We start from the raw sequence: 265,221 nt of genomic DNA, 5'->3' as shown, positions 1-265,221 counted from the left end.
GAGCTGTGCCAAGCAGGGCTGAGCCTGAGGACCATCCCTGAGGACCAGTGGAACAGCAGATGTCAGCCCAACTGGGAAGCCACCTCCCTCAGGACCCCAGCCCCATTTCCAGGTTTGGGTTACGCTGGAGGTTTCCATCTCGTCCTGCCTGTTCAAGCCATTTCTCCCAGCTCTCAAGACCACGGTGGTTTCAGATTGTCCTCCCCCTTGGCAGCAGTGGGCCGTGGTCCCCAGCCATTGGTGGCCAAGTAGCCAGGAGTTGGGGGACAGGGGCTCTGCAGGAGGCAGCTGGGGGCCGGGTCCAGCACTGCCCCACACCTGACAGGGTTCTGGGGGGGTCTGAGCCAGGATAAGGACGGTGCTGGTGGTGCCGTGGGAGGCAGAGACCTGGGGGGGAGTCTGACAGCAGGAGGTGCCAGGACGACATGGGGACACTGGGAGACATGTCTGTGCTGGCATCTTCTGCCTTCCTGAGCCGTGGCTGAGGACGTGCTCCCCGCGAGGATGGGGCCCAGGGGAGGCTTTCCCAAATGCCGGGTCTGCAGCCGCAGAGACCTGAGGAGCTCGTTGCACCTCCCGGGGGCCCAGCACCGACCCCGCTCTGCACTTCACCCACCCTGCTCCGGGCAATGGCCCTCGTGCCCCCTCGCAGGGCTGGTGGCTGCTGCCCGTGGAGCTGAGGAGGTTCCATGGTGTTCAGAGCAGCTTTGGCAGATGGGACCCAGCACTCACCCTGGCTCTGGGCAAAAGCCCCCCCAGATCTCCCAATTTCTGGGAGGGGCAACCACGGCATCAATGAAAGCTGCTGCCGAGCACCATGTTCCCCAGAGCACAGACAAACACAACCACCCAAAGCCAGTGGGAGACCGTCAGAGCAGATCTCACCCGAACGTTGCTCCTCAGCTGCGGCAAGGTGCAGCCTTGTGTCTCATCCAGAGAAAATGGAGCATGAGGGGGATACTGGGAGACACCTAAGCTGTCCCCATGGCAATGCCACCTCAGGTTGGGGTGCAATGGCACAGGGTAGGGGAGAAGTGGAGCTGGAAGATGGATGTGGGGTCTCCAAACCATCTTTGGAGCTCCTCTGTCTCCCCAGACTGCCCTCTCCTGCCCAGACCTGTCCCCACCACCCTTCGTGTCCTTTCCCAGGTGCCCCTGCCATCTCTGGGTGTTCTGCTTTGGGACTCAGCGCTACACCAAGGTGTGTGGGTGCTGCTGGCTTCATGAAGGCGTCACCGTGAGCTCGGCCACGTTGTGAGTCTGAGCCACTGCGGAGCTGCTGGAAGGTGCAGGGACATGGCAGGACTCTGGGGACAGAGGGACACAGGGGACACTCTGGCCCCCTGTGCCCTCCTTTTGGCTGTACAATCATGTCTCTGAGCTGAGGCAGAACCTGGGGCAGCGAATCAGGGGCTTACAGGGGCTCTGCAGCCCCAGGTCGCTCCCCAGATCCCTGTCCAAGGGGCATGAACCATTCCCAAACCCTCCCTGTGTCTCTGGGAACCCCATCAGCCAAAATGAGCCCCAAAGTCCCGCTGGGAGAGGTTGGGAGGGAGCCACCACCGTCAGCAGCGATGGCAGGAGAGAGGCCGGGACTGGGCTGAAACTGGTGCCCATCCCCAGGCTGGGGCCAGGGAGACCCTGCTCAGGGACATCGGGACCCCAGGAGGTGCAATGAGATCCTCAGGTCTCTGCTGCCGCAGACCCCGTGTTTGGGAAAGCCTCCCCCTCAGCTGCCATCCTCCTGGGGAGCCCGTTCCCAGCCATGGATCACAGGGAAAATGCCACCACACACACACAGGTCCCCAGGTGTCCCTGTGTCATCCCCAGCACCTCCTGCTGTTGGACGTCCCTGAGGCACCACCGAGAGGAGGGGGCTGATGTGCCACAGCCCCGGGGTGCTGAGCACAGAGTTGTTCTTCCTCCTGGAGACATGTGGGCAGCTGTCACCCCAGCCAGTGCCCAGGAGAGATCTTGATGCCATGACTCCCTGGGACACGAGTTTCTTCCTCAGGCATGTCCTCAGCCCATGGGCACATCTCTGCTCCAGGATCTCCACCTGTCCACATGTCTCCAGGAGGAAGAACATTACCCAGCAGAAGATGATGGCCATCACTAGTGGCTGAAGACTGATATGTCCTCTAGGAAGCCCTCGGTAATGCTCGAGCCTCAGGATGAGTGCAGCCCATAGTGCCCACCCTGGGAGGACACTCAGATGTCCACGCACCTCCAGGAAGCTCCATGGTGGCCCAGATGCCCCAAGAGCATGGGGCTGGCAGCACCTGCCCACCTTGGTGCAGTGCTGGGCCAGACAATAGGACACCCAGAAACACTGGGGACACCTGGGGAGGGACAAGAGGGGTAGAAGGGACAGGTCGGGATGGAGAGGACAGGTAACAGCGCTGGCACCTGTCTAGGACATGTAGTGGTGGGGGTGGGAGAGCTGCCACCATCAAGGGTTGCAAAAGAGATAAGGGACCTCGTGGCCTTTCCCTAAATAGAACGATCCTCCCTGATTTCCACACACTGCAGGGACACGTGGGGACAGGCGTGCTGGCTGTTGCCCAGCCATGGCCTCTGCTCCAGGAAGGGGGTGGTGGTGGTGGCACCATCTGTGCCCGCCCCCGTGGGCAGTGATGGCTCCATGCAGCAAATGAGGGACTTTTCCATCGCAGCATTTGGTCCCCTCCCTGTCCCCATCCCATGTCTCAGGATCGCACGTGGGATCCCATGTGGCAGCATGGACAGACTGCACGGAGCAGGGACACGGCGTGGCCAAGTCCCAGCGGGGCTGGAGCCAAGCCCGGCCCCGCGACCGTCCAGCCTGGCCCGGGGCTGGCAGGAGAGGACAGCGGAGGAGGGACGTGCCCCGGCCCCACATAAAAAGCCCTCGGTGGGACGGGGAGCAGGAGGCACCCGAGAAGAGCCCAGCCCAGCGCTGCCAGAGCCGTGAGAGCAGCACCATGGAGCAGTACTTCTCGGCCACCCAGAAGATGGAGCAGGAGGTGATGTTCCCCAGCCTGCTGCGAGGGGTCTTCCCGCAGGAGGAGGGGGCAGCCTCAGCCACGGATGGCCACACGGACCTCTACGAGCGCTACCAGCTCCTCAAGGCCATCAAGCCCGTGGTGGAGAAAGGCCTGGCCTCTGTCACCGACCAGAGTCCCACCAGTGCCAGCGCCGACACCGACACATCCTCGGATGACAACAACGACACCGTGGACGCCCAGCTGGAGGAGCGCCTGTCCCACCACCTGGCTGGCTTGCAGCAGGTCCTCACCCACCTCACCAGGGACACCAATGCCCTCACCCGGAGGTACAGCCAGATCCTGGAGCAGATCAGTCCCAGCGAGGGGCAGCCCAGCTGGTGACCCTGCCCTGGGCACCAGGTAAGAGCTGGGGGGATGCAGAGCCCAGGGGCACCGGGGCAAGGGGTGGCTGATGTCCCCAGAAAAGTCCCTCACATTGCAGGGGTGGGGAGCTCCTGGGAAGTGCCTTGAAATGGGGGTGTCCCCTCAAATGCTGCAGATTGCCATCCCCATGCTGGAGACTCCTGCCAGCCCTCTGTGCAGAGCCTCTGGGCATTCAGGGTCTGTGGACCCGGGGCTGGTGGGCCAGGTCTCTCCCTGGGGTGGCCTTCAGGGTTAAGGACTGCTGTCATTGCAGGGTGGCTGCTGGTGGCACAAAGGCGAGGACGTCCCCATCGATGACCATCTCGGGCTCTTCTCCAGCCCCGCTCACCCTCTCTGCCCCGCAGCAGCTGATCTCCTGGTGATGGGACCTCACACCGACAACGGCTGCGACCACCCCAGGACCAGATGGCGCCTTATCCTCATAGGAAGAAGCATCTGGCCGTGCTGGGAGGTCCATCAGAAGAGCCGCACGTCTCGTGCCCTCCTCTTTATTTTCAAAGAGCAGCACAAAGGCGGTGGCGTTGTGCTGTGCCTCTGACCTCCGATGGTCCTCTGGGACTGCCGAGCCCTTTTCCAGCCGGTACCTGGGCTCCGAGGGCCCATTTCCCCACTCTTTGCCAATAAAATGAGCCTTGAGAAGCCCTTGTCGCTGTGGTGCTTTCTGCTGGGTGGGGCCCTTGGGGAGTGCCCCGGCGTGGGGCAGGGGGACAGCGGCTCTGCTGGGAGGGGACTTCCCAGTGCACGGATGGGGGATTGGAGGGGACAAAGAATCACGAAGTCGTGGGGTGGTTTGTGCTGGAAAGGACCTTTAGAGACCATCCAGTGCAATCCCTGCTGTGTGCAGGGACATCTTCCCTCGACCAGGTTGCTGACAGCCCTGTGCAGCCAGAGGGCATCCACAGCTTCTCTGGACAACCTGGTCCAGTGTCTCACCACCCTCATCCTAAAAAATTTCTTCCTTATCTCAAGAGCAACAGCATCAAAAGCTGGTGCCTGTTTTCTGTGCACCAAATGGTGTGGGTCTGCTGAACACACAGCTGAGCACCCAGAAAGGAGGGAGGGAGACATCAGCTCACGCACAGCACAGTCCCCAGGTTCAGGGTACTCCTTAAAGGTCTCCCTGGGGTTTCGCCCCACTGCTGGTGCTGCTCTGTGCCCCAAACATCACCACACCTTTCTCCAGACCATCAGGGTTTCTGTCCCAGAGCTGTGCCAAGCAGGGCTGAGCCTGAGGACCATCCCTGAGGACCAGTGGAACAGCAGATGTCAGCCCAACTGGGAAGCCACCTCCCTCAGGACCCCAGCCCCATTTCCAGGTTTGGGTTACGCTGGAGGTTTCCATCTCGTCCTGCCTGTTCAAGCCATTTCTCCCAGCTCTCAAGACCACGGTGGTTTCAGATTGTCCTCCCCCTTGGCAGCAGTGGGCCGTGGTCCCCAGCCATTGGTGGCCAAGTAGCCAGGAGTTGGGGGACAGGGGCTCTGCAGGAGGCAGCTGGGGGCCGGGTCCAGCACTGCCCCACACCTGACAGGGTTCTGGGGGGGTCTGAGCCAGGATAAGGACGGTGCTGGTGGTGCCGTGGGAGGCAGAGACCTGGGGGGGAGTCTGACAGCAGGAGGTGCCAGGACGACATGGGGACACTGGGAGACATGTCTGTGCTGGCATCTTCTGCCTTCCTGAGCCGTGGCTGAGGACGTGCTCCCCGCGAGGATGGGGCCCAGGGGAGGCTTTCCCAAATGCCGGGTCTGCAGCCGCAGAGACCTGAGGAGCTCGTTGCACCTCCCGGGGGCCCAGCACCGACCCCGCTCTGCACTTCACCCACCCTGCTCCGGGCAATGGCCCTCGTGCCCCCTCGCAGGGCTGGTGGCTGCTGCCCGTGGAGCTGAGGAGGTTCCATGGTGTTCAGAGCAGCTTTGGCAGATGGGACCCAGCACTCACCCTGGCTCTGGGCAAAAGCCCCCCCAGATCTCCCAATTTCTGGGAGGGGCAACCACGGCATCAATGAAAGCTGCTGCCGAGCACCATGTTCCCCAGAGCACAGACAAACACAACCACCCAAAGCCAGTGGGAGACCGTCAGAGCAGATCTCACCCGAACGTTGCTCCTCAGCTGCGGCAAGGTGCAGCCTTGTGTCTCATCCAGAGAAAATGGAGCATGAGGGGGATACTGGGAGACACCTAAGCTGTCCCCATGGCAATGCCACCTCAAGTTGGGGTGCAATGGCACAGGGTAGGGGAGAAGTGGAGCTGGAAGATGGATGTGGGGTCTCCAAACCATCTTTGGAGCTCCTCTGCATTCCCAGACTGCCCTCTCCTGCCCAGACCTGTCCCCACCACCCTTCGTGTCCTTTCCCAGGTGCCCCTGCCATCTCTGGGTGTCCTGCTGTGGCACCCAGCGCTACACCGAGGTGTGTGGGTGCTGCTGGCTCCAGGAAGGCATCACCGTGAGCTCGGCCACATTGTGAGTCTGAGCCACTGTGGAGCTGCTGGAAGGTGCAGGGACATGGCAGGACTCTGGGGACAGAGGGACACAGGGGACACTCTGGCCCCCTGTGCCCTCCTTTTGCCTTTACAATCGTCTCTCTGAGCCGAGGCAGAACCTGGGGCAGCGAATCAGGGGCTTACAGGGGCTCTGCAGCCCCAGGTCGCTCCCCAGATCCCTGTCCAAGGGGCATGAACCATTCCCAAACCCTCCCTGTGTCTCTGGGGACCCCATCAGCCAAAAATGAGCCCCAAAGTCCCGCTGGGAGAGGTTGGGAGGGAGCCACCACCGTCAGCAGCGATGGCAGGAGAGAGGCCGGGACTGGGCTGAAACTGGTGCCCATCCCCAGGCTGGGGCCAGGGAGACCCTGCTCAGGGACATCGGGACCCCAGGAGGTGCAATGAGATCCTCAGGTCTCTGCTGCCGCAGACCCCGTGTTTGGGAAAGCCTCCCCCTCAGCTGCCATCCTCCTGGGGAGCCCGTTCCCAGCCATGGATCACAGGGAAAATGCCACCACACACACACAGGTCCCCAGGTGTCCCTGTGTCATCCCCAGCACCTCCTGCTGTTGGACGTCCCTGAGGCACCACCGAGAGGAGGGGGCTGATGTGCCACAGCCCCGGGGTGCTGAGCACAGAGTTGTTCTTCCTCCTGGAGACATGTGGGCAGCTGTCACCCCAGCCAGTGCCCAGGAGAGATCTTGATGCCATGACTCCCTGGGACACGAGTTTCTTCCTCAGGCATGTCCTCAGCCCATGGGCACATCTCTGCTCCAGGATCTCCACCTGTCCACATGTCTCCAGGAGGAAGAACATTACCCAGCAGAAGATGATGGCCATCACTAGTGGCTGAAGACTGATATGTCCTCTAGGAAGCCCTCGGTAATGCTCGAGCCTCAGGATGAGTGCAGCCCATAGTGCCCACCCTGGGAGGACACTCAGATGTCCACGCACCTCCAGGAAGCTCCATGGTGGCCCAGATGCCCCAAGAGCATGGGGCTGGCAGCACCTGCCCACCTTGGTGCAGTGCTGGGCCAGACAATAGGACACCCAGAAACACTGGGGACACCTGGGGAGGGACAAGAGGGGTAGAAGGGACAGGTCGGGATGGAGAGGACAGGTAACAGCGCTGGCACCTGTCTAGGACATGTAGTGGTGGGGGTGGGAGAGCTGCCACCATCAAGGGTTGCAAAAGAGATAAGGGACCTCGTGGCCTTTCCCTAAATAGAACGATCCTCCCTGATTTCCACACACTGCAGGGACACGTGGGGACAGGCGTGCTGGCTGTTGCCCCAGCCATGGCCTCTGCTCCAGGAAGGGGGTGGTGGTGGTGGCACCATCTGTGCCCGCCCCCGTGGGCAGTGATGGCTCCATGCAGCAAATGAGGGACTTTTCCATCGCAGCATTTGGTCCCCTCCCTGTCCCCATCCCATGTCTCAGGATCGCACGTGGGATCCCATGTGGCAGCATGGACAGACTGCACGGAGCAGGGACACGGCGTGGCCAAGTCCCAGCGGGGCTGGAGCCAAGCCCGGCCCCGCGACTGTCCAGCCCGGCCCAGGGCTGGCAGGAGAGGACAGCGGAGGAGGGACGTGCCCCGGCCCCACATAAAAAGCCCTCGGTGGGACGGGGAGCAGGAGGCACCCGAGAAGAGCCCAGCCCAGCGCTGCCAGAGCCGTGAGAGCAGCACCATGGAGCAGTACTTCTCGGCCACCCAGAAGATGGAGCAGGAGGTGATGTTCCCCAGCCTGCTTCGAGGGGTCTTCCCGCAGGAGGAGGGGGCAGCCTCAGCCACGGATGGCCACACGGACCTCTACGAGCGCTACCAGCTCCTCAAGGCCATCAGGCCCGTGGTGGAGAAAGGCCTGGCCTCTGTCACCGACCAGAGTCCCACCAGTGCCAGCGCCGACACCGACACATCCTCGGATGACAACAACGACACCGTGGACGCCCAGCTGGAGGAGCGCCTGTCCCACCACCTGGCTGGCTTGCAGCAGGTCCTCACCCACCTCACCAGGGACACCAATGCCCTCACCCGGAGGTACAGCCAGATCCTGGAGCAGATCAGTCCCAGCGAGGGGCAGCCCAGCTGGTGACCCTGCCCTGGACACCAGGTAAGAGCTGGGGGGATGCAGAGCCCAGGGGCACCGGGGCAAGGGGTGGCTGATGTCCCCGGAGATGTCCCTCACATTGCAGGGGTGGGGAGCTCCTGGGAAGTGCCTTGAAATGGGGGTGTCCCCTCAAATGCTGCAGATTGCCATCCCCAAGCTGAAGGAGGAGACTCCTGCCAGCCCTCTGTGAAGAGGCTCTGGGTGTTCAGGGTCTGTGGACCCGGGGCTGGTGGGCCAGGTCTCTCTCTGGGGTGGCCTTCAGGGTTAAGGACTGCTGTCATTGCAGGGTGGCTGCTGGTGGCACAAAGGAGAGGACGTCCCCATCGATGACCATCTCGGGCTCTTTCCCAGCCCCGCTCACCCTCTCTGCACTGCAGCAGCTGATCTCCCGGTCATGGGACCTCACACTGACAACGGCTGCGACCACCCCAGGACCAGATGGCGCCTTATCCTCATAGGAAGAAGCGTCTGGCCGTGCTGGGAGGTCCATCAGAAGAGCCGCACGTCTCGTGCCCTCCTCTTTATTTTCAAAGAGCAGCACAAAGGCGGTGGCGTTGTGCTGCGCCTCTGACCTCCGATGGTCCTCTGGGACTGCCGAGCCCTTTTCCAGCCGGTACCTGGGCTCCGAGGGGCCATTTCCCCACTCTTTGCCAATAAAATGAGCCCTGAGAAGCCCTTGTCGCTGTGGTGCTTTCTGCTGGGTGGGGCCCTTGGGGAGTGCCCCGGCGTGGGGCAGGGGGACAGCGGCTCTGCTGGGAGGGGACTTCCCAGTGCAAGGATGGGGGATTGGAAGGGACAAAGAATCACAAAGTCGCGGGGTGGTTTGTGCTGGAAAGGATCTTTAGGGACCATCCAGTGCAATCCCTGCTGTGTGCAGGGACATCTTCCCTCAACCAGGTTGCTGACAGCCCTGTCCAGCCTACAAATACTTGAGAAGGGATGGTGGGGAGGTGGGGGAACGGCTCTTAACATTAGTGTTGGGTGATAGAACAAGAGGAAATGGGCATAAGCTTAGTCAGGGGAGATTCAGGTTGGATGTTAGGAAGTATTTCTTCTCTGAAGGGGTTGTCAGCCACTGGAATAGGCTGCCCAGGGAGGTGGTTGAGTCCCCATCCCTGGATGTGTTTAAGAATAAGGTGGATGAACTCCTTAGGGATACGGTTTAATGGGATTAGGGACGGTTGGACTGGATGATCTCTAAGGTCTTTTCCAACCTAGAAATCTATGAAATCTATGAGGGCATCCACAGCTTCTCTGGGCAACCTGGTCCAGTGTCTCACCACCCTTATCCTAAAAAATTTCTTCCTTAACTCAACAGCAACAGCCCCGTGTCCAGGTTTGGGTTACGTTGGACATTCCCTCCTCCTCCTGCCTGCTCAAGCCATTTTTCCCAGCTCTCAAGACCACGTTGGTTTAGATTGTCCTCCCCCTTTGCAGCAGTGGGCCATGGTCCACAGCCACCGGTGGTGGTCACAGCTAAGAAGGCCTATGATCACCTCCAGCAATGGTTTTTGGTTCAAGCTGTGCACTGGGCAGCTGGATAGGCTGGTGTTGCCTGGGGAAATTATCGTAGTGGGGCATCCAGGGAAGTGCTCACCACCGCTGTTGAACCTGACTGATACGAGACACAAGATGTTCCTAGAAAAGCTCTGTGACGTGGGACAGCTGGAAGGACACCCTGATGACGTTTGGGCCACTTGCAGTCCCCCGGGACCCCCAGTCCCTCTGTGAGCTGCTGTCTGGGCAGCCGACCCGACCCTGCTCCGACTGCAGGACGTTGCATCACCACCCCAGGGACACGCCAAGCCCTGGCGATGCCCCGCTGCTGGCCACCGCTTTGGGACGTGACCGATAAGAGTGGCGAGATGGTCCCAGAGAAGGTCTTTGTCCCTGAAGAACCCAGCGCTGCGGGGTCCCTGGCAGCACCAGGGCACACGGGGCAGATCAGGCCCTCTGCGGCGTGGCCGGGGGATGCTGCCTCCGCGCAGCCCTGGAACGGCTCCCGGGGTTGGCGCTGGTGCCAACCACCACGGGGAAACAAACGCTTCTGTTCCTGTTGTGGGAGCAAACGGGGAAATCGGGAGGGCGGGTTCATTTCTGCCCGGTTCACGACCTCTCACTAAGCAGAAAGCAGCGACCCGACCCGGGCACGCAGGCTCAGTGCCAGGGAGACGAGATAAAGCGCAGTTTCCACCCAAAATGTTACACAAACAAAGACATTCCAAGTATCCTTCTCCAACCAGTCCCAGGAAGTCCAGAGCACACACCACGCCACGGACGGGTGGGCTGCCAGCACCCCCACGGCCCCGGTTCCCTGCCAGCACACTCCTGCCTTTGGATTCGGGGGTGCTCTGCCCTCAGCCGGACCCCCGGCTGCTGCCCGTCGCCCGCTCCTGCAGGTGCCAGGGGAAAAGATCCCCACAAATTCACACCCGCACCCCGGGTCTGGCTCCCTGGTTGGCCAAGTTGACCGTGAGCCAGCAAGGTGTCCTCAGGGCAAAGACAGCCACCAGCCTCCCGGGGAGAGCTGGAGGGAGGGGATCCTTCCCCTCTGCTCAGCCCTGGTGGGACACATCCAGCTGCTGGGTCCAGTCCAGGCTCCCCAGTACAAATAGACATGGACATCCTGGAGAGAGTCCAGTGAAGGGCCATGAAGGTGATGAAGAAGCCGGAGCATCTTCATGTGACGAGAGAGATGCTGTTTGAGCTGGGCGTGTTCAGCCTGGAGAAGGGAAGGCTCACGGGGATCTTACCCATGTGTATAAAGATAATGGGGGGTGTGGAGATGGTGGAGCCAGGTTCTTCTTGGTGGTGTCCAGTGACAAGACAAGAGCCGACGGACACAAACTGAAATGCAGAACTTCTATCTGACCATAAGAAAAACATCCATTTGTTTTGTTTTCCTAAAACTACGGGTGGTCAAACACTATCACAAACTGTCCAGAGAGCTGGTGGAGTCTCCATCCTTTGGAGATCTCCAAAACCCAACCAAACATGGTCCTGGGCAACCAGCTGTCACTGGTCCTGCTTGAGCAGGGTTGTGATTCCTTTGTCCAGCAGATAGTCATCTTGCTCTGTGTCTGTTTTGAGCCATCACCTCGCACTAGATCAGGTTGCTTAAAGCCCCATCTAACCAGACCTTGAACACCTCCAGCTCTGGGACAACCACAAGTTCTCCTCATAACCTGTTCCAGTTTGTCATTTTGTCATCGTAAAGAATTTCTTGCTTACATTGACAGCAACGACAGGAAAAGCCGGTGCCCGTTTTCCATGCAGAACAAGGTGTGGATCTGCTGGGGGACAGACATGCTTGGAGACAGAGGGGACACACCCACCCCTGTCCCTCTAGCAGAGAAGATGGACAACAAGGAACAGGCACAGAGTGAGGTGAGCCCACGGCCGCAAACAGAGCTCTGCTGGTGTGACCGCTCTGGCCAGCGGATCTGTTCAAGTTCTGCCCAAACATCCCCTGGGAGCAGAATCAGACGCTGGTGACGAGGCAGAGAGGAACCCCCGTGCCCCACACCTCGGCCTGGCACCGGGCTGGAAGCAGTTAACAGCACCCAGGGCACAGCGAGAGGCTTCCCCAGGGAAGAGGTGCTCGAGGAAGCACTTTGAGATGCTGTGCAGAGCAGAATGTCACATCTGATGCTGAAAACCAGAGCAGGAGATTTGATACTCCGATAAAAAACATTCGCAACTGGAGTAGCCTCAACGTTTTCTTCTGCCTTTCCAGACTCGAACACTTAAATAGAACTGGAATTGCTTCGAGCTCCAGAGGCGCCGAGCACCCCGCAGTGAAATTCCGAAGAGCTGCAGATCCTCAGCGTGTCTGGAACGCGTTTGGGTTCAGTATGTGGATTCGGGAGCCAAGAACCAAGTGAGAAAGTAGAAAAGTTGGATCCTGACCCCCAGCAAAGCGACGTGAGAATGCAAAATACAGAGAGGGAATTAATTAGCGGGACAGAATTAATTTCACAGCAAGACTTTGGCTACAGCATCTACAGGGGCTGGTCCGGAGCATGTTCAAGGGTCAGGAAAAAACAACCAAGGAGAAATCAAAAGGAGGAATTTACATAACTACTTTGTGGTTATTTTGTGGTTTTTTTTTTTCATAAAATATATGCTGCCTGAACAATTTCCCATTCTCGCTATTAAAATAACCAAAAAAGGGGTAACTCAAAGTTATTATCCCATGACAAATGTCCGTCACCTCTATATTGATCCATGGTAATGGAACAGAGGAAACAAATAATTAACCCCTAAGGATTTAATCATAGCTTTTATTACACGAAAGCAAGCAACGGTTCATTTTCCAAGCCACGGACGGTCGAACAGTTACAGCCAGCCCACCAAAGCTCTCGGTACAGAATCCTGCGATGCATTGCCGCCGGAGAAATCCTCAGCGGATTGGGTGGAAATCCTCCAAAAGCTCTCCTATTCTTTTCTTCTCTGCAAAAAGCAAGGGGTGGAGGTGTGAAAGCCGACCCAGCACTTCAGATCAATTCTGAAGATTTTTAATATTAAAGTTTAAGGTTAAAGCCACAAAAACCATGCTTTTGCTACCAAAACCAATCAGCTTGCTGCATTAACTAAATACGTAACTTCTTTTCCATAGGGGTCTCCACAGATCCCTGTGAAGAAATCTCAATATTAACAATTCTTTATTTCTACATATTTCTTCCGACATGGCCTGATGCAGATTATGATCCAACAGCCAGAGCCACCTAACTGTGTTTTATTAGAAAACAGACAATTTTCACCAAAATTTGCCATTGCATTGCTGGGCTTAGTGACTACATTTAGTAAAACGCTGTTCTTCCCCAAGGCTCTAAGCCAACAGCACTACAGGTTTCCTGCCATTTCTGTTTATTCTTTTTATCACCTGCTCTGCTTATTTTCTGAATATTCATCATGTCATTTTTGAATCAATATGAACTGCAGTTTTACAAGAATAAACGGTAAAATTGTGATTTTACACGAATAAAATCTGTGTTTTCTAATTTTCATCACTTTATTTCTTCTTCAGTGGCACAAGTTTGGTCTATTTTTTTTTTTATTGGCTCTGCCATTTTTATATTAAAATAAGCTTTTAGGAGGAAGAGTTGGTCATCAAGGCAGCTGATCAGCTTGAGAAAAATGTCTATTTTCATATCATAAAATCCTCAATAGTGTTGCAATTTAGATTGTGAATAAGAAGGAAAGAGTTGACAGTCAAGAACAGATTCTACAAGCAGCCCAGCAACACGTTTACATCCATCAGCACTTATTAACCGGTATCTTACGGCAGGCTGAGGTCTTTTTTAAAATACCAACTTATTATACCTGCTGTCTTAAAGTCCTCCGGGTGGTGCCTGACGTACTCAAACAACTCTCTGTCCACCTTGGCGTGCATGTACTCCATACGTTTCGTAAGGTAGTAGCCAACAAACCATCCCACGGTGGCGTACAGGACCTGGCGGTGAACACCTGCAGCGGGAAGAGGAACGTCCCCCCCCCCCCGTCTCAGCCCACCTCAGCCCCAGGCAGGCCCCCCGCTTTCCCTGCCCCCCACCCCGACACTGCAGCCCCGCGTGCCCGGCTCCTCTGTCCCCTCCGCGCCCCTGCGGACAGGCCCCCCAGGTCCCCACAGCCCCCTCACCTGCAAACCTCTCATGGCTCCTTCCAGCCCCCAGAGACATCCCCCTTTCCTCAGGGCTCCTTCCTCTTCCCGCCCCTCCATATCCCCCAGAGAATCACCTCAACCGCCCTCCACTCCCATCCAATGCTCCTTCCCCAGCCCCCTCCGTTCACCTCCAATCCTCCCTCCCGCCAACAGACCCTCACCTCAGGGCCCCCTCCCCTTCACTCCCATCCCCACACTGACACCCAAAATCCCACAGCGCACCCTCTTCCCTCCCCAACCCCCCAAAGCCCCTCACCTCAGGGCCCGCTCCCCTTCCCGCTGCTCCTATATCCCTCAAAGTCACCCCAAATCCCACGTACCCCCTTCCCCAGCCCCACATACCCCCTCTAACCCCCCAGCCCCTCACCTCAGCCCCCGCTTCACTCCCACCGCTATATCCCTCAGTATCTCCCCAAATCCCACAGAGCCCCTGCCCCAGGCCCCCCCAACCCCCTCTCACCCCTCACCCCAGGGCTGCCTCTCCCTCCCCTCACTCCCATATCCCTCGGAGCGACCCCAAATCCCACATTCCCTCTCCCCCATTCCCTCACCTCCGGCTCCCGCTCCCTCCCGCCCCTCACCTCACGCCTTCCCCCCCTCCCCATTCCCCTCGCAGCCCCGCCGCACCGGCTCGGATGACGGGGCGGTAGTTGCAGCCGTTGTCCAGCAGCGCGGCCACCCAGCCGGTCAGGCTCAGCCAGGCGGAGATCTTGTTGACAATGGGGGGCGGCGGCAACGACCGCGACTCGTCCGGGAGGAACACCATGGCGGCCGCCCCGCCGAAGGTGACCGGGCGGAGCGGTGCGGCAGCGCGCTGCCTCCGCCGCGCACCGCGGCCGCGCACACGGGTTCCGCCGTCCCCCCGTCCCGGCTTTTAGGTATCGGACCCAAATAACCCCCCAAAACCCCAGCCCGCGAAGCCAGCTCCGCAGATCGGGCGGCTTTACCGGGGATGGAGTGGGGGTTCGCGGCTTGTGCAGTGCTGGGGAGGCCGGTCTGTGATGAAATGAGGCCGTGATGTGATGATGAAATGAGTGCTGTGATGAGGCCGGTCTCAGTGGCTGGAGAGCTGCCTGGCGGAACAGGACCTGGGGGTGTTGGTTGACTACCGGCTTGATATGAGCCAGCAGTGTGCCCAGGTGGCCAAAAAGGCCAATGGGATACTGGTGTGTATCAAGAATAGTGTGACCAGCAGGAGCAGGGAAGTGATCCTGCCCCTGTACTCGGCACTGGTGAGGCCGCACCTGGAATATTGTGTCCAGTTTTGGGCCCCTCGCTTTAAGAGAGATATTGAGCTCCTGGAGCGAGTCCAAAGAAGGGCAACTAAACTGGTCAAGGGGCTGGAAAATAAAACTTATGAGGAGCGGCTGAGGGAGTTGGGGCTGTTTAGCCTGGAGAAGAGGAGGCTGAGGGGAGACCTGATTACGGCCTATAAATACTTGAGAAAAGATGGTGGGGAGTTAGGGGAAGGGCTCTTTACATTAGTGATGGGAGATAGAACAAGAGGAAATGGGCATAAGCTTAGTCAGGGGAGATTCAGGTTGGATGTTAGGAAGTATTTCTTCTCTGAAAGGGTTGTCAGCCACTGGAATAGGCTGCCCAGGGAAGTGGTTGAGTCCCCATCCCTGGATGTGTTTAAGAATAGGGTGGATGATCTACTTGAGGATATGGTTTAATGGGGATTAGGGATGGTTGGACTCGATGATCTCTAAGGTCTTTTCCAACCTAGAAATCTATGAATCTATGAATCTATGAAACTGGGGGTTTAATTAAACCCTGAAGTCACAGAATCATGGAATGGTTTGTGTTGGGAGCGGCGCTGCCGGCTCGTGGTGAGCTTCTCACCAGCCAGCGCCCCAAGTCCTTCTCCTCAGGCCTGCTCAAAAGGCAACTGATTTTGATATTTTTGAGAGATGGGCGTGTGAGAACCTCATGAAGTTCAACAAGGCCAAGGGCAAGGTCCTGCATGTGGGTCGGGGCAATCCCAAGCACAAGGACAGGCTGGGCGGAGAATGGATTGAGAGCAGCCCTGAGGAGAAGGACTTGGGGTGCTGGTGGATGAAAAGCTCAACATGAGCCGGCACCGTGCGCTGGCAGCCCAGAAAGCCAACCGTGTCCTGGGCTGCACCCAGAGCAGCGTGGGCAGCAGGGCGAGGGAGGGGATTCTGCCCCTCTGCTCTGCGAGACCCCCCCTGCAGTGCTGCGTTCAGCTCTGGGGACCCCAGCACAAGAAGGACATGGAGCTGTTGGAGCAGGTCAGAGGAGGCCACGGAGATGATGTGAGGGCTGGAGCACCTCTGCTATGAAGACAGGCTGAGAGAGTTGGGGCTGTTCAGCCTGGAGAAGAGAAGGCTCCGGGGTGATCTTATAGCAGCCTTCCAGTACCTGAAGGGGCTACAAGAAAGCTGGAGAGGGGCTTTGGACAAGGGTATGTGTCCTGACAGGACACAGGGCAATGGCTTTAAACTGAAAGAGATATGAGGAAGAGATTCTTCACTCCGAGGGTGGTGAGGCTCTAGAACAGGTTGCGCAGAGAAGTTGTGGCTGCTGGAAGTGTTCAAGGCCAGGTTAGATGATAAAGCTTCAGATGCGGGTGTTCAAGAGCTTGACAAAGCACCTCAGGACAATTTTCCAGCTAGACACTACCTCCTTACTTGTGTGAGTGTCCCTCAAAAAGTAGGGCTTAGACATGAGATGAAAAAAAAAAACCCACAAGAAATGCTCAAACAAAAAATAACCAAGTTTTTATTTCACATATTCCACAGAATGCAGCTACAACACTCTCTTCTACACAGCAATGATCCCTTGTAATTTGCCACCGTGATTTTTATTCAAATACAGTGGCAGGAAAGCCAGGCAAGTTTTCCTTGGAACAGAAGTCTGGACCTTATTAAACTTCACAGTTTATTGATGGCAAATGGTATCTCATCGTGCCCCATGTTGTTGTGACAAGCGCTTCTGATCCGAGGTATCCTCATTGGGATGTATAGAAGCATTGGAACCTCGCGGCGATGGTACATGTACGCTGTGTCTTATCAAGAGTTGCATGTCCTTGTGACAACCCCTCACTGTGTCCCATAATCCCCTTAAACCCAGGACTGGGCCCAGCGCTGCGGCTTTACTCAGCCTTTTGCCTAACAGAAATTCTCTCCATCAAGACAGAGATGTAGAGTTTCAGCCAAGCGTAGGTGACACCCAGAGCACAGTATACAGACGTCAGCAACAGAGGGACAAAAGGAAAGTGTCGTTTCCAGGGGGTCAGAGGAAATATAATTTCACAGAAGATTTCCAAAGGCACTAGTTGGATGAGGTAGATTGTTTCAAGCCAGTTAAGGAGAGGCCTCTCTCTTCTGTCAGAAGAATTAAAAGAAAATAATTAAGTGTCCAGGTATATGATGTTAACTAAAAATAACTATTCTGTTTTTCAGCCTTCACTGGTAACCAGTGCAAAGAATATCCCCCAATAGTTCACACTAAAGAGTTTCAGTAGGAAAACGTGTGATAAGAGGACAGCAAGTTTCCTTATCACATGGGTTCTACACCAAGTTCCAAGATACCCTGGAATTTAAGTAGAAATCTCAGCAGCTGCTCTGCTTCCCCTCACATCATTTCAGTGAACAACTGAACAAGAGACCTTCATGAACAGGTTTGTTCCATGGAAGCTGTTCTACATCCAAAGATTGGAAAAGTCAGATTTATCTTAACCTCTGCCCCTTTCTCCCAAACTTTCTGTAGGAAGTACTACAACTCAGCCTCTCTTGGAAAGGACAGTGGTGGGAGGGTTTTGACTGTAGGTAGTTTACAAGGGGATTCATGTTCTCCTGGAAGGAATTTGTTTTGGAATGTTAGGAACAAGAAACTTGCAAAAGCTCCATCTCTAGACAGAAACTAAGCTCCTACAGAAGCTTTCAGTTGGAGTTCTTGAGCAGAATAATGGACTTCTGGCATACTATGGGGGGAAAAAAGCAGAAAGAGCATCACCTACAAAAAACAGGTAACTGAGGTAGGGAATACAGGTTTACAGCATTTCCAACATCCTTCATTAAGGACTTGGGGTGGTGGTTGATGAGAAGCTCAACATGAGCCAGCAATGTGCACTGGCAGCCCAGAAAGCCAACTGTGTCCCGGGCTGCATCCAAAGATGTGTGGCCAGCAGCCCCTCTACTCAGCTCTCATGAGACCCCACCTGCAGTGCTGCATTCAGCTCTGGGGTCCCCAACACAAGAAGGACATGGAGCTGTTGGAGTGAGTACAGAGGAGGCCACAAAGATGATCTGAGGGCTGGAGCACCTCTCCTGTGAGGACAGGGTGACGGTTGGGGCTGTTCAGCCTGGAGAAGGCTCTGGGGACACCTTCTAGCAGCCTTCCAGTACCTAAAGAGGCTACAAGAAAGCTGGAGAGGTACTTTGGACAAGGACGTGTAGTGATACGACAAGGGGCAATGGATTTAAACTGAAAGAGGGGAGATTTAGATAAGGAAGAAATTCTTCCCTCTGAGGGTGGTGAGGCACTGGAACAGGTTGCCCAGAGAAGCTGTGGCTGCCCTATCCCTGGAAGTGTTCAAGGCCAGGTTGGATGAGGCTTTGAGCAACCTGATGTAGTGGAAGGTGTCCCTGTCCATGGCGGGGGGGTTGGAACTAGATGGTCTTTGAGGTCCCTTCCAACCCAAACCATTCTATGATTAAAGCTTGGCTTTACCATGAAAAGTTTGGGAAATAGGGCAGTGGAGACTACAGGACGTTATAAGGACAGGCACTATCTTGGTCAAGTGGGTAAGGGATAAACAGTCTGTAAAAATACACAGGATGATTTGGGCAATTGCATGTCCTGAGAGCCAAGTGTTTTGCAGGAGATTTGTTGACAAATCACAGCTTGCAAATGTAGGTTATTTATAACCTGCCCCTTCCACACATGACAAAACTGAGTACCAGTGCACAAACCCCACAGCAGTATTTACAACTGCTAGCAGAGATAAACAGTCTCTCAAAAACTTGCTGTAGTAAGTGCTCCAATACTGAACTGAATCCTCACAGGCTACAACATTCCACGTCTGTGCTTTAACAGCACATCAAGCAGGTGGGGATTGACAGTCCACTGGGACTAACCAGGTAGCTGTCACAATCAGCATAACGAGGATGTTCTCAGTGATCCTAATTTAAGCCTTGTCTCTGGAGAAGAGATTAAAGGGAGCAACATCTTTTGACCAGTAACACTTCTATTTGATGCTTCAGCAACAGTTTTCTGCATTGTTTGCCCCTTATAACAACACTGCTCCTGGCAACAGAAGAAATGGTTTTGTTCTTGGCTTTGGGAACAACTTTTAGTTACCTGAACAGAGATTTCAGTGAAGAGAAGCTGTAAACAGTGAACAGCAGCATAAGCAGTATTTTAATGGGAAGCTCTGAAATACAAGAAACATAATGTACTTTTAAAATTAATTATAAAAACCTTTTGCCATATAAATTGCAGTATCTTAAAATCCTACTTGCCACACTTGCATTGCCCAACTTAAGTATCTTCTCCAAACAGAAATAAACATTTTACTGCTTAGAACACCTAAAAATAAGTATAGATATTTACTAAAGCAAATGCCAAGCATTTGCAATACGCTTACTTCCGTTACCTATAAACACACTAATCCTAAGTACAATATAATAGCACTGCAAATAAGATTTTCCTATTAAAAAAATCAACCAGAAATTGCTGGGCTGGGAAGCTTAAAACGTAAACGTGACACCCAAATCAATGTTACCTACTTCTAGGTTGTGAGGTAGATAAAAATTCAGTACTAGAAAAAGCAGAAGTTTCTTATTTCTCAAGGCAGCAGCTTCGCTATTGCAAATAAGCAGCAGCATCGAACCAAAAGAGTGTGAGTGCCTGGATTTGAACCCTCCCAGAAGGATGACAATCAATCCAGTGTGACAGTGTTGTCATAGCCCTGATGGCCTATGGCTTAAGTGAAGCAAAAGGTGAGGCAGGGGAGGAAGAAAGGAACAGCCTTTGGTCACAAAGACAAACCTGTCCCTACACATACTGAATTAACTGATGCTGCTGCAGAATTTTTTAGTTTAAGCACACTACTGATAGCCTGAAGTAGCAGTTGGCTGGAAAACAGCCTGTCAGGTTTGCAGGATAACAAGTATCAACCATGACAATTTCCCACCCCTATTTCCATTTAAAGCCTACAGCTCTTTCACAGCTTTTTAAACCAATGTTTCTTCTCACTAGTTGGAGAGTTTGTGTTTATGAAAACCAGCTGACAAACAGCCTCTTGCAACTTTCAACTTAATACATCAAGTAATCCAAAACCATTACTGGCACGTCATCTCTGGAAAAAAAAACAAGCAGTAAGATGAAAGCACGGAAAGAAGGAAAACACTTTACCTGGTGGTGTGAAGAGCAATGGAAAAAGAGAGAAGTGCCCTGTCGTCGTCAGAATCAAGTAGATGCCAGCATCCTTCGCTCTCTGAACAGACAGCAAGCTAAAAACGACCGGAATTTGTTATGCTTTTGGTTTTTTAGCAAAGAACCTTAATTCCAGCACTACACAATTCACAAGAGACTGAAGAACAGGTCGAACAGTTTCACAGTACCCCCGTCCCTCCAAACACTGGACCTGCGATGAAGTCTCCCGCTTCCAAACCACGTGGCCTCAGAGATAGAAATGCAGAAGAAAAATCAGCCAGGAAACCCTTCCCCAGAAAACCACACACCCGCGGAACACAAACATCAGAAAGGCCTGGAGCTTCCCACAAATGATCTTTTTCCTTTGCCAGATGGCTGCCGACATTGTCGTCCCTACTGTTTTTCCTTCCTTTGTTTTTCCAGTGTTAATTCTCTCCCTTCCACAATTTCCACTTCAAGCATTTAAATATCACTGAATCTCTGAATAGGAAAAGACAGTTTGTCATGATACTGGTCAGGCAGTTTACAAACCACAGCTTCACTTCTACCCTCAGCAGGCATTAAGTGCTTTTGGTAGGAATTGCCTACTGGTCTCGTCAAGGATGGTGCAGAAGGTCCCTTTCCTCAGTTGGCTCCTAACAATCCACCTAGCGTTTTAAACATTGTCCTGGTTTTGACTGGGACAGAGTTAGTTTTTCTTTTTAGCAGCTAGAAAAGCTCTGTGTTTTGGTTTTAGTCTGGGATTTGTTATGAGAAGAAAGTTGGAGAGGGACTTTCCACAAAAGCATGTAGTGATAGGACAAGGGGCAACGGCTTTAAACTGAAAGAGGAGAGATTTTGATTGGATATAAGGAAGAAATTTTTTACAATATGGGTGGTGAGACACTGGAACAGGTTGCCCAGAGAAGTTGTGGCTGCCCCATCCCTGGAGGTGTTCAAGGCCAGGTTGGATGAGGCTTTGGGCAACTTGGTGTAGTGGAGGGTGTTCCTGCCCATGGCAGGGGGGCTGGAACTAGATGATCTTTGAGGTCCCTTCCAACCCTAACCATTCTATGGTTCTAATGTTGACAGCACCCTGACATTTATAGCTGGTGCTGAGACCTCAAGGACTTTTCAGTTTCTCATGTTTTGCCAGCGTGCAAGAGCACAACAGGCTGGAGGGAGCATGGATGGGACAAAGGGTCCACAACCCCCCCTGTGATTTGAACTTAAGACTTAGGATTGAGGGCTAAATTGGCCAATACAGTACTCTATCATGCACCTTCATGCCCAGTATATAGAGGAAGGTTGACCAGAAAGAAGGGCTTTTGCTCTTCCAGGAGCTTTCGCACTCTCTTTTCGGGCCTCTCGCTCATCTGGGATTACAGTGTTGGGATTGATCTGTTTCGGGATCGTTTGCCAGGACAGGACAGGCATTGCTCACCAGGTGGTGAGCAATTACATGATGCATCACTTGTTTGTATATATTATTATTATTAAATTGTTCTTATCTCAACCCACAGGTCTCCTTCCATTTTCCCCTTCAATTGTCTTCTTAATTTTCTGGTGATGGGGGAGAGTGAGTGGGCAGCTGTGTGGGGCTAAGCCACAACAAACATGAAACACAGCACTCCTCAAGGCTTGAGCTGCCCAGCAGCTACAAGACTACAATATTTTTACATTTGTCTCTGTCACAGTAGATCTCTCAAGTATTCAGAGAGAAAAAGAACTTAAGACTTCAAGTCAGGCAAGCCAATTAAGTTTTCTCTTCGAAAGGCAAAGCCACAAGACACACAACAAATAGGCCTTGGACTTTCCAGGTGCAATCAAAGTACTCCATGAATGCAGTAACAACAGTGGGGGAAACGAAAGACCCTAAGGAAGCAGCCTGCTTTTGTCCACCGTGTCATGAGTGAAACGTTTCATCAAGCCCACTCCCAAGATGTCACTAAGAACAGGAGGCTTCAGCAGGAAGCTGAATGAATCCAGAGCTGTGGATCCACATCCAGCCTAGAGTCTGAAGGCCATTCTTCCATAAGCATGGGTTGGGTTTCTGGGTTGGGTTTGTTGTCTCGGGTTGGGTTTTTTTTTTTTTCATTATTCTAACAGCAATCAAGCACCTGAATCAAAACACAGATTTTCTGTATCACATGGATCTTCACACAACACCATTCAGAGACACAAAAAGTGTACATAGTGGGAAGGCCCACGTGTCAGACTCCTAAACTGACTGCTCAATCCTCCCAACACCGTACGCTTCCATTCTTCCAGTTGTCTGTACATTAGAATCATAGAATGATTTGGCTTGGAAGGGACCTCAAAGATTGTCTAGTTCCAACCCTCTTGCCGTGGGCAGGGACACCCTCCACTACACCAGGTTGCCAAAATTAGTACAAAGCTTTGCTGCGCCTCACGGAGCCGAGACGGGAATCGGCTCCTACCAATAAAGCTCTAATTAAATCTTCCTAATTAAATCTTCTGTTGATGCAAACTATTGTAAGGTGTAAGCCAGTGGGTTGTGTATCGTAAAAGATCTATTTGTCTGTTTAAACCACATCAGGTTCCTAGATAGCATCAGCACATTCTTTTGCTAAGGTGGCCACATTCTGCTGTGTCTGAAATTAATTTACTTGAAGCGTGCTAAAACTTTACAGCTTCAGGCATTCTAGAAACACCTTCGTTTTCTGAAATACACTGAAAACAAAGTGAGCCTCTTTGAGGGTTTCTCAACAAGTGGCTGCAGGTTCAGTTTGGCCAAGCCCTACGAACAAAACTCACTTACCTTAAAGGCAGAATAGCGAGGAGTATTGCTTTTTCATGCACGTGCCAGCCAAACATGAAGGAGCTCAACGCACAAAGCACGAGGCACTGAAGAAAGCCCCTGGGCCCTTGAGGTTTAAACCAAAGACAGAAAACAGAGGGCTAGAAACAACAGGCAAAAACAGGACTTAAGTGAAAAGTCTGGCAACCCTGAACACAAAACATTGTCCAGTGAGATTTGGGTTTTTTTCAGTGTTAACAAACACCACTCCTCCCAGGTTGCGCCTGGTGGCGCAAGCATTACGCAGCACCAGAGGAACCGTGTCTATTTGGATGTTGGAGTAGAGCCTTAAGGACTTCATCAGTGCAACGGGAGGGGAAAAGCTGTCTGAAAGCCCACAGCCAACTCCCCGTTATTTGTGTTGCAAAAACTGTCTTTGAATCTATGCCACGAAACTCATTTTAGCAAAGTTACTACATAAAGGGGTTGAAACAAAGATTTCCAGTTAAAAGCTAGTTGCTTGTTACAGCAAAAAAGACTCTGTTCAGGTAATTAAAGGTATTGAACCTTCAATTATTTGCTTGTCACGTGAAGAACAACACGCTTACCTGTAGCTCATGCTGTTAGGAACACCATAAGCTGCCCAAACTGTTCCATCAGCACTTCTACTCACATCTTAGTTCTACTACCTTCTATCACAAAAGATTACTTCTAGTCCAGCAGGCAGAGTGGTTTTGGTCCAAGACAGCTTTTAACAATCTTTTAACTGTTCTAGAGTTGACAGGGGCCAAATTTTAGCCATACTTGAAGTAATATTGTGTATCCAGAAAGATTAATTCCATATTTAACCTAAAAATTGTTTTTATTATTTTTGTTTTTAAAGAAAACTCATTTGTTGCCCTGGGATTTAAATTCACGTGAAGTGCATGCTAATCAAATACAATCTACGGGGGACAAAACACATCAAGTTTCCAAAGAATATTATTTGTTCTTACCAATATAGATATGAAAGTACAGATTAATGTTGCCAGTGGAGTCACAGAAGGGAGGACAGTATGCTGGAATTCTTGAACCAGCCCTCCTGTCATTGAGGCTTTAGGAATTTTTGTGGGATCAAGAAAATTACACTTTAAACCTAAAAATAAAAACATAAAAAAGCACAAACTGATAAATGTCAATGAAGAACACGAAGTAACTGAATGAAGTTCATGGTTAAGGCTTTTGTTTTTTAAAGGACAGCAGAGAGGAATGATTGATTTCTGACCTACTGCTGGAAACTTATCATGCACTGGATTATGTGGACACTCAGGTGATTTAAGGCAATCTGAAAATCTCATTTCGAATGGGGAAGGAAGACTAAAATCCAGTGAGCTTTGTCTTAGGCACCATATAGGTATATAGGTGCACTTAGGCACCATATAGTACGATTAGCATACTGTACCCAAAATTGTCAGTGCTTTATCCATGGCGTTGTACAAAGCCCAGAAGTTTGGGGCCCAATAAGCATGGCAGAGGCCTCGCTTGAAAGGAAAAAGCCGTGAAATGACTTGAGGCAGCTGGCCCTACAGAAACCAAAAATGAGAAATAAATGGTCTCTTTAAGATGAGACATGATTTATATATTTTCATAACAATTTACTAAGAGTTCAGGGGAATAACAGGTGAAAAAGGGGTTATTACCAACACTATGAAGGGGCCCAAGGAAAGAGCAGAAACAAGACAGACCATCAGTCCCAGAAGAGTTACGTGAAGCAAACTGAAACTTCGCCACTTCAGGGATCCATCTGCAAGAAGCAAACAGATTATGAAAGTTACTGCTGCAGGTAGAGAGGGAGGCAAACCACTGCACACCAACAGTGAACTCCTAGCACCTATCTAAAAGAAACATAAACAGCCTTTGATGTCAATACGTGCAGTTGCTTCCTTCAACAGTTGGTTTGCATTTATTTTCTCCACACTGCAGCTTCCTCCATTAGACAAACTTCCAGTATTTTCTCTTTCAAGAGAGGTGCCTCCTGAAGTGAGGAACATCAAACACGTTTTTTCAGTGCTAAGAAGTGGAGAGAAACTCAAAGAAGGACTTTGAAATAGCTTCTGATACTATCTAACTTTCAGGTCCGGAAGAAATCTTATGGCTTCAAACTGCCATCTGCAGTTTGTTCACGTTAGTTTTTCTTAATAAAGAACTCCCTAGAAACATGAATTTTACATAAATAAATTTCAAAGACCTTTAAAGATCTCACCAACTGCTACCCAAACAGAATTTTCGTTTGACCCACGGCCGTTTCATTTCGATAGCATCTGCACGTCTTGAGGCTTCCCTAATTAACACAATTAGGCCCCACTAATTAACTCAATCCCCCAAAAGTGAGGAAAAACCCATCCTACCTGCGTTATTTGCAGTAAAGCAATAGGACCGTAATAAATAAATGCCATATGCTGGGGCCACATATATGTAGATGTGTTTGAAATGCAGCAGAACAGCAAACAGAAGAGCGCCCTCCAAATATCTTTTCTAAAGGAAAAAACAAACAAAAGCCAAGTTTTATACTTGTTCTCCCTTCGTACTACCTCTTGATGGCCCTCTGTCGCACTCCTAAGGTGACAGGATGCTTATCATAGGTATAAAAAATGAATATATGCTTCAAGTTACAAATGCAGCACCGTTATGCACAACAAGTGTGGAGAAGGAAAACATATTGGCACAGGATATTTGGAAAACTGGGATAGGCCTCACCTCCCCACAGCCTCAGAAGTGTGTTTTCTAAGGACTGGCGATGTGGAAGAGGGTAAGATGGAAGGTAACCATGTCACATTGCTCAGGTGTAACACGGAATTTCGCTTTCTCACAGGGAACTGCAATGCTGCAGCATCGGCAAGCGATTCCGGCGAGTTTCAAGCACTTCTCTACCCCTCCAACTCAACAAGTAATTAGCCATCCAGCTTAGCACGCCTCGACTTCCAGCCACTCCCAATCACTTCATCGGGCTGCTGGTATTGAAGGTGCACCCGAACCGCACATGGCAACAACAGGAAAGAGCCGCTCGAGCTTACCTGACACAGCCGGGCAACAGAGAGCAGCATCAGCCCAAACAGAAAGCCGTTGTACTGAAAATGAACATCTGAACCCGAGTCAAGGAAGGAATTCAGCAAGCTTTCTTTACTACTGTCAGTTTTCTGGGCAAGACTCCAATTTATAAACAATAAATGCAAATTAAAATGGAACTTAAGTCAAAAAAACAACCCTAAACTCTCTCTACACGGACATGAAGTCATTACTCATACCTGTAAGCACAGCTTACTAAGACTAGTACGTTATCTTGGTAAAATGAAGGGTGCCAGTCTGACCACGTGTGTGTTGTGCAACTTATATGAGAGAAACCAAAACAAATAAAAGGTTAGTTCTCCACTTTTTGAGTGCTTTGGCTAATGGATGGAGACAGTAGTCCTCACTTATCACCTGCCACCTGTAAGCAGGCAACGTGGACAAGGACTGTGGCAGACAAAACTAGTCCTTCCTGCAAAAGAACTACTGTTTTCTCCGCTCTGTTCCCTCCTCCACGAGATCAATGAACGGCAAGATTGACTCACAATAACTGAACTTTTCAGAGGTGTTTTTATATCCTCTTCAAAAAACCTCCCTAATTCTCATGTAACATTAACCAATTGAATGCAGCCTGAACATCAAGCACTTTGAGATTTTCTTTGTCATGGGACAAACCTAGAACCACACCAGGAAAAAAAAAAAAAAAAAAAAGAGGCTCTCTGCTGATACTTCTGTAGGCAGGAGGAGGAGGAGCCAGCAGGACCAGGCACGCTGCTGCCAGACTGGTCCTCCTGTGGTTCTGGCAAATCAGACCAAAAACTGAACCATTTCCATTTTGCCAAAAAACAATTCTAATGAAAGCATGAAGTTATTCAACTAACCCCAGAAATGCAAACAATAGTGTTACTTGCTGTAATGGTAATAATAATATTCATGGGTTTGTACCACACACTGTAACAGATTAAAAAAACCCACAAACAACCCGCAACAGTTTTAAAGGATACGATCCACAATTAACAACCCAAAATTCCACAAGAGCAGAACAGCAAGAATAAAGGTTGGTTTTTCCAGGATATCCTTTGCAGCTCGTTTCCCATTTACACATCTGCAGCACCTGAACAAGAGCAGAAGAAACAGAAGTCTGAATGGAAATAGCCAAGAAAAACGTTGTTGCTTTTATGAGCTGAGAAGTGCACTTAACCTGAAGATAACTATTTTATTAGGATGGAAGGCAATGATAAAATTCTTGCTAAATCCATCAAGAGAAGAGTGTGTCATGAATAAAGTTTAGTAAAAAAAAGATTTAAAATTTTGTTAGCTGTGGTATGTTCCACATGCTAAAGCTTATGTCAAGTAACTTAAGGCTCAGGTTCAAGTCTCACAGTCCATAATAACTCAAGTTGACATAACCTGTTTGCTGTCAACTTCTCATGAGGGAACAAGCATGACCACATCTAGAGACATCATCTCAAGTTGTATTTAAGGTCCTCTGTTGGCCATTAACCTCTTCCTGGCTCCCCCTGCAATGTTATGAGCTATTTCTGTTGGTTAAAAATATCTTACTACTTCTCAGTGTAAAGCCATACGGTCCATGTTATTTTTTGAAGGCAAGGTTAGATCAGATTAAAAAGTCGTGGACAATTTGTGTTGAAATACTATTAGTAGAGCAATTTGAAGAAAGCCAGCTCATTCACGCATCTGAGTAAAAACAATTAAAATGAAAAAAAAAAGTAATAATGTAAAGCTAGTCCGTTTCAAACAAAGAAAGTAAATAAAGGAGCTCAGGTAGTGCTCCAGCGCAACGGAGAACTTTCCACCCAGATGTTGAGCAGATGAAACAAAGTGAGGTAAGATTGTTACAGGTAAGGTGGGCAACACAGTTCTCAAAACATCTCTCTCCCTCTACTCTTTAGGTGCAAGATAAACATTTCTGCTTCACAAAGTCAAGGCACACATGCAATCTTCAGATTGTTAAATTAGACTTGGAATAATTAGTTTAGCATCAAGAACATCAAAAACATTGGAATGACTTAGCATATTCGATAATACTGGCATTTTGTCACAAGTTTCCTTTACGCTTCTAACTCTAGAAGAACAGAGTAGTAAGAAAACAGGTAAACAAGAGTTGGGTGTACCCAAGCTGTCCTGCAAGTCCCACAAAACAAACTCAGCAACAGAAACAAAACACCCATAATGTGGGAAACAGTGGCTAATGTTGGAACGTGCACAAATCTGACCATCTCCAAGAGCAATAAAAAGTTTCTCACATTTAGCAGCACGTTCCAAGTTTCTCCTTGAATAGGTTAAAGCAACTTTGGTATTTCCATGCATTTACAAGCTTATTTGTACAAAAAATTATTTGTTGTTACTGTAGAAAGAGTCCATGTATTAATGGCTACCCATTGTCTCTAAAATTAAGGCATTAAGACTTACTCACGAACAGCATATATGAAAAGAATGTCTGTAAAGATGACAGAAAATCTTTGGAAGAAGACGGTTGCACGACTGGTGTAATTCAGATTTTCGATAACCAGCATCTCCGGGTCAAAGTACTTGGCAACATGCGAAAGCGCACATTCAAACCAAGCAAAAAACGGGGGATAATCCAGGGTCCATTCCGAAGTTGCCTAAAGACAAAATGAGATTAAATAATTCAAACACAATCCATGCTGTTTACAGCCCTCCAGCTGCAGTTCGTCACAGCAAATCATCTGATGTATTTTGTCTCAGTAGCCTCTATTTAACAGAGGTTATTTCACAACAAAGTAGTCAGCTGTAGGGTGGGGAACATGGTTTGAGCTGTTCTTCTGTAGCACTGGTAGAAGGACAAGACATCTCTTGATTGGAGAGGGACTTTTGACAAGGGTGTGTAGTGATAAGACAAGGGGCAATGGCTTTAAACTGAAAGAGGGGAGATTTCGATTAGATCTAAGGAAGAAATTCTTCACTCAGAGGGTGGTGAAGCACTGGAACAGGTTGCCCAGAGAAGTTGTGGCTGCCCCATCCCTGGAAGTGTTCAAGGCCAGGTTCGATGAGGCTTTGAGCAACCTGGTGTAGTGGAGGGTTTCCCTGCCCGTGGCAGGGGGGTTGGAACTAGATGATCTTTGAGATCCCTTCCAACTCTAACCATTCTATGATTTATATGAAGAGATTAAACAACATTTTGTGAATCTGCACCTAACCAATATATAACTGTCCATTCTTTATCAATTTACAGTAACAGGGCCAACACTAAAAAAACCTCAATAGCTCACAGTGAATATTTGTCTATATCAGAGGAATCAGGAGCATAATCAGCCTTGTCACAGTCTCAAAACTATCTTTACTCATTAGTCAACGAGTCTTAATTCTAGTAAGACCTTAGCAAATAACATTATTTGATCTTTCCCCACAAGGACAGTTATTATTCCCTGACCAATGATTAATTCCTTGGCTGTGAAAACAGGAGAGGAGGAAGGAGGCACAGAGCAGGTTGAGATGGGGTATCTTTGTCAGCGTGCACATTCCCAAATGCTTAAGTTATGCTGCTAAAAGTCATCCTGTGCTTTGGCACTGGGATTGCGCTGGCATCACAGAAATTTGTTTTACAGTATTGGATCAGCCTGTCAAAGTTCTGACCCACACAAGTAATTTACTCCTGGATACACGGTTTCCAGACACTTATGTGGAGGAGTACTAGGGACTATGCTATTTATCCCAGAACTCCAGGAGATACTGTAAGAGAGACCAAAACCCAATGGTGTAGGCTGAGTCTACTATGAACTTCAAGGTGACTCATCTAAATGAAAATCAATGTGTGCTAGTAATGCACCAGCAGAGGCTCAGAACTTTAACACAGTGATCAATTTCATAATGCATACACTCATTTACATGATTCACTCTTTATCATGATAACTGCGTATCATTAGCGACAACCGTGAAGAAAGAAGCGACTTAAGACTACCATGCAACTTGCTCCTGTGTTAAGCAGCCTTCTGAATAATCCATGTGCCTTAATTGTCTTTTACATTTTGCCTTCATAAGTACTAGCAGCTTCCCCAAACAATTCTCAGTTTTTAACAGAATGCTACACAGGGCCAACGAGTTGTGGCTGGCATGTTTTTGTACCACTGCATTACAGCTGGCAGCCACCAGCATCCATGACTTGTACTTTCTGCAAATAAAAGGCTTTCTTCTCTAGCATTCACATCAGCTGACATACACGATATGCCTATAATTTGTACATATATAAAAAAAACCAAAACAAACACTTACTTACTTCATAGTACCACTGAGAGAGGGGCAAGTTGTGAGTGATGGCGAGCCAGTTCCTATGTACTTCGAAGTCTGTGGAATAACTACAGAAGATTTATATTGAGAGACACATACACACACTCAAAGGAGAGACATTTTGGACCACCCCACCGCAGGTAGATGAAAAGGAAGCCTACGTCCATCACCGCCAGGGCAAGGCTTTGACCAAGTAGCTCCAACAGTAACAAAGATGCTGCAGGAACTTTGCGCCAAGGATGCACACAGGCAACTGTAGGACAAGAATTATTTATAGCTCAGCCTTTTCCAGCAATTAATGCCAAAATTCCAGGTTCTGACTGACATTTTAATTTTATTTATTTATTTATTAGGAAAAAAGCTACGGTGTCTTTTAAAAGTAAAAAAGCGTTAACGCTTCAGCACATCTGAAGGCCCTCCCGAGCTACAGCCAGCCGGAACGGGCCGTGAGCGCCTCCGGGCACACACGCGAAGCTGTTTCTGCCAGAGGAAGAGGAAGCGGCGCCATCCCCAGAGGCCCCCGGAGGAAACACGGACCTTGAGGAGATCGGGGCCCCCTCAGGAACCGCGGCACCGCGCCCCCGCCCCACCGCCCTGAGAGGCAGCGGGAGCCGCCCGCCGCCCCCCGCCCTCGCGGCAGCTCCTTACTACGCGGGGATGAGGAGGCACTTGAGGAAGGAGACGCCGAGCGCCAGGACGCGAAACCAGCCCCTGCCGCCCGCCGCCATGGCACGCACGGGCCGCGCATGCGCGGGAGCCGCCCGCCGGCACGGTTTAAAGCGCGCGGGCCCGCCCGCGGCGGCGAGTGCGCATGCGCCGCGCTGCCCACGCTGGGGCTCGGGCGCAGCACTGCGCATGCGCGGGGCCGTGCGGGGTGTGGGGTGTGGGGGTGGGACCGGGACCAGGTTTGGAGTTGGGTGGTGCGGGCCGTGGGGGGTGTGCGGTTGTCTGGTAGGGCTGGGTGATCATGGAATCATAGAATGGTTCGGGTTGGAAGGGACCTCAAAGATCATCCAGTTCCAACCCCCCTGCCGTGGGCAGGGTCACCCTCCACTACACCAGGTTGCTCAAAGCCTCATCCAGCCTGGCCTTGAACACTGCCAGGGATGGGGCAGCCACAGCTTCTCTGGGCAACCTGTTCCAGTGCCTCACCACCCTCTGAGTGAAAAATTTCTTCTTTATATCCCATCGAAATCTTCCCTCTTTCAGTTTAAATCCATTGCCCCTTGTCCTGTCACTACACGCCCTTGTAAAAAGTCCCTCTCCAGCTTTCCTGTAGGCCCCCTTTAGGTACTGGAAGGCTGCAATAAGATCACCCTGGAGCCTTCTCTTCTCCAGGCTGAACAGTCCCAACTCTCTCAGCCTGTCTTCATAGCAGAGGTGCTCCAGCCTTCAGATCATCTTTGTGGCCTCCTCTGGACCCGCTCCAGCAGCTCCATGTCCTTCTTGTGTTGGGGAATCCCCTCCCTTGACCTGCTGCCCACGCTGCTTTGGATGCAGCCCAGGACACGGTTGGCTTTCTGGGCTGCCAGTGCACATTGCCGGCTCATGGTGAGCTTCTCATCACCCAACACCCCCAAGTCCTTTTCCTCAGGGCTGCTCTCGATCCGTTTTCCACCCATCCTGTACTTGAGCTTGGGATTGCCCTGACCCACGTGCAGGACCTTGCCCTTGGCCTTGTTGAACTTCATGAGGTTCTCACAGGCCCACCTCTCCAGCCTGTCCAGGTCCCTCTGGATGGCATCCCTTCCCTCCAGCGTGTCCACAACACCACACAGCTTGGTGTCATCTGCAAACTTGCTGAGGGTGCCCTCAATTCCACTGTCCATGTCACCAACAAAGATGTTAAATAGCACTGGCCCCAGTACTGACCCCTGAGGAACACCACTCATCACTGGCCTCCATTTGGACATTGAACCATTGACCACGTGATGTGGGGTTGGGTGGTAGTAGACCAGGGTGATGTGGGGTTGGGTGGCTGTGGGACCAGGTATGGAATTGTGTGATGCTGGGTGTGGGTGATGTGGGGTTGAGTGGTGTGGGATCACTGGTGAGGTTGGATGGTGTGGGGCCTGGGTGATGCACGGTTGGGTGGTGTGGGACCACCAGTGGGACTGGGTGGTTGGTGATCCTGGGTGTTGTGGTGTCAGGTGGTTGTAGGACCAGGTATGGAGTTGGGTGATGCTGGAGCTGAGTGATGTGGGGTTGGGTAGTGTGGGACCACCAGGGATGTTGAGTGGCATGAGGCCTGGGTGATGTGGGGTTAGGTGGCTGTGGGACCACGTCTGGAGTTAGGTGGTGTTGTGCCTGAGTGATGTGGAGCTGGGTTGGGTGGTGTGAGGCTGCTATGGGGCGGTACTTGCAGGAGCCTGGGTTTGGGCTGTTCCTGGTGGCCAGCATCTCAGTGAGGAGGGGACAAGCTGTGGTGCCAGTTCCATGTTCCTCATTACTGGTCTCACACAGGGTTGGCTTCACCTCAACGCAGCCCCAGCTCCATCCCTCCACGCTGCTTCTCTGTATTTACTAGAGCTGAGAAATGCTGATCCTACAGGGCTCAGCATCAGCCATTGCTTCTTCCAGAAGACACTCCTGTCCCCGGTATATGTTAAAGACATGGATGGCTCTGGCTCACCCTGGGTCTGCGTAATCTTTTAGGATCTCAGCATGCTTTTTAGAAGCTCAACATGAGCCGGCAATGTGTGCTGGCGGCCCAGAAAGCCAACCGTATCCTTGGCTGCATCCAAAGCAGCGTGGGCAGCAGGTCAAGGGAAGTGATTCTGCCCCTCTGCTCTGCTCTCCTGAGACCCCACCTGGAATACTGTGTTCAGCTCTGGGGTCCCCAACAGAGAAGGACATGGAGCTGTTGGAGCGGGTCCAGAGGAGGGTCACGAAGATGATCCGAGGGCTGGAGCACCTCTGCTATGAAGACAGGCTGAGAGAGTTGGGGCTGTTCAGCCTGGAGAAGAGAAGGCTCCAGGGTGATCTTATTGCAGCCTTCCAGTACCTAAAGGGGGCCTACAGGAAAGCTGGAGAGGGAATTTTGACAAGGGTGTGTAGTGACAGGACACGGGGCAATGGATTTAAACTGAAAGAGCGGAGATTTAGATTAGATATATGAAAGAAATTTTCCACTCAGAGGGTGGTGAGGCACTGGAACAGGTTGCCCAGAGAAGTTGTGGCTGCCCCATCCCTGGGAGTGTTCAAGGCCAGGTTGAATGAGGCTTTGGGCAACCTGCTCATGGCAGGGGGGTTGGAACTAGATGATCTTTGAGATCCCTTCCAACCCTAACCATTCTATGATTCCATGATTCTATGATTCTATGATCTCTCTCTGGATGCTCCTTTGCATCCCCTCTGCGATGTCAGACAGGGTGCCGGGGACCCCACCATGCCGCTCACCATCAGCACAGGCTTCACCCTGTTGATGAAGGACAGGGACCAGTGTCGCCCCCATGCCCAGAAACACGGTGTCTGTGGATGAGTTAACGCTGGGTGAAGAGCATGGGGGAATTTATGGCAGCTCTCATGCCAACAGCTGCCTGGAATCGGACAGAAGCCGCTTCAAATTATCATACCAGCTTAGCTCTGCTCCAGGGAGGTGTCATCTCCAACCAGTGTCACTGGGGTCTGAGCCATCTTCCAGGTATAAAGTGGTCTTTCAGAGAAACAAGCTCAATTTTTTAATACCTGGAAGAAATTGCCAGTCTGGAGGGTGGATGCCTGGAAGGCTGATGCCTTTTTGCTTCCATACAGCAAACCTTCAACCCTCTAGGAATAGTACCTTGTAGGGGCTGCATAAAATCATACAGATAATACATTAAACTTATTTTTTCCTACAATTCTCAGCCATGGAGATGTCTAGGTAAGCATTGCAATGATGCACTGTGTAAAATCCTTAGAGGAAAAAGCACGGATTCATCAAGCATCGCTGCACGCTTTCCTCAAGAAATGCACGTCAGGCGAGCATCTCCTGCTTCGTTCCCGTTTTATTTACTGTTTTCTAAAATACATGTTAGTAACAGTTCACAAAAGAGTTACAGGCAGAGAAACAGGATTTTTAAATGGGATAGCCCTATAAGGTCTCTATGAAAGCGGCAAGAAACAAAACCCATCTTTTGACACTTTCCAAATTCAAAATTCCATTCCAAAGCATGGCTTTTAATGAATTGGGGACCAAATTCTGATCACCGGGAAAATCCTACAGTTAGGAGTAGGAACAAGAAAGTAAGAGGGAGGGGAATGGCAAGAAGAGGAAGAGAAAAGAAATTATTCCATACAGCCCTCCCCTATAGTGCCCTTTTTTCTGAATTTGCAGGGAAAACATCCCTCGTGTCATTCCCAAGTGAATCGGAGAGCATGATCTGCATATTTATGCTCGACGCAGCCTTTCTTGCAACAGAATATCCACGTGACTGCCTGTAGTAATTCACATACAAGACTTTTACTGGGAGGGCCACGTATTAACACTGCTTGTACCCTGTGTGTTTGTGTCCATCAGTGTGTGGATACAGGAGTCATTACAGAATGCCAGTTAATTTTTTCAAAATACATTGAAATTCTGAACAGTGACGCCAAATTCAGAGGGATGGGGTGAGAATGAAACTCCCCAGAGTCTTCTTCATAACTTCTCCATTTATCTCTGAAGTATCAGAAGATCCCAGATTTATTTGACACAGTCTATGGCGTGGGCTGAAGGCAATATTTATCACTCTCATCAACCTTACACACCATCTCCACCAGCCTTTCCTAAAGTGGGAATAAATCTGATTGATTGCAGGTATTTACTGCCAGTGAACTACTCAAGCAGCAATTTATATTCTGCAAGCCGGTTAAAATATGGGTAACTACAGCAGTGCACATGTTTGGTGATTTAAAGCACATGCAAATTGAAGCAAAGCTGTCTACTCCTGACAACTTACCAGCATAACTCTTGGCATGACCAATACTTAAGTTGCATAACAGGAGACGAAAACTGGAAAGGACCAGTGAGTCATTCTAATCGCAGCCTCCTTCCCTAGCAAAATCCTTGCCTCCATTGTTATCTTGCTGTTTTTTTTTTTTTCCTGAACACATCAAGATTCTTTTTTCTGTCCCTTCTAAATCCTGAGTTTCTTGTTAACAGGGGAATTCTCCCAGGTCTAACGTTTTACACCTATTTCTTTTATTTCTCTACCATCACCTGCAGCAACAAATACTCCTCCCACCGACTCCTAATGACCTTTAACAACAGCTGCATGAACTAAAGATGTCTTAGTATTTATGTACGGTTTCAGTCCCTTCGTTATAACTGGCCCTTGTTAGGTATCTAAGAGCTATCAAGCCTAAAAATACAGAGAAATCCATGAGTGATGCTTTCTGGACTCCACTAAGATGCTTCATCATAATCTTTTTGTCCTATAAGAAATCCCACTGTGCTGTGCGTATGCCCAGATCTGAAAATGCCGTTAGCCTACAGCTAATAACTTATTTAACATCTGCCCTAACTCTGGTGTTTTTCTGCTCTAACACTATTGATCGCTCTATTCAGTGGCTCTCTCAGCTTTCAGGCCATTTAAATAAAAGTGCAGGACTTGGCCTCATCTTGTGCATGAAGGTGTGGACGGACACCAGCATATGGCCGAATCAGAACAGGAGTTAAGTACCAAGGTGTGGAAGAAAACACCCTTCAAACTTCAAGAGGGGAAAAAAACCTCACTAGATCCTTTCCTTGGTCTCAGGCCCTTACAGGGGTAAAAAAAAAAAAAAGTTTGTTCTGAGAATGAATAGTCCATGCAACAGTGAAATAATTTTTAGATGTTACTGCCTTAGATGAATTAGAATTTCATCTAATGCCATCTTTGGCATTAGATGAAATGCCAAGTGCTTTTCATGACTAGTGGTGGGGTTGTACTGTACTTAATACAGTTTTGTGCATGTTCATTTTTCTTGGATTCAGGAAAACTCTTGAGAAGAAGAATCATCCGTGCTGTTGCCTGGTAAACAAAAGCAAGTTACACCTGCAGGGCTCAGAAGAAGGAGGTAAACAAAAGCCAGCTATCCAGATAAAAAAGGAACAAATGTTTTGGAGAGAGAACATCCCTATAAGCAGTCATTAGAACGTAACTCACAGACTAAAATTAAGGAGCAGCTATAAATTTAGCTTAGTGTGTAGTCTGAAATAGCAGCTGCCTTTGTGTAACATATGTTTGACGGCGATCGCAAGCGATGCACTTACCGCTTACGTCGCATAAGTAGCACGCAGAACTACTGTGGCACTATAAAGAGTGGCTCATGCTTAAGGATGTTTATTCTGCTTAGCAATTTAGAGGCATCTCAAGTTTTTCTGTTCCTCCCGATGCCTGTCTTCACTCATGTCTCCATACTTTTTGGAAATTTGGCGTCTCTCTACATACAGAGATATTTTGCATGTTAATAAATGACAGATTTCGTACCTTTGCCTGATTTAGCTACCTGAGCACAGATAAATATGTCTTTTGCATACCAGACTGGGGGGTTAAAGCACTCCAGGAGAAGACCTGGGTTCAGTTCTCTCCTCACTCTGTGCAGACTGAAACCCCTATTTCCATGTCAGCAGAATTATCCAAGTTACTGTCTAGGCCAGGTTGGGGCATTCTTCATTTCTTGTTTAGGCTTTTAAGAAACTGCATAACTGCTTTTAGTTTGGGTGCTGCTACAGTCTGAAAAAAAGAAAAGGGAGTGGAAGCAAAGGGGAAGAGTAAATGCTTTAGATTAAGCTCCACATAGGGCTTTTATGGGCTCCTCTTACTTGCTTTTCACCAGAAAATACAGTAAAGATTCAACTTTCCCAGGGAATGTTTTTATTTTGCTGAAACAGAATGGACCAGTACTGATCCAGAGCCCTAAAGGATGTAGATCAGACTTCTTCCTCCTTCCAAATGAGATTTAAGCACCCTGCTCTTACCTTTGGATAAACTCAAGCTGACAGGAAACAAATTACTACAGATAGGTATTATTTAGTCCTGACATACAAGAACTTCTGTTACAGATCATTTAAAATCCACTCTCAAGGGCATGGGCTAAAAAGACGTACTGCCAACAGCCCCCAAAAGCTCTGTTAGCATAAATTCAGCGAAGGCAGATCTGTTTCAAGGCACAGATATGATGAAAGAGGGTTCATGTATGGTATTTTACAGATCATAATCATATTACCTGCATAGATCAGCACTGTGAATGTCCAACGGAGTGGCAAAATCATGTCAGAAATCAGATGCACACAGGAGTTGCTTTGCTTTGCCAGTGGCATGCAGCAACCCCTGGAACAGATTACTCCTGCTTTGTAATTCAGGACAGGGATGGGGAAAAACAAAGTTCTTCCTAATGCAACTAAAAGTAGAAGAATGTGGTGACTCAGGTTGGAATTTAGCCACAAAATCCTGTTTACAATCCTCAAAATTCACAAAACTTGCCAGGTTTGATGGCTCTGAGGGCTTCGAGCCAAGTCAGTGCTTCCTAACAACACGGTCCGACGTATATCCTGCTGGTCTAGCACTGAGTCTGACAGGGGAAACAGTTTGTAACAGGCTGCCAAAAGCTGCAGGATGTGCATTTTTACCATCAGCATGCTGATTTGTGGTGTTCATGCAACTACAGCTTGGGACAGCAGAAATGTATTTATCTCACTGTATTTTACAACAGTAACAAAACGCTTCTTGATGCTTAATGTAACGACAAGACTAGTTACTTTGGGAAACAAGAACATGAGCAATACTGAGCTTTGCAGCCCTGTGCTAAGAAGTTTTGGAAGCACTGGAATTCTAAATGCAAAACTTGGTTATTGCATTTTCCCTTCCATCTCATTGGAGAGAACGGGAAATGTTCCAGAGGGTCTCTCATGCACACGTAGCAACCTGCTCAGGGAAAGACAGCAAAGATACTTTTAAACATAATTAGCTGAGAATAAACCACCTTGAACTTGGCACAAATGATGCTGAGAGCTAACATGTAGCTATGGGATTAGGATCTTCATCATAGCATAGACTGGGCTTGTAGGAAAGAGCTTGACCATTGTCATCACCCCTGGTTTCCCACTGCCTTTCCTCTGACAATCTGACTCTAAAGCCAAGCAAGCGTGAAAATGCTAGCTTAGTGACCTGACCATTTCACAATGATTTATAAAAAAAAAAAGGCTCAATGTACTGGGATAGGAAAAGTGAGCCTCTGGTTCTGTAATGGAAAATATTGGGTGTAATGTGATGAGAAAGGTGTCTTTTCAGATGGAATCTGTCCTACCCAGAAAGCATCCCATGCACTCCAGGCACTGCTGAAGGAAGATGTGCTCAAAAGAAGGCCATGTCCAGGTAGAAGAGGTTCAAACGTTCAGAAGATCTTTGGGGACCTCTGCCCTCTTAATGTTTCCACCTCAGAAAATGTTTTCAGCAGCATCCTCCAGACAAATACAACATTGTAAGAAAAAGAAAAGGACTAGTCGTCTTGGATGCCTTTGGAATGTAAAAGAAAAGGTTTATGAGCATCCAAAGCAAAGTTCCCCCACCAGCCACAATCTTCTCAGTTCACGAGAACAACATTCACTCTTCTATGGCTTCCTTGGACGTTGCCCATTCCAGTTACATCATTCAAACATGGCTTTCCTGAAAGCAGAACAGAGCAGGGGCTTCCTCCCAAGGTTCAGAAAAAAAGCCCGTCAGCTTCAGATGGTGACAGAAATCCTTTGTTGAACCCAAACGGGCAGGATCCCTTACTCATTTGCAGTTTGCACCATCCTTTACAGTTATATTGAGCATGTGCATGTGGGGAGGCTTCTCTGCGGATCCAACCAAGCTTCTTGGATGCTCTGCGCAGGTGATACAGCAAGACATCAAAAACGTGCCCCCTGGGCTGTCCGCTGTGCTGCAGCTCCACGGCATCTTTCACTGCACCTCCAGAAAACCTTCCAAACCTTTATTACCGAACCCTCACATCATCCTTGCAATACAGGTTAAGGATCACGCTCGTTTTTCCAACTGGAAAATGTAAGAAGGACAGGAGTTAAGTGGTTTTCCCCACAGTTGTCCAGCAGGTCGGAGGCGGAGGCAGAGACAGAACCCATCCTTAATTCAGGTGCTAGACAATATTCCTTCCGTCTAGAATATGGACATATTCTGAAAGATCGTATTGGTAAATATATTAAAGGAAAATCATCTCCCTGTTAGTGACTCTTAATCCAGGTAAGCATGATTCTGAACTAGGCTGTTAGTGTGTTTTAAAGGGAAACACTTAACCTGTGCTGTCTCCATGCTGGCACCATAATAAGCAGCCATTCCTACTTGTACCGAATTAGGCGAATAATCTTATTATTCATGAAATCTGAAGTATGTGGGTGAGAAGAATCTATGCAGAAACCATCACTCATGGCTATTTTTAGCACTTCTTCCACAAACACCTGGAAACTATTGATTTGCTTATTGTCTGGCACCACCCAAAGTCTCTTTAAGTTCTGCCTGGTGTACTCCTCTTCAGGAAGGCCTTCCACACTTGCAACCCAATCCAAGGTCAAATGGTTGGGGTCCTGCAGGTAGCTGGATATTGAAGAGAGGTTTCCGTTGAAGTAATAGTAAAGTTTGGAACCGAGAAGCTTCAGGAACAGGCATGATGTAGAGAAGATATGAGCACTGAACACTTCCATGTTGGAGGAAGACAGGCTGTAGATCTGGGGTGCTTCTCGGACGGTGAAGTGAACAGTCTGGGTCTTCTGATCGAGGGTGATGTTGAGCATGGCATTTTTCTCAGCTTTAGAAAGCTCCACCTCCTTCTCCTGCAAGGCCTCAATCAGTGGCTGAATTTGATAAAAATCTACCTCCCGTCGAAGTAAGCCCATTTCCTGAAAGTCTTCAGGGAGGTCCAAGTGAGAAGTTCGTAAGAAGTTCAGGATATAGCGGAAGATTTTGCCGTCTCTGTCGATAAAGCAGTTGCCTTGGCTGTCCTTCTTGGTTGGGATCTTCCCACTAAACATGGCCCCCAGCATGGAGTCTGGGAAACTAGTCAGGGTAGACAGAGAGGTGGTATAGAGTTTTCCTCCAACATTGAGCGTGATGGGTTCTGACATGATGGAGAAGTCAGGATGCTGGGACTAATTCTAAAAAAAAAAATAAAATAATCCAATAGCACACATTTAGCTGCATTTACCTGTTTGAAAGGTTAAACTACAGAGATAGAGTCCTAAATATATAAGGGTAACTACATGGTAATAACTCATCACAGAAATTAGAAGTGAGGAATTACTTTTGGAAGTTGTATCTTGGGAACAAGCACAAGATGTTTTTTCTCCTAACAGACTTGAACAGGACTTTGTTTAGTTGAGTGCCAGAAATCGTGAGTCTTCCAAAATCATGATAAAATCATGAGTCTTACCATCGTGATCACTACAATCATTTCACTTTTAGTGAAATCCCTCCCACAGATGCCTACAGCAGAAGGACGGCGGACTTCAAAGCAAGAGTTGTGTCCCAGGGCTCACCTAAGCTCATCTCCTTCACAAACACAGAATTCAGGGGGGAAAAAAGGACAGGACAAGAACCAGACGCATCCCAGCATCTTCCCTGGCATCTGAAGATACAACTAAAGCAACAAAGCTGTTGCAGCAGAATCCCCGGACGCGCATTTGAGCGCGGTCAGCTGAGCACGGAGCCAGCGAGCAGCGCTGCCGTAAGCACATGACGGTCTGTGGTTCCATTCAGTGAAAAAACACACCAGGCTTTCTCCTTCCAACGTGCTTTACCTTAGAAAACATTTCCTGATTAACTGGGATCATATCCCAGCTGACGTAGTTTCCAGGTGATTCCTCTGCAATCAGCTGAGACGAATGAAGGATGCGATTTTATGGTGCAGTTAGGCATCATGGCCTCTGGAGGGAACATACCTTCCTCCTCCCTCCACCACACCTTCCTCCTCCCTTACACCAGCTCTGGCACTTACCACAGTGAGCCAGTTTAGGGAGAAACCCCATCGTTTTCTCTCCAAGATATGTTTCTGCTACATTCTGTATATAGTGATAGGACAAGGGGCAATGGCCTTAAACTGAAAGAGGGGAAGATTTCGATTGGATATAAGGAAGAAATTTTTTACATTGAGGGTGGATCATTCTGTGATTCTGTGAATGTTACTCTTAAACTAGAAATGAAATACAGATTCTCCTTTGATCTGTTAATTAGCTCCCCTAGGTTGGGCAAGTTTTTCGTAGCAAAATGTCCTTGCTCTCTAGAGGCATATTTGTTTTCGGGTGCCGTTAACACTATTATTTGGGGTTTAGCAGCCATAAAAGAATTGATATTCCCCATGAGGTGACATTCTTCCTATCTGTATTTTGCTATGACTCCAGAGCTGATAATAGTGTCATAGTGTCTATGATTATTCCATGACTAGTTAGGAAAATGCCTGCACTTAAATTTAATTTTAAGGGAACTGTTTGGTGGCTTTCTGTTGAATGACCATAGTTCCTACAGCAAGAGCTACCTTCTACCTCTGTAAGCAAGCACTGATGGGTTTTCTGCTGATTTAAGTCAGAAATAAAACTGGGACTGAACTGTTGGTTGATTTGGATTCAGCAAACAAGGAAAAACAGATTTGCAGGTCCTCAGCTTAGCAGGAATGAGGGCCCAGCTTTTCAAGGCAGCTGAGCTGATCCGCAATGGAAAGGGCTACATGGCTCCTTCCTCTTCCCTTGCACCAGCCCTGGCATTCTTCTGATTCCAAAATCATAGAATCATAGAATGGTTTGGGTTGGAAGGTACCTCAAAGATCATCTAGTTCCAACCCCCCTGCCATGGGCAGGGACACCCTCCACTACACCAGGTTGCCCAAAGCCTCATCCAACCTGGCCTTGAACACTTCCAGGGATGGGGCAGCCACAACGTCTCTGGGCAACCTGTGCCAGTGCCTCACCACCCTCAGAGGGAAGAATTTCTTCCTTAGATCTAATCTAAATCTCCCCTCTTTCAGTTTAAATCCACCGCCCCTTGTCCTATCACTACACTCCCTTGTCAAAAGTCCCTCTTCCACTCTCTTCTTTAGCCCACTTCAGCCCTTAGCACGCAGCGAACATCTCACTGCACAAGCATTAATGGGAAGAGGCAGATCTCTAAATGCACCAAGTGCTTTGCCTGTGTATCCCTTAGTCCCATGTATCCAACAAAACTGGCAAATACAGACGCATGTGCAGACCAACGCGACACCCCACCCACGCCCATGACCAAAGACCATCCTTGTGACTAACCTCAGCCAAATGTACTCCAGAAAAAAACTATTTGTTCCAGTGCTGAACTCCCCTTAGCACCATAGTCTCAGCATACTTCCCACTCATGGAGACTTCTACCCAATTTAGAGCCAAGAGCTGTTTAAAACAGATCATACAGAGGCTTCAGCTGGTCTAATTCTACAGTACGAGTGGCGGCCATGTATTTTTTCCCCTAAGGGCTTGCAATATGTCTGTAAAAGTGTTGCTACAAGAACAATCTGACATTTACAAAACCAGCCTAAAATAGGTTTTACTTGTTTTCAAGTTCCATCAAATCAAGCGCTCCCTCCATCTCCCTGCAAATCACAGCCTGCAGAAGCAGGACGGACAGTGACCCCAAAGGCCACGTTCGTTGCTTCCCATCTCTGCTACCCCTCAGGCTGCTTTAAACTAAACAACCCAAATTTTTCTGTTCTTTCTTCATAGGTCATGTTTTCAGATTTTTGAGACCAAACCTGCTTATCTGCACCACGGGAGTATTTTTCTCATGTTCTCTGCCAGCCTTCGCCAGCTGCAGAGTGAGACGTTTCCTCTGATGCGTATGTGACAGCCTTCACTTGGCAGACCCCATTGTCAAGAGTCATGACCTAAAGACCATCAAACAGTCGAAATGTTCAGTATCAAGATACCAATTTTCATTTCAAACTTGATATCCACCTGAGGTTTATTCTGATCCAAAGACTCGCTGGCTAGATATGCTGAATGAGAGGCAGACATCTCAGTCCTATGTGAACAGATAATGTTAAAATATCTTGTAAGTGGTTTCTTTATCAGCAGTCTCAAAAGAGAAGCTGCCAACAAAATATGGCAGTAACATGAGCTCTTCCAAGCCAAAGATCCTATCTATGCTGCCAGCAACAGCATCAGAAATTTGACAGAGCTTTAGTAGTGGCACAGGGCTCGGCAGACACGGCGTTACCCCCTCCCCTATGGTCTCTGCTCCTCTCCCACCTCTGGATGCTGCTCAGACAGATGCCCTGACCATTTCATTCTGCTTCTGGCTATTCTGCAGTCTACAGACCCATACAGGCTGGATTTCAGTCTCCCAGGACTTGCTTTTATTTTGGACCTCCCCAGTGTCCCTGCACTGGATTAAATTTCAAACATTTAATGATGCAAACATCTGGCCCGCAGGTAAGGCTGCAGGATAACTATTGCACAGCTGTTGTTCATAATCAATGTACAACAAATTAATCATCTGCTTTTGCCTAATTCATCCCATTACTTGCAGGTTTCTATCTTCACAGTGTGAAGATGACTCTGATAGTCTGGCAACCTCGGAAGACCCAAAACCGCAGCACAAATGAGCACACATATGTCTGTTGGATTCATCACCAACCTGGGCTTAATGTGTTGACCAACTAACATGATGGGCAGTAGCTGGGGAAAGAAAGTCAGTCTTTGCTGCTTCTTTCTTATAAACTTGTTTATGAAAAAAGCTTTTCATGAACTTGTAAAAATTAAGATAAAATGGGTCGTCAATTTTTTCTCTTTGCTCATCCAACCAGCATTTGCAGTCTCTACCCTGGTTTATGAGGCCTGGGTACTTTGCTAATGCAATATAAAGGTTCTCCAAGAATGCAGCATAGATATCACTTCTGCTTGGTGGCATTTCCACAAAGAGGAGGTACCAAGAGAGGATCTGATCTTGGACATAAGTGCTACAACCTGCAGTCATCAAGGACAAGTACGAATTGGGTTACGGTTCTTGGAAGCAGAGAATTACAGTAAAGCCTTTCGTGTAGCGGCTCCCCAAGTAGCACTGAAAATTCCTTCAGATCAGATCAGGTAGAGATCTAATTTGAGAGCTGAAGATGCAAATTTGGCCGAAGAGCACAGCACTTATTTTGTGCTTTCAGAGTGACTTGTATTTAAATACATCGTTCCTTTTAAAACAGATGTATTTACTGTCATGGGAAAAAAAAACCTATGGTTGATTTAAAGTCATAATCTTCTCAGGCGATGTAAATTGAAAGAAACCAGCAGTGAAGTTTTTGGAAAAGTCAAACTCCTGAAGAGAAGCTGCTGTCTGAGCACCTGAGCATTTCAACTGACCAAGACTTGTAAATTTTAACTTAGGTTTTACTCACAGAAGCATCCTCAGCAGATGCAAAGAGAACATTTCTGTAACAACCTTCTACCCCATGAGTTTATTTCAGCAAATAATTAGTTTGAACCTAGGAGAGTGATGAGGGCTGACAGAACAGGAAGGTATGAAAGAGCATGTGAAATGACAAGATCTACCTGTTTTCACTTATTGATGCCTTCACGTATTTAGAACCATCAGCTGAGTTCCTTCACTATCCATAACACTTCCTTTTTTTAATCACTTAAAATGTAGAACAGCTTTGGATAAGCTTATTTCCGCTCTTATATATTCATCACATTTAAGAGTGCTTTAATTAGCTAATAAAATTCCGCGTACGTAATTTAACTGAGTGCCTCTTTCACTCAACTTGGCAAAAACCCACAACTGTACAGGCAATCATCAAAAAAAAAAAAAGCATCAGTTGTGATTTGCCAACATAAGTAAAATGTAAAGAAATGGCACAAATATTACTCTGTATTTAACCACTTTGAAAAATGGGTACAGCTGTAGTCTATTCTTTCTAGCCAAAAAAAGTGCAGTTTAATAGAAAGTCTAAAGTTATAAAAATGTTTACGTGGTTTTCAGAAAGACATAGATATTTCTTTAAGACATATATATATATTTATATATATAAAAAGCCGATTTTAACTGGATTTTTCTGGTTACTTAGATAAAAAATTATTAACTTGGACCACTTCAGTTAAAAATAATCCACCCTGAAACAGCAAGTTTACGAAACACCAAAGAGATACGGTACGCCTGGTTCTGTATAACAGCCTCACTGAAGACTTGAAGAAAACTCTCCATTAACAAAATCAAACTAATCCTACTTTAGCTGAAGCTAGAAATACCAGCAAGGCAGAGCAAAGACACTAAAGAGATCAGAAAACAAACCAAGAAATTTTCATTTGATGAAAATATCTAGCAATGCCTTGGTTTTCCTGACAAGAAAACACAAATACAAGTATTTCTCGGGAAAACATTGCTTGGGAAAAGCAGCAGTAATCAGTTGCAAACACAGATTCCACTTTATGAATGGCAGGGAAGGAAAATTACTCAATTCTTTGGGATTTCAGCCTAAGACAGGGTTAACAGGCTGATCCTAGTGTCCTTCAGAGGATCTCATTAAGGAAATGAAACCAACACAGAGCAGCAAAGCGATCTGTGATTTGGTAGGACTGGATCATGCTGAGTTGTCAAAACAGGGTTTCCAAAGTCCATCCCGCAGGCTGCTTACGGCCTCTGAAGCCTTTATGCCTGGCATTAAAGGCATTAAAAGCTGTAGCATCCCCTGAAAAATGAGTTAATGGGTGCTGTGACAGCAACAGGGTCTTTTGCTGCCAGATGTTGTGATATGCGGCCATTTACACGGTCGTTGCCCCTGGTTTTAATTTCATACATAAGGTTTTGCGCTGCCGGCTAATTTTATAGTGTAGCCTTCAAGAACCCACTGGTAAAACATCCCTCCACCACCAAAACTTTGGAAACCTGTATTTAAGACAGTGAAATACGTGCAGCTTTATTAAGAAATAGTTGAGGAGTAGCAATGAACTGCAAAAAAAAAAAAAAAATAAAAAAGGAGATGAATTATTTAGGCTGGCACAATGAGGGCTGCCTAAGTGGCAATAAAATCAAAGCAAGCTGGGGACCATGTCTGCTAAGCATCAGGAAGAGCAGCCAGACTAAAAACCTCTCCGGCTTTTTGAGCGTTGCCCAAGAGAGCCGGTGAAAGCCACATCAGCTGGATAAATGTTACGAGAGGCCGATCAGATAATGCGTTACAGGAAGTAATTCTGCACTGGGAGGGGCAGGATTGATTTTGGCTCAAAAGGAGGTACGAAAAAAGAAATAGGTGGGCAGCTGGATGGCAGCCGGGGGCTTTAAACGTGGTGGGGCAGGAGAAGATGGTTGTTCGCAGGATGGGGCTCCAGTCTGCGTCATCGGAGCGCGTTAATGGCAAACGTAGAATCAGCCAAAACCATTTCTTCCTGCTCCTTCTGCTTTGGGTTTCATCCCAAATTCCCCCACTCACCACGTATCGCTTTGTTCCATCGCCTCTTCCTAAAACCTGCCTTTCCATTGGAGGTAAAAATTCCAGTTTCCACAAAACACCCGAGTCTTAAGAAAAAAAAAAAAACCCTCCTGAAGTTGTGAACTCCAGCCCTGGGCACTGCCAGCCCCGGGCACTTGCTAGGAGTAGAGCTGCAGGCAAGTTTTGTGCCTTGTCCTTTCTCGAGGGGACGATTTTGCAGAGGAAATCCAGACCCTCAGCTACCAGTTTGTGCCCCACTGTGTTACAGGGACGGCAGACGAGGCAGTTTGAAGCCTGGAAATCGCCCCGTGAAAGACAGGAGGAAAATAATAATAAAAGAACAACAAAGGGAGGGCAGAAACACAATAAATAGTATTTAGGGGATAAAAAAAAAAAAAAAAAAAAGGTAAAAAAGCTCAGCTGACCACTTACCTAGCCAGCAGCAGCGAGTAGGCATCAAGTGAGAGCTGAGTTTAAGGAAGGATTTGGGACAAAATCCATCGCACGGATGGATTCACCCTCCCTTTGCATATCCCTGACGTGCATTGACTTAGCTCAGCTCATCCCCTACAGAAGGTTAAACATTTACAATATGGTTTCTACGCCCTATATGCTTATTTATAGCAATAAATGAGAGGAAAACTCATATTTCCCCATCGCTGCAGGAGGGACCCACCTAATTTCGGCCGCTCGTTTAGTGTCATCCCCTCCAATAAATACAGCGCAGCACTTCGAGGCTTAAAATTCATCGGGTGAAGCAGAGCGTGGCACGTCTGCCAGGAGCAATATATCCCGAAATGCAGCACCGGAGGCAAGGGAGGGGGCTGGAAGCAGCTGCTTTTTTTTTGTTGCAGGACTGCTGTGAGCCACTGGAAATTTCCAGCCGGTGTTTCGGGGAAAAAAAGGTCGCTCACTCCCGAGGCTGGAGCGCAGGATGTGGGTGCCAAGCTCCGGGAAGGGACTCCAACTCCCAGCAGGCGCGTGGCAGGAAACGATGGCTCACCCTTCCCTCCTGGCTGCGAGACAGGGTCGGTATCGACCCGCCGACGGCTGCGACACCCGGCCATAGACACGCCGACCAGCCACCTCCGGCGAGCAGCCACCGCTCGTTGACATTTACTCGTAGAAAATTTAATTTTCTAACCACGCTTCGCTGGCCGCACGAACGCTCCTCCGCCAACGAGACGCACCAACAACGGGAAAGCACGAACGGGAGTTTCCTAACATCCCTGCTTTAGTTTGGGATGTGAGCCTGTGCGTCCGTCCCTTCCCAAACCTGCGCCTTGATGCTCCTGAGCATCTCCTGGGCTTCTGGCTCAGGGATGCAGGTGGCTGCAAAAGGCTGCGCGCGCGGCTCTCTGCAGACGCCAAATTTAAGCAATAAAGAGAAGGGGGTAGGGAGATGGGGGCAGGAAAAGAGAGCTGGTGCCCAGCCGGTAAGAGGAAGGAGAGACACAAAACAATCGTCAAGTTCCTCTTGAGAGAAGAGGAATGAAAGCAGCGGTGCCCGGTGAGGAGGAGGAGAACAAAATTAAGGTTAACGGCTATGAAAGGAGAACGGCAGAAGACAAGATGGAGGGGGAGAGGGAGTGCAGAGCCAGAGAGATGCGGCTGCAGCGAAGTTTGGAGAATAAAAGCCAAAGTGCTGCGGTGTTGGGTGCTCTCCTGGCGTGACCTCCGATACCCACAGGCTGAGGGGCTGCTGTGTGGGCACCGCAGATCCCCAGGAGGGAGCCTGTTCGGGGTCTCGTGGCAGCCGGAGCAGCACTTTTCCTCCCAAGCAGCTGATATAACCCTATGTATGGTCCAATATACCAATTTAATGCCAGCCTCGGCCAAGGTTTGCACCGATTCCTAACGTCCCGTCCCAGCATCCACATGGGTATCACTTGGCACCCTTGGACCATCTTCCAGATACTCTTCTTTCTTTCCTGGACCACTTTATCTGCACACGTGGTTGACCCCCACCTGCGTACTGCTTGATGCACGCACGGGGTGGGTCGGTAACCCAGCACCCACCCCGTCTCCCACTGACACCATCACTTCCCGGGCACCCCTGCAATTAAGAGGGCAGCTAATTGTCAGCACGGATGCAGCTTCACGCTAGCCAAAAGCACTCGGAAATAACACTAACGAGGTAGGTGCCAAGCAGAATTAGACCCTCCGTAGGGTACGATTCGTGCACCCGTGTCGCCATCCAGGGCTGGCTGCAGCTTGGCTGGATGCAGAGCCAGCCCCGGGGGTGGGCGTACAGGGCTCGGAAACGCTAAACTGCTGTAAATCTTGGAATTCTGGAGATGTTTCACTAAAAGCAGAGGGAGGGATGCAAAGTTTGCTGAGCGGTGCCGAGCCCCACCCTGTTAAGGGGAACCATAGGTACGGCTCCTTCCTCCACAGCCAGGCATTCACACTATTAAATTAGCTTAAAATACTGAAAAAAATAATAACCCCCGAGCCCCCCAGAGCTGTGGCTCACACTTCCTTCCCGCATCCCATAGCCCTTCTCCGCTGAGCAACTCCCCAGCCGCGGGTTCCACGCCCCCCCCCTCCGTGCCTCAGTTTCCCCATCTGAGGGGGTTATAATAGAGTGACCCCGACCCCAGCCGGGCGGATCCCCCTGCCATCCCCGCCGCGGTACCCACCTCCACCCCCTCCAGCCGCCGAGCCCCGTCGCTCGCCGGGCGCCGCGGGAGGCGGAGGCGGCGGCGGGCGGAGGAAGCGGGGGCGCGGCCCGGCCCGGCCCGGCTGCGCTGGGATTTGTAGTTCGGCGCTGCCCTCGGCCCTGCCCCGCCGCTGCCCGCAGGGCTGCGGCTCGCTCCGGCCGCACCGCAGCCTCACGGGCCCGGGCCCGCAGCGAGGTACCGGGGGGGGCCGGTTTGGGGTGTGTGTGGGAGGGGCAGGGGGATCTCGGAGGGAGGGATGCGGGGGGAAGGGATGCAGGAGGGGTGGTCTGGGGTTGGGATGCAGGAGGGATGCTCAGGGGAAGGGATGTAGGAGGGGTAGTCGGTGAATGGGGTGCAGGAGGGATGCTCAGGGTGAGGGATGCAGGGGGGGGTGCTCAGGGGAAGGGGTGCAGGAGATTGTTCGGGGGTCGAGCTGCTCAGAGGGAGGATTGGTTGGGGGTCAGGGTCCAGGAGGGGTGTTCGGGGGTCGGGATGCTCAGAGGGAGGGGTCCTCGGGAGTCAGGATGCAGGAGGGATGCTCGGGGGTTGGGATGTGGGAGGGGTGTTCGGGGAAGGGATGCAGGAGATTTTTCATGGGTTAAGCTGCTCAGAGGGAGGAATGGCCGGGGTCGGGACTCAGGAGGGTTGTTTGGGGTGAGGGATGCTCAGAGGAAGGGATGCTCAGGGTGAGGGATGCAGGAGGGATGCTCAGGGGAAGGGATACAGGAGCTTGTTCGGGGGTCGAGCTGCTCAGAAGGAGGGATGCTCGGGGGTCAGAATGCAGGAGGAATGCTCGGGGTGATAATGCAGGAGAGGTGCTTGGGAAGGGATGCAAGAGATTGTCTGGGGGTCAAGCTGCTTGCAGGGAGGGATGCTTGGGAGTCAGGACGCAGGAGGGATGTTCGGGGGAATGGATGCTGGAGATTATTCAGGGTTCAAGCTGCTCCAAGGGAGAGATGCTTGTGGGTCGGGGTGCAGGAGGGGTGTTCAGGGTGAGGAATACAGGAGAGGTGCTTGGGAAGGGATGAAGGAGATTGTTCAGGGATTGAGCTGCTTGGAGGGAGAAATGCTTGGGGGTCAGGATGCAGGAGGGGTGTTCGGGGGTCGGGATGTTCAGAGGGAGGGATGCTCAAGGTGAGGGATACAGTAAGGAGGCCTTGGGGAAAGGAGGGCAGGAGAGATGCTCAAAGGAGGGGATACTCGAGGGAAGTGGTACAGAAGGGGTGTTTGAGTGTTGGGCTGCTCAGAGGGAAGGGGGGAAGGGATGCAGGAGGGATGCTGGGGAAGGAGGTGCAGGAGAGATGCTCAGAGGTTGGGATGCAGGAGGGATCCTCAGAGTCACAATGCAGGAGGGATGTTCAGGCATCGGGAAGCGGGAAGGAGCTGGGAATAAGGAGTGCTTGGGGGTCAGAATGCAATTGAGGTTCTCAGGAATTGGGGTGTTCAGAGGGAGGGATGCGCAGGGGAAGGGGTGAAGGAGGGGTGCTCGGGGGTTGTGATTCTGGAGGGATACTTGAAGGTATGCTTGGGGATTGGGATGTAAGAGAAGGCTTGGAGTGGGCTATGCAGGAAGGATGGTTGGAGTAAGGGCTGCTTGGAGGGTCGGGATGCAGGAAGGATGCTGGAGGGAGGGGTGCTTGAGGGGAAGGGTTCAGGAGGGATGCTCAGGAGTCAGGGTTCCCAGAGGGATGCTCAGAGAGAGGGATTCTCTGTGGTCAGGATGCAGGAGGGAACCCTGGAGGAGGGATGTTTGAGAATTGAGATGTTTGAGGGTCAGGCTACAGGAGTATGCTTGGAAGGAAGGATACGGGTGCAAAAGCCTTGGCAAGTGGGGGGGTGTGTGTTTCCCCGGTGTCTGCAGGGCTTTGCAAACCTATTTACAAGGCAGCACCTTGTTGTAGGCAACTGGCCAAGATGGGCTGAGATTTTCTCCAGAGAAGCTTACCTGGGGAGAGACATCCAGGGATGTTCCTATCCCATAGGGAGTCAAAAAGCCCTCAAAGTGAGGGTCAAAATCAGAGCAGTCCAGATCCAAACCCCTTACAGGTCAAATCTACCGTGTCTTGGATTTTGTAGGTGTTAGTGAAGGATAAAAGCAGATGTTGGAATATTTACCACTTCTGTGAGGTTTTCAAAATGCTTTGGGAACTCAACTGTACCCTTCTGTAATCATATCATGGAACTCATGGCAGAGAAATTTCAATTTTATGCCCTACCTCAGGCTGAAAGGATGTAACAAAGGTCTGAGTTTTCACCTGAGGAGGGTCTTTGAAATGCCTTGGACATCTTTATGAAGGAGTCCATAAAGTTTACCATGGTCTCACTTCACTTTCCTGGTTTCTGGACTGGCTGATGCAAAGCCAAATGTGTTGGATGGAGGGAAACTGAGGTCTTAAATCATAGAATCATAGAATGGTTTGGGTTGGAACAGACCTTAAAGGTCATCTAGTTCCAACCCCCCTGACATGGGCAGGGACATCTTCCTCTAGATCAGGTTGCTCAAAGCCTCATCCAACCTGGCCTTGAACATTTCCAGGGATGTGGCATCCACAGCCTCTCTGGGCAACCTGTTCCAGTGCCTCACCACCCTCAGAGGGAAGAATTTCTTCCTTATATCTGATCGAAATCTCCCCTGTTTCAGTTTAAATCCATTGCCCCGTGTCCTATCACTACATGCCCTTGGAAAAATTCCCTCTCCAGCTTTCTTATAGCCCCTTTAAGTACTGGAAGGTTGCTACAAGATCTCCCTGGAACCTTCTCTTCTCCAGGCTGAACAGTTCCAACTTTCTCAGCCTGTCTTCATAGCAGAGGTGCTCCAGCCCTCACATCATCTTCCTGGCCTCCTCTGTACTCACTCCAGCAGCTCCATGTCCTTCTTGTGCTGGGGACCCAGAGCTGAAAGCAGTATGTGTGTCATATCCCATTTTTTCCTGAAAGCACCACCAAAATATTTGAGATCTCTGTATCTCCAAGCAGTCAGACAGTGTCTGATGAATCCCAGCCAGTGTCAGCAGTGTCGGCCCTCGGTCCGGTTTGCCGTGGTGAACAGAACGTGGTTTTTCCTTGGGTTGTATCCAGGGGTTTAATGTCTCTACACAGACAAAACCAGTCAGAAATCTGAAGAAAGAATCATGTTGATGCTATAAGCACCTTCAAGAAAACAGCCAGCTTTCTGCAGTGGATGTATTTACAGTCTCCAGGGATGATAATAGGAAGGACTTTGGTCTGAAGGTCAGTGCAGGATCTGGGCGCTCCTAGTGAAAACCCCATGGAAGAAGGGTATCACAGCCCTGGCTAAGGAGGGAATCAGAAAGCTTTTGGGGGAAGAAAAGGAAGATATGTTCATCTGGGGGATGTGATGAGGAGTGACCATCTGGGAAAAACTTACCTAGTGCAGGAAGGACAAAGCTTTTGAGTATCCAATGCCAAATATATGCAGAAAATTAAAAAGCAACCGGGATGGGTTATTTTTGTCTGTGGTCGGTGCCGGGCTTAGCCATAAAGCCAGTGCTTTGTCCCTGCTGGTCAGGTGGTTAGAGCAAGTCCTGCCTTTTTTTTTTCTCTGCTGCTGGTTTTCAAGGCAACGGCAGAGAGGAATTTAATTCCTTGTGCCTTGATTTCTGCATCCATACCAGGACAGCTGATAACATGCTAGTGATGGTTTTGAGATGCTTTGTTAGAAAAGGATACCAGTAGGTATTAGAGATGTGTGTGACTGAAGGGGAGGGATGGAGCTGGGAAGAGGAGTCTGGAGAAAGAGGATGAAATGTTTAGGGCCTTGGGCTTTATTTGGTTATTGTGCTGATGGCTTTGACATCCAGCCAAAGCCTTTTTTAAATATGATGACTGAGTGCCTAACAGCAAGAAACACAGAGCAGAGAAGAGACTGGAGCATTTGTGTGCACCGAAGGGATCAAAGAAGCAGCACTGGAGAAATGAGAGAGCAGGGCATCTGAAATAGATGGGTTCAGGTAGGGCAGCCAGCCCACCAATCTTGACCATGAATTAAGGCCATGGTAGGTCACTTGGAGATGGCTGATAGAATTGTATGGGGTGGTCAAACATATTTATAATGTTTTAGAGGAACAAGGAATGATCAAATACATGGTACTGGAGAAGAAAGGAAAAGGGTCATCAGTGGTCAGTGGATCTAAAACATCAACAGATTTTAGTAAAGGTCGGGACTGCTATATGGTAAATGTAGGCTGATTGCAAATAGATGTCTTTTGGTTAGCTACTTTTTAGGGACCCCTTAGAAAAGCATGTGGCCACAGAAGAGAAACTCGCTGTTCCAAAGGTGGAGCTCCTGATCATAGATTCATGGAATTGTTTAGGTTGGAAGAAACTTTGGAGATCATTGAGCCCAACCCTTAACCTGACACTGCCCAGTACAGCAAAGCCATGTGAAATGCCAACAGTCCAGTTGGGTGATGATACTCAAATAAATCTTTGCTCTCCAGAGAGGGCAGAAAGCTGCCGAGCAGGGTGGAAGGTCCTACAGAGTGTGGGGACAACCTCCTGCTCCAAATCTGCTGCCGTCTGCGTCTGATGGGGAATCTCCATCGGTGCTGTACTAAAGGGTGGTTCTGATTCGGTGCAACAGGGGACGGGAAGGCACGGAGAACCTTGCCAGCCGAAAGTCATTAGCTCTGGTGAGTAGGAGACAGACAATGCAAGTGCCATCTGTCACTGGAAAGCAATTTAGGACAGGAATTGAAGAATGCATGATCTCTTTGAAAAGAGAAGGTGAATTTAGAAAGGCAGATTATAATTACGTGCAAAAAAATTCAGCCAGGCTTCTTGTGCCAGCAATTTTTCCCTGTTATAGATGGGTAGAGGCTCACTTCTGTTTCTAGAAGGGCATTTAACTGGATTTTTCTGCAGTTGTTAGCTCTGAGTTTCTGCCCAGAAGCAGCAATTGTGTCGTTGGGAGGACTCGAGATAGAAGCCACAGCGTGAAGTCGCTGTGAGTGCTTGACATATACATGGAAGATCATTGAATTGAAATCACATCATTTACATTAGTCAAGGTTATTTAGTCAAAAAACTAGATCTCAGCTAAATGAAAGAGTATAACCAGATGTGTAAATTATACCAGATCATGGGAGGCAGAAGTAGGAGGTGGGGTAGCATGGATGAGGGCCCAGCAGTGGCCTTTGTTTGATGATTTCCAACTCTGTAGGGAAATTGCAATATCCTCCTAGTTATTTAGAGGGGTTTTTTTTTGGCCTTCTAGAAAAACAGTCGTAGGAAAGCTGTAAGAATGACTGTCTGTGACTGACCGATAACCCACTGGTCAGACTGTGTCTATCTGATGTAGTAACAATGAGTTGCAGGTTGTGGTTTTCCCTCCTTGGCTGGGGATGAACAGACAAGTACTTTGGACCAAAAAAACCCCAACTCTTTGCCCGTACATTAAGGGGACATTTGTTCCCTGAAATAAAAAAATCATTAGGACACAATTACTTTGTAGTTCCTGGCAAACGGACCTAGAGAGGTGTGTGACAACAGGGACTGGTCCTTTTAAGAAGTTCTACACCAACTCATGGCAAATTTTGCAGAAATTTTAGAGAACATGGTATATTTTTATGCAGTATTTTGTGCACTGTGTGCCCTCGCTCCCAAACTGCAGCAGCTCAGGATGCTGCAGGATTGAGCCCTAATTGCCTGGAGGATGCAGCAAGAATAACAGTAATGTCTTGGCTGACTTAAGAAACCATTTGAGGAGGAGTTAAGGACAATAAAAGGTGAGTCTCGTTTCTGTACTTCCAGACCTCTAGAGAATTCAGAGAAGTAGATCATGATTTCTTCTTTGTTGTAAGTAAGAAGCAAATCCCTTTATTTATCAGTCTATGTTTGGATGGTGGGATTTTTTTCCTCCTTTAGTGGCGTTTAGCAAACTATATACTATGCCAAGGAAGGAAATGTGCTGAATATATTAACAAGTTTTATTAAAGGTAAAGTACATCTCAAGTCTATGTTTTCAGAGCTTTGTAAGCTCTGGGGTGTGGGAACTGACACTGCATTCTGCAAAAAATACTAAGGAAACTTTACTGGAAATCTGCTGCTGGCAGGGATAGGGGAATGAATTGATTTAGAAGTAATTGGATAGACTTCAACTGAAATTAATCCTAATTAAAGAAAAAACCCAGGCACAAGGGGAATATAAGGACGTCTCTGAACGGTACAGATTACGAAGATTAGACCCAAGCAAAGCCCAAGGTGACTTTTCATCCTGAGGTTGGGTTTTGGCTTTTTTTTGCAGTTTACTCAGTTTGGAGAGTGAAGCTAAGCTGGTCGATGCTGTTCATTGCTTAAATTCCTTTTCCCTCTCTGGTTTCTAGAGCACGGTTGAGTATCTGTCCTTGCAGGGACACATCTCATGATCAGCAGCTCCTGTTGCAAATGTTGATGAAATACTTCATTTTATTTATGGCTTTAGGTGGAATTTAAGTTGGGAGCTAGGGCTGCTCTCTTTTGCAGCAGCCTTTTCATTTTGAGTGGGCATGAGGGAAAGCTCTGTGGACCCTGGTGTGTATTTGTGAATGCAGTATGTGGTGCCTAATGGCATCGTTGATCTACCAGGTGGAACAGAGTGTCTTCAGGACAGTTTTGTAGGTCTGAACATCTGCATGAAAAGGATGAGATAGGAAGACATCAGTCCCTCCTCTAAAACACATCTCCCTCTCTAGCACATCTTCAAAAAATCAAGAAGGATTATCTGAGAACCTAGTTTTTTCATCCTCCCTTTGGTTCTTGGGTTGTCCAGAGAAGTTGTGGCTGCCCCATCCCTGGAAGTGTTCAAGGCCAGGTTGGATGAGGCTTTGGGCAACCCGGTGTAGTGGAGGGTGTCCCTGCCCATGGCAGGGGCTTGGAACTAGATGATCTTTGAGGTCCCTTCCAACCCAAACCATTCTGTGATTCTATGATTCATAGATTCATAGATTTCTAGGTTGGAAAAGACCTTAGAGATCATCGAGTCCAACCATCCCTAATCCCCATTAAACCATATCCTCAAGTAGCTCATCCACCATGATCATAGAGCACATCCTCTTGAAAGCTGTGACTGGGCACCTGAAGGAGGAGGTGACTGGGAATGACCAACATTCATTTACCAAGGGTAAATCAGCAGCCCCCAGTGCCTACAAGGGGGGTTGTTCAGTACATGGAGCCAGGCTTTTCATAGCAGTGCGATGGCAGGAGAATGAGAAAAAACAGACATAAATTGAAACAAGAGTTTCCAACTGGAAATAGGGGAAAAACTTCCCACAATAAGCATGTTGCCCAGGATGGTTGTATGATCTCCACCCTGGGATGTTTTCAAGACCTAAATGGACAAAGCCTTGAGCAGCTTGATTTGATTTCAGCTTTGTGCAGGGGTTGGACTAGAGACCTCCCAAGGTCCCTTCCCTCCTGGTTCTGTGATATTACCCATGTTGCTCCTGCCAACCGTTCACCGGGGGAGCAGAAGAGTTTTGCCATTTCGTGAGATTTTTTTTCTTTTTCACTTCAAAGCTCAGATTGTGTACTTTCTGTTTTATGCAAGCTACATAACAGATGGGAACCTCGAAGTGGCTCTTCAGATTAATAATTAACACTTTGACCTTCCACAGCATCCTTGTGTGCTCCAGGAACTCGGTTCTCTTTACAAGCAGGAATGAGCCGATGTGCTCAACTTTTCTGTGAGTTGATATTGCCAGTGAGGAAGATGAAGTGCAGAAAGGTTGTCCCACTTCAGGAACGCTCGTTATAGAAACCTGATTAGCTGAATATTAAGTCTCTTTATTTCAGCATTAAACAGAGGAGAGCCAGGGACCAGATCTCCAAGGCAGCATTTGGCTGCCCAGCAGTGAAATCGTCCTTCCCTCTCCTGGGTTATTTAGGACACAATTCCAATTTCTACAACAAATGAGTCCGTGGTCTTACAGACAACAGTCTCCTCCACTGCAAACCTTGATTCATTCTCCAGGCAGGTCCTGGGGGGAAAAAGTTAATATGAAATCCTTTAAATACTATCTCTCTGAAAGCATCTGGAGCTGTGCTGGGGTTGAATTAGCCATCTTAATTCCTGACCTTTGACGTGTGAATGATCTTTTAGTGTAGAATGCTCTTTTAGCGTAGTTTTAAGACTGTAATCTTTATTATTGCACATTACAAAGCAACCTGAATGCTGTTTTAATGTAGTTCTAAGATTGTAATATATATTATAAATGTCTCCTTCTTAGAGGCTTCCTGGCGAACATCCTCCATCCTGGCTTTGTCTGGCCCATGCCCAATAAGCAGCTTGGTGTACCCTGATACACAACAGGAACATGGGCTTCTTTGTCTCCTCCTGCTGACACTGGAGTAGTTAGAGAGGTGTAGGTGGGACTGTGTTACCTAAAGCCCAACCTTGTAAAGTGCTTCATTGGTGAGGAGAGCATGGACCCTCCACCACAAGGTCAATGCAGATGGTTCTCCCAGAGTATCTTCGAGGTCCTAATGTCAATATGAGACATTAAAATGTTTCCTGATGAGGAAGATGGCTTGCCTTTGCAGTCCTTAGATACTTTCCACTGGGACTTGTCTGTCTGTTGACTGTGGAGGGAGTTTGTTTCAGACTTGTCCTAGTCACACTATATCAGGTGACATCTAGTTGCACTTCAGGCAGCAAGGGTGACCCATCCTCATGTCCCCTTCTGTGATCAGCCTGAGAAATAACTGAGCCCTTTCAGGAACTGCAGCTTTCCTTCAAAATTCAGCTGGAATGAGGCTTTGCATTGAAAATTTGGATGGAATTTGGCAATGCTCAAGTAGCCAAAACATCCATCACCCAGCACCACACACACCAGTGGGCTGTGAACCATGGTGATTTGTTGGAGCGGGTCCAGAGGAGGGCCAGGAAGATGATCTGAGGGCTGGAGCACCTCGGCTATGCAGACAGGCTGAGAGAGTTGGGGCTGTTCAGCCTGGAGCAGAGGAGTCTCCGGGGTGATCTTATTGCAGCCTTCCAGTACCTAAAGGGGCTACAAGAAAGCTGGAGAGGGACTTTTGACAAGGGCATGGAGTGATAGGACAAGGTACAATGGCTTCAAACTGAAAGAGGGGATATTCAAATGAGATCTAAGAAAGAAATTCTTCACTGTGAGAGCGGTGAGGCACCGGCACGGGTTTCCCAGAGAAGTTGTGGCTGTCCCATCCCTGGAAGTGTTCCAGGCCAGGTTGGATGGGACTTTGAGCAACCTGATGTAGTGGAAGATGTCTCTGCCCATGGCAGGGGGCTGAAACTAGATGATCTTTGAGGTCTCTTCCAACCCTAACCGTTCTATGATTCTATGATTTATGGGATTAAGTCTAAAAGGTCTTTAGCCGTATTTTGACCATCCTGCCTGTATGGTGTTTCCACACTGCTGTGTCAGGCTTAGCATTGACTGCTCCAACGAAGTAACCACATAATGGTGAAACACAACTGGTGATGACTGTAGATCCTCCTGTCTCTTCCTGGTCCCTTATCTATCTGCAAGGTATCTGGGGTGTCAGGTCTCAGGCTGTGAAGCTGCAGAGAGGAGGTGAAGGGGGTACTGGCTTGACTGCAGATCTGTGCCAGTCTCCCTATGACCAAGGCAACCACTGAGCTACAGCTAGGACAACTGCTCCTTCTGTTTTCCGGTCTGTCTGCAAACCCAGCCCGCTCTCCAGGTTGACTTTTAGCCTTTGCTGTCACTATGATACTTTCTGTTTGAGGTGAAAAGACATTACCTGTGGGCTTTTATTCTCTCCTCTTACCTTGTCCTCATCTGTTACGAGTTTAATGAAGGCTGGTCCCTCAAGAGTCCTGCTCATGTCTTCTATCCTGTGAAAACAAGGCGATGAGGAGCATTAGCTCTGCCATAGCTTCTTGCAGGGAAGGCACCAGTGGTGCTTGGTGGGGAAAAATAAATCCAGCATGTGAGCAAAAGACCGTATGAGTCAACAGGCAGGGGACAGAAAGGCCAAGGCGGTGCTTGGAGAGCCGTTGCAGCGTAGGCTGCTGTCATTGCTGGATGGGGAGGTGGCCATGCATATATCATGGGGTTTTTTTTCATCCTGTGAGATTGTGGGGGAAGCAATGATGGGAAGAGGTGATGTTTGGTTGAGTGGGAAGGCTTCCCAGTCAATCAGCTGCAAGTCAGAGCTTGAGGTTTGCATCTGGCATCTTTGCATCTTTCCTCACCAGCAAGCAACTGTCTGCCAGGAGAGAAGATACTCTCTGGCTCAGATATAGGTTTACTCCAGGGACAGGATGGTAACTGGATGGCAGCCCCTGGGGTCCTTTCTGGCTGTCATCTGTGAAAACCGTGCTTGAGCTATATGCCACCAGTGCATATATTTCTCATTAATATAACACCACTCACTTGAAAAGCTTCAAATACTTTCCAAGTGCTAACGAAGGAAGCTCCAACCAACTCCACCAGGAATTGCTGCGTGTTGTCCTGATTTCACAGATTAGGAAACTGAGGAACAGGAAGATGCTGCTTATTCTTCTGGTCAGGCACACATGAACACGGATGGACCTGTGCTGCCTTAATCCCTCATATAGGTAACGAAGATCATACACACCTTCCTTCTCCCTCCCCTATGGATCGTTTCAGGCTATAGGCAGGAAGGGACGTTCTCCAAACGTGTATTTGTGCAGCGTGTCGCACCGGGGGGACCTGCTGTGAGTGATTATATAGTCCCTGAAATACATTTTAAGAAATCCTGGCTGTCTGATCTTATCACTCTGTCATGGGGTTTCTTGAGCAGCAGTGCATTCAGCACCTGGTTATAAATGCTTTTCTGAGCTTTTCCAGGGAAATCCTTTAGTTTTTGTTTGTTGTTTGTTTGTTTTCTTTTTTTTAAGCACTCTCTCCTCTAACTTTATCGCTGGTGAATTCAGGCTGTGACAAATGGGAAACTCTGCCTGACTCTGCAGTTTCTCTCCCCTCTCGCTTTGGTCCCGCATACAAATGCGGCAGGTCCCTGGAGAGCAGCCAAGACTGCACCACTCAGCCGGGGTGGCTGGCGGCGCGGCGTAAACGTCGAACGTTCATCCCCACTGTTGCACAGAGAGGCTGCAATCCCATCTCTGCTTTCCAGGGCTTTTCTCTTCTTCCCTGAATGTGGAGACAATCATCAGAAACATCATTGCCTCTGGAGGACAGCTGAGCCAGCAGACACCAGTGGAAGATCTTGACTCCCCTAATCCCCCACTCAGCCCCTCTGTGGGTCTGTGACAGGCTGTCTCCAATGGGGACTGGATTTTGTGAATCATGGAATCGTAAAATGGTTAGGGTTGGAAGGGGCCTCAAAGATCATCCAGTTCCAACCCCCCTGCCATGGGCAGGGACACCTTCCACTACACCAGGTTGCTCAAAACCTCATCCAACCTGGCCTTGAACACTGCCAGGGATGGGGCAGCCACAGCTTCTCTGGGCAACCTGTGCCAGTGCCTCAGCACCCTCAGAGGGAAGAATTTCTCCCTCATATCTAATTGAAATCTGCCCTCTTTCAGTTTAAATCCATTGCCCCTTGTCCTGTCACTACATGCTCTTGTAAAAAGTCCCTCTCCAACTTTCCTGTAGCCCCTTTAGGTACTGGCAGGCTGCTGCAAGGTCTCCCCGGAGCCTTCTCTTCTCCAGCCTGAACAACCCCAACTCTCTCAGCCTGTCTGCATAGCAGAGGTGCTCCAGCCCTTGGATCATCTTTGTGGCCTCCTCTGGACTTGCTCCAACAGCTCCATGTCCTTCTTATATTGAGGACCCCAGAGCTGAACGCAGCACTGCAGGGGGTGTCTCATGAGAGTAGAGTAGAGTGCAGAATCCGCTCCCTTGACCTGCTGGCCATGCTTCATGAGACACCTTCTTGAGTTGCAAAACTCCTCAAGGAGAGGTTGCTCATCCATTCTTAGGGCCAAATGTAAGGTTGTAATTGGTTGTTTACTAGACAAAAATGCTCAAGTGGATGTTAGTCTGAAGAAGTTCTTTATTTTTATGTATTCTATCAGTTTGGGGGATTTATTCTCAGTTGAATATCACCAGAGTGGAAACTTTTCTGCATCCCTCAGAATACCACTATGAAAAGGGCACAAAAATTGTCATCTTCATAGCGGTCCCAGACAGCTCTCAAGCCCATCTTTGGCCTCCCTGGGCTTGAAAGCTCGGCAAACCCTGCTTGAACTAATCCACTGCTCTGTTCCTTTCTTTCAGCAACTGGGAGCAGAGATGGATAAGATACTGGAAGCCGTGGTGATGTCCTCATACCCCAACAACGTGAAACAAGGTCTTGTGAGGCGCGTCATTGAGGCAGCGAAGCAGCCCATGGACAGCGAGCAATGCTGGTCCATGCTGGAGCTGTCTACCAAGCTTTATCTTACGGGGGACACCAAGTATAAAAGAGAGATCGGGAAAGAGGTTTTGGAAGTCTATGGCCACTACCACCCAGAGGAATTTGAGGAGTTCTTCAACGTCCGCTTCCTGCTGAGTCTCCTCCAGGAAGGCTATGGACCTCTGGGGAAGAGAAGCCATTATGTACTCGATTACATCCAGTTAGGACTGCAGTTCATCTTGGAAAGCCCGTCAGCAAACAGCATTTTTAGCTTATTGAGGATCGAGGTGCTCCGGAAAGTCTGCGAGAGGCCCAGCCCCAAGCAGTGTGCGAAGATCAGCAAGCTCTTAACCCAGCACCCTCAGTGCATCCCCACGGGCAAACATCAGGTCTTGTTTTGTCAGCAGCTGATCCGGTGCATCGGGCAGTTCCAGTGCATCTCGGAGGGAGAAGAGGACATCATGGAGTTTTTAGAGCAGGTGAACAAAGTGAGCGGTCTGCTGCAGAGGATCTGGAGAACTCAAACCTCAGCCATCCTGCCCTCTTTGAAGGAGCTGTTTACTATCATTTCATCAACAGGTAATTAAAAAAAAAATAATAAAAAAAGAAAGCTGAGAATGTGAATGTTGGCTCTGAAAAAGTCAAATTTGTTTAGTTTGACGTCTTGTATGGTTCTCATCTGCTCCAGAAATGCAGCCACAACTGAAATATAATAAACAAGTGTCTCTAAAAGTTACCCAGGGCTTTAGACTGGGAACACAATATCCCTTGAAACACCACAGTATCTGTGCACGGGAGTTGATAACTGGGTTGAAATACTTGTGCACAAGTTTGTGTGTTGAGTACTTTTCAGCATCAGCTGGGCTTAATGAGACGAACCTTATCTGCAGGTGGATAGAGTGGGACTTGAAAGCTTGTAGAAATGTCAGTCTCTTACGGCTGACTTGATGGGACCTCGCAGCCTTCTCCTTACCAGGAACTAGGGACAAAGCTAAGGTGTTATTTCTCACTGATCTAGAGGTAGGAACCCCGACTATCTCTCTGGAAGGTGGTCATATCTTAAGGTGGGACAGAAGACATTTATCCAACTTCTGGGGCCTTTGGGTTATTGCAGAGGGTCTCAGAAGATTTTTGAAGGTATCAATGCCATGAAAGACCGGACGCCCTGCTGGCAGGTGGGCTCCTGTTTCAGCTCTTCCTGAGCCCACAAGCAGATGAGTTTTTCAGTGTCCTCTGTATGAAAGCCTCATCCTTTGGAAGATGCTCCAGGCAGGCAAACCTGCAGTTGCATCCTATTGCAATTATTTGCAGTAATTAGCATAAAGAGAGCATGCAGAGGGAATTTGGGAGCCAGGGTTGGCCCAAGAACCTTCTTGTGCCTGTGATCTCTTCCTTCCTTTGGGCTGTGTATGGCTTCATGCAACAGCCCATCTGCTATGACCCAACCTCGTTACGTGCTGTACTGGGATTTGGGGAATTGTCCTGCTAGCACAGCTAAGTGAGGACTCCACATTGCTCATTTGCACCCGCTGACTATCTGCTCCATTTACGTAGACAAAAATGATTTGGCTTTTAGAGGTGAGAAATGACCTCACGTGCCTGGTTTTCCTGGCGACTAACGTCTTCGTTGCTGGCGCTCATCCATGTTTTGCAGAGGAGCAGGAAGTGCCATCCAACGCCTTGGCCAGCGTGGTCCAATTTGTCCCTTTGGAGCTCATGGATGGTGTCATAAGAAACCTAACCAACGATGACAGCATCACTGATGTGCAAATGATGACGGCCATCGGCAGGTAGGAGAAGCTGCATTAGTGAACGTCAGTTCAGAGAAAAACCTGCCCCAAAGCTGCACTCGGTTCCTCTGCACAGTTTTGTCCCCACCAGTTTGGCTGCTGCTGTCTAGTGAGGAGTGTGTGGGGAGAAGGGGGGTTTCTGGATCCTTCCTTCCAGCCCTGAGCACCTAGAGAACTAGAATAAAGACATTATTATTTTTGCTATTATTATTATTTTTATATTTGTTTGGTTTGATTTTTTTTTTCTCAGAAATAAGTAGTGTTATGAGATGCCCAACACAAGATATCTTGCATAGTTTTCATTTTTTTCCCAGAAGCTGTTGAGGGCCTTTTCTTCACAAAAATCTCCTTTACGGAATTTCATGTTGATCCCCACCTCCCTTCAGAAGGACATCATCCTAAATCACCAGTCACAGCCAAAAATCTTAGAGAGGGAGGTATACCCAACTGTTTCAATGGTCGCACCTTGACCTTTGTCAGATGAACGTGGTGCTGCTGGGCTGGATCTTGGTCCTGTACAATGTTTATCCCTGCCCTTTGAGCAAGCAGAGGCAATGGAGATGTCAAGGCATGATGAAGAGTAGTGGGCGAAATACTACCTGACATGCTAAACCTGGTCTTTGCAGAGCCAGTGCCCTCTTTGGCATCACCAGATCTTCCTTGCACACTTGTGTCCAAGTCCTACAGCTCCTCTGTGCTCCAGTGCTTTGCTCCAGACTTGCTTAGGAGCATCTTCAACCCATGCTTAGAGTTTTCCATTTGAATGGGTGACATTCATGCGCAGTAGCACATGCACTTAACCCAAGGGATCTGGTATGACTTGATGTTGCTGGAAACATCATTTTTCCTCTTCTTATTACAGGATTTGTGTGTCCCCGCTCAATAAGGTTGCATGACAGAACCACACGTTATTCCTGATGGGAATTACATGTATTCAGAAAGGGGCTGCTTCTCTTTGACATGCTGGGGGAGGTCATGATATTCCCAAAGTCCAGAGCAACCTAAGACAAAGGATTAAGTTATCAGTTCAGCTCTTAACCTGCTTCTGCATCTTTTTGTCCTTCTGAGAACCTGCTGCTGCGAGCTCCAGGCGATAAATCCCCGAAGAGCGCCAGCATCTAAATATAGAGGTTGCAAAATCAATTGCATCATTCCTTAAAACATTCCTTGTCACGCAGAAGGATCAGCAAGTGATTACTCAGAGTTAGCCAAACGTTAAGCAGAACCTGCAAAATGTAATTAAGATCACTTAGGAGAAATGTGGACGTTTTGGTGGTGTGTTTATGGCAGATGGGTGTCCCAGAAATCTGCACGACTGTGGACCTTTCAATGAGTGTGTGCTCCATGCCTAGAAAATCAAAGAAAAATGTACGAGTTGAATCATAGAATCATAGAATGGTTTGGGTTGGAAGGGACCTCAAAGATCATCTAGTTCCAACCCCCCTGCCATGGGCAGGGACACCCTCCACTACACCAGGTTGCCCAAAGCCTCATCCAACCTGGCCTGGAACACTTCCAGGGATGGGGCATCTACAACTTCTCTGGGCAACCTGTTCCAGTGCCTCAGCACCCTCAGAGTGAAAAATTTATTCCTTAGATCTAATCTAAATCTGCCCTCTTTCAGGTTAAAGCCATTGCCCCTTGTCCTGTCACTACACACCCTTGGAAAAAGTCCCTCTCCAGCTTTCCTGTAGAAAGGATCTTTCAGCTTAAAACTGGTCACATAAAGAAGTCTCTTCCTCCAAAGTTTGGGTTTGGGAGTTAGTAGCAGGGGAATAAACCGGACGTGGAGTGGAGCTTCTGATCAAGCATTTAAAGAAGAAATAGTGGTTAAAAAAAGCAAGCCTGGCACCTGCTGGTGTAAGTGTACACCACAATCTCTTTTAGAGAGTTTCTTTTAGAGTTTGTCTCTTTTCAGGCAAACTCTATTAATGTACATCCGTGGCTTCAGAAGTACTCATGGAATTGCTTTTTTATTTTTTATTTTTTCCTGGGGGTGTGTCTGTTTCAAAGAGCCCAGATCCAGGTGAAGAGGGCATCTGCTGTCACACAGATGTGGGCACTTGCTACCTCTGGAAACCAGGATCTGAGCTTTTTAAAAGTTTAGCATACCCAATCAATGGCTGCTTTGGAAAATTATGGCTCTGGCTTCCAAAACATTTGTGGATCTTGCAATGGAAATTGCAATGTGGAACGTGCAATATGAATTGGAAATGTAATTTCTTCCTACTGTAGCAATGCAGATAGGCAAAAGGCAGGACTGTGACTTAGCCATTAGTGCTGGTAAAAACCAGCTTATGATGGACAAGGTTATTTTATGCCTGTGTAAAAGAAGATAGGGTGAAGAGGATCCCTGAATCCATCTCCTTTCTTTATAGGCATTGACATTTCAGATCCCTTTCATGAGCATTCAACTCCAGTCCTCAAAGCAGGAAGAGCTTTAGCTCCCACTGCTCTTCTTTCACAGCTGCTCCACCATTGGGTTGCTTTAATGGTTCAAATCTCTCTTCTAATAGCCAGGCTATATGTATTTCTGGCCATCTTATAGTTCGTTTGATCTTACGCCAACATAAATAGCTGAAATATCTCTTTTTCCTCCCTGGTGTTTATCCCTTCGAGGTATGCAGGCAGAGCAGCCCCTTCCCATCTTCGCTTTCCCATGGCTGTGCTAAACAAGCCAGGTTATTTTAAGCTTTTCTCACAGGAAAGGTTCTTCATTTCCCTGACTACCCTAACAGGCTTTTTCAACACCTGCTCCCACTTCTGTTCATTGGTCTTGGACATGGACAGTGAGGTTTGTGCACCATGTTCCAGTTGTGGTTCATCATGGCCTTAGACAACAGCTTGAGAGGTTGTTGTTTTGCCATAGAAAACATCTTTTCTCCTGCACTACAGCGTGGTGCTGGTCTTTTCCATGGCTACTGTCACACTGGGAACTTGTAGTCACCTGGTGTCTGGCTGGTCGTCTTCGAGCAGAGAGTTACTGTCACGTAACATCCTTTTCTTGTACCTTGCACGCATTTTGAATCAATACATTTCCTCCCCATTCTACATCTCTAATCCTCAGATTCTTCCTTGTGATACCTTGATCCTCTTCTTGTGTTGATGATGTCTCTCAGCTTTGCATCATCACAAATTTCACAGCCATGTTCAGGATGTTTGTGCTATCATGAGATCCTGAAGAACATTGCTTGTAACCTCCTTTCAGATAGCCAGTCAGATATGATCTACTTCTGTCTTTTGACTAGAAATTCATATATCCTCACAAACCTGACTTTGGCACCTATGGTAAACCCCAGTGGCATGCTATCCCTTCTTCCCAGGCATCTCCTCATTGCCTGTCTTCATTATAGGAACTGTCTTCCTATTCTTCCCGCATAAAGCACCATGCCAAAGTGAACAGAGTCATTAAAACTCACCAGAGCTGAATTTTACATGATGGACATTTCCAACTCTTCTTGCTTGGAGTTCACGAGCTCTTCATATTTCGCTTTCATATCAGCTGTCATTTGTCTTGTTTCCATTCTCAAATCTTTCATCTGCCTCCTCTTCGGCACCCTGATCAATTCCTTCCTCTTGCTGAAAAGAGAGGCAGAGGATGTGTTTAGTTTGGAAGTCAGATCTAGAGGCCATATCATATCTTCAGCCACCATCACGTCCTCCGTATACAGTGATCGCATGGCTTTCCTTATACCCCTCTGGTGCAAATGTCTGTGGAAGCTTTTCTGGTATTTGCTTAATTATCCAACTTGGCTTGACTTTTGGAATTTCTCAACCTCCTGACATAGTCTGCTCTTCAAGCTTTTTTCACTGGCTAGCCTTTTATTTTTCCAGTTCTTTGTTCTCTTCACTTATTCCTGCTCTTTGCCTTGTGGTGGTTAGTCATCTGTGTTCCCTTCATATATTTTGCACAAGATACAGACTGATAAGGAAAAGGGACTGATTCGCTGAAGTAGCTGCACTGAGGTGAGAGACTGAAGATCTGAGATATCTTCAAATCAAAGGTACTGAAATGGTTAGCAAAGTTTGACCCTTGGACATCTCAAGCCTTAGTTACTTCCCATTTTTGTTTAACACTGAATTGAAACAGAAATAACCAGTCATCACTCCATCTGAGGGTATTTTTTTATGAATGACTTCTGTAAAGTACCTATTACTTGCAGAAACTCGACAACATGTTGGTTGAGTGGCTACAGAACAAATCTGTTAGCTGTGACATTCAGAAATATCTGGATTCTGTTCAGGTTACCAACATTTTTTTTCAATGTGCTTTTGGAAACAAATGTTTCATAGAATCATAGAATCATAGAATCGTTAGGGCTGGAAGGGACCTTCAAAGGTCATCTAGTCCAACCCCCCTGCAAGGAACAGGGATATCTCCAACTAGATCAGGTTGCTCAGGGCCTCATCCAACCTGGCCTTGAACGTCTCCAGGGATGGAGCATCCACCACCTCTCTGGGCAACCTGTTCCAGTGTTCTACAACTCTTATGGTAAAAAATTTTTTCCTAATATCCAACCTGAATCTACCTCCCTCTATTTTAAAACCATTACCCTTGTCCTATCACAACTGGCCCTCCTGAACAGCCTCTCCCCATCTTTCTTGTAGGCCCCCTTGAGGTACTGGAAGACCGCTATAAGGTCACCCCGGAGCCTCCTCTTCTCCAGGCTGAACAGCCCCAACTCTTTCAGCCTGTCCTCACAGGAAAGGTAGAATCATAGAATCATAGAATCGTTAGGGCTGGAAGGGACCTTCAAAGGTCATCTAGTCCAACCCCCCTGCAAGGAACAGGGATATCTCCAACTAGATCAGGTTGCTCAGGGCCTCATCCAACCTGGCCTTGAACGTCTCCAGGGATGGAGCATCCACCACCTCTCTGGGCAACCTGTTCCAGTGTTCTACAACTCTCATGGTAAAAAATTTTTTCCTAATATCCAACCTGAATCTACCTCCCTCTATTTTAAAACCATTACCCCTTGTCCTATCACAACTGGCCCTCCTGAACAGCCTCTCCCCATCTTTCTTGTAGGCCCCCTTGAGGTACTGGAAGACCGCTATAAGGTCACCCCGGAGCCTCCTCTTCTCCAGGCTGAACAGCCCCAACTCTTTCAGCCTGTCCTCATAGGAAAGGTGCTCCAGCCCTCTTATCATCTTTGTGGCCCTCCTCTGGACCCTCTCCAACTGGTCCATGTCCTTCTTATGTTGGGAACTCCAGAACTGGACGCAATACTCCAAGTGAGGTCTCACGAGGGCAGAGTAGAGGGGGAGAATCACCTCCCTTGACCTGCTGGCCACGCTCCTCTTGATGCAGCCCAGGACGCGGTTGGCCTTCTGGGCCGCAAGAGCACATTGCCGGCTCATATTGAGCTTCTCGTCCACCAGTACTCCCAAGTCCTTCTCCTCAGGGCTGCTCTCGATCCATTCTCCGCCCAGTCTGTGTTTGTGCCTGGGATTGCCATGACCCAGATGTAGGACCTTGCACTTGGCCTGGTTAAACTTCATGAGGTTGGTACGGGCCCACCTCTCCAGCCTGTCGAGGTCCCTCTGGATGGCATCCCTCCCCTCCAGCGTGTCAACGGCACCACACAGCTTGGTGTCATTGGCGAACTTGCTGAGGGTGCACTCCATGCCACTGTCCACGTCACCGACAAAGATGTTGAAGAGAGCCGGGCCCAACACGGACCCCTGAGGGACGCCACTCGTGACCGGTCTCCACATGGACATCGAGCCGTTGACCACTACTCTCTGAGTGCGGCCATTGAGCCAATTCCTTATCCACCGAGTGGTCCATCCATCAAACCCATGCCTCTCTAGTTTAGAGAGAAGAATGTCGTGCGGGACAGTGTCAAAAGCTTTGCACAAGTCCAGGTAGATGACATCCATTGGTCGACCCTTGTCCACCGATGTTGTCACCCCATCATAAAAGGCCACCAAGTTGGTCAGGCACGATCTGCCTTTGGTGAAGCCATGTTGGCTGTCACCCACCACCTCCTTGCTCTCCATGTGCCTTAGTATGGTTCCCAGGAGAATCTGCTCCATGACCTTGCCAGGCACAGAGGTGAGGCTGACCGGCCTGTAGTTGCCCGGGTCCTCCTTGTTCCCCTTTTTAAAAATGGGGGTTATGTTCCCTCTCTTCCAGTCATCGGGGACCTCGCCAGACCGCCACGACTTCTCAAATACAATGGCCAGTGGCTTGGCAACTTCATCCGCCAGTTCCTTCAGGACCCGCGGATGGATCTCATCAGGTCCCATGGACTTGTGCACCTTCAAGTTCCTCAGATGTTCCCGAACCTGCTCTTCAAGTACAGTGGGCGGTGGTTCATCCTCACAGTCCCTGCTAGTTCTTTCCACAGCTTGGGTGGTAAGACAAGAGGCTTTATCAGTGAAGACTGAGGCAAAAAATTCATTGAGTACCTCAGCCTTCTCTATGTCGCGGGTGACCAGAGCACCAGTATCCTTCCGGAGGGGGCCTACATTCTCCTTGGACTTCCTTTTGTCCCCTACATACCTATAGAAGCATTTCTTATTGCTTTTTATATCCCTTGCCAAATTCAATTCCTTCAGGGCTTTAGCCTTCCTCACCTGATCCCTGGTCACTCGTACAGCTTCTCTGTATTCCTCCCAGGCTATCTGTCTCCGCTTCCACCCTCTGTAGGCTAACCTCTTCATTTTCAGTTGGTCCAGGAGCTCCTTGCTCATCCACGCAGGCCTCCTGGTCTTTTTGCCAGACTTGTTCTTCATCGGGATGCACCTCTGCTGAGCTTGGAGGAGGTGCTCCTTGAATGTGGACCAACTTTCCTGGGCCCCTCGTCCCTCCAGGGCCGCCTCCCACGGCACTTTGCCCATCAGGTCCTTGAAGAGGCTGAAGTCCGCCTTCTTAAAGTCTAGGGTACAGAGTTTGCTGAATGGTTTCCTTGCTGCCCCATGGATCTTGAACTCCACCGTGTCGTGGTCACTGCAGCCAAGGCTGTCCTTAAGTTTCACCTCACCCACCAGTCCCTCCCTGTTGGTGAGCACAAGGTCGAGCATGGCACCCCTCCTTGTCGGCTCCTCTATCACCTGCAGGAGGAAGTTGTCATCCACGCATTCCAGGAACCTCCTGGACTGCCTGTGCCCTGCTGTATTGTCTCTCCAACAGATGTCAGGGTGGTTGAAGTCCCCCATGAGGACCAGGGCTTGTGACTGCGAGGCTGCTCCTATCTGGCTATAAAGCGCCTCATCTGCTCTGTCCTCCTGGCCAGGTGGCCTGTAACAGACCCCTACCGTAACATCCCCTATCCGTCTCCGTCCTCTAATCTTGACCCATAAGCTCTCTGTCAGCTCCTCCTCCGACCCCAGGCGAAGCTCCACGCATTCCAGCCGGTTGCTGACATAGAGAGCGACACCCCCTCCTCGTCTCCCCTTCCTGTCCTTTCTAAAAAGCTTATACCCCTCCATGTTGACACTCCAGTCATAGGAGTCGTCCCACCACGTCTCCGTGATGCCAATAAGGTCGTAGCCCTGCTCATGTGCACGCATCTCCAGCTCATCCTGTTTATTTCCCATGCTGCGTGCGTTGGTGTACATACACTTCAGCTGGGCCTCCGACAAAGCCGACTCGCTGGCTGGAGCGACAGGGGTTCTCTTGGATGGCAGTGTAAGTTCGTTTGAACATACCTGCGATCCTTCCCCAGCCTCTGGACCCTCAGTGCTGGCACTGGTGCCATGCTGACAGCGGTATGAATCTGACTTCTTGGCTGGAGCGGCTGGAATTCCCTTCTTCTGTTCTACGGGTACTTCCAGCATATCTTTATCATTCTTGATATTCCCCCCCTCCCCCTTCAAATCTAGTTTAAAGCCCTGCCAATGAGCCCTGCTAGCTTTTGAGCTAAGACCCTGGTTCCCCTCTGAGAAAGGCATGTTCCATCCGGTGGATGGAACTTATGGAGTGGAGCACTCCATAAGGTGCTCCAGCCCTTTTATCATCTTCGTGGCCCTCCTCTGGACCCTCTCCAACTGGTCCATGTCCTTCTTATGCTGGGGACTCCAGAACTGGACGCAATACTCCAAGTGAGGTCTCACGAGGGCAGAGTAGAGGGGGAGAATCACCTCCCTTGACCTGCTGGCCACGCTCCTTTTGATGCAGCCCAGGACGCGGTTGGCCTTCTGGGCCGCAAGAGCACATTGCCGGCTCATATTGAGCTTCTCGTCCACCAGTACTCCCAAGTCCTTCTCCTCAGGGCTGCTCTCGATCCATTCTCCGCCCAGTCTGTATTTGTGCCTGGGATTGCCACGACCCAGATGTAGGACCTTGCACTTGGCCTGGTTAAACTTCATGAGGTTGGTACGGGCCCACCTCTCCAGCCTGTCGAGGTCCCTCTGGATGGCATCCCTCCCCTCCAGCGTGTCGACGGCACCACACAGCTTGGTGTCATCGGCGAACTTGCTGAGGGTGCACTCCATGCCACTGTCCATGTCACCGACAAAGATGTTGAAGAGGGCCGGGCCCAACACGGACCCCTGAGGGACGCCACTTGTGACCGGTCTCCACTTGGACATCGAGCCGTTGACCACTACTCTCTGAGTGCGGCCATTGAGCCAATTCCTTATCCACCGAGTGGTCCATCCATCAAACCCATGCCTCTCTAGTTTAGAGAGAAGAATGTCGTGCGGGACAGTGTCAAAAGCTTTGCACAAGTCCAGGTAGATGATATCCATTGGTCGACCCTTGTCCACCGATGCTGTCACCCCATCGTAAAAGGCCACCAAGTTGGTCAGGCACAATCTGCCTTTGGTGAAGCCATGCTGGCTGTCACCCACCACCTCCTTGCTCTCCATGTGCCTTAGTATGGTTCCCAGGAGAATCTGCTCCATGACCTTGCCAGGCACAGAGGTGAGGCTGACCGGCCTGTAGTTGCCCGGGTCCTCCTTGTTCCCCTTTTTAAAAATGGGGGTTATGTTCCCTCTCTTCCAGTCATCGGGGACCTCGCCAGACCGCCACGACTTCTCAAATACAATGGCCAGTGGCTTGGCAACTTCATCCGCCAGTTCCTTCAGGACCCGCGGATGGATCTCATCAGGTCCCATGGACTTGTGCACCTTCAAGTTCCTCAGATGTTCCCGAACCTGCTCTTCAAGTACAGTGGGCGGTGGTTCATCCTCACAGTCCCTGCTAGTTCTTTCCACAGCTTGGGTGGAAAGCTCTGGTTTCCCACACAGAGAATTTAAAGATCTGAATCTGAGTGTTTTTTCTCTACCAGTAAGAGTGCAGAGATCATACCAGTATCACTTGTTCTTTAACGGCAACAACGCAGAGACCTTGATCAACACCTCACGCAAATACAGATATCCATCACCACCCCTTTAGATCTGCCTTTTGATTCTTTAAAAACAGAGGATGTCCTTCTAGGGCCTCCTCTGGAAGATATATTAGAAAATCCACAAAGGAGAGCTATGGTATATAGACCACCATATTGATGTTAAAGACTTGAACTCAAGTTGACTGAAGTTTATGGGAGAAATCCGCACTTTCTTCTATGGATTTGGGTCAGGTCCTCTGATGAGTCACAGTGTGCTGATGACATTGGGGTATGACAATGACAAGTTCAACTTCAGGCTCTGTTGTGCTTTGAATAACGTGAAAAGTCTTCTGTGGAGCCCATCTCTTACTTGGTCATCCCGCTGACTGGACACAGATTTGGAGGAGGTTTAACCCAGAGCGGAGCTTGGCTTTCACAATATGTGCATTAAATTTACTTTAAGAGTTTGCATTTCATTTCAGGATGATCGACTGGGTGTCCTGGCCCCTGGGAAAGAACATAGACAAGTGGATCATTGCTCTGCTGAAGGGTTTGGCCGCCGTGAAAAAGTTCAGCATCTTGATTGAAGTTACTCTTTCGAAAATTGAAAAGGTCAGTGGGCTCTTTTAAACACAGATGTGAACAACAGACTTCTCTGTGCACCTGAGATATCTTCTTGCCTCTCAGCTGAATGAAGATGAGATGTGACTTGAGATGTGTAGAAAAGAGAAAAGAGGTTTTGAAAGGACCATTGTGCCCCCTGTACTCTCTGCGAACGCTGCGTTGCTGTGTATGGGGTGGTGGGCTGATGCCATTTTTGCAACCAGGAGTGATGTTCTCCAGAACAACCTGCAGTTCTTTAGGTCTTGGTTTGCAAAGGTACTTATGTCATAAAAGTTATGAAGAAAAACAGGACAAGGATTTCCAAGCCACCCAAACAGTTTTCTTCTCAAACTGTGGAGCCCTTGTACAACCTGCCTTTGGGAACATGACACGCTCTCCTTCGTCTGTGGCTGGGTCAGTGGTGGTTGGCATGGGCAAAATACATACCAGTGAGCATGCTAACAGTCCACACAGTCACAGGTCAGCTTTAAAGCCTGTGCCCTGGCCTTAGTTCATTTACCAATGCAGATAAAGCCCCCACTGCCATTGCCATCACCTGTTTTGGCAATGAGTACTTGCTGCTCTCTGAAAACCGTGTAACCAAGCGCTGAAATTGGCCACCACTTCAGAAACATTTTTTATGCTGTGGTTCTTCTATTCCTTCCTTTGTAAGATGGGGATAACACCTGGCTGAGCCTCCAGTGGAAGCCACCATAGAAGCTGTCAATACCATAATTATCAGTATTGGCACATTATTGATAACTGCATTTGTCCCTGTGATCCTCCATGTTCACAGAATCACAGAATGGTTCGGGTTGGAAGGGACCTCAAAGACCATCTAGTTCCAACCCCCCTGCCATGGGCAGGGACACCCTCCACTGCACCAGGTTGCTCAAAGCCTCATCCAACCTGGCCTTGAATGTTCAACGAGCAGTGGGAGAGTAGCCAGGCATCTCTGGCTTTTCTTTATGATTTCTTTTGTTGTCATTGCATAGGAAAGGGACACATCCATTAAAGGAACATGTGATTCTTGGAAACTCTCAGAAATATGGTCTGAAAGGGATAGAGGACATTGTCAACTTACATGATTTTCTGTGAACTAGGATAAATGTCATTACTTAGCCTTTGAAAAAGGCCTTTGCTTTCTATCTCTTTCCTTGAAAGGTTAGTGATAAAGTTCCAAATATTGCAATAAAACAGAAGAGCCACATTTTAAAAAATCTAACATCTCTCTGTGCATGCATACGTCCATCAGGAGGTGTGGAGATGCAGCGGGGTTTAGCCCAGAGCTCTGCACCTCATTGTGCCAGGCATTGCACAGGCCAGAAAGTGTGAGGATAACCCACATGGTATATTTAGGATGCCCTGAGGCCACGCTCTGGACAGGAGATGACCCTGGAGACCTGACTGCAGGCTGCTTGCTTTGACATCCATCATGGAGTAGGGACAGACCAGCAGCCGTGGTAGATGCCCAGTGTCTCTCTTTCCTGGTGACCACTTCTCCTATGTATTGCGATGCCATCCTGCCTTCTCATTTGCTTTTTTTCTCCCCCACCAGGTCTTTTCCAAATTGCTGTATCCCATCGTGAGAGAGGGAGCTTTGTCTGTCCTGCAGTACATGCTGCTGAGCTTCCAGCACTCCCACGAGGCATTTCACTTGGTAAGGCTGTGTCTGGCACTCGGATGAAGGCATCAACCCAAGTATAACCATGGGGCAACACGGGTGGGAGGGAGCCTAAGGTGCTGAGATAGGGAATATTTCCCTCATCTGCTTGATTTTGCTGAGTGATGTAAACCCAACCCTGTCTGCCAACTTGCAGCCTGTCCTGGCAGCTGCTCACCCTCTCCTACAGCCCAAGCAGCTTTTTGGGGCACCATGAAGCCAGTGCTGAGATGCAGAGGCAAGTCCTGAGCCCAAAAGTGGTTGGTTGCCACAGACAGAGCAACCACTCTATGTCAGAGAGCGAGGGGCAGAGGAGAAGTGAGACTTTGCTTTCTCCTCTGACTGTTTCTTCCATTTCTCTTGAGGCTTATCAGCTGGATGGCTTATCTCCAGAAATAAATCAGTGTAAAGTTGATTGGGGCTAGACCCTTCCGGATTTGAAATGGGTGCAATGACTGTATGCTCCTCTTTTTTTTCCACTGTGCTCTACCAGCTGGAGCGGTGGTCTCTATTAGCAAGTGGATCCCCATGGTCCTCCCTCAACTTCCAAGCTCACCAGCTGAAGATGCAGTTAATGCAAATATGTTGGATGGCCTATCAAGCCACACCAAGGGTCTCAGCAGCAGTGGCTGTAGTGTTTTTGCAGTGGTTTCAACCTGGTGTTGGCAACCCTGCAGGTGGAAGAGGAGGTTCCTCTCTTCCCTGCTCTTGCTCTTAGACCACTTGCTTCTCCCAACCACTCTCCCTTGTGCCTAGTCATTTGTATGGCCATGTCCTGCACTGTGTTGTAAAAGGGGCCTGGGTGAAACCTAACCTAACAGAAAATCGTGGTGATTGGTACTGCCCAGCTCGGTCTGGGCCAACCAGAAAACTACACTACTGCATTTCCCTGGAGACAGAAGAGGGAGCAGGTGGATGTTTGGCCCAGGACAGGAAGGTGAGCAGGGCTGTGCTGACCCAGACTGACTTAGGATGTACTTTTAGGGTCAGGTTTAGAAGATATAGCCCCATGTTTCTTCCCACCCTTTCAGCTGAGGTGTTGCAGATGTTGCCACTCTGGGTCTGGGATGCGTTAGGTGAAGCCTTTGCATTGAGAATGTCTCGGAGGGCTCAGGCACTGGAGGACAGAGAATATATTCTTAAACAACCCTGGCTGTTTCCTAAGCAGGTGCCCAAGTGTCCCTTGGACTCACTGGGCACCATCCCACATGTGCCTTCGAAGTGTCACCAATATGTGGCACCCATTACCATTTCTTGAAGTGATGGAGCATCTTCCAAGCCGTTGCAGAGCATCATAGAATCACAGAATGGTTTGGGTTGGAAGAGACCTCAAAGATCATCTAGTTCCAACCCCCCTGCCATGGGCAGGGAAATCCTCCACTACTCCAGGTTGCCCAAAGCCTCATCTGACCTGGCCTTGAACACTTCTAGGGATGGGGCATCCACAACTTCTCTGGGCAACCTGTTCCAGTACCTCACCACCCTCAATGTAAAGAATTTCTTTCTTATATCTAACCTAAATCTCCCCTCTTTCAGTTTAAATCCATTGCCCCTTGTCCTATCACTACACGCCCTTGTAAAAAGTCCCTCTCCAATAGCATCTGAGCAATAAAACTTGAAGACTGGATGAGAATACGTCCACTTCTTGAATCCTCCACTGTTAAAATCAAAAACTACTTTTAGCAGCGTTTGAATCTCCTTTTTTCATTTCCACAGTGATATTTTATATTTTATTTTGCTGTTGACACTAAGGCACGGCTCTGCTTCTTGGTGGTGTTGCCTCTGGAATGCTATAATTAAATAGCAAGGCTGAAGGCAAAGGCATGCTTGCAGTGATTGAACTGATAAAAGAAGTAATGGAAAATTACTCCTATTAATGTTTGATTTTATACTTTTTCCTTACATTTGGCTTTTCACCTAGAGTTCACAGAATAAACAGATAAGGCTGGAAAAAAGCAAAGCCAGCCAACATTTTCGACTGATGTTTTTTCATTCCTCAGCTGGAGACACTTTAAATGAGCCTGAATTTCTTGAGAAACTCTTCGGTTTCTAAAAATAGGGTCGCTCCAACAGATTGTCTTCAGTTGGGCGTCCAAATTTTGAAACACTCCAAACGCTGTCGGTTGCTCTTGGCTTGAAGTTTCCATCTGCAGCCCAGCGAGCACAAATTTCCTCCCCTAGTTTTAAAAAACAGAGCACAAACCTGTCTTGCTTCTTATCTTTTTATGTTTGCCCTAACACTTTGGAATTGTTTTGAGAATTATTCCCACCACAGCTTGGCAAAATGTATAAAATGGTACTGGGATTCATTTGCTTGCCCAACAAAATTTTCCTGTTGGGAAGGAAATAGTTAAAATCTCCAGCATTTTGAGGAGAAAGAGGGAGAGAGAAAGAGGAGAGGAAGATGAAGGGAAGAAGGGAAGACCAGGCAATGGCCACACTGGGGATCCTGAGCCTTTACTCTGGGATTGTTCTGGGATAAAAATCACGTAAAATATAAATATGAAGAAGGTTGCATAAGTGCCCAGGGTCACTCGAGCACATCTGCAGGGCTGGAAATAAGTTATTAATTGTTTGTGCAGCTGTGGGGTCACCAGAGGGTGCTCATGAGCAACGTATTATTTGTGTTTGTGCCTGCTTCTTAATTTTTAAATTTCCTAGATGAAAGGGAAATAACAAACGTGCCATTTACATGCCTGTCGCCACCCATCTCACCATTCCACTTCCAGTTTAGTTTATCCAGTATAAAATAAGATATAGCACACCAGACAACACTTCTGGTAGGCTAATTCATCTGTCTTGTAGGCTTGAATCCGTGCAGTTGGTGGTCAGCATGTAGCACCACTGTGGGAGGGTGTTGTAGCAGAGGTTGATCTGCACAAAGAATGGAAATTGCAGCTCAGCAAAGTGGCAGCACAAACCTGCAGTTGTCACGCAACACGAAACTCTCCAAGATCTATAGCACTTGCACTGCTCGAGTCAACAGAAGAGTTGCTGTTGAGTTCATAGGGTGAAGGATGAAATCCAGAATGGGCCTGAAGTCAACTCCTGTTGACTGTCCTTTCTGCCTGGGAGTGAATCTCATTCCCCTGCACGTGTGTTAAAGCTCTGCGAGTAATTTGGAGCCATTTTTGATGCAGTGAATTTTCGTTTTCCAGCTGCTCCCTCACATCCCCAGGCTGGTGGCCTCTCTGAAGAAGGAGGACTCCAACTCTGCCACCAGCTCCCTGGAGCAGCTGGCTGAACTCATCCACTGCATGTTCTTTCGCTTCTCAGGATTTCCAGATCTCTACGAACCAGTCCTAGATGCGGTTAAAGTAAGACACGCATTTCTTGGCCATTTTTCTGTTTTCCACATGGAAATGGCATCTTAGTTTGCAGCCTAGTGCAGAGAGACTGTCCTGCTGGTAGGGGTGTCCTAACCTCAACGCCTCAAATTGTGGTAGAAGAAAGGGTTTAAAATTTGCAGTTTGAGCCCCATGTGGGCAAGTTGAGGGAAGAGACTTCTCTTATGGTGGGCCTGCAGGAGTCCTGGTTGTGTCTGTGGGTTTTAGCTATAGCTTTGGCCTGATAGTAGCAGCTAAACACTTCCTTGCATGGATGGGTGTTCATGCAAATAGCAGGGGAAATGTGTTGTGTGATCACCCCTAGCAGAGGAGTTTTTCAGTTGCTTGTTACCGATCCTTCACATGGAAAGATAACGATTCATAACACACATTTCTCTTTCCAAGGCTCTTCCTATTCCAAACGAAGACCGGATTAAACATCTCTTGGGACAAAACGCTTGGACGTCCCAGAAGAATGAACTGGCCTGCTTCTATCCACGCCTGGCATCCAAATCGGAGACGGGAAAGATCGGGTTAATAAATTTAGGAAACACCTGCTACATGAACAGCATCATACAGTCTCTTTTCATGGCTTCGGAGTGAGTTTTCACTCCCTCTGTCCCACTCAAGACTGCTCCGGGGTTGCTCGTGTTGCACGGTCCCGCGCTGATTTTCCATCTTGCGGCTTACATCTCTTGCTTTTCTTTTGCAGCTTTCGGCATTCGGTGTTGAATTTAACTGAGGGCAACTCCCAGCCCCTGATGACAAAGCTCCAGTGGCTCTTTGCGTTTTTGGAGCACAGTCAGGTAATTATTTCATGTTCTAGTTATTTGTTTGGACTGTCGGCTGCGGAAAGGCTCGTCTCCAAGTTGCTTCCTGCCAGCTCCAATGTGCTGATAAGGAGCTGTGGATCTTGGTGGGTTTTTATAACGGGACGAATTTTGTTTATACGAAAGAGGCTAATTTTGGGTGTGGAGGAGGCAAGCTCCTATCAGCCATGAAAACGAGCTGTGTTTGCACCAGGCTGCCTGTCTTCAGCCTGTGGCCTTCTTGGGCTGGACTGATGTAATAACTAATAGTTTTGATAATGAAATGCATTTGGTAATAGTTTGCATATGTGGCCAGCTGAAAAGCCTGCTGGTAGAAAGCAGAGGGTTTTGTTTCTTGCTATGCAGCAAGGAAGACGACTGGAGCAGCTCGCTTGTCCCCTTGCTTCACAGCAAAGCACAGGCAATTGATGAAAATCATAGACTCATAGAATCGTCTGGTTGGAAGAGACCTTCAAGATCATGGAGTCCAACCATTCACCCTGCACTGTCAGGGTCCCTAAACCATGTTCCTCAACACCACATCCACACGGTTTTTAAACACCTCCAGGGATGGGGACGCCACCACCTCCCTGGGCAGCCTGTTCCAATACTTCACAACCCTCTCTGTAAAAAAATTCTTCCTGATATCTAACCTAAATTTCCCCTGGCGTAATTCCCCGTCTCGTCCTGTCATTCATAACGTGGGAGAAAAGACCGACCCCCATCTCCCTACAACTTCCTTTCAGGTAATTGTAGAGAGCGATAAGGTCCCCTCTGAGCCTCCTCTTCTCCAGACTAAACAGTCCCAGCTCCCTCAGCCGCTCCTCATAGGACAAGTTCTCTAAACCCTTCACTAAAATCACCTTACAAGTGGTTTTGTTAAAGAAACCCCAAGCACAAACCTCCCTGCGTTAGATTCCAAATCTTCTGTATTTGAGGGAAAGTAAAAAAAAGCCAACAAAAACCCAAAAGACACTTAAACAAATTACTTATGAATGCTTTCTTGACAAACCTGAAATTTGACATGAGTGACTCCTGGAGATACACTTAGGGCATATCTACCTCCTCTCTTGAAAATGTGTCTTTCTGTCCCTAGAAAGACATGATTTTGGAAGTCCAGTGAATTTTCCCTCGCTGTGAAACCGGACATCTGGACTTCTCCTTTTTCCAAGCCTTGATTGATAGAGCTGGCTTGTTGCACTGTGGTATTACGTCATTACAGATGGCTTTTGGGGGAAAAATAGAGACAATCTGTTGAATTTAATATTTAGTCATAGAGAAGCCTGGTTTTTGATGGAAGATTAGTGTGTTTGTGATCCATGATGAGCAAATAAAGAAGCATATTTCCTTGTTGTGTAGTTTATGGTTAATAGTTTCCTGCTAGTTTCCTAACAGCCCTTCTTCAGGCTGTTCTTAAAGTCATTTCTTTGCCAAAGATGAGTTTTTTTTCCATGATAATTAGACAGCAGCTTCCTAAGGGGAGCAATTACATTATCTGGTAACACAGATTACCTGCCTGCACTGATCAGAATCATAGAATGGTTTGAGTTGGAGGGGACCTGAAAGACCATCTAGTTCCAACGCCCCTACCATGGGCAGGGACACTCTCCACTACACCAGGTTGCTCAAAGCCTCATCCAGCCTGGTCTTGAACACTTCCAGGGATGGATGGTGGGTGGAAATTTAGTGGATTTTTTGCTTTGTGTTTTTTTTTTTTATGAAAGGATTTGGTGAGAGAGATCCTGATCAAATTAAATGGAGTATCAAATTAAATTCAGGCTGAATTAAATAGAAGTCTCTGGGTCAGACCAATAAACCATTTTAAAATTGAAGGAAGAAATAAATACATGGATATTTTATAGAAGTACATGTAGAATAATGACTGAAATTCATCCTTACAATCCTGGCTTTCATCAAACCAAGAAAGTCTTCTCATGCACTGGGATTAGCCTTTATAAGGGAAAAAAAGGGGACCTTATCAGGCACACAAGCACGCCCTGCTCCCAGTGAAGCAACCCAAAAGACTTCTCTCCCCTCTCCATCTCCTTCAGTGAAGTGAGAACCAAATCCCTGGGATTAAATGCACTTCTCCTTCTTTTGTATTGCTGCCAGCGACCTGCCATCTCACCCGAGAGTTTCCTCTCTGCCTCCTGGCCGCCCTGGTTCACCCCCGGCGCTCAGCAAGATTGCTCGGAGTATCTCAAGTACTTGCTGGACCGGTACGTGGCACGTGCCGTGATTTCGGAGCCTGGTGACAATGGCACCCCTAGACCTGGCGTAATGTTTAACGCTGACCCACGGGCAAACGGGGCAAGTGGCTGAGACCTGGAGGAGTTGTGAGAGTGGAGGCTTGGGGTGAAAGATGGTGAGACCAGTCCGGGGCTCCTTGATAAAACCCTGTTTGGGCCCTCTTGGGGTAAGGTCAGAACTTAGTTCAGCTTGAAAATGTCTACCTTTGCTCTGAAGGCAAAGGGAGTTGCACCAAATTCAGAGATTTGCCTGATAAGCCACTCAGCCTCCTCTGTAAAATTGATTTTGCCTTTCTCTTACCTAGAAATCCCAAATCCCTGCTGTCCATCCCAGTGATCCCCCTAGAAGTGAGGGAGTCAATGGCATATGGAGACCTCAGATTCCCAAATCCTGCCCAAATCCTCCCCATCCTCCTCCCACAGCACCAGACCCCTGGGCACAAGTGGGTTGACCCAGATTAATCCCTTTGAGTGGAGAAGAGAAACCCTACTTTAGAAATCACCTCTTGGTGTTTTATTGGTGTGTAACGCAGCTTTTTTTTCTCTGCCAAAGATTACACGAAGAAGAAAAAACTGGAAAAAGGATCTACCAGAAACTCAAGGAATCCAGCTTGATGTCTCAGGCAGTGGAGCATCATTACTTAAACAAGACATTGATTGAGAAGATGTTTGGGGGTAAAATGATGACAAAGATCCGCTGCTTGAAGTGTCTGAATGTCTCCTCCCGAGAAGAAGCCTTCACAGACCTGTCGCTGGCTTTTCCCCCTTCGGACAGGCATGTGCGTGGGAGCACATCTGTTTTACCAGTGGAAGAAATTGGCCCTCAGTTTATTGAGCCTCCTGAAAACTCAAGCCAGCTAACGGGGTCTCCCTGGATCCCAAGGAAGCCTCCTATGGCCAGAGACCCTGCAGCCCCACCGACGCCAGTGGAAACGTTGGGTTTCCAGGAGACAGGAGAACCATCTAGTCCCTTAAGTAGCAGTGCTGTTGGTGGGGATGCAGCCAAAGACCCTCTCTCGGCTTTTAGGGAGCAGGCATGTGCTCCCAAGGATTCCAGGTCTGTCCCAGATTTAATCAACTATTTTCTATCCCCGGAGAGACTGACAGCAGAGAATAAATACCACTGTGAGAAATGCGCTTCCTTGCAGGATGCCGAGAAGGTGGCGGAGCTGACGGAGGGCCCACACTACCTCATCCTCACTCTACTGCGGTTCTCCTTCGACCCGCGGACCATGAAGAGGAAGAAGATCTTGGACAACGTCTCCATCCCTGTGGTGCTCAAGCTGCCCGTCCTTGTCACCTCAGAGGAAACCGAGGAAATTTGCCGGCATGGGAAGGACAGGACTGCCCCGGGAAGTGGCTTTGTGTCCGTCGTGTATGACCTCTGCAGCGTGGTGGTGCATTCGGGCATCTCCTCCGAGAGCGGCCACTACTACTGTTACTCCAGGGAGTGCACCGACACCGTCCCCCATGGGCAACCCCAAGACAGGGCACCAAAACCAGCCTCTGACAAGCAGCTGGACTTTGAAATCCAGTGGTACCTCTTCAACGACACCAGGGTTTCCTTCTCCTCCTTCGAATCCGTCAGCAACGTCACCTCTTTCTTCCCCAAGGACACTGCCTATGTCCTCTTCTACAGGCAGCGGCCGGGCAGGCAGAGCTGCCTGCTGCGCGAGGCTCTGGCAGAGGCCGGCCGCCTGCACGGTGAACCCTCCCTCCATAAGGACTTGATGGAAGCCATTTCCAAAGATAACATCCTCTACTTGCAGGTAACTCCAGCCGCTGTGCACAGCAGGGTGCGATCCTGCGCCTGCTGGGCTCACGGGCCACGTTCCCACCCATCCGGGCAGCAGCAGGGTTGCGTCCTGCGGATAAATCTAAGTGTGATAAATCCTGCCTGCTCCCCGAAGCCAAATCCCTTTTTCTTTTCAGCACCCACGTGTAAGCAGATTGCAAGTTCCCAGCGAAACTGGGCACTGAGTTTGGTGCAAGACACCCCGTGGCCATGCTTGGGGTTGACTTGCTGTTGCCCGCCCCAGGCAGCTCTGGGAGAAGAAAAAAATTTTTTTCTATATCTAATCAAAATCTACCCTCTTTCAGTTTAAGGGACAATGGATTTAAACTGAAAAAGGGGACATTTCAATTAGATCTAAGGAAGAAAGTTTTTATATTGAGGGTGGTGAGGCACTGGAACAGGTTGCCTGGAGAAGTTGTGGCTGCCCCATCCCTGGAAGTGTTCAAAGCTGGAGAGGGGCTTTTGACAAGGGCATGTAGTGATAGGACAAGGGGAAATGGCTTTAAACTGGAAGAGGGGAGATATAAATTAGATATAAGGAAGAAATTCTTCCCTCTGAGGGTGGTGAGGAACTGGAACAGGTTGCCCAGAGAAGTTGTGGCTGCCCCATCCCTGGAAGTGTTCAAGGCCAGGTTGAATGGGACTTTGAGCAACCTGGTGTAGTGGAGGGTGTCCCTGCCCATGGCAGGGGGGTTGGAACTAGATGATCTTTGAGGTCCCTCCCAACCCAAACCATTCCATGATTCTATGATAAATCTTCTCCTAAGTGCCTGGGAAAGATGGGTGAGCTGGGAACAGAAACTAGAGGAGATTTCATTCAATTAGTGGAGTTCAGCGCTTTCCAAACAGCGGTGTCCTGTACAATGTGAGCAGCATGGGGGGGAGTTTGAGGGGTCCCTCGTCTCCCAGGGGTGACATTGAAGGGCTGTTTTCTGATTGCTGGAGAGATGCAATGCTGCATCCCTCCTGCCAAGCTCTAGAAATGAACACATGTCCTGCTCATCTTGGTTTAATTTGGAGGAGGCTCCCAGGGGTGACCAAACAGGCTCCTGGCTCCTTGGGGAAGGTGGGAGCATCCCCCTGCCTGGGTCATTTACCCACAGATAACGGCAATATCCTTGTGTTATTTCTCCTCATTCTTTCTCCCAGGAGCAGGAAAAAGAAGCGAGGAACAGAGCCGCGTACATTTCTGCCTTGCCGAAATCCCCACTGTGGTGGAGAGACTTTGACAAGGACAAGGATGATGACAGCTCGTCAGGGGGCTGCAGCCCGGCGGCGGGTGGGGGCGGATCCGGCTCCTTTCATGGACTCGTCTTCTAGCCAACGCGTTCAGCTGGATAATCAATGTCCACGGGGCCAACCCAAAGCCAGAGGCTCCTCTTCCTCGCCCTGATGACAGCAAGCATCTTGGAGGAGGATTTGAGGAACATTTCAATGGAAAAGGACTCAGGGGTTGATTTGGAGGCACCCAGAGGGTCCCACCGCTTCCTATGCACTTGGTCTTCACGCCTTAATGTAACTAAGCTAACGCGGAGATGAGCAGCTGCCGACATCTCAGACAAGTGTCCTTTTGCTTCAGCGTAGCCGTGTCTTGCCTGCTGTGAGCCATGCCACCAGCTTGGGGAGAGGATGGAGACAAGGGACAGGGATGAGGACAGACCCAGCAGGGCCTCAGGGATGGAGATGTCCCATCACATCCCGTCTGCAGCCCTTCCCATGGTGCTGAGTTGATTTTGGACGGATCTCTGCTTGTTGATTTTTTTTTAATGTGGTTTTAAGAACCTATCTTGGCACACCTCTAAAGGTAGAAAAACACTGAAAAGGCTGAAAAATGATGAGCAGCCAACATGGCATCACTGATCTGGTGGGGCGGTGAGCCTGCAAGCCTGTTTGGTCACAGCAAGCGATGGCAGGTTGACCAGAGGGGTTTTGTGCAGCATTGCAAAGCCCCCGAAAGAGACTGAGGGACACAAACTCCTCCAGCTGAGAGAGATTGACCTGGTCCAGTCAGGGTTCTTTGGGCTCCAACAAAGCCCCGTTGCGTTACCGGTGACCTCTGGATGCTGTTAGTGTACGTGGCAGGCCCAGACACACAGCTTTTTTTCCAGACATGTCTTTAGGACTCAGTTAGCCTCTTTCTGTTGCTGTCATCTCATGGCTTTCTGGGCTGGATCTGCCCTTGAAAACTTGGGCTTTCTTTTGGGATGCCTTGAACCAAGCAGCAAATGACAGAGTCCCCCTAAACCCACTAGGTATTTTTTTTAAATTGCTGGTTTGCAAGGAGAGTAGTCCAATCAGATATGTTATATCAACCCAATATAAATATATACTATGTAAACCAATGCATTATATAAATCAGTAATGGGACAGGGGCTGATTTTGGTGGCAGGAGGCCATCTCAAGCCCTGGGCAGTGTGTCTACAGGACCACGGCTCCTTCCCACCTCCCTCCCCAGCCATCGTCCCTGCCTGCTCCTCCCTTGCGCCTGTAGTAGAGATTTCTCTAGCTCAAGTGGCAGAGACTTGTGCCTTGGGTCCTGGGTGCAGGGTCTAATCCTGACCGCGGGGTAGTGGGGTGGGAATATTGTGTTGCCGTAGAGGAAAAGGCAAAACATAGATATTGCTATGGATAATGTGAGCAGAAAGTCTGCTAGAGAGGACACTTGGGGTCAAATCTCTGGTGTATATTATTGTATTCTTTTATTGCCTTTCCTATATATAAATAAAGGAAATCAATTAATTCAACATAGAGGCTTAGTGTCTCGTTGCAATACTCAAAGCTATTGGGCTGATGGCGTCAAAAAGACTCAGGGAAGCTGATGAGAGACGAGCACCCAACCTCATGAGCATGGGACAATGCTGCAGAGTGGTGGCTGGGAAGAAAAGAGCAGGCAGAGGTGGGATGGGGACCCCCATCCCAGAGCTGGATCCACTCCGAATGCAGATTGCAATCCTACGAGTGGGGTTTTGTAGATGAGCAGTGGGGTGTGTTCATTGTAGCTAAGTCTGTTAGACTTAAAGTGGTGATAACAGGAAATAAATATGGACCCAAAACTGAAGTTATAGAATCATACAATCATAGAATGGTTAGGGTTGGAAGGGACATTAAAGATCATCTAGTTCCAACCCCCCTGCCATGGGCAGGGACATCCTCCACTACACCAGGTTGCTCAAAGCCTCATCCAACCTGGCCTTGAACACTTCCAGGGATTGGACAGCCACAACTTATTCCAGTGCTTCACCACCCTCAAAGGGAAGAATTTCTTCCTCAGATCTAATCGAAATCTCCCCTCTTTCAATTTAAAGCCATTGCCCCTTGTCCTATCACTACACATCCTCATCAAAAGTCCCTCTCCAGCTTTCTTGTAGCCCCTTTAGGTACTGGAAGGCTGCAATAAGATCACCCTGGAACCTTCTCTTCTCCAGGCTGAACAGCCCCAACTCTCTCAGCCTGTCTTCAGAGCAGAGGTGTGCTCCAGCCCTCGGATCATCTTTGTGGCCTCCTCTGGACCTTCTCCAGTAGCTCCATGTCCTTCTTATTTTGGGGGCCCCAGGACTGAACGCAGCACTGCAGGGGGATCTCATGAGAGCAGAGGGGCAGAATCACCTCCCTTGACCTGCTGGCCACACTGCTTTGGATGCAGCCCAGGACACGGTTGGCTTTCTGGGTGGCCAGCACACATTGGCGGCTCATAGAATCATAGAATCATAGAATGGTTAGGGCTGGAAGGGACCTTCAAAGGTCATCTAGTCCAACCCCCCTGCAAGGAACAGGGATATCTCCAACTAGATCAGGTTGCTCAGGGCCTCATCCAACCTGGCCTTGAACGTCTCCAGGGATGGAGCATCCACCACCTCTCTGGGCAACCTGTTCCAGTGTTCTACAACTCTCATGTTGAGCTTCTCATCAATGAACACCTCCAAGTCCTTCTCCTCAGGGCTGCTCTCAATCCACTCTCCACCTAGCCTGTATTTATGCTTGGGATTGCCCTGACCTATGTGCAGGACCTTGCCCTTGGCCTTCTTGAACTTCATGAGGTTCATATGGGCTGGGCCCACTCCTCAAGCCTGTCAAGGTCCCTCTGGATGGCGTCCTTTCCCTCAAGCGAATCAATCGCTACTCAGTTTGGTGTCACCTGCAAACTTGCTGAGGATGTACTTGATCCCATTGCCTATGCAATTTATGAAGATATTAAACAGTATTGATCCCATTATGGACCCTTGAGGAATAGCATTCATTACTGGTTTCCACGGGCACTGGGCTGTTGATCGCAACTCTTTGCACATGGCCATCCAGCCAATTCCTTATCCATCTAGTGGTCCATCCATCAATCCCATCTCTCTGCAGTTGAGAGGTAAGGATGTTTTGGAGAACTGTATCAAAGCCCTTACAGAAGTCTAGTATAGCAGTAGCAGAGTATATTACTATGTATGTTATACCAATTATAGTACACACTATACTAATATTAGAGCTAGTAATAATAGTAATATTTGTATATAGTATATTGGTGAAGTTTATACTATAGTATATACAATTTATGTACAATTTATGTACAATGTATGTACCATTGTAGTGTCACACATGTCTCTGCCCAAGCACAGCCTGCGGCGGGGTCCTCAGGTCTGGGTTAGGCATCCCAGATGTGCTGCAGATGTGAGGTGATGCTACTCGTGTCTAAAAAAGGGGGTTACAGGGGCTGTGCTGGAGGGAGGTGTCTTTCCTCAGGTGTTTTTTTTTTGTTTTTTTTTTTAAGTAGATATAAGTGTCTTGAAGGGGAGGCTGAACTTTTAACTCTGGGGAAGAAGATTTGTTCTTGTGCTTAGTTTTTATGGGTGATTTGGTGTTCTCAGCTGGGCCGAGCTGCTGATGAGTGAGGAAGGCAGTACTTGTCCTCACCCTGTACACAACGAAGTGTATCCCTGGAGCAGATATATAGTATGAAATTCACTTCAGCAGCTGAAAAACACATGTTTTGGGTTCTGGTGTCAGGAAGAACCCTAACTGCACCCTAAAGGCCCTCATTGCACAGACAGGACACATGAAGCTGTAGGTGATACTTGGTGACACACAGAGAAGATGCTCTGAAAGCTCTAAAGGTGCTGCAATTATTCAACTTGATCCAGTCATTGATTCCTCCTTTCTCTCCCCACTCCGAATCCATGCTGGGAGTCACCAGTGAGAGCTGTCTTTTTATTTTCACTCTTTTATTTTCCCGTCGCTTTCCCACTGAATATACAGTACTTAAAAATGAGATCACCTTCACGTCAGGCATGTACCATGTTTATTAACAGCAAAAAAAGTATTATCTAGGCTTCACTCGAGACCGATTTACAGGATAAATAATTGTTTCAAATTACTTAAAAAAAACCCAAACAACAAAACCCCGAAGAATAAATTAATAACTTAAGTGATTAGCTGTCCACAGTGATTTGAAAACTTAATAACCATTCAGACAGTGACACCACAAGAAGACACGTACTGTACAGTTTGCCACAGATTACTCTTGTCCTTCCTTCTACAAATGGAAAAAAAAAAAAAATTAAAAATACTCCTCTTTAAGAACAGTCATAGACTTTGAAACACACAAAACATCCCTGCGAGTTGGCTGCCGACGCGACGGCTTCAAAGCTCCGGCCCGAGCTCGCAGCAGGTTAAGAAACAAATGGTGAAAACTACCCTAATCTGGCTGAGTTCGTTCCCACGCAACGACATCCAAAGTCAACGGGGACCTGTTGACTTCGCCAAGGGCTGGGTTGAGTGGGACGTAACTACTCTAAAGGTTTGGTCCTAACCCTACAGGATTCATCGGCGAGCTCCCTGTGGAGCCCAGGGTCCTGCTCCCTTCCCCTCTCCATGACGTGCTTCAGCCGTCATGTCCAAAGGGCTCTCAAACAAAACGCGTTATTTTCAGGGTCAATGCGGCAGCAGAATGCTGAAACTGTGCAAATGGCTTTTCCCCCACCTCCCTCGCTCAGGAGAAAATCCTGCCAAGATTTTTCCACCTTGGTGATTAAGGATGAGGGGTTTTTAATGAGTTTTGCAGAGCGGGATGTGCAGTGTCGTGTGTGATGCTGGGCATGACAGCAGGGTAGCACCACGTGCCACCCGGCCGTTGCATGCAGACTCAAAACAGCTCTTTGCATTATTAAATGTCAATTCATTACACCTCACGACATCTGTGAGGTGGGGAAATAAGTACTAAAAAACTTCATTTTACAAGCCGGAGAGAAAGTGGGATACAGAGTTCACATGAACCCCCTTGTCCCACCTGAAGATAAAGTGTGGTGTCACCCAAAGAATGATAATAAAAATGATGGCTTCTTATCTCCTGGTCTTGGGGTAAACCACTTCCATATAGTCAACCCACTGGCCTACAAATGCACCCATTATATGTTGGCAATGGGCTGCATCAAAAATTAAAAGCCGGCCGATTGGAAGCAAGTCCATGGAGAAGCTCTTTTAGCTCAAGAGATGGAGCCATGTGGCCCATCTCCTGCTCCAGATGTTGCTGGCCAATGTTGAAATTTGGACACCATGTGCCAGGACTGACTGGTCACAGGTTTTGCTGGAGGGTAGCTGTTTTGGTGACACCTTGCTACATATCAACTCTTCTCAAGAGCACCCACTGAAGTAGCAACCTGATTAACAGTACAACTCTAGGAGTTGTGAACAAGGAGATAAAATCGCGACTACAAGGATGAGCCATCAAGGACCAGCTGATGGAGGGATGAACTACTCCAGGCCAAGGAGAAATCATGACCAAAAGTTGCACATCTCCACCTGCAAAAGCCCCACCAACAGTTGCAAGACCATTGTGTATACATGGGCTGGTTGGTGTTTTCTGGGCAGAGAAGAGAGGCATGCAGACTCACCAGGGATTCTAAACTGGTTTATTGGCCCTTGTGATTTGATGCTGGACCGGTCCCTCTGATTTTCTTGATGGCTTTTTGATAACCATGCATGTCCTCTGGCTTAATCCCTGTCTGGGTCTGGGGTTAGGCTCTGCTCTTCACCTTTCCCGTTACAAGTGGGGTTCTCCATAGGCACAGCCTCACTGTACCCATCTCATCCAGACAATATCCCTCCAATGAGACACGCAATGTGACTGTTAACTTTTACATGGAATCGCAACGTCACCAGGTGGGAAAACACTGACACAATGCAAGCATGACTTGAGGAAACCATCCCCTTATTCCTCTCCCAGGCCAGGAAGGTCAGACAGGACCTGGGAGCTATTTAAACATCTTCCTACTGAAGCCCATCACCGCATAAGATATGGGCATGGCTCTACCCTTCTCGAGGAGCCATGCTCAATGGGTGGCCAAAAAGAGCCAACTCTTCCTGGTACACTCAAGAGACTGGGACCTCAGAGGGCAGGGGTTCACGTGGGGCTCCAGAGAGCCCTGGGTCAATGTCTATCCCAACAAATTTAGAGGTTCAAGCTGTCCCTCAGTTGCTTGGACTGTGTGTCTGTGTCCTGGATGACTTGGCCTGGACTGGCCAGCCCTCTCCCAGGTGCAAGGGATGGCCCCAGTGTGGATTAGGCCACCTTGCTAGGGAGTATGGCCTTAGGGGTCGAGCTGTGCCACTTAGCTTCACGGAAAGGGTCCCCGCTCAGCCCTGGCAGGACAGGGTCTCAGCATAAATCAGCAGGAGAGATGTCTCTAGTCCCACCCCTTGCTCCAAGCAGGGTCAGTCATGGGGTCTGACTCTCTCTCTCAGGGCTTGATCTAGTCTGGTGTTGAAATGCTCCACAGATAGAGGTGGCACAACCTCTTGCCGATCCTGCCCCTGTACTCGGCACTGGTGAGGCCGCACCTGGAATATTGTGTCCAGTTTTGGGCCCCTCGCTTTAAGAGAGATATTGAGCTCCTGGAGCGAGTCCAAAGAAGGGCAACTAAACTGGTCAAGGGGCTGGAAAATAAAACTTATGAGGAGCGGCTGAGGGAGTTGGGGCTGTTTAGCCTGGAGAAGAGGAGGCTGAGGGGAGACCTGATTACGGCCTATAAATACTTGAGAAAAGATGGTGGGGAGTTAGGGGAAGGGCTCTTTACATTAGTGATGGGAGATAGAACAAGAGGAAATGGGCATAAGCTTAGTCAGGGGAGATTCAGGTTGGATGTTAGGAAGTATTTCTTCTCTGAAAGGGTTGTCAGCCACTGGAATAGGCTGCCCAGGGAAGTGGTTGAGTCCCCATCCCTGGATGTGTTTAAGAATAGGGTGGATGAGCTACTTGAGGATATGGTTTAATGGGGATTAGGGATGGTTGGACTCGATGATCTCTAAGGTCTTTTCCAACCTAGAAATCTATGAATCTATGAATCTATGAAACCCTGTGAAGCTGTAGCGCTGCTGCCCCACGATCAGCCCAAGGGAGCCCCAGAGATAGGTGTCCCTCAGCATGGCCAGATCCCCACCATCCTTCTCGTAGGGCTTCTCCTACCCAGCTCAGTACTGGGCACATGGCCTGGGACTCCCTGAAAGCCAGAGTGCTGAGGCATCATGATGTTGGGCAAGATGACCCCCTGGAGGGCAAAGCGTTCTGGGTAAGTCCCAAGAATGGTGGGAGCTTCCCCCCATCGGTGCATGGACTTTACTGAGCAAATCCTCTCTCCATAACTCACAAACCTTCTCCGTAGATCTGACTCGAGACACACGCCACAGGAGGATATGGTGGGACCAAGACTCAAATCTTGCTGGCAAACACTCCTGCCTTCACTCCTCCCAGCCTCATGTTCCCCCATATACAACCCTTGTCAGTGGCTGGTGGCCCTGGGTCAAAATCCATCCCAGTTAGCCCCTAGCCAAGCCAAGCCTTAGCTACCTTTTGGTTCTGGCTCCAGATTTGGCCCATTCTGCCAGACACTCAGCTTCGTCCTGGCACAATCTGTACTCATGCAGCCTTTCTTTCTCCGACTTGAGACTAAGCTTAAGCCTTGCATCCATTTAGACCTGGAAATAGATTTCCCACCGAATACTCAAATGTCAGTTCAGAGCAAATCAGCTCCAAGGCAGCTCATGCATCTCACCAGAGGAACCACGAGCAGCAGTCGCACATTCACAGCAAGGAATACACACTTTTGGAGACTTCTGCCTTTAAAACCACTAGCTTAGTCATTTTATAGCTCGGGGAGAGGTTTGAGCCATGGCCTTGATACTTCTTAAAACTAAATATTGAGGTCATGATGCTTGTCCCACAGACAACTCTTCTCCATGAGCACACACAAACACATGCAAGCACATCCCCATAGAGCTGAAGAGCAGGCTCTGGCATGAAGACTCAAGCTGTTTCGATTGCAATTCAAATGAATCATTCGCAGCGTTCTCAGCTTCCTAAAATACCTATTTTTAACAAAAGAGTCAGTCATACTTGAGCATCCGAGTATAGAGTGGATGTGATCAACTCAATGCCTTCAGGACAAAGTTCTTGGCAGTCCGTGTAATTAAACCAGCTGCTTTTCAATATGGTTTAAGACTAAATACTGCACAAACATTAATCATCACGGACGGCTGTAATCAGCTCGGCAACCACCAGGAATGACTATTTCCACTGCAGCCATCGATTACTTAACGGCTTGCAGGAGAGGCTGACATAGTCATGTCTATATATCAATGCATGGAGTCTATGGGCTGCTACTTAGTTTGGTGGGGCCATTTGCTTGGTGCTCAGCAGAAAAAAAATCATGGAAGAACATATCTTTTTCTGGGAAAACACAGACCTCACTGCAAAGCAGGGAGGGAGCCGCAACCAGCAGTTGGAAAATAGCTACTTTTGAGCTGTCTTGGTCCTTGATCTGCCAAACGCGAAGGGCCAGTTACTGCTCGTGAAAGCAAATCATCAAAACAGGAACAGGAGGGCTGAACCTGGGAAAAGAGCTATCCCACGCCAGTGCCTGCCCCATGAACAAATACAGACATTTGTGGGACGTGGAGAAAAAGAACTAGTTTCTCCAGTACCACGAAGGGCTTTTCCAATCTTAATTAAGGCTTTGGATTAAATGTGGGAATAGGCACTGGATGCACGTAGTCCCAGTGCAGAAGCGCAGAAACTCATCAAAATGCATCTCAACCCATTGTGTTGTCTCTCAAGCCACTGCACCATCAGAAATGCTGCTGCCTCCCCCTCGCCTGTCCACTTTCAGGGTACTTTGGGACTTATTGAGCAGCCCGTCTCCCAGGTGAAGAAGAAGACTCAACCCGTGCATGGTTTATGACTAGATTTCTCCAGGCTTTTGGTCCAGTTCAAGATGGTTTTGGCCTGGAGCTGGGCTCAGTTTCATCTTGAGAACAGTTGCACTGTTTTACTGGGACAGACCCAATGCAGCATAAAGGGCTATTCCCAAAATTACTGCTGCAATCCACCCCAGAGGTGGTTGCACTTTAGTGTGATAGGAGGAGAACACACAATTTTGGCAGGGAAACACACCCAGCCCGCACCATAACCCTTCTCCCCCAACGTCATCTTCCTTCGGGTCCGCCTAGCAGTTTAGAGGATGAAATAGGGAAAAATCAGCTTCTCGACTGAGTCATATTTGCTTTTTGGTGGGGATGGGGAGCTCGCTCCCAGCTGGGTGAATACACACTTCACTGGGCTCTGGATCAGGCCCAATATTTAGTCTCCCCTGAGATGCAATGATGAAAGGGGCTACAGAAATTCGAAGCACTGTGCTCTGGTCTTCATTTCATTATCTCACCATGCAAGCGTGCAAGCCCCCAACGAGAGGCAAAGGCCCTTGCAGGCTGTAACACGCCCCCTGACCTTCAGAAAGCATCTGGCTGTGCTAAATCTTCCCCTTTGGGTCTTTTTTTTTTTTTTTTTCTGCCAGATGATTATTATTTTTACCATGAGCATTAGGATATTTGCTTCATTATTTCTGTAAAAGGCCAACACTTCAATGTCTTAAAAGGTTTGTCAGAGCTTTTCCACTAATATCCTTCCCTTTCATGGCATGTGAGAAGAAAATATAAACTGATGTTGGCAGTTCAAGACTTATTTTACCAGCACGCAGCCCTTAAGGGACTGGTATCCTGTCCCTGGGTGGGTGACGTCCAACCCTTTCCAAACTCAAGCCAAGCTGAAACAAACGTGTTAACGCTTAAGCATCAGTAATCAATACGACTTGGTGGTGTTGGTGGAATGTAGAGCCCTTGGTGTTGGGAGGGGTTCAGCTTGCAGAAAGAATAGCTCCAGCTATTTAATAAATATTATTACCTAATCTTTCTAACGTCTCCTTCGTTTGGCTCTTGGCTTGCAGTCAGCCTGTTTATCCGTGTCAGCGCTCGCTGTCTGGCAATCAGGCTGCTCCATGGCAATCATTAGTCCTTCCTGTTTTCATGAGATCATTAATTATTATCTCTGCAATAAACCGTCTCTTCCTTCTCGGCTCTCTGCGCCTGGCTGGGGAGCAATCCCAAAGCCTGGATGTGTCAATGATGCTGGCAAGGGGCAACAGCAGATTCGCATCCATAATTAGAGGCGAGGGTCGTTAACGTCAACAAGCCTGATTTCTGTGTTGAAGAAACATCACTGCAGATGGGGAGAAAATATCTAGTCCAGCCCTTTGCACCCACCACAAACCAACCATAATGCTACATTAAAGCTAATATTGGAACACCTTGCCCTGACTCTCCTGACCAGCCTCTACCCAAGCTTAAGACCTCACCACCAACCAACATTTCAATTACTCTGCTTCTTTCCTCCAAGATACATGCCACTGGATCTCCTGACCCAAAACCAACCTCTGCAGTACAGCGTCCACCTTCTCCCAGACCTCGCAACAGCCTCCCACTCCCTCGTCACTCATCCTCGCACCAGTCCAGATATACAGGGTCTCCAGAGCCTCCATGTGCTCCTCATACTCAACCACAGGGCTTCTTATGACGACCACAGATGTAGAACTCACTCTATGGGCTTCTTCTGGTGCCACAAAGGGCAGATTTTGGTTCTTGGGGCCAGATTCACAGGCAATTGGTTTCAGATAGGCAGTGGGTCAGGGCTCAAATTCTGCTACCCAAAGCTAATCTCTCCAGCCCATTGCTTTTGATAGATGCTGGAGAGCATCAACAGCAGAATACACCCCAAGAAACTTGACTGTTTCACGTATGCATGTATGTGTGTGAGCATGTGCTGGCATATACGTGTGCCTACCATGGGGCAAGTCCTGGGCTTCTAAGTCAGCTTAATGCGACAGTCTGGATGCTCTTCAAGCTCCTGGAGGTTAACAACCACAGCCAAAAACATGGGGGCTGTCCTGCTAGGAGGAGAATAGCCCTTAGAGGTTTTGAACATATTATTTACAAGAGATGGGACAACGAAAGTGATTTCTAAAGGAATGGTCCTTGCTCAGTTTTGGGGTTGGGAGGAGGCAGAGAAGAGGGCAACCAAGGAGTGGGGAATCAGAGCTGGGGAATGATGCCCGATGAGAGACGCTGCAAACCTGCATGGCATGGTTTGGGGGTATGGTATGGAAGAAGACGGGGAGAGAAGATGCAGTGTTAGCACATACAAGGTGGCTTTAATAGCTGTAAGCAAAAGATGTGTAGGGTGAAACCTGGTATTGCTAAGTCGAAGTTCCTGGATAGTGCACCCAGCAGCTAAAGCACAAACCTAGCCACCAAACATAGTTGGTCTTTATCACTGGCAAACAGTATCTGCCAAGTCTTCCCCTGAAATTAAGTTTCTTTTTGTCTTAAAAGAAAAAAAAAGAATGAAGACCCCCCTCCCCTCTGCAGACAAGTCTTAGAAATCCAGCCCAAACGGAGCTGGTGGCCTGGCAGAGCCCCAGCTGGGGAAAACCACCAGGACATTTGCCTGTTTCGCTGCCTGCCCCAGGCGCTACTGCTTCGTGCTCTTGGTGGGCTCCGAGGACTGCCGCACATCAGTCCACTCCTGCATGGTGCTCTGCAGCGCCTGCGTCTTCTCCTTGTCCACTTGCACGTAATCGACCTTCTCGTCCGAGGCGACCGATGAGGTGGAGGGCTGCAGGGAGGAGAAACATGGCCACCGCCTGGTCACTCATCAGCTCCTTGCTCTTCCCTCTCGCTCCTTCCCACAGCAGTACCATGGGTGCTGCAAGTCCACCAACGTCCCCTGCTTTCTTGCAGATTCCATAGCTCATCACCCTCCCTCCAACCTCCCAAAAGGTCTAGAATGAAAGACTTCAGTCTACCTCTGCATCTTGCTTGCATGCAACTGCAGTGCAATGAGAGGGGAGAAACAGCACCTGGGTCTCCACCTTCCCACCAACTCTGGGACGTGAATATTTGGTTGCAATTGTGGTAACTAACTGCTGATATTGTAAATTCAGCATTGCATCTTGCTCGTTTTCTAGCAAAGAACTTGAGAACTCTTATAGATGCAAATAAAACTCCCAGCTCCATCTCTCTTGGCTATGCTGACTCTACACACCTATGGAATTAGATTATTTTCATCCCCAAAACAACAGATATGTTTGCAGGTTCACCCAGGAGACCTGTTGAGGAAGAAAGAGATACTTTTTTTTCCGTAGTTTCTCGAGTCCTGGAACTTTGTCTGCCTCTACAAACATTTCAGAGGACCCCTTAGCTGCTCGCATCTGGAGCTAGATAATTTTTTTTAATAGTCTAAAATAACCTTTGTAGGTTGGGATATAATTTAAATTGGTAACACCAGTAGAAATATTGCTGGGCAGAAAGAAACAATCAAGGGAAAACTATCAAATAATAAAAAGACCTATCTGGTAGGATGCTTCGCCTTGTTTGAGAAAGTCAAGACCAACTCACAGTTGACTCCCATAAAGGTTTATACAATGCCTTGTGCTTCACCATCCCCTCGCTCAGGTGCTGCTTTGCTTGAGCCAGTCTCTCCTTCCTCCACCTCGCTCAGGGTGGCACCCAGCAGGACCTGCCTTTGGTCCCTCCCAAGCCTACTCTGTCAGCCCTGGGTGTCCTCTTCATGTTGGTATGTGGCCTTATTGGGGAGGTTGTGAAATCTCCATCATATAAGACTTTTAAGCCTCTCCTGTCACCTCAGGAGAGATGGTTTCATTTGGATGTGGTGATGCCCGGAGTGCCTCCCTTGCCCTGTTTTCCTATGAGTCATTTTAAGATGGTGTTTATTTCCCCCATGTATGAACCTGGAGAAAAGTCACCAACATCCGCGTCCTTAGGACCTTCCCCTGCCACATGACACTTGGCAGACACATCCCATTCCCAACCCATCTTCTTCCCACAGCTCTTTTTCACCAGGCAATGGTTCGATCAGCTCAATATAACCTAGCTTTAACTTTCTGAAAGTAGTTTATCCTTTTCCTGTGCAAATGGCACCCTTTAAAAGCAGCTGACTGGCAGGAGACAGGTGCCCAGCATTTCCTGAATGAGTTCCTGAAAGTATCTCAGGTGGAAAACCCAAGTTTGGTTTTGGAAGATCTGTTGTTCTGAAGGAGGCAAAAAAAAAAAAAATCTGATACTTCTTTGGATACCTCCTGACAGCTTTTGAATATACAATCTCCAGCTGAATTTCTGGTCTCATCAGCATCCCTGAACCCTTGCACATCCATACTTCTGGTGACACTCCCAGCAAGGCTGCAGACATGCAACAAAGACCGAATCTAGAATAACTATAGCAGCTGATCTGCAGGAAAAATCATGTCTCTGAGGTTACTGTGCCACTCACCAACCCTGCCCAAGGCTTTGGACCGTGCTGTTGCCAATGTGCATAAAACCCCGTTATAAAATGCATCGTTTTTAGTAAAAAGTTTGTAAAATCCTTTGTACCTTTCTGTGTGGCCCTGGTGAGCTTGGCTGGAAGTCCAGGGCCAGATAATCCACACTCCCCGAACTCTTTTTAGGCGCTGGGCTGTTGGTGCCACTAGGAACAGGAGAAGCAGAAATGGGGTTTTGCTAATGCAGGGAAGAGACAGGAGAGATAACGAGGATTAAAATGGGAAGAAAGGAAAAAAGGAATTAACACAAATCTGGCAGCGAAACGCCTCGATGGCACTTTTAAAAGAGGTCCCAGCCTGGGTATTTGCTCACCTGCCTCTGGGACCAGGAGGTGCAGAACTGCTGTGGGACTATATATATTGTATATCGTGCTAACAAATATTTCAAGCTCATGCTCTTGATTTCACGTGCGGGAGCAGTTCTGCTGCCTTTGTGCTGATTTTATTCACTTGTCTGACATCCAGACATGGGCTTCAGCATTTCCCAGGAACCACACCTCCTCGAGGCCAGACCAGCTCTGGGATTTTCACTAATCATAACCACCCTACACAGAGCACAGATTTCCTCTACCCCTTTAGTTACATCGCCTCAAAAATATGTTTCAAGTCAGCAGCTTCACGGAGAGAGAGAAAATCCCCTCCCTGTAAGCAGTGTCACTCCCAGCTGCTGCTTCGATAGCCCCTGCCCTCCGCACAAACATGATGTCAGCAGCAATTTGGGGAAAAAAATACCCTGAAAAAATCAACTTAAATCAGGAAAATACACCCTGACAGTCCATAGACGTTTTTATCCCCTCTTAATTCTTGGTAGAGTAGGTGATGTATGTTCCTGCTCTCATATACGGTCAAAACCCCGATGGGACATGTCTTTTTAGGAACGAAAGCCACTGTTTCATGCGCGTAGAGATGTACGTAAGGATGGACATCACACAGTGTGATCTGAGCGCTTCCACGCCGTGCCCTAGGAATGTGTTTGCAGAGTTGGGGAATGTACGTGTCCTGCCAGGACCATATATCTTAGCTGTGGGGCCCTTACCATCGCCACGTAGTTCTCCTCGCTGTCTCCCGAGTCAGTGCTGGTGATGCTCTGGGAGGAGACAGGGCGACAGTATTGCAAAGAGCCGGCGTTGAAGGTGTGGCTGTAAGGACAAGGGTCAATGCATTAATGATGGTTGCAGGTTGTCCATTGCCAAGGAGGGATGAGAGGGGGCATCACTTGATGCCTCCAAACATCTCCATGCTCAGATTTGGGGACTGGACATGAGAAGTTGTGGCTGCCCCATCCCTGGAAGTGTTCAAGGCCAGGTTGGATGAGGCTTTGGGCAACCTGGTGTAGTGGAGGGTGTCCCTGCCCATGGCAGAGGGGTTGGAACTAGATGATCTTTGGGGTCCCTTCCAACCCAAACCATTCTATGATTCTATGTTGGGGTCCTCCTAACCTGCCATTCCCGTGGGTCAGAGAATCACTGGGTTTGGTCTTCTCATTTTTTTCTCCCTAAGCCTTTTTAATAACACCTCACTCGCTATGTACCCGTAATTCTCCTGCTATCAGCTACATAAATCAGGCTCCATGAACTCTTTTATCTCACAGGAAACATTTAATTGTGGAGGATGCAGGGCCAGCCTCAGTGAAGCTTCTCACCTCCAGCTTCACCGCAGCTCCAGGATTTGTTTACCACACAGGGCCCTATCCGAATTTTTCGCTAGAAAACAAAACCTCCGAGGCATCGTCTTGCTTTCAGTTGGCCAAATCTAATTACGCAGAAGAACGTAATGCAATCAGCGCCCGGCATTAAAGCTTGTGTCTTAAAAAGCTATTTGCTGCCTCGCAGTAAAGGCCGGGTCATGCGATGAGCTGATAAGGAAAAATCCATTAGCTTCTCCGAGGTCGGACATCTTGTCAATCAAACCCCGCTCGCTGTTTCCCGGCGCAGTGATTTCGGCGCATGGCGCTCGTGCCCTGCAGTCAGTCTCCGCACAATCCAATTTATTACAGGAGCCACAGCAGCCAAGCTTTGCTCCTGCCTCTCATTGGACAACATCAGAGCACGAATTAGCAGCAGAGCTGGAATCGTGCGAATCCTGTTATTTTTGGCCGGCGGGCTTTGCTCTGAAGTGCTTTGGTTTCATTTTGCAGACTTCCTTCAGGCTAGATGTTGCTTTCAAGGCAACAAAAGCACGGCTCGGTCCGACCCTGCGAGGATCACCCCGCGCTTTGAGATCACAGTGGGGTTTTGAGGGGAGGAGGTGGATGTGAAATTGTGTCCCGTGCCCCCAGTGTGGCCGAATCGGGGTGGTTCACCTGGGTCACAAGTCGCAGCAGACCACTGGTCCTATGTCAGAGCCACAGGTTTCTGGGCAGTGTCAGATCACAGAAATAGGAAATGTCTTCAAGGGATCCTAATTAGCTGCTCGGCCACATGCTGGGCTTTCATGTGAAATCCTGACCTAAACAAATTCATCATCCTGTCACCGGCTGTGATGTGGGGAGTACAACTCTGGCTCTTACAACTCTTGAAAGAGATCGTGAGGGATCCAAGAGAGGAGCCACTCTACTTCGACAGTGTCTGACCCAGGTCCTAAGTCTGGCCATGACGCAACCAAGGAAACCCCTGAGCCCTGAATCACCATGGTGTGGCAGGATATTTCAGGAAAGAATTACTCTATAAATGCCCCTCGTCCCAAATAGCTCCTGCTGGTCCCTGATGAGGGTAGGGTATTGGGCAAGGTGGACTTTTTGCATGGCGTGACTCAGCTCTGCAGCTCCTGTTTCTAAAATTGACAAAGAGCCCAATGAGGGCTGAAAGGAATATCCAGCTTTCGGGGCAACCTGCCTCTGCATTCAAAGTCTGGGCTCACTTCTAGCTTGATTCAAGATGACCCATGAGAAACATGCCCTTTCATCAAAAAGAGATGGTGGGCCAGAAGAAACTTCTGCAGCGAGCAGAGGCAAAAGGGCAGCTGACATCTCACATTCAGCCAAAGATCAATGAATCATAGAATTGTAGAACAGTTTGGGTTGTAAGGGACCTCAAAGATCATCTAGTTCCAACCCCCCTGCCATGGGCAGGGACACCCTCCACTACACCAGGTTGTTCAAAGACTCATCCAACCTGACCTTGATCACCTCCAGGGACGGGGCAGCCACAGCTTCTCTGGGCAACCTGTTCCAGTGCCTCCTCACTCTCACAGTGAAGAATTTCCTCCTTAGATCTCATCTAAATCTCCCCTTTTTCAGTTTAAAGCCATTGCCCCTTGTCCTATCACTCCATGCCCTTGTAAAAAACCCCTCTCCAGCTTTCTTTAGGCCCCCTTTAAGTACTGTAAGGCTGATGTTTAATCCGTGGCAGAGGTGATGGCATGGCTACATGTGGACACCAAAGACAGTGAGACCAGAGATCTGCTGTCAGAACAAAGGAAGAATTCATACCCCAACCATTACTCACGTTGGCCTGGACCAGGATTTTGTGACCGGTGATTTGAAGGGAAGTTCATCGATGACGGTGTTGTTCCTCAGGTCCAGCGGTGATGGCTTTGCTGGAGAGGGGAAAAGCCTTTATCAGAGGCAGCATGTTCCTACAATTCAGTGTTCATGACTGGCATGACAGGGTTCCCAACAAATTGGTGGTTCCTTCTCGTTCTGCTAATCGGCCCTCTAGCCCTCCTTGCTGATGACAAATATCCCCAACCAAAATTCTTTCACACGTTTACACCAGGACTGAGGGAAAACAGTGAATTTATCCCTCTGACCCACAGCCCCAGATTGGATGGGTGGCCCAAAAAGGGCAATATGCCTCCCAGGGAATGGAGATCTGCTAAAAATGCCCAAACCTCAGAGTATAACAAACACATTCATTAGGGAGCTGTGATAAGCCGTTGGGTGGGGACAAAACCAGACTCTGCCAGCCCTGAGTTGCCTCTGGCCAGAGTGTTTCCCTGTAGAGAATGGGAAAGGACATCTACAGGGTGACACAAAAACTCTTCTCATCATGAGGGGTTCATTAGGTGGAAGACAGGACTGCTGTACTCCAGCCCCAGCCCTTGTCTAGCATGTTGATGGAGTTAGGTGCTGAGGCCCTAATGATGAGAGTCGTCTTCCTTGGCATCTCCTTGGTGACCTGTTGGGTGATGGTTTGGGGACGGATGTGGAGGATATAAGCAGAGCCCTAAGGGAAGAGTTGTCTAGATCCAGCCAGCAGGAAACAGTAGGAGAAATTTAGGTCATCTGAATACAACACAGAGATTTTGGGGCGGAGCGTGGGGCAGGGTGCAGGCAAAGGGGGAGTGAGATCCTGCCTGTGACATGCATCTCCTGTAAAGGCCAGGAAAGGTTTGAGACAGGCTGTTCAAGAACCACGAAAGCTGCATTTGCACCATAGTCCTCCTGAAAGAGGAAGGGGAAGATCTGAAGGTTTGACTGTGCTGGCAGTAGCAAATCACACCCCACATAGGACTCTACTGAGTGTGCACGAGACGGCAGATGTAGTCCAAAGTATTACAAGAACAGAAAGGTTCCTGAGAAGATTTGCCCACCATCAACTGTTCTTACCTTTCCGGTCAGGTTTGAGGTTGCGGTTGACTGGTGGTGGCTGGATTTCACTCAACCGTCTGTGGCACTGCGCCATGGCACCTCCTTTATGCACGGGAAGGGTGGCTGAGGATAACCCCACCAGGTCGAAGTGATGCGGCCCAGGGCTCATGGGGATGTAGAGACTTTGGGCATTGTCGTTGGCTTTCTCCGTGTGGATCAGGGGTGAGGAACCGGGGTTCATGGGGACGTAGTTGTCCTCGGAGTCCGTGCTGTGGGAGCGGGCCACTGCTGCCTTGGCTTGCTGAGGGACAAGCGGGAAGACGAGCATCAGACACTGCTCAACTGCATCCCACTAGAAACTCCTTCATCTCATCATCACTGAACACACACCTGAGGTGGGACCAGCTCTAAAATCTCAGCACAGAGGAAAGAGATGGTTTGTCTCCTCCTTGGCCATCAGTTTGTACGGAGAAGGCCTACCTCCCACTGTTTCCAAGACATTGCAACATCTTGATTTCAGGGAAAGGTCTTTATTGCCCAGACTTGAGCTTCTTCTCATGATCAGTGAGCTGCAGAAGCATGCTTAACCTGGAAAGCAATCTTTCCCTGGGCTTGGTCACGACTAAAATGCAGTATGAAAGGCTGCTTTAATGTCATTTCCAGCTCAGGAAATCTTAGAAAGTGCACAAAAGAGGCTGTTCTGCAACATGTCAAAATTCAGCTCAGCAGCATCCCAGGCTTTGGAGAAGCCAAACTCCTGGGAGCTTTTTTTGGGTCAAAGCTCCGGGCAGATACACTCTGTGGAAGCAGCCAAGCAAAATTCTGCATGCGGTGCTGGGTTAGGTGGTTGTTCCTCCATCTCTACTCTGCAGGCCACCACGATTTTAACTGAAATCAGCAATAAATCTCTTATTTTCTTGACTTTTAGCTCTGCGGGACTGGGCTGTGAGGTCCCACATGGAACTGATTTGTCTCTGAATCTACAAGGTGCAAATCGTGCCTATAGCACAGTGTGTGGACACCAAGGCCAACTCACCAGGTAGGAGTTGTACCCATCGTTCATCGACTCAACTGACTGCACAGCGCTGCCGCCTCCATGCTGGGGGTATTCGTACGTCTCGCAAGAAGAAGCTGCAACACAACCACAAATACACATCGTGTCCCAGGGCGACTGCTAATAAAAAGGGCCCCTGAAAACAAAATCCAGGTACTGGGAGTGTGGTATCTATCCTCGATGATTGAGACGCTGGTGAGAAGATGTGGTTTTTAGCCTGTCACAGACTCTCTGCTACGTTCTCTCCCAGTCAGCATCTCTCTGATGTGTCAACACAACTGGACGTGCTGCATGGACCTAACCCGGTTCTGTCAAAGTGCTGCAAAATCCCAGGAGTGAAGATGTCAGACAAGGTAGATCACGGTGATAAAACCGGGTTAATGGAGAGCTCTGTCGCAGCTCGCTCGGCAGACGTAAGGGCTGGCAGCCTCCGGTAAAGGGAGGATGGGGTGAGGATGGGGTGCTAAGCTTTTAGACTGGTCAATCTACTGATGAGCATGGATCTGATCTCAGCCTAAATGTTGGTATTAAGGTAGGAGGAGATGGAAGAGGCATTCAGGGAGCTGTCTGTATCATTTACAGTGTGTTTTCTCTCCAAACATCTCTTCTAAGTTACTTTGCAACTATCTCATCCTAGGCACAATGTTTGGAAAGGGCAAGATCATCCATGGCCTATCTATGGCCAATGGGAAGGGCATGTCTACTGTGCTGGGCATGCCAGGTCTTGGAAATATGCAAAATTATGTCCCTGTCTGGTGAGCAAAACCAAGGTAACTCCAGGCTGAAGCGCACTCTGATAACTTTGGTCATGAACTGAAGTAGGAGCAAGCTAAAAATGGCCAATATAACCAAAATCTGCTGAAGGGCTGCACAAGGAACCAGGTTTGGGGTTTTGGTTCAAGGCATGAAACAGCCAAGAGTCAGCTGAGCCGCTCAGGTGGGCAGAGCCCTGTAGATGCATCTCCATGTCCATTGCATACAAAAAGCAGGGTCAGATCCTCACCAGGTAGACCTTCTTTGTGTTTGACCTCCTGGCTGACGTCAACAGCCACCCCAGCCCTACCGCAACCCAATGGACTGCCCCATCCAACGCTGCTAGATAGGACAAAGCCACCCCCTGCTCCCCGCCCCCAAATTCACCTCGGTGCAGCCTGCTGTTCTCCACCGCTGGCAGCGTGTTTCTCCGGGGAATGGTGGCTGCCATGGGGGCAATCCCTAAGCTTTCACCAGGCTGGGGCCGCTGGGGTGGGCTGCCCCACCGTGACTCCGTCTGCCCAGGTTTTGGGGGCCGCGGGGGTGGTGCGGCAGGCGAGTCGCTGGCAGCCACGGCCAGAGCATTGTGGTTCTTGTCCAGCGTAAATGTCCTGGGGATCTGGTAGACGGAGAGCGGGGTAGCAGGGATATCATAGGAGTCCGTGGAGAGCTCCCCAAACTCCTTGCAAAGGGTGTTGTTGGGAGTCTTGTAGGTGTAGACCTCCTCGTTATCAGTTTCGGAGCTGGTGAGGCTCAACTTGGGGTGGGTGTAGGAACCGAAGGCGCGTGGGAGGTCGTACGCACTGTCCCTGAACTCCGAGTTGTGCCGGCTGGGTTTCGGCAGGCTGTAAAAGCCATGGAGCTGCCCGCCAACCCCATTCATGCAGTGCCCGTTGCCCTGTGAGAGCTTCTGGACTGCTGTGTCGCTCCGCATGAAGAAGGCGGACCTCGTGGCTTGGGAGAAGCTGGCACTCCTGCAGAGGAAGGGAAGAAAGGGGCTGAGATGGGGGGAGAGCTGATCCTGGGGTGCACCAAGCTCTGCTCCCCCCATTTTTCATCTTCTTGACCCACTTTGCCCACCCCCAGGGCAATGAGAACATCTCAGACCCTTTCAAACGTGCCCATGACCCATTTTATCCTGAAACACCTCCAAAATGCCTCTGGCATGAGTGGGAGGTACATGCACCCAGCGCCACGATAGGGCTAGGGGCAAGAATGAGCCTTTTTTCCTGACAAAAGGGCAGTTTTCACACCAGCTGACAGCAACCCAAGACACAAGTGCAAAAAGCCACCCCATCAGCATCACCATCACGCGTCAGCCGCCCACCCCCAGCACAGAAGGCAGGCTTACTCTCACCTCTGCCTTGCAAACGTGTTTGAAGGGGACTGGAAAAACTCCTGATGGGAATTATTTCAAAGTCTCCAGCCATGCCACCACCCTGTCCTCTTGCAGGGCAAGCCCTGAGGAGATGAGAACAGGCCCCAGCTGTGGTTTGGGCTTTGCAGCCCTGATCCACAGGGGAAGAGGAACGAACCTCAGGGCTGGATTTGAATTTATAAAAGCCCTCGAGTCCCCCAGGGCGAGCAGGGCAGCGGGGTCACTAGGTCTGTGCCTTGCTAATGATTCCTCGATTTGTGTTGCGGTCATGCCTGGGGACACCAGCCAGGATGGAGGGCGAGCACTGGGGAGACCTCGGTCCTCTAACGACTGCTCGTTAAGCCCCTGCTCCTCCGCTGATTCCCTCCAAGGTGTTTCACCTCCTGTTTTATTCTTTCTGTTTCTTCTTTCAACACTCCAACGTTGCAGAAGATGATGAGCCTCATGGGCTTGGCTTTCTGCACCCGTAACCCCAGCAGATGACATTTTCTTGAGTCAGAGGATGCTTGAATTGGCCACTTGGGACTTTTCTCTCCTCTATCCTCAACCCCTGCCACCACGAAGCAGCTCCTCATCCCGCAAGACTTGGAGAAACATGACCATCACTGCAACAGCGCTGGGACACGAGGGCAAGATGGGGCAGAGCTGGGCATGGGTGATAACCATACCTTCTCCTGAGGTGGCTGAAGCAGCGTGGAAGAAGAAAATATGGAAAAGCTCCAAAAAAAGATTAGGCTGCCATGAAGAGCTAATGCATATACATCAGGAGAGGGTGAGAAGTAGCCTTGGGGTGTTTTTTTTTTATAACCATACCTGGGTCAGGCTTTTGGGGTTCACCTGCTCCCAGCCAAAAAGGTCTGCACTGCTCAGCCAGCCCCATTTAAACATCTCCCCGTGGAAGAGAGTCCTGCACCGCACTGGGATAGAGTGAAATGGTTATGGGGGAGATTTCCAGCTGTGGCAAATCGCTGGGGGGATGTCAGCATTATGGGAAAAGCTGGGAGATGCTGGTTTACACCGCTCCGGCGGGTTGATGCTCTGCAGGGACAATGGGGACTCTTCCTTGGAGCCAGCACGAGATGGCGCTCAGAAATAGGGCTTATTTGGGGAAAAAACAAGTGATGCTGCGATGTGACAAATGAATCCCTACAACCTTTGGAGCTCAGTCTGCCCAGGAGATGTTCAGGCTCTGGCAGGGTCCTTTCGGCCGAGGACTTGAAGCATCTCATGGGTTAATTATTCAGCATCGCTTGTCAATTAGCTACTATTACCCTCATTTAATGGATGAGTAAAGTAAGAGCTCCAGAGCCGAAAGGGGAGAGATTCCCAGCAGTCCTGCAGCCTGGCCCCGTGCACTGGGCATTGATCGAAGTGATTATTTCTGGCCCAGCTGCAGAAGCTGCTGCTGGCCAGTTTGTCCCTGCCCACCAAAGCATCAACGCTTGCTCCCTCCTCCTCTGGGTCTCAGAGGGTGGCTTTTAGGAGCGTCAGAGGGCCTTTTTTTTTTTTAAACACTGTTCCATTAACTCCATCTGAAGTTCATTTTTCCGAGCCTTTTTCTGTTGTTGTTTTTCGGGCAGGGAAAAGCAGCTGCAGCAGGAAAGCCCAGCGGAGGCTGCAGCCCAGGCTCTGCTCACCCCACGCCAGCTGGGCTCCGACTGCCTCTCCCTCCCTCCCTTCCTCCCTCCTTGCCGCTCTCGGGAGCCAAAACTCTTCACGCCAAAAAAACTCCTCGCTATTTAAGGCAACCGGCTGGGTCTGGAGGCGGAGAGCTGCCACTCGCCCAGAAATACCATGCTGAGCACCACGGGCTGCCGTGAAGCCCAGCGAGCTCTGGGCTACAGCAGGGATGTAAACCAGCATCATCCCTCTGGTTGTGGTTTTTCTGGTTAAAGGCAGGAATTAGAGCCCCTAATTCTGCAGGTTCACAGAGGAGTTGAGGTTGGAAGGGACCTCTGGAGGTCATCTGGTCCAACACTTCTACTCAAGCAGGGCCACTTAAAGCCAGTTGCCCAGGACCATGTCCAGATGGTTTTTGAATATCTCCAAGGATGGAGACTCCACAACCTCTCTGGGCAACCTGGGCCACTGCTCAGTCACCCTCACATTGAAAAAGTGTTTCCTGATGTTCGAAGGGACCCTCCTGTGTTTGAGTTTGTGCCTGTTGCCTCTGGTCCTGGCACTGGGCACCACTGACAAGAGCCTCTTAGCATCCTCCCTGCAGGTATTCACATACATTGCTGAGATCCTCCAAGTCTTCAGTTCTCTAGGCTGAACAGTTCCAGCTCTCTCAGCGTTTCCTATCAGAAGAAATGCTCCAGTCCCTTCAGCATCTTCATGGCACTTTGTTGGACTCTCTCCACAGCACTCCACAGATAAGGCCTCGTCAGTGCTGAGTAGAGGGGAAGGATTGCCTGCCTCGACCTGCTGGAAATACTTGGCCTAATGCAGCCCAGGATACCATTTGCTTTCATGGCTGCAAGGACCCATTGCTGGCTCATGCTCAACTCAGTGTCCATCAGGACCCCCAGGTCCTTTTCAGCCAAGATGCTTTCCAGCTGGGTGACCAACAGCATATATTGGCACTTGGGGTTGTTCCTAGCCAGGTGCAGGACTTTATACTTCTCCTTGTTGAACTTCATGAGGTTCCTGCTGGCTCATTTCTCCAGCCTGTTGAGGTCCCTCTGGTGTATAAGCCACTCCTCTTAGCTTAGTGTCATCAGCAAACTGGCTAAGGGTTCGCTCTGGCCCACCAGATCATTAATGAAGATGTTAAACAGGACTGGACCCAGCATTGACCCCTGGGGTATGCTGCTAGTGACTGGCCTCCAACTAGACTTTGTGCCACTGATCACCACCCTCTGGGTCTGGCCATTCAGCCAGTTTTCAATACAACCCAGAAAGCCAGGAAAGCTGGGAGCACGGGAGGTTGCCACTCCAACCTCCTCTTCCCAACTGCGATGAGACAAGACCATCGCACCGAGTTTTCTCCAGCTGGGTTTTGCAGACCTCCAAGGATGGAGGTGAATTAGGTGGCTCACCCCCAGCCCTCCCTCAGCTGTCCCTGAGGTATACTCCCAGGTGGGCTACAATACCTTGCATTTTCTGACTTTCTGCTCATACACTGGTGGAGGAAAAGGTAGTCCTGGGGGGCACTGGCAGACAGAGTGCTCTGGAGGTGGCTGGTGGGCGAGTCGAAGGTGAACAGGGTGGGCTGGCTGGAGTGGGACGGCGCTGAGGACTTGCGCTCTCGCAGCAGGTGGTGGCTGGCACCGCTGAGCTCTGCTGGGGAGGACCGCGGTGCATGGTTCATGGAGGCGATGCTCCTCAGAGTATCTGCGCAGGGAAAAAACACACGGGTGAGTGGCTGGAAGCAGTGACCCCACAGCCTGTGTTCCTGGGATCTTCATTACTTAAATGCTCCAGCATTTATGGAGCTTGGTGGGGTTTCCTTACGGCTCTGAGTGATGCACTCAGCAGCAGGCTCCTCTACTTGGAGCACATGCAGCTATAGGTACCATGTAGGGAAATTAATATTTTATAATCTTATCATACTTTATAATTTTATCATATTTTATCGCATGCTTAGTGGCTTGCAGGGATGTCTGGAGGACGTCAGCCCAATTCACCGTGAGCTCAGTGAGTTGTTAAAACCTGGTTAAAAAGGAACAGGAAGAGAAGAGCTTTCACACTGCAGTTTCTGCTTCTGTCTTTTCTTAGAACCCTTTTGTAGGTGGCTTTCGAGATGTGATTTAAGTCAACCCCATCCCTCTGTGTATGGTCATTGCTGCCATGCCTTTACTGTGGAGTTAGCTGGAGTGGAAATGTGGATGGACATAATGACAGCAGAGATGAAAAATATTCCCACGTTCCCCAATTCTTTATTAATTCTGTGACCTCAAAAGAGTCCCTTCTGTTTTCTGCTAGTAAAATGGGATGCAGATCCAAGGAGTGACTCCCCTTCTCGCCTACCCCACCATTGCTTAGGGAGAAATAAACTTTAAATATTAAATTAGTTTCAACTGAGGATATCCCAGACATCAGGAACAACCCAGCTACTCCAGTTCTCTGATAAATGTGCTCCAAGAATTTGAACTAGGAATGAATTTTTACAGCCAAGCTGTAAACCCCTATTAAAAAACCCCAGCAACCTAACACTGTAGAAAGCCTGCAAGCTGCAGAATATTTTGGGAGAGCTGATCCATCTCTGGTTGCAGAAGACCATGTAGAAGACCATGCATGATCTCCCTGCCACGCACGCACTCCCGATGTGTGAAAACTACTCATCATGGTTCACTGAAGTCACCCTTTATAAGAGCTGTGATTTATGTTCATTTAGTGCTGATGCAAAATGCAGAAAAAACACAAACTCTGGGAAAAAGGACGACTCTTCTTGGGTAAATCCACCCATTATTTGACCATCACTGATTTAGAAATTGCTCCAGGTTCCCCCCAACACAATGTCCATCTGCTCCTCAAATTCAACTTCAGACACCCATAAGGAAACCTGCTCCAAAACAGGGATGAGGGGGATTCTACAGATTTCCAACGTCTTTTTTTTCCATTCCTTCCCTCAAATCTCAGATCCTACCAGAAATTTTGGGCCAGACCTTCTTATGCCGCAGATAAATGAGTGCTCTGTGAAACGGCTGTCGTGGCTTGGACAAGAAGATGCTTCACACGAGGTGATTTTTCACTGACTTGTGAATCGTGTCAAGATACAAAATCGATCTGTCTGCCACTCGTTCACTGCTGCTACATTTTTTTCCTGGCCTTACTGCAAACTTCACCCGATGCAGAAAAAGTACATTAATAAAAGCCAAAGAAGCGTGTCTCTACTCTGTTGTTTGGTTTGTGCTAAACACAGAAAGGATCAATATTTAACGTTGACATTAATGGTGGGGGACGAGAGCTTAAAACTCTGATTCTTGCCTTCTTTGCATGGGCATTAAAGATCCCTCGGTGCTCTTCATGGGAGTAAATGGGTGTCTTGATGTCCTTGGACAAAACAGTGTCTTGACCCTCATTCTTATTAAATATTTATCCTGTAGAAGTGCAGACTGATTCCTGTTGGAAAAGGAGTCTTGAGACCTCTGTGAGTCTCAAATCTTAGTCCCAAATTAAGTTCTTTTAGGTCAACCAGCATGGTAGAGCCCGTACCCACATTGCTATCAAAAACAGGGGGGCTGCACCCAAAGTGCCTCTCAGGAACAGCCCCCTGGTCTTGCTACCTCACAAATCGCAGCCAAGAATTACTCATGACATTGAGATTTGGCCAAGACTCTTCCAAGGATGGTGTGAAGATGGCAGGTTAGTGTTGTGTCCCCATCCCAGCATGAAGGTTGCCTCCAGGGACAACTGTGAACTGCATCGGGTTGGAGTCCCTCTGCCCTGAGCCGTCCTCCAACACTATCCCTGCATGCTCCACACTTGCCATTGCATGAAAAAGCCACAACAGGCCAAAATACACCTGGGAGTTAGAAATTACACTGACTTATTTGTACCAACCCAACCTACGGGAAGAGCTGAGGCTGCACAGAGGAGATGGTCCTCAGCATCACCCCGGGCACAGTAAATTCAAATCACAACACTTTGAAGAGGAGCCCAGTGAATCCTGCACTGCCAGGAGACCTTTTCCCCAAAATCAGTCTGATTTGGGGAAACTGGAGAGTGCAGCGCAAAAGACGGGCTCGTTGAAAGCAGGATGAATTATTTCATGGCTACTCTGACTACATAAAAGAAAACAAGGGATGAGGGGAGCAGGCAGCAATGCCTGGTAAAAAGCACGCCAATTCCCTGGGGGAAGCCGCTCTATTGATGTCTGCATTGATTTTCAGAATGAATTCCCAGCTCGCTTCCCGCAGCGACCCGGCCACTGAGAGCATTAGCAGGAGCCAATTCAGGACTCGTGTACTCCATTAGGTCTGTGAGATGAACTCCGTAATAGCAGGTGAGAGATGGATTGCTACGTGGGGCTGGGAGGGTATTGAAAGGGCTGGGAAGATAAATCCTGTGGCTGCAGAAGGGGACTGCCAAGATTGCTCTGTATTTTTTATGTTGTGAGTTCTTTTTGCACTAGAAAAAAGGGCATCTTATGTGCTCAGGTCACACGCTGGTGATGGGACCTGCTGGGGGAGCAGAAAAAGAGGCAAGAAATGAAATTGAGGCAGAAAAGTAGTATTTGATGACTAGTACATGCTAAAGGGAAAAGTCAAGACATTTGTGCTCTCACGTTGGCCTGAAACGGAGAGAGGTCCCCATGAGGGTAAGGCATAAAGGGTGAACTATGGGCCAGGGGTCCCAAAGCCATTTCAACTTGCCATGCTGCAGTGCCCAGCTCCCAGGCAATGAGGAGCAACACTCCATTCCCATGTCCATGTGGGCACTTAGTGAGTAATCTCTAGGCAGTCCTATCTGGAGAAGTCCAGGCATCGCTCCCACAAGCATCATGACCAAAGATACTGAAATCAATCCGTTCACAAGCCAAAAAGAATGATGCTGCTGCATCCCTCATGACCATCTGCCTCGGGGACATGGATAAACCCATGGTCCTCCTTTATTTAACAGCACAGACATAGCCTTCAAATCCCTTGGCTTTATGTTGCGATCTTGAGTTTATGTTGAGGGAATGTATCAAATACAGCCAAGGAGGGATAAGATCCTGTTCCAGTTCCTATTGCCATTCCCAAGGGGGCAGAGTTAAGGTTATGTAGTGGGGCCATGTGGAAAGTGTCATCTTAACCCTACGTTTCCTGGCCGGTTCTCCTCTGAGTTTGGGGAATTGGACTCTCACGGTCTGGAAAAGGCAGCGTTGGACGCCCACAACTTAAAACTCAATGTCAGCAGCACGGCTTGCATGGACACATCTTGCTGGCCTTGTGTTACAGCTGTTGCACTGGTCCGTGTGACAAAGCGAGCCAAAGACTCAACGGAGATGAACCAGCACAGCCCTGCAAAACCCCAAGGTGCCAGGTGGGCTTCGGTCAGCCGAAGACTTGACACTCACTAGCCCACACTAAGATGTGCCTTTCGGCCATGTGTTGCAGCAAATAAACCTCCCTGCGACTTCAACCCCGAAGCAAAAATACGCAACTGCGAGCATGGCCAGCAATGGGATGGACCAGGCTGGGAGCCAGGAATTTTTAATGAATGTTTTCAATCCTCCAAAGTGGTATTCCCCTCCTTGCTGACAGCTCTGAATTCCCTTGCTCAGCGCGCTCGGCTGTTGCTGTATTGCACATAGCTTCACACAATGTTCCTGCCCTTATCCGAGTGAAAGAACGACTCGGCCTCCTTCGGAAACTGTTGCTTAGAACGGCCTTTTTCACCGGAGCCGTGATGTCAGCTTTCCCCACCTGAAGGCAGAGGCTGGGACTACAGCTCCCTGTATCCCACGGACTTGAAATGATGCCCCTGGGAAGGTGGCGATTTTTGGGTGTCGCTAAATTCCTGCGCTCCCATCGATGGTCGCAGCAAAGGTGCCAGGTTTACTTGGCATCCCTGAGCGGCACAAAATTCCCTGTGATGCCCACACCACTCTGGCAAGGGCGAGCTGGTCCAAGGGGCCTTGCAGATAAGGACTCCTCAGATCTGTCCTGGCAAACAAGGCCACAAAACACCTCAGACCGCGTTGCTGACTTGGTGTCAGTTAAAACTTATGGCCAATGAGATGTTATTTTCAGGAGGGAATAGTAGAAATCTACTAGAAATAATCCATAGGAAGGTGTGGGGCAAGGCATGCTCATGTGCTATTATCTTCCTCACTCTTTGGAGCAGCTCCATCATTTCTTAGCCAAAAAATGGGGAACCTTCTCCCATGGGAATCTGCCTGCACCTCTGCTTTTGCTGCCAGCTCACTTCTGGAGCACAAATTAAAAAAAAAAAATCAGAAAAGACAAACAACTCTACCAAAACAAGCCTTCCATGTGCTTCTCCTGGCAGGGAGAGAACAAACAATATGTTTGATGGATGAGTCGCCGGGCCACTGTGCTGCCAGGAGGCCCTGGGATGGCACGAGATTGAATGTGGCACCAGAGAAAGGTTCATTTACTGAGCTTTTCCTATCGCCTCCGAGTTGGATGGCATTTGGAAAAGCTGTTGCCAGTCTGAAGATGCCTTGGCAGGTTGCCCACTAAAGGTTTCCTCCGGCAAGCTAGTGGGAAAGGGTGTCTGATTTGGATAATTTCCCCTCTCCAGTTTCCATCAGGGTGGGGGAAACTGTGTGCAAGGACACAGGTACCCTAATATTCAGCATTGCCTGAATTTTGGGTGCCAAGCAGGGGAGCAGAGCTCCCTAAAAGTGATGACGGGGCAAGATAGGACTCACCACAGTTCCAACCTCCACTGCAGAGTAGCTGAAGGGTGGGGACAAAAGTGACATTGGGCTTTTGAGCTTTTCCTTTCCAGTTTCTGCTGCTTGTTTCCATTTGCTTTGAGAAACTGCCCAAGGGAAAGGAGGAGCATCATCGCTTCACGGACGGGGATCTGCTGCACAGAGGGCTAAGGACACAACTGCTCTTACCCAATTTCAGCCATGTAGATGATACTCAGCCTAAGCTGGTCCCCTTAGATTTCCTCTACCAGCAACAGTGAAATCCTCCAATTATTTAAGCATCCAACACAGGATGGGGAGAATTACCCAAGAAAGAGTTGATGAGAGACAGTGAGACAAAGATGAGTGGCAATAAATAGCATCGTCTCTGCCCATTAGTGTCAGCACTCTGCTTGCATTTGTATGGAACAACCGAAAAATAGTAGTAATGTAGGAGCGTTTGCCTTGGAGAAGTATGGGAACCAAGGGAAAAATCACAGGCAGGAAAGTGAGTGAGAAGAGAGGGAAAGGAGCCAAGTCAGATCATCCTGACCTCAAAGCATTATATATCTCAGTTGCTTCAACAGCAATCAATTCTTTGAAGGACGAAGGGGCAGAAGGGAGAGAGACTGCAAGAGAAACGATGCAATTCTTCTCTCTGAAGAACACAGGTTTGCTTCTGTGAGATGAAGCTGTGCCCAAAATCCCATCCCTGCCCTGGGAAACACTCTTTGGTGGCAGTGACCCAGCTCTGTATCATATCAGCACGCTCCGCACACAATGGCTACTCTTTAAAGAGCAAATCTGCTGCTCGATTCTGGAGCTCAACCTTTCATGTCAATATTTGGAGGTCTAACATTTGGCCAGAAAGGGCTGCCTGGTGTGTACCTATTTATTTTTGTTATAAGGACTTCAGTGCTGGAAATAAAAGCAGATGAACATGGGCGCTTGCAGCCCTGGCTTATGCACGACCTTGAGCATCCCATCTGGGACATCCTTATCTAAGAATCCTGGAGGGGGACAACGACCTACGGTCGGGGACGAAGGACAATCCCAGGATGGCAGTGTGGGCTAGGACAGGCTTCATTTGCTTCGTAGAACTAACCTCATCTCCTACCCTCTGCTTCATGAATCATCATCTCTGACATTGCAAAACCAATTTGATCAGGGATTAAATGGAAAAAAAAAAAAGGACAAAAAAGGCTGAAACAGAGGGAAAGGGCAAAGATGCTGGGCTGTAACTATATAACACAAAGAAGGGTATTTTTGCCTTTTTCAAGGTAGGGATAAAGTGGCAAAGACAAGGCAATGGGGATGTGCAGAATTATCTGCTTTCATAGAATCACAGAATGGTTAGGGTTGGAAGGGACCCTAAAGATCATCCAGTTCCAACCCCCCTGCCATGGGCAGGGACACCCTCCACTACACCAGGTTGCCCAAAGCCTCATCCAATGTGGCCTTGAACACTTCCAGGGATGGAGCATACACAGCTTCTCTGGGAAACCTGTTCCAGTGTTTCATCACCCTCAGAGGGAAGAATTTCTTCCTTAGATCTAATCGAAATTGAAATCAAAATCGCAATCTCCCCTCTTTCAGTTTAAATCATTACCCCTTGTCCTTTCTGTCTGTGGGTGATGTGCAATTCCCACAGATCCCAAGGGCATCCTTAGCAAATCTGGCTGGAGGTTCGAGCAGCCTGTGGAGCCCAGTGCTGCAGGACACGGCTGAAGTAGATCATTCCTAAAAGCTATTGAAAGAGATGACACATTTATATGAGAAAGGGTTTCTTTCCTCATCCAAAGGCAGTCTCATGATGGCCTCAAGCTGGCTTTCTCACTGCATGAAATCATAGAATCATAGAATTGTAGAATGGTTTGGGTTGGAAGGGACCTCAAAGATCATCTAGTTCCAACTCCCCTGCCATGGGCAGGGAAACCCTCCACTGAAGCTCTGGCATCCTGTTTTAAGGGATGGTATTGGTTATTACTATTGGTTATTATTATCGATGATGATTAGAAATTTTGGCTTTTCCTAAGCGGGCTTTCCGATGGACATCACACCAACACAGTCTTGCCCACGGCTGTGCTCCAACATACCACCAACGGACAGGGTGAAAGCTCAGAACCTGGTGCACCATCGACTTTGCACCCCCTGACCCAGGAAAAACTTGCTTATAGGTCCTGAACAAACGCCTTCTAGTTCGTATGGTTCAGGATGCAGGGACCTCTCCTTGTTTAAGCAAACGTGGGTGCATCCCACACATAGCAGGGATGGAGAAGGAGAAAGGATGAATCCTAGCCTAATCCCAGCCAGGGCTTCTGAACGGCTTGCTTTAAATTTTATAGCCCTTTTTACGGCGACAGGAGGGTAGGTCTTTAGTGCTCCAGGAGAGCAAAGGAAAACTTTCACTAGGAGGAAACGCGAACCCGTTTTACTTATGCATGATTTAGCACCATTTCTATTCAAGGGAGCGCACGAGAGGCCCAAATATTTGCACTTTGTATTACAGAAGAATTGCCATTCCCAGCTCTTTGCAGAAGTAATTTATTTCTATCGCTCCTTACCTTGGGGGAGAAACATTATAACTCCCAGTTTGCCGAGGAGTCAATAAAACAGCAGCGCTGTTAAGGGTCTCCTTCACCATTGCTCAGCAAGGCAGCGATGGGGAAAGGAAGAGGATCCCCAAATTTCTCCTCTTGGATCCCCCTTCCCTTCTTCATGAGTGCATTTTCACCCATGTGTGGGACCAAACTGCAGGAGTTTGGCCTCGTTTTTCTTTCTTCTATCTGGGATTAATGTTACTTTTTGCTCCCCAGGTGGTATTTTAGCTGATGGCTTAAAAGGAAAGGGCAGTGGGTGACGTGCAGGGCGTAGGGGGGAAGATGGGGACAAGGGGCTGTGGTAGAGCCCCAGATTTCTCGCATGGCTTCAGGTGAGTCTGACGTGCTCAGATGGAGCAATATCAGCTGCATCAACTGCAAAAGCCAAAAGAGGAGACAAAAAAAGTCATTAACCCTTATGGCTGCAAGACCGCGTCCCTGAACAGGGAAGCAAAGCAGCCCAGGGGTCAGTGTGAGCAGGGGTCAGTTCATCCCCAGAAAACATACCTTTAGGGATGGAGCCTCAAAAAAAAAAAATAGTTGGCTTTTTTTTTTTTCTTGCTGGAAGCTCAGCTCTCCCTTTTTCATCTTTGCAGCCTTTACTCTCAAGCCTCTCTCCAAAGATTTTCCATGATTTTTTTTTTTTTTTTTCATTTAGGGATACAGGCATACTCTGTCAGCATCCTAGAATCATCTGAAGAAGTCCTGAAGGCAAAATCATTCCTAAGATGTTGAGGTTAAAATGCAAGAAGAAGAATCTCTGCAAGCGATGGGAGGACTGTGCCTTGCACAACCGCTCTCTAGCTGGGCTCTGCCACACCAGTACTCCAGCAAAAACACAAACAGGTCAAAAAGCCATCTTGGATCTTTTGATTCATCATTAAAAACCTGAGTCCTGCCTATTAAGCAGTCTATTAACAGTGCTCAGTGGAAGCAGAGAAAGAAAAGGTCCCTTCCAGGGAGCTCTTCTCATTGCCATGAGGTTAAAAATGCCTGTGACCGCCAAAGCTTTATGCATTTGGAAATCGTGAGTTCTCCTGCAGCAAAGGTCTTCAGTATCAGCTAAAACCTGGAGGTTTTTCTCTTCCTCTTCTTTTAAGATGCAATGATGGCAAAAGGACTTGGAATGTATTCCCTACACATCGTCATAATCAAATAATATGCTAATGCTATTAGCATGGGACCGTGCATCGCAAATGACTTAGAATCATGTTCTCTTTCAAAATACTGGAGTTTCATTTAAATTGGTCTCCACAGCAACCGGAAGCGAACTAAAGTTCGCTTTAGTTGAATGAAAACCTTCATGGCTGGGCATGGCGAACGAGGAATTTCACAGCAGCGATTGAGGGCAGAGCAATGAAGATGACTTGAGCCCACCATAGTTGGTGGGCTTGTGCCAGTCATCTTCCACCCAACCAGTTATCAGTTGTGATAATGAACGCAAGCACAAAATGAACCTGCATGTCCAGGAGGACCTCAAAGCATCCTAATGGAAATAGAGTAGACATGAGGTTCATGTAGACATGAAGTCTGAGGAGGCTTTCTTGATCCTCCTCCCCGATACTTTTTAAGTTGACTCAAGGCAGATGAATATGACAACTGGTTTCATTCACACTAAATCAGTTCTCATCTGTTGAGCTCAGACCTGGCTATTTGCAAATGGCCTGAGGGAACATAGCTCCTGCTCATGGGCCAGACTCCCACATCTTAGGATTGTACAAGCACAGACCAGGAAGAAGGTGTTTGCTGCTGGCTTCCCTCTGTTAAAAGAGGAGATGCTGCTCCTTCCCTCATCTCATCTGCTCTGCTCACAAGCTCACCACCACAGGCACTGTCTCCTATGAGGATCTAGGATGGGAAGCACCTGTAGCAACCTCTGGCCAGTACCCACCAGCTGATCACATGGGTTTGTCCCATTGAAAACTCTTCCCAAACTCATTTTAAAATGAGCTGAGCTTTGCAATGCCATGTCTGGAAAGCTACTGGTTAGAAATCAGCTCTAATTTCCCATGAAAATGTTTTCCCAGCCGCTCCACTCGTCTTCCCTGCACTTGTTTCACTCTGTGGTCACCGTTACATCAGCACTCATGGTGGAATCCTCGTCCTGGTTGGGGCTTCTCTGCTTTCCCCTAATAAATCAAGTATTAGCAACGTGGCCCACAAAAATGTCTTTGAAAGCAATGTCAGGGAGTGGGAGGCGTCTCTCACTTGAGAACGGCTGAGAGTTCAGGCAATGAAAAGCAAACAGCCCTGGCCAGTGTCTCGGTTCTGTTTGTAATTATCTGGGCTCCAGTGGGTGTTAAAACATCTGTACTGGTTTGGCAGGGACTGGGGAGTGCGACTTGTGCCAAAGGCAAGAGCTGGCGTGGGTTGAAAGCAGCGCAGCAATATGTTAGCGTGGTATTTGTGCTCAGAAACACGGGGCTGGCAGCGCTTTTGGGTTAGGGTCAGTCCCAGCCCTGTCCCCGTCCCCTTGTCCACCATGGGTCGCACCCCTCCGGGACCATCCCAAGGAAAAGCTGAAGGTGGTTAAAGGAGATGCAGGGTTGGCTGGAGTCCTGAATCCTGCTGGGTTTAACATCCCGCCGGACTTTGGTCGCCATTGTTTCAGCTCCACGTTAACGTTCTTGAGTTTCTTATCTCTGTGCGTGACCGGTTCTGCTTGGACACCCTCCATCTCCCCGTCACATCTGGTCGCAGACAAACAAATTTCTCCCCTCTGGATATTTCTGCACAGAGCAGTGGGGCAAGATCCCAGCATGGATGTTGCTGTTTGAACCTTGTGCAGCAAAGCACAGCCTGATTTTGTGGTTATTTTTAACACACAGCAGCAGCAGAACTGGGTTTAGTGGGGCGACGGAGCGTAACGCAGAGTTTCCATCCTCAGGAGACTTGGGCAAGGCAGATTTATCACAATCTCCTCGAGGGTAATAGTTTTGGATTTTGGCTTGCCTCATCCCCTGACTCAGGAACAAGACATCCTCAGGCATCTGAAGATCGGAGCAAAATCTCTCTCCCCTGATGTTCTCTCATGGGTTGGGGACCATCCCATGGGTTTATTCAGCAGCTCCTCGCCCTCCTCTTCCTCATTCAGATGTGGCTCGTAAAGTGTGGTGAGCCTGTCCTTAAAACCTCGAAGAGCTAGATTACATTATCACCCTTGCAGCTGTGCCCATCCTTGCACACACCACAGATGGTACCAGCACCTGGACCAAAATCCACATCTTCTTGCCCGGTACATCGCCTGTGCTTCGCGCTTGGCTTACGGCCAGCTGAAAATGTTCTGACAACTTCCAGCTGGAAAATGCCTTTTAATCAAAATAGGAGCTTGGCAAGGGATTGCTTGCAGCCAGAAATTGCAAGAAACCTTTAGAGGATAAAAGTAAATATTAAGTAAAAGGGGAGAAGGTCAAGGTGTTTTAATTCGTTCTCATCAGAGAGGATGTTTTTTTTGGGATAGATTGTCCTGCTTTGACCAAAGATCATCATCATGCGCTTTTTAGATCTGAAAGTACAATTCTGAGCAAAACTCTTAATTTTTTTCTGAAATTCATTCAAATTCAGAATGAAAAGGTGTGACTCAAAATCAACACTGAAAGCGGATGAAAACGAATTCCAGTGAGAGTGAAAATGAACACGCTGAATTTTTACCACCTCTGAAGTAGAGTTTGTGATGGGCTCATCATCTGCTTGGCTCACTGCAAGGGCAGCGTTCCCCCAGCATCAGCTTGCTCAGGCTCTATAAGTGTCACTTCTGAGAATTCTTCCTTCCTCATTGGAATGGGATTTTTTTTTTTTTTTAATTACCTAGATGACCCATGTCCAAACTGGGTGTACTTGGCTGCTGAAACAGATCTGCATGAGGTCCAACACTCGGTGTCCCTCTCATCACTATTACAGAGTCCTACACCGTGAGATGAAAAGTGGTTTGATGACAAATACGTAGTGCATTGGATCTGTTTCTCTCTGCAGATGCTGGGAGAAATAAGCCATGATATAATGGATTTTGGCGACAATCACAGGAATGAAGGAACTACCTGGACCAGACCGGACCAGAAGCCAGCCTACTCCAACTTTCCATCTCCAAACGCTTCAGATACAGCTGACAACTTCACAGAATCATAGAACGGTTTGGATTGGAAGGGCCCTCAAAGATCTCCTAGTTCCAATCACTCTGCCATGGGCAGGGACACCCTCCACTACATCAGGTTGCTCAAAGCCTCATCCAACCTGGCCTTGAACACTTTCAGGGATGGGGCAGCCACAGCTTTGCGGGGCAACCTGTTCCAGTGCCTCACCACCCTCCCAGTGAAGAATTTCTTCCTTAGATCTAATGGAAATCTCCCCTCTTCCAGTTTAAAGCCATTGCCCCTTGTCCTATCACTCCACGCCCTTATCAAAAGTCCCTCTCCAGCTTTCTTGTAGCCCCTTTAGGTACTGGAAGGCTGCTAGAAGGTCTCCCTGGAACCTTCTCTTCTCCAGGCTGAACAGCCTCAACTCTCTCAACCTTTCTTCATAGCAGAAGTGCTTCAGCCCTTGGATCATCTTGGTGGCTCTCTTCCAGACTCACTCCAACAATTCCATGTCTTTCTTATGCTGGAGGACTTATTCACAGAGATCACTCATGCAGCAACACACCCGCAGGGAAAACTGATTTGTGCCTCACTTGATCGTTTAAAAACCTTATTAAAGCAAATATTTTAACTTATCTAATGCAGCTGAGGGCATTCTTGCATTCATGGAAGTATTAATTCTTTAAGCCACTTTATCTGTAAAACAAACCTCTCAGTGTCATACAGGTCTGTGAACACAGGGTTGGTCTTCCCTTCAGACTGCACCAGGAGACACCAGACAGTAGTGTGTGTTCTCATTACTGAGATATGTCAGTGGAGTTCTCTTACTGCAAGAAGCACTGTTTGTCCAGGGCTAGGACATCATGGACTTAATCTGCATAAAAAATATTAGTGACCGGCAGAGGACAGGGTGGTCCTTCCAGCAGCGTGCCAAAGAAATTCAAAGCATTTGCAAGCCTGTACTCTGAGTTCTTGTTAAAGGTAGCAGAAACGGTGGAAGTGAGTTTCTGGAGCACCACAGAAAAGCCAGCAGGATCTCAGACCCCCAGAAGGAGTTACGTTGATGCCAAAGAACAGATTTAATGGTATTTAAAACGTGTAATAAAACTGTAAAAGTGTGAATAAGCTTCAAGTGAAAATCACAGATCCTCCCCTTTCTTAAACTCATGAAGTCTGGGGATGAGAAAAAGCCAAGAGAGTCAATAAACTGGGATTGAGATACTTTTAAAAAAGGAGTAAAGACTGAAGAGACATCACAGTGCTCTCCAGAGAGACAAAGTCTTCTGCTCTATAAGGATTTTTTTTTCAGACAAACCTCAAGAGAGGAAGGCAGCATTTTCACCTGGAAGATCATGTGTTGACTAGGTTTTGATCCTGACACTAATCATCAAAGCAACCATCCACTAGCAAAAAGACTTATCACAGAATTTATGGATTTCAAGTGGGTATTTGAAAGACTTCATCAGGAGTCATTTGAGAGCAATGTGAACCGTTATGGGAAGCCATCAAAAAATAATTACCATCAAAAAGGCTTTATATCAAGGTTGAGCCTGTGCAAAGTATGAGAAGGCTCAAGAGCCTGTGGTTTACACAGATAGTAATGTCAAACAAGTGGTGCTCAGCAGGACAGGTGATCTGCCATGAGATAAAGGTGAGGATGGAGCCACGGGCAGTGCAACAGCCATTCACTACATGTGATGGAGTATTTGCAAGTGCCCGAGTGCCCAGATGCCTGCCCAACGCTTCAAAAAGAGGATTCGTTGTCAGTTATTAAAAAAACAAAAAGCAAATGCAATAAGTCACTCAACTTCAGCTTACTTTCAAAAGCAACGGTGTACGAGAACAGGGGCAGTTTATGTATTTGGCAGTGAAATGATGGAAGGCAATGGTACCAAAACTTGGCAAGGAGCAGCTGTGTTGGCCAGGATGAGATTTGGTCATGTGGAGTTGAAAGAACATATGATGAAATTTTTTAGGTGAAATGTTATTTTCCATCCTAATAAACAGATATAAAAAGTGGCAATCAATCAAAGGCACAAACAAGGTAGACACACTCCTCGGCATGTGACCACGACCACCCAGTAAATATGAAAGGAAGCTGAATCCCCAGCAAGGGCTGGGATGTGCCAGAGCTTCACCACCTGCCATGGTGCAGCTGGAGGACTGTAAGGACATCACACAGAGCAAAAAGGGTAAGAAAACATGAGTCTGGACTTACCCAGAGCCAAGGGGTATCAGACAATACACTGTGATATGAACTCAGACAAGGCAATATCTCATCTCATGTTCTACACTTCCACCTTCTTGGTGATGCTAACAGGGAACAACTCCAGTTTTACTTGCTGGGATTGCTGAGGTATCTCAGCTCCACCCCATACTCTGAAGCCTGGTATTTCACTGCAGTGTAAGTTCATAAAACCCACAGAATCACAGAATATTTGGGTTGGAAAGGACTTCTGGAGATCACGTAGTCCAACCCCTTACTCAAAGCAGGGGCAGCTACAGCAGTTCAGGCTTGTGTCCAGTTGAGTTTTGAGTATCTCCAAGCATGGAGACTCAAGTTGAGGTGTTCTTTCATGCTTAACTATAAGTATTTGCTTCATCCTCTGTGGCTTAAAGTGATCATAAGCATGGACCAACAATTAGGTGCTCCTTGAATGCCTGGTGGAAACTGTAACCTTCTCCTAGGTCTGACTCTCAGAGAAAGAATAGGCAGGCTGACAGCAAGGAGGAAAGAGGAGAGATAAATGACATCTCATTTTCCAGTCTCATTTTTCATCAAATTTTTCAGAAGCTGTGGCCAGGTGTCCCTCTTAAGACCATTCCCAGATTGGAGGGAGCAGGTACCATCACCGAGGCTGACTCTGGCAGCAAATGGCTACAGGTAGAAGAAAAAACACACCAACATGTCTATGCTGTGCCTCGATGATGAATCCCTTCGAGCAGAGGTTGCCTCTATGCTCAGTGCTTGTGCAGCACCTAGCGTAGCAGAAGACTGGTTTCTTGGCTACATCTACACTGTGAGGGACCCTGAGAGATGTCCTCAGCCTTCCCGGAGGAAGCCGGGACGTGGCCATGGCACATATGGGGACATGGGCATCCCCGGATCGGGCGTAACCCCACAGCCCAAGTAATAAATCACCAACATTACAGATCTGACATTGTGCCACACTAAATAATGCAGAAGTATGTTTGGGAAGCAGGCAGTAATTATAACTGAAGCATAGAAAGCATCTAGGGAAGAAGTGTTATCTTTACAGATAAAATCAGTAATAAATGCTACTGCATTCATAAATAAAAATCAGTCTGGAAACAAACCCTGAGTGGTGTCATGGAAAGTTCACAGCAATCGCCAGCTTCACGGCTCCTTCCTGCTCCGTGTGCCTTCACTCAGAGGCTCTAAAGGCTTTGGAAAGCTTTCCCTCTTCTCAGGCTCGGTTTTAATTGGAAATATAAAGCAATACAAACCAGTAAACAAACAGGCATTGGGGTCTGGGAAATGAGAGTCTAAATCTGTCCTGGCTTTCATCAGGTTTCACGAAGCAGCACTCAGGGCGTACAAACCGTGGCCACTATCAAAGGTTTGGAGGGAACAACATGAAATATATGGGCAGAAGAAAAGGGGAAATATATCAGCTTGCGGGGGGAAAAAGAGACACGTTGTGAAAAGCTGCCTGAAATTATCCGCCGTGAAAGTTGCTGGGAGTTTCTCCCTTGTCCTCCAAGTTGCTCACACGCATGTTTTGAGGTCCTGTGCCCATGGCGTTTCCCAGCCCAGCCCGTACGTGTTGGGCATCGCCTGCAGATCCACATCCCATCCCGATGCCTGAGCGGCTTTGCAGACACGGGGTACAGCTCCATGAACCCCAACGTAGCATGGCTGGGGCACACGGGCTACAACAGTCCCAGGACCTCTCTGGGAAATAAAAATGCAGGGGAATTTGACTGCTGGCCAACACCCAAAATCCCTCCCTCCTTCCCTCCCTTGATTTTGCTCAGACAGTGCCGCTTTGCTGGTTGCTTCACTCCAAGCCCATCAGCTGTTTTTGTTTCTGAAGGCTTTGCACGGTTTTGCTTTTTGATGTGATGCTGATACCATCTTGCCACACTCATTTTTCCACGGTCAGTAAGTCATCCTAAAAATTCCTCAGCGCCCATTAAACTAATGGGGCTGACCTGACGCACACAGGGCTCATAGCGATAAAAGTCAATTATAAAACGAGGAATGATTTTAAATGGGTTTCTGATTCGGGCTACCTGGCCCAGGAGACAGCCCCGGGCAGTCCTGAGAGGTATGAACGCAGCTTGCCAACCTCTGCTGGGAAACCTGTGCTGGAAATACTGGCCAATGCTTTTTGCTCTAAAAGAACCTCCAAACCTCTTGAACTTCACATTTCTTCCATCCCTCCCAGCTCAAATCCCAGCCCCAGCTCAGCAAACCCAGTGGGACTTTGGCCAGAAAAGGGCAGGATTTTCCCCAAAGGCCCCAGTCCTCCAGCTCCATATTTATCTTCAGATGAGGCTGGTCGGAGACCCTTGTGCTGGGAAACGATCAAGAAGAACTGGAATATTTGCCTGTCGGTCTCTTTTGAAAGCTGAGCGTAAATTTTCTGTTTTGCTGGTTGATGGTTTTATTATTTGCAGTGAGATAAGAACATTCTTTGCCTATAAACCTGGTGCTCCCACAAACGGCCACATCCTCTGCCAGTTCCCATCAATGCCGGATAGGGTTAAAGGGGGTTCAGCTAACACCTATCTCCCAGGGGTCTCTCTGGGATGGCAGAATTATGGGTTTGCAAACACAAGGCAGACATATCTTCTGGATTTTTCCAGCCCTACCTTTCCAAAACGTCCACAGCCAGAATGAAACATCTAAATAATAAAATCCTAAAAATTCCTAAATTCCCAGATCCCAAGCTCTGAAGAAAATGTTGATCCAGCATTGCAAACCTCAGATGTTCAATTGCATCAGACCCCCTGAAGCCAGAAGGTTGTCTTTCTAATCATGTAGATACCTTAAGACCTTTTCTCTTGCCTTCTGGTTGCTAAAGCCTTCTGTATCTCTGCTTCAGTCCTCTTCTTGGCACCTAGTTGGGCTAGAAATCTGCTTTTGGTATTGCCAATGACCATCACAGCAGTGCAGTGTTGACTCTGGTCCTGCAATGCTTCTGGTTACACAACACGATGAAGAGCTGAGTACAGCAAGAAGAATAAGGTATGGAAGAACAGAAGGGAGTCATCCTCATCTGGTGTCAACAAAATGGTGACAAATGACACCATTTGAAGATCCAAATGTCTCAAAGGTCTTGACAGAAATCCTGAGATAGGTGGGATTCATCTCAATGGAGTTTCAGGAGTCTACAAAGCAGATGTGTCCACCTGAGCTTGTCTCCGGTTCCCTGGAGAGCCAAGGGAAAGAAATGGGCACTTTCAGGGTGCAAATGATTCATCTTATTTTAGACAACATTCTCCATCTTCTTCCCAAATGTGGGCAGATTATAACCACCAGCACATGTCTCACTCTCAACAGTATCGGTTCCCTCTCCAAAACACCAGGGGAATCACAGCAAGGAGACCCTGACCAGTTGGTACAGATCAGCAACGATCTCTCCCTGTTTCTGTCTTCTAGAAAGCAAATTCTGGGTTGTGACCGCTCACTTCAGCAGACTCATTAGCACCTGAACTATCTCATCTCCAAAGGGAAAGAGGGGAAAAAAGAGGAGAGAAAAAAGGCAGCAGGCACTTAACTGGTCTCTAGCTGCTCCTTTGTGCCAAGACCACTCCATCTCCGGTATTGTTTACACTGAAATAAAAGCTGAACAGTGTCAGATCTTAAAATAACTTGCTGTTTGTGGAGCAGGAAAACCAGGGTCAGGGAAGTATGGAATACATTTAAAGAGGCAGGATGACTAAGGGATGAACTGGGACTCTGGCAAGAAGGCATTTGCATGCACATGAAGTTCAACCATGACCCTGGTGCAAAGTGAGTTGGGGTTGCTGGGTGTCCCCCATCCATTCCAGCCAGGCTGGGTCAAAGCTGGAGCTGAGATGTGAAGTTCATATTTGTCCACCCAGACTGAATCTGCAGCCACGGCTGTTTCCTTTGTTAGGAAAACTTAGCACATAGTAGAGAAAGATGGGTGGGATTGATCCAAATGCCCTTGAGACGTGCAACCAGTGGGTCTAGATGTCACTTATGGTGTTTTAAAAGAAACACATCGGTTCCACGATGCCGAGTGCAGAAGGTATTGATGGGAACACTGAGGAGAAGTCTACATCTATACAGATGGTAGGACACTGGGTGAGAGGAAAGTGCCCAAGGCTCAAGGACTCCACATTGCTGTCCCAATGCAGGCTATCTCCAAGTCTCAAACAGCGCAGGGGACATCAGATCTTTGAGTAGGTGAACAAGACATGGGAAGCTGGGATACACGGAGAGAACCCAACTAGATCTGCCCCTTCCACCACATGGGCCAAGCTCAACTCAACCGTAACCTAGCTCATCGCTTGTCGTAGAGTGTCTTACTGTCTGCTTGGGAACAGATTGGCCTTCAAGTGAGTTGATATCCAAGTCCAACCCATACCAGAGCTTAAAGATGAAGTCAAGACCAATTGACTTATGTTGAGAGAAGCTGAAGAGCCAAGTCCTGGCCCAACTTGAGGAAACCTGGCTCCGCAAGGGGCTGCCTGCTCAGCTGTCCTTAGGTGGCAGTGCTGCCTGCAGACACGGAAACAAAGTGCATGAGGGTCCGGGTGTTTTCAGGGACACAAGGACACCCCCACATCTCTCTCCTTGCCCCCATTTCTCAGCCCCCGTTCCTCAGCCCCCGGCACACTCTCCGCATGGTGCAGGGCTTGCAACTCATCCAAGACGCAAGCAGGGAAGGAAGGAAGCGTGTGCCGGGCACAATAGCAAGGAAGTACCTGGCCTTGTGGCAGTCATTAGTGTTTCCCCTTGGGTTCCGTCTGACCATGGGAGAGGTGGTGGCAGTGGAAAAGCAGGGGCTGCCTGGGGCCGTGACTTTGCGTGGGCTCCCTGGTTCCCTGCTCCTGTGTGCAGGGATGGTGAACACCGGTGATTGGGGGGTGTTTGGGGGAGGTGGGTGGTATCTGGCATGCAAACGTATGTTTTCACTCTATGGCCTCTTCACTGAGCTTTTAGGCAGCTGCTGTCCTCCCAATAAGTCTTCAGGGGTATCTTTGTGCTGGTATTCATCCAGCCCACCTCGAGCTCCCTTTGCTCAGCAAACACCCATGCAAACCTGGCTGTAAGGAACTGATGAAGTGAGTGGCATTGCTGGTCTGATGTTGGGACCAACAGTTTTTGGAGAGAAGTGAGGAGAGAGCAAGAGCAGCCGTAAGGGCTCACAGCACAGATTTGCAGGCAGCCCATGTGAGCAGGCAGCAGGTTGGGGAGCAACCAGCCAGCAACCCATATGGGACCCCCAGCCAAAGCAATTCAAGTGGGTACTAAAGCAATAAACTTGTTCTCATGGTTGGAAGGGTCTGGGCCAGCATCAAGTCAAAGAGATCCACAGTGGAGATCACGCACGTGGGATATAGGAAATCTCATTGACGTGAGCGGAAAGTGACTGGTGTCTGGGGGCTGATCTGGCAAACTCTGCTGGAGTGTGCATGGCTGAGTTGAAGGAGGAAGGAGAGACACTCAGCTCTCCATTAAACATTAATGCTCAGCCCTGACTTGCATTCGGTGAGACTGTAAAAGCCTCAGGATTGCTGAGGATCAATCTCAGCTGTGATGCAAAATGCCAGCGTTGAGCCTTGGAGATGGTGCAAGGAGTGAGCTGGAGCTTGAGACCGCCCTGATGCAGTCCCCTGGCAGAAGGCAGAGAAATAAATAAAAGAAATAAAGTCCCAGATAAAAAAAAAAAAAAAAAAAGATGACATGCCGGGCTGGGTGGGAGAGGCCACCACTGCCAGACACAACCCATCAGGGCAGCAGCCCAGTACCATCCTTTTCCCACGCTCCACTCACCCTCTCTGAGCGATGGAAGCCTTCAGCTCAGAGCAAGGACATTTACTCACCCTCAAATATTCCATATGCCCTTCCCTGCTTCCATGGCTGGGTTGAACTTCTAGCACAGGGGCGTTAATGCAGTGGAAGAATAAGCTCTTAAACTGCCCTGGGTGTTGGCTCAGCACCCTCAAATCCAAGCCCCTGAGAGAGTCCATGCCCCATGGAAAAGGTGAAAGAGGAGTTGCAGGAAGGTGCTGGAGGTGGCACAGTAAATTGGGACGGAGTTAATAAAGGTCGTGACCTGTTAGAAGTAACTAACCTGTGCATGGGACCCCTGTGAGGACACACACCGCTGGGATGCACTGTGGTTGGTGAGAAATTAAAGAACATGCTGCACCTCTGAGTTGTATCAGGAATGGGACACGGCAGGGTTTTAGCTGAAGTATCCCTTCCAGAAAGGGTTAATGGCACACGAGATATGTTTAGTGGGATTTGGGATTTTTTTATTTTTTTTTAACTCCAACAAACAAAGCGTATGAGAAAATCCAGTTCACAGCTGAGCCCTGGCTGCCTGCCCACTAGGGCAGGGGAGATGCAGATGGTTCGGAAGACCCACGCTCCTACGTTTCTCCCGTAGCCCGTGGCTCGGGGTCCCCGGCCAATCGCCCCCCATTGTATTTGAGACAGCCGAGGTGGCAGCAGTGCAAATTGCAGTGTAAAAGCAGCGCTGAGCCAGGAGCAAATCTATTTTCCTTGAGCACCGTCGGCTTCCCCGGGACCCGCGGAGGAGCTGGGATCCTGCGAAGCGCCGCTTGTTCAAAAATAGTAATTAGCTCTCAAAGTAAATAGGTGTTAACAGAAACAAAGAGCTTTGCCGCAGTCTGGGTAAACACTTTAGAGTCAATTTAATTTCCCTTCTCCCGGCAGATGTAATCGCACGGCTCTGCAATTATTTTTCAGGTCGGGGCGGGGAACGAAGCCACTGCCACGGCTTTGTGGGGCGGCTGCTCGGCGGCGGAGCCGGGGCGGCCGGCAGTACCCGCCGCTTCGCTGACATTTAGGTCCCAGAGGCTGAAACGAGCTTCCTTTTGATGAGCCAGATGTATAACACAGCTGGCTATCGGCTAAACCAGCAGCTAACCGTAGCACGGTGTTAGCGCTCCGAACTCCAGCCTATTCCTTAATCCTTAGAGTCCCCCAGTCTAGACAGGACATGAAGGACTAATGTGAAAACCAAGCGACGGAAAATTTGCACTCTCCTGTCGAGCTGCAAACAGAAAGAAGCATCAAAGGGCACAAACTCGTTTGGTCTTTTAATTTTTTTGCCTTTCAGGAGGGTGGGCAGCACCCAAGCACAGTCTTGTGCAGGCGCAGAGGGTTTGCAGCCTGTTTGCATCACCGTGTCCAGCTGCTTTCAGGTTGCCCGTTTGCTCACTAAATCTTGTTAAAAAGCAACTGAAAATCTGTCTTTTCCCTACCGTTGTGGGGAGCTGGTGAAATAGGCTTTTACCCAAACTACCCCAAAATTTATTTTTTCCTCCACCACCAGTGAGTTAAAAGCAAATCCGTGACCAGTGGATGAGGCTAAGCTGATGCAGGGTATGGAATCATATAATGGTTTGGGTTGGAAGAGACCTTCAAGATCATCTAGTTCCAACCCCCCTGCCATGGGCAGGGACACCCTCCACTACACCAGGTTGCTCAAAGCCTCATCCAACCTGGCCTTGAACACTTCCAGGGATGGGGCAGCCCTTCAAGCAGGAGGTAATTCAGCATGTGATGGCAGCTGTAGTAAACACCTTCGCTGGTGATGGAGCGCTTCCCTGGCCGGGATGCGTCTGGAACCCAGCCAGGATCAGCCTGGCTTTGGGGCTGGACCCAGCAAGGCTTTTCGGTCAGCATAAAGCAGTCACGTACCCAGGAACGAGAACAACCAGAAAAATGTGCACTGCGGCTTCCCTGGGGGTTTCTGATCTCGTTCTGCCACACCACCTGTCTGCTGGGAGAGGGAGGTTTCGTTAATTAATTGCTACAATTAGCATGGAGCTATTCCTGCCCGTGATGGTTAGCTCTTCCTCCCCTTTTTGGTGCATCCAATTACTGACTCATTCATTCTCCAAGGCAGAGGCCACAACAAGGCACGAAGAGGCTTGAAGCTGAGGGGATGAAGACTAAGAAAGAAATGTAAGAGATCCCAAGCTCTATTTCTACCCAGGAACTGTCTTCATCTCATGCAAACTCCTCATCCTCTCCCACCATTCCATCCATGGCTTCAAGGAGGTGATGAAGAAGCAGCACAGCAGTTAGAAATATTGTTACGATTGTTTTATTTCTCATTCCAGCTGGTCCATCAGGAAGGATGGGTGATAGGCTCATGCACCCTAAGACAGATGTGACCCCCAGTACCCATCACGCTGCAACAATCCTGCAACCTCTCTGCCCAGCTTTGGGCCACGGGTCCTTCAAACAAACATTATCTACTTTGGGAAATCGATGATTTATTCACCATTACTTAGCAGCAACGGTGAAGGAAAGGTGAGTGTGGGGTCACCGCTTCGGTGAGCACCAAAGCAAAGCATCAGCCCTGAATAATTCATGCTCCCTCTTTTCCGCAGCATCTGGACACATCTGCTGCGTTCGCCGTCGCAGGCTTTTTCTCGGCTACACTCAGAAAATCACGCTTTGGCAGCTGGGTAGTGTTTCAAGTGGGTACTTTCCCTACAGCATTAACGAGCTGTGATTTTGTTACAAATAGGGATTTTTGTTCCTCTTTAGCTGATGTCACTCCATGATCCTGCAGGGAATAGCGCTCGGATCTCTGCAGCCTGACGAGCCCTACGTGCCCTTTGGGACAGATGTACTTGCAAGCAGGAGGTTGTTTTTCCTTTTGCTGCCCAGATTTATATTTCACTGAAGTCCAGTATCGATCCCGCGGCTGCTGGGCTGAAAGCTCATTTTACTAAACGAGAAGAAAAACAGTTCCCCCAGCTGAACACGAGCAAAATGGAAAATCCTGCAGCAAAACAGGTCTTCAAAAAAGAGGCCTGAAGGATTTCGCTGAACCTCGAGGACTGCGCTGCTGACATCAGAACAGGATGTGATTTATTTAGCCTGACCCTTCCCTGAAAGACGGCGCTGGCGGCGTTATCAAGGATCCTTTCCACCACTTGTATGCCCATTGCCAAGGTGACGTCCCGTTTCATGCGTCAGCCAGCGAAGATCGCGTCCGCGCTGCTGTGATGCTTTGTTTGCTGTCCTGCCTGACAAGCTCTTGGCAGGGATTCAGCTCCCGCGGATGGCAGCTGCTCCGCGAGGGACCAGAACAGACTCAAGCTGGACGCTATTACGGCGACTTTCATGGAGACAGAGTACAGGACTGGAGTCCTCTGGAGGAGAATGGACCATGGATGAGATAAAGCAAAGATGCCCAAAGGTGCTACCAGTTGTAATGGGACTGGCAGGTGACTGCAGCGCTGCACCCCATGGTCACCTTCCATCTCATCTCACTCTTCTTCCAGTACTTAAAGGGGGCCTACAGGAAAGCTGGAGAGGGACTTTTGACAAGGGTATACAGTGATAAGACAAGGGGCAATGGTTTTAAACTGAAAGAGGGCAGATTTAGATTAGACATAAGGAAGAAATTTTTCACTCAGAGGTTGGTGAGGCACTGGAACAGGTTGCCCAGAGAAGTTGTGGCTGCCCGATCCCTGGAAGTGTTCAAGGCCAGGTTGGATGAGGCTTTGAGCAACGTGGTGCAGTGGAGGATGTCCCTGCCCATGGCAGGGGGCTTGGAACTAGATGATCTTTGAGGTCCCTTCCAACCCAAACCATTCTATGACTCTGTGATTCTATGATTCTATGATTCTATGATTTATGTGAGCCCTCATGGTGCTGGGGAAGCAGAGACAGCTCACCGGTGCTCACCGCAGAGGCTTGCCAAAGCCCAATGGAGTTTGGATGGTGGAGCACGACCAGTGGAACAGGTCCCACTGCTGCACAAAACCACCCCGTGTTTTCCTCTCCCCTCCCAGCATTTTCCCAGTGGGTCCCATGGGGATGCAGGTGGGGAGGACGTGTCTGTCCTTCACATGAGAGCCTGTCAGCGGCAGGGACAACCGCAGCAGGGAGGGACATGGTCCCAGTAAAGCTTTTCCTCCACTCCGCCAACAGATTGAAGGTGGATCTTCACTGCTGGTTCCCATGACTCTCAAAGGGACTTCGATGATGGAAGAGGACAAAAGCTGCAGCTAAAAAAGTCCCCAACCCCCCCAACTTCTTATAGGAGACTCAAGGGTCTACAGTCATGGGGGGAAAAATGAATTAAGTGGATCACAGGGGCAAAGCCTGCTATGCTTCAGATGTCAAAGGTAGGAAAGCCTCATGGAGGTTTCCCATGTGTCCACCCATTTCCCACTTCAGCCCTCCCAGCTTTGTGGCAGGCTGCACCCCCTTCCCACAGGTCTGATCTGAAAGAGGAGCCAGGAGGACAGGAGGACAGGACAGGAGACGCTCTTGGCCACGGACATGTCTCTCACAGTACCTGTATTCTCCTCAGACTGGTTGAAGCCACAGATCTGGCAGATGCTGCGAACCCACTTGTTCATGTCGTCCTCAGTCTCAGCCACCAGGTAGAAGGTCCTGTCACTGGTCTTGATGTCGAAGATGTAGCTGTCTTGCAGCTCCTTCTTGTTGAAGGTCAGGCCTGCGTCCACTTGCTCGCAGAAATTGAGGTTGATCACACGCAAAGGTTTCTTGGAGTGGTCATTTTTGTAGTACTCCAGGACGTCGGGGTCGCCACTCATCCGACCACTGCGCAGGACGAACCAGCGTTTCTTCCATGCCTGAAACCGAGAAGAGAGGAAGTATGAGCCCCATTGTTCAAGTCACGAGGGCCAAGAAACCGCTGCCAGGCACAAGGTGACACACATGGACATGACACCTCTCTGCCCTGGGATGCTCTGGGATGCTGCTGAGGACATCCCTGTAAGAGGTGCACAAACTTAGCTCAGTTCATCAGTGCAATGCTCAAATCCCATTGGTTATCCAGGAGAAGTAAATATCAAAATATCATTGTAGCTTAAGATGACCCTCAGGAGTGGTAGTCTTGAGACTCAGAGCAACCATGCTCTTACCCTACTGCTCAGCGACACTCCCAGGACCCAAATACCCTTCGTTCTTTGATGCGAGATAATCTGTGGGGCAGCATTACCAGTAATCACAGTGCCAAAACACCTTCCAGCAGCTTGGAGGAGCTCAGGTGCCTTGGACACAGCACCCTGGGTATCCTGCCCTTCAGAGAAACCCCTGAGAGCATCACAGCATGCATCTGCGGATACCAACCACGCCAATCCCATCTCCGTTTAAATGCCAGGATAGAAAGGCTAATAAAACCAAGGAGGAACTGGTTTGTTTTTTTAAATATCAGGAATAATGCCAGGGAGACCCATGGAGAATTCAAGCTTCGCTTGTTTTTCAGCATCTTCTGCTCCCTGGTACACAGAAAACTCCTTAGTGAAGGAAAAGGTTATCATCGATTCTTCCGAGCACTGCTGATTGTGGACCCCAGCCAAACCACCCAGGGAATGGACTCGGGGTTATGGTGTTTGAAGCAAACTGGCAAAATAAATGTCAGCCATCAGCCCTGGCACTGGGAGCTGTGGCCCCTCTGCTCTCCCTATGCCAAATGCAGTTGGGAGCCCACAGGAGGGGGAATAGCCACAACGATAACGTGCCAAATGCGACGACTTCTATTACACAGAGAATCATGCAGGTGTAACTCCCCATGCCATGGGCTGGAGGGGTTTTATTTTGGAGGTGGGCTCTGCATGAGCATCCTGGCACCTGTAGGAGGGTTGGAGGGGGTGATGGACCACCTTGAGCTGCTCCCCATTGCAGAGCAACACTGCTTTGCAGAGAGCTCAGCTCCCACGGTGTATGGAAGGGAAGGACTATGTCTAAGCGTAGTCCTTAAAACATCTGAGTTTGTTCAGGCTGCCTTTGAAGGCAGTGAAGGTTCGAGAGGTGCACGAACAACACAGGCTGGATACAGCCCACGCGGTTGAGCGGAGTGATGTGGGTCATTACCAGCACTCCTGCATTACCTGACACACACCTCGGTTTGCACCGAAGGATGCCAAGGGATGGAATCCAACCCCCACCATCCCGCCCTGGCTGTGGACATTTGGGTTTTTTTATGAGATTTATCTTATTATTTTTTTTAAAAAAAATCACCATTTTTGGGGTTCATATGAGTATGAGGGATTGGGTCATGAGGAAGCACATGATGTCCGTAAGAAGGAAGAACCAGCAACCACAAACATCTTTAGTAACCCAAGAGAGGCAGCAAGGCGAGCAGTGTGCTGGGACCACCATGATGCTCCCCGGGAGGTGACCACAGCCCTGTGAGGCTCTGCATATTGGCGATAGGCACATGCTAGATCTCAGCCAACCAATTGCACCAGGATCCCACAATTCTGGAGAATTTGGTGGCTAAAATAAGGGTAAGAAACCCCTGTGATGTTTTCTCTGAATGGTCTGATTCACACCGTACTTCTCAAAGGCTTAAAAATAGCTTTTGTTGGTGTCTTTGTGATTTGTAACTAAATTAGTTTTGCACTAATTCTCAAACTGGCTCCCAGTGCCAGGAAAGCAACTTCAGTGCAATCTTCCAAATGCAGCGGAGCAGCAAATTGCTTAGCAAGAGGACGTGCAAGGCTGGCAGATTTTGGTTTCATCCAGGAGACGCTCAACCACTTCTCATCAAAATGGTTGCTTTTAGATGAAAAAACCCCACACACGGTGGAGCCACGTCATTCAGAGAGGGAAAAAACCAATTTCACCAGGCAGCAGCCATAATTTGCTAGTCCATCTCCTCAAAATGGATCATCTAAATCATTGTGAAACAAAGTCACGAACATTTTTTCTAGTTCTAGGTGGAAAATGTCCCATTAGCTTCTCCCTGTTAGCACTGAGCCATTTCTTTGCAGCCACTTGGTAGGACTAAGACATGGGCACACATCAGTGAGGGAGCCTGACAGAAGATCAAGTGCAACTCCACGAACCACTACCTGAACGAAGACACATCGAACACCAGTTCTTACTACTTGGCTTATTGCTTTCCAACTGTTTGGAGTCAAGCCTTGCAGCATCCCTTCATGGCTGAGGAGTTTCATTAAAAAAAAAAAGTACAGAACCTAGACTCTAGAATTCAGAGCTTTCATGGAAAAAATAGGAGGAAATGCTGCAAGCAAGGCCAATGATGCTACCACAGCTTCCCTTTTTATTGCCAATGCGAGAGCCACAACTTCTCCAGTTCTCTTCGGTCTGTCTGGTAGCAGTGGAAAGCCCCAGGCAGTCAATAGTTGGCAGAGAAAACAGTATAACACACGCAATCTGGTGGTACTGGGTAAGTCCCAACATAAGCTGGTTACAAAAGAACTGCTCTGGCCAGGACAAAATTTCTTGGGAAGCTTCAGAAGCTGGAGTATCACTGGAGAACGGGACCTTTGGACAGGGCAACAGCTCCACCAGCCTGGAGCAACCGCCCTGTCTACTTCTGCCTGGTGCCCTCCTGATGATAAAGAGTCACCAGTGTTCTACTAAACCAGCTTCTGACCCAGCAAAACAACTCACAGTAGCAGCCTCTGGACTTGCCTGTCCTGGACAGGCGGCTGCAGGCAGCACAGCTGGATGCATCTCCCACCGCATGTTCCTGCACCAGGACCAGCTGTTCCTGCCTCCTAAGATCAGCTTCTGAGTCAGAGGAATAAGCATTGACCACTAGAAGAGAATGGAAGGAGATAATAAAGAAATAGCCAGGAAACTTCTTATTTTTGTAGAGATTTTCCCCATTTCTTTGAATTTTTGAGCGTAGATCTCAGCAAGTGTATTTTAGTTCTTTCCCGTGGATTTGCTATGTCTCCATTAGGAAAAGGGCTCAGCTCATGTTTGCCAGGCTGCTCTTGGAGCATCTCCCAGAGCTTGCTTCAACATATAGATACATGGCAAAGGATACGCAACCTGCAGCACGTGGCCCATCCTCCTGGGACATCTATTTCCCCGTTTAAAGCTATCAATATCACCCAAATTTAGGTTTCACTAGAATATCACCTTCCTGCAAGAGGGTGATTAAGGGTCTACCAAGCACCAGCTGCGACAGCAGGAGGATGCATAGCATTCATAGGTTCCCGGCAATCGCAGCCCATGCCAAACCAGGGGAGGATGCAACTCCACGAGAACCTACACGCTCTTGTTTCCAAGACCACGTTCTCCCACTGTGGGGCTGTGATGGCCAACATGGATCTCCTCCTCCATCTGAATTTTCCTTTTCTCCTTATTTCTATTTCTTCTCAGCTCCTTTGAAGCCCCTGTTGCTGTCAGCCCACTCCTGCCAAAACACTGCGCCTCACCTACACGTGGTGTGAGCCAAGGGCTGTTTGTTCCACAGCTTTACAACAGAGAGAGGCCAACAGCTTAACAGCCAGAAAATGGTGCCTTTGCAGCACAAATTTCCATCTGTGTGGTCCTTTGCCTGCATCTGGTTGCTTCACAGTGAAATTACAGCTGCTAAAGGTCCTTAATATCATTGAGAAATATTTTGACGCTTGGCAAGTACTTCTTTTAAAGACTTGTTTGTTAAAAAGTGCCCATCATGCTGCCAGCACAGGGTAAAATCCTCCCTGGGCGCCAAGAACCACGACTTCTACTTGATTGTTTTCCACCTCAACAGTGCCGTGACAAGTTAAAGTTTATGAAACTGACCCCTTTCTAGCTGGATGTTACCTGGAATTGGTTGTTTTATGGGTTGGAGAGTTGGGTTGGCAGAGACAAGGCGGTGCTGCTGGGTTCATTGACTGAGTGCACTTAGCAGGGATGCTCTGGAGGGGTCAGGCAGTGGCTGGGACCCTTCCTGTCCCCTCTGCTGGGTAAGGAACCAGGAAAGCCCAACCAGAGAGGTGGCTGCTCTTGAGCAACTGTGATACCGTTATGGGAGATCTTCCGACCACCTCACCATGAGTGAGGTCCTTCATGTCCCCTGTGGCTGTCCTGACAACGCAATGCTGTACAGAGCTGGTGGCATCAGTGCAGAGAGCTCAAACTGTCCCTTGTAGGAAAATCTGGGAACTCCAAGTGCTTAATAACTCAAGTGCAATTAAGGACAGGCCAGATAGAAACTGTATTAACTATGATCATAATGAAAGGACATTTGGACAGCACCTCCCTCTCTGCTCCTCTGTTCTCTGCCAAGTGGTTGCGGAGACCCAGCCTATATATTGTTTCAGAAAAAGGAAGAGGTGAGGAAAAGAACAAATTCAATGTTAGCAAAGCCAGGTATCCATCCCTGGGGAGCTTGCTAACTGTCGTAATCCTAAGAAGGAATCAAACAGTAAATATAGTGACATTATGGAGAGATAGCTCTTGGTGAGGCCTATAGGAGTGGCCCACCCAGTATGATCTTAGCTCAGAACTGAGATGTTGGAAAAAATCAGAGACTGTTAGCTTTTAGTTGAAAGGAATACTCTTTCAACAAGGATAAACTTCTGAGACAGATCTTTCAAATCTTAAATATTAATAATTTTACCAGCCCATCCTTGCAGCATATATAGGGAGAAGAGAAGAGAAGAGAAGAGAAGAGAAGAGAAGAGAAGAGAAGAGAAGAGAAGAGAAGAGAGAAGAGAAGAGAAGAGAAGAGAAGAGAAGAGAAGAGAAGAGAAGAGAAGAGAAGAGAAGAGAAGAGAAGAGGAAATAAATACACATTTCCCAGGAAATCTCTCTGCTCTGTTCCTTCTACCCCTGCCACCACCTTTGTCCCTGTGAGTGCGGCACACCACCAGTGTGAAATAAACCTTCTAAAATCTGATCTGACACAAATCACAGGACCTAATCTGAGCTGGCAGGTGGGATAAGCGACCTAGCCATGACATCGGGCAAATTTCTCACACCGGGATGAAGCCAGGGACCGAGCGATTTGAGCAGGAAACTCCACAGTAGGGCAAGCAGGTGCTTGTGTCCCAGATTTGCCCAGAGCCAGAGTAGCTGTGGGTGCAGGATGGCTCCTGTCATTGCCGCCATGGCCACCACCTGCTGGCAGGGATATCACCATGCCCACGGAAAGCCTTAGCCTGTCCCAGCCCTAGATGCCCCCACTTTTCACTTTGCAGTGCAGAGTGGTTTTGCACCCCATCAAGTGTGTTTACTCTCCAGCTCCTGGCACATCTGGTGTGGCAGAGAAGAGCTCATGGTCCAGGAGTATGTGAGAAGGACTGCAACGCCTGGAAAGGTCTCACTGTTCTTCCCAGCCACCATGTCCCCTTGCTGTCTCCTCTTGGCTGCCAACACTTTAGCCATCCTGGCAGAATCATAGAATCATAGAATGGTTTGGGTAGGAAGGGACCTCAAAGATCATCTAGTTCCAACCCCCCTGACATGGGCAGGGACACCTTCCACTACACCAGGTTGCCCAAAGCCTCATCCAACCTGGCCTTGAACACTGCCAGGGATGGGACGTCCACAACTTCTCTGGGCAACCTGTTCCAGTGCTTCACCACCCTCAAAGTAAAAAATTTCTTCCTTATGTCTAATCTAAATCTGCCCCCTTTCAGTTTAAATCCATTGCCCCTTGTCCTGTCACTATATACCCTTGTCAAAAGTCCCTCTCCAGCTTTCCTGCAGGCCCCCTTTAAGTACTGGAAGACTGCGATAAGATCACCTCCGAGCCTTCTTCAGGCTGAGGGAAGGGGAATAGAGACAATGGGGCTCTCCCGAGAGCACATTTTGGGTGGCTTGGCTTGCTCAGTGGTGTTACTGCTTTTGCCATGCGCAACAACGATGCTGACTGTACCCATTGGACTGTGTTACCCTGCGCCAGGGCTGACCTTGCCCTGGCCACCCCGTCCCCGTAGCCCTGCACAAGGGACATGGTCCCCTACTGCAGTCGGTGCTACCAGCATCGGGGAGTGAAGCTCCATACAGGAGGACTGTAGAATAACCCGTTGGTGACCTGTATAATAATGTTATTTTCCTCTGTGTCCCTGGGGGCTTTTTATCTCATTTGATGGACAGAAGGATGCTGGTTTTATTATTCATGCAAGAACGCCTCTCCTCTCCCTGCGTTAGCGTTAACTCAAAGGAAATGCAGCTTGGAAGAAGATTTGCAGGCAGTGAGGAAGCCCCTCGTGTCGGCTCAGGTAATGGTTCTGCTGGCTGATTGCCCACACAAAGCCCCGATGTCCCTCAGCCCAAGAGCAAACAGGACCTCCTGGAGCCCCCTCCTCTCCTTCCAGACCCCACCATGGCTCTCCAAGCATCTTCTCCTCGCCAGTTGCCTGCTCATAGCACCTTTCAACACGATGCTGGGGACAGGTCCCAACCCCACCCCTCTCACCCTTCAAAGGGACGGAGGCTGATCCCCGCTAATCACGCATCTGCTGTGGCCGAGTTCACGGCGAGTTCGTTAGCTCTGGGGAAGGCTTGATTGGCAGCGCTAATAACGCCGCGCCGCAGCAGCAAGACCCTGTAGGGCACGGGGAAACCTTGCCGGCGTACAAGGCGGCTCTTCCTCGGCTCGCTGGGGGATCGGGGGAAGTAACGGCGCTGCAAAAAAAAACCCAACCCAGCGAGTAACTTGGGCTGTCAAGCTGATCTTCCCTCCCGGGATTTTTCTTTCCCGCTGTCAGAGGTGTAATTAGGCTTCAGAGCACACACTGAACCGCTACGCGCGAAATCCACCCAGGGCATCATGGCTGGCATCGAGACCTCCCGCACCGAGCATCACTCGTGGCTGGCTGAGGTTGGCTTTTAAGGAGGTGAGGCTCAAGCACGGACTAAAACCTATTTGCAAGATGATTTAAAAAGCCGTGAGCTTCAAAACCAGCTCCTGCCATCAGAGATTTGCTACCAGGGAAGGAGGAGGTTGGGATGGCTCAGAGCTGAAGGGACACTGGGTGAGCTGGAGGACCCGCTCCCCACCACCACGCTCTGCAAACGCAACGGGCAACAAAGCAGTGACACAAAGTGGAAAACATTTCCCTCTGTATTTATTTTATGGGAGTTCTCCAGTTGGAAAGATTTCAGTAGTTCGGTGCTGCACGGTCAATCTTACAAAAATAAAGATGTCTCTCTGGGACGTGAGGGCGCCGACTGCGTTTCTGCTGGGATGCTGGAGTAGATTAAGGATGGGGCAGAAAAACAAAATACCAAATAGTGAGGTTGTACTTCTACCACCAGACAAGCTGTGACCGTCTGAGAAAGAAGGACTCAGGGGAAATGCTCGGGTGGGCCAGGAATGCTCCTACCTGGAGGATGTAGAGAGGATGGAGCCAAACACTACTGGGAGATGCATGAGGACAACATGAGAGGCAATAGGAAGGTCCCATTAGATGTAAGGAAAAGGCTTCACAGTGAGTTGTAGGACAAAAAAAAATAAACAAATGGGGTGATGTCCATCCTTGGAGCTATTCAAAACCTGCCTGGACAAGACCAGGAGCAACAGGATTTACCTCTAGAGTTGGCCTTAACTTCAAGCTGACCCTGCTTTGAGCAGGAAGTTGATTTGGAGACCTCTGAAGGTCCCTTCTGACCTCAGTTATCTCTGAATCTAAATTACTTTTCCATAATTAGATCCAACTTGCAGCGAGGAGTGTTGAACTTGTGGTACAGAGACCTGATGAGACTGCTCATACCCCCAACACCTGCTGGCACAGCACCCTGTCATGCACCCATCTCCTGCATTTTGCATGAGAAAGGGCAGCATTGGCATTTTTTTCACCCCCCCTTGAGTAAAACAGTCTTTTCCAGGTAATTCCTTCTGCAGAAAGGCACCTTTGCAAGCAGGAAGGTGCTGGGAACGCATGAGGATGGAAGGACCGACCCAGAGACAAGCTCCTGCCCTGAGGCTGGCCACGAACAGTCCATATGCAGGGCCTCCACTGCATCCCTGACGCTGTGCCATGGATTTTGTTATCTGGAAGTATTTCCTGCTATTCAGCTCTGTTCTGTATTCCACTCTGTTATTCCTAGCTGACATCTCTCCCCCCACCCACTGCAGCACACCCATTGTGGAGGGACCAGAGCAGCACCCAAAGGAGGTGCAGACAGGTGGGTGTCCCTGCGTGGGGACGGGCAGAGCCGGCAGCTCTCAGGAGATCTGCAGGTCACCTGGCAAAGGGGTGAGATGACATCGCCATCCCCTCTGCCCCAAGCCCCCATTGGCCAGTCTGAGAAAAACAGCGAAAGGGACCCCATCCTACGAAAGCAACGCTGCAGGCGATGCCGCCGGGGTCCTGCAGGGATTGCAGCGAGCCTCCAGCTGACTGTTTAGTCTGGGTCTGATCCAGAAGCCAGGGCCACTAAAGGCATTGTTCGTCCTTGGCCTCAAGGTGCTTTGTTTCCAGCAATGCGGGTCCCAGGGGTGTTTCCCGGTCCCTGCATCTGCCCCAGCTGTGTCCTGACTCCACGCCGGGGCAGCCTGCCGGGTGGTGGCACTGCTGTAGGGCATCGCTGGCCACAAGCACGCAGCTCTGCCACATGAGCGATGAACTGAGGATGAAGCTGCATTGTCTTTGTGCCCCACTGCCAGCGGTGCCGGCGCAGCGCCGCGGGGGCTGGCTTGCACCTCCCCACCTCTTCGGAGGCTGACTTGGACAAGGGGCTGCGACAAGCAAACAGGACGACCCAGAGGCTTATTATGTGATACTATACTTATCAAATACATTATGATACTATAATTATACATATTTTGCATGATGCACATCCACACTGGAACAGGTTGCCCGGAGAAGTTGTGGATGCCCCATCCCTGAAGGTGTTGAAGGCCAGGTTGGATGAGGCTTTGAGCAACCCGATCTAGTGGAAGGTGTTGCTGCCCATGGCACGGGGGTTGGAACTAGATGATCTTTTAAAGTCTCTTCTAATCCAAACCATTCTATGATTCTATGATTCTCAAGTCTGTTTGCAAAACCCAGCCATCACCACCAACGACACTCAACCCTACGGAGGTGAGCAAGAGCCGACCAACCCGTCGGGGTAACTCAGCCCGCGCCACGCAAGAACGCCAACAGTGAGTGCAGAGTTTACTTTGCTTTTTCAACTTTGGGTTTCTGGAATAAAAAGTAAACTGCTCAGAGGTGAGTTTTTTTTTCCCCCTCTTGAGACTTTAGTATCAGGCCTCGATAAGCGCTTTCCCGGCCATTACACAAGCAGGGCTGGACATGGGAACGCGGCAAGAACAAATGACTCCGAGCACAGCGCTTTGATAACTGAGTTTTTCTAGCTTTCTGGCCTCTGCAAGAGCAAAATAAATCCCACAGCACTGTCAGTGGTTTTCCTTTCCTCTCCCCTAGCTTTGGGCTACCCTAAATTGCTGCCTTAAAAATAGAGCTCTGCCCCAAAAAAGCCACACACCGTGCTGGCAGGGGCCACAGAACCTACCCCAGACTTCCTTGGCGAACTTAACGCCCGTCTCTGCCCACACAAAACTCATCACAGTGATGCTTCACCCCATGAGCACCCAGTGATGGGCTTCACGGGAAAAAACACATCGCTGTCCATCTCCCTTCTGCCTTCTCCTGGAGCTTGTGGCTGCTCTGTCATCCCATGCCACCTCTTGCCCGCCCTCCAGGAAGACGCTCAGGAGAGGACAAGGCTCACTTTCACCAGGCTTGGACTCAGCTGTCAGATATTTTCCAGGCAAGGCATTGTGTTGGTTTTTTTTTTGGTCCCACAGAGCATCTGTGAGCCCCAAAGGGAGATGGGGAAAGGAACGCTACAAAAAAAAACAGGTTTCCTACCCAGTGAACCCTTTCTAAATGCTGCTTGTGTTCATAGTCTCCTGGACAACCCCTTGCATCTCATGGTAGCTAGCTGAGTGGCATGGCCAGCATCACAGTTGCTGGCAAAAAGAGGGTAACAAAGACTATCAAAGGCCTGGAGCGGCTTCTCTGCAATGAACTATTAAGTGAGACAAGATTCCTCAGTCTGGAAAAGAGTCAGAATAGGAGAGATGCTGAGGAAATCATCAATGGCAGGGAAAAGGTAGTGGAGATGACTTACTCACTCTTGCCTAATATGAGAATGACAGGGCATCACAAGAACGTGCCAGGCTCAGGGCACCCAAAAGGAGACCTTCCTTTGGACAACACGCAAGTGACTCGTAAATTCCTTGCGACTCGTGGGATGTTCTGGAGGCTTCAAGTTTAGCTGGCCCCATGTTGAGACTGCACAAGATCATGGAAACAAAATCCTCCAAAGGCTACTGGGTGCCATCATGTGCAGCAAAGGAAGTCAGCACCATGAAAACTGTTGACAACAGGGAAAATATTAGGAGGAGGAGGGAGCCTTCACTAGATGCCTGCTTACTGACCATTGTGCAACATCCAGCACTAGATGGACTTGAGTTTGACCCTCTACGGATGTTCAAATGTGCCAGGCTTGGAAGGAGCAAGGGAGGCAGCACTGTCTACACCGACCCTCATGGCAGAGTCCAACCATCACAGCTTCAGATGCTGCCCTGGCTTTGCTTCGGGAAATGTGGGGGCAGTCGGCGTTTTGGCAAGACAGAGAGGCAGGAGGCTGTGAGGCCAAACACGCCAAATGTGGACAAAAGTGAGAAATGGAGTTGAAAGCCCCTGTGAGAAGACAGCTTCATGGAGACCACCACCAATGGCACTCACTCACCTGTGGGCTGGTTTCTCATGGCTTATTTGATTTTGGGACCTGCAGCTTAAAAGGGCACCCTAATGAGTGGATTCCCTGGCGCTTCATAATGTGAAAGCTCATGCCAAAGCCTTTCCTTAGTTAAAAGAGGATTTCTCTCCTCTTCCAGCTCACCCTTTTAGATGAAACTCGTAGAGACCTAATTATCTCATCCTGCTGTCAGGCCCCTCTGAAACCTGCTGAGGGATTTACTGGTTTCCAGGAGACACTCACCGAAGGCACATGCACATCCAGAGGCTCCCTGAGGGTCTCCATCAGCCGTGCCAAGCTCACAGCCCCGACCACTGCTCTCCTGGCAGGCACCATGCTCAGGCAGTTTGGCTCACAGGCTGGAGGGCAGCGGAGGTTAACTCAGGGTGTACCTGGGGACAATCCCAGATCTGCACAACACATGGGTTCCAATCTCACTTGTTGCACAGCTGGGTTTAGGGGAGCCAGCTAAAATACGCAGATTTCTGGTTTCAAGCCTGTCGCAGTGAGGTGCATCCCTCCAGATGTCCCCAATAGCTGAAACATCTGGCAGTGTTGGTTGGGGGTCAGTGACAGCAGTTGGTTGGAGTCTGCATTGAGTTGCCATAGCACTTCCAGTCCCTCAACCCTGTGCCTACAGGAGGAAATTTTCTCCAGGTTCCCCCCCTTAACTGTGTGAATCACAGATTCGGGCAGTCCACGTCTCCTGAGGTCCCTTCCAACCTTAATTATTCGATGATCCTATGATTGTAAAGTGATTTCTTTTGTATCACAGGCTCTTAATTAAATGCACATTTATGCTCATATGGACCCCAGTAACCCCTCATTTGTCCTTGTATTTAGCCACCTTCTCCAGAAAGAAAAAGCAAGGAGAGGGCTGCTTCCAATCTGTCACTTTGTGGCTTTGGCATCTCGCAAAAGGCTCTTCTCCACTAGACTGGAGCGTCCTTAGCACCTTCGTGGGGCGAAAATATGACAATCAACTGTCTACTCCAACCTCTCAGCTCTTCCAAAAAAGTAACCAGCTGCCAGCCTAAGTATTCTCTGTGCTAAACACTATTACTGCAATACTTCCACGTTCCCCTTCTTCCTCTTCAGCACTGACACTAGTAGCCAGCTACTCTGATACGTTTTGCCATCGCTGTACATAAGGAGAAATAAATGCACCTGCTACCCCTTCATTTAGACATCAGAGATCTCAGTAGCTCTTTCTGCCTCAGCCTCAACTCATGTCAGGAGCTGCTTGTGCAGTTTCTTTCTACTAAACCCAGAAAACCCTGCATCTGGTGATTCACTGCCCCTTTCCATAGGAACATTCTTAATTTCTTCTCCTTTGATGCACAATTTTGCATCGGGTTGTCTTCTAACGTGTTTGTTTTTGTTTTTTTTTTTTTTAAATGGGCTCTGCTTGCCAAGTGATCCAGACTGCCCCATCTGATGAATTTGTCTTCAACATTTACTGTTTCATTACCCTTTGTGCCACTGGCAGCTTCTCCCCACGGGAGCCATTGGATCTGCTTCACTTAGAGAAATGCTGAGACCTAGTATTAATCCCTGAAAAACGGCACGAAGAAAAGTCACATTTGAGGGTGACATTTTCTGGGATCTATCAAGTTTTAATTCACTTGCCACATGCTTTGGGCTCTACAGGCTACCCTCACTACACCATAGCTGACCTGTCATTAACAGGACAGTGAGATCCACCATTTGGCCCAGAAGTGATGCTGGGCATCAACTTTTTGCTGCCTAAGGAGCCTCTTCTGAACATTTCTTCTATCTTCTGGATTGGAGGTAACTCCCTTATACAGAATTAACCTAATCCCTTTCTCCTCACATCTGGAAAGCTGTTGTCTTCTTTTCCCATGCTTTTTTGGAAAGGTGAGAAGACTGCTGCTTTCAGGACCTCCACGAGCTTCCCTGCAGGAACTTCGCATAGTGCTCTGCTCACCTCTTCGTCAAATACAAGATTTTCAAATTTCTCCACGGTCCTTCAGTGATGAGACCCCTTCTGAAAATTGAAAGGAAGTAGCCATCGAGAATTTTGGTTGGGGCACAGAAGGCTTTAGGAGAGGCAGTGTCCAGAGACCATCCACCCAGAATTTGGAAGAGAGCAAGGAAAGTCCTGGGCTTTCTCACAGGAAGAAAGAGACCTTCTCCAGAAGGCAGCACCTCGAAGGCAGATGGCTAGGGTCTGATGGATGCTGCGATAATGTACAACTGTGCATTGGCAGAGTCCATCATGGCCTTCAGGAAGCACAGTCAACATAGTGCTGAGGCATTTTATTAACTGCCTGTCTGCCCTCGCCTTTGCCTTCTGCCTGCAGCTTAGCCGACACAGATGAGAAGGTCAAATAGATGAGAAGATGGCTTATTCAAAGACAATCTATTCCTAATGAATACTCATGTCACTGCTGTCTTCTAAAAATTAGAGTCTATAGAAGCCCTTGTAATAGTATATTTGGGATGCTATGGGATTTCTGGTCATTCCCATTTCCTGCCTGAGCAATAACATAGTGAGAATAGGCTCTTGACATCAAATATTCTTATTCTGGCCTGAAGAATGCCCACAAATCTGGTTGAATAGGGCAGAAAAATAAGCTGAGATCACGGTAACAGATTGCCTTGTTTAAAGACTTCTTTAAAATCAAAGAAGCCAAAGGGGAATAAATCACCTGAGGTGCTGAAAACCGCTTTAAAAACAGCCAAGAAGCTGCGAGATCAACAGGACTGTTCAGTGTGACCTCTGCGGATTAGCCTTTTCCTCCTTAAATTTAAATTATTCCATTAAAAGTGGCTGCAGCCAGACACAAGTGCGGTAGTCTACTGTTCCCCCCGACTGATCACACAAGCCTCATCTTTTGGAAACCCAGCTGCAAGCCCAGCTTGAAGCCCATGTGCTTCAGGCTTCAGAGGAGAGGACAGAACTGCACCCCACCACCATCCCACAGCAGCTCCTCCATCTGCTGGCTAATGTGTGTTGAAAAGCCACTAACAGCACTTGTATCAGTGGACTGAAACGAGAGTAGCTCTATTTTGGCCCGACAGTGCAGATATGCTCATCGGTGGAGGACGATGCCCAGCATCTCTCCCTCCGCTGGAATCCCAATGGCCACCGACCCAGCTGCTGACCCCGTCAATAGCTGAAAAGCATTTCCAAAAGTGGCGAACCTCTCTCCTTTCATGTATTATTAAAATCCTCACTGGTTAATTTATTAGCGTACTTTGCGCTGGGAAAAATGACCTCTTTGTTGACCCACTTAAACATGCTCCACTCCAACACAAAACCTTCAGAAGGGCTAATGGGAGAGCTGGGGAAGTTGTGCACAGACTGATGCCCTTTGTCCCAGCGAGACAGCTCCAGGATGGAAGTGCCGGGACTCCCTGGCACGAGAGCAAAGGGCTAGACACAAGCCTTCACAGACCAAACCACAAAGGAAACATTCAGCCCGTACGCCGCATGGACACAGACAGAGAAACAAGACTCCCAGGTCCTCTTTCCCATGCAGAGCTCATCCCTCCCCAAACCTGTGGGTTTGGGGAAGAAACCTTGAGTCCTCCTCATGTTAGTTCCTCTAAAAATGCAAACGGCAAACGTGATGAAAAGTGGTGGATGAGCCAATCCACACATGTTGGGAATCACAGCAGTGACAAAGGTTGTCCTGGACGTCCTCCAGCCAAAGGTGTCCAGACCTGCACCTGGATTGTCCTCTTCTCTGTTGCTGGCTTTCTCCAGCAAGGGCATCACTGGATTTGCTCCACAGCAATCGCTGATTCAAACTAACACTTACAGGGTGTGGAGGAGCAGGGCACTGCAGGGCAAAACTGGATAAGCCAAGCTGACAGCGCAAACACCACTTGGCACCAAAAGTAGCCCTGTAAGTGGAATGACAGGATTAGCTGTCATTAGGTTTTGTTTTTCCATTAGTGTCATAAAGACAAAGTCGCTCTCCTCCCATAAAGGTGGTTTGAAAAGTGCTCAGACTCTACAGGACTCTCAGGTTATTAGAGAGGACACAAAAGCTCCATTTGCTTCATCACCGAGAGTGCCTGGAAAGTGCAGCGAGGACAAAAGGATGCTGCAAGGTGCCTTCATACCTCATGGGCAGGGGAGGATTGGGAACTCCATCCTGTACCTTTCTTGTTGCCTTGACCATCACACCAGGTTCATGCTGGAGGGTGTTTTAAAGCCCAAATGCTTTGTTGAGGCTCTTTATTTTAAGCAAATGCGTGTTAAAGGTGGATGTAAAGAAAGGCTCATGACAACACCGAAACAGTGTGCTGAATTTCACCCCTTAGGAGAAGACCTGGAGGGAGATGTTGGATATAGAAATGAAGCGCATTAATCCCTGCTTATTCTTAGCTTCATAAAGCTTATCTATCCCGGGTGTTAGGTGAGATAAAATACACAGAATGGCACTAAACGGAATAAATCGCAGCAGAAAGCCGAACGCACGACTGGGAGGCAGGAGTTTGTGAGATCCGATGCTGCAGTTGCCATTAATCTGTCAAAAACCCGTGGAGAAAGGGGTTTTACCCTGTTGCGCTGCAGTTTTCCAAGCACCAAATCAAGACCCCATCTCAGATGGATGTCAAAAAAGAAAAAAGACTGAGCTGCTATCTGCAAAAATACTTTGGGGGTGGAAAGTGTAGTTATATGATGGGTGCGGAGTAGTTTTTCCGCCTGCAACAGTTCTGCAAACCCAGAGGTAGAAAACAGCGCGTGGGAACCTGAACCTGCAGCAGAGGGGTGGAAAGAGCAGTAACCGATGAGTTTTATTGCAGCATGTGTTAATCATCCCTCTAGAAGAGGGACTGGGATGGGGGTGGAGGACTTGGCAGCTGGGGGAAAAGGAAGGTTTTGAGATGTATTTGCAATGCTAACTCACATCTGGGATCAATCCTGGAACAGGAACACAATGTCTGGTCCAGGCGGGCCAGAAGGAAATGTTCTTCGTGGCCATCCTGCATGAAGATCCCGATCCGTCGAGCCAAGCATGGTCTTTGGAGGTGCCCCTAAAGTGACCTGGGATCATGGACTACCGCAGATGCTTTCCAAAGGGAGAGGAGAGTTTCCCTGAATGATTTGCTACAAAGCTGTGAGGACTGCCCTGCACGGGCTGCCAGGGAAGAACAGGTCCACCTCTCAATGGGAGCCCTCGTCCCCAGATGCTTTGGTGGGCCAGGCTGAGCTTGGTGGCATGGTGGCTCTGGTAGGTGCGTGGCAAAGTCAAAAGACATCTTTCCCTCCACTTTTGCATGCTGCATCTCCATCCCAGCATTTCTGGATTCAGATTTTCCTGCTTATCTGATCTCACTTGCATGTCTTCCATTGGTGTGACACTCCCTATTTCAGTGCGGTTATCCCTGGCTCACAGCAGCGAGTGGGGGACCGGGTCATCGGCACGCAGGCACACTGCGATCAGAGATTGCACCTACAGGCACCACGATGAAAGACTCACCACATTCCCGCACAGGACCTCATTTGCAAACTCCTTCGGAGGCAGTTAATCTTTGAAAACCAATATCAGTAAAATATGGGATCTTTCTGGCCATGCTGGAGGATGCATGGGATATGAGGCTTTCCTGCCCTGACTCACGTAGGCTGTTGAGTTTGGGGAAGATGAGGGGTCTGGACTGGGCTAAAATACCCCAGATTCCTTGGCTCGGTGTTTCCAAGGAAAACTGGAAACCTCACTGCTGTGAGCTTCCAAAACCCACTGTGCATCCTCACGTTCCTTGTCTGGCTCCGTGGGGGTCTGATGCTGACCCACCATGCTACTGCCGCTTGCTGCAGGCCGTTCGTGTTGACTCTATGGTGCCCTTGAAAGCTCAAGTGGTTTCTGCAGCTGAGTAAATAGGAGTGAAGCCTGTTGTGGATCCCTGCCCTGTCTACATGTGGCCTCCTCGCCCTCCCACCAGCTAGGATGAGCAACGATGACCCTGCTGGGTTCTCCACCCTGAGCAAACACTGGAGAATAATTCTTTTTTCTAGCGAGGGTGGGCTCCATGTGTAGTCCAGGTGCTCCTGATGATTGCTCTTAATGTCCAGGGATGCAGAAGAAAGGAAGTTCTACACCAAGCCAAGGATGTCTCCTTGTTTCAGCCAACAAGATCAAGCGAGAGACAGCAGGGACACAGAAGAATGAAAGTAGGGGAGATGGCAGCAGGACCAGGCTGGGCTTCAAAAGCTGTATCATTATGTCTAAAGATAAGGCTTATTAGTGTTTTTTTTCTACTGGGGAAGCCACCCCACACACATAGATGAGTGGGAAGAGAAGCTCTGAAGACTCCTTCAGTGCCGTATGTCTGCGGAGGGGTTTGAGCCTGCCAAAGCTCAGTTTCCGTCTTCACTAAGGAGAAGACAGGAAGGATGATGGAGATGGACCTTGACAGGCTGGAGAGATGGGCCTGTGAGAACCTCATGAAGTTCAACAAGGCCAAGTGCAAGGTCCTGCACGTGGGTCAGGGCAATCCCATGCACAAGTACAGGCTGGGCAGAGAATGGATTGAGAGCAGCCCTGAGGAAAAGGACTTGGGAGTTCTGGTGGACGAGAAGCTCAACATGAGCCGGCAACGTGTGCTGGCAGCCCAGAAGGCAAATCGTATCCTGGGCTGTATCAAAAGGAGCGTGGCCAGCAGGTCAAGGGAAGTGATTCTGCCCCTCTATTCAGCTCTCGTGAGACCCCACCTGGAATACTGTGTTCAGCTCTGGAGTCCCCAACATAAGAAGGACATGGAACTACTGGAACGAGTCCAGAGGAGGGCCACGAAGATGATCCGAGGGCTGGAGCACCTCTGCTATGGAGACAGGCTGAGAGAGTTGGGGCTGTTCAGCCTGGAGAAGAGAAGGCTCCGGGGTGATCTTATAGCAGCTTTCCAGTACCTAAAGGGGGCCTACAGGAAAGCTGGAGAGGGACTTCTTACAAGGGTGTGTAGTGATAGGACAAGGGGCAATGGCTTTAAACTGAAGGAGGGCAGATTTTGATTAGATATAAGGAAGAAATTTTTTACATTGAGGGTGGTGAGGCAGTGGAACAGGTTGCCCAGAGGAGTTGTGGCTGCCCCATCCCTGAAAGTGTTCAAGGCCAGGTTGGATGAGGCTTTGGGCAACCTGGTGTAGTGGAGGATTTCCCTGCCCACGGCAGGGGGGTTGGAGCTAGATGATCTTTGAGGTCCCTTCCAACCCAAACCATTCTATGATTCTATGATTCTATGAGCCCAGGGAAGGCTCATCAGACAGGGACCTACTAACCTCCGTGGAGAGTGGTCCTATATTAGCTGATTCTTGAGTTCAGCCATGGGGCCATGGGGCCACTTCCTCAAACAAGGCAAGGAGGTGTCTAGACCCCATGAAACCCAGCAGCCCTTCTGGCTTCATATGCCATAAGCACCTGGATTTTCTACCCACTACTCAGTTTTCTGCATCTCCCGTATCAACATCAGAGCCAGGTGCCACGATCCCAGAAAAATACCAATACACTGGAGGAAATTCAGAGAAGAACAATGCAAAATATTATTACGGAATCAGAGAGACTGACTTTCTGAGCTAATGCGTTTAGCTTGGCTTCAGGGCAGCATAGCAGGGGCTCGGCAACTCAACCGTCTGCAAATATTTGAAGGGTGTAAACACCAAGGGCAAGAGAGAAATCACCGAGGGGGTTTTACAGAGTAGAATGAGCAGGAATGAGGTGAAGGTACTAACCCACCACGATTGCTAACTGGGGTTTAGGTCTATTCATGTACAATTTGCTCGAGTTCCCTTGTCTTATAGCTGCTCTACAGGTCACCCTAGCATCTGCTGTGGTATGATGGGACTAGAAGGATCACGCACAACCCTTACATTGGGTTTCGTTTCTGTGGATGCCAACAAGGAGAAGGTTTCTAGATGTTGGTGCGATTTTAAGCTCGCCAGGGCAAGGGCAAGTGGTATCTAACACCACACAGCCCTGTTCCCAGCAGGTCTTCAGGCTGCTCATAACAAGCACGTTTCTCCACCTACACCCTGTTTTTCCCCTCTCTCACCACCAGCTTCAAGTCTAAAGCATAGGGATGGGTGATGATTTTTAGCTGAAACCTTAGAAGGACAGATATGGCAAGAAATATTTTGCTAATCCATATCAATTCTGAAAAATTACTTACGTGGAGAAAACATCCTTTAAATCCCCCTCCAAGCCTCTGAAACAATTAATTTTAGCGTTTCATAACTGTGTTTGGATTTTTCAGTTCAAAGTAACACTTACTTCCAAATTGGAAGGGTTAAAACAATAGCTCCAAATCAAAATACTTAATTTACAGTCAAGGGAAATATTTATTCATCTGTCAAGCAAAGTTCTCCTCCAGCTTTGCAGAACTGCCAGAGAAACCCCCTAAAATAAGCCATTATGTCTTCTAGAGTGACTCCAAACCGTTTTGACTCCCCATAGTGATGTCGCTAAACCCCAGACGAGAAAGACACATCCCAGTAAGCACGAAAAAGTTGCTTACGGAAGGGAAGATTCAAATTTAGAGCGGCTGCCTATCTATAAATAGTCTGCAGAACTAAAATACATTCCACTTTGGCTGGAAATGCCTTTGGCCTCATAGTCATAAACACTTCTGCCTTTTATAGTCGAACCAAATATTTGGTTTCTATAGTTGTAACAGTGAGCACCCAGTGGTCCTTATTTTTAATCTGCACAGTGCTTGCATGAAAAGCAGGTTTGTGGGGACCTCGGTGGAGTCGGGACCACAGGTGCATCATTAAAAATAAACCCGTGAACAACAAAAAAAGCATCTTCCCGAAGCATCCAAACGCCCCGACGTTCGCTTGTAAAGAGCATTTGGCTTTTAGACGCTGCGCTAAGTGCGCCGAGAGTGAAAAACTCCAAGGAGCTGGTGATGGCTAATAGAATAATGAGGCTCTGTCCTACTAATCTGATGTTCTCAAAGCACTTTGCAAGCATTAATCATCATCCCAGTGGGGCAGGTTGGGGATGGCTGCTCCGAGCACGTAACACGGCGCAGGGCAGCTGGAGGAGAGCCATGATCCGCCCGAAATATTAGGGATGTTCAAGGAGGGGGGGTCTGCATTGCTTTATATATATATATATATAAAAAAGTCACAGTCATCTCCCAGCAATTTGCCTTCAAAGGGGCCTGTTTATCTCTCTGACAGCAATACACATGAAAGCCCTATTATTTAGCACTTAATAAATCAAACACCTGTCCACCAGCATTATTGATGGAAGGAAGAGGAAATTAAAGGTGACCTGCTTGGCTTGGAGATCATAGGATACTTCCCCATCCATTTACAATAATTTAAGGTGGTTAAATCCTGCCTGTAAGAACTAAACAGGTCTCAGTTATCTTCATGTCCCACTTTAGGGAGGATACTGGGGAGGGAGACTGGGCTTCCCAAGGGATACCTGGAGGTGATGGTGCTGACCCAACGTCTCTTTCCTACCAAGCAGTGAGTCTGCAAATCCAGCCATGCACACGGGCAGTGCTTTCCCTGGAAAATGCCTAAATTCAGCTTCTTAGCAAAGCCACAGCTGTTTCACTTAACAGATCTGAATTTATTACCATGCTGGACATGGCAAGAGGATGACGGGGCAGGAAGAGTGAAAGGTAAATCACCACGACCTCAGTTTTGGCAGGGCTGGGCTCATGTTGGTCACAAAAGGACCTGCTTCCCTTGCTCCCTGCTTCCCAGGATTGAAGGACATCCTAATGCCACATCCTATAACGTCTTCTGGCAGGAGAGCGACTCACGCTTGCCGATGTACACATGGCACACTCCTGAGCATGGTTTGGAAGGGTTGACAGATGTCAACGTGTCAGCCAGTTGTGTGAAGCTGTGTCTGCCTGGGACAAATCCACATTTCAGCTGCTCTACATCGCTACAGAAAGCCAAGGGAAAGCCACGTCAGGCAAGAAGCATTTGGAAATCACATGGATTTATTATGAGATGGAGAATCTTTCAAATTGCCCCAAAGGAGCAAGTTTCTGCGTGACTTGTGGTCTTGACCTCTTGCTCTCTTGGGGCAAAACGATCTTGAATTATCCCAGGCTGGGGCTGTCTGCACCATGTTGGATGTGAAGAATGGATAATTATGGTGGAAAATAGCTGGTACAAGACGCAGCTTGTGGCAGAGGGGGCTGAAGACACCCAAGCACATCTACTTGCAGCAGGAGAGTCACCACTGCTCCCTCTCTTAAGTTCATCCAGGAGCTAACAGGGATGCCCCAGGTAAGATTAAAACCCTTTTCCCAATTTTTTCTTACTCGCAGAGTGCTCTGGGCAGAATTCAACCAGCACTTTTTGCTCAGCAAGGGGAGTTTATGCACTCCCACCACCCTGCACTCTCCAAGACCCGGCTCTTAGCTCTTGCTTCAAGGCAGAACTGCTGGAATAACCTCCTTGCCCTGCTGTGGGCAGGCTACCCGCTGGCCAGAGCGGGACATCTCTGAAGGAGATGTGACAACGGTGCAAGGACCTGTTGGATGCCTGGAGCCAGGCTTTCATAGATTCATAGATTCATAGATTTCTAGGTTGGAAAAGACCTTAGAGATCATCGAGTCCAACCATCCCTAATCCCCATTAAACCATATCCTCAAGTAGCTCATCCACCCTATTCTTAAACACATCCAGGGATGGGGACTCAACCACCTCCCTGGGCAGCTTAAATTCTTTCAATTCTCAGCAGTTGCTTCTGCCTTAATTTGCCGTAATTAAGGTGCCACAGAGATGCTCTCCTAAGAGGTAGAGGTAGCACCGGGTTCACCAGGGTGCAATCACGCAGCCTGGAGCACTTGTGCTTCCCGAGTCGCTGCAGAGGTGTCACCCCCCCTCGACGATGGCACAGAGCTTTAAAATCCTCTGAGTGCCGCGCATTTGCCTCGGGAGCTGATGAAGCTCCGACATGTCGCTCGTTAGCATGTTGCTACCTGCAAGCAGCACGTCTTTGGCTTCTGGCATCCCTCCCTCCCCTCCTCTGCGGCATTAAAATGCCTGGCGCTCGCTGCGTCGCTGATTTCCAAACCCGTGGTCGCTCCGCAATATCAATATTCTCATATTTACCGGCAGCCATCTCGCAGCTGCGTGGAACTGGCCTACAATAAATTGCTCTTGTGATTTAATTACCCCCTTGGAATTCCCGATTCATTTCCAAGCAACGGTGGGCAAGCTGAACATCAGGGCATCAACTCAGTGCTGCCGTTTGGAGCCGAACTCCTCACCCTGTCCCCGGCTGGGACAACCTCAGCTTGTGGCGGCCGTAAAACCTGATGTGTTTTGGGGTGCTTGGGGGCATCAGATGGTTGTGTGCTTGGCCCAGCGGCAACGAGAGGCTCCAGGAACCCATGTTCATGGCTTTAGGGGCAATTCTTTTGCAGGGGTGGAAGGGATTTTCTTGTCTGTAGGTTCACAGAAAGGCAGTGTGGTTCTAGGATGGGACACCAGTCTCCTTAGGGACTATAAAGCAAGACAGAAGCCCAGTGTCTGCTACATGCAACAAATTCCATTTCAAACCCACTTCTTGAAAAAACTGCCCTGTTCACCTCCTTTCACCTCTCATGGTATCGCTCTGGTTGTACAAAGCCACCTTCTCCCACACCACGCGTCTCGGCAGCCCGGTGTGCTCTCTACGTGGGGTTCCTACAGCAGCTGGGAAGCTCCTCCAGGGAGCCCTGAGGTTTATTTGGGCAAGAAAACACTGATGATTACAAACATTACTTCATCATGTGGCACCATGCAGAGCATCCGGGAACCGTCCAAGGTTATACAAAAAGAGCATATATGAACCACACCCCAGGAAGAATTTGTTTGTATTTCCTATGCGCAGCCTCACAGGAGGAATAAAATATCCCTTGCTTGTAACTTTGTTGATCAAGGTTGGATGTAAAGCTTGTCCAGGATGTCACATGTGTGCAAGAATTGATGGCTGTTCTCAGAATAGGACTCTTGTACCCAGGCTGCAGCTCAGGTCAGGTCCAGCAACCTACTCTGCGTGTCCCCGTCTCTTATATGTCCAAATGCTTTATTCAATTTGGAAAAATTCAAGGAAATGGGATTTTTTGCATTTTTCACGACAGCTTTTATTTAACTAAAGAAGTTCAAAGTGAAGATAGGAGGATGCAACTGCTCTCAGGGAGCTCTGGGTCTTGGGATGGGACAAAGGATGGGGAGTGGGATAGTGATGCCCTTGTGGGATGGTCCCAGAAGCAGGAGCATCAGGGAGAAGATGCAGGTTTTATATGGAGCAAGTTGAGATTTCAACAGCCAAACCTTCTTCAGCCTGGCCCAAGTCACTGCTGCAGCAGAAACACAGATTTAGGGTCAGATTCTCATCTCAGACACTCAGGCTAAAATCCAGACAACCTTCCCTGGCTTTAAGCTCTCCTGGATTTACGTTTCCATCAAAGAGAGGTTGCAAGGACCACCACGGCCATCAAGCTGTAACACCTCAGCACTCTTCCAGGTGCTGCAACAATTTCCCTGTCACTTGCCTCAGCCATAAGTGCTGCTACAAGAGAGCTGTGGCTCAACAGCAGCAATTTCCCATCTGCTGACTGGGTGGTGCCTCTGGGTTTTCTAGAGGAAGATCTGAAAACCTGCTTAGGTCTGGGAGGTTTTGGCTTGGGGACGTTGAACACCTAGTACATCCTCCCATGGATAGAATCATAGAGTCATAGAATGGTTTGGGTTGGAAAGGGCCTTAAAGATCATCTAGTTCCAACTCCCCTGCCAAGGGCAGGGACATCCTCCACTGCACCAGGTTGCCCAAAGCCTCATCCAACCTGGCCTTGAACATTTCCAGGGATGGGGCAGCCACAACTTCTCTGGGCAACCTGTTCTTGTTTTCCTCTTTTGTTGTGAGTGTTTTGGAAACTTAATGGCAAGGATCCTGCAAGGACCATGCGGGATCTGCTAGTCTCTGTGATAACCAAAGGTCTTCCAGACTCTATCTAGTCCTGGAAGTGTGGCTGGTATTGTATGTCCCAGGGAAAGGTGGAGGAAGCCCCAAAACAGTAATAATTGCTTGGTTTTGGGAAAAGCATCCCCTTAATCCAGGCAGCGGAGGACATGTTCAGCACATGGGGTGTAACAAACCCCTGACTGCAGCTGCGACTGGTGCAGGGACACAGATCAGCTAACAACGCTCCCAAAGCTTTTTGCCTGTATTTCAACATCACTAAAAAGTGGATAGTCTCCTCCTCCATAAAAGCATCATCTCCCTCCGGGAGCCTCTTTGGCTGCCACATTGAGCCAGAGCAATCCCAAGGCCAGCTTCGTACCAAACTAGGAGGTGGCAACGAAAGGTGGCATTTCGGAAACTCAACCCAGGGTCTGCAGGGATGGGGCTGAGCTGCAGTAATGGAACTGTGCCCCTAAAAAGCTGTCAGTGATTTATTTCCCATGTGGTGGCCACTCCAGTGCCAATGCCACACAATCCCAGCAGGAAAGACTGACAAGTTATTTTCATAGAATCATAGAATGGTTTGGTTTGGAAGGGACCTTCAAGATCATCTAGTTCCAAACCCCCTGCCATGGGCAGGGACACCCTCCACTACACCAGGTTGCTCAAAGCCTCACCCAACCTGGCCTTGAACACTTCCTGGGATGGAGCATCCACCAACTCCTCTGGGCAACCTGTTCTTCTAATTTTGCTCTTTTGTTGTGAGTGTTTTGGAAACTTAATGGCATTTTTTTTTATTATTATTACTATTTTTTTCTTTTTCAAGAAATGCCCACCACAGCAGCGAAAGCTGGGGATCATGCTTAGCTCTTTACCCGGTGTTATTTTGCCTTTTGTGGGTATTTTTCTGCCAACTTTCTGAGGACATGAAGAGGGTGGTTATAAGAAGTTCCCTTTCGGACGAGCACCGGGTATGGCAGGAATAGATGGCCAGAGGAGCTCACCTCTTGCCTTCTGCACCCAGATCTCACCTTGCTCCCCTCTCCATCAATGGATAGCAACGGGAGTAGAATAAGCAGGTAGCCAGGTGCTGCAACATACTCCTACTTGCCCATGCTAAGTGTCAACACCCTCAAAATCCCAATTATCACCCTATTTCACCTACCAGTTGCGTTACCTGAGGCTTCTGTTGCTAACCCACCTTCACAGCATCGACACCGGTGAAGTCAATTTTGCTCTCAGATACGCAACACCCTCAGACTCTGCTAGACATCCCATCTCACCCTCTTCATTCTAACCTCTTGCCTGGCACGTGTGAGCAACCCAGGATTTCTCCCAGCCCTTCCCTTTTGCAAATGCCTCCCTCCCTCCCTCTCTCCTCATCACCTCTGATGATAGATCTCCAGGTATTTTTAGAGCTGGGGGGAGGGAAGGGAGAGGAAGGGTCAGTTCTGCTTTGGATCAATGCATCACCATTGAACGAGAAGGAGAGGGCTGCAGTGGATGTGCCCTTGGGAGCCGACTGATCCATCCTCCGTCAAACCTGAGGGTCCCCACGGAGGAGCTGTCTAGCGAGGCCAGACAGCTCTCAGTTATTTTTAGGAAGAGCTTCCCTCCTGTGTTGTCCCTTTCATGCAGCAGGAAATCTTTTCTTGGACATTTTATTAAAAAAAAAAGAGCACAAATCAACCAAAAAAACGATCTCATTTCCTGGAGTCTTCCTCTCCGCCTCGCTTCTTTCTTCCCATTTTCTCTGGGGTTTTTTTTTGGCATTTTTTTTAGGGCATGACACTGAGAAGCTTTCACTCTACCTCCAGCTCGAGTCCTTGCACTCCAGCATGGATCTCCATTGCATTCACAGCTGCTGCATGGGAGGAATCAACCGCCCTGAGCGCCCTCCAGCATCTGGAGAACGTCCCCAAGAAGCATCCTCATGCAGATCCTACCCCAAATGCCACTCAACATGTGAAACCATCCTGTTGACTTTGGCCAACAGTAGAGCCAGCCCTTGAGGCGCAGCAAGAGCGTGCGTGGGCTCCTCTTCCACATCCATATGCTTCATCCGGAAACGCCAATTCTCTTTCTATAGGAAGGCAGGTTATCCTGGGGCAGAGGAAATGTTTCCTCTTCCTGGCAGGATGTTTGCAGTGAGCCCAGAGCGAGGTATGTATAGAAACCTCCCGACGTGGCTGTACCTCTGTGGAGATTTCAGCAAATATCTCCCAGCGAATGGCTTTAATCAATGTTAGTGCCCTCAAAGTACACTAGAGCCAGCCCCAGGAAAACATCCAAAGACATACATTAAAAAATAACATCCTACACTTGCCAAAATTAGGCAGAAGGTCCCCTCCTAGCCACAGTGATCAATAAAGCTGGAAGGGATCCCTATGGGGAGATCTCCACATCTGGAACGCCCTGAATCCAGGGAGATGGTGCCCACATCTGGCCAGAAAGGAGGTTTTATTCCTCCCTTCCACTGAATTTCCCTCCAGAGTAAGGAAAAGCAAAGTTTCTTTGTAAATTTATTTTTTTTTTAATGTTAAATTTTTCTGACCCCGAAAAATCATTTATCAAAAAATTCCCACCTCGATCTGTTAAAACAATTGAGATTTCAGCCTTTCATCTAGTTTAAAGCGTAACTCCTGATGTGCAGCTCCCCAGGGTTCAAGACAAGCCTCTCTTCTAGGCTCTGGGCAAAACTTTTAAGAAAATCAGCTCTTTAACAGCCAGAAACTTCCCTTGGCTGCACGAAGAGGTTTCGAGAGCTCTTCGACAAGAGCTTTGATCCCTTTTCTTGTACAATACACTGAAGATTTACTGGAGTGATCTGGAGTACGGTATTTGGAATAGACAAAATAAATCCCAAAGAAATTTAATGCTCAGGAATGAGTCTTTCCCGTGCAGTTACAATTTAGGGATTTGGGAACTTCAACCCCAAACGTTGCATGGGGTCATTGTATAATTCAGAGCTTCACCCTTTTGGTCATCAAATCACATCAACACCACTTGCACGAAGTGATAAAGTGTTGGCTGAGCAATAACCTCTTTTGCATGCTGAAAAAAAAAAACCCTTTAGGACCTCTCTTCTAGTCCCTAGGTGGTTGTAACTATTTCATTTGTCCCTATTTCCCTCTCAACATGAATCCAGTCCCCGTGAGATCCAGCACGGTGCAGCTCTGCCACTTTTTCTCGCTTGTAATCTTCAGGGATGAAAACCAGGGAGTCAGAGGGATAGGATGCGGAAAAATGGCCTGTCCATACCCTTCAAATGGTTTTGATACTTCAGGCAAAAGGAAGTAAACCAGATATTTTAGAAGTTTTCCTCAAGACAAATGAAAATAAATGGTTTTGGAAAATGTTTTTTTTTTTTTTTCTGTCTGTCTTTATTTTATTTTTTTTGAGTAAATCATTCCTAAGTCCTGTTACCCTACTGTGGGATGTGCCTGTAGTGGTGCATAGCTGGTTTTACCACTAATGATGGGTCAGTCTGTCGAGGTTTATTTTAATTTTACGACCTTTACGAGAAACTCTTGTGTAGCAACGATTAAAATAGCAGCCGTCTCCTGTTTGTGTGGTGGCGAAACTGTCTGACACCGACACAGATGCACCACCAAGATGAAAAACATCGCCCTTCCTAATGTGTCACATAAACACCGTTTGCCCAAACACATCAACCCAAGCAGGTGTTGTGCTGACCCAGTGCTCCTGGGTCTCCCACCAAGCCCTGCCCATCCACGCTGGGGACCCAGCAGCATATTTTTCCATAGTATTTGCAGAGGGCAGGGATGAGGAGGATGTCATTGTTCATGCAAGTGGCCAGAAGCCTCAAGACATGATGTACTGTATCTCCAATTTCTGCTGTACCCATCCCCAGGCCTGATCCTTGCATGCCCTCATCATTGTCCGTGGGAAAACTCAGAGCCATCAGACATCAGCAAAGCCATTCCTCTTCCACAAATATTGCACCAGTCCCATGTGAAAACGGAGCACGGCACACAAATACAAGTGAACGATGGGGCTGTGGGAAGGGATGGAGGCTTGCTTTGCTGGCCAAAATTTTCAAAACCCTATAATGACGATGATTAATATTGTAATATAATTATTACAACATGATAATTATAATTATTATAAATAAGAAAGCTGGAGAGGGACTTTTTACAAGGGAGTGGAGCGACAGGACAAGGGGCAATGGATTCAAACTCAAAGAGGGGAGATTTCGGTTAGAGATAAGGAAGAAATTCTTCACTCTGAGCATGGTGAGGCACTGGAACAGGTTGCCCAGAGAAGCTGTGGATGCCCCATCCCTGGAAGTGTTCAAGGCCAGGTTGGACGAGGCTTTGGGCAACCTGGTGTAGTGGAGGGTGTCCCTGCCCACGGCAGGGGGGTTGGAACTAGATGATCTTTGAGATCCCTTCCAACCCAAACCATTCTATGATTCTGTGATTCTATGAAGGTGTCGCTGCCCATGGCAGGGAGGTTGGAACTAGATGATCTATAAGGTCCTTTACAACCCTAACCATTCTATGATTCTATGATTCTTCTTATTATTTTCTGGCACCTGATATCCAGAAAGGACCAGTCATCCCCATAAGGAAAACCAGGTCCCTCCTAGCACCAGTTTGTAACCTGCCACTCCTTCCAACCATCTGTACCTAAAAGCTGTAGTTGTAGTTGCCTTACTTGCATTTCTTTTTTCTTTTTTTTTTTACCTGAAACATTCACGTGAATGAAGTTCTGTTTGTGGAAAATTACATCATTTGGGCTGAAGGAGACTTCCTGCTTTTCTTCATCTAATTATCTCATGACTGCCATCTCTTTGCAACACGCTTGCTTTGGTATTTTGGTTTTTGCTACGTCGGTGGGTTCAGTGGTTGACAGGGTGCTCGGGCACGGGTCTGAGGGCATGAGGACAACATTGCCTACTTGGCTAAACTTTTCCCTTCTCATTGCTTCACCCCAGCTTACTGGTTTTCCCAAAATACACAAAATTAATGGTGGCAAGTTGAAGGGGACATTTCAAAGACCTCAGCCCAGGTCCTGCTCCAAATACCACCCAATGCAGGAAGCCACCCTGTTGACTCTCATGTCCTGAGAACTTACAGAAAAATGTGAAAATCCACATCCTCTTAGCAAAATGAGCTACTGGCTCCTCTTTCCAAAGGCTTGGGCTAAAACCCCAAATTTCAAGTCCTCACAACTTCACACACGATCATTGGCTTCATCACAAAGGCACGCAGGTACCTGGCTCTGAAGGCAGATGAGCTGCTGAACCAAAGGGCTTGAAAAGGTAATTGGGAACAGATTTCCACCTCAGAAAGGCTTCGGATGCTTACGCAGCACTAATGATAAGATAATTCAGAAATATTTCAATCTTGACAACATAACATACTCGCTCCGACTGCAATTTAGTGCGTGTTATCAGGTTTTTCATAGCTTTTCCCTCGCTGTGATGGATTCCAAGCTTGCCGTTATTACAGCCATTACACGCTTGATTTTAATGGGGGGTGCTTGCAGCTGTCACAACGGGCTGAAAATATATTCTTGATGTCAAACTGCACAGGAGACATTTCCTCCTTGAGTCACTGACAGGTCACCTCCCCAAACCAATTAGCTAATTGTCTCATATCACTCCCTGAAGAGTGAGAGAAACAAGTGACTTGAGAATGAACTCTGCCCATAGAAAACGCTTGTTCTCTCGCTCCTTCTCTAGTTTTTTTTTTTAAAAAAACAACTTAATTTAATCTGTTGGCCATTCCAACAAACGAGGCAGTGTGCCTGCCCATTCCTCACATGCTGACTCTCCGCCAGGCTGTTTTATTTTTTTTTTAAATAAAGGCAAATAAAAATTCATAGGGTTTTTTTCCCAGTATATCTAGACAACTTGCTGCAGCAAAGGGGGTCATCAGCAACCATTAGCTCACACCTGGGTCCTACCCCCGAATCTGTTGTCAGCTCTTCCCAGCTTCAGCCCGACCCTTGAGAGCTGGTGAGGCTCTTGCTTAATGTGAGGACACGCTTGTGCCTGCTTTGCCTTCAATCAGCCGAGTTAGAGAGCGTTACTTTACTCGGCAGAACCGCTCCTCAGGCAAAGCCTCTCTTGGCCGTTGGCTTCATGAGTGTACCGAGCTGTCACTCTTACTTTCATGTCTCTTAGCCCTGCAAAAGCAATGCAAGGAGGGGAAAAGAAAGAAAAAGAAAATAAATCGCTCCTCGATGAGTTGCATGTTGTATTGCATGGAGGATAGAGGGGAGATGCGGCTCCATGTATAGCAGCATGGAGAGAGGAGCCCCATTTTCCTAGCACAGATGGGGATGTGAGTGAACCAGGAGATACGTGGTGCTGGCTTCAACACACTCATTATAGGGGCAGCCACGGAGGCAAATCCTGAATGATAAACCCATACGTGTTGCTGAGCTCCACAAAGAAATCCTATGCCTGCCCAGGGACACCTCTCCTGCTGCTAGATGTTACTAGAGCATGAATATCATGGCTGAAATGCTCCAACAAAACTGAAATATCTGTCGCAGCAATCGCTATGTCACCTCAACCTTCTGCAATCCCCTCTGAACCTGTGTGCCTCTGTAGTAAGACCCCTAAATCACTTTTGACCAACCTGATAGCCCTCTACGGGGTCAATGACTGGCTCAGTGAGAGTACTGGGTGTTGCTTATGGGGACATTAGTGATGCTTTCTTTCAAAATATGTCCCATAAGGTCCTCATGGACAAACCAGTGAAGTATAGGCTAGATAATCAGTGAGGTGGGTCTCACCGGGGCTTGATGGGCTGGAAAGCAGCTTTATCCACCAAACTGGGGGGGTCCTGGTGGAGACCAAGTTGACCATAAGCCAACAACGTGTCCTCACAGCTAGAAAGTCACCAGCCTCCCGTGCTGTGTCAGGCTGAGCGTTGCCAGCAGGTCAAGGGAAGGGGTCTTTTCCCTCTACACAGCCCTGGTGGGACACTTCCAGGTGCTGGGTCCAGTTTGGGCTCCCCAGTATAAGACATGGACATACTGGAGAGAGTCCAGCAAAGGGCCACGAAAGGGATTACAGGACTGGAGCATTTGACACATGAGAGAGGCTGAGAGAGTTGGGAGTGTTCAGCCTGGAGAAAAGAAGGCTCAGGGGAATCTTATCAATGTGTATAAATACCTGATGGGGGAAGATTTAAAGATGATCAAGCCAAACTTTTCTCAGTGGTGCCCAATGGCAGGACGAGCAGTACAGGTCACAAATTAAAAAATACAGGAAATTCCATTTAAACAAAAGAATAAACTTTTTTTTTTTTAACTATGAGGATGGTCAAACACTGGCACAAGCTGCCCAGAGAGGTTGTGGAGTCTCCACCTCTGGACATACTCAAAATCCTAAGCAATCTGCACTTGGCCACTCTGCTTTAGGAGAGGCGGTTGAACTAGGTGATTGCCAGAGGTCCCTTCCAGCCTCACTGATTCTGGGCTTTAGTGGCTGATCTCCCCCATCTCATTTCCTACATCTTCCTTTCAAGCTGCTTGTCCTTTCCCTACAGTCGCATTTCAAAACACAACACCCTCCCACCCTCCAACCTCCCAACTCAACGAAGGAGTTAAGACCCTCAGTGGAGGAGGAACCAAATGAAAACAGCAGGTCAGGAGTCAGAATGTCCCATGTGAAAGCCGAGCACCCTAAAGGTACAAATTCAGCCTGATGCTTTGGCTCTGGCTTCTCTGTAATAATAACGTGAGAAAATCACGATTCACCTGAAGCTTTGCCTTACGGGGACGTGAAAAGAATAAACACAGTAAAGATCTTGATTTACTGAGGTACAGCTCTAATGGAAGTGGTAGGAATATATCTTAGATTGACAGAGACAGAACAGGGATGTGACCTGCTAATTCGTTTTTCGGGCTAAGCACTGATGGATTTGAAATAAACCCAACAGCCACCACAGCAGAAACACCCTATAAAATGACATTTGTTGACTTAACTGGGTTTTCGAAGGGGCGGGAGGGAAGATGAAATAAACTGACAGAAGACAGCAAAATGTCTTAAGGTCAGGAGGAAAAGGAAAGCAGTGAGAAGAAATAAGGGGAAAAGCCAGTCCTCGCGATCCTAGAAACACTCCTAGCAGCTACGGATTTTAATCCTTCTTTGGGTTCCCCCTAGATGGGTTGAGCTTGGCTCCCCGCAGCACCCCGATTTCCTTGGCAGCAACCCAGCCAGCTGACAGTAGATGCTCATTAAATCAGCATCCGGAGGGTTAAGCACATTATAAGAACCTGCCTTGAGACATTGCTATCCACGGTCTCTTTTTTTCCTTCGGAAAATGCTAAGTCACTCTTTAGCAAGAGGCCAGGCGAGAGGTTGCTTAGGAACTAAATTACTTCTCATTCTTAGACAGTGATGCTAGCTGGCACCCAGGGAGGCGTGGAAGCATTCAGAGGGGGACTGGAGAGCTGGGAAAGCCGCGAGCAACGGGCTGCGGGGTCATCCTAAAGACCCCCATCAGCAGCAATCACGGCTCCCAGCTCCTCTAGACAACTGCCCTGGGCTCTTGCAGGAAACTCCTGGGTTTGGTCCAAAAAAGCAACCCTAAAAGGCAGGAGAAGTCTAAATTAGAAAGGTTTTGATAGTGTCACAAGAGATGGTGAGAGAGCTCGTGTACAGTGTCAGGGTTTCTGCTGGCACCATGTCCGACAGGAGGAAGGAAGGATGTTTCAGGATGAGTGACCTTTTGTCCAAGACTTCAAAACACTTTAGAGACCCAGATGACAGGCAGTACACAAGGCTGTCAGCTGTATCTCCAAGTCATGCATGAGAGCTGTCCTCCTTTAGGTAAAAACACCGCTGGAGAAGCTTTTCTTCTAAATGCTTTTAGGAAAAGTTAAAAACCTTTTAGAGACCAGAATCCCCCCAGAGGGACCAGCCACTACAGCAGCTTCTCGAAGAGAAGCTGTGCCAATGAGGCTGCCCAGTCCTCACGCTGTCTGCCTAAGGGAATCTATTTCCAGGGAACCACGTGAAGAAAGACCGATGAGTCAACACTTCGGACCCGATGAAGTAACAAAGCTGAACCGTCAGATTTCCATTGTGTGTGCTCTTGGGGAAAGGACTGGTTTGACTGAGCCATGCAGGAAAACTTCGGAAGTGGCAAGGTAGGGATAAGAGAAGTGAAAGTCCCTTTCTCCTTCTCTGCTGAGATAGTCCAGCGCTCGCGTTGACAGCTCTGTTGAAGAGTTTTCCCCATTAGCACTTGATGTAAAACATGCCCAGCATCCAGGCTTTGTAAGAGAGGAAATCCCCCATTTTACCCAGCAGTTCTCTGGGATGTGCAGTCTTTGGAGGCATGGGGCAGGAGGTGAGGCTGAGCTGAGGGATGAGCCGTTGATAAGGACCTCATAGGCAGGGAGAAGTCAGAGATAAATTGTTGTTCCTATATGATTTTCTAGATAAGCGTAGGGGAGTTGGATGCCCATCTTCTGCTGGATTTCCCATCCATCTTCAGAGATCCATTTGAAAAGTCAGTCTAAACCCGTTATACTTTAAGATGACATCTTGCAGTCACTGAGTTTGGACTAGACCATGTCCTGCTACATCTTCATGTTAATGTCCAAGTTGGTCCCTTTTACCCTGGATCAGCTTGGTACTCTAGCAGATGAAGTTTCCCCAAAACCACTTAAACAAAAAAAAACCCTCAAGGACAAATTTAGACATCTAACGATGTTTTCTGAGAAGCACCTTCAGAGATGGTAGTTCTCAGTACATTCAAAAATAGGGGAGAGGATGAAAACAAAAAGAAAATCATACTACAAAACCAAATAATTAGTTTCCAAAAAACTTGGCACCCTTGTCGATGTATCCTTGAGTCCAGCAGACCAGTGCAGAGGTCTACCAACTGGAGGGGATAAATTGGAAACTCTTCACTGCAGGGACCACATTGGCACTTTACATGGGTGCAGAGTCTCTCACGAGAAGGTCAGGTCACCCAGCTGGGTCCTTTCACATGTCGATCCTGTACTGTCTCAAGGAGTATCATGGCTGTGTTCAGGATCCAGTGGAGTTTGAGATTAAACATGATATGTCCTATAGACATCCTCTCCCATCCCACAGAACTCAGATGGGAGGAGAAGACACACTGAAGCAAAATTATTCCCTAATGGACAAAACCACAGCTCACCAACCCAAAAGAGAAAGAGATGGGGCTGGTAAGCTGGTCCTCTCTCCAGTACCCCTACTGCCTCCCTCCCAGATTCCTGTGGACCATGGATTCATGTGGAACTACTGTCTTTCACCCCAGGGTAACCCAATGACCCCAGGTCAATCCCACAGCAGGCACAAGAGAAACTGCAAAGTCCCCAGGACAACCAACCGGAGCGGCCAGAAACCAACTCATGGGATGTCCCATCCTGGGCATGGCTCATGCATGTTATGGCCACAGCCCTCCTCACCCATGAGTGGGCATCACAGCAGTCTCACGTACAGAGCCTGCCAGACGGTGATTTGACTTGCATACCTGTAGCATGATCAAGTCAAGATGAGTCAGTTCACTATTAAATCTTATTTAGTGTCCTTGTACCAGCTCTGGGCCAGACAACAAAATAACTGTCTAGAGAAAGAGGCCAAGGAGAGTTCAGCTGGCTGCGGCAGGTGCTTGAAACTCAATAATGAGCCAGCTTGCAAGCCCTCACCTCTGTCTTTATCTGGGTCAGGGATTTTTTGGCCAAGGGAGCACAGATGTCAAGGACTAGCAGATGCAGCAGTGGTTTTGCATCGCTACTTCTCCACCTTCCGGAGCAATACCCTCAGGCTCACTTCACTCAGGTCCATCGCACCGGCTGTAGATATTAGCTGGAGCCCTCCAGACTCCTGGGCAGTGTGAATTTAACTTCACAAGGTGGTTTGATCAGCAAATGGTCTTCATGCTATAGGGAAAAGGATAAAGCCAAAAGGCAACCACCTTCCACCCTGCTAACCCACTGCCCACCCAGATGCACCCACGCATTCTGATTCTCTCTCCAAAATTGCTAAAATCCAGTGTTTTCCTCTTTTCCTAACACTCCTCCTTTCTAGCAGCTGTCTCAGCACGCACAGAGTTTTCATCTAATATATTTTTACAGCCCTCACCTTGCTACCAGCCAAAGCTTCACAGCCCCTCCTCAGGGTGCACCATCCCAGGGTAGACAAATCCACGTGCATCGCTCCTCATCCACAACCCTACAAAGTTAGAGGGGGTTTATTTCGCACCCCATTGCCACCACAAAAAACCCAGAGAAGAGTTTCACATGGATTCAGTTTGGACATCAGTGCCTGCAACCGGCTCCACCAAACGGTGCCACGCCATCATTTTCCGTTCGAGGACAACTCTACTGACCCCAGCTCATGGCGAAGGGTGGAAACCATCTGCCCAGACTTTCAAGACATACTCAAAACCACCTCTTTTCACCTGCCAAAGGCAGGTCACGTCTATGGGGCTGCGTTGGCTGTGCCAACACCAGCCCTGCTCCCCATACAGAACACGGGAAAAGGCAGCAGGGATGGCGCACGGAAATGTGCAGATGGGAACGCGGTGGGGGAAGGAGTGGGAGAGTTTGAGTTGAGATTCATTTGCTCAGCACCTTATCTCTGGATGAAGCAACGTTCCACTTGGGGAGGGCAGGAGAGAGAAGAGATTGGGAGGAACAGCTTGTGTGCAAGAATAAATTGGGGACAGAGGGAGGAGGACAGCTCTTTACTCCCCAGTTTTAAAGTCCAGAAGCCAACTTTTCTTGCATCTTGCCTCTTTTTCCTCCCCAGTTGCAAGGTCATGGTGCAAGAAAAGAGGACTCGGTGCAACACTCTAACCCATTTCCTCATGCAAGGACTTATTGGGGTCATGGGAAGAGGATGGGGGGTCACCCTGGGGACAAGAGTGGCTTAAAGTAAGGGTTTTAGGTGAGGCTTTTAAAGGCTTCCTTAGACTCTGCCATCTTCATACTCATTCATCCAAAGAAGTATGAGAAAGAGACAGGCTGGGAGAACTTGCATCAGGCAGAAAAGATTTCCTTTCCTTGTATTTACACAGCCCTGCATCCATCTGAAAGGCATCACTCCCACCCTCCTCACATGATTCCCAAGCTCTCAAATATGATTAAAAAAAAAAAAAAGAAAAGAAAAAAACCCTGAACCACCACTCAGCAAACAATATACTACAAGGACACATGTTTTTGTGCTCACTTGAGCTAAACCTCCTCCACAATTTTTCCTTTAGCCAAATGTTTCTGAGTAGGAGCACTGGAAAAATAAACTCGCCCGGCGCGGCGGGACGCGGGTGGGCAGCTGGGCTGAGCCCGGCTCCGGGGGCTGGCGGCTGCCAACGAAACCCCAGGAGCCCCTTCCCAGTCCCCTCCGCAGCACAGGCTGTCGGCTGGGGGACATTTACTGGGAACAAGTGCCTATTGTCCCCTGTCAAGACTGCGAGGCAGCTCAGTGGGGTAAAAATACAATAAAACGGGTCTTCAGCCTTCGGTTTTGCCATCTTGTCTTTATTTTTACCTTCCAAGTCTGTGTAAAGCCCCAGCTTTTAAACCTAGATAAGTAGCTCTGAAATGACACTTTGAGAAAATTCTTATCATCTCCAGAACAGGTCTCTCCTATTATTATTATTATTATTATTATTATTATTATTATTATTATTATTATTATTATTATTATTATTATTATTATTATTAATTATTTTTTTTTTGCCTTGCAGCAGCTCTCCAGCCCACTGTGGGCCAGAGGGTTTTGAGTGGCACAACGGGGAGGGAGTGACACATGTTGCAGGATCGAAGGTGGCGAGAAAGCCGGCAGGTTCGCTGGAATAAAGACCTGGGTAGCACCTGGTTTCCAGGGCATGGCTGAAATAGTTGGAAGCAAGTTTGCGTGCCAACAATTGCAAGGTCCAGGCTGCCTTTTAGGAAGAAATCAGAGTCAGCTCTGTCGGGTCATGCCTGCAGCTGATGCCCATCTGGTTTCTTTGGTGCCTCTGATTCCCCCCATGTGGGATAAACACACTGATTTCTCCAAGGCGGTGGCTTCTGTGATCCTTGCGTGGCATTTGTTGCACGTATGCCAATTAATAGTAATAAATATGCTACCACTATTGCTGAAAGGATACACAGAGCCGTAAAAAAATCCAAACAGCACTTAGGAAGGACAAGGAGAATAAAAGATGGCAAAGGAAAGCAGTAGCCTGGAGTTAATGATCTGAGATCAAACTGGAGGAACCAATGGCCCCTTTTTTCACGACGTAGTTAAGTCTGTGAATATTGAAGACCTTGTTCCGAAATCCTCCCGCAGGGAGACCCACGGCAAGTCTAACAAGTGAAGAAAAAAATTAGCAGCCGCTTTCCCTGGGGAAACAGAGACACTGTTAGAGGCTGGCTCATAAAACGGCCACGAGGATAAGAAAACCCTATTATTTCCAATATCCTGCTGCAGGATGAAAGCCGGCCCCGAGCGGGCACAAAACCCCGGCATCCCCGGGGCAAAAGCCCCCAGAGGCCAAATTCCATTCAGGCTCAGCAGCATCCGGCCCATCCTCATCCCCCCTCTCTCCGAGCGCCCGCGGAGGGTGACGGTCAAGGGCTCTGCAACGCGTCCCCATCCCAGAGCCATTTCAAGCCAGACGAGGACCCCGAGCGTGTATCGATCAATTTTATTTCCAGCAGACAAAGCCTTCCCCAGTGCTAAAAATAAACCCATAAAGGCTAATTCAGCGTATCGCAACAAGCCGGATGAATCCATCCCAGCGGACTGGTACTGCCGGGTGTTTTATCCTCTGTATCCCTCGGTCGTGAATCTGGACAGGGCACATGGTTAAGGATCGGCTGCCACACACAGCTTGTCCCCTTGACCCTTCTCCAAAGCATCTGAACTTGCAATCAGTCCTTCTTACAGCTGGTTCCTTTTATTTTTACGGCATCTGCCATTAAACAAGCCTAATTAATGCACCAGGAATGTTGTTTAATGCTGGATACCAGCAAATCTTAATCTGCACGGGCGGAGGCGAGATCTTTGGGAGCATCCTTGGGCAGATGCTGGCCAAAGTATGTCCCAAGCAATCCCTAGGAGCAGACAAGGACTCCAGTTCATTTGGGGGAGGATATTAAAAAGCTGATTTTGCCTTAGAGCATGTATTGCTTTGGCATCGATACTCGTCTGTTGATGATATTCCTCCAGTGCTGGAAGGAAGCGCGGCGATTTCTACACGAAATGGAAAGACGGAGCGAGGTGAAGGCTGGTCTCTGGGAAAGCTGATGCAGAAACCAGATTCACCAGACAGAAACATGCCCCTGCTGCTTGGCTGGAAGAAACCAGAGTGGCGGGGTCTCCAGAGGGATCTCTGCTTTCCTGGGAAGGTTAATGTTTAAAGAATCAAAAAGCAGACACAGCAGTTCTGAGCTCCCTGGGACTTTCCAAACTTTTTTTGGGGTAGTTTTGGCTATGTAAATAACTTTTGGTTGCAAACCCTTATGGTTACAGGCTCAAATTCTGATCCTGATGGCAAAGAACAAAGATTTCCTACACGTTGAGCAAATGATCAAGACCATGGATTGCGTTTGTACAAGACTAGAACTGAAGGAGAGGGGGTCAGCAGCACCTTCACTCGATCAAGGGGTCCTCCACAGGTCACAGCAACCAAAGATTTGGTCCTGAAGCTTTACTGAAGTTCAGGCTGAACCGACCCAAAACGAATCAGTCTCATCTCCACTCCCAGTTTGTCACAGCCATGTGGCACTTGCTGGATTTACCCTCCCGGCTTAGGAACGCAGTTGATATTTAGTTCAGTCTAACAAACACAAGCCTGATGGTGATGCACAACCCAGTCCCCCCATCTTCCCCACCCCCAGGCAAGAAGATGACATGGAGCATTCGCTCATCGTGGTGCAAGGGCTGGTGGCTCCAGCAAGGTGCATGACAGCCCACAACACCACCAGCCCCATCCTTCCACAGCTGAATACTCATAGGACTCTCCTGCCCTTTTAAAAAATGCTTTTTAGATGCAAACCCCCATGAAACACCAGCACTTTGGGCTCAGATCACAGTTTCTCACACCACTGCATGGTTCGAGGGCTGGTATGGTACAGTGAAAAGTATTTTAAGAAAGCAACTAAGTGTCTTTGAATTCTTACAGTGGGATTTATGTCAGCCAGGAACTGAATACAGGTATCCAAAAGATATCGCTTGATTTATTTCCAGGAGAACAAAGAATGGTTTAGACAAGGACACGTAGGTTATGGAGAGCAGAACACTATGGGCAGAGCTGAACCACAATCCCAAGTATTGCCCTGTCATTGATCATAGAGTCATAGAATGGTTTGGGTTAGAAAGGACCTTAAACATCATGTAGTTCTAAGCACCTGCCACAGGCAGGGAAACCCTTCCACTAGACCAGGTTGCTTAAAACCTCATCCAACCTGGCCTTGAACACTTCCAGGGATGGGGCAGCCACAACTTCTCTGGGCAACCTGTGCCAGTGCCTCACCACCCTCAAGAGGGAAAAATTTCTTCCTTATATCCAATCTAAATCTCCCCTCCTTCAGTTTAAAGCCATTGCCCCTTGTCCTATCACTACATGCCCTTGTCAAAAGTCCCTCTCCAGCTTTCCTGTAGGCCCCCTTTAGGTACTGGAAAGCTGCTATAAGATCACCCCGGAGCCTTCTCTTCTCCAGGCTGAGCAGCCCCAACTCTCAGCCTGTCTTCATAGCAGAGGTGCTCCAGCCCTCCGATCATCTTTGTGGCCCTTCTCTGGACTCGCTCCAGCAGCTCCATGTCCTTCTTGCGTTGGGGACTCCAGAGCTGAACACAGTATTCCAGGTGGGGTCTCACGAGAGCAGAGGGGCAGAATCCCCTCCCTCGCCCTGCTGCCCACGCTGCTTTGGATGCAGCCCAGGACATGGTTGGCTTTCTGGGCTGCCAGCGCACATTGCCGGCTCATGGTGATCTTTTCTGTTGATGATATTTTTCCAGCACTGGAGGGAAGAATGGTGATTTCTTTGAAAAATGAAAAGATGGAGCAACACAAAGGCTGGTCCAGCCACCTTCAGCTTAGAAGCAAACTCACACTTGCATGCAACAGGTGATACACTCAATCTGCCCAGAAAAGCAGACACAGGCTGGGCAAACTGAAAATGCCACCAGCAAACTCAAGTCCTGAGTCCATTCTTGCTGCTTTTCCTCTAGCAAGCTAAAAAACCAGACAACTGATTTTTAAAAACTCACTTGCTTCAGCGCTCTAGGACCTGGCTCTTTTTTTACAAAACAGTAGAAAAGGACAGGAAAAAATAATCAGCCTTCCTTTTCATCTAATAAGAGCCTCCAAACCACTCAAAGGACTCACAACTACTGAGATAACTGTCCTGATTTCAGAGAGGAGGGGTGTGGGTGGCACCTCCCGGCACGGAGGGGACGTTTGTATTGGCAGCCAAGGCAGAAAGCCTCCACACAACCCAGGGAAAAGGGAAAAAAGAAAGAAAGAAAGAAAGAAAGAAAGAAAGAAAAAAACCCACCCAGCAAATAAACAAAAGCATTCCTAATAAACTGGAAATGTCATACTACATCAGGGATCACAAGACCGAGCCCAGAAAAGTCCAAGTGGCGAGAACACGCTGTTAAAAACAGATGGGAAAAACAAGCCGGGAAAGGTTGTGACTGTGTTTCTGAACTTCTGTTCCCGACACGGGTTTTAGAGCCAGTGCTGGTGTGGCTGGGGAGACAGCGGGGTGAAATACCAACCGCCCGCGTCGTCCCAGTGATCCCGGTGGAAATCTTCACGCGGGAGGATGAAGGAAAGAGTTTCACACTAAAACCCTTAATCAACCCCTTTGGAAACGTAGATTTTTCCAGCTTCCCAAGCCCAGGCTCAGCACATGTCAAGTGAGGTTAATAATATCACTTTTTTCTGTATCTTGGCCTTGGTCTACCTTGGATACTGCTTGGAACAAGGAGTTGTTTCTCATGGCATGGCTGTGCATTGAGGCTGAGGTTCAGGCCAGGTTTCTGGGATGCTCTTCAGCATGAGCATGGCCACGTTAGCCTTTTTGTGGTCATTTCTACTTATCTTAAGATGGACTTGCAGAGGTGGCTCGACTCAGTGCTGTAAAACCTGGTCTTCAGTGAGCAAAACTCGATGAGTCACACGCTGGGAAAAGCAGGTTCCGGCTGACAAGCCTCTAAACATTAAGATTTGAAAGAAAAGGAGAAAGGAAGACTAAAATAAAATGGAAATGTGAGGGTCCCAAAACATGTAGCCCAACATCCCGAAGGCGAGCAGGGAGATAAAGCTCCCGGTGACAAACTCCTAAGATACACCAGATGGTATCAGCTATTCCTTGAGACTGTCAGAGACCTTCCAACATAACAAAATAACAGAAGTCTGTTGTTTTGTGGGTTTTTTTTAAATGCAATGCCTTCCCTCGCTTCGGACCACATGAAGACAAGAGTTGGAGCCAACACAGCTCTGGATGCAAGGAACCCTGTTTGGGGTCCACACTTTCCAGGAGCTCAGTCACATCCAAGCCAAGAGATATTATTTACAGAAAGAGGGTCTAGCCTGGAAGATCTCAAAAAATTTTCAGCTCCAAAACCTGGAAGATCTCAAAAATATTTGTAAATATTGGGGTTTGGCTCAGGTGCCTTTCTATGCGAGAGGGGTGTGGGGGAGCACTTTCCGAAGCTCAAACCAAATGCTCTTCTGAAATTTAACATGTTCAACTGATTTCCTCTACTATTTTGCATTCCTTCATGCTCTAGGTTCCAGGAGATGCCTAAATATCCAGGCGCAAAGGCTGTCAGCACAGCTTTTCCAGCCCAGCAGGAAGTAGAAGATATCTCCAGGGAGAGCCTATTTTTGGAGAGCTATCCAATTCCAAACTAAGCCTTCAAACTTTTTGTTGTTATTATTCACATTAAGACGGCAGAGTAGGAGAGCCGAGGCATTCCCACAGAAGATCACATCACTTCTCACACTGCCTGCTTTTCAGTGGTGGAAGGGAGGTCTTTGTACAGACACAGGACATGGCTGGAAATCCACGGCTAAGGTCCTGGGGAGTTCTGAGTTCCTAAACTCATATGTGGGTACCTTGACATTTGGATGCAGTTGTGTTTAAATTTCAAAAAATCGGTTCTTAATTCTGCACAACTTATCTTGCATGAGGCCAAGATGGGTGGAGAACACTATTGTCCCTTTTACCCAAAATATTCCAAGTGAAAAACATGTATGTGACAAAGAATTGCATCACAATAGCTTTGCACGTCATCCAACACACCCGCAGTATCAGCAGCCAAGAGTAGGACACTCCAGAGCCCCACTGCTGAACAACTGGACTACACTAAATTAATTGCATCATCCATTTTTGTCTTTTTTTCTTTTACAACTCTTATTTTATACATTAAAAAAACATTTAATAGCCATCCCTCATCTTATTCCTTAAGATTAATAAGTCAAAACAGAAACACTGGGGAGTATGCAATAAAAGAAAAATAAAATCCTAAAAATCCCTTGGTTGAATTTAATATCTATTAGAATCCTTAGTCATGATGGAAATGTATTTATGACCACAAACCACCACTAAATTATCTTAACAGGCTCTAGCTGGTAAGCTGATGGCCAAAACAGCACAGTAAATTACCGGCTCACCGTACGAAATTATGCGCATCGCTATTACACCATGTTTTAGTCCCAGCCTCTCAAAAGCAGGGCAAAATTTACTCTTATTACCCAACTGAGTTCACCTACCAGCACACACGTGTGCACTGCCACGTGTTTACTCCCGAAATGGAGTAAATCCACCGATTTTTGCAATGATGTGGCACAAACCCACAACGAACGCGGTCCCGGCAACAACCGCTCGCCTTTTCCCCCTCCTTCCCCACGTCTGATTGACTTTCCGCTCATCAGATTTTTCCTGCCTGGCAGTCAAACAGAGTTTTTACACAGGCTGAATTCACTCCTAACCTCATCTGATGGACTGCAAGGCAAGGCACACGCGAGGTGAACTTGGCTTAGAAAACTTGAACTTTCTCAACATGAGACTGCAGGGACCGAGCACGCCAGGATGCAGCGTAGAAATGGGTAAGATGAAGACAGGACTGAAGGATGTTGGTGTAGAGTTCCCAGCTCTGTGATGGATTTGTTGCAGACCCCAAAAGATTCACTTAATCCATGTGAACTTTAATTTCCTATTTATAAAGCAGGGACGGTGAAGATCCCAGCATCCAGCACGCAACCTGGTAGCACAAGGGTGATTTTTCCTTTGGAATCCTACTGCATGCCCAACCCCTTGCTCTGAATCTCTGCTCTGTTGGGATGTGAAGGTAATTTGTGTTTGCAAACCACGTTGGTGCCATGATGTCAAGACCCCGTAACAATCAGGGTAGATGGATGAATACTAGTGAGAGAGTTGGAAGTGCAAAGACCAAAGCTGGGGGAAATAAAATGAACCCAAGCCCAGCTCACACCACTGGGTTTTGGGTACAAAAGGATAAAGGTGGGAAAACGAGAGAAGCAGATATAATACTACCCAGGAATATACACCGACTGGGAATGGATGTCTGAGATATCACTTGGAGAGCATCACAGCTGTGTTTCTGATCATGCTTTGGTGTCTGGTTTTCCAGAAAACGGATATTGTAATTTTTTTTGAAATATATAGATTTAGTCAAAACTCTCCCATGCTTTGAAGGAAACAAATCCAAAGTTTTGACCAGGCCCTTCCACACTGAAAAAAGGTTAAACCTTGTCTAAATTACAGCTGGTTCAGCAGTAATGCACGCAGCAGAGAGGAGCGAGTAAACCCCAAACATGTCGTTCTGGCTTCTCACCTTCCTCCACAACCCGAGCTACGGTTGGTTAGTGGGAGGCTTCACGTACAAAGAAATGCAAAGAATAGGCTTTAAAAGCTCTTCTTCTTAATTAAAAATGCAAATCTTGAATTTTCTCATCCCTGAGTGGTACTCAACAACTTGATCGTATCTGAAATTACGAGTGCATCAGAGCAGCAGCTCCACGCTTCACCCCACCTAGCCTTAATGACAGCATTTAACAGCACCAAGTGGGTCATGGGAGATTCTTCCAAGAAACAGGATGGACAGAGAAACATCACGAACAGAATACTTTCATCAAGCACCCTAATTAACTAAAAACTCATACAAAAAGCCTCATAAACTTTTTTATGAAGTTATAGATGCCCCATCCCTGGAAGTGTTCAAGGCCAGGTTGGATGAGGTGTTGAGCAACCTGGTGTAGTGGAGGGTGTCCCTGCACATGGCAGGGGGGTTGGAACTGGACGATCTTTGAGGTCCCTTCCAACCCAAACCCTTCTATGATTCTATAAACATCCTACATGTAGCGCAGGATGGAATTTGCTTCACATCCCTTTTTCAGTTCCAATCCAGACCAACACATGAGGTCCAGTTTCCATCTGCCCCAAGACAAATATTCATTTTTAGCCCCACTGTGAACATCTAACACGCATTAGTAGGCATGAAGTATTTTGCAAAGCACCATCCATGACACCAACTTGCAAGACTCCCTGCTTTCTGCTGCACCTGAAATGCCTTCAGTATCAAAAAAAAGCCTACAGACAACCTTCTCCTCTACACATAACTCCATCTTCAGACCTCGCTCCTTGGTACGCCTCTCTGTGACAGCACATGATACATCAGCCCGTCTGCATGCCAGCTGGCTGTGCTGATTTGATGCTAAAAAAAAGAGTGTATTGATTGATGCCCAGTCGAAGCCTCAGCCAACATGTTTTTCAAGTGTCTGAGACAACGGCCTGATCCTTTCAGGCCCTCCCTTGGGTTGGCTTTGAAGGGAGTGCAAGGCAGGAGCTCAAAAGGTGGCTCTGGGAGCACCTCCATCCCAGAGGTGATGGGTATGGTGCTGGATCTTGCTAGTCTCACACCAAAGCACAACCCGTTGCAGGTGGAAACTCACCAAAAAGGCAGGTGGAAGGAGTCCCATCGCTAAGAATGACCTGTTCTCAACTGGTTAACTGGTTTAAACCTCAAAACATCGATTTTGTTCCTTTCCAGTGTTTTCTTCATGGTTTCAACTTCTACCGTTGCAGATATTTGCGTTACTGATGTCTCATCTCCTTTAAAAGGTGCGAATTCAGACATAGTAGGAGGCAGCACGTTTCTCCCCCATCACACATCTATAGTGGAGGCAGAACTTGCTGAAGGATGCAGAGATCTTGCAAGCTTTAACATCCGTGACCGGCTCCCCTTCTGCGCTTGATGCAGAGGGATCAGAAACTTCCGACAACCTCTCTGGAGTGCAGATCTCACCTCTCCACGAGTGGGTTCAGGCGACGGGGTGGTGGGACACCCGCCACCTGCAATCAGAGCCCACCGTGCTTTGGTGATGTGCCAAACGCTTTGGGCCACCTCCCAAGAAAAGGACCTTGGGGTGCTCCCGTAAGAAGTCCCACAAGCCAAGCTAAAATGCTGGTCTCCCTCTGCATGGATGGTTGCCCTGTGGGCTTTTATCAGGGCACTTTCTCATTCACTTTCTCTGGGAGGTGGCCGTCCCTCGCTGTTTCAGAGGCCTGTTGTGTAAAGCTTTCCCAGGCTCCTAATCACTCTCGTCACCCTTTTCCAAAGGCTCTGGTGTCAGGGGTCCACCCACACACACATTGCTGCAGGATAAAGGCTGGATCGCTGGCAGGAAAACTCCCCGCTCCCTGTCCTGCCTCACTCCGTGCACGCAGAGGGCTTGGAGAGGGATCCATATGGTCGGGGCTCGGTTCGAACCAAAATCCCCAGTTTTTAGCCTCTTGCAGGGACCAGCTTGCGTCATTCTCAGCATCTCCTTCCTCTTGGCACAGCCAGGACAACCCCATACACTCCCTGTCGTTCCCCACATTCCATTTCTTCTGCCTTTCTTCTTTTTTTTTCTTCCATTGATTTCACTTATTCCCCTCCCTCAAAGCCCTTAAGCTCACCACAATCACAGACCGTTCCCTGTCTGCACGGCTGCCGCTACGGATAATGTAAGACCGGTCTGGAGGTACCAGCGGGGCTCAGCCACCACCTCCGCTCTCCTCTCTCCTGCCACCCCGGCCCTGCGCCCTGACCCCCGAAACAATGAGCCCTTCTATTCCCCATCACCCCGCTGGAAACTCCGGTCTGACGTTATGTGCGGTGGACAGTGGGCGAGGGAAGCAGGGAAGGCGTGAGGGAGGGAGGGAGGGAGAACACAAGCCTCAAGTCATTGATTCTTCTTGGGTCAGAGCAAATGAGGTTTTCTTGGGAGCTTCCTATCTGGAGGGAGTTATTTAGGAAGAACACGGAGGCTCAGAATCAAAGGAGCTGTGTGCAGTGTTGGTGGCATGGAAGCAGAACAGCTGTTTTCTGCTGTCAATAAGCCAGAAGGGGCATTTATTGCGTTTGCCCCTTCCTGTGCTGGATGATTCTCAAGCACAGCACCCACGAGGAAGTGGGGTGAGAAGGAAGGAGGTCTGGAGATGCCAAGGTGGACTCTATAGGGGTGGTGAGCAGGACTTGATGATCCAAGGGCTGGAGCACCTCTGCTATGAAGACAGGCTGAGAGAGTTGGGGCTGTTCAGCCTGGAGAAGAGAAAGCTCCGGGGTGATCTTATTGCAGCTTTCCAGTACCTACAGGGGGCCTAAAGGAAAGTTGGAGAGGGACTTTTTACAAGGGCATGTAGTGATAGGACAAGAGGCAATGGATTTAAACTCAAAGAGGGGAGATTTAGATTGGATAGAAGGAAGAAATTTTTCCCTCTTGAGGGTGGTGAGGCACTGGAACAGGTTGCCCAGAGAAGTTGTGGCTGCCCCATCCCTGGAAGTGTTCAAGGCCAGGTTGGATGAGGCTTTGAGCAACGTGGTGTAGTGGAGGGTGTCCCTGCCCATAGCAGGGGGGTTGGAACTAGATGATCTTTGAGGTCCCTTCCAACCCAAACCATTCTATGGTTCTATGATTCTATGACTTTAGCAAGGGAGAGGCAACTACAGAGTACCGAGACCCTGAGCTGAATTACATAGCCCATCTTCCCTTTTCCATGGGGCACCGTTTCAAGCCAAGAGCATCCAGGGAGCAGTCAAAAATCACACATCGCCTCTACAAATAAACAACAAAAAATGCAGGAGATGCTTAAAAAAGCACGTGGATGAAGATCTGCAGAACAGATTGGTGGCAATGACTAATAACCCCATTTGGCACGATTACTGACAGAGATAAGAAAACGCAGACAAGCATAAGTATCACCCAGTTGAACAGCGGCACACTGTGCCAGACTTACAACGTACGCGTCACACAGCTCTTGGAAGCTGAAAATTTAGAAGACACCTGAAAGTCACCAGAAAAAGAAAACGAAGGTTTACTAATCAGTTTTGGAAATGAGAAATAATCCCCACTTGGGTATCACATTAAGTGGCCAAGGAGTTTGTTTAGCAAGTCAACTTGCGTCCTTTGGCAGCCACACAAAAGCCCACGGGGATGTTCAGAAGGTCAGTGAGGAACCTGAATGGGCGAGGCAGCAGCTGTAGTCATCTGCAAAACGTAACCGCTGAGAATCGACACAATTCCAAAGACCACAAATCTTTGACTCAAAACGTTATTTCCATCTCACCATATGGATGCGGGAGCTGGAACTCCACCAAAGAGATGTCTAAATGCCTTCCAAAGCAAACGCCTTTGGAAAATACCAGGTTTAAATGGAATAAGATGCATAACAAGTACCGAGATTTTAGTAGGAGAGCATCTTAAATCCAGGAGACATGATGGAAATATTTCAGACCTGTCCAAACGGCGCTGGGAAGCAAAAGAAATAATAAATAATAATAATAAAAACCTCAGAAGATATTTCTGTCAATAGATTACAGGGAAAAGAGAGAGTGAACACACAGGATTTAAAAATTCAGAGGCCATGTGAAAAAGGGTGCAGAGCAGGCAGAGATGGAAAAGCTTTGCAAGCAACGGAAAGCAATTCGAATGCTTGATACAGAAATGTCTAAGGGTTGTTCTCAACTGGTCCTGCCTCAAAGCCAGATTGAAGCTATAAATAAAAATGTCCCATTTCTGGCCCAAAAGTGAACCTCCCATCCTGAACAGACATCATTCTGGGGTGAGAATATTCACATTTGGACGGAGAAGTTCATTTCTAGGTATTAGTGTAACGCAGACAACCAGACTGATGCAAGATTTCCCAGATCCTGACTTTCTCCAGGAAAACTGCGCAAGAGCTCAGGAAAAAAAAAAAAAAAAGAAAAAAAAAGGAACCGATTACGAAAAGAGAAATCCAGAGACGAAATCATCCCCCTGGGTTGCTGGCATCAAATTATTCCAGCTTCATCGGCGACACAGGCACTGCTGGCTATCTTACGCAGCAAGAAACATGCTTCCAGCACTCATATTTTCCTCCTGTTCTTTAAAGGCACAGCTTGCAAGCTAAAGATGACTACGAGCTTTTTTTTTGGGGGGGGGCTGAGGCTGATTTTGATTTGTTTATTATTTTTAATTCATTTTTTTTTTACATTTGAACCCAGCACTCATTGAAATTGCCGTACGGTTGGATGCGACCGATGGCACACGTACGAGCGCGCCGTGCAGGTTTGCATGCTGACCTCGAGGAATTCCTCTTCGTACACGGTAAAACGAGGTCGTTGCAGGCATGCCCTAGGTGTAAGCGTGTTTGCCTGGAGGTGTGCACAGGGTCTGGGTCCTCTCTCGAGGTCTCGGCTCTGTTCGTTGCGATTCCACGTGCTGAATATTTGCTTTCTCTGTTGCTAATCACCATACGAAAGAAAAGAGATGCTCTGCACTGACGGCATCCGTGCAGCCTCCCGCGTTCCCTGCCAATTTGCTGCTGGTTTGTCACAGAGTCATAGAATGGTTAGGGTTGGAAGGGACCTTAAACATCATCTAGATCCAACCATGTTGCCATGGGCAGGTACACCTTCCACTAAATCAGTTGCTCAAAGCCTCATCCAACCTGGCCTTGAACACTGCCAGGATGAGGCATCCATAACATCTCTGGGCAACCTGTTCCACTGCCTCACCACCCTCGTTGTGAAAAATTTCTTCTTTATATCTAATGGAAATCTCCCCTCTCTCAGTCTAAAGCCATTGCCCCTTGTCCTATCACTACACGCCCCTGTCAAAAGCCCCTCTCCAGCTTTCTTGTAGCCCCTTTAGGTGCTGGAAGGCTGCTAGAAGATGACCCCAGAGCCTTCTCTTCTCCAGGCTGAACAGCCCCAACTCTCTCAGCCTGTCTTCATAGGAGAGCTTCTCCAGCCCTCGGATCATCTTTGTGGCCTTCTCTGGACTCGCTCCAAGAGCTCCATGTTCTTCTTGTGTTGGGGGCCCCAGAGCTGAACGCAGCACTGCAGGGGAAACTCACAAGAGTAGAGAGAGTTTAACCTGTGATAACCACAAAGCTGGTTTCACTTGGCAGCAAGGTGTTCAGGTGTGGATCCAAGTTCTGCAGATTTAGATTCAAAAAGCCTCAGGAGAAGCAAACCCACCCAATCCCTCCATGAGATTCAGACCTGGACCGCTTTGCACCAGCATTTCCAGGCCAGCAACTCTAAAGGCTTTTGCCTAAAAGCATCCAGCCATGGTGGGATATGAACACAGCGGTGTGCAAGGGTGTAAACAAGTCATTTCTAACACCGATGACTTCTCAGCTGGGATGAGAGACTAGAAAAGGCAAACAAAACCCCAACCCAGCCTTTCCCTGCCCTGCTCCTTTTCCTGTGTGCTGGGGAAGAACCAGAGATACGGCAGAGAGATCATCACTAGACTGTGAAGACACCAGATGAAACTTTGGAGGGCAGGTCTGCTCCTGACTTATTCATTCGCATGAGGAACACTGCTGTAGACGCTGCTCAGTGACCATAGCAGAGGTCCAGGATGCTCCAGGAGACATTCTGGATGCTCAGCAGCTTTGGGAGCCTCTCCGGAGCCATGTGCCCCACTGGTGGCATGAGCCAGGCTCTCAACAGCCCCAGCAGCAGGACCAGGCTTCCCGCTCACAGCTCCGGAGGAGGAAATCACAACAGCCTGTATTTATAAGACACCTCTTGGCCATACACTATGCCTAGGTGTGCCGCAATTCAAATTCCATAAAATTACCCAGCCAAAGGTCGGAGTGGGATAATAAGCACATGCATATTGTTCATCCTGGGCTTAACCTTTTCTCACCCAAATCCTTGGCAGGATGGGACTATCCCACCGAGAAGGGCTGAGAGGTGAAGCAGAGGCTGCGCCCAACGGCAGCAGCAGCAGTTCAGAAACCTCTTTCGGCTCTACTGCTGCTCTCCGCACACCGTGGAATAAACCAAAGTCTCTCTTCTTCAGTTCTCCCACCTCCCACCACAGGGATAAATACGTCTCATCACCGCTCTTAGGTGCTGTAAGATCCACCTAAGCATCACGACAAGGAAATGAGACTCTAAAGACTCGAAAGGAGTATGGGAAGGAAGGGCAGTTTATATTAAAAGCAGTCATTTCCAAATCTTTTGGATGAACTCATCTCAGAGAGCCCTCAGATGACCTTGGCACTCTCGCTGTATAAATCCCTGCTGGAAGTCCTATGTACGTCTGTGGACCAGTTGCAATTCCTTTCCGTGGCTTCACACATCCCCAGCAGCTCGTGAGCAGCTCGGAAACCCCTGGCTCGGGTAGAAGAGAGAAAACGAAGTCGAGTTCTCAGCTGTGGGAATGACCCTGACCACAAGCGCAGCCAAACCACTGACTTGCTCCGTGCCTCAGTTTCCCCATCTGACCAACCCTTCAGGGAAAACGTGGTCTCTCCAAACACCCGGCACATCGAGCCCCAATCCCAGTCACCTCGGCTGCTACTGTAATCCAAATAAATAATATTTGCTCGGCCTTTGAGTCACTACTATAAATTATGTGCTTCGGTCTGGTAAACACTATTACATCACCTCTTGCATCTGACACTTGCTCAAAGAAAAAGAGGGTTTCAGTATCACTCCTGCTCTCTTCCAAAGAGAAACGAAGCCAGCTTCCTGTTACACTTTCCTTAAGTATTGTTTATCTTTCTGAAGTTCAACCTGTGCTTTGCCACCATCAATCTTTTACATCTACCAGGGACTTTGCCAGGACCTTCAGCCAGCTCTGAAGTCATGACAGACAGCTGAAGATTCACTCGAGCTGCCTGAGAAAAGCCAAAGCACCGGGAAAATACACCAGTTTCAGTCTCCACACAACACGTGGGCTCCTTACCTTTACGGGTGCGTCCACCTCGGCCGATGTAATGCCTTGGGAAGACTTGTGGGTTAGCCCTGACCAAACCAGTTTGAGTTTCAGCAGCTGAAGAGCTGCTCTAGCAGAGCAGTTCCCCCTGTTGCTCGTGTTAGTAGGAAACAAAACAAGGACTGTCCACCTGCACGAGGAGCTGGGCTAAAGCAGCTACATTGCTTCCTAGTTTGGTGGCTCTGCGTTGCGCCATGCCAGAGAGGTAGCAGAAATCTTGGCTTGAAGGCACCTCAGGAGGTCTCCAGGCAACTTTGTGTCTGAGATGGGACTAGATTGGGTCAACTGGGATTTTCTCTAGCCAAGTCTTGCAAACTTCCCAAGACTGAGACCCTGCAGCCTCTGTGGGAACCTGTTCCTCTATACCACGACCCTCGTACTAGAGGAGCTTCGCCAAGACCCAACCCGAACCTCCAAAACTGGGTTGTGTTTGTTGCTCCTTATTTTATCATCTGCTACAACTGAGAAGAGTTTGACTCCATCGTCCCCATAACCACCCTTCAAGTAACTGCGAGTTATCAGACCAAGAGTATCCTGACGACAACATACAACCATCCGACCGCCCCTGGAAAATGTTACAGCGGGCAAAGGAACACAGGCCCACACCCAAACAAAACGACCCTGAGAGAAGGCTGCAGGGAAGAGGTTGAGTGTTTTGACTCATCAGCAATGATGCAGCAGAGAAACAAGTTACGGAGCGTGACCTTTGGGCAGCGTTGCACAAGAGAGGTGGTGCTGCAGGAGTGCGGGCGGGCACTGCCCTTGTAAGCAAAATGCAACCCCTGACCTGCAAAACCTTCTCAGGTGGAGCAAGTGTTCATCCCTCCTCTGAATCACAGGGCAGATGGCAACAGCTAAAACGTCTGATGGTCTTCTTGAATCCAGCCTGGAGATTACATGGGAGGAGCAGGGTGTAGCAGGCAGCTTGGCAGCTGGAACAAGACGCAAAGTCACGGAGTTCAGTGCTGTCAAAACTTTCTACAAAGAACATGGCTCCATTGGGCCAGAGGACTTCCCTGAGTCCCATCAGCAGATCCAGGTGACACGATTTGTACCCTAAAGCCTCTTTGCTGTCCCTCTCTGACTTCACTCTGAAAATCCATAAATTCACCTAAACCAGCTCTGGAAGGGACTTTCGGAGAATTTGTCATATTTATTCCACTGCCTCAAAACAGGACCAGCTCTCCTGAAGCACTTGCTGTTTGGCCAACCGGCCCATTGAAACTTCCACCGATGGAGACTCCGATCCCATCCCAAACCATCCGTTCCACTGCTCCACTCCTCTGGCAATCAGAGGTTAGGAAGTTTTTCCAACACTTGTTTCCCTGAACTGCAGCTTGAGCTCAGCACTTCTTGGCCTCTCCCCGCTGGCCACGGAGAACATTTTACTCCCTTCCCCTTCTCAGCTACCTTTGACACACTCAAGGACTGTTATTTCTCCCCTCAGCCCTCTCATCCCTAGACTAAACAACCTCATTTCTTTCAGTCTTTCCATGTTTTCTAGGTTTCTGCTCATTTTTTGGTGCTTTTTTCTGGAGTCTCTGCAACCGTTTCCTATATTTGGTAGAGGGGAGCATCCTGAGTCAGGCCTGGCACAGCTGAACATGAGAGTGACCCGTTAAAGCTCCTTAGAGAGGAGAGGGAATAAAAGGAGATCACTTTGTTCAATATCCTTCTTTTTTTTTTTTTTTTTTTTTTGTATTTTGTTGCAGAATTAAAGGGACATCCTTTCTTCTCCCTGCTATAAAATTTCATCCCGATTAGCACTGTGCCAAACTCCACCTGGTACCTCCACCATTTGAGCAGCCTGAGACTCCTCTGCCCTGGTGGTCTTCCCTCATTTAACGAGGACATCCTTGCTACGCATCTTCAAGTGGGATAGGAAGGATCTACTTCAGGGGCCAAAAGAAGCCCCTCCAGGGGATTGGAACTAGATGATCTTTGAGGTCCCTTCCAACCCAAACCATTCTATGATTCTGTGAATAGGGCTGTCATACCTCGCTTAACCTCTTCTGCTCACCCCACCGGAGAGGAGCGGGTCTGCTGATGATCTTGATTAAATTGCTTCCGCTCGACGTAAAAGCGACCTCTGATGCAAAAGCAGTAAAGGATTATAAACCCAGTGCGAGACAAGAAGCTTTTGCTTTAGTCAGAACTGTAGACATCTCATCCAGACAGAAAATACCCTGGCTTTATGGAACATAAATGAAGAGGCAAAGCACGCTGATTTAATGATAGGAAGCTAAGAGCTGCTCCGCGACGACAGCAGTTATTTTTCACGTTGCTTTTCTGCCAGAGAGCCCACCCCCGACGCCCATCGTGCCGAGCAGCGGAGAGACACAAAACACAACTCTAAACCCACGTCTAACTCGACAGACAACAGACAGGCACGTCCAGCGGGAGAGCACCAGGAGACAGTGAGTCAGTACAGACCGGCACAACACGCGCTGGTCTCGGCTCATCGGTCACACAACTCAAGCCAAGGGTTTTGTTTAGGGATTGGAGGTTTGGTTTTGTTTTTTTTTTTTCAATTTTTTTCACGGGTGTTTTAAGGAGGAGCCAGGAGGAGAATTAAAGGACAGTTCTGTGCTTTGTGGCTGCATACAAGGAAATCCCTCCATGCGTGAAAGTCAGAGGGGGAGAAGGTGGGGACGGACTTTTTAGCAGGGCTTGTTGCGCTAGGACAAGGGGTAATGGTTTCAAACTAAACGAAGGGAGATTTGGACTAGGTAGAAGGAAGAAACTTTTTATGATGAAGGTGGTGAAACGCTGGCACAGGTTACCCAGAGAGGTGGTAGATGCCCCATCCCTGGAAATGTTCAAGGTCAGGTTGGACGGAGGTCTGAGCCACCATATCTAGTTGAAGATGTCCCTGCTCATGGCAGGAGGGTTGGACTAGACGACCTTTAAAGGTCCCTTCCAACCCAAACTATTCTATGGTTCTATGAAGGTATAAAAGCGTTTGTCTGGAAAAAAAAAAATTGAGCGAGCGGACAATGGAGCTTGGCATCCCAAGCAAAACGGAGGTGGAAAGCGGTATTTTGGTTTCTCCATTACTTTTGACCTTCAATTGTTTGGTTATCTTTTATTATCAACACTACGGGAGGGAGCATCTATAGGGCTCATCTGAGATCACAGCCAAACTGCCCATGATCTACATGAACACCTGCCTCAGTTACAAGGCAAAAAAGAGCCACAACTCATCTCAACCATGAAGCAGTCATCGCTTGATCCCCCAATGGAAGAGAAACTCCCGTTCCCGATATTTTCCAGGGCATTGTACAAAGGCGTCCTACATAAAACATCCCACAATCTCACATAAACGCTTATTCTCTGAGGTGAAACCAAGCAGGTGCTGCTGCAAATGCAGATTAACGCTGCGTGGATCAGGCGTGGAGAAGAGTCCCCTTCCCCAACCACTCTGGATGGAAGTTAGAAGGAAAATTTAGCACCTTCCCCTCCTGCCAAGGATCTCCTTGAAAAGTAAAACCAAAACAAGACCAGGCTTATTGAAGCACAGCATTTCAAGGACAGCGTCAGCAACACACCCATGCGCAGACACGTACATTGGAAATGCACTTGTCAAAGGGAAAATAAATCCATCATCTTCCCTGTGTCCAGAGAGCTGGAGCAGGAACTTCAAACCCGATTAGCAGCATCCTGCAGCCTGAGATTCCTCCTCCGAGGTCTCAAAGGAGAACACAAACCGAAGGCACGAAGAAAGCGGCAAAGGCAGCGACTCAGCGCCTTCCCTTTGAGTCCGTACAAAAGCCGGCGCAACACCGCAGCCGCTGGAAACTCGCCTCTTGTGCATGAAATCCAAGCCCAACTGTGGGGGTTTGTTGCAGATCAAGGCAGGTTTTAGGGGAGCAAAGCCACCAGCCTCCGGCTCTACCACATCTACCTGTTCTGAACTGCTATCCAAGAGAACATCTTGATCCATCATCTTGATCCAACACACCGACGCCCTGAACGCGCGCCGCAGCTACAGGAATATTATGATGTTGATAATAAAGAGCGAAGGGACGGGGTGCCACCGAGCGAGACGCCGAGCTAAGGCCAACATTTTGAAATCCAGCCACCGACGCAGGAAGCCGGCGCAACCGGCGTAACTGGAAGGGAAGTCCCGCTGACCACAGCACCGGGACCCCTCCGGCACAGAGATCCCCCTCGAGTGACATCCGCCGAGCATCGCTTCCTGCCCCGCGGAGCCTGCGTGGGACTGCCGGGCACATCTCAGCACGGTCCTTTTGGGGAATGAGGGTGTTTGGAAAACATAGGTGGCTTGCAAAGCACTTTGGGATGTATCGGGATGAAAAGCACTCTTATGCCCATGGATAATTAGCGCGAACCGCCGGCGTGTCACACCCTCCCGTAGAGCATTTAGCAGATTTATTCAGCTCTTGCTGGAATGCCGGAGCACAAGCTGGATATTCAGAAGGCGATGTGAGCGCCCTTTCACGGGGCAGATGCTGGGAAGCTAATGATGTTTGGATGAGTTAAGGCCACCGGTGACTCAGGATCAGCAATTAGTTGATTTCTGAGGGAGGAAGGTGCTTTGCTCCATTAAGCTAAAAGCATCCTCCGCCGTTCGGCGCGCACAAAGTCACTCTGTCCGTCTCCCACCAAGCCTGCCTACACGCGTTAGGGGGTTGAGATTTCCCATGTAAACACCCGGTTCTACCTTTGTCTCCGTGCATTCAGTGGACAGGGAGAGGGAAGAACCGAATTCCCTCGCAGCTCCATCCCGCAGCCCCACACCGACCTCATCCTCCCTCGAAGGGGATCAGGCACACAAGGAAAGGATCACCAAGAGCGACCAGGCACGCAGCCTAATGCGAGGAGACGCAGCCTATGGGGCTGCACCCATTTTGGATAAGGCTAATAACACCGGATCACGCATCAGATACTCCTCCAGCCCTGCCCTAGCCTGTGACACGGGACTACAGACATCCCCCTCCCTCTCAAGGACAGGCAGCGACGCTTCCATCCATCAACAACAGGCACTGGGGAGACACCAGCTGCACTGGTCCTGCCTGCCGTTCCCAAAACGCACGCAGGCAAAAGCAACAGGACCAAAGGACAGTCTGGCTGGTGTGCGTGTCCCAAGGAAGGGAGAGCATCCAGCTCTCTCCGGAGGCTGCGTCCCAGCCAAGCGAAGCCTGGCAGAGGTTGGTCACTGGAGTCAGAGAGTGGGAGCCCGGCTCGATCCCGGGGAGCGATGTGCCGAGTCATAGGATGGCAACTCGACATAGCCGCGTCTCGGAGCTCTTAACGCTCGTGGCGCACGGCGAGGCCGTCGGGCAAAGAACAGTTATTTCTTTCAAGGAGTGGGGAATGTGACAGAGCTGGCATTTGGACCCTCTTTTTACAACTTCTTTGAAGTGTTTGATCTCAGCCGCTAATGGCACAAAAGGCTATCGGAGCGCTACTGGTGCTATCTTCAAAGAGTTTGAACGTTAAATGATTAATAGGAACCGCGGGCGGGGAGGGGGAAAGCGACCGTTATGGGGGTTTTGGGGGGAGGAGAGGGGGATCTGAGATGTGTTATTGCCTTGACTCTTTAGGACAAAGGTATTCCCAACCTGCCCGTAAAAAACAAGACTTCAAAGGAGGGGGTGTGACAGCCGCCAGTCCCAGGTGAGCCCGGCCACGGCGGGGGGCAGGAGAACTGCCCCCAAACCGGGTGCCCGGTCCAGCATCGGCCGTCGCCCCGCTGCTACCACAGCCCCGGGGCGGGGGACGAGCCGGGGGGCTCGGACGTGCTCCCATCCCTCTTTCCCGAGCAGCTGGGAGCTCCGACCAACCCCTCCCCGCCCGGGCAAGGGGCACCCACCGCCCCGCCGAGCCGAGCCGAGCCGAGCCGAGCCGAGCCGAGCCGGGCCGAGCCGAGCCGAGCCGAGCCGAGCCGAGCCGGGCCGAGCCCACCCGAGCCGGGCCGAGCCCACCCGAGCCGGGCCGAGCCGAGCCGAGCCGAGCCGAGCCGAGCCGAGCCGAGCCGAGCCGCCGCGGCGCCGGTGGCAGGTGCACCCGGGCGGGCGGCGGTTACCGGCGGAAGGGAGAACGGCGAACCGGGCGTTCCCGGCGCCGAGGTAGAGCTGAAATAGGGTTGGCAAAGACTTACGTATCTCCGTAACTTCTTCTCCGGCGGTGACTTTCGGAGCCAGCCCGAGCACACCACCTCCCCGCCGCTCATCGCGGCAGCCGGTCGCGCCGCCGGGCGCTGCCTCCCCGGCGCTCAGCGCCGGCAGCGCCGGCCCATGGAGGGCGGTGGGTGGACGAGTGGGTGGGTAGAGGGATGGATGGAGGGATGGATGGATCGGGGGTGGAGGGGGGGGCGACGAGCGCCTCCCCCCGCCGCCGCCGCCGCTCGGTTGCGAGCGGGGAAGCAGGAAACTGGCTCCTTCCCCGGCTCGCCACGGCTCCGCCCGGCCCGGCGCCCCGCCAGCCTGCTTTAAAGATACAACCCCCGCGGGAAAGAGGGGCTGCCCGGCCCCCGACGGCCTCCCCAGCGCCCGGGGAGGGGTTGCCTCTCATTCCTGGCTCCCCCCGCATCCATACAGTACCTATATAGAAACTTTATAGGTACCGCGGCAGGTGATGTCCTGCAGCACAGCCTTAATCAAAAGTCACCTCCCCCCAGAAAAAACCACCCCAAACCACCAACCCTCCACCGTAAGGTTTAATCCCACCAGCTCCCTGCCCCTGTCTTGATGGAAAAGGGCCTTCTCCCCCCAGAAAGGAGAGGGTGGCTGTCATCCTGCTGCGGTCAGGGGCTTGGGGGTGAGATGAAGGTGCCTTAGGAAAACAAAGAGGTCGAGTGAGAAATAGCCAAAAACCAGGAGACAGTGAAAACCCTCCTGGAAGGGGGGGGGGGGAAGAAAAAATAAAATTGAGGGGAATCGATAAAAGCTTCATATTTTATTATTGATTTTTAAATAATGGAGCAGTGCCCACTGAAAGGGGATTTGACTGTCACTGGAGTCTCATGCAGACAAGCCGGGTTTCATGTTACAGTGTATTATACCCTGGCTGAGATTAACTATCATCTTCCAGATCTAGAAACACTGTCCATTTAGAAGTCTGATCCTCTCCCCAGCTCAGGCAGCAATAAAACTTCCCTCCACAGCCTTGCGAGTAGGATTATGCCCTAAACCTCCTTTTACTGCATCCTTAAAAGCAAAATCCTGGGCATGGCACCTGTAAAAGCCGAGTCCTCCTAGCCCAGTACACTCTCACGCTGCCCATTTATTAGGAAAACACAACTCGAGGTTGTTTGCTGGGGATGGATTTCCAAGACCTGTCTCTACCCAGCAGCTCTGCCCCAAACCTGCTCGGGCACATTCAGTCATCCCTGCCTCGGTTTCCCTGCCTGTCCAACCTCCGTGGGCAGGGACGGTCCCTCCTTAGGTGTTTGTGCCGTAGCTGGTGCAATAACAAGTCGACGCTGGCTGGATGCTCCAGGAGTCAAACAACAATCGTTACAGAACGCTGCTCGTGCGGGGATCTTGCATCACTTCAGAGCAGCGACTACGGCTCGCGGTGCCTCTGCCAGGTAGGCACGACACCTCTTTCCAAGAGGGGCACAGCACAATTGAGCCATATGTTGTTTAGCATCTTTCTGACTCGTAAAGAAGGTGAATAACCCCTTAAAGAACAAGCATGTCACTCGTTAGGAATGTATTTTTTCAACAGCTTTGTTTTTCTGCCGGTGAAACGTAAAGGCTAAAAAAGATTTTTCTGTCTTTTCAGTGCCCAAAAGAAGGGCTTGGTCCTACTCAAGCGCTGGGCAAGCTCTGCATGGACACTGGCTACGGCCAGGTCAGCTCACCCACCTCTGTCCATGCGACGCGCGTGATGGAGCCGAGGGCAGGGGAGGACGGAGAGGCCGGTTCTGCGCTGGCACCAGTCGGCGTTGCCTTATTCAGTGCTCAGGAGCTGGATCGATTTACACCGCCTGAGAGCCGGAGTCTCGCCCACAAACCCTCCTGGGTTAGAGGCACTTTGCACATTCGCAGGGAAAACTGCGTCCTGGTGACCTGCGTTTGACAGATCTTCCCAAAAGCCAGAGCCATTTCAGGGAGGCGGGTGACCTACTGGGGATTTATAAAGACCCAATCGAGAGCAGACGATCGTGATTAATACGCGGGTATCGTGCAAAGCCATTCCACGGCGTATGTTAATGATTCACAGGTTAGGAATTCGCTCCTACTGACACCAATGCAAAGTGGTATCAGTTTGAAAACCAGTTGCAGAGAACCCTGTCCGCATTTTTATGTTAACAACTTTCACCACGCGGAGTTGAAACACTTCGTTTGGGCGATGGATGTTTAAAGAAATGCTCCATAATTATCATCGTGTGAATTGGAATGAATTATTCTACATATTCTGTGACAGCCTTTGGTTTAGTACCCTGCTTCCTTGCTGTGCCATCCTTTCTCTCCGCTCATCCCCTATTCTGGATCACATTTACTGACTTAGTTATAGAATCACAGAATGGTTTGAGTTGGAAGAGACCTCAAAGATCATCTAGTTCCAAACCCTCTGCCATGGGCAGGGACACCCTCCACTACACCAGGTTGCCCAAAGCCTCATCCAACCTGGCCTTGAACACTTCCAGGGATGGGGCATCTACAAGATATATTATATCACAAGATATATCTGAACGGTGTCCAAAACATGAAGTACCCCTGTGAATTCTTTTTTTCGTCTTTAGTGATGCTTGACACAAGTACCTCAGATTGCTGGGACTTTCGGATGAGAAATGGGTTGCATTTTCTGTATGCTTAAACATGCTGCCATCTCATATGTGAAACACAAGCTCTGCGCAGAAAAACGCTCGAAACAAAGATGCTCCATGTGAACGTGCCTCCCCAATTCCACCGTGGCTGTAGGCAGAGTGGGAACAGCGAGTTAATTCCAGCATCGGGATGCCAGATTACATATGATTCAACGCATGTAACGTTACAGCGCCTTATAACGCGTTTAGCCAGGAATACAACTATTATCCCCAAAGCCTCTAGGAGTTAAAGATGATGTATGTCACGAACGCGGCTCTGATTTGGCAGCACTTGCATGTTCGTAACGGCTTTACCAACTTCAAGCTGTTCCTCCAACCGGCGGCGGAGACTGAACTCAGACTGGCCCCAGCTGACTGCGTAAACCTCTGGAGTCTGAGCTAACAGCCAGCAGCCTTGGCGGAAAACTGTGAAAACCACATCCCTGCGTTGGAAAAACGCAACGAGGGAGTTCTGTGAAGCCATGGAGAATCTGTCTCTGCCAGCAGGAGCAACTGAAAGGGGACGAGCAGAATTAGCAGGAGTAGCAAGGGAGAAATTAAGAGATGCCATGTAAGAAATCATATTCCTTGCACAAGGGTAGGGTAGAAAGAAAAGAAAATGTTTTTTCCCAAGAAAAAGCCCTTGTGCTGTGTGTGCGTAACGTGCCAGGGTGCACGAAAAAGTTACGCTTTCTCTTGCAGGAAACTCTGGGGTTTTTAATCATAACCTTCAGCGTGCTTCCTTGCTCTTGGCTGAAACTGAAATCGATTAAAAAATCCGAACTTCTAAGAAAGAAACCACAATGCCCACCGCTCCTCCGGCCTGCTCCCAACGTATTTAAATGAGCTGTGCCATCTACTGGCAGCTGGGAAAGCTGCAGGCAGAGCAATTCCCCTCCTCGCCCCGGGTCGCTGGTGTAAGCAGTAGGGATGGATGGAGACACAGGGCATTTCCTGGGGATTAGGGACCAGCTGGCTGAAATGTTTTGGGTTACTTACCCCAGCCAGGCACTAATCCCTTGGAAATGCCCTGTACTGAAGTTAATATAAACCGAAACGTGCTGGAGGGGAGGGAAAAGGCTTTAAAAATCTGCTGCGCTGCTCGGTGCGACATGCCTGCTTTACAATTCCGAGCCAACGCTCAATCTCATGAGATCCAGCTCCACAACAATACGACCTGACTTTATCTTCACAAAACAGTTCCTGCAGCAGAGCTAGATGGAAGCAGCTTTTTTTTTTTTTTTCTTATTTCATCAAGAATTTTCAAGGTTAAAAAAAAAAAAAAAATCTCTTTCAAGAACGTGAGTCTTTTCAAGTTTTCCACCCTCCGTAAAAGAGCTCAGCAAGTCCCCCAGAACAACCGTGGTCGAAGGCGAACCACAAGACGGTCCTTCCCTTTGTGTGACAGGCAGCAGCTCCGGCAGCACTGGCTGCTTTCCATGAGCCGGGGGAACAGTAGCACAGGATGCTTTGATCGGATAACGAGACAGTTCCACGCATCTTCACTACGGTGTTCTGGCAAAGACGGGGGCATCGGAGCTCTGATGCCTTAATAGAGACTGAGAAAAGAGAGAAGGGAAGAGATGGGTTAGCAGTGCTCAAGGTGCACATGCTCCCTTGGACTTGATGGTCCGTTTGCTAGTGGTGGAGATGGGAAAACAACGGATTAAATCTGCTTTGTCCCCTTCTCTGTTGGAGATCTGGGGAAAAACCAGCGTGTCCCATCAAGAACGGATGCAGACCACCGGGCACCATGGGGAAAGGGCTGGACGGTGTCTGTGGATGCAGCCAGAGGACACTTCCACACCTTGCACTTGAAGATAATTAAGCGGGTTTTCCTACTCGGGAACCCCAGTCCAAGCTGAAGCCCAGTCCTGCTTCCCTCAGTAAACTGGATAGTTAGAAATAATTTTGCCTGGAGCTGAGCTGGGACAGAACGCTACTGAAATATGAATCAGTTTTGGGCCCAGACAGAGCTTTTTCATGCCTGGTCCTTCCTTCTAGGATGGATGAGCTCCTCATGCAAACTCTCCTGCCTGGATCCAGATACATTTCTGGCAGCTATATTTACCCTTTTTTTTTTTTCCCCTTCCACTTATGCTGTTTCCACCATGGAAGAGAAGGAAACTGGGACTTTTCCTATTTTTTTCCTCACCTTCTCAAAACAGAAAAACCATTGTAGCATTGCTCGGTGGAAAGAGCACCAGGCAGTGCTCCAGACACGGACGCTCTTCTGATTTAAGCATAAAGGCCACTTCATCCTTGTTTTTTTTCCCTGATGAGACCAGAAGCTCTGTATGGAAAGGACTCCCTCTACGGACACTGTTGGGCACAATGAGGCTTTGACCGCAGCTGGGCCCAGGGCAAGCAACCATAAAACAAACGGTAATAAAACGAGCAGGGAGAAATCTTCGCCGGGCTCCCCTGCCTGTTTTTCCCGCCCCTGCTCTACTCCCACATCCTTAGGCATTACTTGAAGAGCAGATGGTGCTCTGCGGTAGAGCAAACGAGCAATTATCCTCCCGACACCCCGCGAGGCCTCCCCGCATGCGATGGCAAGAAGTTACTTCACCCCGAGCTAAGAGCTGTTGTCTGGCTTTTCAGCATAATTGGATGTAATCAAGTTTAATTTGGTCGGTGCAGTAACTCCGAAGACTTTTGTAACTGGATTACTGTTGGCTCAACGGTCATGTGCCATTATATTTGCTGGTCAAAACAGAAGCCAGAATAAAACCAGATGCTTTCCCCCCTACTCCGCCTTCCAACACCACCCCTTCAGGATATGAGCTCGCCTTCTACGGTCAATGTAATGAGCGAAAAATTCTATTAGAAGAAGGAAGTCGTTGCCGTCATATTACGTCCAGGCCTCTCCTAGAAAGTGTAAATTATCTGGAGTATGGATCTCTACGTTTGTTTACAAGCACAGACCACACACGGCTTAAAGCTAAAACGACCGGAGCATAGACCTATGATGCACGTGCGCTTTGAGACATATAAATCTGATTATCCTTACTGTACCAGTAGGGAAGCTGAGATCATAAGGAGTGAATGGCTGATGAGGAAGGAGCTCCTCAGGTCCCATTTTCTGCTGTACATCACCAGCTGAGAACTAGGAATATACAAAATGCTGTGGTTACAGCTACTACAGGTGATCTATAGGTAAGAGAGTGGCACCTGGTAAACATAACAGCAGCGAAAAGACCTTATTTTCAGTGTCCCTGAAGCTCCTACCAGTATTAAGTTACTGAAGCAGCAGGTAAAAGCTTGTTCCCATCGTATTTTAGGTCAAATTTTGAAAATTCAAGACTCTGTGGTCTTTTCTAATGACCCTGAAATGATGAGAGTGAAGACACACTGAGATCCTCCTGACAGACGCTGAGGCCAGGCCGATGGAGACTGAAATACGGCACTTTTTTAACAGTGAAAAGAATTACTGGAGTAACGGATGGAGGTGGAACGCTCTTGTAGTTCCAAAGCATTTTAGGCCATGTGGAAGCATAGGAAGTGTATTATATTCCTGGCTGAAATGTTCTATTACATTTTAGACAGACACCTCCTAAAATTCAGCTCAAGTTTGAACTGCAGATCAACTGTGTAACGATCAGTGTGAAGAGACTTCCCTAAGATCAGCAGCAAAGGATGTTCTCCAGCTCCCAGTCCCAAAAGCTACAGAGCTGCCACCCTCACAGCTGAACACTGTTAAGCAGGCAGATGCATCTCTGGTTTTGGCCAGATGGCTATTTTGAGTTTCTAATGATCTGGGAAATGAACACTTCATAATGCTCTATCTCAGAGGGTTTAGTACCAGCTTTCTTCCTTTCTTCCATACCAGCACTGTTACAGATGGTACTAGATCTCTGGAGAAGACAAAACTCTGGGGAGACCTTCTAGCAGCCTTCCAGTACCTAAAGGGGCCTACAGGAAAGCTGGAGAGGGACTTTTGACAAGGGCATGGAGTGATAGGACAAGGGGCAATGGCTTTAAACTGAAAGAGGGGAGATTTGTATTAGATATAAGAAAGAAATTCTTCACTGTGAGGGTGGTGAGGCACTGGAACAGGTTGCCCAGAGAAGTTGTGGATACCCCATCCCTGGAAGTGTTCAAGGCCAGGTTGGATGAGGCTTTGGGCAACCTGGTGTAGCGGAGGTTGTCCCTGCCCATGGCAGGGGGGTTGGAACTGGGTGATCTTTGAGGTCCCTTCCAACCCGAACCATTCTACGACTCTATGATCTCAATCAGGGACTGGAGTAACATGGTGCCAAAACCACTGTGTTTTAGCACGTACTCTAAGGAGACGGCCACGTAATCCTGCCCAGCAAGTCATCCATCGAGTTTGTTAACAAACAGGCTCATGAAATTTGTTAAATACTTGAACCCTATACTTCCTAAATCACCATAAATGCTAATAATTCATTAATGCCATTAGTAATAATGGAATTTGAAAGACTGTTTCAAGCCACTGGGTAAACCAGGCCCTCGGATCTGATCTGCATGGTTATTCGGGTTCAGACGTGGAAGGTGATACGGAAAAGCACCACCCATGCACGTTCATGGAAAGGCACCTGAAGCACACCCTTCCCAGCACTTCGGCCGCGGCACAGAGCCCCTTCTCGGCAGCTCTGATGCTGTGTACACACTGTTGGGCAAGCCTAGAGCGTACACGGTGTTTTATTTATACTAAACAACTGCAGAGGTCATTTCAAGTGCTTCACGGAGATGCCATTGTGAGGCCACAACGAGGCCTCATCGGCTACAGCCATGCCAGAATCTCTGCAGTAGGCAAGTGCTCACAGCTGGATCTCCTGGAGCTTCCCTCTATAACCTCTGGCAAGCCCCTTCACCTGTCCCTGACTTTTCTGCACTCACCTGCAGCATCACAGCTCTGTGAACAGTCCTGGCAGCACCAACACGGAGAGGTCAGTAAGCCCTGAAGTTGTCCAGGGTAGGTGTCCAGCTCTTTCTTGCTTGGACAGGTGGCCCACGGCCATGCGTTCCTCAACAGAGCAGCAGCAAAGCTGAGGGACAAGCAGAAAATGGGAGACCTGTGTCTCAGAAAAATACGGATCACAAGCCTGCTTCCCACAGCTTAATCACAGCACTGAGCACTTAGAGCCCAGGATCTTCAAAGGGCCACAAAGACAGCACTGAATTAATGCTCAAAAACCGCTTTGGAGGTAAAGGCACCATAGAAGTATCATTACAAAACCATTGTGTCTACAAAATATAATTTTTTTCCCCCGTGGCTGGAAATCTGGCCTCTTTGGAAGTCATGGCAGACAGTACAGAACAGTCCCATATACAGACTTGTGTGTTTATGTGATTTATCAAGGCCACCTCCCAGACCACACCATGATTTTTCCTGAGCAGTTTGCGTTTTTTTTTTGCCAGCAACCTGTACGATTGGTGACTTCTGAAAATGTAGACCTCTATTTTTACAGCACACACAAGTATCAGCACATTAACCTGCTGAAGACAGTAAGACACACAGCTATTGGTGAAGAGCAAAAGGCAAGATGAAACTTTGCAAAGAAAATTAAAAATGTACCCTGTTGGCTGCCTCGAATTATTCAGAAAAAATCAATTGTCAGAGTAATAAAAATAAACAGCAGGATTGCTCTCTCTGAAAAGCCTTGGGGCATACAGGGATAGATAAAAATCACTGAAGCACATCTTAGAAATGCCAAAAATGTGTCTGAAACCGGATCAGCTGCAAACATCCTGCCTTGCTTCTGGTGTGGCTGCGCACCCAAAGGCAAACAGAGGGAAGTCTCTGGGGGAGGCTCCGAGAAAGGATTTGGTTGGTTTGGGTCAGTTCCACGGTTGTGCCACACATCTTCCATAACCTTGGGCAAGCGGCTTCATTGCTCCGTGCCTCAATTTCCCATAGTAAAATAGTGTCAGCAACAAGAGCGACAGGGGTTCTGAAATCATTTCATCCACATTTCACCCATAATCCAGCCTACAATTTCTGCTGGAGCTAGTGTATGTCTCCTAAATGGCCACACAGTCTTGCTCCTCTCCTGCCCTTTACGCAAAAGTTCTCCCTTTCCAGCATCTTCGCTGAACAACTTGTGCAGCGGACACTGAGACACAGCCGTAGGACAGACAATAACACACTTCACAGCAGCAATAAAACAACGGGAGCCATAATTTCTTTGAACTCTGGGTCAAACTTGTTGTTAGCCAAGTCTGTAAGAACTCGTATAGTAAATTACATACGTCTCTTGACCAGCAGGATCATAAAATAAAACTTTACAATCCTTCCAAAGGTCACGGCTCTGCAACAAACAGTAAGATGAAACAATAAATTCACACCCGAGACCACCATTTTTGTGGCTTCAACAGCTTTGGTTAGATCTGAGGAAATTAGAACTTTGACAATCTTTAGGCAAAGTCTTTCTTATTTCTCCCTTGGACCCATCTCCCAAATCTCCCTAAGCATAAGGCAGAGGCTAAACCAACAGTAATAATGACTGTTACTGGTTTCAGCAGCAGCAAAGCCACATTTATCTCTATACACACATTTAATGGAAACAATGACCAAAGTGTTTCTTGGCAAATTAGTCCCCTTCTCCCCTCGAAGAAAAACACACCTATAAGCTATTTCCAAAACAATCAATATTAGTCCAGCAAGCAAAACTGTACGTTACGTTTCCCACCAAAGTCCTGGCATTCCCTCAAACAAGTGGTGCTTTATAAACTACAACTACTACCAAATAAACTGGAGAGAGGACTCCTGAGCTGGGCACCTTGCTGCTTTTCCCTCAGGTCTGGGGGCCTGAATGCAGGAAATTCCGTTAAAATCCCTGCTCTGCTCTGCTGGCTTTTAAACATTTGGCCCAGTGATGTATCTTTCCATCTATGCTTGTACGGAAGCTGGTCCAAGATCTAGACACTGCCATGGTATCACGACATCAATCATGAGGGGGAGAAGGGCAATCTCTGCTACCAGCTTCAGAGCACACATTTGCCCTCCCGTGGTTTTAAAACCGAAAAGACAAAGACACGGTGTTAGTTCCGCGGGTATTATTTTTTTAATTAAAAATAGAGTATTTCAGGATACTTTGATCCTGCACATAAAAAATCTTAAGTGAAGGGATTATCTGATATTTTTGAAGTGAAAACAAAGGTTTTCCTCTAAACACTCTTCTGAGAGGCTGGCATTTGGTTATGCAAAGTTTATGGTACTGCTCTTTTATTCCCAGCGGTGTTGCTCTCCCATCACTCTGTCCTAACGTTGCAAAGCCACGGACACAGTAATCGATGGCCCTGATTCTTCCCTCTGAAGCTCAAAGCGAGGACAAACACGAAAAAAGGCAGTGCTAAAGTGCTGAGGAACTGAAACTTCAAGAAATACTTACCAAAGGGATGCCAGCAGAGACCGTGCTGGTCACCTGGGCTTGAGAGCTGACCGCTTACGGCACTGACAACACCCCAAGGCGAGCCACTGCGCCGCGATTTCAGGCTGAGGTGACTCCTGTGTGCACAGAACAACAGCTTTTCCTTTCAAGAGGTGCCAGAGGTTTCCTCGGCTTCAGCCATTGCCAGAGCGCAGACTCTAAGCAAAGATGTAGCAATGAAAACTGCTTAAATCTAAGAAATCCTCGGTGCTTTTCCCTGCCTGTCCAAGAGGAATGACCTTGCCTGTCCTCCAGATTAACTTCCGTTTCATGCTGCGAGAGGAGATCTGAAGGAAATACATGACATTCCACATGGAAATCCCAGGGAAAACATGTCGCATTCCTTGGCAATACCAGCCAATGTTATATATACATAGCACGGGGTGAACAATGCCAGCCTGGAGGGAAAGAGCAGCTCCCACCCTTGCTGGGTACCCATAAATCTTCTTCTCACAAGAATGTCGATCTCGGTATTAACCCTAAGCAGTACCATCATGCACATGGGCCTCAGCCTCTACCTTCTTCTCTCTCCCACCACTACCAAAACCAACGCACGTTGAAGGCTGTTTCCAAGACCGGACAACTCTTTCTTCTCCCTCCTGAGCCTGAACGTTCATCTGGTTAGTTCTGTTGGGAACAGTCCTGCTCTCCCTCCTGCTTATTCTGCCAGATTATTGGGGGTAGTTTTTTGGATGAGCTTTTGGATCCAAGGGCAATGCCTCCTTAGCTCAACCCTGCCCACTGGATCTCCAACTCACCAAGTACCTTTGAATGAAATAGAAGTACTTGTAGAAGACTGGGGAGACCGCTCCTCTTGGACACACAGTCAGAAACACACAAAGAACCACTCATGGTGCCTCCTTGCTACATCTTCCTTAAAAACCTGCCTTTCTGCAATGGCTGCAATCAGAAAACCAAACAAAAAAACCCACAACCAACACCAAAGCAAATAAAGAAACCACCTCTAAAGCCCAAAACTTTTGATATTCATAGAATCATAGAATCAGAGAACAGTTTGGGTTGGAAAGGACCTCAAAGATCATCTAGTTCTAAGCCCCTGCCATGGGCAGGGACACCCTCCACTACATCAGGTTGCCCAAAGCCTCCTCCAACCTGGCCTTGAACACTTCCAGGGATGGGGCATCTACAACTTCTCTGGGCAACCTGTTCCAATGCCTCACCACCCTCGGAGTGAAAAACTTCTTCCTTATATCCAATCTAAATCTCCCCTCTTTCAGTTTAAATCCATTGCCCCTTGTCCTATCACTCCATGCCCTTGTCAAAAGCCCCTCTCCAGCTTTCCTGTAGGCCCCCTTTAAGTACTAGAAGGCTGCTATAAGATCACCCCGGAGCCTTCTCTTCTCCAAGCTGAACAGCCCCAACTCTCAGCCTGACAGAAGGAAAAGGTTGAACCTTTGGTTTGTACATAGATAGATATATTCCTTCGTACATCTATCTATGTACAAACCAAAGGTTCAACCTTTCCCTTCTGTCCTGCAACAACCTCTTACCAAGGCAAAGAATGAAGGGTGGATCATACGAGTCATTGGTTCTTGCAAGCTGTCACCTCAAATAAGGCCCTGACAGCCACTCTGCAAGCGTTTGAAACAGTCCCGCTATCCTTCCCGGGAACTTGTGACTCATGCCATGTCATCCTATGACTTTTTGGCACCTTCCATTGTCGTCTTCTCTACACCTTGTTTTCCACCTGTCGCTGTTAAGCCCCACCCTGCCCATCTGGCATCTCACAGTGTGAACAAGAACTTCTCAGTGACAACAGGCTGCTGATGCCAAAACCAACACAGCCAGCCCAGAACTGCTGCAGGGATGAGAGCAGAGTGGACGTGAGATGGTTTTGCCATCCACCCACTCTATTTTCAGCAGATGGGCTTCCAGTTCAAGCACTCTCATTAACAGCAACTGAGATGGAATCAATGACCGAGGATCTCAATAAGGAGACCTGCTGATGGCAAGTTATTTAGGTATGGATGGGGCTGTTTGGTAGCTGCACTCTTTCCACATCTTTCTGCTGAAAGAAGTAACTCCAGAACACAAAGAGCAGCAATAACATTTAAGACAACGCATTAAAAGGAGGGATGGTCTAAATGCAAGAAGATACTCAGGTGTTTGATACAGGAACTGCTCAGTGGTTTCAAAAGGAAGGCAGCTGCTTGAACCACTTCGTGGAACCAGATTTACCAACTCAGGCTGTACTGGGAAACGCAAACCAGCAAATGCACAGTTAACACCTGCCTAATCAAGCGGATCAAGGAGGTACGAAAAAAATCTTGCTATGCAGGAGATGTCTCAGTGCCTGCAACAAACACCCTGAAACAATGACCTTGTGGTGATGTTGTTTGCATGATCATAACACGCAAAAGTCCCAGCCGTGGACCAAACCCAAACGCAGCAGGTGCCACGTGACATAACCATGTATTTTTGGGTACTGCAGGTGCAGCATTACACAGCCCTACCAGAGAGAACTGTGTCTGCAATATTCCCAGCGCAATGCTACTTGATTACTACTTTTCAATCTCTTTCATCTACTCGGAAAAGAAGTCTTCAGGGCTGTTCTGAAGCCACTTCACGTTGTACATGGCAGTTTACGTGGGGTTCATTAGCAATATCTTGCTTTTTCTCTGTATATATTGTTTACACTGCAGCCGTCTCGGGCTCCAGAGTAGTAAGCACTATGCTAATGACCATTTGCTGGATTGTGATATTTGGAAGAGAAGAAGGATGCTGGAAACCAACAGTTCGAGTCCTAAATAAACCCCTAGTTTCCAATTGCCTTGGGCAAGTCACTTGATCTTCCCATAATCCAGTCTTCAAAACAGAAATGAATTCTTTCTTTACCTAGCAGGGAAGCTGAGAGTACAAACCCATTAAAGACTGCACGGAGTACAGATCCTCTAGTGATAAGAAATTACTTAATACATATGCAATGCTTGGGAGCACACGTTGCTTGTTTCAAAATATAGACAAAACTGCTTGGTCCGATGAGTACATGAGATATTTTCTCAGTGACAACAACAAACGAGCAAAGCAACAACAAAAAAACACCAATAAACTGCAAGTTGGCTCCGGAGAGATGAACAAACTCTCATCTAACTGAACATTTCTTTCTGCTATGAACATGTGGTCTCTTGGAGACAGAAAACAGATATCTCCTGCAGAAGTTGTGCAACTAATTTGAGTACACCGAAAAGGAAACATCTACTCAAGACACTGAAGGAAACGCCATGATGCTGAGGGCTATGGTTTTATAACAGAAGAAGAAACCATATAGAGTTACAAAACAACCCAGTGCCCATCTTTATTGATGATTCACAAAATCAAACATCATTCACTTCACTTACTCCAGCAGTTCAAACACGACATTTTTCCTTGCTAGGTCTGGCTGATTTTTCCAAGGTAAACAATATTTGCTTTTAACCCGGGGTGGGGAGAATCATGCTCTACAGTAGCCCCTTTCGTAAGGGCAAGTGCATCACAGCCAGGACAATACTTCACAATTTTATAACAATCTTCAAAGCACTGTGCAGGCATTTAATTAAAGCCTAGTAAAGCCTCACAGCAGTCCTGGCTCCCGGTCCGTTTTAGGTCACACCTCCTTATTAATATTTCACACAAAATCCCCACTACCTCCCAACACCACTTATTCAGTACTTCCAGGGCTTGTACTAGTCTCACGAGAATCTTAACCCTTTAGTTAAGTGGGATTTATTAATACTCCTGAAGCCCACTGAAGACATGAACTGCTATCAAATTAACTGCCCGTGTGCTTCCGTAATCTCACCAGAACATATATTATTTTCAATAAGCCGGTATTAAATTTACAGAGAGTTTCACTGATACAAAAAATATCTTTATTTCCTACTAAAACACACTTAGCCATATCCTAGTATGTTATATACATATAGTCACACCAGCAGTGAGTCAACTGCTGAGCTACAGGAGACAGGAGTGAGAAAACCTGGGGAAAGGAATAACATCTTTGATATTGTCAACTCCCAGGATGTACTGCAGGTAGCGTTCAAACCCCATTCCGAAGCCTCCATGAGGAACCGAACCGAATTTTCGGAGGTCTAGATACCTGTAATTTAAACAGACAGTTACATTTGCAGCACGGTTATGCTGATGTAATTAGAGCGAGCTTTTTATCTAGGGTTTTGCTTTCCATCTTAATTACTTCCCTTTGACCCTAACCACTGTGGGTTTCTGCCAAGGCAGCCGGGGTTGGTCAGGGGTGTGAAGAGGTGCAGCTCCCTGACAGGCAGAATTGTATTAGGAGAAACCCCAAGTGTAAACACATCTAAACCAGCAGAGCTGTGCTCTGCCGATACGCCAGAGCCTGTTTTCAGGAGCAAGAACTCGTCTGGGTACGAAGAACAGCTTGAACATCGTTGTTCTGCTCATATTGAGAGCATCTTTGTAACTTTTAGGATCTAAAATATTCCTAGCAGAGGCACAAACCCAGGTTCCTACAGAGGCACAAAACATTTCTACTCTTGGAGATGGAGTTGCCTGCTTGGGTTTGTTTAGCCCTCGTCATGCTGGTGCCAAAAACTGCCCTACAATAAATTCTTTCATTTTCTGTCTACCTTTCAATAGCCTACATCATTTCATTTCCAGTAATTTCTTCGGAAGCCTAAATAGGTATTGCTGTCTGCTGAATATTCTTTCAGATTTTTTTTTTCTTTTAAGGTAATTACGATTTTTTTTGTTACTTTTTCCCCAATCACTCTTACAGACTGATTCATTTATTTCCACAGTAAATCAGCAAAAAAATCTTGGACATATTTTCTCCAAAAATGAGATCTGGAAGAAGACATTTCCTTTTGGAGAACAGCACCTGTTGTGCACAGAAAACTCACAAAACATTTGCAAGCAGATATTCCAAACATATGGGTGTCAACAAGATTATGGTGGTTCTTCTTTAGAGTTCCCCATTTCCCAGCTGGACTGTAGCTGAAGAGATACACAGGAACTCTATTTGCAGCTATAAATTGTCACCACCAGTTTTATTTTAATAGGAGTGAAAAACATCTCAGTGGTTCTATTGATTTATGGGGCCACTTCTGAGCTTGCTGAGGCCACAAAGTTATTCTTCTTTATATGAATGCACTAGTAAGGGATTGAGTGACTCCAGATGTATTACAGGCTTCTAATCTTTGTGTATGAATATTTTATCATCCCAGTTAAAAAAAAAAACAAAGTACACTTAAATATGAATGCATATATGTGTTTTACTACTTAGGCAGTGGAGTAGAGGGGAAAAACACTGTGGAAAAAAAAATGAAGATTGGATCGATTGTAATAAATAGCTTCCCAGATTTTAACTACTGTTAATGAATCGCAAGAAAAAAGTACTTTTGTGTATGTATATACATTTTTATATATATTCATATGTAAAATACACATTATGTATTTAACTGTACTTGCTTAAAATATAGATATTTCAGTGTACTTGCTCGGACTTCAGAATTTTGTTGGCTTGAAGACTACATTTTAACAGAGTGAAGCCAAAGTAACACCACTGGTCAGCTCTACTCACAAACCAGGAATACTCACCAACATATTCTACAGCTGCAACGGATCGCCCTGGCAGACTCAGTTTGCCAGTGTGCCTTTTATACCATGAAATATTATTTTTCCTTGCAGATCATTAACAGTAGTTAAAATTTGGGAAGCCATTTACTACACTCAATCCAATCTTCAGGTTTTTTTCCCCTCCACTGCCCAAGTAGTAAAACCAGATGCAGAACTTCACAGAATCATAGAATTCCTTACCTCTTCCTACTAGGACTGACACACAAAGCACAGTTATGCCTATACTTAGCAGCCTTTCAAGGGTTTGCAAGGAAGAAGATGGGCAGATCTGATGCTGAGAGTGATGACTCGTGAAATAGGACAGACCTTGGGAATGCAAGGGATTTGGGTGCTGGCCGTGGCAGATCATTCTGTACCAGCTCAGTAGTTGTGAGCAGAGCTGGCAAACCAGCTGGTGACAACTCTAGCTGCAACTAGTAATATAAATACCAGCTGAAACATTTCTGATGACATCTATAAGCAAATCTCAGCCTGTGCAAAAACAGCTGACACTAAGCCTAGAGTCTTTTCTCCCCTTTAGTTGGCAACAGAGTTTATAAAGTCATTGTAGGGAGATGAAATAACTCAGCTTCTTCCAGATGAACAATAATAATAAATTCTACCTTTGCTTAGCCAGGGCTTTCATCTGTAGATCTCAAAGCACTTTGAGAAGCCATTTTGGCAAAAAGAGCGAAACAAAACCCATTAAAGCTAATGGAAAAAGTCCATCGAATTAAACGTGCTGAGGATCAAGCCTGTGAATCCTTTCTGATGACTGTGCTTAGAAGAAGCAAAGGAATTGAGAAATTTTCCATTCTTCCCAGATGAAAGAAAAAGTAACTGCCTGCAGATGAAGAGAAAATTTCCTTTAGGCTGGAAAATGCTCCCTGAGGTTTTCCTTCATTCGGTAGTCTCCAGACATTGGATGTTTCTCACCTCAAAAACAGTCATGAACCAGTCTAGCTATTTCTCCTAGTAGCTCATACTTAAGAGGAGCGCTGAGCCCTCCATTGGCAACTGGGGGACTGTGCAACATTATTCCACGGGGGAAATAAATTTCTGTGACCCCAGCTAGCCCCGGAGTTCATGTTCTGGACCCGGAGGACTGGTAGTTCTTCAGAGATTTGAATCTTACTAAAGTATGTGCTGCAACAACGTCCCCCGGCAATGAATTCCAGGAGCTTGTTATGTGCCAAGTTAGAAGAGCATTTCCTTTCATCCTTTTCAAAACCTATACCCTTTTATCATCATCACGAGCTCCTGTGTTGCACAGCAAGGCACTACGAAGATCAGCGCTCTCTTAGTGACCATTCATAAGCAGAATGTATTCTTTTCAGTCTCCTTTCAAAACAAATATCATCTTCATCTTTTTTATGTAACCCCCTCGTTCTACGGAAGCCTCTGCAGCCAGTTTGAAAAAAGTAAGGCTGAAAGAACAAAGATATTGCAGTCCATGAAGGTGAAGATTCTACTGGGAAAAAAAAGGAAAAAAATGAGGGCAATGAAAAACTACTAGTGAAATGATGCTTGAAAGACCATTTTGTTGAATGTTTCAGGAATAAACATACAAAGCATCACCAGGTTCTAATGCGGGGTAAAAGAGCATCTTTGGTTTCAGGCAGCTTCTGCTCTGCTACAACTTTTTGGGAATCCACAAAAAAAAAACAAAAAAAGCATTCAGGGAGGTCAATCTAAACCACTCCCATTGACACAGGTGGGGTTTAGGTGTGTTTTGGCTGACTTTAGAACTGACTGGCCCAGCACAGCACTCTGGTTTCTCCTCAAAGCAGGAGTAATAGGACCAGGCACCTGCCAAGCAGAGCTATGAGTTACTTGTTTCCAGCGGGCTCTGCAGGAGGTTCAAGGATGATACGAATGCTGTCACTGGCCATGGATTGCAAGTGGCTCACCTGTGCTGCTGTTCCTTAAGTCCAACTCCTCCTTTCTACCTTGCCACACAAGGACCCAACAGAAAACTCCAACATTTAAACTTCAAAGTTAGAAATTAAAGAGCTCAACACAGCTCGATCTTCTCCATCCAGAGCAGGAGCAAAGCAAAGACAACACAGCAATATCTGTTCTAAGACAGAAGGGAACACCTGCGCTGCCACTGTGTACTTTCACCAGCATTACACCAGATCGGAAGGGTACCTGGACTGGAAAGGGTTCAGCATGAGGCCACCTTCTCCATCGACGAGTGTTACAATAATCAGAGTGAGCAAACAGGTGTCTTACACGTAGAAAGACCGTCTGAAATGCTGCTCAAGCCGATGGTGGTGGGGACACGCTGTTCTTTACAAAGTACCTGCTTTGCTATTGCTCGTGCTAAGCTGGCACCTGGAAGCTGCAAACAGGATGAGGATCCCTGTTTACGAGGTAAAATACTCAACGCTCCCCGCTCACAGAGAAAGCAAGTGACTTCCCAGAGAAAACTCTCGTCGCCCGACTTTCCCACCTCACTTCCACAGACCTCTCCAAGTCTAGCCAAGATCAGCACCTACGGCACTGAGCTCTTTTCTAGCTACAGTTCAAAGGAAGGAGTGTGAAAATAAGATAAAATAACTCTGCAAAATCAAGCCAAACACTTTTGCAACTCATAATCTTTATGGAAAGAAACCTTCACACAGCAAGAAAGATGTAGTGAACTGAAGAAGATTCAGAGGACTTTGACCACGTCCCCTTATCTACTTTTTTTGAAAAGCTTCCTCAAAGGTAGGAATGGGCAAAACCACAACAGTATTTTGGATCATCAGTTGCCTCTTTGCTCAAGGATTCTCCCACAAACAAAGCACTCTTGAAGTTGCCCTAGTAGTCGTCAGCCTGCACAATATCCTCATGCTTAGTAGAAGAAAAGAGGTAGAAACAGAAATATGACAATACATAAGGGATTTCAAAAGGGACCACATCTCATATAGCTGCCCATTCTGAAGTCAGCAAGTATTATATTTAAAAAGGAATGACTCAACTGTTCTTCAAGGTGTTTGTGAGCCAGCTTTGGAGACTAAATTCAATCACTAAATTGGAGGAGATTAATTCCAGTCTTTCCTGCCGCCTCCACTGAAAAGATGGATGCTGGCAAACCACCTACCTGTTTTCTGGCAGATTCTGGACTGTAGTCTAGAAGCATCCAGGATTACTTCTATCCTGCTCCTTGCTAAGACACCAGACCCTGCTATGGCCGAGGGTAACAACAGTTCTAATCTTCTCTGGGAAGTTACATCATCTGCGTTAGAGCAGAGGGAATAGAGGAGGAAAGAATTTCCAGAATGTGATTGCTACATATCACATGAAAATGCAAATAGCTGACGGGCAATGTCTTATTCTTCTCTCTTGAGGGGAGCATGAGGCAGGGCTGAGCTATCTTAGTGCTGGAAGGCTCTATCTGCCACTGAGCACCAGACTTCCTCAGGCTGTATCTCAGCACCTAACCACACAACTGACCATCCTTGGTCAGGATAACTTGATAAGTTATAAGGATAACAAGGTCAGGATAACATCCTTCCCTCGGATGAGGTGATATGGTGTATTCTGGCCCATAATCACAAACAATAAAGGAAGACATTTCATTCACCCTGTCTGCAAATGGATGATGTAAAGGTCTGCCATGCACTGGGCTGGTCCTACGTGATTTCATATTGCGGGAAGAGGAGAGCGAAGAATCCTACACTGCATTTACTCTGCTTTTTTTCAAGGCAGCCTCCCTAATGATCATTCCAAATACTGCAGAATATTTGAATATGCTCTTCTAAATTTAAAATTCTCCACACTATCACCTCTCAGTAGCTGTGACAAAGCACATACCAAGAAACATTTGTCAAGAGGAACTCTAAGATCCTTCTGTCCTTTTAATAGGCTAAACCGTTAATTCAAAGGTTGCTCTGTCCCCTCAGCAGGACAGTTTTAATTGCTTCACCCACTTTGTTAGGGAAGATTTTTCGACCCAATTGCCCTATCAATTGCAAAGGGAGTTATTCACAGAGCTGTTAAAGGTCACAAATGGCTTGTGGTTCTGCAGCCTGTGCTACGCATCTCATGTGATAGCCATCAGAATCTGTGCAACATGGATATTAAATCATTAATATAAAAAATAACTGATGGGTTGTAAATTAATGTACTTCATGCAATCCTGAAAGGAACGACCTGTGCTGTGAGAGGATAAATTGGGAAAATAAACTAAGTAGCATTAGATTAAACCCTGTTTAAATGAACTGGCTGTTCCATTTAGACTGGCGGTGATGGCAGGGCAAACTGGGCCAAGAAACATCCCCGTCAAGAACAGGATCCAAAAAATGAAACAGTTGTTTAAGGAGTCTCAAAAGGAGAAATACAGCTTGCACATCAATACAGTGTCTTACCATTGGTAGATATCTGTGAGTCCTAATCTGTGGAACAAAAAGAAAATCCCTTGTAAGTAAAGGAACAGAGGAGATCCACACAAGCAGCACTTGCCTGGAAGAGCGTGCTGCAAGAAAAGGGAGGGTCTGATCACTAAACTCAGTCCGAAAAGGAAAGGCAGGAAATTAAGGGAAGACACGCTCAGTGCCTGTCAGTTCTGGTAATTGGCAGACAATCTTGAACAGATTCCCAACATGCTTCTTAAAATGTAAAGTTTGTTTTGTCAACAAACAGGGTGGATCCCAGCTTCAAGCAAAGACTTGTGCACATTCTTAACTTTAAGCATATCAGTAAACTACTTGTGAACGTCTGGAGAGCGCAGACCCGAATGCTAAATTCGCAAGGACATACAGCTAACGTCATCTATGAGCGAGTCAAAACCTCTTCACCTGTGGCTGTGTGGCTCCCCTTCCACAGTGCCTGAAACCTCTGAACTCCCACGGCTCTATTAATGTGTGCCACCTTCGGAAAAACTACTCAATAAAATATGTTTTTTTCTAATTGCCACCAGTGCACCTCCTCCCCTTTTCCTGCCCTGGCAGAGTCAAAGCAAAATTCTTGTTTGTTTTTTTTTTTTCCCCCATTTCTCTGAACACAAAGAAAAAACTGTAGGCAAAGAAAGATCACTTCTCTCATCTTCAGCGCATTGCAGCTGTCCCTGACTATGACTTGGAAAGCTGTTGTATGAAGTGTGTATAAGGAGACAAGAATCCCATTCTTTATCTCTATTGGTTATGCTGGATCTGCAGGAAGCATAATTGAAAAGCCTTAACAAAACATTTGGGCTCAACAGATCAGATCCTGAATACTCAAAATTCAGAAAAAAACAGGTGAAAAGAGGTTTTATTTCTCCAGGTTGTCTTCAATGCAGAGCTGTACTTTAAGGTCGCTGAAGACACACCCCATTTGTAGCTTGAAATAATTCCTATGATTTTCCTGACAGACAAGAAAGTCTGGCTTCATTCTCCACAAGGACCACTCCTGCAGCCCCACACCTTGTGGGCTGTGGAGTCCAGGTCTCACCAGCAAAAGTTTCAAGTGAAAAAGTGCAGCAGGCAACGTTGTATTTTGCTTCAGCTGAAGCAGGCCTGCTTTGGGAGAGCTCACAGGGAGAGTAATAGGAAGCACAGGGAATAATATTCTACACTACAAATTGAGACCCAATGTTCTAGTGATTTCAATATCTTTTTGGATTCATTATGCTGAAATGGATTTTGATCTTCTCCACTGACTAGATGTATCTCTGTGAGCATGCGGCTGATTTAAACAACAAATTCATTCCCCATGTGCAAATGATGTTACTCTGGGATTAATCCTCCTCCAAAATTGCTCTGCACAATGACTGGCCCAAATGGTCTCGTCTGAGTTATGAAAGGTTCTTTTGAACAATCAGACAGGATCCAGGGAGTAATTGTCTATGGAGAATCACCCCATCTATAATGTCCATTATTGTTAACTAAACAGCAGCTTTGATACTCTGATACTGAATTTAGCCTAAAATTACTCAAAGCCACATGATCCAGAACAAAGCAGCAGGGAAACGGCCACATGACTCAGTGCAGGTCCCAGGCACTTCCAATGAAGCCTCCTACCAAACTGTTGGCAAAGCCGTGTTCTCTTAAATGCTGTCACTGAGGCCAGCTGCATCACCAGAACTGCAGTTCCTCTACGTGACAACTTCCACCTCTGCAACCCACTCTCAGCCACAAAAGCTGCAAAGAAAAGGCTCAAGGACGAAGTGCCTCGCACAAGACCGTGGTCCAGACAGAGCTGAGGCATTCTGCTGCCCTGGCCTCCTAGCACAAAATAAACTTTTCTTCTCTGATGAGCTAAACCAGAGTGGCAGCTTCCACACCCACAACAGAAGCAAAAGAACTTCTTCACCAGTTCTCAACAACCTACTTGGATAAATAGATACCTCAAACACAAAACCAGGTTTTTTTTGAAAAGCATTAGTTGCCCTTCCACTTCTCTGTCTTGCCAAACACTGAGAGCTGCTGAAACACTCTCTGGGTCAGGCCAGTCTCCTGGCACCTGTGGGTGTTCCGTACCTCTGTAGGCGCGATTCGAGGAAGGGCAGTCGCTCCTCTCTCAAGCTGCCTCCACACAACTCCCCTATTCCTGGTACGAGGAGATCAACAGCTGCAACCTTCAAAGAAAGAAACTTAACATAAGCCATGCCAGGTAGCCGTACGTCTACAGCAGAAGTACAGTTGAAGCTGGATGGCTGTTTGTAGAAACACTACTGTAATTCTTTTATTGAGTCCAGGACACTTAGGTAAGTATTTGTAAATGCTTGACTAGTCTCTTGCTGACAGGAGAAGGCTGGGAGGCAACTTGACAATGATAAAAATCCATAAACCTGCAGAAAACCCAAACAAGTGCAGTGATGTTCCAGACTGAGGACATCTACAACAGGTAGTGTGAACTGAATCCCACCAGGTTACTCTGGTGACAACCTGTGCCTGTAGGCAAGCCTTTGCAGGGTATACAGAAGCCAACCCCAGCTCACAAGGAGGCAAAGACACACGGGCAAGTTTCCTGAAGCCCTTATTCCCTTAGAGTTTAAGCTGCTCTGATGCTTGTAACTTATGTTTATCTCGTCTGCCCCTATTCCTTGAGCCAGCTCTAGTGGTAACGATACCACAGATCAATGGCACTGATGTGCTGATCCAAGTGTTAGGATCCCAGTGTTATCATCTATGCTGTCAGGTTCGGGCTGTTTTTCTTCTCTGTAGAGTTAATTCTCGTATCCCACAGTTGAACTGTTGGTAGAATTAAAGCCAGTAAAGGGACAGTGGCACACAGTGGGGCAGTTGTTCTTTTTAGTAGAAGCAATGTCTCAGGTTGTCTCAGTTCAATTGGGAAATCACACCTTCAAAGCGTGAGACTTGTGGCAGAAGAGCTTATGTCTTGTGCCTATCTGCTATTTGAGGATTACATGGATGCTGCATTTGGATGACAAGAGACTTGTGGACTGCTTGGAGCCATGCAATTCTAGGCGTTTCACCTAGTAGTAAAAAGGTTCACCAGGCAAAGAAATAACCTATGGCAAACCTGTCTTAAGAGACTTAAGCAAAAACTTAACACTACCCAACTCCTGAATCTTCCCCTTCCTGTTGTTCCTGCTTTGGGGATTTCTTCTACAACAGGAGAAAGACTGGACAGGATCACCAGATGGTTATGTCTTATCTTGAACTTCGTGAGTGGAGGCCCAGCAGAAGACAGTCCTCATCTACATGTAGACTAAAACCCATGCTTAGCCAAAAAGGAGATGGAAGTGTGATCCACGGACTCACCGTGTGTTGAGGTCCATCTTCATTGTCCCGCATGTAGAAAGGTTTGAGGTCGTATGGGTAGTTAATCACGAACACGGGAACCTCACCGCAGTGCTTCACCAGGTACTTTTCGTGTTCCGTTTGGAGGTCACAGCCCCACTGAAAGACAGCAAAAGGGACCTGGGATCCTGCTTTGGTGCATCTTGCCTGGGCAAGGGACACAGCAAAATCCCTCCGTAGGAGAGACATACAGTTTTGAGTAACAAGAAACCAAGCACAGCAACTTCTCAAGCAGGCCACTGGGAAAATTTGCTAAGCAGACACAGCAGAGTTGCATGAGTTTTAAGGCTGAGCAAAGCAATGAAAATAATACGGTTTAACTTTCACAGAACAAGGCCAGATCATCCCTGCATCGAGCCCAAGCATCTGATATCAAATCAGAAAAAAAAAACCCGAAAATCACACTCTGTACAGCTTAAGGGAAACAGGCACCTACCCAAAGTGAGCTTATTCAGCCCAGCAAATCAGCCTTACTTCAGTATTACCTTTGGTATACAGCAGCAGCTTTGCGAGGCTGACTGCTCTCTTCCCCGCTGTGTCCTGCTACATGCTACAGTAATTCTCACTTAAGAAAACCCAGCATCCTATCAACCAATTCTTTGTTATCAGAAATCTCGGGCATTTGCAACGCCCTTCACTTCTCCTTTCTTCCAGTGACGTTATAAATTCTGTGGCTTTTGACCAGAGATCTGCAGTCCATTATAGGATGTGCAAAGAATATTGGGGGAGTGGAAGGGGAAGAGGGGAACAGATATTCTGCAGACTCTCCTCATTTGAAAATGAGATTTTGAGTTTGCTGTCTCAGATCAAGACAGTGCAGATACAGGATCTGAGGTTCTGCACCCACTCGTACACAGAGACGAGGCAGTCACCCAACTGGCTATGAAGGTGGCTTCAGCCAGAGGGTTATATTCCTCAAAGGATCAGAACGAGATGGAAATTAATCAGTAGATGTATGAGATGAGCACCACCATAAATCCTCTCCCCACCAGTGTGTGTTTGAAATTCAGAAAAATATGATTTTTAGAAAACCATAATCCCACAGTGTTAGAAAGACTACCATGTGATTCTTTTTTCCAGTAAACATTTATGCTTTGGGAAGACCAGGGATTCTCTTTACCTACATCTAGATTACACTGTATTTGGACATGGTTTCGGCTTATTAGTCCTTGTCAAACTTTTGGTGCTATCCTAACAACATTCCTCTATTGGAGGACTATTGCAGCAACTCTCCTTAGATGATTGCTACTGAATCCCCAACACACTCAGCACTACTTGCAGAGAGGAAGGAGAAGGGTCTTTGCTAAAGCTTTGGCCCTTCAGCAGCAAACTCCTCACTTCCTTCCCTGCAAATGTTACACGTTCTTCTGCTACAGATCTCACTCCCTATATTGCTCCCATTTCAACTCCAAAGGGCAAAAGTTATACCTGGATTACAGCTGAGAAAACAGCCCGGGACGCAGATAACCTGTGTGAAGTAACAACTCCTGCGGTGTCAGAAAGAGAGAAAGGAGATCTACAAAGTTCAGGCTGGCTGTGCACATAAACAAGCACAGGGACAAGTCTCCAGGCAACCACAACTACCTACCTCTGGCTTGAAAGTGAAAGCCTGAGAAGCTTGCTTCAAAATTTCCACTGCTTCATTGTAGGAAATTCTGCAGCAGGAGGAAAAAAAAAAAAAAAAAAGTCTTTAAGATAACTATGAAAGGAATAACAAAGTTTTCTGGCTAAGTGCTGCACTGGAAAAGTTAAGAAGGCATTTCCCCACCACCATGCCAACTTGTGCTGTGACGTCAGGCTTCCCAGCAATGCTTCTCTGGACAGCAACCAAAAACCATTTTATATGGCAAGAGCCCTATGTTTTCCTGTGCTTCAGCTACGTGCAGGACAGGAAGCGTGAAGCTCAGAAGACACTTGTGCGTTATTGCAACGTTGCAGTTCAGTCAGAAGTGAGCTCTGCAGAGAATTGCTTCATAGAAATTTGTGGATTTTTTTTAAGAAAACAATGTGCCCTCACCAGCACAGCTCCAACAACACAGCTCCACTGTTTGGCATGGTGTTAGGCAAAAATAACAGCCCAGAGTGCAAAGGGTTTTTAACCCGAATATTTTCATTTTACTTTGTAAAAATCAGGAGATTTATTTGCAGCAACGTTTCTCTACTCCTCTGACAGATCTGAGAGCAGATTCTCCACTGATTTCCACCAGTGACTGGCACCAGTACAAAAGAACAGCATCATGGCTGAGCAAACAGAAAAAGTGCAGTGAAAAATGCTGCAGGTTTATTAACTGGAAATCAAGACTCAATGGAAGATACTTTTGCTGACAAGTTTTCCATCTATGAAGCAAATGTTGTGGGCAGAGAAAAGAAAGAATAACCCGATCACAATAATTTCATCTCTCTGCATCATTGGCTAAATCTAATTATACACCAAATTCCCTTAAAGAGCACGAGCTCTTTACACTCAGCTGCAAGGTTTCACTAACACAGGGAAGGCTTCTGGAGGGAATGCCTCAGGAAGGAATATATTGCTCCATGTGTTTGGGTTATGAGAGGCCATGGCCCACATGAGGTGTATCACTGGCACAGGTTCAACACATGTCACTGATGTGTGTACGCCAGGAATGCCCCAGATCTGCCAGCGGCCGAGAGACGGAGAGGGAGAGATGGACTGACTCACTCTCTTTTCCCTGAACCATGGCAGAAGCTGAGTGAAACTCTGTCCTCTCAGGAACATCAGTTAGGTCCAAAGAGAGAAGGACTGAAATGGGGAGGGAGTGACTTCACAGAGGTCTCCCATGGTGTTTGTGCAGGCACAAGGCACAGGGAGGATCTATCATGATCCTGTTGCCCAAGGGTGGCTGTAGCTGCTTAACAGGAAAACCAGCGCCGGGCTGAGCCACCCTGCAATGTTCTGTGGGATGGAGAGCACCACTGTTTGAAGAAACAGGTAAGAGTATGGAAAAGGAGGGATTCTTGGGGGTCGAGGAGGGAAATCAAACCCCTTCAGTTCTTTAGTGTGCAAAGAACTGGGAAAAGGAGTTGCACAAGCAACTAGAATAGAAAACCAATTGAGATTTTTAAATATCAAAAAATAGTTTCATAAAAAGGGAGCTGTTGGAGCACAAGTGTGAAGGAAGGCAGAGCATCAAAGCCAAAACCAAGCTAGACAGGGAGCAAACCACTGCTCACCTACATGACGGAAGTGGATACCCTGATAGAAAGAGGATCTTGTCTAGGGAAGCAAAAGCCCAAGGCCAGCAGATTCAGATGCCAGTCTCACGCAGAGATGACAGGGCAACTGGTGAACAGCACAAAGAGAACTGCAGTTCATGATTTTACAGAGACATTAGGGTAACCCAGAAGTCACTGAGCTGGGAAAGAAAAAGGACATATACAAAATAGGAACCTTTTCCCCAAAAGCCCTCTTCCAGGTCATTTTGAAACAGAAGTACTTACATCACAAATTTGTTCTTCAGTATGTGTTCCAATCTGTCCTTGATCAAAACAAGAGAAAATAAAAATGTAAAGCTACTCTTAAGGGTTTAGGGGCCCAGAGGAAACTCAGAAAAGCTACCTCCCTCTAAGTTTTCATTTGTAGGTCTGCACTGTGATCTAGGTATGCGTCAAAATCCACTCCTGGCCATTCAGTGATAAAAGAGTACTCAATTTCTGGAGCCCATGATTCAGAGGCTGCGAGATGACATGACAGCTACAGGTCTACCACCTACAGAAAGTTGTGTGTCCTCTCTGTGTTGGCCTGAACAATCACTTAAGCTCAGGCTGACTTTTAGCTCTTCACAGCTTGCTTTTAACAGTTAAAAATATATGTATGTATATAATTAAGCCTCCCTAGAGCCAAGAAATCCCAAAATGCCTAACAGGATTGCAGCTCTTTCCCATCACATTTATTACCTTCTGGGCAGGAGCTACGTATTTATGAAAAAGCTCAACATCACGGGGACATTTGGAGAGCACAGTGCTTGTTGCTGTCTTGAAAAGATCTTCCATAACCTAGTAGAGAAAATAGGAGTACATGAAAAATTAACACTGCTTAGATGTCCCAGACTATAAATAAAACACGGCGCGCATCAGCCAAAGTGTACAGAAGGAGCTTCTGTCCTTCTGCATGGTCAGACTGCATAAGAGGGTACCAGCTTCCTACTTAGCAGGCTTGCTCAGTAGCTGAAGAGGACTGGAACTTTTGTTTCTGCGCGGGTTTAGGGCTTCTGATGGCCTCAGTATCTTCAGTCGGGTTTCTCCAGTGAAAAAAGCACAGCTAAAATATTCAGGCAGCAGCCTTGCTCAGCCACAAACACACACACGACCATCATTTGTGGTGACTGGTCTCAGATTACTTATTAGTGAGGTGCCTTTCCTGTAATGACCAGTTCTGGTTTTCTGCTTTCTTGTTACGAGAGGCAAAACTAAAGGAGAAGAGAATAAATGTGTTCTGTGTAGAGCCAGCCCATCAAAGAGATCCCAGCTAGAGAGACTGCGCAGTAAGAGCAAAGCACAGAGAACATGTACAGAGACAAGAAGAGAGCTAAAGCAGAGGGACACATCAATGCAGGGGTGTTTGAGAAACTAAAAAAAGATGTGGTTTCATTTCCCTAAACTAATGTGGATTTGCTAAATGACATTATAATCCAATTTGAATATACTTATCCAGTAAAATGGGCTTCACCCATGAAGAAATTAAAATGTCATTTTGGTTCTAAAAAAAAAAGCCCCCACGTGGGATGTCACTGCATTTTGATCAATCGTTTCAAGAGTACTTTCCTCTTTTGGTTAAGCAAAGCAGATCATCCAAGAGACTTGCTGTCACGCAGATGAAGAGTTCCCATGACTCCTCGAAGTCCCAAACCTGCAAAAAACAGGTACTTGATACCTGTGTAGTACTGATGATCCCAACTCTTCTTCAAAATCACCTTCCTTAGTCTCATCTCCTTTGTAAGCAACAGAGTAATGCAGCTGGGCTGCACATCATCTCAGCCTGGGATGGCACCAGATTTTTTGAAACAAAAAGCACCTCTGAAAGTCCTGGCACATTCCTGTTTTTTCTAAGAGCATAACAACTGCTTCATGAACTGCAGAGTTGAGAGAAGCGAAGTATCCATATCTAGGTGAGTAGCTGTCCCTAGACACCACAACGCCCAGGTGAGACTAATGTGAAAAGATGAACCTGATGTTCAGTCAGCAGATCTGGGGAAGAAGCAGGTCTCTGCTTTGCAAGGAACCAGACCTTGCAGGGCAAGAGGAACAAAAGGCACAGGAAAGAAGAAGCTGAGCTACTGGCATAGCTAAGACAAGATTTCAGGCATGTTGTTTAAACTCTCATGTTTAGAAGATCCTTCATCAGCTGTCCCAAACCACTGAAATGCTGCTCTGTGCTAATGAACAACCTCTGCATCCCATAAGAAGGTGGCAAATCAGCCCATTTTGACTCCTCTGGAGCCAAACTCAGCCTTCAGACTCCTGTATCAATCTTATCCCTCGGTTTAAAAGGGAAGATCCAAATAAAGGAACAGCATTATTGTCTGCAGATGGACAGTTTTACCCCTACTGGTACTCAAACACAGAGGAACTGCAAAGCTGGCATTCCTGCTGCTGAGTGGCAAATAACCAAACAGTCAGCTTTGAACTTTCTTCAAAGTAGCTAGAAACAGGCTTATGCAAATGAAATTAGAAAACTTCTTGGCAATTCATCTGGTTTCACCAGGCAGAGACGAGGAGATTTTACATTAAGCTTCCTCTTTCTAGAAAATGAAAGTATCATCTGGTTTCAGAAAAGCATGTTGTTTAATTAGCCCTCTTTTCCCTCACTGTGCGATAAAGTAACAATTAGGTTCCCACAGCATTCAACATCAGCAGCTTCCTCTTGTGGAAAAAAAAGATGTGGGTGGTATGGGAAAAACAATCTGAGAAATATTTCCAGGTTTGAGAACTGAGGTTTTATCCTGGCAAAGCAGACAGACACATGGGTCATGTATTGGCCTCCTCACTGCTCTTATTTATGCCAAATGTGTACTAGGCATGAACAGTGGAGGGAAAACAAATAAAAGAGGAGGAAAAAAAACAAAAAAGCTCTGCAACTCAGAAGTTATGGCTTTAAGCAGATGACACAACGAAGGACTAGAGAGTAGACAGTATGAAAAACGAGTGGAGAAGTATTGCCACCAGCTTGCTGGTTTGAGGGAACATGTGAGCTGGAGATACAGGCCAAATGGTTGGTTTGAACGTGTCCTGTAAGAAACATGTTTGATAGGAGAGTTATACAGGGAAAAAGCCATGGGAATCACAGGAAGTAGCTCATCTCAGAGGTGGGACTCTTGATGTCCTAGAGTCCATTAATTTGGTTGCTTCATAATGGAGATGCAGAAGTTTCCATCTGCATGCCCCATCCCTGGAAGTGTTCAAGGCCAGGTTGGATGAGGTTTTGGGCAACCTGGTGTAATGGAGTGTCCCTGCCCATGGCAGGGGGGTTGGAACTGGATGATCTTTGAGGTCCCTTCCAACCCAAACCGTTCTATGATTCTAAGTTGTGCTGGCAGGAGGGCAGTCGAGGAGGACAGAGGTAAAAGTTTTCCCTTCTCCCTCATCTCTCCCAGCCTTTAGCTCCTGATTTTCACCTTTCAAAGAAGTTCAGCAGTATCAATCCTGGCCTTCCCCAACGTTGCTGTGGAACTGAACAGTTAACTCTCCGATTTTGATTAGGAGCAGCTCCCAACTGTATTGTTTAACTCTAACTTGGATCTTTTGATACTGCAACTTATCCTCTTCCCAAATAAAACTATGACCAGAGTCGAAACAGATTAAATCAGCAATAAACCAGCAGTAAATAGCAGCAGCAGCAACTGAAGGTGCTGTGCAGCACAAGAAGCATTCAAACCATCATCTTTATTACATAAGGCACTTTGAGAAAAATCACAAGAACTGTCAGTAGGATTTTTGTTTAGACATTCACGTGGGCCATGCATATGGATGCAGCGTAGATCACAGGGGATTCACATACGAAACATTCACCAAGTGGACCATTATTTCTTGCCTTCACGCTTGCTCACACACACAGGTGCGTGTGTGCACATATACATACAGACACAGAGGGGAGATTTGCATCTGATCTTGGTCATAAAGTCCCCTCTCTCAGCTACATAACCAAGAGCTCGGGACCCACCCTGGAGAGATGCTGTTGCTATGAAAAGAAAGAGACTCTTGTCTGTCAGATCACTGCTTCACCGGGCATCAAATCTGAAACAATAAGTGCTGATGAAAGTTAGGAAACAGGAAGAGCCTCAGCTATGGCAGCTGGGTCTACTTCAGAGAAGGAACCTACAGCTCTGCAGATGCCCCAATGCCCCTAAAGAGTGCTGCTCCAGACACTTGGAACAAACCTTTCCCATGTGATTACCAGTGTTTGTTCCCTTGAGACTGCGGTCCGATTTGCCCTACTGTCTTAGCCTTGGCACTGAAAACAGAAAGTACTCGGAGTGCAAACTATTCTGGAAATCAAACCACACTCACGTTTCAAATCTAAGGTCCTTGAAACCGGCATCCAAAATCAGTGCTACTGCTGATTTCATTTCATGCCTGAATTCCCTCCTGTAAAATGGAGGTAATAATGCTCCATGTCACTGGGCTGTAATGACAGCAAATTAATTTTGATGAAGTACATAACCAGTGGAAGACAATACTTCTGCCCTCAGGACGGAGCTCAAATACTGTGTGTTAAATTGTATTCTCCATCTTAAAGAGATGTATTCTCCATCTCTTAAAGAGACAGTGGTGCTAGGATGTGATCTTGTTAAGGAAGACTAACACTACGCACAAAATCCCAAAAATGCCCTTAGGAAAACTTCCTTCTGGCATTTCGTAACTTTACAGTCTAAATAATGGGTTTTTTTATCAGGGTTTTGTATATGTGTTTGATGAAAATCAGTAATGAATGCATCATATGGCTTCTTTGAGACTCCGTTACTGTCAGGGGTAAAGTGGGATTGTTTAAACCCACTGCACTGCCAAGACAGCGGAATGAAAAATAGAAGATAATGACCTACAAATATGGTCACATGGCACCACTGAAGGGAGAGGGTGGCAGCTGGCACCTCAGATGAGACTGGAGACCTTGGACCTCCAATTCAGGGACTGGAGGGGCAATGGCTCTAGTGAGTCCAGACACTTTCAAACAAATTGGACCCTTTCCACTGTCTTACCTGACCTTCTTCTAAGTCCCTCTTTTTCTCATCCAGTTTGGAGGAAGAGTGCCTTGGGGCATCCTGACTCAACTTCTTGATTAAACTCTTACGGAAAGAGGCCACAGAGGACCCTCCTTAGATACTCTTGCATACTAACAGTATATTAGATAGTAACACTATCACCCAGCCACGCAGCGCAGGGTACTGCACAGAGCACACAGGGCTTTCCACAAAAGTATTGTGAAACCAGTATTGTCAGAGTTTAAGCTTCTTTGTAGCACTAAAATACGTTTTGGGGCAGAACAGAAATTTAGACTGCATGATAAAGATGCATGAGACTTCACAAGAACTGTGCTACTAATTTAGGAGCATTACTTTGTGCAATTACAGAGGCGGTGGCGGGGAAAGGCTGTTGCTCTAAGATTTCAGGCCTTCTGCTTCCAAATATATGTAACTTTGTTATTAAATCTTCTTCTTCCTCTTTTTTTGTAAGGAAAGCTACATTTCCTTTGGAGCTTTTGCAGAGAGAAAGATCTCAAGCTTCATCAGTGAATGGTAAACATGTACATCTTTGTAGCAAGGTTTTTTAATGGTGTGTAAGTAAATATTTCAAGATGTCCCTGAAGCAGCTGAGCACTCCCAGCACACTAACTTGCCAAAGTTAGAGGTATTCAGTCCAAATGTTAAACCAATTTTAAAAATAAATTTTAAACAATCCAGTTCTTTATGTGAGGACAAAGTTCAGATGCTAACCCTGGCCAACAGCCCCCAAGGTTTTCAACTAGGCGTTTTGCACCAAACAAAGAACTTGCAGATGACGACAAGCAGACAAATTGCCCGATGGGCAGATACATGAGAGGACATTGAATTTAGGTCAGTCATGTGGGAAAAAGAAACTTAACTTGGGCTTTAGAGCAGCTGTCAGTTTTTGTTTTGGTGGTGGTTTTTTTTTTTTTTTTAAAGAGAGATTGCCTAAGGATTTAAAAATAAACAAAACAGGAACTCCACTTCTGCAGCTGAGAACATCACCCAAGTATGTTGCAATGTGGATTGGCTGAGGAATGTAAAATGATGACTGGTAGGAGACTTTCTGTTACCGGGAAAGACGTTTGTCAAAGACTTTGCGACAGAGGGAAGAAGCGAAAGAGAAGAGCACAAGCTGAGACTTCCCAAGATATTTAGCAATAACAAAAGCGAAGCCAAGGGGGGAAGTTCCTCCTTTCCCTACAAATAAAAGCCCTACACATTCCAGAGCAGTTCTGAAACCTAATTCTGAGTTGTCTGAACTGTCTGTCTAAACTTCAAAGGCCAAGAAATTAGGGTTCTCAGCACAAGAGTACAGATATGTTCATGCTGTGTTCAAGGGCTCAAACACCACTTCACAGAAGACCCTGCTTATTATATTAGATAAAAGCAGTGAAGATTCCAATCAGTTCTTGATGACCTAGAGAAACAGGGGGCTCAGGAAGTAAGGCGTAAACACATACATATGCTATGCTCTAAGAATACACAAAGTTGTTCTGGAGAAAAGCAGAGAGAAAAGAAAGAGCGAGATGCTATTAACGGAGCACAGAGATTCCCACCGGTCAGTCCACGCAGCCCAGTGCCATCGGACACCCGAGACGCAGAAGTGGCACACACAAGAGAGAGTATCAGCTCTGCTGTCAGGCCATACTGCCTCAGCAGACTGCATATGATCCAGGCTGAAGAAATCACCACCTGGATGTTATTTTATACCTCTGCAGCCAGTGCCTCGGGTCTTTTTCTTTTAAAGGCTATTTCTCCAATAGCTTTCCAAGGAGCTTATCTGATAGATGAGGGCACGTGTGGATGTTTACTCACAAGTCCTACTGGGCATAAGCTGGCTTATGCTGAGACTAGTAAGATGCATTAGCATCCATCGTGCAGTTAAACTGCGATCAAGAGGTCAATCCTGAAAAATCAAAAGCTAGCGGACTCTAAGGATTTCAGTCTTCTGCTAGAGCCACAGTGAACGGTGTATGCCAGGAACTGTTGTTGCTACTTGAGATTTCAGTTCAGGTTTCAAATTGCTCTTTACAGAACACCCCAAGGGACACACCGTGTAAGTACTGCTCAGATTCACTGGAGAGATGCTGAAGGTTTTGAAGGGGAGAGTGCCACTTTTGTTAGCACCAGTCACACACATTTACCCATTTTCTGGCAATATAGCAACTGTGGAGCCTGCCATTCAGATGGGGCTGTGTTTGCTCCTATATCTTCCCTTCCAATTCCCCTCTATGGCCTTACCTCTGCTGAGCAAACCCTGATCCTTGGGAAGTCCCTGTGCAACTTCTACCCGGCTTACACAGGTGAGCAACTTCTACCTGGCAACCTCAACTGAGGGCAGGGAGCACAGCTCAGGGAGGAGGAGGACGGTCCTGTATAGACATTTGGAATGCCCACCTGCATGATGTCTTGAAGGCTTTCAGTGAAGGACAGCTCGGCCTCCACCATATAGAACTCTGCCAGGTGCCGGCGACTCTGTGAGTTTTCCGCTCGAAACGTTGGGCCGAAGGTGAACACGTGGGTAAAAGCCCTGCAAGGCAACAAGAAACTGGTATGTCAGGCCCAGCACAGAAGTGAGTCTGTTATATGTAAAGCCTCATCCACAAGCAAACTTTTCTCCCGGGATCGAGAAGCACTCATGTTTCCATTTCATCTTCAACCAGTTTAATGGCACTGCTGGGTACGCTGCCATTACACTGCTTCAGCCAGGCATTAGGAGGGGTTATGAGACACAGCAAGGTTGCACAAACCTTGTTCAGCTTTCACTGAACACTATTCATGCTCAGGACACTTTTTGTAGCTGTCTGGGAATAAAAAATGACATTCTGCAGACCCGTATCGCTGGAGAAGCACCTGGACATTACACCAGTCAGGCTCCTCTCATCCAACTCCCTTTGCCTTTGTTTGGCTGCACGGTCCGACCTTTACGGATGCTGTGACCCCCCAGAAGCCAACAGAGCAGACAGGGTCCTGCTGCTGGAGTTGCTGGGCTGGTGTCAGCACTCCGAGGGGCTGGTGAAGTCTGTACAGGACGGATGAAGGGTGCACAGTTTGCAGTCCCCTCTAGCGGCAAGACCAAAGTTTATCACCAAAAGAGCTTTCAAGATAATGAACTGGGCTCCTTCCACACAGCTAAAACCAGTTCAGCTACAAGGGGTCCCTACTGCAGAGAACACATCTGGAATATCATTTTATGCCGAAGCAACCAATGCATTTCCTATTACGACACTATTTCATAGAATCATAGAATCATAGAATGGTTTGGGTTGGAAGGGACCTTAAAGGTCATCTAGTTCCAACCCCCCTGCCATGGGCAGGGAAACCCTCCACTACACCAGGTTGCCCAAAGCCTCATCCAACCTGGCCTTGAACATTGCCAGGGATGGGGCAGCCACAACGTCTCTGGGCAACCTGTTCCACTGCCTCACCACTCTCAAGAGGGAAAAATTGCCTTCTTATATCTAACCTAAATCTGCCCTCTTTCAGTTTAAATCCTTTGCCCCTTGTCCTATTACTACACGCCCTTGCAAAAAGTCCCTCTCCAGCTTTCCTGTAGGCCCCCTTTAGGTACTGGAAAGCTGCTATAAGATCACCCCAGAGCCTTCTCTTCTCCAGGCCGAACAGCCCCAACTCTCAGCCTGTCTTCATAGCAGAAACCTTCTGGGGAGCCTATTTAAATACATCCTCTCCTGTTGTGCAGTCACGTCACACTGCGTTACACGGGATACAAAAGCCTTCTTCATTCTTCGCTTCCTTCGTAAGAATCCTCCCTATCAAACAGCAACACACCTTTAAAAGCTTTATTTTCACCGTGGGGAAGCTGCACTCCAAGCAATACCTTCTACACTGCGGGCTATGAGCACTTGGGCTCCTGGATATCCTCAAGCCAGCGAGAGCTTCCCAAACAGATGCTGTGACAGCTGTGTTTCCTCTCATGCTGCATGGGAAGCAAACCATGATTGGGGAGAGAGTGAGCTGCTTCAGAAAAAACATGAGCTGGGCAGCTGCTGTCTTTGGTGCATTTTTAACTTGACATTATTTTTAGCTGTAGACTGCATGTAGGAGAAAAAGAACCTGATCAGTAGAGATCAAGCACAGTTCAACACTCATGAAAGGACACATGCTAATTGCTGGGGCTGGCATTTGACTTGCGTCTTGCTCTGCAAGCTTTCAACTTCAAGAGGACGTGCGCTGAAGTTTCTGCACAGGCTAATTTTGTTAAACTGAAGTTTAAATAAACAACGTTACAAAAAGCAGCATTTTTCCTTTGCCCCTTATGGAAGCATCTGCATGGCAAATAAAGGAACACACACATTCTGCTTCACTCATCTGTTCCCTCGTGTCACATGATGGTTAAAGGTTACGATCCAAAGAAACAGCACTTTCTTTTTCCTTGAGTTCCTAGTAGTCAACACACCAGAAGAAAGCTCCAGGTCAAGACTCTGAATCTGTGGCCTGCCTGCAGGTTTTGTTTCCCCACAAAAAGCCTGTAGGTTTTCCCGCTTTCCCTGCTCCAACAAATACGCTTTCTGTCTCTACTTTGCTCCCGTACCTGCACTCTCTCGTACATGACCACAGTATCTATGACGCTAACCAGATTTTGCAGCAAATATCTTTCTTCAAGCACCATCTTCACCATGTCTCTCTTCCCTCTGCTGCCCTTCCCGCTTGCTGCGATGTTACTGCAAACTTTGCCGTCACTCGATCATCCTCCTTCAAGCTGCCCTTTGCTATAGTGTCTATAAAACCTCAGCAATGTTTAGATAAGTGATGCACCAAGACTATTACTCACTGCACAGGTCAGTATTATCTCATCAGTTCCTTGTGCTCTCCCATCTGCAGCCATCTGTTGTCTTGGGTTATACAGAAACGCATGTTCTTCCTCACAAGGCCTTTTTGTTGTTTGTTTGGTTTTTTTTTACCATGTTCCTACAGCACCTGGCACAACAAGGTCTTGGATCCAAAGCTGAAGAGCCTCAACTGCTATAGCAATACAAACAACAAATATGAACAATGAGTCACTTGGCCGAAATTTTTCAATGTTTAAGGCAGAACTGGTCAAAAACTTTTGCTTGCAAGGCCACGGAGGTTGGCCTGCAGTGGGACACAGGAGATGCAGGTTCTTGTGCTACCTGTGCCCATGTTTCAGGATTTTGCTAAAATATTTCAATTTGAGGCTCTTTAGTTAAAGAAAGAATTTTCCCTAAACAAATGAGTTTTCTCACAAGTTCAGATTGTGACTGGGCCAGGACTGGACACAAGACAAAAATATTTTGAAAAGCCACTCAGGTCTCCTCAGTTTGAGGTGCAGGTCTCCAATTTCTCATTGACTTGAAATCCTCAAAGTGACACTTAAAACCAAAGCATAATACCAGCTGGCTAGCAGGAGATCCTGTCCCACAAAGCAACAGTCTGGCTTCAGTGAGAGACGCACTTCTCAGCAGCTGTCCGGGCACAGGCACTGATGCTTCATAGAATCATAGAATGGTTTGGGTTGGAAGGGGCCTCAAAGATCATCCAGTTCCTAATCCTCCTGCCAAGGGCAGGGACATCCTCCACTACAGCAGGTTGCTCAAAGCCTCCTCCAACCTGGCCTTGAACACTTCCAGGGATGGGGCATCTACAACGTCTCTGGGCAACCTGTTTCAGTGCCTCGCCACCCTCAGAGTGAAAAACTTCTTCCTTATATCCAATCTAAATCTCCCATCTTTCAGTTTAAAGCCATTGCCCCTTGTACTATCACTACATGTCCTTGTAAAAAGCCCCTCTCCACCTTTCCTGTAGGCCCCCTTTAAGTACTGGAAGGCTGCAATAAGATCACCCTGGAGCCTTCTCTTCAGTTACTGTAGGTTACTGTGGCAGATGACAGTCCCCAGCAATGCAGGCTACTATGAGCACTTTGAACTGTATTTATTTCCTACTGAACAGCAGCCCAAGCATGATGACTAGTTGCTTATCTTCCAAGAGGTTTCCTGGCTGTCAGATACCTAAAAGTAACAAAAAATAAAAAATAAACCTTATTGCTCCAAGATGTCAACTGTGGTCAAGCACTTGACAGTCACAGATTGATTTTGTGCTAAAAGAATAAAGCCTCTCTGTGCCTGAGACAGAGCTTTTGGGGAGGACAAGTGCAGAACAACTCCCACAGGAACCGATTTCAGTCTTTCCTCAGCTCAAGGCATCCTGTTGGTACCCATCTTCTCTAACTTGTACACCGAGCACCACCTACGTTTACAAAACAAACCATTAGCACTGCAACTTCAACAACAGCAGGAGTGAGGGCTTTGTAATAGCCTGGAGAGAACCTGTCATCACTGGTATAGGGCTGAATTTGCCCACCTGCCCCTTAGAAGAAGGAAAAAAAAAACCCACCAAATCCCAAACCCCAAATAACCCCACATCTGCAGGGAAGGGAGGAATCGTTAATTTCTCAGGCTAATTGTAAAGGAAAAAGATAGATACAAATAACTGTGAGAACTTCACCGCGATCCTGGGACCCTGGCAAAGGGAAACTGGCCAGATGTCATGCTGGCAAAGCGATCAAAGCAGCGCAGTAAATTCGAGTCATCTGGTAACAGCAACGCAGCACTGACCAGAGAGGCCTGGATGTAACGGAGAAGCGCAGCTAAAAATACACACAGTCCCTGTTACCGACCCCAAGCATGAACAATTCTTTTTCATCCAGGCATTCATTTGCTGTTTACTGTGCTCTGCCCTTCAAGACACTAAGTAAATGCATGCAACACAAATCCGACCTTTATTTGTACTTCATCCGCTCTTAAAAAACATACGCTGCCATGTCACACTGAGCACGGATAAATGTATTTGAAAAGAGGGACGGGAGCTGACTCCGCTCCCGTTTCGTGGTACTGAGGGCAAAACCAGTCATTTTGTTCTGTGTGCATTCAGCACCTAGAACAATGGAACCTCAGTCCAGGCTTTGACTCCTACGCTCAAATAATTCATCATTTAACATCCCCAGACCTCTGCAAGACTTTCAGCATTTAAAAATAACTTGAAAATTCTGGCTGAGTCTCCAAAAGTGCCTAGGTCAGTTGGGGTTGTGGGCACTCGAGAGTCTTTAAAAAAGAAAAATCAATCAGTAGTGCTTGTTCCTCATCTCCAACAAAAGCACACACACAGGAAAAGGGGGAAAAAAAAAAAAGCAAGCTCAATAATCTGTCAAGCCCTTTTCCTTAGCCATCACAGGCAGAGCGGTAACGTCTGTAACGCTGTCCTTGTACGTGCCACCAAAGAACACAAGAGAGGCTTTGAAACAGTCCCTTTGCAGCCGGCTTCACCCACATCAGAGCTCTGCACAACAAGCCCGAGCGCATTTATGCAGTTCACAGGCGCTGCCGGGGTCGACACCAGAAGAAGGCACGGAGCCGCTTAATTAATTGCTCCCTTTCTGGGACTGGAGTTTGCTCTGCTCAGTTCTCTGGGAAAATGTGAGAGCTTAACGTGGAGGCCAAGAGAATACCCACAGCGCTCCCTCCGACATGCAGAAACCCTGCAAAAGCCATGGCCCCATCCTGCACAACGCTGTGTCCTTGTCCTGGGCCACCTTCTCTTAGGTACAGGCTCGCGGGAGTCCCTTGGGACGCAGACAGCAGCACCCGGATGCGTTGCTGGAGCACAGCCGTCCTCCGCACGGACGATCGCTTGGTGGAGGCTCATTTTGCGCAGGCTGCGTTTGTCATCTCCACCCTACGAACACCCAGGAAGGGAGAAACTTCCCCCTTTTCAGTCTTATTTTACATGCTACTAAAACCTTCTTTGGAATCAGCTCCCTCTCCCCCTTTGAGAGCTTTACGCCACGCGGAATGAAAGCTCGTTTCATCTGAACTCGTTGACAATTCATTATTGAGGCAGTGATAGAAACCAACAGAGAAGTATAAAGTGTCTGTGCCCAAAGCTGCTTAAAATCATCCTTTTAATTAAACTCGCGCAATGTTTGTAGGTCTGAGCGTCTCTGCCTCACTGGCAATTTTTACACTGCAATCCAGATATAATTAATTGCGCCGATGGTTCCCAAGCCAGGAATGGATTGTGCTTCTTTTCTGAGCCAGGACTCCATGCTGCTACCAGGGTAATAAAGACTTATTTGTGCTGTCGAACCAAGGGGATGTAACTCCCAGCAAAGCTATTAATCAAGAAGATGCGATCCCTCGCACAGTCGGCTTCCAGCCCATGCCAAGGTCACACCACACGGTAGCGACACAGCTGGAGGCAGAAGCTGGTTGGTGTGACTCAGGGCTAAGCACTAAACCACACCAGTACACACAGCTATTCGTTTGTACGGTTCTTCTTCTCACCCCAAAATACTACAGGAGCGTAGCTTTGTCAGCCACATTGTCCTTTCCCTTAGGAAAGGAAGAAATCAACAAAGTGATTTAATATGATTTAATTCTGCTCTGTTCCAGCACGACCATACTCATTTTGAGCATGGAGGACCTGCCTGCTCCACCAAAATTTTCTCCACCGACGACTCTGCTCCGCTGCCAGGAGACACCAGTTGGCCGCAGTGCTTGACCCAAGCGTGACTGGGATTCCCCAGGGATGCTGAAATTTGTATGTTGAAAGATGTTCTGGCCTGACGCAAGAAACCACACGCACACAGACAACCATTCAAACGTACCAAACCAATGCCTCCAGGGTCTAGTTTTTGGAGGAGCTGGAAACTCAGGGCTCCTAATGATGCTAAGTGAAGTACAGGTGCCCAGCAGTTTGGAGAAGAGGCAGAATGCTTTATATCCTGTAGATTGTGTTAAAATAAAACTTCAGAGTTGGACAGAAACCCCTGGTTTTTAACCTCAATGTGAAAATAACACTCCCATTAGTATTGTTTGGATTTTGCACTAAGAAAATGTAAATGTTTCTGTTGAAAAGGTCACAGAGGGGGCTGAATTTTATCCACAAAAAAAAGCAGAAAAAGGAGTTTTAAAAGACTCCTCGTAGAATGAGCCACTTCTCTCTGCCCTCTGAGAAAGCACAGATGAGAAAAGCTGCATTTGACAAGGACCTTTCTATAAGTACGTGTGGCTCAGGCCTGGGCAGCACAGCTGCTATACTGAGTGCGAAGGTTTCGATTCACGCTGTGATGAGATGGGTCTGTACTTCCTTTTGTAAGCAGCCAAAAATAAATACATAAATTAAAGAAAAAAAAAAAACCAACACGCTAAGTTCCCAGACAGGGACTGGGAAGTGCCAAACTTCCCCCCCAGCCAGCCAGACTGAAGCAACGCAGCAGTTTCCTTCGCTGCAGCCTCCAAAGGGCAGAGTCCTGCCATGCCTGCAAGGTTGTTTGCGCAGCATCCCTCTCCTGCCTCGCTCCAGGACCGGCTCTCCCCCTGCCACGTCCTCTGCTCCGGCTTCAGCGGCAAGAAAAAGAAGATGATGGGACGAAGATCTTCCCCAGGTCAACCACCCCTGCTCAAAAATGATCCGGGCAATTAACAGCAATGTGACCCATGTACCCTAATTAACTGGCAAAGCACCCCGCATTTTTATTATTTTGTTTATTAAACCCCAGGGCACACCTGGGCGCTGTATTGTCAGTTTACAGATGGCAGGAGAATAGGGAAAAGGAAATCGAGGCACAAAGGAAACGAGGTTAGCCAGAGCCATAAAATGGCTTCTGCTCCAGGCTCAAAGATCTCATCAGCCTGGGTCCTCTGTCCTTTCACAGGACACTTTTGTACTTTATTCTCAGTGGAGTCTTGTTTTGTCCTAGTTTGGGTATTATTATTTCTAATTAAAGTCAATAAACCAACCAATTAGCAACGATAACTCAAGCTGGGCTGAGGAAAGCCACCAAAGCAGTTAAGGATTTATTCAAATAACCATTTCCCATGCCCTAGCTAACAGAGATCTTCCACAAAGGAGTGACATAAAATGTTTCAAAGATCTAAACAAAAGAGGGAGCAAAGATCTCTTCCAAACTTGATCATCCCAGCGAGTCCTACTCTAAGCCATAAAACCACATCACCAACATGGGGGCGGGGAGCAATTGCATTAAATCTTTTTCCTTTCAGAGTGGAAAAAACACGTTCTCCAGAAAATTCATTATAACAGCTACGAAGAGGATTATTATTTTTTTTTTCAATCCTTTTTTTTTCAGATGGACACTGGTTCTATGAACTCTGCAAATACGAATCACAGCAAGAAAGTGCATCAGTGGGTGCGTTACTGCACAAAGGGAGTCACGGTTCAGGCCACATTTCAAAGTTTGGGTGTAGCTCTTTGAAACCTCCAAGGTCTCAAATTCTACAGTAACTAAAGAAAAGTAAATAACTGTGCTAAAAAAAAATAATTACTAAAAGCCATAATAAATGCAACACATTCCAGCTGACTATGGGATGTAGCTATATCCACAATCTACTTCATTGCAATGACAGCAAACCCTTGAAGAAATTCCAGGCATGTGCTATTGGATTTGTCCATTTATTTTAAGGAAAGCTGTGGGAGCAAACAGGGACAGAGCTGCCGAGAAGCTGTGGCTGCCCCATCCCTGGAAGTGTTCAAGGCCAGGTTGGATGAGGCTTTGGGCAACCTGGTGTAGTGGAGGGTGTCCCTGCCCATGGCAGGGGGGTTGGAACTGGATGATGTTTGAGGTCCCTTCCAACCTAAACTATTCTATGATTCTAGCCACAACTTCTCTGGGCAACCTGTGCCAGTGCCTCATCACCCTCAAAGTAAAAAATTTCTTCCTCAGATCTAATCTAAATCTCCCCTCCTTCAGTTTAAATCCATTGCCCCTTGTCCTATGACTACACGCCCTTGTAAAAAGTCCCTCTCCAGCTTTCCTCTAGGCCCCCTTTAAGTACTGGAAGGCTGCTATAAGATCACCCCGGAGCCTCCTCTTCTCCAGGCTGAACAGCCCCAACTCTCTCAGCCTGTCTCCATAGCAGAGGTGCTCCAGCCCTCGGATCATCTTCGTGGCCTCCTCTGGACTCGTTCCAGTAGCTCCATGTCCTTCTTGCTCCATGTCCTTCTTGCCCTCCATGCGTGGATCCCAGTGACATGCTACAGCTACTGTCAGCACACTCACCATGCTTCTTGCAAGGAAATTACTTGCTTCCCTTCCCAAAAAAGTGGAGAGGGAGAAAGGACCAATAGCACGTCCATGGACTGTAAAGCTCCAACCAGCCAAGCGACCTGAGGCTCACTGTTGTACTTACCAAGTTCTTGCATTTGGTCTTCCAGTAACACAAAGTCATTAACAATCACTGCAGTCATTAACAATCACGTGGTAATTGATTAAAAACAGATATGTCAGGGTTGCTTTTTATAGCTCCAATTAAGCGTCACTCTAATTAATGGAAGTTAGTGTGCTAATTATAAGAGTCTGCGTTGTGAGTCAGACTCAAACAAATGTTGTGCAAGAGATGTCAGAGATTTTTTTCAGGCATCCAAGATAAATAATTACACTTATTTTTGTTAATTCTTAGCAACAAGAATGTTATACAACTGGACATCATTCCTGCAGCTGCATTCAACACTATTTAAAATTGTACAGTGTAAAGCAAATATTTGCTTGAAGACAATGCAATCTGTTCCATCATTAGCGAATCATTTTGGAATCAAATTCTAAGGCTGCATTTGCCAAACTGCTGGAAAAAAAAAAAGGCTCTTTTATGGAAGGCGGCCTCAAACAGCTCTCTTTTCAGCTCTGCAGTGTTTTCTTGAACACCAACTCGAAATGACAGCCATCTCTCTCCATCTCTTCCACACTTTAAAAAGCAGTGAAGTACTGGCATTTTGAAAGTGAAATGAGTGTGATTTCAGTATCTTGTGGAACCAAGAGGAAACTCCCCGCATTCAGCTCTCTACAAACTCAGGCAGACACAGCTAACATGGTCTGGATGATGGAGACTTTTTTAGAGCCTCTCTGCAACCAGAAAAAACAGTTGCAGGATTGCAAAGAAGATCTGGAACAGGCAGAATAGTAGCAAAATCCATGATGGCTTAGAAATCAAGGGGATGTGCTTGAGGAGAGGGGAGTGGGATTAATTATGTTTCAACTAAACCAAGTTTCATAGCTAGACATTAACAGGCAGATGTCAGTATGAAAGGCTGAAATGTTAAGTTAGGCAGAAAAATACAGGTCCTGGGGAGAGATATTGTACTGAAAGGGAACTAGAAAGATCATTCACCAAGATGGTCTTGTGGATGAGACTGGTGGAGATGGGAAACGAGACGAAGCCAAGAATAAACTTAGAAGGACAGAATAATTCAGGCTGGAAGAGATCCCAGGAGGTCACTTATCCTGTCTTCTGCTCAAAGCAGGGAGAGTGAGAAGGCCAGACCAGGTTGCCCAAGGCTTTATCTAGCTGGGTCTTGAAAACCTCTGAGGGTGAAGAGCTCAGTGTCTCTTTCAGCAATCTTTTCCAATGCTTGACTGATGATCTCTTAGTGATTTCCCCCTCCCACCCCCCAATCACTCAGAACTTGTCTTGTTTCAGTTCATCCCCATCGTCTCTTGTCCTCCTGTCGTTCACCATTGATAACCTCCTCGAAGGTCCCAGTAGGCTGCTATTAGGTTGCCCCTGAGCCTTTTACCCGTTTGCAGGGAACTTTGAGAGAATGTGAGACAAACAAGAAAGGAGAAACCTACTGATGGTCTGGTAAGAGAAAAGGAACGGAGCTAGGGAGAGCAAGGAATGAGGAGAGAACTTATTCTGTGATTTAGGGAGAGGACAGTCCCCAGAGCTTTTAGGAAAAGCAGTTTTAGTTAAGCTCATGAAGCAAAAGGCAGAACAGACAGTGCCTGGGATGAAACGTGGTGCACGGAAAATCAATGCAAAACAATGATGTAAACTATTATCAAGAGGGGCAGGTATAGCTTGTGGGAAGTGCAGATGGGTGAAAGAAGAAAAAAAAAAAAAGAGTAAATACAGCCAGTGAGCTGTACTTCTTGGCAACAATTGGTTTTGGCTGTCTCCAGCATGCCTCTGAATCATCTTCAGCTGTCACAGATCCTCCAAGCCCAGTGCAGGTCTCCAAAGGGGCCTTTATCCTCACCAGAGATCACGGGGCGAGGAAATACCACAAGGACACCAATGCCATTTAAAACCATTTATGGGGACACACACAGTCCTACAAACTTCTACCACAATACGTTGGTTACTGACTCATCTGAGACTGAGAAGACTACAGGAGAGAGCTGAATAAAGCCTCTTCTGGAGACCTTAGAAAACCTATAGATTTACAGCAGCTGATAAATGATTCAGACACCCTGAGCAGTCAACCCAGATGTCGTCACCGCAAAGACGAAGAACGACGAAAGGAGAAGTTGTGCCAACTGGGCCGTTGATGTCACAGTGAGAGACGAGATGAACTCCTCTGACCTTGCCTTCAATAACAAGCATACACAGCACAGCAGACAGGCAACAAATGCAGGAACACCTCTCTCCCCACTTTTCCTCAAGGAAAAAGGTTAAAAACTCACAAATTATAAGTGGCTCACTGTTCCCACCTGTTTTCAGGAATAGCACCAAGCAGCCCTGCTGTAAAACGGAGCCCTGAACAACACGCAGGCATGGGTGACGATGATGAACATGATACTTTGTGGGCTGCAGATGAACTCTCAGCAAGGACAGCAGACTTGGTTCCAGACACATCTGGTAAGTCCTCTCCACACCTCCCCTGCCCAGACTTTTCCAACCACAGCTTGGAGGTTGCTCATGAGGTCTGTAAAGCTAAAAGCTAACTCCAAACAGACACAACTGCCTAGCTGACTTTCTGTTGCCTACTACATAAACTCCATGGACAAATTCCTCCCTCCCTCTCATACCTATCATGCTCCATCCCTGCTCCTCCTCCCTCCGTTGGACTGGAGGCTGGCAGATGTTACCCCCATTTACAAAAAAGGGCAGAAGGAGGATCCGGGGAACTACAGGCCTGTCAGTTTGACCTCGGTGATGGGCAAAGTCATGGAACAGGTTATCTTGAGTGCTATTAATGAGCACATACAGGTTAACCGGGTGATCAGGCCCAGTCAACATGGGTTTATGAAAGGCAGGTCTTGCCAATCAAACCTGATCACCTTCTATGACAGGGTGACCCGCCTGGTTGACGAGGGAAGGGCTGTGGATGTAGTTTTCCTGGACCTCAGTAAAACCTTTGATACAGTTTCTTATAGTGTTCTGGTTGAGAAACTGGTAACTGCTGGCCTGGATAGGCACACCCTCCTTTGGGTTAAAAACTGGCTGGATGGCCGAGCCCAAAGAGTGGTGGTAAATGGGGCTAAATCCGGCTGGAGGCCGGTCACCAGTGGGGTTCCCCAGGGCCCAGTGCTGGGTCCAGTTCTGTTTAACATCTTTATCAATGACCTGGATGAGGGGACTGAATGTACCCTCAGTAAATTTGCAGACAACACCAAGCTGGGAGGCTGTGTCGATCTGCTCGAGGGTAGGGAGGCCCTTCAGAGGGATTTGAACAGACTGGATCGTTGGGCTGAGGCCAATGGCATGAGCTTTAATAAGGCCAAGTGCAGAGTCCTTCACTTGGGGTATAAAAACCCCAAGCATCGCTATAGGCTTGGGGAAGAGTGGCTGGAGAGCTGCCTGGCGGAGAAGGACCTGGGGGTGTTGGTTGACTACCGGCTTGATATGAGCCAGCAGTGTGCCCAGGTGGCCAAAAAGGCCAATGGGATACTGGTGTGTATCAAGAATAGTGTGACCAGCAGGAGCAGGGAAGTGATCCTGCCCCTGTACTCGGCACTGGTGAGGCCGCACCTGGAATATTGTGTCCAGTTTTGGGCCCCTCGCTTTAAGAGAGATATTGAGCTCCTGGAGCGAGTCCAAAGAAGGGCGACCAAACTGGTCAAGGGGCTGGAAAATAAAACTTATGGGGAGCGGCTGAGGGAGTTGGGGCTGTTTAGCCTGGAGAAGAGGAGGCTGAGGGGAGACCTGATTACGGCCTACAAATACTTGAGAAGGGATGGTGGGGAGGTGGGGGAAGGGCTCTTTACATTAGTGATGGGTGATAGAACAAGAGGAAATGACTATAAGCTTAGTCAGGGGAGATTCAGGTTGGATGTTAGGAAGTATTTCTTCTCTGAAAGGGTTGTCAGCCACTGGAATAGGCTGCCCAGGGAGGTGGTTGAGTCCCCATCCCTGGATGTGTTTAAGAATAGGGTGGATGATCTACTTAGCGATATGGTTTAATGGGGATTAGGGATGGTTGGACTGGATGATCTCTAAGGTCTTTTCCAACCTAGAAATCTATGAATCTATGAATCAATTCCTAATCATAGAATCACAGAATGGTTTGGGTTGGAAGGGACCTCAAAGATCATCTAGCTCCAACCTCCCTGCTATGGGCAGGGACACCCTCCACTACACCAGGTTGCCCAAAGCCTCATCCAACCTGGCCTTGAACACTTCCAGGGATGGGGCAGCCACAGCTTCTCTGGGCAACCTGTGCCAGTGCCTCACCACTCTCAGAGTGAAAAATTTCTTCCTTAGATCTAATCTAAATCTCCCCTCTTTCAGTTTAAATCCATTGCCCCTTGTCCTATCACTACACGCCCTTGCAAAAAGTCCCTCTCCAGCTTTCCTGTAGGCCCCCTTTAAGTACTGGAAGGCTGCAATAAGATCATCCCGGAGCCTTCTCTTCTCCAGGCTGAACAGCCCCAACTCTCTCAGCCTGTCTCCATAGCAGAGGTGCTCCAGCCCTCAGATCATCTTTGTGGTCTCCTCTGGACCCGCTCCAGTAGCTCCATGTCCTTCTTGTGTTGGGGACTCCAGAGCTGAACACAGTATTCCAGGTGGGGTCTTACGAGAGCTGAGTAGAGGGACAGAATCACCTCCCTTGACCTGCTGCCCACGCTCCTTTTGATGCAGCCCAGGACACGGTTGGCTTTCTGGGCTGCCAATGCACGTTGCTGGCTTATAGTGAGCTTCTCATCTGCCAGCACTCTCAAGTCCTTTTCCTCAGGGCTGCTCTCAATCCATTCTCTGCCCAGCCTGTACTTGTGCTTGGGATTACCCCAACCCACATGCAGGACCTTGCACTTGGCCTTGTTGAACTTCATGAGGTTCTCACAGGCCCACCTCTCCAGCCTGTCAAGGTCCCTCTGGATGGCATCCCTTCCCTCCAGCGTGTCCACAACACCACACAGCTTGGTGTCATCTGTAAACTTGCTGAGGGTGCCCTCGATTCAACTGTCCATGTCACCATGTTAAATAGCACTGGTCCCAGTACTGACCCCTGAGGAACACCACTCATCACTGGCCTCCAATGAACTGCTGTAGGATGTGTCTCTGCACTCCCACCTCCCGCAGTCAGTTACAACAGGATACGGGCCAAGGCTGGATGGGGAAGGGTCTCCCAAGCATTTCTGCCTTGATCTGCTCCCATAAATTCTCAGGGACCAGTTCTTCCTGAAAGCCTTAAGACTGCAGCAAGTCAACATTTTATTTAAGCTAAGGGAAATTTTTGAAGAATAGTTCCTTTTCTGGGTATGAAAAATATAGTCTGGCTAAAACAAAGGGTGAATTTCACAGGATCAAACCCAAAACACATAAATCTTTACTGTTTTGAGAGGAGATGGACTCCCACTTTTTACTACTCTGAAAGCATCATCACAGTACATTAATTTGCCGAGCAGCTCTGGTTACTATCATGCATTTACATTCTTTAATCACGTAGGAGTTCCTTTCACAGACTAAGACCCAACTCGATACCCACAAATAAAATCTTTAGATTATCTAAAAGCGTTTCACAGCATCTAGAGGGTTAATACTGTGATGCACCACTATGGTGCTTCTCCATCTAGAAGAGCTTGATCTATTTTTGAAGACTGAAGGGATTCAACACCACTTGAGCTGTAGGGCCTCAATAACTCAGTGTGCTTAAACAAAATCAAAACGAAAGGAGAAGGTTCACAGAACAGCTATGCCCATTATGAATAAATACAGCTTATCTAAATTTAGATGGCACCGGCTCCATTTAAAATGCCTGTAAGAACAACACGCTACTGTAAAATAGGAACACGAAGCTGTAACATAATGTACTGCACGCTGAAGAGCATTGATTTTTATTTTTTTACCCATCCTTAGAGAGCAAGGTGCACCTGAGTGATAGCAATGGAAAAAATATTTAGCAGACAGGTCTTCCATCTGCCCAGTTTAGCCTTCTGCTCCATCCCAGAGCAGGCTGTGTACTATTTAAAGGGAACAGACTGATGTAAGAGAGTGAGATTGTATTTCAAGTTAATCATTACAATCTATACTTTTTCTTCGGACTTATTTGATTTGCGGAATTACGTCTTTCCATAAAGGTCACCACGCATGACAGTCAATTAAGTCTAACGCGTACAAACGCGTGTCATCTCATCTTCTCTCAGGGATGCAAAAACTCCACCACCCCTACGGTTAAACAAACCTCTTCCTCATTAACTTTCCCCAGCTAATGTCTGGGATGACGCACCAGCTTTGGCTGCCAAGTGACCTGTGCTTCTGTCACAGCAGCCAGGGCACCACATGAGAAACATCCTGTCCATCGAGAACCTTCAGCTTGAGTATTCCAGCAGACCACAGCCGCCTAGGTGGTCTGAGAAGAGATGCTGTCTCTCAGAGATAACAAGCCAGGCAGAAAATAGCTTTCTGAAGAAATTTATACCTTTTGATTTACACACAAAACTTGCCCTTTCAACAATTTCACTGCAGCGTTTACCAGCAGCCAATTAAACTGTGCAACAGCGATTAAACAAAAAAACCCAAGAGCTAAACATTTATTATTTGGTTCTCAACATTGGATATGAGACATGGACAGTAAACACTAAGACTACTGGAAATATTCGTTAGAACCTCCACATGAAAGAGGAGATTTTTCAAGTCCACATTTTCTAAAGCTAGGGATTTATCCCTCTCATCTTCAAGTGATTTGTGCTGGACAGTAACTAATCACTTCAGAAGTGATTTCCTAGTCGGTATAAGTGCATGACAAAGCCCCTTGGCAAGTGACAAACAATTTCAGCCTTACCTGCTTGAGACCTGGTTTCTGACAGGCTTTATCAGCCGTTCAGCTGGCAGGCAGTGATTTGGCTGAAGGACCACGTCTGAGAACCTGCACTGCAAGCACTCAGAAAACTGCCTTCAAATAAGGGATTGTGCTGATCTGACTCCACCTGTTTAACATTCTAATTTAGTCAATTTATCGGGAAAGTTCAGTGTAGATAAGGACCAAACCCCCTAGTCAAAGGGAACTGTCTGTCTGATAGACTGACACTTTCAGCCCTAACAATCCCAGTGAAATATTAACATTAAAACCGTAAGGATATTTTTTTTTTATCAAAGTCAGTATTAACTGTTTGACTGCGATCGATTTTGCAGCTAGAATGAACAAAGCATCGAGTGCGAAAGCCATGAAATCAGGAGAAATGAGAATTGGCAGAAGGAAGAAACACAATAGGAAGACTGAAGGAGACAGAAAAAGGAAGCTAGTGAAAAAAGGAGAAAAGAAGAAAGGAATGTGATAGCTAAAATGAAAAAGATTTTCTTGCTGAGACATGCCAGATGTTGAACAACAAAAATACACTTAAGGTACTACAATTATTAGCAACAATCCTACAGTCATTCCCATAAAGATTACGTCTCCATCCAAAATTCCCCATCCTTCACAAGCAGAAGGAGACTCCTAGTACTTAAAACTAAATCAACACACCAGAACTAAAAATCAGTCTAATTTTCCTCTGCCTAGACTGGCCTCCCACACCGTTATCCAGTCACTGATGCTCAACTTGTTTCTGGCACACATGGCAGACATCTAATGGATACCCATGGGGCAAAACTGCCAACTGAGAAGATCCCACAGACCAAGCCAAAAACTTCTCATTTTGCTCACCCTGCCATCACTTCCAAATGGAGCTGGCCAGAAACTGTCAGGAAGGCAGGCACATCGAAGAAATGGGTCTTTTCCGTAGATTCCCTTGCCTCATTTGATGTCTGTAAGTCAAAAAATGAGCAACAAGTCAAACTATCAGTGTTTGAATAAAAAGCACAGCTCCTGGTTTATTTTCCCTTTTTTCCTCTTAGGAAATTCTTTGAGGTTCAACCCAAACACTGCTGAGATGGAATCCAACATCTTACCAGTGTGGTAAGTTGTAATACAAACCTTTCCATCTTTTCCTCAGTGTTAATGGACTCTAAAACCTGTTCAAGTAAAACATATTAAGAAAAAAAAAATCCCACAAGACAAAGCATTCTTGGGGATTTCTCTTTCTAGGGGTCCAATGTAAATAACGTGTCTGTGTAGTGAAAAGCCATATTTTAAGTGGGAAGCACCTCAGTTCCCACTTCCACTTGCCGTAACTTATGAGGATATGGGTTGTAGGTATGAAAACAACTTGTAGGACAAGTTTTTGAACAGTGGGACATACTCCCAGTGTCACCATCAAAGTTTGGACATCTCAGCACAGAGGAAGGATACACAGTGCTTCCAGACATTTCTCAAACTAACAGGAATTGCAGATTGGATACCCAGCAATTAGTTGTATCAGTTCAGCTGCGTGGGAAGTAACTTGATGACACAGCTTCACGGAGTTTGACTGTTTGCCCAAAACTTTGTGGGTGGCACAGAGTTTGCACAAAGCCAAAAGAGCATGTGGCTTTTCACTTCTCACCTCTTGCCTTTGTATGTGGCTATGTCAGGAGCTCTAAATTTTACTCAAAATAAAGAATTGTGCAACCTCTGTGTTTAAATATCCATGAGCTCAATTAGGAATGACACTGTAGAAAGGAAGGAGATAACAAAATGCAAAATAAAATATCAAAAAGGACATTTTTACCATTTGACAAGCCAGTCTGAGAATAAGAGTGGTAGAAATGTGGATTTTCTAGAGTAGTCTCTGATTTTTGGCTCCCCAGTAAAGCAACACGTATACAGCTAAGGGCTTGCCTACCTAGGAGTTTGGGAGCACGTGGAAAAACCACATCCTATGTTTCTGGGAAACACAGACACACAAAACGAAAATCCCTCTGGAACGTCTGTTGAGGAACATTTTGCCCAGCAACATACAAAAGAAAGACACCAGCCTATCAACCCAGCCTCCAACCATAAGTATTGCATTTTTCACTCTTTCCTACCAAGAGTAACAGTGAGGGGGTGAAGGGAAAAATTTCCATTGTTTGGAAGTTTGAAGCTTCACACAGCATTGCCTTCAAAATTCAATTTCAAGTCTGATGAGAAAAATGGAGGAGTATTTTCCGTGTCAGGTGCACTGACTTTTAGCAGACTTAAAACCAGTGCTATTTCCTTTTCATGCGCAAATGAATTTGTTTCCATTGCAGAAAGACCAAGAGTAATGAGAGGAAAAAAAAAAAAGGAATGTAATATCCTCTTAAGACTTGTTATTCAGTCTTCAAAAAAAGCAGAACTGAAACAATATGGAGTTGGAAACATCACAGCTTACACATTATATATGCACTGACAAACAAACTACAATTCATTTCAGCTTTTGCATATTTTTTCAGGTCACCAGATATTTTAAGCATAAAAAACGACGAGTAATGGAAAATTTAGCAAGTTCAGTGTTTCATTATGAAAAGTGGTCTAAAAAAAGTCTCATTAAAGTGATGGTATATTTTTGTTTTATAATTTACAGGCACAAAAGAAAAATTAGAAGACCTCTGTGTTGAGCACTTTAAAAGTCATTTGAGCATAAGGACTGTGCTTCACCATTTCCCTGGCAGTCACCAGGCTGACCATAAGATGGCAGTGAGATGAATTAGCCCTCATGGCAAAGAAAGCCACCAGCCTCCTGGGCTGCGTTAGGCAGAGCACTGCCAGCAGGTCCAGGCAGGGGACTCCTTCCCTCTGCACAGCACTGGTGTCTCACCAAGATCGTTGGGTGAAGTGCTCTCCTCCCCAGCACAACACATGGACGTATTGGAGTGAGTCCAGCAAAGGGACACAAAGATGATGAATGGACTGGAGCATCTTTCAAATGCGGAGAGGCTGAGAAAGGTGGGAATGTTTGGCATGGAGAAGAGAAGGCTCATGGGGGGGATCTTATCCATGTGTATAAATATCTGATGGACGGGAATGAAGAAGGAACCAGACTCATCTCAGCTGTGCTCACGGAGAGGACAAGAGGCAATGGGCACAGATTTCAAAAAAGACACATGAAATTTCATCTGAAAACAAGAATGAACTTTCTGTGTACTCCGAAGGTGGTCAAACACTGGAATAGGTTGCCCAGAGAGGCTGTGAAGTCTCCATCTGGGGAGAAACTAAAACTTGGCAGGACAGAGTCCTGGGCAACTTGCTGTAACTGACCCTGTTTGAGTGCAGTGAGATGGATGAGACAATCTCTAGAGGTCACAATTCTGCGACTTTAAAAAGAAGCATGAAGACAAATGAGACTTTTGTTTCAGCATTTTCTATACTTCAATGTCATCCCTAAACTTTGGAGGAGTCAAAGGTTCAGCAGAAAGATAAAAGACACTTCAAAGCTAATCTGAGGTTTGGCTGATCTACATTCACTTCTACATGAATGCTTTCTTCTGAGATAAGTTTGAAACACCTACTTTTCAAAGTGTAGTTCCTAGGAGCCATGCTAAGCGCTGCCAGCTCAACTAAGCATGCCTTTGCCTCCAGCCACCTTACTCCCCAACTTGCCTTGTCACAGGGAAATTGCCAGGCTCAGGCTTGCTCACCAGCCTTTGATATCCTACAACCTGCCATTTTTCTCAATGAGTCGGAAGGTGTTGCTTTTGTTCTCAAAAAGCTCTGCTGCTCATCACAAAGATAAAACAGAGACTGCCAAAGACCTCAGATCACAAGGCAGTTTTATCTCTTCACAGCATCACGCTAAAGAAAAGAGCGAGCTTGCCTTGCTGCACAGGGATCAACGGAAATAGGACAATTTGTGGCTGGAACCCCAGGACTGCTTCCTTTGTTCCATAGGCTTTGCAGTTCTAAAAAACCCTAACAACAAAACCCAAGGATGCAGAAGCAGGCCCCTATTGTTTTCTCCAAATAAACCCAGAGTATTTGCTCAAAAACAATAAGGATATTAATAAACATACAAACATCCACATACCACAGCCCCAGAGCCATGGCCAGAACACCAAAGAGAAGAGCCACGTACCACTCCAGTTTCTTCTACTGCAAGCTCAGTTCAGCTACATTCCTTGTTCCACCAACGAAAAATCCCACCTAATCCTGTAGGATGCAACTTCTAAACAACAAGAAAGAGACAGACTGGAAGCAGGAAAAGAACAGAAGAAATCAGCCCTGAAATCTTAGCGCTTCCCCCTGAAATCCACAAACAGGATACAGCTGTCTCCAGGAGCTGGGGCTTGGTTTATTTATAATGACTTCGTGTCATTTTTCATTCTCCAAATCAGATGTAAGCTCAGGGAGGCAAAGAGAAAATAGACACAACAGTAAGTGGCTGGAGGAAGAGTGTGAGAAAGTCTACAGCTCAACTGGGCTTAGAGAAACCTGCAGCCAGTTTGAGAGGCGGCTGAGAGATCCTGAGATGCACGTCTGCATTGCAAGCAGCTCCTGGATGGCTTTCAGCAGAAGGTAAAGAGTGAATACAGCAATATTTAGATAAAATATTACTCCTCCATCACCATCCGATCGTCTCACCTCTACGCAGCTGCCCACTTCCTCTCCCTTGTTTTGAGACACAAAGCCAGACGAACAGGTGTCGTGAGCTGCAAAAGTCAATCCACACGCTACGCAGGGAAAACGAAAATGCCTCTTTTCATCCCATAATCAGCAGCCTCGCATGTCACACGGTCAGATGTTGACTAACCCACTAGAGGTGGGTCCTCCACTTTACGCATTCAAGCACAGGATCAGGCCAATGTTTTCAAGTGCCTGCGCCCCAGATTTATGCTCGGCCTCTTAGATCAAGCTTGATTCTTTGTTATAAACAACCACAGTCACTGGTGGAAGATAAAGAACAAATAGCAGGTGATACTGTCCCTTCGCTGCTGGCACTGAGCAAGATTGTTTTTCATGTCCACGACTAGCAAAACGAACATTCCGGTGCTTTTATTTCAATTAGATGGACTTTTCTCCCACTTCCCAACCCCAAAAATACCTACTTGATAAAAGATTAGGAGGGAAAGAGGTGTTTGCTTTCAAGTTCTCCACATTCTCTAGTCAAAAACTACCCAAATTACAACGGGGAAAGAGGGAGGGTGAATCTGTTTGAAATATCACCGTGTCTCAGAGTAAATGTACTATAAACATACGAGGATTTGACGTCAACATCAAAGGCTTTTTATTCTCATTCTAAATACGAGAACAACTGGATTTAGTACCTGTTTTGTCCTCCATCTCCTCAAATGTCTAATAATTTCATTTAAAATTATTCCCTTTGATGTCAGTCTTGTATTAACTTTTACTTGAGACAATTAGCTTCAGGAGCGTATAAATCGTTTGATTCCATCCTTCACTCTACGGAAGACAAACACATGAAGGGATCAGAGACAACTTGGAAAGCTCGTAGACATCACTGCTGCAGCTCTAACCCACACCACCATGCTGCTGAAGCTTCACAGCACTACATCTAATCCAGACCTGCTCTCTGCAACGTCCCTTTATAAATACGATTGAGTTTTCCTTTTTAGACAATTACTGCAAAATTCGTAACTTCCAAGAAGTCCTCCTTGCAATTCCAGTCCTAATTCTGATCAGTTGGACTTGCATCAGGCAATAGCAGCTGGTTCTGCTGAGACCAACATCTCATAAATATGGCCTGGAACTACAGGCAGAGATGAAGCAGGTAGAAACGAGCAGAAACTGGGAGAGCTAGAAAATGCAAGATCAAGCCCTCCCTCAGCTCGGCTCCAGCTCACCCCAGTCCCTGCTGAATACCTCTCTGAAGTCCAGTTTCCCAAGGACTGGCTGCCTCCCAGACTGTGACCCATCTCAAAAGGGGAAAACACCTGACAGACTTTAATACTGTTGCATTTAACTGTGATTCTCCCCAGCAGATCCCAGCCTTCCTCAATGCTGACAGGGCAATTTTTCAGCAGCACCAAAGGATTAGTAGGAGTAAGTTTCTGCATCTTCAGCAGCAGGCAAGTATTCTGGTGCCACCTGCAAGCAGGGGACAAAAAAAACAAACACCATGCCATCTCTGATCTCTGGATACATTTCAGAGAACAACAACATCTGGATGGTTCTTGGGGTTTACAGTTAAGTAAATATCCTTTCAAGTAAGGAAACAGCCTGATCCAGACCCTGGGTTCAGTCAGATGCAGTGAGGGATTTGCGTGGGAAGAGGTCTGACAGAGAGCACATATCACTTCTGCTGGAGCCAACAGGTAGAGTGCAGCACTCTTACATGCAGAGCACAGTCCCCAGGAAGGAATAAGGTCACAGGCAACTCAAAACACATGTGAGATCTACTCCAAAGAGCTGTGAATGCCAATACAGCTGTTGTGCTTCGTAACTCTCTGCATGCCAAGTTCTTTCAAAAGACTGCAGCTGGGCAGCAGAGAAAGTGGCTGTCCAGGGCATCACCATACCAGCTGGAGCATCCCGGGCCAGAAAGGCTCTTCCTGAGCACAGAGGAACCTGCGCCTTCCCCGCTGATGCTGAGGACAGTTAAACAAGGAAATTTTTCAGGGAGCAAAGTGGAAAAGACAGAGCAAAAGACCCAGAAAGCAGGGAGTCGTCAGCACTGCAGACAGAGTGGGAGGCTACTGAAAATAACAGGGAACAGACACGCAGCTGGGTCACAAAGACAAAAGAAAGGCAGATTTCCTAGGAAGCAGCCCCAGAAGGGAACTGGGTGAAGTTTCTTGCAACATACAAAGCTGCTAAGAATTTTAGACTTCAGAAGAAAAAAAGAAAAATAAGAGGACAGGATCTGCCCTGAGGCGCTGAAAGCACCGGTACAGAGGAATTATTCTCAGATTAAATTAAAATAAAATAAAAAGTGCTGTCTCACCCTGCTGATCTGAGTTCTCCTTATTTCAAAAATCATCTCATCCCACTTTGCATTCTACTAAACTCCAGCTTTCAACAATCAAAGCTCTTTTGGTGCTTTCAGTGAGTTTATTTTAAAGACAGTAGCACAAGCAAGAGGTTTCCCCCCTCCAGGGTTGCAGAAACCAAGGCAGACACCATCAAAAGGGCAGAAAACCACAAGCTGGTGTTGCTGATGTTCTCCATGTGGGTTAGGGTCTGCCTGGCTGTTTTCAAACTTTTGGCAGTTTCTTCTCAAATTTCTCCTCCAACCTATACTTTTCAGGTGTAGAAAGTCCTAAGTGCAAAAGATTTCCCTGGAGTTCTTACGATGTTGTGAATTATTTATCTTTTAAAACCTCCTTTGCTTACTGCCCTCTTTTCACTGTTACGGTACTTCATTTTAAAAGCATTTAGCCAAACTAATTTGCCCAGCAGAGAGGGAAGGGATTCTCCCCCATCCCAAGTCCTAGTATGAGAAAATCCCAGCCAAAGCTACGTGCAGACTAATCAGGACGCCCAAAACCAAACAAAGATAATAAGGAAGCCAAACATACAAACAAACACAAATCCTACAGGATTAAAAGGTCTAGGAATAAAGATCATATGCCTTCAAAAAGCCTTTTCCTTCTAATTCAAGATACTTTCTTCCCCATCTCTTCAAGTCTCATGTAAAAACAGATGCCTACTCTCTTCCCTTCTCACCATTTCCAAAGAATGCATGGGCCTGACAGCCACCAGACATTAGTCAGAGGATTAAAATCGTGCCAGTCAGGAGAAGACAGCTATTAAAAGGCGATGGTTCACAGTGGGTGCAAAAGCAGCCTCTACTTGGGTCCTGAAGGCCCCTCAGCCAAAGTTTTCTACTTATTCCACCCGCAGCAGGATAGCTAAACAGTTTTATATACCGCCCAAGGGAGCTAAAATAAAAACAAAAAGGCAGCAGGTGTATTGTGACTACTACAAACTCTGGAGCAATAGGACACCAATTTATGTTCTGGCTGCAACTAGTGGATAGGTCTTATAACCTTAAGTTCAGGATTTAAACGTTTTTTGAACTGAAGAATCTAATTTGCAGGTTGCTTTCACTGATCCACATCTCCATAATTCCTGACTACTGCTCAAGTACAAGAGCAACAGAGATTTATTTTCTCCCTTGGCCTGAGCACGCAGTGAATTAAGGGCTAGTTTAAAAGTGACTGAATACAGCAGACGGGGAACGCATTGATGGTTGGTTTGATTAAAAGCATATAGAGATTGTGGGCTTTGCAGCAGATACCACACCCTTATTTTTATTTCTGACAGCCTCACATGTATGGCCCAAGGAAGGCTTGATCTTTCCCAGATTTCCACTGTCAAGAAACAGCGTCACTGCTCCAGTGGAGAGAAGTGGTCACAGTGGGATAGCAAGTGGTCTTGGATCTCTGCTAGCCAAGACCAATTCCGAAGAGAGCTTTGCAGAAGTAAATTGTTAGCTTGAACCTTACAAAAACCAAGCCCTAAATTAGGCCAGACAACGAAGCAGTGCTCAAAGTTGAAACAGGAAATCAGGGAGAACTTCCCACTTCCCAGGCGGCTTTCTGAAACCCTTTCTTTGTGGCACGGGCCATTTAACGGGATCTGACTCCGCGTTTACTCCACACCTTTCAAGCACGGCTGTCGCTACGTTTCTCCAAGACAGTATTATTTACACCGAAGCAATCCCACTGGAGAGAGAGCAAAAGATTGAACTGTGCACTTAGTTAAGATCCACTTCCTGCAAGTTTCAGCCTCACACTTGAGCACCTCAATCACCATTTGCATCACTGCTTCTGTTACCATCAGCCACCTACGCTGCAGTCCTGCATCCTCTACAGCTTTCGAGTGGATACAATTTGTACCAAAGACGTAATACACTGTACAGCTGCAAACTGCATAATGTTCTCATCATTAAGTGTCACTTGTTTTCACATCTTAATTTGCATGCAACAGCCTGGAACGAACCTTTGGTAGCATGAAGGCATCTCAATTCAACAGGAACAATTTAGTTTAGTTAATCAGCTCTATTGTCCCAGCAAGCAAAAAGCTGAGCCACATGTACTGATCTGGAAGGGAGTCACTAGTAGCACAGGTTAGACCCTGAGATCCTGAAGAACCAGTACACGGAGGATTTTGTCATGAGACTGTGCAGAGAGTGGAAGACGTGATCCCGCAGCAAGAAACTTCTTCCTCAACGATTTTCCTTTTGCTTACAGATGATTCACCAGCGAGGCTGAAGCCAGTAAGCGCAAGCGGCAATGGATGTAATTGTTTAAGGCAGAAGAGTGAGTTTCAAAGACAGAAGTATAAAAGGCAGATGGAATTTCTTATGATTCATGGATGTGGGGTTTAGGAATCACGAGAAACCTCTGGGGAAGATCTTAGTGGTTATAGCTCTATTTAAGTATCATAGGAGGTTTTGACCCAAGACGTGACACACTTCATATCATGATTGAATACTGCATTCAGCTCTGGGGTCCCCAACACAAGAAGGACATGGAGCTACTGGAGCGGGTCCAGAGGAGGCCACGAAGATGATCCAAGGGCTGGAGCACCTCTGCTATGAAGACAGGCTGAGAGAGTTGGGGCTGTTCAGCCTGGAGAAGAGAAGGCTCCAGGGTGATCTTATTGCAGCTTTCCAGTACCTAAAGGGGGCCTACAGGAAAGCTGGAGAGGGGCTTTTGCAAGGGCGGGTAGTGATAGGACAAGGGGCGATGGTTTTAAACTGAAAGAGAGGAAATTAAGATTGGATCTAAGAAAGAAATTTTTCACTCTGAGGGTGGTGAGGCACTGGAACAGGTTGCCCAGAGAAGTTGTGGCTGCCCCATCCCTGGAAGTGTTCAAGGCCAGGCTGGATGAGGCTTTGGGCAACCTGGTGTAGTGGAGGGTTTCCCTGCCCATGGCAGGGGGTTGGAACTAGATGATCTTTGAGGTCCCTTCCAACCCAAACCATTCTATGATTCTATGATATATCATGGCAGCAATTTAATGGATGGGTGGAGAGACTTGGTAATAATGAGGGAATATTCCAACATACAACAGCAGTAGCTTGTAGGGAGGAACATACAGGTTAAAAGGAGTTTCAGGTATTACTGACTTTCTTTTAAGGAGCTATCTCATGGTGAATAATACTCCTCATTTCAAAGCTAAGAAATACTGGCATGTAGTAGGCTGTCCTGAATGTCCCATCCCACCACCTCTTGGGCTCTTACGATCACATCTTTCTGCTTACTAAGATGTTCCACTTCCCTCTGTTATTCTTTGTAAACTTTTCCACAGCATCAGAACTAGAAAAACCTCATCAGTAGAAAAGGTGCCGATTAATGCACAAAACAACAATAAAAAAAAAAAGATGTTTAACTCTCATCTAAATTATTAGTTGAAGCAAAGGACTGCTATATTAAAAAAATAATCACACAAGTACATAAAGGAAAAGTTTTGTAAAGACAAACATTTCCTCTAACCTTCAATGACTCCAGAATTGCTCTGCAAGCAAAAATCAAAACAATCTTTCTGCAACCCAACTTACCTCAATTTGGAAGAGTTCTCCAGCACCTTCACAGTCATTTGATGTAATTATGGGGGTATGAATATGCACATAGCCATTATCCTGGAACAGGCAGAACACAAAAGTTAATTAGCTAAAGATATCAAACGTCAACTTCAAGGATGACATCAACCAGCACACATCCTAACTCGGCTACTGGTCCCCAACCAGGACAGCACATGTACCCTTCTGGGCAACCTCTGCCTTACATGGACAAAGACAGAGGACTAACAAAACGCCAGCATGATTTACAAACCAGTGTTTACTACTTGTGCTTTTTCCTCTACGTTTCATAAAGAAATGAGATTTACGTCACTACTATGGGGTTTTGCAGCTGTCCATCTCCACACCATTTCCCTTTCTTCTCACCTCTTCCGGTATTTTTATATTTTTAGGCAGTTTCAATCAAATTCACCTCTACAGCCTCAAAGCTTCAGTTTCTTCCAGCTTTTTGGAAGACGGTGGTTAGGCAGAGGACACTCTGGTCTACCTTTGGACTTCTGGAGGGAAGACTTTGGCCTGTTTAGGAGCCTGATTGACAGAGACCCTTGGGAGACAGTCCTGAAGGACAAAGGAGTTGAGGAAGGCTGGACGCTCCTTGAGAAGGAAATCTTACAGGAGCAGGCTGTCCCCGTGTGCCAAAAGATGAGCCAGTGGGGAAGATGACCAGCCTGGCTGAAAAAAGAGATTTGTCTGGAACTCAGGAAAAAAAAAGAGACGTTTGACCTTTGGGAGAAGGGGCAGGCAAGCCAGGAGGACTACAAAGATGTTGTGAGGTTATGCAGAGAGAAAACTAGAAGGGCAAAAGCCCAGCTAGAACTTAATCTGGCTACTGCCATAAAATATTTTTATAAATACATAAGCAACAAAAGGAGGCCTAAGGAGAATCTCCATCCTTTATCGGATGTGGAGGATGAAGAAAAGGTTGAGGTACTTAATGCCTTCTTTGCCTCAGTCTTTAATAGCAAGACCAGTTGCCCTCCACATACTGAGTCCCCTGAGCTGGAAGACAGGGACAAGGAGCAGAACGAAGCCCCCATAATCCAAGAGGAAATGGTTAACGACCTGCTACACCACTTAGACAGACATGAGTCCATGGGTCTGGATGGGATCCACCCAAGAGTACTGAGGGAGCTGGCAGAAGGGCTCACCAAGCCACTTTCCATCATTTATCAGCAGTCCTGGCTAACCAGGGAGGTAGTTGACTAGCAGTAAGCAAATGTGACACCCATCCACAAGAAGGGTCGGAAGGAAGATCTGGGGAACTATGGGCCTGTTGTTCTGACCTCGGTGGTGGAAATGCACGTCCTGCTTGACTAACCTGATCTTCTTCTATAACAAGGTGACCTGCTTCGTGGATGAGAGAAAGGCTGTGGATGTTGTCTATCCAGACTGTAGGAAAGCCTTTGACTCCATTTCCCACAGCGTCCTCCTGGAGAAACTGGCTGCTCATGGCTTGGACAGGCATATGCTTCACTGGGTAAAAATTTGGCTGGACGGCCAGGCCCACAGAGTTGTGGTGAACGGAGTTAAATCCAGTTGGCAGCCGGTCATAAGTGGTGTTCCCCAGGGCTCAGTACTGGGCCAGTTCTATTTGATATCTTTATCAATTATGTGGACAAGGGGATCAGGTCCACCCTCAGTAAGTTTGCAGACGACACTCAGTTTGGTGGGAGCGTTGATCTGCTTGAGGGAAGGAAGGCTCTACAGAGGGATCTGGACAGGCTGGATCCATGGGCCGAGGCCAACTGTATGAGGTTCAACAAGGCCGAGTGCTGAGTCCTGCACTTTGGTCACGACAACCCCACGCAATCCTACAGGCTTGGGGAAGGGTGGCTGGAAAGCTGCCCTGTGGAAAAGGACCTGGGGGTGTTGGTTGACAGTCAGCTGAATATGAGCCAGCAGTGTGCCCAGGTGGCCAAGAGCATCCAGGCTTGTATCAGAAATAGTGTGGCCAGTAGGACAAGGGTAGCGGTTGCCCCCTGTACTCAGCACTGGTGAGGCCATACCTCGAAGCCTGTGTTCGGTTTTGGGCCCCTCACTACAGGAAAGACATTAAGAGGCTAGAGTGTGTCCAGAAAAGGGCAACAAAGCTGGTGAAGGGTCTGAAGCACAAGTCAGTCTTTTTTCCTAAGTAACAAGCCATAGGACAAGAGAAAATAACCTCAAGTTGTGCCAGGACAGCTTTAGGCTAGATATTAGGAAAAATTTATTCACCGAAAGGGTTGTCAGGCATTGGAACAGGCTGCCCAGGGTAGTCATGGAATGACCATCCCTGGAGGTATTTAAAAAACACATGTAGATGCAGTGCTTGCGAACATGGTTTAGTAGTGGATTTGGCAGTGCTAAGCTAATGTTTGGACTCGATGATCTCAAAGTTCTTTTCCAACCTAAATGATTCTATGAGTCTCGTAGTGTTCTCCACTAAGAGAAATGATCAAGTTTTAGATGTCAGAAATCACACACTGCATGGGAGAGAGACCTTGAAAACAACCAACCACCATGAATGCCATCCAGAGGGACCTGGACAGGCTGGAGAGGTAGACCCCTGTGAACCTCATGAAGTTCAACAAGGCCAAGTGCAAGGTCCTGCATGTGGGTTGGGGCAATCCCAAGCACAAGTACAGGCTGGGCGGAGAATGGATGGAGAGCAGCCCTGAGGAAAAGGACTTGGGAGTGCTGGTGGATGAGAAGCTCACCATGAGCTGGCAATGTGCGCTGGCAGCCCAGAAAGCCAACCGTGTCCTGGGCTGCATCCAAAGCAGTGTGGGCAGCAGGTTGAGGGAGGGGATTCTGCCCCTCTACTCTGCTCTCCTGAGACCCCACCTGGAATACTGCGTTCAGCTCCGGGGTCCCCAACACAAGAAGGACATGGAGCTGTTGGAGCAAGTCCAGAGGAGGGCCACAAAGATGATCTGAGGGCTGGAGCACCTCTGCTATGAAGACAGGCTGAGAGAGTTGGAGTTGTTTAGCCTGGAGAAAAGAAGGCTCCAGGGAGACCTTCCAGCAGCCTTCCAGTACCTAAAGGGGGCCTACAGGAAAGCTGGAGAGGGACTTTTTGCAAGGGCGTGTAGTGACAGGACAAGGGGCAGTGGATTTAAACTGAAAGAGGGGAGATTTAGATTAGATATACTCTAAGGGTGGTGAGGCATTGGAACAGGTTTCCCAGAGAAGTTGTGGCTGCCCCATCCCTGGAAGTGTTCAAGGCCAGGTTGGATGGGGCTTTGAGCAACCTGGTGTAAGTGGTAGGTGCCCCTCCCTGTGGCAGGGAGGTTGGAAGAAGATGATCTTTAAGGTCGACCTTCCAACCCAAACCATTCTACGAAAATGTCAGTCCCACCCCACATCTGAGAGAACAAAAATCAAACTGATTTTCAGAGACAGGATATACATTGGCTTGGTCACCTCCCAGGTACCCAGAGAATTACCCATTCATGTAATAGTTGATACAACCAGCAGAGTCCTCTGAAACCAGGAAGCCCGTATGAAGAAAGAGCCCCTATTCTCTGAGCTTCTCTGCAGCATAGCCATAGGCTTTTATACCAGCTGCAACCCAATTTTCAGGGGATGGGTACATCAAGCAGACCTCAGGCAATCACATACAGCAGGTTAGAGGCAAAATTTGGAACAGAACTCTACTAATTGTAGGTTTCTAACTTAGTCTCACTACAGAGATCACTGGTGGAGCACGGAGATCACACCTATTCATGTCAAGGCAAACAGGAACCAACTAGTTGATTTCAGCTGCAAACAAAGGATTTGTTTTCTTTTGCATCACTGTCATGTCTAACACAAAGGGAACCCCTTCAAAATCAGGGTGTGCCAGCTTTACTATGATACAGGTAACGATGTAGCAAAACCCATTGTCTTTTTACACAAAACACTAATTAAAAAAAAGATAAAAAGTAAATGTTTCTAAAAGCTTAGTTTCACAGCTTCTACCACAATAATACAATTTAACCATTCATGACAGGCCTGGTCCTTATCTACTTAGTATCCTTAGCTACTTAGCAGGCCAAGAGGACAGGAGCAGTACTCACTGCCCATCCTGAGAATCAAACTAAAATTAATCGGGACGACAGAATTTGTATGGACACGTGATGCATTTTGTGGAAGTACCATAACATGACCGAGAGGGAGCAAATCCCTGCAGTCAGCTCTTGGCTGCCTTGCTTACAGGTGCAAAGACCTTGGTTTGCCAAGGGCCTGGCAGTAGCTCCCCACCACGATCCCATTACTGCACGAAGAAGTTCTGGAGTCAGAACTACTTGCTTTGTGCAGGGAGGGCAGTTTTAGCCCAGCACTACAAAAAGCAGGTCTCTGCCATAATCCCATGCATACTCCAGAGATCTGCTGGTCATGTGGTCTCCCAACCTTACATGAGATTTTGGAAAATTGCCTAAATTACAGCTACTGCTACCACTGTATGAGGAAAGAAGCACATTTCAAAAAAAAGATTCCTTACATGCTTTGGAAAGGAATGTGAACTAGCCAAGTCTGAAAGATGAGAATCCCACAAAAACCTCTTGCATTGTTCCCCTTATAAAAGCTCCTAAAATACTTTTAGTCACATTACTGGCTCTGACCAATCTGGAAGTTAGTTAACGTGCAAAGTGGACGTTGCCACTCACATTGCCATCATGTTACTGTGCCAAGGAACTATGTTCCTATCCCACATGGACCATGATGCTCAGGAGAAGATGTAAAGATGACATTTTAGCCTTCAACATCCAAACCAAAGGCATCTGGCATTAGTCATTCACTGCTGGAAATGAATAGGTGTGCTGGTTTTGGCTGGGATAGAGTTAATTTTCCTCATATTAGCTACTACAGGGCTGTGTTTTGGATTTGTGCTGGAAACAGCGTCGACAACACAGAGATGTTTTCGTTACTGCTGAGCAGTGCTCACACAGAGTCAGGGCCTTTTCTGCTTCTTACCCCACCCCACCAGTGAGTACCTGGGGGGGCACTAGGAGTTGGGGGGTGGAACACAGCTGGGACAGCTGACCCCAACTGACCAAAGGGATGTTCCATACCATATGACATCATGCTCAGCATATAAAGCTGGGGGAAGGAAGAAGAGGGGAACGTTTGGAGTGACAGCATTTCTCTTCCCAAGTCACCGTTACGCGTGATGGAGCCCTGCTTCCCTGGAGATGGCTGAACACCCGCCTGCCCATGGGAAGTGGTGAAGGAATTCCTTGGTTTGGTTTGCTTTGCCTGTGTGCATGGCTTTTACATTGCTTTTATCTCAACCCACGAGTTTTCTCACTTTTACTCATAGAATCGTTGGGGTTGGAAGGGACTTTAAAGATCATCTAGTTCCAACCCCCTGCCATGGGCAGGGACACCCTCCACTACACCAGGTTGCCCAAAGCCTCATCCAACCTGGCCTTGAACACTTCCAGGGATGGGGCAGCCACAACTTCTCTGGGAAACCTGTTCCACTGCCTCACCACCCTCAGAGTGAAAAATTTCTTTCTTATATCTCATCTAAATCTCCCCTCTTTCAGTTTAAAGCCATTGCCCCTTGTCCTATCACTACACGCCCTTGTAAAAAGCCCCTCTCCAGCTTTCCTGTAGGCCCCCTTTAGGTACTGGAAAGCTGCTATAAGATCACCCCAGAGCTTTCTCTTCTCCAGGCTGAACAGCCCCAACTCTCTCAGCCTGTCTTCATAGCAGAGGTGCTCCAGCCCTCGGATCATCTTCGTGGCCCTCCTCTGGACTTGCTCCAAGAGCTCCATGTCCTTCTTATGTTGGGGACTCCAGAGCTGAACACAGTATTCCAGGTGGGGTCTCACGAGAGCAGAGGGGCAGAATCCCCTCCCTCGCCCTGCTGCCCACGCTGCTTTGGATGCAGCCCAGGACACGGTTGGCTTTCTGGGCTGCCAGCGCACATTGCCAGTTCATGTTGAGCTTCTCATCCACCAGCAATCCCAAGTCCTTTTCCTCAGGGCTGCTCTCCATCCATTCTCCGCCCAGCCTGTACTTGTGCTTGGGATTGCCCCGACCCACATGCAGGTCCCTTTACTCTTCCGAGTCTCTCCTCCATCCCACCATAGTGGAGGAAGTGAGCAGCTGTGTGGGCAATAGGCTAAAAAAAAAAAGTTTCTAAAGTTACAGATAGTCTACATTATTTTGCACGTGTTTTCAAAAAATCCACTTATTTTATTTCACCACAAGCTCTTCACTCTGATTACACTTTCTAGTTATCGCCTGTTCTGACCTTGCCAAGTTGGAAACTGCAACATTCTCGGGATGATGTAGGTGGCCATTTAAAAAGACTGCTTTCCCTCCCTCAGAAACGAAGCAAGCCTCAGACATTCCTGGTGCTAGCAGAGCCATGACATAAGCATGCACGAGTATCAGGTCTGGGACCAAATCTTCCTTATCCCTTTAAAAATAACTTCAGGGTAGTTGATGCTGCTAAATTAACCACACTCTGTATTTTTAATACTGCTCAGCTGTTGAGCATATTAAATAAGACGTGTCAGAGTCTGAGCTGGAGTTAATTTAAAGTAGTAAAGCCTTTGTCAGAATGCGATGCTGTTTTGTATCTCAGCTGGCTTCCTCGCCCATGTTTGAAACCACAAACCGTTGTAGGCAATGCCATCTAGTGGCACCACACCCAGAGCTGAGTTCTCTCTGGCGAGCCGGCACAACGCTGAAACCAACAGCAGCTTTACCTGACAGTATTTCTACCAGGCTCTTCAAAAAGAATTATCTCCTAAATATCATGCAGCTCCAAATAGAATCATAGAATCACAGAATGGTTTGGGTTGGAAGGGACCTCAAAGATCATCCAGTTCTAACCCCCCTGCCAGGGGCAGGGACACCCTCCACTACACCAGCTTGCCCAAAGTCTCATCCAACCTGGCCTTGAACACCTCCAGGGATGGGGCATCTACACCTTCTCTGGGCAACCTGTTCCAGTGCCTAAGATAAGATGCAAGATAATGTGCAAGCCTTTTTTGCCACTGTAAGTGACAAATAACAGCATACTTGCAACCAGAAAACTGAATCTTAACAATTCTGACCTGTTCTTTGGGCCATATGAATTTACTACATACAAATTTTGTACTGGGAATGCTCTGAATGTGATCCTACTCAAACTAAAGCCACTTTATCTAACCTAAAACATGTGTATTTCAATGAACAGCTTTAAAAGAAAGGGCTCAGGTGTGTTAGAGGACTTACTAACTTCCTTTATCTGCTCACGCAAAGAATCACATGGTCTCTATATGGCATTTGGAATCAGAGTTAACTCACTGCCCTCACTGCCAGCACAAAGCCTGTACCATGCCCACAGCTTAAGGGTGACACATTCATAAAATGCAGGTGCCTCCCACCCATCACTTTGAAATGCCTCCAACAGGAGTCTCCTAATCTCAGCTAACAGCACCCACACAGACTTGTAACGCAGTAAAAAGGTAACAGAATCATCGAACGGTTTGGGCTGGAAGGGATCTCAAAGATCATCCAGTTCCGACTCCCCTGCCATGGGCAGGGACACCCTCCACTACACCAGGTTGCCCAAAGCCTCATCCAACCTGGCCTCAAACACTTCCAGGGATGGGGCAGCCACAGCTTCTCTGGGTAACCTGTGCCAGTGCCTCACCACCCTCTGAGTGAAGAATTTCTCAGAGGAATAACATGAAGCTCTGCATTGGTTTGCTGGTCGCCCTCCTGCATGACAGATTTTTCCATGTGGGAGGATGCTTCTGGCCAAGGACTGTAAGGTCACTGCTGAGGGTGGGTTAAACACCACCATATTAGTTTGCGTTCCACAGACCACACACTCGCAGGCAATTATATTGCAACTTAGTGAAAGGGATAAAATAACTAACAGGAAATGGGTGGAAAGACCCTAACAAGACCACAGACATGCTCATGTAATCATAAGCAACAGTTTGGCCAAGGCCTCAGCCAGGCCCAGGCCTGGAAAGAAATCCACCGTGTCCAAAACCCACGCCCTGCAGTCAAGATGTCGTGCTGCCTTCTTCCTAACATGCTCCTGGGGAGCCAAACTGGGAGAGTGTGTTAGACATAAAGGTGTGTACAGAAGGGACTACCTGGAAGAACGAGTGGATAGCTGCAGTGGCTTCGCTGCGGATTCTCAAGAGGGAGCCAAGCGTGTTGTTCCTGCATCGCAGGTGAGGGAACTGTCGGACGTACTCCAGCGGGTGCCTCTCCTTCATTTTCAGTGGGAAGGACTGAAAATGACAAGGAAAGAAAAATAAAGACGATAAGAACATGGAGACAATATAGTTTTATGCCTATCCATGGAATACCATCTCTGCCTACTAAAACTCAATTGTCATTACAGAGAAGAACCAGATGCCTTTATCTTTTCTAGTTATTTTGTGCATTTTATAATGCTGGCAGCAGAGCAAGAGCCATGAATCACAGAATCATAGAATCATCTGGTTGGAAGAGACCCTCAAGATCATCGAGTCCAACCATTCACCCTGCACTGTCAGGGTCCCTAAACCATGTTCAACACCAAATCCACATGGTTTTTAAACACCTCCAGGGATGAGGTGCTCCCTGGGCAGCCTGTTCCAATACCTCACAAACCTCTCTGTAAAGAAATTTTTCCTGATATCTAACCTAAATTTCCCCTGGCGTAACTTGAGGCCATTCCCTCTCATCCTGTCATTCATAACGTGGGAGAAGAGACCGACCCCCATCTCCCTACAACTTCCTTTCAGGTAATTGCAGAGAGCGAGAAGGTCCCCCCTGAGCCTCCTCTTCTCCAGACTGACCAGTCCCAGCTCCCTCAGCTGCTCCTCACAGGACAAGTTCTCTAAACCCCTCACTAGTTTTGTTGCTCTTAATGCCAGAGAAGGTAGCAGCGCTCTGAAACGCTCTATCTTTTGGATGTTGAGCCCCTTTGGAAGCCAGCTGTTATCTCACAGCTGCAACAGCGAGCTGGTTCCAAACGTGCCTGTGGCAGATCCATTTTTTTCCAGCTGCGCAATTGGCAGTGTTTAGCCAGTCCCACTGCTTCTCCAATTCGTATCCCAGCCAGACTTAACCGGGTAAACCACCTGGCACAGGTAACTGCTTCAGAGTGGGATAAATGCACACTCAGCCACCAGCATGTGCACCAGTTTCCACATGGGAACAGCTCTGTCCTTGAAGAGAGCTTTCATGGTGATCCCATGTTTCTCCTTTGACACACCCTATAGACACCATTGACAAATCAAAGCCTACAGGAGCACTTGGACTTAAAGAAAAAACAGTCTGAAGCATGCTTTGCTGGATACTTGGACCTTTCCAAATTAATTCCTAAAGTGGTCCCACCAGTTGGACTCCTGCTGCAGTGACATACCCAAATATCACAAGGTCCCACCACACGGATGGTTTCAGCTTTCAGCTCCATGTTTTGCATCTTATGAGGACTTTTGACCAGCTTCCCTCGCACTTCCACCGCGCTTCCAAAAGTCAAGTCTCTAAGAAACCAAGAAAAAACAACTAATTAGGTACTGATACAAAGTCGACTATCTTCAGAAGAGAGATTCCTGCTAAACTAGCTGACCACTTGAGATCACAAGAGATATTACAGCTTAACTGATGACATGAGAAGTTATTAAATGAACAGGTTGGAAAGTGAATAGATTCACAAAGCTACAGAAGAATTCAGCACAAGGCAGGAATGTTGGACAAGTGAGTGGAAAACAGACAGGCTTTTATAAAAAGGGGCTAATGGTGGGGATAAACCAGGCTTATAGAAAAAAATTCTTGAAAAAAAATTTGAAAAAAAAAAAAATCAAGTTAGATGCAGAAGGTTCCTGGATCATCCCAAAAATCCCAACCTTAGCCCAAAGAAGAATTCAGAAAAACAAAATGAAACTGTAAAACAAGCACCTAATTTTATTATCTTATTGTAATAGAACAGGCATGCCTAACTAGAGGGTATGCCTAACCAGCCAGTCCTCAAGTTTTTATGGGAATAGCAACAGCGCTCTCTGAAAACCTGGGGGACAGTCGCCCTGGCTACAATGTGTGATTTTCAAGCAAGTTCAACAGCAGTCCAGAATGCCCACGTGGCTACAGCTGTAAAGAAAACGTGGTCTAAATTAATCTCACAGGACAAGCGGCTGAAGCACAAGGCCTCAGCCAAGCAGAGACAGAGTAGTCGGGCACTCTCCATCCTAAAAACACATTCAGAGACCCCCCAGACTGCAGTAGGGCCTCTCCTGTGGTCAGGTGCCAGCTGCTGGAGGCTCAACCAGCAGCCTGGTGGGTCACTGGGACACGACAGGAGACCTGAGCAGATCTCTCCAAGCACTGATGAACACAGGTATTTCTCCAGGTATCTCAAATTGACCAACCTATTTTCCAGGCTGGGATCAGCAACCACCTGGAGGTTTTCCAGAGAACTCCCATCGTTTATATGCAGGAATAAAACTTCCTTCTGGGATCGGACAGAGCGGACCCAGCCCTAGAAGGAAAAGAAAAAGAAATTTGTTATTTCTTGGCATGGACTCTGCATAGTCATGCTCTTCTTCCAGCTGAGCTGGACATGCCACTTTAGGCCTATTTCAACATCTTAATGAAATCAAAGGAAATATTTCTTTAGGAGTAACAAAAATATATAAAAAAAAAATAATAAGTCAGTGTCAGGTTTTTCTAATGACTTCAGAACAAAGAGTAACAAGTTCTTAGGCAGAGACATCAACCCTCCTCCTGAGTACAGTAGGCAGAACTAAAATGCCGTCTCTGGAGAGCTGAGAACACAGAAAGCACCAAAGTGCTCTGAAAATGAAAAGCGTTTTAGCAACGTACATTTTATTAGTGATGTCCCTTCAAAACACTTCTTACTGCGACAGAGGACACCGTTAAAGCACAGTTCTTTATGATGACACACTCAAGAACGTTTTGATGATTTTTAGTACCAATTCTTGTTGCTGTATCACCTGTAGGAAGGCTCCAACTGAAATTTGTTCACTAGTTGCTTACATGCCCTAAGCCATTGGACTGCTAACACAAGGATGCTGCAGCCAAAAGATTCAGGTGAAAAATTACATATTCATGCAAACCAAAAAAATCAAAATCGATGCCCTGATCATTTTGGATGTTTCTCCTTACCCCTCAAAATCAAGACTGCTACATTATCCCCATGGAAAAAATATATTAAGAAAAAAAAAATCTAGCCGTGTTCTTGTCCAGTTTGACTAGAAGAATTGAAACAGTAACACAGTCTTTGTAACAGCAAAACAGCAGAACTGATCACGTACATGTCAGGCTAGTGTCTTAATTCGAGTTTTTCAATGGGAAACAACATTTCCCTTAAAAAGAAATTAAAAATTTAAGTCAGTACCAAGGCACCAAGCAAAAGTAACAGCATCCAAACTACAGCTTCCTTAGTTGCTCCCCAGCCCACCAGAGTTGAGAAAAAGCTGCCCTTAAAAGCAAAACTACCCGCTGGGGAGCTTCCAGCTCATCTTAGAATACTCCTCTATAGAATAATCGAAAGCAGTGCTGATTAACCAACCAAATTTCCTCTTTTTTGTCTTTTGCTGAACGTAACTCCAAGGACTTCAGACTGTGCAAGCGCTTTAGGGATTTTATACCAGGCAAACCAACACAAACCCATCTCCTTCTGTTGTCTCATCTGAACAAACTGCAAGAATTGAACAGCACCAAAAGTAAAACATTCTTAAAATTACAACATGACGAGTACCACAGGCAAGGCGTCAGACAGGCTCGGATAACGGGGGAGGACAACTGCATACAAGAACTAGGGGGGATTTTCAAGCCACACACCTAATGATTAATGAAACTTCAGCTTCTGCTCCAGCCTCACAACTTCAGACAGGTGTTTACCTAAATGATCCCTGCAGGGTGTTCCACCTGAGGCAAGAACTAATGCAAGAAACAAGAGCCTAAAACTCAAGTCTGATCATTTGGGCACCCTCAGCTAAAGCAACAGGTGTTTAAAAGGTATTTCATCCAATAACATGCCTGAAGCTGTTGTGCTTATCCTCTGTATTCCAGTAAATCCCCAGAACAAGTAAGATACATTATATTTGATGCATGATGTTTAATGGCAGATGTTTTTCGTAGTTCCTTTCCTCATAAGCACTCCTTGACAAAACACACAGAACCCCTGAACAAAGAAACATTCTTGAGAGCTTTTTTCCACCTCATCAGGCTGTCCTGGGATCTGTTAAAAAAGCAGACGAGTCTTGCATCCTGTAATAGGAAATAAGACCATACCACAGGCTTGTAACACAGCACCGGAGGCTGTGGCAGCAATGTTTTGACCGATTCACATCTTACCAGAAACAATGTATAGTGATGATCCCAACCCAGACCAGACTGCACATTCCAATAACCTGGCCACAATAATGCTGGTTTTAAGCCAGACCAGTTCCCCAACCCAGTTTAAAACAAAAACCACGTTTGCACAGGGGAAGAGCAACAAACAGCAAGGACCTGAGGCAAAAAAAAAAAAGAAAAAGAGAAGGTATGGCCAATTCTACCACCAGTTTATTCCAGCTTGCATTGTTCATAAAATTACAGCTGAAAAGCACCTACACTGGATTAGCTTCTTTCTACCCTGTTAGGCTTCACCTACGTGTGTGCAGGAATACCAGTGTGCTCCGACTGGTTTTGGGGTCAGCAGAATCATAGAATGGTTTGGATTGGAAAGGACCTTTAAAAGTCATCTAGCCCAACCCCTGCCATGGGCAGGGACATCTTGCACTAGATTAGGTTGCTCAAAGTCACATCCAACCTGCCCTTGAACAATTCCAGCCATGGGGAATCCACAGCTTCTCTGGACAACCCGTTTCAGTGCCTCACCACTCTCACTGTAAGGAATTTCTTCCTTATAAATCTAAATCTACCCTCTTTCAGCTTAGTTTAAAACTGTTACTGAGTATCCCAGTCCTTTACAGATTCATCCAGAAATGCTGACAAACGCACAATTTTAGCCAAGGCCTTTGCACTAAACCACGGACTGAGTCTGCAACCAGTGCTTTGTCAGTTGGGAACACCAGAAAACAGGCAGACAAATAAGCCTGTTCTGAGGAAAGTGAAAGAGCCCCATTGCTAAAAAGTCCATCTATCTCAGTCTCAGGCACTGGAACAGGTTACCCAGAGAAGCTGTGGCTGCCCCATCCCTGGAAGTGTTCAAGGCCAGGCTGGATGAGGCTTTGGGCAACCTGGTGTAGTGGAGGGTGTCCCTGCCCATGGCAGGGGGGTTGGAACTAGATGATCTTTGAGGTTCCTCCCAACCCAAACCATTCCATGACTCTATCTTCGTTCACCAAGGGAGCTGGACATGAACATCAAAGAAACTGTCATCATTGGCTCTACTTGACACTGCCATAAACCTAAATGCAGAACAAGACCTAAAGCAAACCTTTAAAACCATCAGTACAGAGGCTGATGCAGTTCATTCTCCCAGACCAAACAGGTGATAACACCAAAACTGGGCAGAGCACGTTTCAGTAAAACCCAAGCCCGTAACAGCCCTTCCTTGCACGTGCCCTGAGTGACTTCGAAGCTTCGTGTCTGATCTAACAACGGCAACCTGACCAAATACAGCGCGAACCGGCTCGGGAGAGCGTAAAGGAGATCGACAAGCTCAGCAAAACGCGCTGCAGAGGCGACGGCTTTTCTCCTTGAAGAACAAGCCCTGAAACCGGCACGGGCCACGCCACTCCGGCTCCTCTCCCCTCCGTTAAGGCTCCGGGTCGGTTAATCACCAGGTCCACCCCGACCTCCCGGCCACACACCTGCACTTTAACCCCGTCAGCCGGCTCCTGGGCCCCCAGCGCCTCGCGGACCCGCAGCCGCACCGCTCGCTGCGCCCGAGGCAGGGAGGCGCAGCGGCGGAGGGCCTGCCACCCGCCCCGGGCCCACAGCATGGCGGAGGCCCAGCGGCTCTGCTGCCTCCGGCGGCCCGGCCCGGCTCGGCTCGGACCGACCGGCCCGCTCCCACACGGCTCCCGTGAGGCGACGCGCCTCCTGACGCCTCACGTGACCGCCTCATCCAATAGGCGCTGGGGACTGCCCCCAGCCAGCCAATCGAAGCGGAAGAGCTCCCAGCCCGAAGGACGGCCTTTTCCCGCCCCGGTGGCGCAAAGGCTTCTGGGAAATGTAGTTCGCAGAGCAGGGTGTTGGCGGGAGGCGGCGGGGTGGGTTGTGGTGCCGAGCGGGGCGCGGGATCCCTGTGGCGGGGCGGAGGCAATCCCTATGGCGGGGGTAAGGGATTCTGCTGCTTTCTGGGACCTCGGCAGTGCTGTTGCTGCGGCCTCTGCCTCAGGAGCCTCCGCTGGGCTCCCACCGCCGCCATTGCACGGGGAGGCTGCAGGTAGGCCTGGCCGAAGCCTCTGAGGAAGAAATTAATTGCAGCTGGGCTCTCCGCCAGGCCCGGCTGCAGCCCAGGTCCGCACCCGGCCCTGGGAGTGCTTGTGGGAGCAGGCTGAAGGGAGAGGCAGCCCTCCTCAGTGGCAGCATGGTCTGGGGACGGCAAGCTGTGGATTTCAGGGACTATCTGCCACTATGCTGTCCTCCTTGCTGGAGGACAAGACCCTTTTGTACCTTTTTCAGCTTCGTGACCCTCTGCCTCTTCCAGCTGCTGAGTGGCATGTGAGAAGGAGCCTTCAAAAAGATGAGTGTCTACAGCCCTGCAGAGAAGGACTTTGGGGGTGGATGAGAAGCTCACCATGAGCCGGCACTGTGCGCTGGCAGCCCAGAAAGCCAACCGTGTCCTGGGCTGCATCCAAAAAAGCGTGAGCAGCAGGTCGAGGGAGGGGATTCTGCCCCTC

At 47.9% G+C, this 265,221-nt stretch overlaps 8 protein-coding genes across 10 annotated transcripts; 3 read left to right on the top strand and 5 right to left on the bottom strand.

Annotated features, from left to right (window-relative positions):
- Window positions 1-2,963: 2,963 nt before the first annotated feature.
- LOC147529480 (thyroid hormone-inducible hepatic protein-like) lies at window positions 2,964-3,368 on the top strand. Its single transcript, XM_086614728.1, has one exon. It carries the CDS (start codon window positions 2,964-2,966, stop codon window positions 3,366-3,368), a length of 405 nt encoding a protein of 134 aa, XP_086470854.1.
- A 4,211-nt stretch (window positions 3,369-7,579) lies between these two features.
- On the top strand, window positions 7,580-7,984 carry LOC147529479 (mid1-interacting protein 1-B-like). The gene has a single exon (XM_086614718.1). It carries the CDS (start codon window positions 7,580-7,582, stop codon window positions 7,982-7,984), a length of 405 nt encoding a protein of 134 aa, XP_086470844.1.
- A 4,270-nt stretch (window positions 7,985-12,254) lies between these two features.
- On the bottom strand, window positions 12,255-14,446 carry NDUFC2 (NADH:ubiquinone oxidoreductase subunit C2). The gene is made up of 3 exons (XM_086614706.1): window positions 14,292-14,446; window positions 13,325-13,468; window positions 12,255-12,451 (listed from the first exon to the last, which is right to left on the bottom strand). Exons 1-3 carry the CDS (start codon window positions 14,428-14,430, stop codon window positions 12,402-12,404), a joined length of 333 nt encoding a protein of 110 aa, XP_086470832.1. The 5' UTR covers window positions 14,431-14,446; the 3' UTR covers window positions 12,255-12,401.
- A 1,966-nt stretch (window positions 14,447-16,412) lies between these two features.
- ALG8 (ALG8 alpha-1,3-glucosyltransferase) lies at window positions 16,413-30,851 on the bottom strand. Its single transcript, XM_086614696.1, has 13 exons — window positions 30,772-30,851; window positions 30,113-30,191; window positions 28,288-28,481; window positions 26,859-26,968; window positions 25,863-25,930; window positions 25,197-25,323; window positions 24,489-24,592; window positions 24,251-24,371; window positions 23,805-23,944; window positions 22,831-22,970; window positions 20,049-20,146; window positions 18,993-19,065; window positions 16,413-17,014 (listed from the first exon to the last, which is right to left on the bottom strand). Exons 1-13 carry the CDS (start codon window positions 30,849-30,851, stop codon window positions 16,783-16,785), a joined length of 1,566 nt encoding a protein of 521 aa, XP_086470822.1. The 3' UTR covers window positions 16,413-16,782.
- An 8,552-nt stretch (window positions 30,852-39,403) lies between these two features.
- KCTD21 (potassium channel tetramerization domain containing 21) lies at window positions 39,404-40,186 on the bottom strand. Its single transcript, XM_009980006.2, has one exon. The coding sequence runs from the start codon at window positions 40,184-40,186 to the stop codon at window positions 39,404-39,406; it is 783 nt and encodes a 260-aa protein (XP_009978308.1).
- A 21,192-nt stretch (window positions 40,187-61,378) lies between these two features.
- Window positions 61,379-84,314, top strand: USP35 (ubiquitin specific peptidase 35). Its single transcript, XM_086614678.1, has 10 exons — window positions 61,379-62,060; window positions 63,136-63,271; window positions 73,032-73,161; window positions 74,711-74,812; window positions 77,974-78,132; window positions 78,547-78,740; window positions 78,854-78,947; window positions 81,063-81,169; window positions 81,753-82,968; window positions 84,144-84,314. The coding sequence occupies exons 1-10, from the start codon at window positions 61,379-61,381 to the stop codon at window positions 84,312-84,314; spliced, it is 2,991 nt and encodes a 996-aa protein (XP_086470804.1).
- An 11,515-nt stretch (window positions 84,315-95,829) lies between these two features.
- On the bottom strand, window positions 95,830-190,395 carry GAB2 (GRB2 associated binding protein 2). The gene is made up of 10 exons (XM_086616388.1): window positions 190,324-190,395; window positions 132,915-133,215; window positions 108,508-108,748; window positions 104,422-105,008; window positions 103,264-103,358; window positions 102,246-102,528; window positions 101,143-101,233; window positions 98,733-98,835; window positions 97,749-97,874; window positions 95,830-95,973 (listed from the first exon to the last, which is right to left on the bottom strand). Exons 1-10 carry the CDS (start codon window positions 190,393-190,395, stop codon window positions 95,830-95,832), a joined length of 2,043 nt encoding a protein of 680 aa, XP_086472514.1.
- A 13,934-nt stretch (window positions 190,396-204,329) lies between these two features.
- Window positions 204,330-264,318, bottom strand: NARS2 (asparaginyl-tRNA synthetase 2, mitochondrial). 3 transcript variants are annotated; one of them, XM_086614669.1, is made up of 15 exons: window positions 264,187-264,318; window positions 260,773-260,882; window positions 259,770-259,890; window positions 258,508-258,648; window positions 250,418-250,498; window positions 241,552-241,577; window positions 240,781-240,864; window positions 224,323-224,455; window positions 217,619-217,717; window positions 217,163-217,200; window positions 215,292-215,358; window positions 213,665-213,802; window positions 212,417-212,514; window positions 210,326-210,352; window positions 204,330-204,474 (listed from the first exon to the last, which is right to left on the bottom strand). In XM_086614669.1, exons 1-15 carry the CDS (start codon window positions 264,316-264,318, stop codon window positions 204,330-204,332), a joined length of 1,440 nt encoding a protein of 479 aa, XP_086470795.1. The 3 variants fall into 3 exon arrangements, with proteins under 3 accessions (XP_086470795.1, XP_086470785.1, XP_086470776.1); XM_086614659.1 differs by lacking the exon at window positions 241,552-241,577 and having other exon boundaries at window positions 217,610-217,717; window positions 240,781-240,881; XM_086614650.1 differs by lacking the exon at window positions 241,552-241,577 and having other exon boundaries at window positions 240,781-240,881.
- Between the last annotated feature and the right edge of the window lie 903 nt (window positions 264,319-265,221).

Source organism: Tauraco erythrolophus, chromosome 1 (assembly GCF_009769465.1).
Source record: "Tauraco erythrolophus isolate bTauEry1 chromosome 1, bTauEry1.pri, whole genome shotgun sequence".
NCBI classification, from domain to species: Eukaryota; Metazoa; Chordata; class Aves; order Musophagiformes; family Musophagidae; genus Tauraco; species Tauraco erythrolophus.
Note: the sequence above shows the minus strand (reverse complement) of the source record. Positions and strands in the feature narration are given on the sequence as shown.

Bases quoted from the DNA above. Each gene is read 5' to 3' on its own strand.
- GAB2 (XM_086616388.1), bottom strand. From the start codon at position 190,395: ATGAGCGGCGGGGAGGTGGTGTGCTCGGGCTGGCTCCGAAAGTCACCG. The intron at 108,749-132,914 runs GTACTGTGAGAG...TTCCCTGCGCAG, and splicing joins CCAGTCTGAGGAGAATACAG to ATACTCTGAGGAGCATCGCC. The intron at 103,359-104,421 runs GTGAATTTGGGG...GTTGTGTTGCAG, and splicing joins GAACAGCAGGCTGCACCGAG to CTTCTTCTTGCGAGACGTAC.
- LOC147529480 (XM_086614728.1), top strand. From the start codon at position 2,964: ATGGAGCAGTACTTCTCGGCCACCCAGAAGATGGAGCAGGAGGTGATG.
- ALG8 (XM_086614696.1), bottom strand. From the start codon at position 30,851: ATGGCGGCGGGCGGCAGGGGCTGGTTTCGCGTCCTGGCGCTCGGCGTC. The intron at 25,324-25,862 runs GTAAGCTCGAGC...TTTTTCCTTTAG, and splicing joins CTGTTGCCCGGCTGTGTCAG to AAAAGATATTTGGAGGGCGC. The intron at 19,066-20,048 runs GTAAAGTGTTTT...CTTGTATTTCAG, and splicing joins ATTGCTCTTCACACCACCAG to AGCTTCCCATTAAAATACTG.
- NARS2 (XM_086614669.1), bottom strand. From the start codon at position 264,318: ATGCTGTGGGCCCGGGGCGGGTGGCAGGCCCTCCGCCGCTGCGCCTCC. The intron at 240,865-241,551 runs GTGAAAAGCCAC...AAATGAGGCAAG, and splicing joins ACAAAGGCAAGAGGTGAGAA to GGAATCTACGGAAAAGACCC. The intron at 217,201-217,618 runs GTAATAAATGTG...GTTTTGATCAAG, and splicing joins ACGTAGCTCCTGCCCAGAAG to GACAGATTGGAACACATACT.
- NDUFC2 (XM_086614706.1), bottom strand. From the start codon at position 14,430: ATGGTGTTCCTCCCGGACGAGTCGCGGTCGTTGCCGCCGCCCCCCATT. The intron at 13,469-14,291 runs GTGCGGCGGGGC...TTCCCGCTGCAG, and splicing joins CCGCCCCGTCATCCGAGCCG to GTGTTCACCGCCAGGTCCTG. The intron at 12,452-13,324 runs GTATAATAAGTT...TGCTTTTTGCAG, and splicing joins GGAGGACTTTAAGACAGCAG to AGAAGAAAAGAATAGGAGAG.
- LOC147529479 (XM_086614718.1), top strand. From the start codon at position 7,580: ATGGAGCAGTACTTCTCGGCCACCCAGAAGATGGAGCAGGAGGTGATG.
- USP35 (XM_086614678.1), top strand. From the start codon at position 61,379: ATGGATAAGATACTGGAAGCCGTGGTGATGTCCTCATACCCCAACAAC. The intron at 81,170-81,752 runs GTACGTGGCACG...TCTCTGCCAAAG, and splicing joins CTCAAGTACTTGCTGGACCG to ATTACACGAAGAAGAAAAAA. The intron at 82,969-84,143 runs GTAACTCCAGCC...TCTTTCTCCCAG, and splicing joins ATAACATCCTCTACTTGCAG to GAGCAGGAAAAAGAAGCGAG.
- KCTD21 (XM_009980006.2), bottom strand. From the start codon at position 40,186: ATGTCAGAACCCATCACGCTCAATGTTGGAGGAAAACTCTATACCACC.